This window comes from Acipenser ruthenus, chromosome 39 (assembly GCF_902713425.1).
Source record: "Acipenser ruthenus chromosome 39, fAciRut3.2 maternal haplotype, whole genome shotgun sequence".
Lineage (NCBI taxonomy): Eukaryota > Metazoa > Chordata > Actinopteri > Acipenseriformes > Acipenseridae > Acipenser > Acipenser ruthenus.
In genome coordinates, this window is record NC_081227.1 from 3898105 (window position 1) to 4140861 (window position 242757).

General features: G+C 41.8%; 7 protein-coding genes across 19 annotated transcripts; 3 read left to right on the forward strand and 4 right to left on the reverse strand.

Moving 5' to 3' along the window:
- Positions 1–15035: 15035 nt before the first annotated feature.
- Positions 15036–112263, forward strand: LOC117397441 (roundabout homolog 3-like). 6 transcript variants are annotated; one of them, XM_059009449.1, is made up of 29 exons: positions 15036–15574; positions 73437–73763; positions 87458–87615; positions 87814–87934; positions 88318–88456; positions 88971–89098; positions 89637–89648; positions 93180–93304; positions 94254–94425; positions 96522–96727; positions 99518–99599; positions 100503–100671; positions 102294–102460; positions 102749–102870; positions 103129–103345; positions 103444–103568; positions 103776–103947; positions 104283–104477; positions 104800–104823; positions 104997–105039; positions 105141–105283; positions 105663–105938; positions 106268–106421; positions 107894–108118; positions 108436–108620; positions 108771–108884; positions 109158–109337; positions 109698–109852; positions 111815–112263. In XM_059009449.1, the coding sequence occupies exons 1-29, from the start codon at positions 15415–15417 to the stop codon at positions 111824–111826; spliced, it is 4308 nt and encodes a 1435-aa protein (XP_058865432.1). In that variant the 5' UTR covers positions 15036–15414; the 3' UTR covers positions 111827–112263. The 6 variants fall into 6 exon arrangements, with proteins under 6 accessions (XP_058865432.1, XP_058865433.1, XP_058865431.1 ...); XM_059009446.1 differs by lacking the exon at positions 15036–15574 and adding an exon at positions 60023–60702; XM_059009450.1 differs by lacking the exon at positions 89637–89648.
- Positions 112264–116827: 4564 nt separating this feature from the next.
- Positions 116828–138512, reverse strand: LOC131707298 (roundabout homolog 1-like). 3 transcript variants are annotated; one of them, XM_059009682.1, is made up of 19 exons: positions 138127–138512; positions 129368–129691; positions 128129–128286; positions 127785–127905; positions 127529–127667; positions 127298–127425; positions 127033–127148; positions 126690–126909; positions 126316–126437; positions 125701–125872; positions 125298–125495; positions 124698–124740; positions 123795–123910; positions 123035–123346; positions 122747–122854; positions 122186–122330; positions 121721–121954; positions 121018–121382; positions 116828–117722 (listed from the first exon to the last, which is right to left on the reverse strand). In XM_059009682.1, exons 1-19 carry the CDS (start codon positions 138317–138319, stop codon positions 117475–117477), a joined length of 3462 nt encoding a protein of 1153 aa, XP_058865665.1. In that variant the 5' UTR covers positions 138320–138512; the 3' UTR covers positions 116828–117474. The 3 variants fall into 3 exon arrangements, with proteins under 3 accessions (XP_058865665.1, XP_058865664.1, XP_058865666.1); XM_059009681.1 differs by having other exon boundaries at positions 121018–121385; XM_059009683.1 differs by lacking the exon at positions 138127–138512 and adding an exon at positions 132812–133236 and having other exon boundaries at positions 121018–121385.
- A 6427-nt stretch (positions 138513–144939) lies between these two features.
- On the reverse strand, positions 144940–148501 carry LOC117397262 (transmembrane protein 218-like). 2 transcript variants are annotated; one of them, XM_034913011.2, is made up of 4 exons: positions 148025–148474; positions 147422–147548; positions 146849–146951; positions 144941–145532 (listed from the first exon to the last, which is right to left on the reverse strand). In XM_034913011.2, the coding sequence occupies exons 2-4, from the start codon at positions 147529–147531 to the stop codon at positions 145398–145400; spliced, it is 348 nt and encodes a 115-aa protein (XP_034768902.2). In that variant the 5' UTR covers positions 147532–147548; positions 148025–148474; the 3' UTR covers positions 144941–145397. The 2 variants fall into 2 exon arrangements, with proteins under 2 accessions (XP_058865829.1, XP_034768902.2); XM_059009846.1 differs by lacking the exon at positions 147422–147548 and having other exon boundaries at positions 144940–145532; positions 148025–148501.
- Positions 148502–148615: 114 nt separating this feature from the next.
- Positions 148616–204943, forward strand: LOC117397482 (homeobox protein PKNOX2-like). 3 transcript variants are annotated; one of them, XM_059009842.1, is made up of 13 exons: positions 148616–148718; positions 167262–167375; positions 182332–182413; positions 186031–186139; positions 189094–189230; positions 194388–194559; positions 196709–196894; positions 198768–198906; positions 199165–199262; positions 200656–200775; positions 201789–201865; positions 202266–202444; positions 203386–204943. In XM_059009842.1, exons 4-13 carry the CDS (start codon positions 186053–186055, stop codon positions 203646–203648), a joined length of 1458 nt encoding a protein of 485 aa, XP_058865825.1. In that variant the 5' UTR covers positions 148616–148718; positions 167262–167375; positions 182332–182413; positions 186031–186052; the 3' UTR covers positions 203649–204943. The 3 variants fall into 3 exon arrangements, with proteins under 3 accessions (XP_058865825.1, XP_058865826.1, XP_034769164.2); XM_059009843.1 differs by having other exon boundaries at positions 167262–167361; XM_034913273.2 differs by lacking the exons at positions 148616–148718; positions 167262–167375; positions 182332–182413; positions 186031–186139; positions 189094–189230 and adding an exon at positions 190192–190528.
- Positions 204944–207480: 2537 nt separating this feature from the next.
- On the forward strand, positions 207481–213448 carry LOC117397333 (pannexin-3-like). Its single transcript, XM_034912664.2, has 6 exons — positions 207481–207603; positions 208304–208487; positions 209935–210077; positions 210568–210782; positions 210968–211701; positions 212131–213448. The coding sequence occupies exons 2-6, from the start codon at positions 208304–208306 to the stop codon at positions 212190–212192; spliced, it is 1338 nt and encodes a 445-aa protein (XP_034768555.1). The 5' UTR covers positions 207481–207603; the 3' UTR covers positions 212193–213448.
- A 131-nt stretch (positions 213449–213579) lies between these two features.
- LOC117397478 (zinc finger protein 70-like) lies at positions 213580–216731 on the reverse strand. 3 transcript variants are annotated; one of them, XM_034912703.2, is made up of 3 exons: positions 216567–216731; positions 215239–215684; positions 213580–214651 (listed from the first exon to the last, which is right to left on the reverse strand). In XM_034912703.2, exons 2-3 carry the CDS (start codon positions 215633–215635, stop codon positions 214230–214232), a joined length of 819 nt encoding a protein of 272 aa, XP_034768594.2. In that variant the 5' UTR covers positions 215636–215684; positions 216567–216731; the 3' UTR covers positions 213580–214229. The 3 variants fall into 3 exon arrangements, with proteins under 3 accessions (XP_034768594.2, XP_058865827.1, XP_058865828.1); XM_059009844.1 differs by having other exon boundaries at positions 216563–216729; XM_059009845.1 differs by lacking the exon at positions 216567–216731 and adding an exon at positions 216226–216354.
- A 983-nt stretch (positions 216732–217714) lies between these two features.
- LOC117966648 (sacsin-like) lies at positions 217715–241487 on the reverse strand. Its single transcript, XM_059009667.1, has 8 exons — positions 241417–241487; positions 239129–239244; positions 232912–232999; positions 232463–232574; positions 232060–232206; positions 230080–231520; positions 229800–229888; positions 217715–229635 (listed from the first exon to the last, which is right to left on the reverse strand). The coding sequence occupies exons 2-8, from the start codon at positions 239155–239157 to the stop codon at positions 218735–218737; spliced, it is 12807 nt and encodes a 4268-aa protein (XP_058865650.1). The 5' UTR covers positions 239158–239244; positions 241417–241487; the 3' UTR covers positions 217715–218734.
- Positions 241488–242757: the final 1270 nt, after the last annotated feature.

Genomic DNA, 242757 nt, shown 5'->3' on the forward strand with positions numbered 1-242757 from the left:
AAGAAAGTCATTTACATGAAGTACGCTTGCAAAGCAATCGATTATTTTGACAGGAATCCTTTCAAACAGCAATGGATTTTTTTGTTCTTTTTTCGAAATGCTTAAATAATCTAGAAACCACTTTGTAATGAGTGCAATATTACATATTAATGAATGCACCTTCCGAGATGAATTGAAATACAATCATTCATATCATTTGAAATTGATATCCCCCTGCATTCAGTAACTATAACTCAGTCTTACCAGTACAGTCCAGTCTTTGTCACTGGACAATGCTCGGATGAAGTGTGGACACAGATCAAAGGCTGAACAGTGATAACAAATAGGATATCCATGAACAAAACACATCCATGCACAACCTAAAAAAGAGCTTACAACAAAATGACCCGAACTCTGCTGTACTACAATTAAATAAAATGAAATATATTATGGTTGTAGCATGTTTTCAGAGCAGTACTTTACTATGCTCTGAGCATCCTACCACGCTTTCAATGTAATTTACTAGCATTACTACTTTATTACTCTTTATAAACATGTATTTAAATGTGTAACATTTAGAAACACATGAAAACACATGCAAAAAATGCATATTAACATTAGAATTGGATTGCACATTGTAATTATTAAATATATATATATATATCTATATCTACGGTATATGGAGGGAGATATTGCTATACACTGTATATACAGCACAACACTGAACATACAGTCTGCAGAGACAGACAATAAGGATGGCTCTTTAAGTGAGCAAAAGAGGGAGACAATTAATGAACAATCCATAATGGTCAGTGCTTTGATGCATGGTCTCACTTAAGAAATTCAGTACCTCCGATTGATACTGTCTGTAAAACTGCATGAGTGATGAACTGGCCTCTGCTTCATTGTCTGGATTGCTGGGGTGCCCATTATAAATCCCCGAGCTGGCGGGCCTTTAGCCCGGGTGACCCAGATGTGGGGCAGCTGGACTCTTGGCCTCTACTCCACCGCAGGTCCCTGACCCTGATGGAGCTAAGTGTTCAATATCTCATTACCACCCTGCACCTGCACTGGACTCCACTCCATTGCCCTGGATTGCAATGCAGTAATGCAGGCAGCAATCAGACTGTGGTGAGATAGGGCATTTATGAGGAGTAAACAGTTAATTGCTTGTATATGCAAGAACAACAGCAGTTTAACAGAAAAAGTGTTAACTTGAGGCCAATAGTGTAAGAGGCAGGAATTACAGGGTTCAAAATGCTATTGAAACATAATGTATGTCTATGTCACTTTTTTAAATTGCTGTTAACTTGTGTTACAGAAGACCCCTTTGGAATAAAGTGTATGTCTAGTTGCAATGTCCAACCATTATGTTAGATTGTACATTCAAATATACTTCCCTGTAATTCCAGGACCACAAACTGCACTGTAGTCATTTTTTCAGTGATATTATGTAGCTACATTAACATATTTTCAAATATATTTGATTCTAATTAACTTGTAATTGAGTTATGTTATTCTCTTTGAGCCTGGAAGATTTATTTAAGACACACAGTATATGCTTGTGTATAATGGACTTGTCATCTAGCCTCGACCCATTTTGACCCATTCATTTATTTATTCCAATGGTATTAACCCTCATTCACGTCATCTCCCCCTTCCTGGTTGTGTCCAAAATCTAATTTACTACCCATTTGTTGGCATCGATAGTCCAGGAGAAGTCAAACCATTTTAAAAGGTATTGCGGTGCTACCAAATAGAAGAGTGAGGGTTCAGGGTTAATCAGCCCTGGCACCAGAGAGGGTTCCCAGAATTGTGGATGTGTTTCAATGTTGGAGGTTGCTGTTGCTCGATGTTTTATTTGAATTTGAAATCTCTCGTTGTCTGATTCGCCATACCCTCAGGGTTGTGTAAGCTTTATGTTGAGAATTCGTGGGTGAAAGGTCATGGCCAAATGTCAGTCCTTGTTGTCCAAGCAGATGGTCGGCCAATTCTTTAGGTAAAGAGCGATGCCATCAAAAATATCAAATCAAAACTGCCGTTTGCATCAACTTTTTACCTTAGTTTTGTTCCAGTCCTCCTGTAGTAATGCTGCACGTGATGAACCTCACTGCTTTCTAGTTTTCTGTAGTAGAGCACTCAAGTGCTTTCTAAAAGCCATTCTCAGTAAGGCCAAGTTAAAATGAACCAATGATCATTGTGTTGTTTTGCATGGATGCTTGTATAGATCATCTTGGTAACGCAACCTGGATTAAGATCAGAATATAATAAATAAGTCCATTATTTATTTTGTGTGAATCTATTTATAAAAAAACAAAATTGAACGGAAGAAAACAAAACAAAACTTTTCTGCGTAGATTTTCCTTTGTCGTTGAAATGGATTATCGTGAAAGTCTCTTCAGTCTACTTTTCTTAAAAGTTTAAAAGTGATCAAAGTTTATAACAGCAGTTTTAAGTTCCATGAACTTTAAGATGCTCCACGTTTGCTTTGTTGATTGCATGTATTTATATTTAGGTATTCATTCAATCTGAACGTGTGCTATTGCAGGTTTACCCTTAATTAAGAGACACACAAACGCACTGACCACTGCTCTGCGCAATACTGCCTGGGCATTCGACCGGCCAGAGAAAAAAACATCAGAATGTCTCTGTTTTCTGCGGCCAGGTCATGACCCCTCAGGCCACTGGACACACTGGGACCCTCAGGGATGAGTGGAGGGGGTGAGTTGAGGGGGGGTGTCAGCTGCAGAGAGAGTAGCGTGCGCCGAGGAAGCATCCCCACTGTGACTCTAATTAAAAGAAACTGGGAACAGAGGGGATAGCTTTACATGCTGCGGGGCTCAAAGCTACCCAGCCTTTGATTAATGATGCGCAGTAATACCCTAGAATGCAGACACACGTGCGCTCCGAGTGTGTGTGCGTGTGTCAATACACGTGGGGAGCTGTGTGGCAAGCCTCTCTCCATCCAGCCCTCTCAGGAGCATGGGCATCAGTGCAAACCCCTGGGATGGATGAGGGGACCAGCTGGACTACTAGTCAAAGAGAGAGAAAACTATACAGAGCAAGTTTCTCTCTATGGGTACACACTGAAATGTGCTCAAATAAAGCTGATCTATAACTTTAAAAACTCTGTAGCACTAATAGAATAAGATAAACGCTTGTCAGTGTCACTAAACCACATTTTATAACTTAGGGCTAGATTCTCAAAGCTGTTTACTCCAAATTTTTCATTAGCGATTCTTTTTTTCTGAATGGAAAAAAAATCCCACCAATTAAACATCTAAAAGGAATAAGAAACAGCTTTATTCTTCATTCAAACCCCTGAATTATTTCTTGTTTCATAACTATGTTGGGTGCGTTTCTCCTTTCTGAAAAAATTGTGCTGATGACAAATCGGAGTAAATGCCGTGGTTATTCAAATAACGTTTAAATACCGATCACAATTTAATTTGACTTCAAAAGCACTTTTCTATACAGTTCTATATTTTCTATATGTTTCAGTGAAGTTTCTCGGTTTTTGCTGATTTTAAATAGTAGGTTTTTTTTAATATAATGGAATCCAATACTATTTAATTGTAATTTGGATGGATGTGAAGCCTTTGTTAGGTGTTGCTCAAGTTTGTTTCTACATATTCAAAGTTATGTAGCAATCACAGGGATTGGAAGCACTGGAGCTAGGCTGGAGAAGTGGTCAGAGTCCAGGGACTGAGATGCAGAAGATCCTGGATGTGATCCGTGAGCCTTGGACCCCCAATACCAAGGTCTCCACACTGGGATAAGAGGTTAGCAAGAAAGTCCTGATTATTCTGTGTCAGTTCCCAGGATTAGTGCCGCGTGTACTGCAGAGTGGCTGCACTGAGACATTAATGCAGAGACACCACTGAGGAGCACTCCAGAACCTTCTCCTCTACCTCTGAGCTGAGGGGGAGAGGAGAGGGGGAAAGGGGAAGCACAAGCTATTCTTTCTTTCTTTCTTTCTTTCTTTCTTTCTTTCCTACCTACCCTCTCTTTCACATTGCGTGCTGGATTGCTGCAGAGAAGCTCCCCATGTTCCAGCATATTACTGCTGGCATGTCCCTCATTTGCATGGGGCTGTCATTATCTACCCTTAAAGCATCTGCCCTCAATAGGAGTCTGGGTGTGCTGTCCCTGTGTTAGGGGAGCCCCCAGATGATACCAGGCAGGATCGTCCATCACCCTGACATGCCCAGAGCTCTGAGGTATGTCGGCCCTGAAGCCCATGCATATTCAAAGGGTCCCGAATACCCCTAAATCAGAATAAATGTGCCCCTTCTGGAAAAATGACTTTGCAATCCATTGCGCTTTGTGCTCTATATTAATATCTGTTAATAAAGAAAGTAAAGATGTCCTGTCATAATGTTTCCCTGAGGATTTAGGAACGAATGAAGGGTCTTTCCTATATAGAACAATGGGTTGCCAAAAAGTCTGGAGGGCACCCATATATGGAGACTGTCTCATCGCCCCTTTGTTCAGACTTTTCCTCTGTATCATGAATAGAGATCCTAACAAGGAATGGACCAACTTTGAAAGTGACAGTAGCAAATTATGAGCAATAAAACTATAATAATAATAATACTCATTCCGACTAGAAGCAGTAAATTTGTTAAGGATATCTGCATTCACAATTACGATTTGACAAGTAAAACTGTGTAATGCTAGTACACACAAGTGTATGCGCTATGTGTGTATAACATGTACCTCTTCAAACAGATCTCATAGCTGCTGCTTCCTAATGCCTTATTACTTCACTAACAGCGAGAACGGTTTTATACATATCATTTACATAGAAACAAGGCAAACCATTCTTGAAGTAACTTTGAAAGACTGTTTGGCGTGTATATACCATGGCACTCAACATAAAAAATAAAAAATAAATCAGATTCGACTTTAGCTACCTCCAGGAGTCACAGGAACGGCACAAGGGAACATAATTACCCAATGAAATGATCTTTATCCAAATTACATCGTCCTTCCTTATTCGATTCAAGTGTAACTGAGTTAGCATTCTCTTCAAAGTTGGGTCAGTCCTTTGGGGGGTCCCTAATTTTAGTAAGTGACTTCCGAGCAATTAAAAGCACATTCAGCTCTCCCCTTTGTACTGCAATCAGCCTGACAGGCTGAGGGGAATGGAGTTTTGTCTAGGAAGGGGGGCTGACAAGAGCACAGCCCCTGCTATTCTGATGACAGTGTTCTCATTGTTTAACACAGCCAGTCGTTGTCAAAGCATGTTAGCGCAAGTGTGACAACAATGTTCAGACTAGTGTCCCGCAATATTGAGACTAGAATTTTGAACGCGGCCAAACAATGCTCACGTCAGGTCCTGAGTTCATTCCGTCCAAGATTCTGTCATATTGTATTGATCTCATAGTTTCTATGGGCAATTTTTTAACAATTTTGAGGTAGACTGACTGTACATTGAAGCAGTCTTTAAAAACAGCAGTGGCAGTTTTCTTTAAGGCTCCCCACAAGAAGCACGTTGCATCACTGCTGACGTGGGCTGCAATGAAATATATTCATATTCCATGGACGTTTTTATATTTTTAACATTGATAGTAATCAAAGTCTTAAAAAATGTAATTGACCTCATGGTTTTTGAAAGATAACCCCTTGTAACTTACTGAAACAGAGCTGGCTTCACACTCATGGTAATGTTCGACAATACCGTAGGCGGACATGCTCTGCCGAGGCTAAACAGATTTCAACCATCATCTTTAATCTGCTTTCTTACCATGGCTGTCCATTGACATCCAGTGAAGATAACCAGATGTTTGTATGAAGTTTAAACGTTGTTACACCATAATTTTCATGATTAAACCATGAACTATGAACATGGTCAGTCCTGATTTAACCATTGTCAGACCACGCTTGGTCTTCTGTGGCATCACAGCTAAACCATGGTTATAGCACAGATTTTCCCCAACATGGTTTAACATCACATGGGTCTGAATTCTCAAAGCTATTTACTCCAAATCGACATTCGTTCTTAAGTTTGCTCTTATTTCTTTAACAATCATAATTGGATTTTTTTTTTTCCTTTCAGCCCTTAATGACGACTTTGTGTAAATAGCTTTGAGAATTTGTCTAGTGGTTGTACATGCAATAGGCAGTGTTGTGTGATGCACTGCTGTTAGGGATTCTGTCCCCGGTCGGTGAGATGAGATGAGGTTAGAAGCTCTAGAACCACAAATGCAGATGAGCCCGGCTCTTTTGCATTGTGGTTAAGACACTCGCTTTCCATGTGTGCGGTTGCCGGTTCGCGCCCAGCCTCCTCCCTGTTACCTTTGAGAAACAATCATGGTTTGCATAAGTGACACACTGTTGTGTTTTACTGAAAGGAATCTGTTTTTTTTGGTTTGTGTTCTCAGCTGCCCAGTCCTGCCTCCTTGCTCTGTAATTGGAACTCAAATCATTTCATTCTCAGCTTTCCAGAACACACTTTAACGAGTATTAAAACACTCAGATCTTTGAACTCAATTAAAAAAAAATAATGATCATTATCTGTATCATTTTCTAAAACGTACCGTAGGAAGGTGCACCAGTGCCGTGGCATAATGGTTGAAACGTGCCAGATGAAAAAGCAGAGTCAATGGCAGGTTATTGCATTAACTCATTAAAGAGCAGCGGGTGACAGGGTCAGGCTAGCCAGTCTATAATTTATTTAGCTAATAAAACGACTGCTTCCTTGTCTGCTAATTGTCACATACTGTATCTCTATCAGGCCGGAATGTGGATAGGGCTAATTTAAAGGGCTTTGTTAAGCTTGTCTGCCTGGTCTCCCCAAGGAACTGAGCTGTGAAATGGGCATTCCACATAGAAGATTCATAATGGGGAATGGGGCACTCCAAGCAGCACCTCGCATGGTGCCACCACATGCTTTGAGGGTCATGCCTACCCTGTCGATAACCAGGACTGGATCCATTTCAAAAATCACTTTCAAGTACAGCCTTCTTACACACCTTGTACATATTAGATTGTTTTGTTTTAAACCTACCGAGTTTTTCCACTGATACGTTTACAAATTTGCTTTAATGAAATTACACTTTGCAAACTTTAGAAGCTAGTTTTATGTGTTCTACTGAGATTTAAGACCAAGCTCCGATAATTGTTATCAGAACCCCACCCCCATGCTTTGAAAATGTTTTAACATAAACACTGATAAAGGCACTAGCCAAAACATATGTCTACTTGACTTGTCTAGTTTCTTAAAAGTTTTCATTTAGAAATGCTTAACATGGTAAAAGCATAGCAATGGGTAGCAAAGCATGGTAAAGACCAGGCAGATATGATGAAAGAGTGGGATATGGCAAAGCATCTTTAAATACAATGGCAAACCATTGTAAACTATGGTAAATGCATACTACAAAACAGGAATAGCATGACACCCTCAGCAGCCCATTAGAGACTCAAAGCAGATAAGACACTTTCTCAGTGCTCTCCATTGGAAGAGAAGAGATTTTGGAGGAGAGTGTTAGTTCTACTGGACTGGTCGTATTTCCAGCATAGGACTGTGGAGCCAGCTAAGTATTGGTTCTGTATTAGGTAGTGGTAGGATTACAGCAGCTGAATATATCAAGTTTAAAAAACCTCATGTTAATGACAGAATACATCAATTAATATATGTTGTGTCTGGTTTTTTTAAGGTACACGTTTTTCAGTTGTATTTGGTCGGAAATCCATTTATTGTGGTTTGCAAGGTATGGTTTGTAAGATCGTTCTGGAACCGTTTTGCTGGTATGGAATAAACATTGTGTGGAAGATATAGCCCACAAATAGCACATGGCTGCCCACATTGCTGTTTTGCCTTGTGCAGAAAAAAGTTTAGTTAAAGAATAAGTTATTCCATGATAATGCACCTCTTGAGTAACTAAGCCACACACATGGTACGTTTCTTAGATCTTTTTATGTTCAGATTAAGTGTGAAGAATCAGATGAATAAAATAACAAAAGTACAGCTATGCCAAGTAGAAAAGTGAGAGCTGGGGGCACTCTGAATATAACCTGCTTTATTGGGTCTCTTTGTGGTGCATGGAGAATGTGAAGTTTAGTCTTATCAATTTATCCAGCGGTGTACTTAACATTACGAGTGGGTCAGGCCAAACATTTAAGGCACACAATGCATTGTAGTTTTCAAAAGAACTTCCGTAATCTTACTAAATGCAGAACAACTCTACAAAGACGTCAAACTTGAATAGGTATTAATAAGTATTAGGCATCCAACTTGCCCTGCCATGCTTGACACAACGGTGGCTGTGCACAAAATACAAAGACCATGTTTTTGAAAAGCGTTAGAGCAATACATCACTGTTCTTTTAGTAGGCCTCTGTAATTCCTCTTAATTCAGCTCTCATCTTTTGAGGTCTGATTGCCTTGGACATAGCTAACCAAGCACGGCCGGCACCGTTTATTTGCAATGCAAAAGTAAAATAAATAAATTGTAGAGGGAAAAAAAAGGTCCAAGGTCTCTTTAGAAGCTTGATTGTACTAAGATAATTACCCCCCCCCCCCCTCCTTTGCCCCTCTGGCTTCAATAAGAAAATATAAAAGAATACAAATGGACAATTTCGGCTGCCCCAGCTGTGAATACCCAACCCATCACAAGGACAATAGCTGAAAACAGCCACAGTAATTCAGCGTGTGATCACAAACACGCCTCCTCTCTCTTGGTCTTTGTCTGCCCGACTGACACCGCTCTTCTTATTGCGTTTCCAGATGGGTTAATCCATAATGCAAAGGAGAAATCAGGGACCCCCCCCCCCACCCGTGCTAGCCCCCTCTCTCTTCTCCTATTAGACCTCCCTTTCGCCTAATTAAGCGCAGCTTTGCAGCCTCCCCACACGATGAGTTTCCGACCCCCGATAGGGCACCCACACCTGGGGACCCTACCTGTTATCCCCTTCCACTCATCAGACCCTCAGGATGGGGGCCCAGCTGCCTTCCCTGCATCTCTGCGGGAGAGTGGAAGGGGCTCACTGATGATGAACAGTGATCCATGGAGATGCAGGCTGATGTATGGTGATGTATGGGGTTTGGAAACAATGCTGTTTTGAGAGCTGCAATGGGCTGTTAATACACTCCCTGGCTGCCAGCCTTTGAGAAACACATGAGGCTCCTGGCTCTGTGGTGTGCTGTGCAGTACTGGCTTTAGACACAGTAACTCCTCCCAGGGACTAAGAAAAATGCTGTTTCTTCTTCTTCTTCTTCTTCTTCTTCTTCTTCTTCTTCTTCTTCTTCTTCTTCTTCTTCTATCTTGATATGTGTAAATGTTAGCTAAAATCAACCTTAATGGACTTTGTAAAGGGTACATATTGAGGGAGAGTTGGGGGCTCTGTTACAGGTATAGAAGGGCATGGATTAGGAAAAAGTTGGGGAATCTGTTCTGCTACAGAGGATACACATTATGAGAGAGCTGGGAGGGGGTCGTTACAGTGGGATAGACATGAATTGCAGACTTTTTTTTAAATTAAGGGTGGTGGGTGACCATGCATATATAAACAGGTATTTTGCATTTCTGCAAATTAGCCTTTGTCTATCTAAAAAAACAATAATAATTCAAAAAATCCATAAAAATGCAAATGTCCGAAGGGTGTAGATGACTAGGTCTGTTTTCTGAGTTAATATCCATCGGATGGCAGCTAATTGTCCCTGTGTTGTGCGATTAGAGTGAGTTTGCCTTGGGTTTAGGGAGACAGGCAGACTGGCTGGAGTGGGAGTTTGTTTAAGCCCTTATTCCATCCCCCAGCTCTGTCCCCTGAGTCCGAGGCGAGCGGATAATCTCTGAGTGAACTCTGGAGCTCCGAGCCTGTCTAAACAAGGACCACGCTTCCCTTTACTAACCCCACACTTTAACAGACTAATAGGAACACGCTCCACACTGACCCCAGGGCTGTACAGTACAGCACCAGACAGTAGAGAGAAGGAACCGAGCTGTACAATGGGGAATTGCATGGGAGACGTACAGCTATACATCGCCCTATAGAATTAACTCATTTTACTTCATAAAATCGAATGAAACCTGATGAATAATGTTACGTTAACATTCTGAATTACATACCATGTTGTAGTTTTCCATATACTTAACAAAAAACTAACACATAAAAAAAATGATATTTCAAAACCTGACATGAAATATTGTACTACAATTATGTGCTAGACTTTCGCAATATCATTTTGTAGTTTCTTTGATTACATGATGTTACATAAAGGATATAAATTATGTTAATATATTTATTTTTAAATGATGGGTCAATCTTAAAATTCTAGGCGATGCAAAGCTTTTGGCCATCGCTCTAGACAGGGTAAAAAAGCAGACAGAAACGCAGATTTTAAAGCAGTGCTAACCATATAATGATTTTATGATCCATTTCCTTACCTACAACTTATTCATTTTAAGATATTTTGGTTCTTTATGTGTTTTTCAAGCATAACACTACAGATAAAAAAATAAATAAACAAACTGTTTCTTCCTGGTTTATAATCACGTCCTGTTTGGTAAGTCACATGACTTAATTGCAGCCTGTCCATTGGATAGAAAGTGAGTTACATCACAGGAACGGATTGTCTTTGAAATATAACCATGTTCCAAATTGAACCAAACCTGGGAAAAGGAAAGCAGTGATAGCAAATAATAAGAAGATGGATTTTAACCCTTGGTTAGCATGCCTTTAAATATATAGATATTCACAGTGTACTGCACACATCCCAGATAGTGGTTGATGCAATGTTATTCACATGAAACTTCACTAAAAGAAATCTTATGAACTCCTATAACTTGTCAAACTTAGTAACGCAACGTGTGTTCCCTTATGAGATGATCTTCAATGACACTACAATGACAAGGCAGTGGTTCAGCTATCTGTACCAAAGGGCAGCACGATGACAGCTACAACAATGGAAGGGTAGCAAGACATGAAATCACAACGGTGTCAACCGTGAGCCAAATCACCCTGGTCCCATGGCAGTGCAATATCAGTACCAGTGTGCTGGTGTCAAGTCGCAGTGCTGCATTGCCATTGCTGATAAGACTGGATATTATACACAAAGCTGTCCCTGTAGCGTTTCTCAAACTTTCCTGTGTGGCTGAGTGGTATGAGTTCTTTACAGCACTGAGCCCTGGCTCTCGAGGGGACAGACTCCAGCCTCATGCTCTGGGGCTCTCCTGGAGTTCATCTCCCGGCTGAGGCAGGAGAGAGAGAGAGAGAGTATGCCAATTATACCAGCCAGCATATGGGGTCTGTACCTCACCTAAAGACTAATGACAGGACGCCAAATGCTTACAAACTAAAGGTCAGCTGGCTTGGGGAAGGCAGGCTGTTCCTGCGGAGAGTTGGTGCCACCTCACCTTACGTGGCTGCCAAAAGATCCCAATTACTGTGCACTCCCCTGGTGGCAGAGTGTTCCAGCTGTGGGGCTCCACTGCATGCAGAGTTTCTGTGGGATGGCCCTGCTGCCACCTGCACCTGTCCCAGCTGGAGAGCCGAGGGAACAAGCGACTAACTCTGCTCCAGGTTTTACCAGGGATCTTTCTTCTGGGGGTAGCTGTCTCCTCTCTCCAGATGGAGAGGTATGGGACTGAGCTGCCAGCTGTGCCCATCTCTTTTCAAAGGGAGAGCTCTTACTTGAGTGACACTCTAATCCAGCAGGGGAACAGCAACACTGCTCCAAGTTTCTTTAGGTCTTATTACTGGCCCAACTTAAATGGTCTGCAACCTGCGTGGAACGCTAGTCTCGCTCCACGAAAGGTGGACGACTCCACCTTGTGTAGAGGTGTTATCTCTCGAATGAGCTGTGTTGTCAACATCAGCTTATGGCAAACATAATCACACAATTTCATACTCATATACATACAGTGGATTTTTGTACAGTGATCTTTTACTGAATTGTGTAAGGAAGGAAAACATTTTTTTGAAACCACTAGCCAGGCATGAAATCGGTGGGGGACCATGCATATTTAAATAGTATGCATGGAATTCTCTCTTTTTTTTAATTGACTGGGGTTGATGGCATATGTTTGATTTGTGGCAAGCGATGCCAACACAAACCATACGTCTCCCAGCTGGATTATTCTCAGCTAGCCCAGTGTATAGCATGCATACTTTGAATGTTTTCCTCTGCCTAAGATTCTGTCAATAGAATGCTACTGTGTGTGTTTCTCCTAATTGAGTCAAGCTAATTGCTCAGTAGCGGGGAGCCCAGGGAGGGTGTTGTGCAGCCACTGGTAATGAGAGTTTGATCGAGGCGATGTGGCTTCACACCAGCATGGAGGATGACAGTAGTTTTTTAACTGTGGTTTCTATCGATCTCTATGTGTGTATGCTTGGGAAGGTTTTGTAAAGAAGCATCCTCACACTCAACAGAATATTTCTCAAATTGAAAGACAAGGGGTCAGAGCCCTTCATCCCCAATACCTCTACTGCACAGGCTGAGGCAACAGCGATGCCAGTCTGACAGACTGCAGGTCAGCCCAGACAAATCCAATACTGTGCAGATCTGCTGAGGTACAGCAAGCAAGAAACAACAGCAGGTTTAAAACAACATCATCCTAAATGCGCTTTCCAGACACTGTTCTTTTTAAACTTAGAATTTGTAATTAGTGAAGGAGATCATGATGAAGATGCGTGTGTGTGTAGGATTGTAATTTAGAGAGCCGGTGGTAAAGATGTCTGGCTATATGTTTGTATGATAATCACGCTGGCCTGTCTTGTGGTGGTTTATAGCTAAGCTTTTTATTAGATTCTCTTTTTATGACACAGATATAATTAGCCATTAAAACATAATACAAACATCCATAAAATATTTCTGTGAATTTAGTACCTATGGATTACATATGGATTACATATGGATTACATATGGATTACCTATGGAACACTGGAGACCGAAGCTCTAGCTGTCTGTCTGTCTGTCTGAATGTTGCTCGAATCCACCCATTCTGATGACATTGTGCCAGACAATTCTACAATTTTACCAGAACAGAAATAGACTTTCTCTCTTTTTCCGAAATCCTATTTCAATATCACTCAATCTGTGATCAAGTGAGAAGAATGCCCTACAAATGCCTGCTAACCACACTAAAGAGTTACCAGGCTGTGCCCATACGTTTTTCATTAGGGTTTGCCTAAAGCTCTGTTTATAAGGCACATCGGTCATTCATCATCTTCAGATGTGTGTTTTTATGAGCTTGAAAGCAGATTTACGACCGTAGCTCTCTCATGAATGCAACTGCTCCGCAAATGAAGGCAAGCACAAAAACTTCCCAGAAAGTGTGCAAAATCAGGTCGTCACGGCAACTTTCCGAAGGGAAGCGTTTTCATTAGAGACGGTCGGGCATTGTCAAAAAAAGCATGTTAATCATACGTATGACAGCGAGGACTGCTGGAGCTCATTTTGGGGGCCAGGGGTGGGGGTACTGATGCGCTTAGCAGCAACATGTTGGAATGCATAATCAGGAAACTTATAGTGCAGTACTAAAAAATGTCTAGGTACTGCTGAAACCCCCTAGAAAATAACCTAGGTGTGTAATCATTGTTTCTTCCCCCTGTAGTGGACTGTACTGGTCATGTGGGAAAACTAGAAGAAGAATATTATATAATAGCTTGTGCATTTCAGCAGAGCCCCAGATTCAGTTGCAGAAATCTAAGAATTAAGTTTAGTTACTTATCCCCCAAAGACAAAAGCTTGCATTCATTTTTTATAGTCATGCAAACCTTAAAAAGTTACATATTAAGCTGAATGGAAATGAGCCTGTGGGTGTCTGCTAAAGTCGTCAATGCATTTGATGACACAGTTCCTTGCTGGACAGAATGGACCGGAGTTTCCACTTGACCTTTTGAAGTTTTAAGGGATATGAAAATGCAACTTTGTGTCAAAAGAAAAATGTGAAGGGGGCTCCCGAGTAGTGCATCCGGTAAAGGCGCTCCCCGTGGAGAGCAGGATGAGCCCTATAGACCTGGACGTCGGCGGTACCAGTCCAGGCTATTCCACTGTCGACTGTCCTCGACTCACCGCGCACCAGCGACCCCTGTAGTCTGGCCGGGTGCCTGCGGGCCTGCCTGTAGGCTGTCCAGAGTTGCGTTGTCCTCCGACGCTGTAGCTCTGAGGTGGCTTCATGCTGAGTCTGCAGTATGAAAAGAAGTGGTCGGCTGACGGCACACGCTTCGGAGGACAGCGTGTGCTCGTCATCGCAAAAATAATTGGCTATTCAAAATTGGGAGACAGTGACAAAAAAAAAAAACAACTGGCAACATTTTAAAAAATATATATATTAAAAGAAGAAAGGAAAAATGTGATATGGTTGTGATTACAGAAATCACGATTATACCTTAGTCATACCTTACCATTACAGCACAGTGGGAAGTAGGGCCAACAGGAGTTATGGCACTTTTTTAACTCTCATGCTATCAAGCCATGTGTTGTCAAATATCCAAGTGTGTGTCTGTGTTCTTGGATACAGAGTATGTATCAGTGAATAAAACAAAAACCGCAACACTCTGAGAATGAAAGCAAAGGTAATGTCAAGATGAATTCAATATGAAATATGACAGCTCGTATCTAATTCAATTCACTCACACTTATAATAAAGCGCTATCAGAAAAAGAAAACACACAAACGCGAGGGAATGTGCTGGAGACTCAGAGCTTGGGAAGATGGGCAGACTGAAAAAGAAAGGTGCTGACTAGCTAATAAAAAAAGGGTATGTGTGGGTTTGTATCTTTGTTTATATTTGTGTGTGTCTCTGTGTGTGTGAATGAGAAACTGAGAGAGAGACAGAGGGAGAGTGACAGTATATTCTCTTTCTCAGTCATCCCTCCAGGGAAGATTATTAATCCAATAATTAAACATTTATTGCCAGCAGCACCTGCTCTCTCTCCCGTCTGAGACCCCCCGGGACCCCATCACACGCTTCCAGGAAGCAGTACGGCAGGGAGGAGGGAGAGAGAGAGAGAGAGAGAGAGAGAGAGAGAGAGAGAGAGGGGGGTGGAGGGAGGGGAGGGAAAAAAAGAGCAGCATCCTTTCAGAAGGGTCATCAGATAGCTGGATTCTTCCACACCGGCGAGCTGTTTCGCACAGGCGGTGTGTGAAGTTATGTGAGCTCCAACAATAGAATTTAGAATTGAGAACATTGAAGAATAGAAGAACAGAAGATTAGAAGACTAGAATCCCCCCTGGTGAGCCTGTCCAAGGAACTTCCAGTCTGAAAGAAACTTTCACATTCCACACTTTGGGACTGCGTTATTTATTTCTTTTCATCTATTTAAAATCAGTGGAATCCCATCAAACCCAGTTCAGTTTGATTTTGTTTGTGCGCTTGTTTGAGCTGGACAGAAGGAACCTCTTTGAAGGTACAGGTATCATTATTAGCGAGGCTCCCACTTGTTTCAGAACTGGAAAAATAGACTTGGGGTCCCTTGCTTAGGCAAGATGTTGCGGTATCTGCTAAAAACTCTTCTTCAGATGAATCTCTTTGCAGATTCTGTAGGCGACCCTTCCAACAACACTCAGCTGCTTTTCAACCTGACCTCCGGGCTGCCTTCGTTCAACAGCACCTTCCTCGATTTTGGAAACTTCAGCAGTATCAATGGTAAGCACTGTTTGTGGTGTTGTAATAGCATGTCTCCCTTTGCATGCAGAATGGAGAGAGAGAGAGAGTCTAATTCTACCTCCTTATTTCTTTATAATATAGAATCTGATCATTACAAATGTACTCAGCTACATAAATGTCTTTTCTTTTAAGTTTGAAAAGAAAAACATGTAAAGGTTATTGAAAATTGAGCCAGAAAAATGAATAAACAAAAGGAGACAACCTGCCTATATATATAAAGAACGAATTAAGAAACAAAACAACTCGTTTTCTATCATTGATATGCACTCTTTATAATTCCAGCAACATTACTTTCTAATACTGGCATTACATATTGTATTCACCAAGCTTTCATTCTAAAAGTACCTGCATCATGAAAACTATTGCTTTGTAATAATATTAAATATGTGGCAGGTGGTGTACTCTTAAGAAAGCAGGAATGGATTCCTAAAATGCAATAGATTTGACAAACATTAGCATTAGTCCCTGCTGGGTTTGCTCACCCCTGAGATGGAGAGATGGTAGGTATGTCACAATTCTGATGGTCTGTGCTTTCATGCCAGTGATAGTTTCGGCAATCCATGTCGCTAACACACTGTATTTACTTGTTATACTGTAATATATTTCATGACTCTTTTCTCCTCAGTGGTGTAGTTTCGGACCACTTACAAATCTGTTTTCGGAGGTTTTTATTCCGATTTCTCCCTGGGTCCCAAGGATCCTATTGAGGAGAATGCCATTGCTGTACTTATAACAGCACTCATCTGTCAGCCCCTTTGTTATAAACCTGTAGAATTACTGCAAGCATACAGTAGCTGTAAATGTCAATGCTGATTTTATGTTGATCGTGCAGCCATCACTGCAAAGTATAATTTTATTGCACTCTGTGATGTTGTGTGTGGGTACATAATGATGTGCTTAACAGCGCCAGGTGGAGAATTGATCATTAGTCTCTTTGGAGCTTTGCTAGAGTGGTGGGGGAGAAAGATGTGGGTTTCATCGTCACAAATGCTTCTCTATAAACAAATAAACATGTTTTGAGACATTATACTAGAACGTGTGCAATAAATCTTTTTTGATATGTCAAAGAAACAAAAGTAAATGTATATTTTATATTGTATTGCACTGATTATAACAATATAATATTTATAAGTCTGTACTTATACAATGGAATACAAATGCAATAAAGCACAATATTCATGTACTGCTATATGTATGTGTCTGTGTATATGTGGCAGTCTGGGCAGTGACTTTTTCATAAGCTCGGTAACTTGTGTATTTTATTCATGAACGTGCCTAAAGTCATTTAAATAGGATTTCAATTAAGCTGACTTAGATGTGAGTGATTTTGTTGTGTTCTCAAGGATGCAAACGTGAGCGAATTAAAGGCTGTCTAAAAAAAGGAAATCCATGTTGCCATCCTTTTAAATTGAATAATGAAACCCTCTGTGCAGCATTAACAGGCTCTGAGATAATTGGAATGACTCAGGTTCACCTTGATGGGGTTTTAATGATTTTGCACCACATTACTCAAAACAGGGTGTTTTTTTTTCAGCCCTTCCAGTCATTTTCCTATTGTCTTGTTGCGGAATCCAAACCGGTATCGTACTCCAAAAAGCAATTCATAAGTAGAGTATCTTCTCTTATTTTCTTAACATGCCAGTGCAAAAGAAATGTAGCATACAGTGCTCCAAAGAAATCCAATAATGGCTCTACAACAGCAAAGGGTTGTAGCAGACAAATAGTATGGCATGCTTTTCCCATGGGCATGCTATGCGTTTACTAAACTTTACCATGTTTTTACTACACTTCTCCGGGACTGCCCATGCTTGCCTTTGTGTAGCTGTTTTTCCACTATATTAACAGCACCATGCTGCCCTTGACCATGATACGCTGCAGTAAACTTTGATAAGATCTTCCTAACCCTATCAAGTGAGTGGCTCTCGCAGCTGCATAAGAGTGAGTTGGGAGCTGTTTTGTTTAAGGCTTTTTCTGCACTTTTACTGGGGAGCTGATCGGCAGGTTGTTAGGAGCCGTCGCTGTACAGCATGTATGGTGGAGTGAAGGAGAAAGTCGGGCAGGGGCTTTTTTCAAAGGGGAGAAAAGAAAGTGAGGGGAGGTTAATTTACTTTGGAAATGCTTTACCGGGAGCTGCTTAGCATGGGGGTAAGCGGTTATTGATAGCGCGGACTTTGAGGCCAGTCTGTAGCTCTTGAAAGTAAATTCAGTAACAGGTGGCACTGGCTTTGAGCTGGTTAGAGGGGGAGTCGTGTGATTTTTCAGATGGTAATGCTGGTTTAAAATGTTTGTGGTAGTACTAAAAAAAAGTTAGTTATTTGCCAGAAAATAACAACGATATCGGTTGAAACAAGTGTCTGTTTTAGACCATTTTTTTCAGTAGTCCTCTCCAGTGTTTAAAGTATGGATGGTCCGTGACTTGGAAATGCTGGTTTTAGAAAAAATAAGCATCTTCATAGTCTTCTTCTTGCACTGTGAAATTGGACTTTGAATAAAAAATCCATATTGGAGTTTCTTCTTCTTGAGAAGTCGTGTGTCTCTTTGCATTGTTTCCAATCCCAAGTCAATTCCTGCTTAATGGCCATGCATATTATTCTGAAATCTGTTTCTTCTGAATTGAGGCTGTCGATACTCCGATGCTCCATATGCCAGGGCAGAGAAAGCAAGCAAGCCTCAGAGTCTGTGCAAGTATTCAGGCAATACAGAGATTAAACACGTGTGCAGAACTGACAAAAGCGTTGTAGCATTGAAACATTACTATATGTTTGTTAGCCATGATAAGCTCTCAAATGGAGTCATGTTACTATATAACTATAATCTTCTTCGATTAGATGTGTTATTACAATTGTTTTGTGTGTGTGTGCGTGTGCGTGTGTGCGTGTGCGTGTGTGTGCATGTGTGCGTGCGTGTGTGTGTGTGCGTGTGTGTGTAAGAGTACAAGTGTACAAACATTTACGTTACATGGTAACAGCCGATTTTCTTATACATTTCACTGCAAGCTTGACCAGCTCTACACAAGCTCAAGGTCCTGATTCAGAGATACTTCAGACATCGTCACTGCGGACAGTAATACTGGAATGTGGCTGGCATGGAGACTAGAGCACAACTCCAGTACCTCCTAATAAATCAGTTCAATGGACCCAAAGGCGAGTGCTGCAGTAGTTCATCTTCTGAATTGAAAACAGAGAATTAGCCTCTGCCCTGTTCTTTGAGGGACCTCCAGTTGTTTCTTTGTGCTGATGAGGACTTTTTTTTTTTTTCTTTCTCAACGTTTGGCCCGCTAGTCAAACTTGAGATTGGAAACTCAATCATCAAAGGTAAAGGATGGGTGGCCAGCCAAGCGTTTTTCTTCCTGTCTTTCTTTTATCAGTCGTAGTCCCCTTGGAACTAATGAAGGGGGGAAAAAAATCAATAATACTCAATAAGAAATCCAAGAAGCATAGTGAGTTTATACAAGGTGTTTATAGGCTCTGTGTTATTTGAAAATGATCAAATCTTTCTTTTTTCTCACTCGTTCACTTTCTTTCATTCTTTCTTTCTTTCTTTCTTTCTTTCTTTCTTTCTTTCTTTCTTTCTTATTTCCTTCCTTGCTAGCTCACTCTGTCCTTCTCCCCCCCTTCCCTTCATACGCACATTAACAGATAAACAGAACTGACTTCATTATTTTATTCAGCAGGTTATCGCCAAGTGCCTGAGCTCTTTCTCAATCAGAGTATAGCGATCTGAGCTGTAAAAGTTTGAGGACGTCACTCTGGGGAGTATTGCTTGAATTCCCTTACCCAGGAGGTGCAGTAGTAGGGTGTAGAATCCTCTGCATTAATAAAGCACTCCATTGTGAGTGTTCATTATCAGAGACTTTCATCAGCTGTCCGCCAGGAATCTGGGGCTCTGAAGATTCTGAAGATACTCTTCTTTTAATCCTGGCACTGCTGGGGACTAATCCCTTGTTCTCTAATTGGCAGTGTTGTTGTCAGGGGCAATGCGTCCATTGTATAGCACACGTGCTCAAGTCTTAATCCCCCAGTGCTAATGTCGCTATTTGTCTCATTATTGGAGTCAAGTGGGTTCACAGTATTGTTTTGTTTGTTTATTAAGCTTTTGTCATTCAGCCTTTCTCCTGACAGGAGGATATTTTTAGTACTATTCCCTGAATTGGGAATAAATATTCTGCGATCTTTCTTTGCCAATAATTTTGCATGTATTTTCACCTTATCGAGCACTGAAACTCTTCTTTCTCAGTGCTTTCTCAACACTTTTGTTTGCACACTACAAACCTAACCCTCGTCTCCCCAGCACTGGTGCTCTCTGCCCCTCAATGTAATAATAAGCTCTGCAGCCTTTTGCTTTTAAAAGGCCACAGTCTGCTACCCCATCATTAAAAGTGACCTTTTGAGTGTTCTGTTGCCAGCTCTTTCGATTCCTGAGACTTTGTTCCCCATTATAAAGGGAATCATTGATTAATAACAGGAGGGCTGTTGTGCCAAGAGAATGGGTTTCATGCTCGGTGGTTCAGTTAGTTTCCTTTACCTTCTGGTGAAGTTTATGTCTCTTCCTGGGTATTATTTCTGGACAGGACGACCAAGCAGAAAAAAACCTATTTAGAGATTCTCTATCCAACAACTGCAATTTATTTGCAGAAGCAAGATGCATGGAGCGTTAAACTCTCATTTGAAACAGAATAATTTGCTACAGAAAAATGTTTGTCCCTGGCTGGCAAACTCATAAGCCCTGCCTTGGGACTAGCATGTTGTCAGATGACACTGTAAAAGTGAATTGCCACGCATACCACCTTGCAATGGTATTCAAGGAAAGTTCTTAGAATTGATTTATTCCGGATTTGCATACATTCTGTAAATGATATACATTTCTGCAGGGCCTGAAGAATATTATAAATCTCCTGGAATGCCTAAGACAATCAGGTTCAGAATAAAACCAGTCTTAATCCTATATTAGACGTCCGTTGAGCTCACAGTGCGTTAGGTAATACTGCCACACACAAATAGATAAGCCACCATTCATTTCCACTCATTACCCACAGAACTTACCGCATTTTCCCTTTTCAGTATGAGAAGCACTCGCTCAGATCATTTTAATAAGCTATACAGTGATTTGTGGTTATATCACACTCTGCAGATTGGGCTGGGTTTTGCATCGAGACTTGAATAGGTGTCCATCGTGCACTGATACATTCCTGCAATTTGCATTCCAAGCAATGTAATCAGGGATATTGTTACATTCCCCTTGTTCCGTGAAATGTGGAGCTGATGAGCTAACCCGATGTTGTAATATCAATTTCTTTTGTGACACGGACACAGGGTGATACAGGCAATACCGATTGGAACAGGAAGCTATATTTACAGAAGATGGAGCGCCTAGAAGGAGAGTTTATTGCACTGAGGAGAGAGAGAGAGACTGCAACATTTCAGTTTGAAAACTTTCCCATTTGTTAAAATCTCCCGCATAAATGTGCACCTTGCGGTATTTTGGCTTTTCAATTGAAACCACACTTTGTAAGATTTTGTATTTATCTTTCAACCATTTTTTCAATGCGGCGACCATATAGCAACAATTCATTAGCGTTACTCAGTGGACTGATGTTTCTAATGTAATATGCTGACAAGTGTTCTATAAACATTATAACGCCACTAACTCAAATCGAATGATGTTTTTAAATGTATATTGCATTCATATACCTGTTTTAATCAACACTGTGTCATCATGACCAGGCACTTAATCCAGGGTGTGAGCGTTCTTTATTAGGTGCATCGTTTACAGCTTTGACCTGCAAAATCCTCTAAAAGTTAATTACGCATGTCACAGCCCGCAGCTCTTCAGCTCTGTGATCAGTGCAGATCAGATGGCTGGCGTTTCATCAGCTGAGCTGCTAAAATGAATGCGCTCAGGCTTCTCCTTATTAAATGTTAATAACTAGTTTACTAACATGTCAACACATGCTTTTTTATTACTGGTTAGCGTTTAGTTAATAGGTAGAGTTTATTACTTCCAGGTAAAGTGTGGAGAGCATGTCACTGAAATGCTTTTCAATCAGTTAAAAAGCATTACTTCCAATAGTTTATAAATAGCTTTCTGTATATTAACTAACAGTTTAGAAAAAATAGCAGTGTTTGTGAATATTAGTAAGCTAACCAATAAAACCATATCAGTAGCTAAAAAGGAAACAGCACTATAATAAAGCCTGCCTAGTTACTTAACCTCAGAAAACCCTGTGGAACCAAAAAAGAAATGTCTTCTGTAATCGTGGCCTGCATAACGACTGACAGCAAGACCAAGCCCACATCACTGCCAGACCAGAAATCTATGCATATCACGAGCTTGGTTGTACTTTTTTCAAAGACATTTTAGATCACATATACTTCTAAAACAAGCAGTGAAGTGTAGCCGCTCTCTAGTGATTCCAGATTCCCTTTAGTCACTGCGTGGATAATTGTACCATGTTAAGATTCTTATCTATGTATCTATCTAACTTCTTGATCTCCATAAAGTTCACACAAACTGTTTTAAAATTTCTTAAAAATGTCATTTAATAATCACGACCGGAGGTGATATCATTAACTTGGCTGTTACTGGGGTTTTTTTTCTGTTTAATATTAACTATGATTTTCCACGGCACAGCTTGCAGCATGGGGGCAAATCTGAAACAAGCTTATTGACAGCGAAGAGGAGTGATTAACCATTTTGACAACAGCGGGGTTAGAAAAATGACTGCTGACCCTTGGCCAATGCGCTCTTCATCTCTTAGGAAAGGGGTTCATTTGTTTTGCTTTCGCTGACACAAGTCAATGGGCGCCCGGCTTGTGCTGCAGGTTAATGGAGAGCCTCAGTGTTTTTTAAATGAGTGAAGCTTTTGTTCACGGCATCTGCTTCCTGCATTGTCATTTAAATCAGACTCCCACATCACTGTCCCGCACAGGGGCTGCAATTAGCCCCCGAGTTAACCCCCGGATGATCCAACTTAGCCAGCCCCAAGGCAATGCCTAATTTTTTAATTTCTGATAATTGAAGTAATAACAGTGACACCGATGTGACAGCTCTGTGCTCATCCTTACACTTGCATATTCATGTGCACAGGTATACATGCTCTACCCACTTAGTGCATCAGCAGCAGATTTTAATTTGCATGTATTCCAGAGTTGTTTTTTTCTCTCTCCCCTCACACTTTCCTGCTTCTTATACACTGGATTATTAAAAACAAACATATCCCGTGCAACTACAGGCACACAATAAAACAACACAGGTCTGTTCATTTTGCATTGTTTAGATAGTGTGGATGGGAGATGGGAAACCATCTGGGTAGCAGTGGTGCTTATCATTTTAAGCATGACAGAAAGATTATTACCACTGAATATTATGATTATCGATAATCATTTTTCAATACAATACAGTATCAATGATAACCCTACACTGTTAGTTGATTGATTGCAGTCAGATCTCTGATTCTGTTAATAATATGTTTGATTAAATATAGGACACAGAACTATATTTTCTTAGCAACTCAGCTGACTGAAACTTGGTAATATATCTAATATATCAACGCCATATAAAGTCTTGAATCTAATATCCTGCATCCAAAATGCATCATCCAAACAGTGGTACTTTAAACAGGGGACCAGATCCCCACATTATCAGAACGCATTGGTCCCGATTCTTAAAGCTTTTTATCCCCAAATCGTCATTTGCAGACTTTTTTTTAGAAAGGAAAAAAACACATCAAATAAAGTTCTCGAACTTGAGTGAAAAACTCCAGCATGCTGACTCTGTGCTTGCTTCTCATTGTGTTTCAATTGTAATTTGTGCCCCCCCCTCATTTAGAAATAAAACATGACCATTTGGAGTAAACGGATTTGAGAGTCTAGCCCAGTGTTTTGGTGATATATTAATTTACAGTAGCGTCATTCGTTGATCCTCGGGAGTGTGTTGTTTAAAAGGACCCCCGGCAGTGAAAGCGTTAATCAGAAACAGAAAGCCTGGCCGGTGTGAACGTGATGAATCACTTTCGCCCTCCCTGTAATCAGAGCCTGCAGAGAGGCACAACACAGCCAATCAATACGCATTTCACAGTTAAACACTAATTAAGTCATTACAGCAGAGTCCTGTCAGTCTGTGTGGGCGAATTCTCCAGGGGGCCTCTGGTGCAGGAATATTCACAGCACGAGCCATGACAGGGCACTGAAATCAGGCAGCCCGAAGCTTGCTAATGATCATAACACTGTAATCCCAGTAATAATAATAATAATAATAATAATAATAATAATAATAATAATAATAATAATAATAATAATAATAATAATAATAATAATAGGAAACACAAGCTTTTTTGCAGATTTTCCCCATGGTTATACTACGCATTTACCATACTTTAGCCTGGTTTGCCATGTTTATTAATATGCTTTACCATACCTCTCTGTGCTTTACAATACTTCCCTATGCTTTACCATGTTTTCACTATGCTTTATTACACTTTGCTATGCTTTTACTATGGGAAACTTATATAAGGATGAAATGGGGTTGCAGTGGGGTTGTAGGGATCATGACGGACACTGTGGCAAAAATGACATCGCCTTTAGGTGTTACATCACCTGTGATTCTTGACCATAAATTGTGCAGTTCCTAAAGAATGTCAAGAACATAAATCTTCCAAAATAGAACGTTTATATACAATAGAACCCTGTGCCGCATTCCTTCTTTAATCTCTGTGTTTGTACGCATACGCTGTACCTAGCTGACCTATGGATTATGAAAAGGAAGGCATGGACCTACTGAGGTCCCTGCAGTAAAGAAAAGGGAAGGCTAAATTAATTCGTATGGGGCACACGGGGGGGGGGGGGGGGGCTGGGGGTGAAATAAAAAAAAAACGAGAACAATTCCGTCAGTCTTTTTTCGAAATTGAATTTAGTTGAATTTATATTTGCGATCTAAAGCTGCCAATTTGGGCTGATTGTGCTGCCTGTGTGGCAGGAAGGCTAGCGGACCCATGAGTGCTCCCCGCACCTCTCCCCTCTGATAGAAATTTAATACGTGTATTAGGATTGGCAGCTACACCCTCCGCTCCCAGCACTATTAACATAAAGCTATTTATTAGGCTGATTTCCAAGGCGTAGAGGAGCTGCTCCAGTTGCCATGACGCCCAGGGAGGAAGAGGTGATGGGCAACCAAACGTGAGCCAGAATTTCCAGTATCCATTTAGAAAAACATCCTTTCTTTCTTTCTGTCTTTCTTTTGATAGATAGATAGATAGATAGATAGATAGATAGATAGATAGATAGATAGATAGTATGCCAGTACTACCATATATAGCCCAATCTATACAGAATTTGTGCTGTGCATTTTCTTTATATTAGTTACAAATATAGCTTCACAGGAATCGCTCAGGTTCCACGTCAAAGATTTTCAGAGAGTTTGGCATGACAGAAATCTTGAGAGTCTTTCTATTGTAGTAAAGAATAGCACCAAGGTGGCAGCATTATATGCCACCATAGACTGTGGTCAGGTCTCAGGAGCTGGTCAGTGATTGGACGGAAGCCCTCCTCCAGGGGCTGCAGTGTGTGAGGCAGCACTGATGGCTCCCAGTAGAGGGCGCTGTCCTCTCTGGCCCAGCAGGGCACACTGTAATCTTAGGTTCAGCCATAAGGTCGCTGCTGCTGCTGTGTGAAAGCAGAATCCAGTCTCCAGTGATGCCAATCACAGCAGCAAAATTAGAAAAAAGAAAAACAGTGAGTGAGTGTGACTGCTGGAGAGCTGCACTGCACTGGAGTGGCTTAGTTGTTCCAGCTGTGCCCGAGTCCCAGCCCAATCATCCCTCCTCTCCACATGGGGCTACAGCTCCTCTTAATTACTGCGCTAATCTCTGGCTCCACGGCCTGCCTCTCAGTGGCAGGGCCTGCAATGGAGAGAGGCGACTCGATGGCTCTTCAGTGGGGGGGTTAGGTCTTGGCGCTTGCTGGCATTGCCCTGCGGACCACTGACACAGCTTCCTGTCTCACACGGGCCGCAGAGCTTAGTACCTGGCAGCAGACCAAGTGAGGGAGACGACTCAGCTTGATTAATGGACACATCGCTCTGCTCCATTGCTAAGGGTGCTTGACAGGCAGGCAGGCAGGGAGGCGTGTGAGTGCTTGATTGTGTGTTATCAGAGAGGGCTGTTTGTTTCTCTCCTTGCTGTCTCTTTGTGGCTCTCTCTCTGTATTTCTCTCTTGCTCAATATCACGTTCTCCTCGTAGACCCGAGACGTTTCCATTATCCCTCTCGCACACACTCTCGGTCCCAGACCTAAAAGACAATTAAGACTTTAGGTTGAGGGTGAGGAAAACGCAAGTGCCAGCTTCCTTTGGTTGCTGCATTTAGAAACAAAAATATGGCAAGAAAGTGTGACATGAAGTTTACTGATCAGCCACTAGGTGGTGGTGCTGAGCATATTAGCTTTAAATGCTCCTCAATTCCTACTTTGAACCACTAGAGGGGGCCTTGCGTGCAGGGGCAACTGCATTAATGTATAACCACTCAGTGTAAAGGATTTCATATGGGGGAACAGTAGATGTGTTTCTGTTCCACACTATCATTGCAAACCAGCTGGCTTTTCCAACACTGACACAATCAAGTAAGTATCCAAGATACTGTTTGTTCAACAGGAGAAGGGTTAAAAAGTTTTAATGGTAAACTAATATATACAAATTCTAGATGGCAAAGTGTTCTGTTAAACGTTTAGCTCACCATCATTCGCATTATCTTGATTCTTTGCGAATCTGTAATTCAGCACTGGATTTCAAAATGTTAAATACATATAAAAGTACATTATGAAGATGAGCAGAAACACTAAATACTAATCAATATACATGTAAGAAAAGGAGATTAGAGTGGTGAGGAAGAGCGAAACAGGGAGTCATGACTGGCTCTACAGAAACAAGGTAAAGGGAAAGGAGATGATTGCTATATAGTCCAGAAGCACTATATAGCAATCTGCAGTGGATGCAGAGCATATATTTTATTTGCATAAGATCCCCAAGCCACTGAACATGTCATTCTGAGACAGCCTGCTTCCAAACACACTGAACCAGGCAACACCTAGAAACAACCACAAAGACCTGGGCAGTCTAGTGTGGACGGAGGCGCCAAAGATCCCATTCCTTCTAAACCCTTCTCTGTATAGTAAAGCTTCAATACCCCTACCAGTCTATCAGCCGCTGTGCGTGTTTACAAAACAATTTATTACCAGCATTAGGTTCCAATTAAGTTGGATTTAGGAATCTCCCCTAGAACACATACTGGTCCGTATAGAATTGGCGGTTATTCTCGCATTAGCCTTTCCTCCCTCATAACCCCGGCTTGTGCTGCGACGTGTCTTATTCCCTCCTGACTCTTCATTTGTATACATCTCATAACTTATTTATGACAATCGATAGTCCCTGACCTTTACTGAAACACCTCAGCGAGTCAGTCTCTTGTGTTTGCCCTGCAGGATGGAACAAAACCATGCTTTAGCCTGGGAGACCAGCCCTCTCACTTCTCACCCCCTGTTCACAACGTCTCACCTCCCTTATCCTGCAACAGGGGCCACCTAGTCAGTTTACTTTGTTCGTTTGTCCACTGTTTTGCTTTTTTTGTGTGAACGTGTTGACGGTTCAGTTTGTTTACATGATCATTTTTTCTCTGCAATGACACACGTGCGCCACCCCACCTTTATCGCCTGCCTGCCCGTATGGCGCTCTGAGCCAAGGCGTTATTTCATTATTTTGAAGATGCCTAACAAGAAGCTCAGGTCCAATGGTGCTGAACTAATTGTGTGTAGTTTTCTTTAAGCACTGCTGTGCACCAAACTCATTTCACTTCAGATGCATTAACCCACACTGCCAGCCTGCCACCTTTTCAAAGCAAATCTAATAAAACTCAGAGATGAACATACCACTTTGTGACGCACCATGACAATCTAATTTGATATCTAAGTGAGACTGAGACATATATTTTTTTTCATTCGTAAACTGATAAATGAACGTGGTCACAGCTCAAATTACAGATGACCTTCCCCTCCCTGAGTCAAGCAATTGCAGCGAATTCAGCCCCGCGGGAATTCAAAAAGTGAGCGACAGGATTCGTCAAGAATATGCAGAGTACCTAAAACAATCTTCCAAAGGTAAAGTGTTTTTCTCTCGTAATATGAATGGGTTAGGGTTAGGCAGATAACAATTAGAATCATGATCATCTTGGGAATGTTAACCCTTCTGTCTGACGATTGAAGCCTGCAGTGTAAGTACCTCATAAGTCCTACTTTGCAACTGAAGTTTCTGTAGCGCAGTGATTGGATGGACTTCGTTTGATGCTTGGCCACCTGAAACCTCAATTCAGTGCTTACCATTTCCTCCATGTAAGTGACGTCAACAGGACTTACACTGATGGCTTCAGTCTCTGTGTCATCAATTAAATACAACCAGAGATGTGCATGAAAATCTAATGTTGTAGCTAAAATCAAGTTGCCTTTAAGTTGTCATTGATTTTGTTTATCTTTGATTCTGATGGAATAGTCACATAGCTTACAGTGACACCTGGTGGCTGTGTGTTTTACTAATATTTTATGGAGCAGTATTGTAAATACAGTAGTATCCCATAATACCCTAAGAGCCAGCAGCCCAATCAACATATATCTAAAAGGAGTGTTGCCTCACTTACTGAAGCCCTACCAACATGATCCAGCCTCTTCACAATAACAAACACTCCAGTTCTCTTCCCTTAAAGAAAATACAATCTGTTCGCTGTCAGATCATTTTTCACTTGTATACACTAGTCTTAGCATAAATCCTATGGTGTGAGTCGCTTACTGGGGGAACTGTAGTAAATATCCCTGTAATTTGTGCATGTTTTCCTTATCTAATCGAGTTAGAAAATGTGAATTGTACATATAAATTGCAAGCAAAAAATATCCTTCTTTAAGATAGTGATCATTCTGCTCAGTATTATGCAGGTAGGGGTTAATTAGAAGATTAACCTCAGTGCTAGGGATCGTGTGGGTTTAGATTGCATTATATTTGCTCAGCTGTATGTTCAGTACTGTATTAATCTCATCTAATTGTTAGTACACCATTAGAACTGAAGGGGCACATTGATTACACCCAGACAGCCACAGGCATGCCATCCTGTACCGTGCTGCCTTTCTCTGGCATTGATTTAATCTTAACCCTGCCTCTTCTTCATGTACCGGGACCCTCCACGCATTGACATATCTGGATTCATGCATATTGCGTTTGAGGTTCTCTCAGTTTTTACGTGATTAAATCAGATGTAGACTTCATTGCTTGGTAAGAAATGCACTTATTTAAAAAAGGACTATAGCAGCTATAGCAAAAAACCAAAAAGATATTTCTGTACTTACATTCAAAGTGCATGCATTGATCTTTATACAGCATTCTGCATTTCAGCTTATTATTATTATTATTATTATTATTATTATTATTATTATTATTATTATTATTATTATTATTAGTAGTAGTAGTAGTAGTAGTAGTATTACTATTCAGATTTAGATAATATTGAAATGCTAACCTTTGTCTTCTCAATTTTCATGCTGTTACGTTTTGAAATGGTTAATAGCTACTGTGTTTTTTTTTAAAGGACAAAAGCAGTGCTAGACCTTTAGGAGTTTCATGAATTTCATGAGGGCTGCTTGAACAATGAAGTATCACTAAGGAATTGTAACTGCAGACATGCAGGCACACTTTCAGACGGATAGATAGCACAGCTTTTCTTCTCTTTTCTTTTGAACAGCGCAGTATCAGACAGGTCCCTGTGTTGGGAAATGGCTTGGTGGAAGTAACCTTTCTGTTTAGCGATCTCTAAGGGTTCGTTAGAATCCCGGACAATTAGCAGGGCAGGAAACACATTTATCGTGCCAATTAGGGTCGTGCACAGGAAGGTAGGAGAGGGGAGCGTGGCTCCCTCGCCCCGCCATGCCGCCCAGCTCCTGTGCTTTGCATTTGAAAGCCAGGCAGCGCCGGCCCAGTGCTTGAAAGGAAATGTCAGGGTCAAAGGTTGTATCTGATGGCTGCTCATCAAAGGGCCGGATAGCTGGCTGACATTTGAGAAACAGAGCTTCCAGGATTGGTCGGCTCATCAAGGTGGGATTAACCTCTTCCTACCCAGTGCTGTTACTAACGGCAACCTGTTGTCTACTCTGTTTACGTGTTTGTAGTGGTTAGTGCTGAGAGATTGACTCAGTGACTGAGTGACTGGGAGGCAGTGTGCTCTAGTGGTTAAGGCTGTTGGACTGGGAGACAGTGTGCTCTAGTGGTTAGAGCTGAGAGACTGGGAGGCAGTGTGCTCTAGTGGTTAGAGCTGAGAGACTGGGAGGCAGTGTGCTCTAGTGGTTAGAGCTGAAGGACTGGGAGGCAGTGTGGTCTAGTGGTTAGAGCTGAGGGACAGGGAGGCAGTGTGCTCTAGAGGTTAGAGCGGAGGGACTGGGAGGCAGTGTGCTCTAGTGGTTAGAGCTGAGGGACTGGGAGGCAGTGTGCTCTTGTGGTTAGAGCTGAGGGACTGGTGAATGGTTAAAGTTGAAGGCTGTTTGTCACCTAAGTAGCATATTCAATCTGGTGCTGAAACTACACTACAGAAACAGTAGTAGTAAAATGGTATCAGGGTTCCCTCTAGTGGTAAGCATGAGTAATTGCCCCATGTTTTGAATGGCGGGTATAGTGTTCAGTTGTTCAGATTGGTTGCTTCCCAGAATTATGAGGCTTCCAGGGTGATGTAAGGATACGCGCAAAGTGATTTGCGGGTGCAAAACCCCCATAATGCTGAGCGTGTTTAGCAGCCGTAAAGTCTGATTTTACCGGTCGCTAAAAATGCGGCGTATGTAAAGAATTGTGTTCACCTGGCGTTCTGCACCCGCTATAAAATTTGCACTTTGGAATCATTAATCAATTAAAATTATATTGAAATGCATTCAAATGAAGAAAAGATCATGGAATTGGGTGGGATCTGGATACTAAGCGGGTGCAAACATTATAATGTGATGTACGGATTTTGCCTTGCACTTAGGCAACTGCTGACCCTCCAAAAACTTTACTCCTCTTCTTACAAGGAGCAAACCAGTGTAGAAGCGAGTAACTAAGAGCTGTATAAAAGCACACACCTGCAGAGACCTGTCATTGGCTTGAGGATGGCTGTTGTGTTACACTTCCTGATGTGGCGACACTTGGCTGTTGTTGAGGAGAGGCAGGAAGACGTTCAGAGGGCCACTTTGTTTGGGATGCCGGAGGATGCGGTGTGTCAATGTATTCTCCACTTAGAGGAACAGCTGCCTGCCAAATACATTTTGTATCTTACTGTACAGCTCTGCAATATGCAGTTATTTCACCAGAGGGCGCTGTTCAGTCAGCATTGCTCTTCAGTGATTTTTTAAATTATTATTCTAGAGGTTGAAAGCTACAAAGTCAGTGCTGAATATATTCTTATTCTACAGTATCTGCAATGCAGCTGCTTGTAATTTTATGAAAAGGACACGTAACGATGCTGTAATCTACGGTGGTTTATTGGGGACATGATTATATATATATATATATATATATATATATATATATATATATATATATATATATATATATATATATATATATATATATATATATATATAATGTGTGTGTTATCCTGAGATAATGCGGACCAACCGAGTGACCCGTATTTCTCGGTCAGACCCGCAAGACAGTTGCAAATTATATCATTTTAAATTAATTTAGGTCAGATTAACAATTGTCCAAAATGTTCTTGAGGAAGGGGGAGCAGTTCGTTTGTATGGGTGTTTTTGCATTGTGATGTGTTCCTATCTAATGAATGACGATTGGAAAGTGGAGGTCCTTTAAAAATACACCAGGTGGCGCTCTGAGCTCATTTGTCTTAAATAAACACGCAGTGCAAAACGGGCCCACACGAGAGCGCCCTCTCACAACATTGTGATTGTCGATAAGGGTGACCTGTTTCTTCCATGTATTAATTGTGTTCTGTAAACATTACGTAACAAAGAGTATCCGTATTCAGGATTAGGAATGAAAGAGACATTTCCTGCTTCTGTTTTATGCTCTCATTCACCTGTTATTACTTACTACACCAATTCAATATGGGACTATATGCGCACAGAAAGCCATGGACACCAGTTATATCTATAGCAAATGAATCACAATTATCCAATATTAATTGTTTTCTTACTTAAATTCAGTCCGATGTATTCTATGGCTGGCCATATTAATCCACAAACAAAAAGAGAATTGCATTGTTATAATTAAACTGCCAAAATGACCAGTGATATCATTTGTCTCTCCGATACTGCTACCATTGCAGCTTCTCTTGTGCACCTTGCTACTGAACTACTGCAGTGACCATTGTAGTGACCACAATGCAGTGCTCTTTGAGCTCCTCCGAGATTGGAGTCCTGCCGGCTCTCACCGTACACTGAAGCGCTGTCTGACAGAAGTACAGTTCACTGCACTTCCCTTTCCATTCGGAGCTTCGGGGGATGGCAACAGGACCTGCCTCCTCCTGTGAAGTTTCATGATTGAATCATTACCCAGGCCGGAGCTGTGAACACTCACGAGTGTAAGATTGAATATGAATCACTGTGACCCTGCTGGAGATTTTTCCACATGGCATGTCAGGTGCGGGGGGACGCTGAGCACTGTTGTCTTGTTGTTTGTTGCGTTGGCCCAGGTTGCCCTCCAGGCAGCCTGTAACGGTTCTCTTCGCACCCCAGCGTGCGATGCTGACTTGATACCGTCAGTAGCAGGGCTAGAGGTCAGGGGGTTGCTACCACGCAGCTACACTGACAAATTGCTCAGCAGCTTCCATGTCCTGTCTGAGTCTGTGTGTGCGTCTGGGGAGGGGCAGGGAGGGCGGCTGTTTTTAAATGCTCCTGGATTGAAATAAAGCAGCCCCTGCCCTTCTGCGACCTTCTGTCAAGGGGTCCGTTTACACCCCAGATCTGTGACAGCAGAACAAACACAAGCTGTCTCTGTTTTGTTGGGGGGGGGGGGGGGGGGGGCTGGCCATATGGGAGGAGGCTACTTAGCATTGGGAAGGCTGCAGTGTGGATGCCCATCGAGACAGATACTCTGATATACTAGAAAACTGTCTGAATCAGATACCATATTTCAAATGTGCAATGAGAACCTGACAGATCAGGAGAAGAGCGACGCTTGTCCACTTTAAAATCATGCAGCTCTGCTCTGTTTGCAAGCAGCCTAATGCGACATGGTACATTACTCCGAAAAAATGTATTGGTACTGAGTTAAAACCATCCACAGCGGGCATTCCTGCTAGATAACTGACCTTTTCGCTAAGAGCCCCCAGGTTAAAACATGATGCAGCGGATACAGTATTAGTGTCACGTTGCTTTCCACTGTACCCAGTTCATGACCGACAGCATGAGAATTTAGATGTGGTTTCTGTTTGTGCACTGCAAAACAAAGTTTTTTTTTTTTTTTTAAAAAAGATTGTTGTAATGAGGGCAACAAAACTGATCTGCTAATAGTCCCCGAGGAATGGAATGGAACACTCCAGCCAAGACATAATAACAGGAAAAATTCTAGAAACAGGAAGAGACTCTGATGCCCAGTAAGCCAGCCCTGTTCTGCTTGTTCTGTTTCCTTATCTCCCTTCGCTGCTTTCTTCCCATAGCCTTCTGTTTCCTCTCGCTTCAGAAAAGAAATCTCTCTTTCTGTCTTGTACCCCTTTTCACCCTTTCAGCTGTCGTTCCTGGTACAGACTGCACTGGCAGGGATTTGTTTGTTATTGTGCTCACAGCATAGCGATGTTTCGATGTTACAATGTTATAAGACAAGATTTTGCCCAAGGTCCTTTAATTGTGGCTTGGGGTGGTTTTGTTCTTCGTGGCAGAACTTGAAAAGGTGTTTGTCATCCTTTATATTATCTTGGTGCATTGCAAACCATTGTAATTGAATACTGTACCTGTGAAATCTGAAATAAATTTTAAAAAGTTCAATATAATGCAGACCATAAATACACAATGAAATCTAGTTTTTTAAAAGATAAAAAGACAACTATACACTGACTGCACATTTTTTACATTGAAGCAAAGCGTTTTCTTGACACTATAAGTAACCCTTAAGTACACCTTTGTAAAATTGTTTTGCAAAATTATTATTATTATTATTATTATTATTATTATTATTATTATTATTATTATTATTATTATAGATATTTGCTGGTGTGAATTCTGATCATGTTGTTGATATTAGTTTAAAAGTAAGTAATGTTAATAATATTACATTATTCTAGTTCTGCTATATATATATATTTTTTAGAATCTTTTCTATATCACCACCAAGATGAATTTTTGGATTGTTTTAATTAGACTAGCAAATTTTGACAAGGTAGCAAACTTTGATACTATACGCATCATATTTTGCTACTGGTACCAAATTTTGATGGAGTAGCCAAAGCTGATGTTGCACCGTTACCAATGGTTTATATATGGGCGTACTTTGTTTTCGTTTAGATCTGCACCATCTACAATAGCGTGCAATGTCTCCTCAGTGAAATATTCAGCAGACGGTTTTCTCTTTAGATCTACAGCAGACAAACCTTTCCCCAAATGTGCCGTTTGTAAAGCAAGTGATGCGTGAGAGCTGGCGTGTCCTATAGTGCTCCACTGCCCTGGAATCAGGCGTCCCTGCGTCTGAGAGAGAAGTTCTGGACAGTTCTTGCAGAGCTGGCGTTTCCTGTAGTGCTCCACTGCCCTGGAATCAGGCATCGCTGCGTCTGAGAGAGAAATTCTGGATAGTTCTTGGAGAGCTGGTGTTTCCTATAGTGCTCCACTGCCCTAGAATCAGGTGTCCCTGTGTCTGAGAGAGAAGTTCTGCACAGTTCTTTTCCCGTTTACCTTAGTCAGGGTGTCTGAAAAACGTGAAAAACCTCCTTTTTAAAATCGCAGCTATTCAATCACACCTTTCACCTGAATAACTCGATATATAAACAGACTCAGAGTGGTACAACATGAGTGCTGCTGCTGGGAAGTGCATACCCATCCCTGACAATGTGTGACAGTCAGAGGAGTGGCACTCCAGGCTGTCTGGCACAGGCAGTGAGGGAGAGATCTGCAGACACTGGGTCCTTGTGAGCAGACGGCAGATGTTTCAAAGGTTCAAGCGGTGGATCAAAGCTGTTCGAATGAAAGGAGACACACAGCTGTTGGGAGCAGGGGACCCCAGCCTGCTGAGAATCCTAGAGAAAGAGAGAGACAACTAGAAACTCTGTGTCTTTAAAAAAAAGAAAGAAAGAAACGAGCATACTGGAGGATTTATAATAACTTCAGATCAATGGGGATCAAAGGAGCCAGTGACTGCATGCACAGCAAAGGCACAGGTAAAGAAAATAGATATTTCAGAGAACATTCTCGCAAGTAGTCTTCACAACACTCCCTGCCCTGTAAAATGCACACAGTCCCTTTGTATGTCTGTATATTTACACTCTACAGCACATGAAAAAAACAAGATTGAGTCTAATTAAACAATATCTCTATGGCCATCGACCAGACAATCGGACCGCTGGGTCTATATTGATCTTAATAGCGGAGGAGCTAAATGCTACAGCTGTTTCAGATCATTTAAATGGTGCTCTTTGTGTCCCAAGGTCATGAAGGGCAAAATCTCAACCAGTGCATGATCTCTGTAATGTTTTGCCGTTGGTATTTACAGTACATCTGTTGATGTTCAGATCAACTGACCAGAAAAACAAAACTTGGATTATGAGTGAGTCATAAAATCGGATAACAATAATGTGTCCGGTTTTATTGTTTAAGCATATTTTTATTTCTGATTCTCATTTCAACACCGTTATCAGCATGTAAATATACAGCATTCGTATGGCAATTATATGAAGTCAATCAATGCTCTGACCTGTATCCCAGGGAACTTGAAATGAGATGGAATATCTCAATGTGGCTTTCCTGGTAAAGGCACTACGGTCTGGTAAGCAATGCCCTTCTCCGTGCAACGAAGAGCCAGGGGCGGGCGTTACCAGACGTTGGTGCCCACCCAGCCTGGTCTTCGTTAGCTAGTTATGCCTGAGTATAAAAAGCTGCTAGGGGTCTTTCAATCAAGGACGCTCCTGCGGAAAATCCTGCCTCTGTTAATAGAAGAAGGTTGATTGAAACCCTGTGATGCAATCCCACACCTGTGCCTGAAACAGGTGTCCTGATATCGAAGGGGTTCATTTTCTAAGTAGTTTAGCTCTATTTAGAGATTCCATTCATTCCTCTGATAGTCAAAATGTGCCCTGATCACAATGTAGAGTTGATAAAGGCCATGAAAAAAATTTCACCTGAAACTGCAATTCAATTCCTTAAAATGAGACCTGCTTGAATTATTTATCTGTTTTCCATGACCCTGTTTTTCATTTCTTACATTATCACTTCATGCTTGTTGTCCAGCCTTGCTCCTCCACCTGGGTCAATGGAGATGACCTTCAGGTGATCTAGCTTAGGGTTATGTCTTGGATAAAGGGTAAAAACAACATTCTCTAGCCTTCTATAGCCTAAAAGAAAATAAATGTTATACATGCAAGCCCAGGGTTGACGCTTTGTGCAGTTTGAGAACAGAAACTCAAGGGTAATGTGCTGACGAGTTGTGCAGATTTCAGTACAGCAGGATGCTTATGCGGACAGTTGAAGTTTTGGGTCATGAAGTTCCTTCAAGGTTCATTGTCAGCACCTGCAGACCAGGCCTCAGAGGCCTCTACGGAGCCTGGGCGTGGATTTGAGAAACCGCAGTTCACAATGGGGAGGAACTGGGTCAAGGCAGGAAGCGACAGCAGGCTTTATAATTATCCACTAGACAATACAAATAGAAGGGCTGTTTAGCCGAGACCTAGAATTCCTTATAAGGGGGAAAGCTGTACCCCAGGAAGAGGGTTCAGGAAGTCGATGTGATAAACGATCTTCCTGTTTCTGTTTCACCATCGCTCTCTGTGACTCACAACCAGGTTGATTGCAACCAACTGCCTTCAGTTTTGATTCAATGTTATTTCCCCTTCTTAATATAAACAAGAGAACCTAAGACTGGGATCTCAGTGCTAGCAGATTCAATATAGCTCAATACTAATTGATACTGTGAGTTGAGTCAATATTGAGCTAGCAAAAGGAGAACAAAGCTATTGGCACACAAATTCAATACAGTACTGGCATAGGAAACTCAGTACTGGGGAGAGATGGCAAATACAGTATAAACAACTCCCTACTGAGGTTCTGAGAGGCAGAATAATGTGGGGAATTCAGTATTGGGTATCCTCGAGCTAAAAAATCCAATACCAAGAGTTCAGTCAAGGGATCATATACCTGGCAAAGTCAATAATGAAAGCCTATGTCTATATATGGTGTATAAGACTCAGTTAATTCACACCTGTGAAGTCAGTGCTAGGAAATTCTTCAGTAATGTCTTTGAGGAAGGTATCAGATCCAGACATTGGAGAATAGCCCCAAGGAAAGAGGTCTGAACAATAATCTCACATGTGCTTTCTTCTCTTGTGTTTAGCTTAAGAGCCACCTGTTAACATTAATAATAGCAGAATATAATCTTCACATAAAGACACAGTGGTTACTTGTAATATCCATGATGGACACATTTAATATCCTCCTGTTTTTTACAACGGAGAGAAATGGTGGTTACACGTTAAAATAAAATCCTGTTTGAGGTGAATTCGTTTTGACAGAGGGTTTATTATGAATATTATGCAAGGTGATACAATCCAGGGGCTTGTGAGTGCTCTGAAGCTTCTCATTCTTTTTAAAATTTGAAATGACGTTTTTGTCTTTCACTAAGGACGTTTTGGAGGTAATAACTTTATGCTCCGTTCTGACACATAAAGGTCCACCCCTGCCTAATTCTGGCAATCCTACTGGGAGCCTAAAGTAACTCTCCTGGAATATTGCCTGTTCAGCCAGATAGGTGTTAGCGATGAAGTGGTGGGCAGGGTATTACACTTTCACTGGTACCCGGAAAGTCACCCAGCCGTGACTTCGAACAATCAATCCTAACAGCTTCAATAAGGCAAAGAGAAAATAAGCTTAGGAATCGCGCATAACATTGCATTAGCTTTTAAAAAGGACCACGTTTAGGAAAGTGAAACTGCGTTGTATTTGTATTATGGGTTAAACAGCAGACTAACAAAATCAAAGATATGTCATTGTTTTAAGTTTATTAGATTTTAATAACATGAATCTTTGGAGAAAAGATTAGAGGTCGCTGGAACCGTGGAAGGAACACATAATGATGGGACTCAGAGCAGACTCACATTCCAATCGCTGTGTCTCTTATCAGTTACAAACATTCAGGCAAGGGGCAGGTTGAAAGCAGTGCTCCTGATTTCTATGAAGTTTTATACCCAGGAATTTGAGAAACTCACGGTGAACAATAAAGGTAGGGTTTGCTAAATGAATGTATTAGATTTTCGTCCTTCAGGTTGTGGAGATAATTTGAGATTCAAATTAGAACACTACAATGGACAGAAAATACAAAATGGTGCCTTTGGTTTGAGTAGCTCAGTTGTTAGAGGAAGTGCTGGGCTGCAGTGTGGAAGGTAGTGGATTTCATTAATGCCCTGTACCCATACTAAGTATTTATAGTGTGTCACTGTGGTTAACCTTGTTTTTTTACATTACTTTACCACACTTGTCTGTGGTTTACCATGATTGTCTGTTCTTTAACATGCACGTACTATGTTTTTCCTACTATGCTTTTACCATAAACGTTTTTTTTTTATCATATATATCTTTGAACCTTTTAATACATGTTCTGTTCTCTAAATACTCCCTGCTTTATTGCACAGTGAAGAAATTATACTGCAAGTCTCCTTTGCGGGTGAAAAGATAATTGATTATTCAGGATCCAATAATGGATTTCCGAAGCCCAACTCACAGCTCTTAATTTTCAGGCAATTTCAAAGAAGTGTCCCTGCTTTCATCCTCCTTTACTAAATCAATCATCTCCCAGCCCCCAGCCCTTTCCACTTTCTTTTTAAAAAATGAACAAATTACACCTGAGCTCTTTGACAAGTTCCCTCTAGATCGAACTATAAGGGATTCTGCACTAGCGAACCTTGTCCACAAAATTTCAGAGCACTTCAGTTCTCCAAGGCAACAAGTTCTTTGGGGCTTTTGACCGGAGAGCTGAAAATGTGAGTCTTACAAATGAACAAGATAGTGCTTATTAGGCGCGGTGCTCGAGAACTGAGATCGTTTTAGTTACATAGCTAGAGAGCTTTTCATTTTCCCTAGCATGGAGCCTTGCAATCAATCACATTGTAATCATTTCTACAACACTTGTGTGTAGCATCGTGACACATGATGACTACATTACAAAGAAGGGCAAAAAAAAACAATAAGCAAATATGAAGGCGTAGGATCTTTAGAGTGATTCAGTGCTGGAAAGAGGATGTCCTGTAGACTTGAGCACACACTGCTGCTGGATGTGTGTGACATCATCTGTTGCTTATCTCCAAGATGCCCTGTATTGAATTGTCTGGATCTATGCTAGAAATCTAGAATTGCTCCACGTTAAGGTGTCTGCTGGACTGTAATCTTAATAAACGAGACCTTCAGGCTGAGTGACTGTGCTTTACAAAGCAACGGCTGACAGAAGGGTTAAGGTCTCCTCTACCTGAATCTCCTGGAAGAATGCATTCCCATTCCTCTGAGCTGACAGCTAATCACTTGACTGCAAATGAAGATGTCTCCTTGTCTCCTGCACGACATCATTAAATTATCTTTAACCAAAGTGGAGCACGGAAGGAAGGTGTGCCACCCCTGGACGCAAAGAAGTGTTATTGAAATCAGTTAAGAGGTCTGTGTTGATTTAGTCCTCGACTCGGCTGTTTGTTTTTTTTTTATTTAAAGGTTGCCCACCAAAGCTCAGCTCTAAATATTCAAAACCCTCTAAGCTCAGTTTCACAAACGTTGTTTTGTTTGTTATACTTAAAACAATGTACAGAAAAAAGGCTTTATAAGGTAACAACCTTCATTTTCCCCCAAAACCATACGTTGCCCAATACCTGTAAGCATGGTTTTAGGCCTCAGTTCAAAGCTAGGGCTTTCGGAACTAAAGAGAAGCTGTGGGCTTAGTAGAACTCAGAGGTACTGTGTTGTTGAAGAAAGAAAGAGACCTGTAAATTGCTGTGTTTAAAAATAGATGCGTGCACTAGCTGAGGGAAGGGTCCATTAAACTTCAAAAAGCCGAAATTGGCACCAAATTGGCCTTGTTTGTTCAGAGGTGTTGTTTGAGATGAGCCTTTGATGCGAAATGAAGTGCTGTTTTGAACCCTCAGGATTGGGTTAATAACACTTTCAAGGACAATTTTCACCCCCTCACTCCCATGTTTTATTAAAATAAATATCAAACTGCAGTTGGTTTATCTAAATATAAACTCAGTAGATTTGATTGAAGTTCTTTTCACTGAAAATCCACTCTATTCTCTCCAACCAAAACATTTTTGAGCAGGTCTCCAAGGTAACAAGCCTTTTTTTTGTCTTTTGCCTGGAGAGTTAACTACTGGAGTATAATCACAAATAGGATAGTGCTATTAAGGTGCGGTGCTGGAGATCTGTTAGTGATAATTATATCTGTATAATGTGTTTCACTCAATCACGTTGCAATCATTTTTACAATCGTTGTGGTACAGCATCCCTTGTCAGCTGTTCTGGTACATGACTACATTACAGATCAGGATAAATAACCCAACATTGAGCCAGGGGGAGAGGGACTGTGTGATTGGGATGACCATTATATATATTCAGACCGTTAGCCCTCATTTAGCTGTAGAAGGCTGACAGACGTTTGTAGTCCTCTTTCTGTTTGCTTTATTTATTCATCATTCAATAAAGATGTGGAGACTTCTGATCAACCCCAGGCAATGACTCTATTCCTGTTTCCTTTAAAGAAAACAAGAAAAAAGAAGTCCTCTTTGGATAAAATATTAATTCCCCGTTGTAACAGCGACCTTTCAAGGTCACTCAGAATCATTTTTATCGTGGGAAATGAACAGACAGCAATAACATTTTATCTGAATCCAACAAAATTCAATTTCCACAGCGGTGGCATATTTCTAGAAGAGCCTCGGTTCTCTCGTCAGGGAAAAAAAATAAAATTCTAGGACTAATTTGAAACGTCTGGAACCCGATTCTTATTTATTTAGTGCGTGGCCCTGTCAAAACATTGATGTTTCCTTTCAATATTTGAGTGTGTTTCTCTCAGCGTAAGCGCAGGGCAGGCACAATCAATACGGCTGATTAATTTTGCATGAAGACTCAATGAGTTGAGCCACTGGGGCTTCTGTGTTGACAAGGCACATGTTAAGAGGGCACACCCATTTGCACCACTGAACCCAATATATTCCGTTTCATATTTCCAAGGCAGGCAAAGGACATTAGTCAGGCTGTACAGCTATGCCCAAAGGCTTTACATCACTTAAAATCTTTAAAAAAAACCATAATTTAGATATTTTAATTAACGTCATGTAATCAAAGAAACTACAAAATGATATCGCAAAAGTCTACCGGAAGCATGTGTTTCATGTTCAATTTTGAAATGTCACAATTTCCAATTTTTGTCAGTATATGGAAAACTACAAAGCGGTGTGTAATTCAATATGTTAACGTAACATTATTCAGCAGGTTTCATTTGACTTGATGAAGCACAATTTATTAATTCTATAGGGCGATGCGGACCCTTTGGCCATAGCTGTAGGTGGGCTTGCTCCGTGTTTGTTTCAATAGGAACCTGTTTGAACACTGAAGGCTCACCCATTTGACTGTGGTCTAGAATCTAGAATTAAGGTTGTTCCAAGGCAAGGTGTTCAGTTTTGACCCCTCATTAAGTTAAATTCCTACTCTCTTGCAATTGTCTGGCATGATATTGAACCTGAAGCTGCCATACCGTATTGTTTGATTGCTAGAGGGATAGGTGACTATTTCCCCGTGATCATCACTGCCTCTCGTTCCTCCAGGGAGGCTGGGCGTGGTACTGTGCAGTGATGTCTGTTCTTCAGAATGACCAGCAGTCCACACCAACCGAGTGCCTATAATGAGCCCTGTCTGCTGTTCCCATGTGACAGGAACTCACTTGCAATAGGGAGCTGCAGCAGTTGCATATTACAGTTTTATTTTATTTTTGCATTCGTTTCCCATGCTTGTACGATGCATTTTCTGCGCTTTGCCATGCTTTCACAGAGATGTTTACTGCACTTTGCATTGCTGTTACCCTGGTACTCTATAGTACCTGTTAATGTTAACAATGCCTGTTTAAACAGGATAAGAAACAGCTTCAGAATTACTATGGCCCTTCAGACAAGGTAAAACAAATTGCATACATACATACATACATACATGCATGCATGCATGCATACATACATACATACATTTATACAAACACTCACATTTCTGAATATTGTGGATGTCCTTGATTTCCCAGTGGAGTCGATGACCTCAGATTCGGTAAACGACAAACACAATCACAGAGCCGGAGATCTGGGAGCTGTAACCACATGACAGGGGCTGTCATAAAGACATCCGCAGGAATTAGCAGATTGAGTGACCTACAGGATGACTGTGTCCCTGCAGCCTGGGTGGCTCAGGGGCTGAGGTTAACACTGAGACACAGCCATAGGAGTAAGTGCTGCAATGTATCGTCTATATATATATATATATACCCAAAGTGTAAACTGCACAAAATATTACACTCCCCTTAATTTGTATACGTTATTTTAAATAAAAAATCAATGACAGCAATTTATGATTATTCAAAAAGGCAAAAAAAATTATAAAAAAATGTTTACAGTAGGATATACATTGTAAAATGAACAGTGAGACAGTAAACACATTTCACACAAAATCTCCTTTTTTGTTCTAGCGGTTGTTCATTTCACAATGTGGGAAACAGTCCTTAATGTACCAGGTACATCTAGTTTCAAGAAGACGGCAATCTGTGCTCCGCACTTGAGGGTACAGTTGATTCAGTGCTGTGTGTGTTAATGAGAAGAGAATTTATTGTAACCCATCAAATTGGACAAATAGGTGTTGCTGTCTTCAGGGAGGTAGAAGTGACAGCCAGTTTATGTTATTTATTATTTACATTTTAACCAGGATGCTTCTCACTCAGGACAACAATGTGACACTTTCAGATAGGACCCCGGTTCAGTGAGGTTCAGTTTATTATTTAAAATACAACCGCCTGTCAAGTCTCGAGACGTACATTTTAAAAATGAGTCTGTCGTTTTCACGTTTGATTGAGACAGTGTGATTAATCTCGCCAGCATAACCAAGGTATGGTAAAGCCGTAGACAATGTTAGGATTTATTATAATCTGTAAGCAAGGCAGAAGAATGAGTTCCACAATGCCTCAAGAGTTGCTTAGTTAGACATTATCTTACTGCAGCAAACAGTACAGTGTCCTGAGCTGAAACCAAGGGCCCATAAAGGAAGACAAAGTCAATTATCTTGCAAGTCAAGCCCGCTGCAGAGAGGAGTGATTCTGTTTGTTTATCTTAGATAATTCCAGTAATGGGTAAGGCAATAGGAGTGCAGAAGACACTTGCACATGTTTAACATTCCTCTATTATTAACAACAGGCAATCAACTTAACCTTAATACAGGCAGAGATGATCTCCCGCTTCAGTAGTCAATCCCTATTAAGGCGCGCTCTCAGTTTAGATTTCTATCGGCCAATTCCAACACAATTGTTACAGTCATCAATACTTCAAAAGAGAAATCAAAATACAATCATTTTTATTATTTAGTGGTGTCTAATACATCACACTATTATGTGTTTTTTAAACATTTTTTATGTGAGGTCAAATTAGACTTCTTGAAACAAAAACATGTCAGCTCAGAGGGTGTCTGCTGTTGGATAGGACCTGACAGGCTAAGATCTGTGGGGTTTGCAAATATATGGCATGTAAATTATAAGTTAGATATAAATAAAAAACATATTAGAATTTTGAATAGCACACAGTGCCACCAGGTGGACAATTGTAATGCAATGTAAAGTTATTACGGTCAACTTGGACCAAGTTGTGCATTAGTTCTGGTTTATGATTGGTTGGGCAAATAAAAACGATATCTTCGTTCTCCCTAATTTTGACAACAAGGAATACATTTAAGTCTCCAGCTGCATAGCAGTCTGAGCCACCCCGGGTGTTCCTCTGAGCCTTGATTGTAGGAGACTGGTGCATGAGATACGTAACATGCCTAATAAGGCTCAGGTGTGTCTCATGAGTGCATTGTGGACTGTTTAATCGCTGCACTGACTGTTTTTATCGCTGTGTCTTGGGAATTGACTTATTTTGATGATGGCGGGCAAATTTGTTGTAAGATTCTATTCTGGATATAGGTCAGTACGTGGTGTCTTGCTTTTTCATGCTATTGACATCGCTCATGTGTTATCTGCATGGTGTTAAAATAACCTGCCTCATCAGTACTGTAAATCTATCGAGATGCTAAGCTTTATTAATAGCCCTCCCCCTCCTCACACACGCTCTCTCACTCCCTCCCTCCCTTACCCCCAATTAGGAAGCTCTTCACTCCCTGATCAATGTCCATTCTTACAGGGCTATCTCCCAGGTTCCCACCCCCAGGAGAGCTTGGCATCGGGTCTCGTCTTACACAGTCTAGAGCAAAGACAAGATTTGAAAAAGGGGTTCCTTCGCTTTTTAAATATCAGAAGAGAACACTACAACTCATACAGACCCCTGAAAAATAAAAGCTGTTGTAATATTTGAAAAAAAGCCTCCTTAGTTGTATCAACGTGAATGAAGGTACTGCTGAGAATAAGGATTTCTTTTTGGACCCGTTTCTGAATATTGATTCACTGGTGAACAGGGGATTAAACTGCAATTTCAGTTCTTATACTTGCAAATGCACAGCTCCCTTATGTTCCTCATTTAACAGTGGTAAAAACAGCGTCTTTCCTGTGAAGTCAAAACAAAAGATTACAAGAAAGCTAATCACATGGAGCGGTATTAATAAAATAAAAGGTTGTACAAGCAGATTCCTTTTAAACCTATAAAACAGCTGTTGGTCTGTGATTGCAGTAGGAGTAAGCATGTTCTTGCAATGTTCCATTGATGTTGCTTAATGGCGGTTGATTCTTTGAAACTGTCCCAGTTTTTGACTTCACACCATCAGCATATTTGCACCTATCTTTCAAATGCCACTGTGGCTTTTGGAAAGAGAAATCTGTGGTGGTGATTATTTTCTAGTTTTGAAAAGGTTTAGGTGTTGGCAGAGCTTTAAAGCTGCCTCAAGCCCACACTTGACTAAATAAACACAGCAGAGTGAGCCAGAGTGAGACCATCCCCCTCCAATTTTGTTAATTAGAATTTTGAAAACGTACCACGATTCAAACTGGAAGGGGGGTGGGGGGCTCTGCTCAACCCCAGAGACTTTGAATCACAGAATTCATCACAGAATTCTGAGCCCCCAATAGAGACTCCACAACATGTTATTTCAAACTTGTTTATGTTCGGCATTAAACTGCTTACATTACATCTCTCCACCCATCTATCTATCTATCTATCTATCTATCTATCTATCTATCTATCTATCTATCTATCTATCTATCTATCTATTAATCTACTGTATCTATCTAACAAATGTACATTAAATATGTCATATCCTCTTTAGCCTCTGTATAAGTTCCAAAGGAAGTTATTTTATACATGTATATATATATATATGTACGTATGTATGTATATATGTATGTATGGTTTTGGATCCATTCCACTGGAATTCCCATGAAAAAATAGGGTGACTGGAATATGTATCAATAATCTAAAAGTTGTATAATATCTTGATACTGTGAAGTGTGTTTGTATTTTGTATGTTAGTGTGGTTTTGTGGTAGGAGTCATACTGTATTTGAAAGGTTTTTGAGAACACCCAGCAATTCTGCTATAAATAGACTGCAACACAACTCTCTACGAGGAAATGAAAAACTCTTGAGAACAGCATTCAGCCCTCCAGTCAATCGAAACCTTTGGTAAGGTTGGTAACATAACAGAGTCACCACATGTGTGAAGGCATCTGTTATCTACATTAAATAGCGTATTCTGAGTGATGATCGTGATCTGTACGTACATCCACCCAGATATGAAAGCAATCAAAAGGCAGCATCTGATTAAAAACCACGCACATGAAGGACAAGATGAATTTGCTTAAGTATCGACTCCTAATAGCACGCCTGCCTTTTAAGATTTGGACCTCTCTGAGCCTCCTGACTCCGATCCCCCTGGTCTGATTGCAACATCAGTTGAGCTCTTCTTGTGATGCTCCCAGCAGTCATCTTCAAAGGCACTCTTCTTGAATTTGTAAAGCTAACTCTGCCTTGAGACGGATTCCATGTGCAATAGGTTCATCCACATGGTTCAGATCTGTGAAACTGGTAAGGGGTTGTATATGTCACTCAGTGTCTCCATAATCCTCGGGACGGGATGCATGGTATATATTTAGAGTGACTGTAAAACAGTTTCACGACACGGCAGTGAAACCTGGCAGGTGGGTCAACCAGACTTAAAGAGGCATTCCATTCTAAGAGGGAATGAACGTGGTGGTTCTGGAATCTTGGCATCCAGGTTCTGGTTCCTGAGCTCTCCAGATTCTGTTTCTCTGATGTCATTGTTTTCTTTGTGTCTGGCAGTCATGTGCCTGTGCCGTATCCAAATGTTACAGTAGTTTTAGCTGCAGGTACCCAAGATTTACTCAACCATTGAAAAATTCACACGCCTACGAATACCTGCAGCTGATAAGTGACACTGAAGCACTGTTACAGCTCAGAGAGCATCAAAACCAATTAATGCAAATTCCAATGAATGCTAATGCATTATCTAACAGTCATGTGGTGGTCCAGTTCAATTCATGGATTTGTGGCCATTTTTTGAAATCGATCCCCAGCATCAGAAAAGTCATTATAAAATAACAACAACAGAGGTGTTATTCAGATGTTACTCATCTACAATCCTATACACTTCTGTATAAATTCATATGAATCTGAGGCCATTGTATTAAAGCTTTAGCTAAATATGATATCCACGCGGGATCATTTTACAGGAAACACCTAGAGCTTGTGTTTGCAACACGGCAGTCCTACTGGGGGAACATCTTTCTTAAATTAATGTCTATTTTAAACTGCATAGTATAACCATGGGAAAAGAATGGTTTAGTGTGCAACAGCACCATGGTAAACTTTTATAAGGGGTATGAGTTAATGCACATATAAAAGCATGAGACCTATAAAATGGAAAAACCACAAAAAAAACCAAAAACAGTGTATTATGCAACACACAGCCCAGGATCCCGCAGGATACACATCCGTCACTAGTTTATATTGAAGTAATGTCAGAAGAGGAAGCCAGATGTATTAGTTCACTGCAGCAGCTCCGCAGGTAGCAAGGATGACACGGCCTCATCCAGAATTATTAAAGTTGTCATCCTGGATTGTGGATTTTTTTCTTTTCTCGTCTCGTTAATGAGGGTGCTGCCCACGCACTCTCCCCAGTGCATTAATGAGAGTGCATGTCAATATGTGTGCGTGGGGGGGGGGGGGGGGGGGGGAGTGTGTGTGGGTAGGGGGGGGAGGAGTGTGTGTGGGTGGGGGGGGAGTGTGTGTTTGTGGAGGGGAGTGTGTGTGTGTGTGGGGGGGGACAAGTGTGTGTATGTGTGTGTGCAGTGGGGGGGGGGAGTGTCTGGCGTTTGTAATATTTTCTTCTGATGTCAATGGTATTTGAGTCATGCCTTGCCCTACCTGTGGGACCGCACGGTCTCCTCGCTCGTTATAAATCTGCCCCAGGGGCAGGGGGTTATTGTGTGCAGAATTAACAAGGAGATTGTAATTGGGTCTGATGCAGCTAGAGGTTGAGGGGGGAGAAGGTTTAAATCAAAGAGTGAGCGCTTTATTGAAGGAGGGCTACGAAAGGTTTCAAATGCAATTTGCTTCATGTACCTCGCGTTGGCATTAGCAGCTCTATCAACTGGCTCCTTTTTCTTTTGCTTGTGTTTTTTTTATACATTCATTTGGGATGTATGGTAATGGTACAGTTGTTTCAATTACAATGCTGAAGATCAATACAACAAATGGGACTGATATCTGATCACGTGCTGTGTGGTAGGTCACATGACCAGACTGTGGCTATATCATTTAGTGAAACGGAGCCTGATGGTTTTGGATGCTTTTTTTTCTATTTTTTCCATTGCTTTATATGGGGAAAAAATGAGCTCCTCATATCCTCATATGAGCTATAATGCATTTGCGTCTTCCATATTTCCCCATGTAAAGACTAGAAGATTTTTGTATCTGCCCCCATATGAGCTTGTCATAAAAGATTTAAGTACCGGTAAAGTAAAATAAATTGGATGAGTTGAAGAGGAAGTCGGTGACACCTTGAGATTTTCAAAATATTGTCCTGTTGCTGCTATTGGCCACAGCTTGCACAGACTGCATTCAAACAAACATCTTTTGATGTTCCAGATGAATGCAAGGGAAGCACAGTATGCAAATGAATGCAGCTTGAATAAATGTTTAGTAAATGCATGTTAATTTATAGCTCAGCTGTCCAATCTAAAAGAGCCATGGAGATTACCAGGGAGGAGGTACATGTATCACTAACTAAAACAAGGAAATAATTTTTGTTTACTAAAACGCTGACTGCATTGCTTCTACAGCCTTAAATGGAACAGTAAGCTCTATTCTGGAACTCAATACCATGTGTTATAGCATAACAACTTGTATTTCAATTCTAGTAATCAAGCTTGGGTTACTGAAAATTTAATTAAAAAAAAAAAAACTTTTATTGAGAAACAGACAGTTCTGACAAAATAATCCTTTTTCGATTCTCAAATGAGTAAGACTGCAGGCATTTTGGTGCATGATTGCACATTCTATAATAACTGTACCCCTCAACCTAATCCTGTCCAAAGCTTTCCCTCACTCGTATGCTTTGTCCTGAATTCTAAACCCAATGCTGCCCTTATCCACACACTTCTGCGTTCTCACCCGAAATAGGGGTCTGATAGGTCAGAAACCCGATCCCTCACTATCACCAACCCAGACTCCAGCCTGACCTTCACCCTTTTCCTGGCAACCCACAATTGGATGGGAAAAGCCCCTCAAAGCCCAATCAGGCACATGGGGTTTAAGGAGGTAACTCATTGCAGAAGCAGGTCCAGCTGTACAAGCACGCAGAGGCACGGCTTTCAGTTCTTAGCCCGCCTCTTAGATGTTTTACCAGACACATAGCACCTGCGGGCTGATGACTTATGTGTTATTTCTCAAGGGGAATTGAAAGCCAAAAAGGTTTTTGCTGAACAATGCCACCTATCTCGCTTGTAGCTTGGCACTGAACTATAAAAATGCATAACGGCAATTTCTTGCTCTGTGAGGCTCTTGACATGAAAATCATAAACTTCATTGTTCACAATAAAATGTTTGACGATGGTCACACAGCCAACATCAATGAGTTCTTACAGCATGTAACAGATATATCTAAACTGCAGTAAATCGAAGTGCTGCTCTTCTGCACACCTTTATCCACTATATATATATATATATACACAATTTCAATATATATAGGGGTGATATAATGGGATCAATAACTCGCCCAGGCTGGAAAAAAAAAACGCCACCTGGGTTAATATTGAGTTCTAAGGTCAATAGTATTCATACAATCCTTTGATTAGATTGTTAGCATTGAGCTCTATATCTGCTGAGCTGATAATACAAATCTTCCAAGAGCTGGATTTAAATCCATAATGCATGACAAGGGTGTCAAGGAAAAACAAATAATTTAATATATTTTACTATGCAGCGAAGGTCATGTATATATATATATATATATATATATATATATATATATATATATATATATATATATATATATTCCTTTGTCTAATATATCTGTCTACCTGTGTAATAGTTCATTAAAGCCATACTTTATTATACTGGAAACCAGTGCAGTGATACCATGTGTACAGGTGTAACGTGATGGTTTATTTTAGGTTTAGTCGGACGAGCAGCTGTGTAACATTGTAAAGTATTTGCAGTTTAGACCTGCAGGCAAGTCATGATACTTGCTTGCTGTTTATTAGATTTTAAAAGATGTGTCTCAGTAATTAAAAAATAAAAAATTCTTACTGTATGAACTAACGTATTTAATATTTAATTCAGTTGAAGTTAACATACCGCACATGCTACAAAGGGTCAATATATAGTGATTAGTTCTTATGAATTTAACATGAGTTCAATAGGTAGTCATATGCTTGGTAATGTAATTAGACTTCAATTGCTGACTCGTACTTTAAAGCTTTATATAGAAGAATTTGTGAAGAGGTTGGAAGCACAAGAACATGCCATTGTCTTAATCTCTGGGTTTTTTTATGTGCAAACATCAGGCTGTGTGCTACATACAGCACAATAATTTATTTGAAATTAGGAGCAGAATTTTTCTAGTTCGATTGAAGCTGTCACTGAAAAACTTGAAGTGCAGCTGTTATTGATTTGCGGATTATTTTAATAAGCTGTACTGGTTTTTATAATATAATTGTGCCTGTGTGTTTGAATCAACATACAAATCTGTATGCTCTTTGTCCCCCTAGGGTTTGACTTTATTGTGCTTCTCTCCTCGATAACAATTTTAATAAACAGAATAAAAATGAATAAAGCAGACCTGGGTGCTCGCTCACTCTCTCTCTCTCTCTCTCTCTCTCTCTCTCTCTCTCTCTCTCTCTCTCTCTCTCTCTCTCTCTCTCTCCCCTACCCTGTCTCGCTCCCCTTGTAACGGGGTGCTGTTTGTGTGTGTCGTTGACAGTGATGACAGCAAGGCAGCTGTGACCCCAGACTGTGGGAAGGCTGCCGAGCTGTGATTGGGGGACACAAGGTCATGACCTCTGCACAGACAGCTGAACATCCCAAACATTCACTTGGGGCTTTGTGGCGCTCCGCTCGTACACAGCCCAGCTCATCACAGTTAATGTATCCTCGGAATGCTTGGAAGATGTTTATGCTTTTCTTACGGCCGAACCAAATTTGCGGGGGGAAAACAAACACGCACATAATCCCGGATCCTAAAACAGCAGTGTCGTGTTTGTTTAAAATTTTCCATGATTTTTTTTGTTGCTTAACACTAAACCCAGCTGGCATTGTAATGAAGTAAAGAAAACCCTCCATATGTCATGCACTTTGCCAAACAGATTGAGAACTGTTTAGCAAAAGGGCAGGTGCACCCAATGTCCTAACGAATCACAGAGAAATCTATAATGGGAAAATGTAGATATCAACTATGCATGATATCCATCTTATAACTCACATCAGTATAAATATTCAATTTTGACAGGTCTATGATTCAGTTCTCCTCAGATCTTAAAAGCTGGTCCAAGCTGGGTCTGGTCATTATTGGAATAGGAGACCTCCAAGGAACACCAGCTGTGTTTTAGGATGTAGATCTGGCACACAGCAGGGGGCATCCCTCCCCTTTGGGAATGAAGAACTGCGAGCCCCGTGTTGATGATTCTTTTATTATTACTATCATGCCTGGACTGCTGAAGGCAAACACCACAGCCGGTACACAAGTGCTTTGTGTTTGTCTTCAGTTGTACAGCCTGCGACCTCCTTCATTATACAGCCAAGCATGGGATGGGAGCCAAGCCAGTCATATAAAGAGGGCTACAACACCACGGTTAAGAAAACCCATTAAACGACAAAAAAAAACAACATTGCACTTTAGCAATTTTTTCTGCACCGTAAACAAGAAGGAGGATATCAGGTCAAACATGAAGCACGTTTTCTCTGCTTTTCAATTGTCTATGAGGTAGGATAGGAGCGAGGGAGATTGCAAGCATTTCTCTAAAATTTGCTTGGCTTGGTGCATTAGAGGTGCACTAGGGTGGGGATGCTAATAGCATTGGTTTATATTGCAGCACCGATTGTGTTACTATAGCTACAGGGCTATTGTTGTTAAAGTTGCCTCTGTTGAACGGCTGGAAATTGCTGGTTATCTTTGAACCAGGTACCAGAAGGGAAGCCAGGCTGTGTTCAAGGCAAGGGCATTTTCAATACCTTTCCACAGGCCCAAGGTCTTTATGTTTTTCATTTCAAAGACCTGATTATGATCGGAATCCTTTAAGTCTGATCCCCTGTTGCTGTTACCACGATGCAGTAAGTGTTGTAAAGACTCCACAAGGGCAGTGTTGCTTCCACGCTGGCATTCCTCCGGAGCCTCTCGGAAGGACTATCAAAATGGACCATATTCGACGATGTCAAAATGCCAACGGGAAATTAATACTCAGAGTAGGTTTTTACAAGTTTAAAACCGCTCTGATCTTTGAGTGTTTGCCTCTTTGATGCAGGTTTGCCCACGATGTTCTCATCTATAGCATTCCCACGTAAAAAAAAATAAAAGCCTTGGTTTTACTGAGTTTTTTTGTCTTATAAAAAAACCTGGCTCTTCACACTGTGGGGGTTCCCAGTCCTGCCCCTGCCCAGCTGGGCTTGTATCTCTCACTGGTGCGCTATTCATCTCAAGATTGTGTTGGGCCAACAATATATAAAGGAGGTTGAGCGTTTTAGTCGGGAGACTGGCCACACTCCATCCCCCATCCCCACCAGGGCCCTGTAAATCAAGAGAAACCTGAGCCAGGCAAAGAGTAACTTGAGGGGAGATTAAAGGGAGAACAGGACCCTGGGCTCCCACTGATGTCATGATTAGAAAGACAGGGATGTTCTTCCGAGTGTGGGAAACAAAGACAAGAAGGGAAAAGGCGAGAGAGGGGGAGTCGGGGAGAGAAAGAGAAAGAGAGAGAGAGACACACCGGAGATAGAAAGTGGATAGGTGAGAGAGGGAGAGGAAATGGGGCGAATTAATGAATTAATGAATATTCTCTATTTGAGTTCCAGTTCCAAGCTTCGACCAGAGAGACAGGAACATGTGGTATAATGTGGATGACAAAGGAAGGAAAGGAAGACAACTATAGGGACGAGGAAGACAGGAAAGAAAGAAAGAAAGAAAGATAGAAAGAACAGATGGGGTGTCGAAGAAAAACAGTCCAGGGAAATAGATTGTAGTGTTTAACATAAACACTGGGTCGATGTGATGTGATGTGAAACTGGAAAGGAAGTCATGAATCTTTGAGAAGGCCTTCCTGAACCTAATCTTACATTTTTTTTTTTATGCTCAACGGTAATATAAATTAGACAGAATCACAGCAGAAGTCAGTGAGCAGCTTTAAAAAAACTGAAAACATTGACAATTATCTACTTGCGCAGACCTATTCACAAAGCTGTAATGTTCCAAAGACTGTTTTAATGAAAATTGAAAATTGGTGTCCATGTTGCCCAAGAAGCTGGCAGCAGTTTCATTAATAAAAAACAGCATTGTATTTATCAAAACAGAAAGACTTTGTGAAGTCTTTCACATTTTAGACATACTGTACGAAAATAAACTTAATAAATGAAATGCTGGGCATAGAATTTTCTTTTAGTATTTCTTCATTTAGCATGATAGTTATGGATAAAATGTCCACAGGCTTTCAAAAGTGAAGAGCAAGCAACACAAACAATGCTGAGCACTGAGGGGAGACTCAAAGAGAGGCGAGACAGGAGAGAAGAGGTTTTGTGAGCCTAGAGGAAGGAGAGACGAGAGAGAAGAGAAAAGGTTTTGTGAGCCTAGAGGAAGGGGAGAGAAGAAGGCGAGGGGAGAGGGGAGAGGGGAGAGGAGAAGTTTTGTGAGCCTAGAGGAAGGGGAGAGAAGAAGGCGAGGGGAGAGGGGAGAGGAGAGGTTTTGTGAGCCTAGAGGAAGGGGAGAGATGAAGGAGAGGGGAGAGAAGTTTTGTTAGCCTGGAGGACGGAGTGGAGATGAGAGAGGAGAGGAGAGGTTTTGTGAGCCTTTTGCTTTCTAACACCGTCTTGCACACACTGCAGAGAAGTTGTGGACTTTATAAATCCCTCACCTGGGACTCTTTTGCAGTTTGCAGATGTTAAAGCCTGGTACATGTTTATTTATAAAGCCACTTCAGGTTCTGCTTCCACTTATCTGCAGTGTTTTCTTAATCCACCATCTCGGGTGGATTTTCTTCAGGTCTGCTCTGCCCTGTGTGTGAAACGGGCAGTGTGTTTACCTTGGGCCAGTTCAGAAACTGCTAAACAAAAGCTGGAATATTTCTGCACCCCCTCCTCTAAGCCCCTGATTCTTTTGCCTGTCAGCAACTGTAATCTTTTATACCCCCTCACACCCCCCAAGGCAATTTCAGTAGGCCTTTTTAGAAAAAGGTTTTCTATTGTTCCAAACATTGTGCTGTGTTAACTTATGTTGAAGCAAGAGTATCGCTTTCAGAAGAAGTGATACCTCAAACAGTGGAGGTACTTCTAGGCCTTCGATGCCATGGTACTGTAACTACACTCACTTATTTCTATTTAAATCTAGGAATGTGCTTGTGATGTCATTTACTACATAGTTAATGATGTAACGATCTACTATTCCTTTCTATTTAAACCTTCAGGCATCACGGTATTGAAACTAATTATCTAATTAGTTTCCTTTGTTCTTCTATATTGAACATATCTAATTGTATTTATTCTGAAACTACACATCGCAGGTCAATTATGCTATGTTCATTTTTTGTAAAGTTTTGAACTATATATATATATATATATATATATATATATATATATAGGTGATTAAAAAGTTTGCCACATCAATGATAACATTTTAAAACGTTTAACAAAACAAAGATCTACATGAAGTCCAATCAATCGGACACCAAATATTTATTCATAATGTGTTCCATTTTACTTTGTCATTTTTGCAATACACATATTTTGCGAGAAGCATTCAATATAAGCCAAAAAATTATATTAATTTGTTTCCCAAGTTATTGTATTCTAAATGCTTAAGTAAAGCAATAATAAAAAGCAACATGAATGAGTTGCAGTTAAAGGTTAAAATCACTTTTGTTTTTAATGTTTTAAAGATAACTGTTTTCAGCTTTCTGTGTGCCTCGTGCCTCGCCTCTGATTTCTAGATTGATGGAAGTCTTTGAGACTCACATCATCATCGGCTGAGCTGCATTCCTCCTTCCAGAATCCAGGGGTCTGTATTAATGATCTAAACAACGGGGGATCGTGATAGCGCCCTCCTGATCACTTGCAGGCCTCTCTGTTAAGTAATGTTAATAAGTGGGTAATAAATCACGCCCTGGGGGAAAACACCAGAAGGATTACTGTAGAGTTGGAGTCTTTAGATCCCCCATTGATAAGAAGTGCTGCTCTTCCCTCAAACGTATTTCTCCTTCATACAGGTAGAGGGCACTGTTCCATACACAATACTGCAATTCCTGTCCTGCAGCATTTCAGATTCAACCTCTTTCTCCTGAGCAATGTGTGCTCCATACTTTCTAAAAGTAAAAGCAATTGGTCAATGCAGTATTCTGTTATAGGACAAAATGGACATATAGTGGAGGTGCCCTTCATCATTTGCTCATTTTCGAGATGTGCAATATTGTGTTCGTGGGCCTGGCCTGGGCTCAAAGTATTTTGTCATACGTGTTCTAGTTAAATAAATATGATATATTTCTATGCTTGGTTGATGTCTGTGTGCAAAATGAAGGGTGCTTTGGAATCCCGTTGAGTTCTGAGGGGAGAGGAAGAAACTAAGATACTTCGTGGTTCACAGCCCGCGGCCACTGACCAATTAACTATCTCCTGCAAAAAAAAAGAAACTGAAATAAACTGAGCGAGAAACAGGAAATTGGGCAGCCCTGAGCGAGGCTGCCTGTTCCACCCCAGGGAAGACGAGTCGCAGTGAATCTCACTGAGGGGCCGATCAATGAGCGGATAGATTGCAGTTTTCAAGCAGCACCTTCTAAATCAATTCATCTATAATGAAATCTATGCGCCCTCTTAAAGGGACAGGCCCTTGAAGATAATCAGCACAGCCAGCTTGCTGAGCAGAGCTGGGGCAAGGGGTTCACGGAGGGCATTGCTGGAATAATGAAATCTCTGAGAGATAACTAAGAAGCACGGGCACTGACTCTCATACCGTACTGACTGATGATATTATATTGTAATCTATTATACCGTACTGTATTGATTCAAAGTACACTATATTACTACTGTAACCAAGAGCTATCAGGACTTTGGTGTTGAAATACCCATACCTATGAAACATAACAGAATAACATAGGAACAAAAAGGAAACTATGTTTAACTGGACTACACTCTGCTCCAGTATTCTTGTGCATATTAAAAATCACTTACACAGCATGTCTTTGTACTGTGACTACAGCCCTGCTGTAACCTATTACATCTCATCTTGAGTATTGCAGTTCCTTGTTTGCTGGTATGCTGTACCTGTCACTAAACTTGAAAGACTTCAGCTTGTCCAGAACGCAGCTGCCACACTCTCACACTCGTCTTTCACAACACATTGCTCCAGTGTTCAGGTCCTTACATTGGTTACCAGTGAGTCACTGGATTTATTTTAAAGTTGCCATAATAACTTATAAGGTCCTTTGTGGATTAGGGCCATCCTATCTCCAAGAACTAGTAACTTCATATATTCACATTCTTCCTTTGAGATCAGAACATGCAGAACTCTTAGCTGTTCCAAAAAATCGCCTTAAATCAATGGGGGCTTTTTGCTGTTGTGCTCCTTGTTTGTGGAACTCTATTTCTGGTTGACATTAGGCAAGTTGAAACTTTGGATTCTTTTAAGTCTAAATTGAAAACATGCATTTCGAATGTGCTTTTGTTTAACTGGTTGTCGCTGGAGTGTGTTGTACACATGAGCTCTCTTGTTTTGTTTTTAATTTTGTACAGCGCTCTGGGGTGTCATGGTGTGAAGGGAGCTATAAAGCAGCTCATTTGTATTGTATTGCATTGTATTATGAAGGGACCATCTCAGTTATTGGAGATTTTTTTTCTCCAGTCCTAGTGCTGGAATGGGTGAGTGAAACGAACATCAATAATCAGACGATCCTTTTCGACTGTTCTTCAATAATGGTTCATTTATTTTTGCATGTTTTTTCACTGTGATTATTACAGGTTCATTAAGTTTTATATTGCCCTTTCTTTAGTACTTTTTTTTTTAGATTAAATACTGCAAACTGTTTCATCCTTCTGTCTGGTTGGCTCAGGTTGCCTCTCCTATCAATTATTCTTCACTTCAATCATTCATTCAAGGGTGAAGGTCCTCTCCTGAGGCCCTATCTCCTAATGGAGCATTTGTGAAATGCGGCAGTGTGGCTCTGGGGGTGCAGTATTCTATTACAGCACAGATCTACAACTGTTTTGGAAGGTTGCAGTAGAAAGCCATTGCTCTGTGGTATTTTTTTTTTATTAAACCCTAGAAATAAATTAAATAAAAAAGGAATGTTGATGGTTTAGAGTTTAAACGTTTTAAGTAAAAAAATTGCACCTGCAATATGCAAGGCTACTTTATTATTCGTACTGTGGGATATATACAGCAGTGTGCACATTTTAATAGAACACCTCAAGAATTGTCACTTACATCCTTTATATGCCCACCTGCATGGAAACCCCTGGGTGTGAGAATTTCAATTTCCGGTCAGTAATCAATGATATAGAAATAATCATGTGTGAAAATGTTAGACCAAGCTGTGCTTTAATTAGGCTTCTTAAACAACTTCTAAAAAGTCTCATGTATTTTGCCATTTGTGGCTATGTGTTCTTTTTCTCTTGCTATTTTACATGAATTGCACGTGTTGTCTACTAAAGTCATCAATTAAATCAGACAATCACCGATTTGCCTATTTGGACAATTTTCCAAGATTTTCAGTTACAGTGGTTTGATTTCATATGCACAACAACGGAAGCAATGGGGCGTTTTAATAAATGTGCACACTGCTGTGCAATGAAAGGTACACATCAAGGTTGCACACATGCAACATGTAGTATCCTTGTAGTATATCAAAGAATATTAACAGTAAAAGGGATTTTATTTTCTGATACAAATGCCCTTAATACGTTAAATTTTCAACAGTTCAACACATTTCATCCCGAAATGTAAATAATAATGAAATGCTACGGGGTTTAACATCCCTAATGAAAAGGTTTGGTGATGAAGCTTCTATCAGCTACAGCAGCTAAGTGGTTCCTTGTGTGTATTTTTGAGAGTATATCTTGCCGGATGAGGCTTCACAATAAGTGATGAATGGGTCCTGTGGTTGGACATGTGCAGGTAATTACATTCGAATTTTTGACATTTATTAGAAAACATTACTGTCTTCCCCAGAGATATTCACGGGTCACACTTCAACAGGCCTTAACCTGTTCATGATAAATTAGGGTTCGAATTTAATGAGTAAGTTTGGAATGAGTCATGAATGGGTGCTTACTTCATAGGAGTTTGAATTTAATATTAAAGTGAAGTTTAGTTCAAACTTGCCTGTATTTGAATGACCAGCATTTATTACTGACATGCTTTGTTTTGTGAGAGACTTTTTGTTGTTAATGAACTTTTATCAACTAGATTATTTACACGTTAACAAAAGCAGGTTATTTATTTTTTATCATGATTAGTTGATATATAGTAAACGATTTATAAACTAATTTAAAAATAAGTATAATAACCTGATCCAATTAAAAAAAAAAAGTATTTTAAATGAAGCCTCGTTTTAATCATTGACTCAGAGTTGATCTGGTGTTGGCTGTACATTATTTAGATGACCTTTGTCATTAGTTTATAAATAGGGTTACTATATATAAAAACTAACCATTGGCAAAATAAATAACATCATGTGTTAATATGTCTGCAAGCCAGTTGATAACTAAAAGAAGAGAACCTTAAAAATAAAGTCTGACACTTGTTTTTGTCTAATTTGTGTTCTGGGAGTTGTGAATATTTATTTCTGTGGTGAGAACATCACTTGGGAGTTGAGATTCTGGTTGTTTTTTTGAAACCATGGTCAGTTATCAGGGCTATAATCAGTTTGAAATAAGACTCCCGCTGCACAGCGGTTTGATCCATTCATTGGTTTTCCTATGAGTTTAGTCAGACACACCTGAGCTCGTTACCTCTACACTGTGGCTGATCAAGCTTGTAGTAAAACGTGGAATGGGTGAAACCGCTGTGCAATAGGAGTCTCATTTCCATCCCTGCAGAAATCTACATATTGACTGCAATACAGTCTAGCAGTGGAACTGTATCCCTTATTTCCATTTCATAGTGAAATCTATAACAGACGGTGGGGTTTCAGCTAATCTTGTGCTCTCTTTCAGTGGTTTAATAATACAGTCAAACACATTTAAGTTGTTATAGACAGGCAACCTTCATATACAGGTGTTTTAATATGGGAAAAGCTAGGATTTAATTAGAGTGGTCATTATCGACAGGTAGTTCTTCTGTACAAGGTTCAATCTATTCTATTCTGTTTTATTCTATTCTGTCATATTCTCTGTATTCAAGTGCACGTCTGACAATTGCCTATACTGTAAAGTAGATTCTCAATGAAACCCATTACTCTAGCACATTTCTTCATTGATTGTGACTATAATATTAGGATGTCATCCATTCAGTAGCTGTCATTATTCCATTCAAATCCTAATGATATGATGGGACTCTCTGCTGCACCATGATCATATCAGATCATCCCCTGCTTTATACAAAAACACTTTTATTTAGCCTTGAATCCCATCAAATGATATCACATCATCCAGCAATACACTGACCTGCAATACACTGGTGGTTTGAAGTGTGACAGTGATGTAACACATTGTTCAGATCAGCTCACCCTTACCGTATCGTTGAATCTTTTTTTTTATGTGTGTATTCATATATGATGTATAGACCCCTTTAATGTATGTGACACACCTCGTTTTGAAGGGTGGCTTGTTTCTATTACAGTCATAATAACATGTCTATAACTGCTGATTTTCCTTTGCACCTAGGCATCCCACTGAAGACAATGACAGAACCAGTTTCAGTGTTTGCAACGTTTTTCATGTTATAACCATTTGTAGGATTTGGGATGGGATTCCAAGCCACATTAAAGAAATGCTAAAAACAATTTTAAAATGGCTACATTAAATAAATCACGCACATGCTTCACGGTGCATAAAAGGAAATATTATCTTAACTGTGTTTTAAATGCAGCATTCCATTAGCAATTGTTGCATTTTTTTGTAGATGAGGAAAACGATATTGCGCTACTGTCTCTTTAAGAAAAAGGCTTTTTTTAAAAAAGAGAATAGAAAAGAATAGGGGGTGGGTTTAGCAATGACAACGCTCTTGAGAGTGTGGAATGGGAGCGAGTTGTAATCTAGTTATGCTCATTCAAATCAGGGGCAAGGCAAGGGGGAGAGAGAGGAGGGAGTGTGTGTGTGTGTGTGTGAGAGAGAGAGAGAGAGAGAGAGAGAGAGAGAGAGAGAGAGAGAGAGAGAGAGAGAGAGAGAGAAGGGTTGTAGTGCTGGAAATCATCAGAGAATTAAACACTCTCACTAACACACACACACACACACACACACTCACACTCACCACAGACGCGACTTTTTCTCGGAGATGTAACCACGACTTGTGACATTGCAGTATTTCAAAGCTGCACTCACTCCACATTCATTCAGCAAAAAAAGAAAGAAAACTGCAACTGAATTCGATGATTGTATTTCCAGTTGAGGGGACCAGAACAAACGGAAAGCAGTAATTCACAAGGATGTCTAGGATTGTTGCTGAGGTGTTATTGTCGCCAATGTGATGCTTCGGTTGGCGCTGTGGTTGAAATCGACTCGCACGGGAGCGGAGTTTACAAAGTTATTTTGTGGTGTTCCAACCTCTTAGTTCCCCAACCCTGTATTTCGACTTAACGATCGGGTTGATGTGATTACTATTTTTTTTAACTACCCTGTTTAAGTTTGGATTATTTATTTATGTATTTTGCATCTGCTGGATATCCAAAAAGGCACTGGATTTTTTTTTTTATAAGGGGGCACCCACAGATTTTTTTTCCAACAATTGACAGTTTATTTTTTCAAACACTGCACACAAATAAAGGCAAGATGGTCTTTCAGCACACTCGGGTTGCTCTGCCGTTTGCTGTTGCGTTCATCTGCTCGGCTCTAGGTAAGAACATTTAATTTAATAACAGCAATGCGTCGGACTAAATTCTGATGCGTGGCTTTGCTACAATTTGTGAAAATTCCTTTTTGTAGGTGTTTCTTTAAAGTTACTGTTTACGATCGCACTGGAAAACAAAAGTATGTTTGTAGGAATGGAATTTAAAAGGAGGGACACACAATAATAATAATAATAATAATAATAATAATAATAATAATAATAATAATAATAATAATAATACAAACTTCAATTCTCATAGATTGGATAGGCTTTGGGTTTGAAGTGTTACTTGTCACTCTTGTTAAAATACCCGACAGTTTACTGTTTTGCCCATGCTTTGAAAAATGTAAATCCTGCGGGTTCCACAGTCTCTTCTAAACTGCTCAATTAGGCTTTGAATTAAGGGCGGAGGTTGGGTTTATTATTGTTATTATTTTCCTTTTTCCCCCCTTTTTTTCCTTTTAAAAGAGTCACCAATCATAAACGCCGAACTTTTAACAACACGTCAAAGAGAATTGACGCTTTAAAATGGACCTTTTCCCCCGGACAACTTCAAAGGGGGGTACAGTTTGGTTCAGATTACCATCTGTAAACTTTTTTTTTTTTTTTTACAACGGCGATTGTTACATCAATTCCCTTGGCCAGTCAATGCTGCAGAACAGTTACCAGACGAGAACTGACCACTAGCTCACATTACTCGTGAGCGTTGCAGATTAAGTCAAGATAAGGCATTATAATACCTTGAATGTTTGGTGGTAACAGAGCCATACTAATATAATGCCACATCCTTACCTAAGTGTTCAGCCGCAGACCGTTTCCTAATACAAAGCCTGACTGTAATTATATATCAGATTCAATGAACAGTACAAGAAATTAGAGTTTCAGTTTGTTCATTCTGACAGGCAGGATTCTATTAATAAAGCACGCAGACCTGTCTGGAAATGTGTGGTTTTGTATGTATTATTTATTAGTCGCAAGAAAAATGTAATTTGTCATACACAGCAAGCGTAATGCGGGACGTGTCTATTGGGTTTGTTAAACCTTGACAAGAAAACGCTGCTCGGATCTCATTAAAACATTATTATTATTATTATTATTATTTTTGTAAGGTACCGTAATACATAGTTTCCCCATTAATCACCAGGTCGTTCTTTTCAGCGAGTTGCCGATGCAGTCACGTTTCTAATGTATTTCAGTCATGTAAGCCATATTTTAGTTTTATAACAATGTTTTAGACTATATTGTCGTCAGAATATTACAGCACTTGCCATTTCAAGTTTAGGGGGAAAACATTTATAGAATACACCAACATTTTATAAAAACAAAACAAAAAAAAAATGGACAAACTCCCAAAGCGCAACAATATGGTTGATCATAAGACTCTATGCAATTAGTCCAGACTACATGTTTCTTTATGTCATTTTCATCCCAGCTCGGTTGTGGCAGATATTTTCAATACAATAACCCACTGTAATGTGGCATGCTGTACTATAATTACCGTTGGTTCCCCAATGGTCAAAAATAGGCGCAATATGGCCTGTCACAGTACCGTCAGCAGAAAGAAAAGCTGTGGTATAGCCTACAGTTATAAAAACAATACAAAGTTACTGTATTTGGAAAGTGAATGCTTTGTCATCATGCCACGCATCACTATATACGTTTAGTTTGTTGCATTACAAATACAGCGCAGAATAGCCTACTCTTTATATGCGACGTTTACCACAAATTAGATCCCAGACGCCTGATACATAACTCAAAGAAACGCACGCAAATACTTGCATCTTTGTTGTTTTAACTGTTACAAAGGAGAACCGTGACTTCAGTCACAGAAATCTGATGTAAACCGCGAAAAAATAAAGAAATAAATGTTTAGAATAATATTCAGAACATAACTTGCTTTTAATATCGCCCGAGCGCTGTCCTCCGCAACCTTGGTCGCCGGTGCCAGGGGACGGAATTCTCTTTAGAGATGGGTGGTATTTTCAGGGTCATAGGGGGTTCACAGTTCAAACGTTTTGGGGAAACCTTTAATAGTTAGCCTGGATGGCAATAAGTTTAAAAGACAGCGGGAGGGACGGAATGCGGTCGTCCTGGGAAAGATGACTTTTTTAATGGGTTATGGGGTTTTGGAACAGCGGGTACAACGTGGGTTATTCCGCAGGGTGAACTACTACAGTTTAAGATCTTGAACTATGAAAGAAATGCAGCCAGCAGGACGCCCATGTGAAAACTAAACCCAGGAAGAACTGCAGTGAAAGTGTAACACAGAGACTGGTACCAGAGTGTATTTAAAAAGGACTGGTGTCTGTACTAATATAGCTGCAGTTTAACTATGCAGGGTGCATTGCAGACAACGGTACAGTATTGTACAGTTAAACTGCAGTTATGGTGATTCTAATTACTTAGTGCTACGCTTTTGCAGTTGAAAACGTGATATCCTTCTTTTTAATAGGATATACAGATCATCATTAATCCTCCCTTCTTTTTAATTAAATAGCAGTGGTTAATATTGAAAGGGTAGCTTGGAAAGTCACATTGCAATTTACAGTTATCTTTTATAACCCTTTTTGAACTTGATAGACTCCACAGGGTTAATGTAAAGTCGTAAAAACGTGTATTGGACTAACAGTAAAAATGTGTTTACATAAGCACTGGTGAGTACACAGGTCCCCTTGTCAGGTGTGAAAATGTAATAGGAAAGAGATAAACTGTACCCAGTCCCCAGGGTTACTCTTGCAGTGTCCTGCTGATATTTGTAGTGGCTTGCTTTCTTTCTATTACTGGTTCACACCTGATAAAGAAGCCGTGTGTAATTCTGGGTGCTTGTGTAGATGGGTTTTTATTTGAGTGCTTGCTACCCAGAGTGAAAAAGTGAATTGATAGAGTGTGTCAAAGGGAGTACAGTTTCCGGTGCTGCATTTAAACTGCAGTAAAAGAAAAACAGAGTGTTTATACCATGGACAAGCTGCAGTCTATCTACACTGCTTTGCTGTCAAGCTGATGTCAACAGTGCTGAAGCAGCACCAATTACTGTTTTAAAAGCTTTTCTTTACTCCAACACTTCATTTGCACCGTGCTTTTGAAAGCAGAAAAACACTGTTATTGGTGCAAAATTAGTAAGAAAAAAACTGAAGGACACTAAAAAGCCCTTCAATTAAATTTCTGAGCTCTGCATTAAAAAGCTGTATCATTTTAATAGATGTTTTTGCAATCTGGTGCAAATTATACCATTTGCCAATCAGTCCGTAAATGTGTACTCAGTGCTTATTAAAATTAAGTGGCTTCCCCTGTTCTCAATCCCCTCTATGTATGTTAACATTGCACTTCACTGCACAGCTATTTACTGTTCTTAAGTGTAACAGTATAGACATGCACTATTTCTATAAACATTATTTCTGTTCACCTATCTATAGTTGATGTCTTACAATTTACAAAGCAACTAGAGAGACTTTGTTCTCACAAATGGTGCTGACACACATACATGCCCTGTAACTTCAAGACATACCCAGATATGTATTTGGAGTTATACTTGCAACAGTAATAGACGTCTCCTTCCTGTCTAAAGGGTACCACTTTATTTGTATTTATTGATTTATTTTATATATATATATATATATATATATATATATATATATATATATATATATATATATATATATATATATATATAATTTAGTAGCAATAGCTCCCAAGGATCCTGTTTTTTAATTCAGGCCACATATGTCCAAGTGGTGCTTCCATGCTCCAGAGGTCTGTAATTACAGTTTTTGGGCATGTCATTATCCCAGTACTACCATCTTTAAAACATCACAGACATGTATCAAAGGACACGGTGCTTCCTGTAAACAACTGGACACTTAAGACACAGTCAAGAAAAAATAAGCAGACAAAAAGAAATTCCTGCTGAAAGGGGCTGCTTCTCCACCACCAATTTTTCTCACTGCAACATCAATAGAAGGGGTGGGGGGTATGTTTTTGAAAAGGTAAAATTATACTCTTTCATGTTATAAGATAATAATAACACTACTACTACTACTACTACTAATACTACTACTACTACTACTACTACTACTACTACTACTACTACTAATAATAATAATAACAAACAACGTAAAACAGATTCAGCTGAATTCCTGGTATGTTTCTCTCCAGGTTTGTAAGTTGTGTTCCTTGTGTAGTGAGGTTGGGGTACTCTGTCTGATTAAACTGTACATGCAGTTTGATTTATTTATGATTTCGGTGTCCCCTTTGCCTTTTGAGGGTCGTTTTTGTTTTCAGAACTCTGCCAGAAGTAAGTCAAATAAAACAAAAATGTTGCTAACCTCTGCTTGGGGCAGCCTTATAAGAATAGGCTTTAGAAGAATTATGGAAACATCTGGGTAACATTGACAAAAGTTTGCATGCTATGGCTTAAAAAAAAAAGCTTTATGTTTAAAAGTAATATTTCTTTAAATTATTTTGCTCAGATCTAAAGTCTGCTTTTTCTATTCAGACTAGTTGAATTCCCATTTGTCAAACAAAACACAAACAAACAAAGAGAAGAACAACAGTGGTCAACAGAGCCTCCTGCTTAACCCTTTCACCTCCAGAGGTTTGACAGAGCTGTATCTCCAGAACCAACCAACAACACCACAAAGTCAACAATCTGCCAGGTTTCCTGCGTTTCGGACCAGCTTGTGAACAGATTAATGATAGTCTGCATTAGTTCCAGTGGCTTTTAAAAGGGGCCAGTGCACATTATCAGAAACCTATGTTATCGGAAAGAGAGGCTTGTATGAGGGCAAAGGGTTATACAGGAAGCTTAGGACTGAAAGGGTAAGGTAGGGATAGGACTGAGTCTGTTTTAAGCGACCTGCTTTATTGCGTGACTCATGGTAAAAGCCAGCTGATCTCTGTCTGCACTGGCGACCTGCGCTGTGTAGAATTGGGCACCTTGTCAGTGTGCTGGGAGGAGACAGTCTGTCTCTGAAGGCTGTGTTATATCCTAGGAAAGGCGCGCTGCATGTCACTCTGCAGATCTGCTGGACAGAGTGATCATTTTCTCCATTCTTGCGTGAGATCAGTGGCTGTGATGCGTGAAGCATGTTGGGGTGAAACAGCAGGAAAGCATGGCAGGGGGCATTTCATACAGTACAGTGAGTGTATTAAGAAATAGGCTTTGACTTTAGAAGTGGGTCAGGTAATATTTCTTTACATGTAAGACTTTTACTTTTTTCGAAGACTTCCATGTGTTTTTTAAATGTGTTTTAAATGTTATTAATACAATACAACACAAATGTATTTTTATATAGCTCCCGTCACGCCATGGCATCCCAGAGCGCTGTACAAAGTTAAAAACAAAACACGAGAGCTCATGTGTACAACACACTACAGCGACAACCAGTTATTAAAAGCATGTTCAAAAAGCATGCTTTCAATTTAGACTTAAAATAATCCAATGTTTCAACCTGCCTGATGTCAACCGGAGTTCCACAAACGAAGAGCAAAAAGCTCCGGCTCCAGCTGATTGAAGACGATTTTAAGAACGAGTTCTGCATTTTCTGATCTCAAAGAACGAATAGGAATATACAGAGTAAGTAGTTCTTGGAGACAGGATGGCCCTAATCCATGAAGGGCCGTTAAGTGTGAGCAGTTTGATTTTGTCACAATAGTGTGTGGGTTTATGTGTAAGGTTTCATTTGTGTGTCTGTGTGTATCTGTTCATAGACACGTGTGTGTGACTGATCTGTGTGTGTGTGTGCATATTTGTTTATTCAGCCTGTTATACATCGCCTGAGCCTGTATGTGAGTATTCCTGTCTTTAACTCCTGTGCATGGAGAGCAGTAAAGATATAAATAGGGGCATCTTTGATATGGAGGGACAGATGAGGGTGAGGAGTTGAACTTCCAAGTGTCTCACAGCCCTGGCCTGCCACACATTCAAGCATTGCTAACAGATTGTGCTGTAGAGCAAGGAAGGAATACAGCACAGCAACTCCACTCCGAGCTCTCAGAAGTGAGCAGCCCTGGCAGGCCTGATAGATTTGTGCACAGCAGAGCACGGCAGAGGAATGGACAGTCGGCCCCTGGACACTGTGCAGACAGGCAGGCAGGCAGGCGGAGGTGTTGGGTCAGCTGCCCGAGGCCAGGCGTTAGGAGTAAACATTGCTGAACTCTCAAGGCGTTCCTTGGTGTTTGGACTGTAGGGAGATCTCAAACATGGGCCACAATGACTTGTGTGTCATTTCCATTAAAGCCAGCGGTGTCGATTGACTGCAATCCCTTTTTATTGCCCGTCTTCATTAGTGCAGACGCTTCTCTTCCTTTCCTTCATTCTGTCTGTCCCTCTCATGTCTGGATTTAAATCCCTTTTATCACGTGCAAACCTAATTTTGCTTTGGTTTGTGCGAGTCCATGCAATGAAACTTCCCACCCGGTCATTGCTCTGATGCCAGCTTTTAATTAAAGTGGTGCTTGGAAATTATTGATCCAAATGATTCAAATGGAATTAGGAAGGAAGACTTAAGCTATGGTCGTGCTTAGTTTATTCTGTGTTTTCTATTTAAACACTGTAATGGAATAGCCTCGTTAGATTCCTTTACAGAAAGTGCTCTGGAGCTTTATAGGGCCCAGCAATAAAACCTCAGCAATCCACTGTTATCAGGACAGATAAGAATGCTGATCTGAGAATTCCCAGGTGTTTTCAAGCCAATTTGCAGAAGAATTAGCAATGCGATTTCAAGTAGCCTCTCACTGAGAAATCTGGACACTACTTAAAAGCTGTGGTTGTTAATTATACAACAAATTGACTACAAAACACTGAGATAAGACAATCTCTGTTAATAACGGGGTGCGTGATAACGTCGATCTCTCAATCACATGTTTATATTTGTCGAAAGGAGATAGTTACTGCATTGGAATGTTTGCAAACGGGGCGTTTTAATTGGCTGTAGAGCTGAAGTGTTTATAATCAAGAAGACAGTCACTGGAAGGTTCTATAAGCCCGCCCGAAGGCGCAGATAACCCCTGGCACGCGGGTGTCATTGCTGTTATACTTTATTTTTTAAACAGTCTGCTACGATAAGCAATGGAATCTGTTTCTTGTTGCTTGGTCTCTGTTCTTGTCTTCAGGCTTACATGGAAGTCATTTGAAAAAACGATTTTAGTCATTTCCTTACAAAATCCTCCTCAGATAAGGAAATTGAAGGGGAACATCCTGTGCCATAAGCGATTTCCTGCGGACTTTGGCACAGGCGAGCGGTACAAACAGCTACTATTCATCCTTCTTCTCTGAAGACAAGAATACACACACACACAAACATGCACCCTTTAAGGGATATGGAACAAGTCTGAGATCACAGTAAACTCCCGTATACATCTGCATGCATGCTGCCAGTTTTACAGTACAGCAGGCAACTCTAAAGACAGATTATGTATGTAAATATAAAAGTATGCCAGCCTCCTGGCCACCCGTTTACTGTATGCAACTGCACACATTCCTGCTTCCTCACAGACAGGATGTGGGAATCTCAGAGCGCTCCGCTGCGGTTAATTCGGAGGAATGCACTGACTGGAAGGTATTCCAGAGTTTCCCCGGCTGGAATAGAATGGGATCAGGATGCTGCAAATCCCAGCTGTGTCTTGTCTCAGCCCCTGCAACCGAACCCCCTCTTCCCAGCGCTTTTGTGTTAGTACTGAGTGGAGGCATTCTATTGCAGCTTGCAAGACCGGAACTTGTCAGTGTCTTAGTAGATGACTGCTTGCAGCTGGGAGAACACAGCACATTGGTACGGATTTACTTTGATACACTTGCTGTAGTAGCTGTTACCTTTATAAGTGTTTATGATGGACAAGAGCAAAAGCTTCCCCTTGCAGTAAAACAGGATTGCCTCTGAGGCCCTTACCTTGAAACCAGCGGGGGATGTGCTTGGATGACACAATGAGCTTGCTGGGGGGGGGGGGGGGGGGGCTTGTATGAATACAATCCAATTTCAATGAAGAACCTCAAAAAGGCGCTGTACAAAGGCTGTGCAAAAACAAATGACCACACGTGGGGGCCTGATAATACATTGTTGCCTGACCCTGAAAACCCTGACGAGAACACCAGGAGCAAGCCCAGATAAAAAAAAAAGCTAAGAATGAAAGCTGGGTGTTCAGCCATGCTGGTTACTGCCCCCCTCCTGAGCTGATAGAGTGAGGGGGAGCCCTGTGTTTGCTGGCAGCAGGGTATGAAGTCTTGTGTCGCCAGTGTCCGGCTGAGAGGGACTTTGACCACGTCTCTCTGTTTGACTTGTTTGCTTGTTTGTTTTTGCAAGTCCTGTAAATAGAATACTGAGGCCGGCGAGACAGCGTTGGTATATAACATTTCGTTGCACGTAAAGGGCACATGTGTTTCTGACCCGTGGTGAAGTTCCTCTCCTAGTTCTAGGTAATAGAATACGATTCCATTTTGACCCTTGTGAATTTTTTTTCCGACACTGCACTGACATTTCTTAGAAAGTGCTTGATGTACATTTCTTTCCTACTTTCCGTCAATCCTTTGACATTTCTCGGAACCCGAGTGAGTCGTAGAACTGGAATACTGATTGGTTCTTTAAACTCAAAGATATGGACAGGGGTTGAGCTCGGGAGAACCGTTTTTACTGGTAGAGAGACATACAGTGTAGGATAACTGCTTTTGATTTTCTCTCAGTTCAGTTCAGTTCATTTCAATGTGCTGCTGCTGTATTGACATGACCTGTCACGTAATTCAATTGAGGTGGAAGTTCATTGAATTGGGACAAAATAAATACAGGGGAGCAGCTAGACTAAGGTCAATAGACACATTTCAAATAGGGATGATAAAATCAACAATACAATACCTGCATGTTGTTTTGCATTCAGCGTAAAACAAAAGGATACAATACTATACAGTATGACGGAAGGCCATCTTTGTTGGGGTATCATCAGTGCATGCAGTTTGAAAGCTGAAGACCATGGCAACCACAATTTCTCAAGAACTTATAATTGAGTTGCATGGTATGGTGCATCTGTTCCATGCAGGTACAATAATATGCTTTCTTATAATACTTCCCTGCAAATCACATCCACTGTTAATTCTAAGACCATTCATTATTCTTCTTAGGTAAAGTTTAAAAGACCCCCAGCAAAGAAACTCTTACTCTAAAACTGTGCCAAATAATTTCCTTTTTATATGAGACCAACCCCCTTTTCCACCCCACTACAAGAGAAAGGTAATTATAAAGGCCACAGCTTTATGGCCTGCTCTTGTTATTCTTGTTATTCTTATGCAAGCAGTCCTTTGTTGTCACAGTTTCTTGGAAGGAGGGGGTTGGTTGGATGGACCCCCCCCCCTCTCTCCTTCTACACTGCCCATTCCCCTAACAGAAGAAAAGGGCCACATTAGCAAATCAATTCCCAGGCTTCATCTAAAGAAAGGAGGAGGCAGGCCGTAAAACAACTAACAGGGGGTGTATGGGGGCTTATTTATAAGAAAAAGAATTGCAGATGAGGTTGAAAAGGGGTTTTTCCTCCATCCCCTTTTCTTTTTATCATTCTCTCTTTTCCCCTCCCCTTACTCCTCTCCCTCTCTCTCAAATGGATGAAATATCTATAGCAACTGAGGGACTGCTATTAGAATTTGGGAAGGGCCTTATGGAGCGAATGCACCACAGACAAATTGGGATTGTTACTCTGGGAGAATGCAGTGATTAGGAATTGGAGGCGCTTGGTTGCTTGGTTGGTTTGTTAGTTGGTATTTTAAGGAAAGGGGGTCAGGGTGGGGGAGCTGGGCAGATTGATTTATTTTTGAATGGCTTTCGTTTCAAATTGAAGGCTTTTATTTCAAGGTTTCAGGGGCCAGACATAAGGAGTTCAAACGGAATTGCGAGTTTGGGATATTTTTTTTACAGCATGCGTTTTTAGAAAGTAACCTTATACTATGTTAAAATGATCTCTGTGACTGCACTTGAGTGTTTCAGGTTTAAAAGTACATATTTTAATACCAGTTTTTTGTTTACCAATCAAATGAACAAAAGCGACGGCACAGCTGTGGTTAAAGCGGGAGAGGGTTAGGGAGCCTAGTAGAAGAGGACGTTTTACAATAAGGGAAATGAAGATTCAGTAACCTGCTCTTTCGAAGCAAGCACTAGGTTGACGGCCATTTCGGGTGAGAATCCTCTTGGAACTTTGCAACGCAGTGCAAAGAGAACAAAAGCCGGTCCCAAGAAGCAGTTTAGTACTGCTGTGTAAAAGTAGGACCTTTAGGTTGTCATTAACTAGAGACTGTGGAAGACGTGCCTTGTTTATTCATTCAAAGTTGGGGAGTTGACCCCCCCCCCCTTTAATCCTTCCTTAACAAATTAGCAATGATTAATCTGACCCCTGACCTCTCTGGAGGGGACTCCGGACGTGTCGCCGTGGAGATGGTGAGGAATGGAACCCCAAGCCTCCCGACCAAGGAGGGAGCGGAGCCTGCAGGATAGTACAGGATAATAAATGAGTGAAAAGAGACAGCGTAATAATGGGCGACACACACTGTGATGTATTCTAATGGAGAGACAGACTGGCACGTAGACAGGTGTACGGGCTGTGTGGCCACTGAGATCTGAGATTTTCCGCTGTTGTGTGTTGTATTGTAAAACCTTAAAACTATATTGCAGTTCCAGATTCAAGCCATTGCTAGTTGAAAAAAAAGAGAGAGAGAGATAGAGGTGAGTAGATGGATAAATATACAGATAGATGGAAGAGTAGGTAGATGGATGCCTAAGTGGATGGATGGTTAGGTAAATAGATATTTAGGAAGATGGATATCTGGGTAGAGATACATGGATGGATGAACAGAAAGATAGATTGAAAGACAAAATTGATAAAAAGTTGATTGATAGATCCTGTAGGTAGATAGTCAGATGCATCCACAGAGACAGCTCCCTCAAAGTGCATATATAGATAGATAGAGTGAAGGTCCTGTGGTTTTAATGGTATGAACATCACCTCCCACCCCCTATCCCTCTGCACTGCAGCGATTGCTGGACGTCACGACTCTGCTGTCTCCAGACGGTATAAATAGAAAATATGTTTATGATTCAGAAAAAACATTAAAAACAAATGCACTTAATATGAAAAGCCAGCTTTGGCAGCAGGCAGGCGGCCTCCGGGGCACTGTGCTGAGAGTGTCACGGAGCAGAAACTGGCAGCCGATTCGATCCGCTGCTCTCTCGCTGGTTTGCTTTTTCGATACAGCAAGGTCACCTCTCTGCTATCCAGCAAATACAGTATCTGAAAACGTGCATTCAGCACTTTCTCCTGAATTGGCCTTTCCACAAACACCTGTTTAGTTGATTAAAACAGGGCTCTTTCTATACCAAGGATTCAAGCCACTAACCCAGCAAAAGAGTCTCTTTAGTGTATTTCTGTCTGTACTAATATGTAAGTAGCATCCTATTTTATTGATATAAATTTGTCAGTATTTTGATCCGCTGTCTAATGTCATTCGAACAGAACCCCACACTCTAATTAAAGAAGTTACTACAGACCAAAGGCCCAAGCAGAAATTGTCCAGATTACTGTTTTGTCGACAGAATTGAGTATTATAGAACTGTGTGTTATATCTGTACTTGGTAATGACAACAGGGCCCTTTCCAGATAACTTAAAACGTTCAGAAGAAAGAAGATAAAATCTCTTTAAAGGGGTCTTTCAATAAATTGTGGCATTTGGTTAAAAGAAGACCAGTTGAGATTTAAACAATGTGGAATTTAAAATACATACAGCCTGCAGCTACCCCCCGTTCTCCAGGATCAGTTTTCATCACGGCTGCAGCAGACAGTGCAGACTCTCGTCCTGCCAATCCCCGACCACAAGCCCAGTTATACAACCCAGACGAAGCAGGGGCAGGCAAGGGAAGGCAGTGCTGAGCTGTGTTGATCAGTTTAACCCGGTTCCAAAAGTGCCAGGAGTCTGCTTTAAAAACCTCTTTGCAACATTTCCACTCGAGTCGCCAATCCTTGCCTGTAATATTTATAAAGCTGCTCTCAACTCCTCGCCGCGCTGGGTCTCTGAACCTACCCCCTGCTAACTGAAGTCTGTTCTACTTTCTATAAATGTCTCATAAAAAGCTATTAGCTAAACACTGCTGAGATTAACCCTTTGCATCCAAGCAGGCAGGGAAAGAGCAGCCAGAGGAGACTTATTTTCATATATATCTTCCACAATTGTATTGTACTTATGCTTAAGATGTTACCTTTAAACCCATATTCTCTCTCTCTCTCTCTCTCTCTCTCTCTCTATATATATATATATATATATATATATATATATATGTAAACTACAGCTGTCGCCAGAAGTTCTGCATCACCCTATAGAATTAACAAATTTTGCTTCATATAGTCGAATGAAATCTGCTGAATAATGTTACAATAACATATTGAATTACATACCACTTTGTAGTCTTCCATATATTTAATGAAAAACTGACAAAAATTGAAACAATTGGATATTTCGAAATACTGTACTACTATTATAGCTTCCGGTAGACTTTTGCAATATCATTTTGTAGTTTCTTTGATTACATGATGTTGAATAAAAGATCTAAATTACGTTCATGTAGTTTTTTTTTTCTCAATCCTAAAATTCAAAACTCAATATAGGAGCAACATAACAAAATCACTTTAAAAAACAAAAAAACATTAAAATGCAATTTCATTGGGTGTTTAATTTGCCTATAACATTCTCATCTGACTCCCGGTCTCTGCCTTCCCCGCAGGTTCCCGTCCCCGGCAGGATGACTTCGCCCCGCGGATCGCGGAGCACCCCTCAGACCTGATAGTGTCAAAGGGGGAGCCGGCCACGCTGAACTGCAAGGCGGAGGGCAGGCCGCTGCCCATGGTGGAGTGGTACAAGGACGGGGAGCGCGTGGAGACGGACCGGGACGACCCACGCTCGCACCGCATGCTGCTGCCCAGCGGCTCGCTCTTCTTCCTGCGCATTGTCCACGGCCGTCGCAGCAAACCCGACGAGGGCGTCTACGTCTGCGTGGCTCGCAACTACCTGGGGGAGGCCGTCAGTCGCAACGCCTCTCTGGAAGTAGCCAGTACGTGCTTTTTGAGAATTCATTTGGGGTTTTAGAAATGCGTCGCCCATGAAGAGTGAGGTTAATAGCCCTGGTTGTGTTGCACACTACTAGTCTGCATAGTAAAAGATTAAGAGAAGTCTCTGGGTCTGTGCAATTAACTGAGCACGTGTGTAGCAATATTTATTTGTATTCAGTCAACCAGTTAGATTCACTTAACAGCCCACTGGCCGATGTGTAATTGAATCAGAATCAATATTAAATGGACTTGCAATTTCCAGCAGCATTCCTCTCCAGCTACAAAAGTTAATTGAATGAGAACCTTTATCTTTTCCCTAAAAAAAAAAAAAAAAAAAAGATTAGAAACGTAATTGTTATGTTGCTCTGCATCCTTATAGCAAACTGTTTGCCGTGCTTACAAGCAGAACAGACCAAATTAAAAACTGGCGCACAATTGGCTCTGTTATGCTTTGGCCAGGCTGTGGAGCTTGAATCACTCCTTAAAGGTTGTGGTAGCCATTGGGGAAGACGTTCCTCAAGCATGGCTATTCACTGGAGGATTATAGTGACCGTTCCTCTCTAGCCTTCAGCTGTAGGGTTAAGAGCTGAAGCCCATCGGGGCGTTCTTCAGAGACAAAAGCTTCATCTTGTGGTCTATCTGATGCAAGCTCGTAGTACTCCCAATGAAGTCCCTTTCACAGCAGTCTCCTCCATCCTCTCTGTCAGTGACTGATGCCCTGGCTGGCTGGCGTCCATGGCTGGGGTAGGCAGAGATATGAGGGTAACCTCGCCTCCCTCTTATCAGCTCCAGTAACCTTCAGGATGCTTTGACACCGAGGGCACCCCATTGTCTGTGCTAATGGCTTTATTGAGACAGGGAGCATTGTGCAAACACAGGATAAAGAATCCACCTTATCTGAAGCAGATAAAGTCACCTATAGATGGGAGCAGCCTTGGATGAGTTGGGGGTTGGGAGGCTACTAGTAGGTGGTGGGAGGCATGCAGTAAGCTATAATTTGCAGTGAAACATTCTGCAGTGTAGGGGTTGTTTCATTGTCTAGGAACATGTTACGTGCAACGTGCAAAACCAAGGTGCATTGTCACCCCTGAGAAAAAAAAAACGTTCTCATATTACTTACCCTAATGGGTTTCCCTTTGAATGTGATGGAATGTTTTTTTTTTCCCTCGCACCTGGCGGCTGTATATTGATATAATTCCCTGTTTCGCTGGGACAGTTTGGGACAGGTCAGGCTTTTGAACCCGCACCCCAATGCATTCTGGTAAGTATAGTCCTGTCCCAACCTGTTCCAGTGAACATGAGGTCATATGGTAACCCTAGCTTCAAGGGAAAAGTTAAATAAAATGGTCTATGCTAGTGTGGAGATCCCTGTGGATATGCCAGTGTTGAGAGGTGTTTTGCTATTACATGCCATTGGTACGTTCTGTTAGTGTTAGCTCAGCTTTATTAAGGGTTAACAGGTGCACTTGGGGTCAGGTAAACACTGCTTCAGCAAGAGGTAAACACTGGGATATCTCTATTGATTGTAGCCAAAGGCACCTTATAGTAGGGGAATGACCTTATATTAGGGGAATGCTGGTAATGGGTATGTTACAGAGAGTCAGTGAAGCGCAGTTGAGTGTTAAACTAAACAAAAGGTCACACGAAGGTGACACAGATAGACACCAGACTGCACTGCTTACCTCCCTCCCTGCCCCAGAGCTCAGATAACTAGGCCACACTTCTTTTCATACCAGCCCCCCAGCTCTAATCACTGGACCACACTGCTTACCTCCCACTCCCTCATCTCTCAACCAAGAGACCACTCTGCTTCCTTCCAGGTCCATATTCTTTCAACATTAGGTCACAATTCATCCTAGTCCTTTTTACTACATTATTTAAGACTTTCTTGTGGTCGGGCAATGTTTGTCTGGATTTCATATTTGTCTGACTTATTCCCCCCCCCCCCTTGAAAAAAACACACAAGCCCTGCTGATGCGGCTCCTGCTATAGACTTTGAGAAGGAAACTTCCTCCCCAGCTGTCGTTTTCTGATCCTAATTTATCCATCCATACCGGGAGGGCTACAGTGCCTATTGTTCTGATTTTGTCACGCTTTGTATTCTACACTTCCTTACAAGGGGGGCTATATTATGGTGTTGGATTGGCCTGAGAGACACACTTCTAGGCCTGAACAGCATTGCATCACTTCCTGCACTGGGGACAACCCGGATCGTCACTATATATCATCTTTCATCAATGACACTGTTTAAGGAGAAGCAGGACCATTGGTCATCCCCCCAGCACAGCGTACATCATAAGGGTTTAGGAATAATTTGGTCAATCTACCAAGACCCCAGTATGTGTTTGAGTTTAGGGATAACTATGACCATCTGCCAGAACTAAAGGTTGCATTTAAGCTCAAAGCACATCTGCCAAAAGGCCCTGTCTTCATGCTGTGGCAGGTCAAATGAAGATTTTCAGTGTATACCCATCTTGGTCTGTTAATATTCTGCCTCTTGGAAATGCAGGTTAGTTTACTAAGCCTGTCTGCATTCCCTGGCGGTACAGAGGAAAGTATCTCATTTGTTAAGAGTTTGCCCTTCGCCATATGAAATAACAGGCACAGTATTTATGCCATGCCTCGCATATTTTCTGTACGAGACAGACATGGCTGAAAAATGTGATGGATTTCAAACAGGGGGCGCCGGGGGAAACTCAAGTCAGCCTGACCCCCCGAGCGGAGGTCATTTGGAGGTCAGCTCTCTGCCAGGGAAACAGGTGAGGCAGGGCTGGCAGCTGTCTCCCCGAATGTTGGAAATGAACAGGTGAAAGGAAGATCTGACGTTGTCCTCCCCTGATGTGTGTTGCAGGAGGCCGAGCCAGCTTTCTCATCACCGCCTCCGAATCCCACTCGCTGTGCTGAGAAACAGCTGAACGAACCCCCCTCACACTCCCCCTCCCCACCAACAAAACAGAATGTGTGTAAGCCTACGGATTAGATGGGGGGTATGGTAGATTAGGTAGCACAAAGTCTTTCAATAAAATAGCAAAGCTGCAATTTAATGCTGGTTTATTTTCTGCAACAGAGGGTCTGCTAGATAGGCGTAGGATATGTATCATCCCAAAAGTGGCAAGGAGAGTTAGGAGGGATGTGTGGCCTTTTATTAGAGAGACGATTTAAAGCTTGTCTGTGGTTTTTGAGGTTGCCTGAATAGTAGCACTAAAAAAAATGATGTATAGACGAAAAATATACATTTGTACTAGCGTTTTATATATTTTAATGTTGTCTGCATTGCTTCTTAGTATATATTTAGAGCTAATATATATCTTAAGATTCTGTTTTTAAAAAAAGAAGAACTATTCTGTCTATTTTTTTCCATTATAATCCTGTGAGTGCTGCATGACACACATCTAGGTTACTTACCAGTAGCTGATTATTTTAAGATTTTAAAGTGTTTGCAATATGAGTTGTGTAATGTACATAAGTACCTTTTTTCCTATTCCCCCAGCAAAAGGGTGCACTTCAATAGTCAAAATATTTAGCATGTATTTACAAAACAGTGCAGCACCAATTATAATTTGCAATGGTTTTGTCTAGCTTAACAATATTCCTGTCCCCTATAACCCTGTAATCTTCTCAACCCAGAGATATACAATGGACAGTAACATTGCAGAGGATTCGGATTAAGGATTAATGCACATGTTTGCAATCTCCACTGTAGCCAAGCTACACTAATTAGATTAGTCCACTACTACTCCTGGCCAATTTGCTTGGCAATAGAAGATGATGATGAAGAAGAAGAATACAGGCTTGCTGCTCAGCCCTTCTGTCTAGTCCCATCGTGGCTGGCCCTCAAGGCTAAGACTGTCTCTGTGGCTTGACCTGGCAGTAACTAATGAATTAATTAGACCTGGCTTGAAACTAATGAGATGGTGGCCAGCATTGATCCCAGTGGAGGGAAGAAGTGGGGTTTGGTTGTGTGGGGGGCAGGAAGGCAGGGGGAGGGGGCTGACTTTGTTGACAACAGGTGGTGGAAGGAAGAGCTTTAAGGCAGCCCCTGGGTTAATGGCCTGTGCATCTGTGTGGCTTTTGTGTGGCTAAAATTACAGAAGAACTGACACTGCACTCGGAACACAACAGCTCTCTGGTCTGACGGTTCTGAGTAATCACATTATATTGGAGCTATTGATCTGTGCTAGTTAGACTGACAGAGTGACATTTAATAACCTTTATCTATCTATCTATCTATCTATCTATCTATCTATCTATCTATCTATCTATCTACCAAGCACGTATATGTTGTTTGCAGTAGAATGCAGCAAGAAAAATGATACATTATTGATATGTAAAAAACTTGTTCCAATAATTGGATGAACCCAAACCGTTTTCCCTAAAATTGTTGCAGAGAATATGGATGGCACCATGATCAGGGAATATCAAAATTATATAACCAGTATAACCATTTCTGCTGCCCATGGTCAGTTTGTCAGATCTCCTGTGTGTGGGTGTTTGGATCAGCCTTGCCTTTGTCCTCTTTGGGATGGACTGGAAGACGTTAGTAGAACGTAGCAGGATTTGGAAGGATTTCTGCCCCTGTGATGGTTTGTTTTGGCAGCACACAGCTATAGTTGAGCCAAGCTCTGGCTGCCAGCAGCTCCCGTTCAGGTGCGGTCTGTCCTGGTTAATAGATCTGGAATGTGCAGTGCTGAAAAGCAGGAATATGTTGCAGGATTGCTCTGTGTTTCCGGGGGTGATTGATTCCCGGCGTCACGTGGCCTGCAGGCCTGGCAAACAGGCGGGAAGGAGGGGCGTGGGGATGTGATCCATGCCAGCCTGGCACACATGTGCATTGACAGGCCTTCTGGGGCTGGGCATCGCGCCAGTCTTCCACGCATACCAGAGTGTGTGCTGCTGGGATCTGCCAGGCCATTGATGCGGGTCTGCTTCAGATCTAGCGTACTGTAACATGTATCCTGTGCACTGCCCTATCTTTTTAATGTGTTTCCTCTATAACTGCATCTATCCATTCTAAACATGTTCTGCTATCCTTTCCTGCATCCCCATACTAAGGCTGTCTGCTCTAATGCTGTTTCTAATACAGTATAAGGCTACATTGCACTTAATCTAATGAAGTCCTGAATATATTTATAACCCTTCCATCCACTCCTCAACTCTAATTTGAAGGATCTGTGCTCTGATGCTCAGATACATGGCTGCTATGCCTTTTACCTATCACCAGTATCTTTTGATTATTCCTGGTTATGGTTCTGTAATAGAGACTGCCAAAACACCCCATTTATTTTCAGTCCTTCAGACATTAGACTGAGTGGGTACTTCTTATTTGCCGTAAAACCAGATTAACATTCAAGTGGTGCAGCCAGAATTTCTAGGAGTACTGCAGTGAGCACTGAATTATATCCTCCAATCCATAGCACTAAAAGCCTACTTGAACCAGAGGGCATTGTTTTTCTTTTAGCTTAAGGGCTTTCAAGCTGGGTCTGAAGGTGCACCCTCCAATTGTTAACTGATCGAGGAAGGTGTGATTAATCTGCAGAGATAAAGGGCTGATTTATGGTGTTTGTCTTTGACTTGGAGAATTGGAACCACCCAAATGCTGATCTGTTCCGTTGGGATGGTAATGGATTCGGGCTGATAATGCACATTTGAGTGACGTAAAATACGAAGAAGGTAGGCTTTTGAGGATTCACTGCAGTAACGTCTAAGCAGTTTCCTCTATGATTGAGTAGAACATGGCAAAGGGAAGACATTAGCTTTGAAATTGCAGGCGCTCTGCTAAATGTCAAGACCATTCGCATTTGCATTCAGATTTGTTTTCTTCCATCAAAAATATTCCAGTGCTAAACATAGGTGACCCCCCCAGCTCACAAAGTATGTTTACTTGCACTGATAGCAATATAAAGATAATAAGAAAAATAGCAGATAAACATGCTGCAATTGTACCGCTAAATTAACTTTTAAATACCTTTCATTTCAACATTCAAATGGCTTTTAGTCAAAATGTTTTTGATTGGTTTCTTTTAAAAGACCACACTGTGCCTGTCAATGAGCAGGTATACGTATCCCTCCCACCCCTCCACCCCCCTCCTAAAAGCAATATATGCAGACTATTACTAGATTCAAGTAATCCTCCTTTTACACAGACAATTGGTCCATTAGCTCTTAAAGTACTCGGCCACACGCACAGGATTAGACAGCCTCAGTAATGGGTTTATTGCTGCTACGCTCTGAATACATAACAACAATAGCAAGGGCTGAAGGCCTCCCAAAGCCTGGCCATGAATATTGCAGGTTTTCTTGTGTTGCATTGATTTGTTTTGCTGGAACGTCTGTCCCATTGAGGTGCGTGAAGGTCTACAGTTTTGGCGGGTACGGGGGTCACCAAAATGGAAACAATTCATCCACCCCCCGCAAATCCTGATATCTCTTTAATTTAGTTTTTGTTTTTTCACTTTATTTTTCTGTGCTAGACTAAATAGTGTCTCGGCTAAGGCACATATTTTGACCATTTCTTTTTTTTGTGTTGTTCGGTTAGCTATCGTGTTTTGACTAGGCAGTAACGTTGCTGGCTTCAGTGGCGTAAGAGGTCATAATATTTTGAAAACTTGATTATCCAGTTTTCCAGACTTCAAAACAAGCTTTTGTTTAGGGTAACCTGATTGATTCGACCTAATCACACATTTCCCCTAATAATAATTGCTGCAGTCAGTGAAAGTTAGAGAGACGGATACACAAGACTCTTGCTTCAGTGCAATGTTGTATTTTTAGAAACGCTTTGGGTGGAACTAAAAGCTCTTAAACCAGCCTTTCTGATTTGTTTTTTCCCAAGATCATCTAGCTTTTATGATTAGGATTAGAATCAGGGTTGGGTTCACTGATCTTTTTATACAGTTCAGGTCACCGATCTCCATAGTCCGGACTGGACCTATTGTCGAGAGCAGCTCTTCCTATGGACAACAAACATTGTTAGCTAGATATATTCAGCAAAGAGAAGACATAACCAAGTTTTGTTTGATAATGTGACAATTGCTTCTGAACATCAGTCACTTTAACTATAACTCCAAGCAAACACTTGTTAACTGGTGAACAGCAGGAGTGTAGAACTGGATCACAGATTGTTTTTTTCTGTTTAAATGGTTTATAGCATTAAATGCAAATTTCACTGACTTCTTGAAACAGTCTCCAGTGTGGCCAATTACAAAAAATAAGGCTCTGCCCAGCTTTACCATGTGCTAGCTTTTGGCAGATACACAACAGAACTATGTGGATAGTAATTCTGAGCATCTCCAGCGTAGTCTACAAACTGCTTGAAGGAGCTGGTTGATACCCATCTCCGTCCTGGTTGCTAGACCAACCCATCATGGCTAACAGCATGCCCTGGCATACTCCTTGCGGGAGGAAATTAATTATTTACGCAGGTGGGGCGCTGGTTGCTGGGAAGGTGGAGAGATTAACCTCACACACAGGGACGCACCTTCTGTGGACGTCTTAATGAGGACGTCTGGATGATTATTTTTGATAGATGCACTGCATAGATTTGCAGTCAGGATAAATAGGCACAGACTGAAATTGCCACAAAGGCTGTCTCTTCTTCTTCCAAATTATAAACCACCCTTTAACGCTTCCAACGCAGCTGCTAGGTTGCTGGGTTTGGTCCCACTTGGAAAGACCGAAGCTGGATTTTATACAGGGTGGTTGCCAGTGTTTGGTTTAAGCTCCAGAGCTCCAGGGCTAGGAGATATGGTGCTCGGTTTTAAGCAGGGTTAGGATTTGGTTAGCCACAGGCTGGGTTTTGAAAATGGGGGTGATTCAAGAGTTCAAGCAAGCCCCCTAGGCTCGGCGATCCAAGGCTAGTTGTTGAAAAGCTCAGTCCTACATCAGCGCAGAATAACAAGCTCTAGCTAGCTTGCTGCACATGCGGCTCAGCGACGCAAAGTGAGGCGTAATTTATAGGCTTCAATTTGCAAGCCTGCCATGTCGGGGTGTTTTGAACTGTAAGGGATGGCCGTGTTGGGGTTTTATGGGCAGTTTAAAGCATAGCAGAGTGGTGAGGTAACTTATCAAATGGCTCTTCGACAGCTTGTCTCCCGAGTCATGCAGGACTCCTGTTTCTCCTTTTCGGGAACAGCTGGAAACTTGGGAACAAGAGTTTGAAGTTGAATTTTTTTCTCCTCTGCCTGACAAGTGTAGCATTGTCAAGTGTATGAGGACCTGAGGTCGAAGCTTCAGGTGCTAGGCTTTGAAGAGGCCAGCTCTGAAGGCAATTCACTCCAGCTTTGGGTTACCTTGCCGGCAGCGGTGCAGAGCAGTGGAAGGTTTGGTCTAGACTGAAGACACACAATGAATGTTTGTTTTAGCTTTTTTTTCAACAGCTGCTTTTGTGTGCATGTTGTTATGTATAAATCAAGGCCGTCTCGGTAGGCAAGCAAACAATGTTAACAATTTCACACACTCACTCACATGTGTACACTACACAGATACATCTGTACCACAATCCCACAGTGCACATGCACACAGGATTAAAAATAGTTACCATTGTGGTCACAGTCAAAAATTACAAAAGCATTTTATAAATAAAAAAATGTACAAAAATGATTTGTGTGCAAGTACCTTGACATACAGACACTAACCTAGATACCGTATCCAATCAAGACACTTCTGGACTGAACGTGCCAGGCATACATTTATAAAAGAAAAATCACAGCAAAGATGTGTACACACAGACACGCAGCATGCGCGCGTGCGCATACACACACATACACACACAAACACACACACACACACAGATAAACACATCCATCCAGTTTGGGGACCCGCTGCTTATTTCCCACTGAAACCCCTGAGGCAATCCTTGGCCAGCCTGCACAGGCGAGCCCCCTGCTTCCTGCAGCAGCACAGGCCTCATTATTCAACCAGCCCTTTCTTTGATCCAGTTTTCAGCGGGGGGGGGGGGGGGGTGTTAGAAAACAATGCAGGGGAGTTCAGAAAGGGACAGATGTCCAGGGAACACGTGTCTCATAGCGCCCCGTCTTCCCAAACCTGAGGGGGGTTCCAACTCAGGAGGCACAGTCCTGTGTGACAGCTGTGCTCAGTAATACAAGGACAGCTCTAAACAGGACCAGGTTGGGTTTATATAAAGGCGAAACTAGAGAATACCAGCCCCAGGTAATTTCAACCTGAACAAACTGCTTTCTCCCCCTACGTAACACCTGTGTAATATTTTTATACGTTGTCAAAAATCATAGGGTACACATGTAGCCGTAATAAGGGGAACTGTACTGTTACGATACACAATGGCTCATAATGAGATCCTGTAAGCTGAGGCCTTTGTTACCCACGATGGTACTGTTTGAACAAGAACAAACCCTGTTATAAAAAATAATAATGCTTGAGTTCCAATGCGGGGTGAGGAGGGAATATGCAAGGCAAAAATATACACAATAAGGCACTTTCTTGGTCTTGGTAGACTTATGGTCGGATGAGGATCATTTGCTTGTGGAAAGCTGACAAATGCGTGATCATAGTGTCCCAAATTGAATCCCTGCTCCTGCTGATACTGAGTCACAGTATCCCTTCATTTGTATTCTGAAACGGTACACTGGGTAGCTTGAATACAGATTCCACTAATGTAAACAGGAGTATTCAAAGCAAGGTGTCCAGAATAATAGCACTCCTAATAAGGCTGTTCTCCTATATGTTATTGTAAGTAATTGCTCAGAATCCTAATGGAATAGTCGTGTATGCAAACACTGCCTCTGCCAGTCTCAGAGTGTAAGACCTTTGCTCAGAACTGCGTCTGTAGCATATGTTTACTTTATGTTAAACACTGAGTATTGGCACAGTGCTGTGAATTTAAAAAAAAAGACCATTCCAGCCTGAAATGGGTTGATTAATTCATTAAAAGCAGTTGCAATTTGGATCATTTTAGAAGTAACACTTTTATGAAACGCACAGGCTGGAAGAAATATATTGACAAATGTTTAGCGTCTTTATTATTTTTATCTGGTGGCTTCTTTCTCTATTTTTGTATACATGACAATGTGGAGAGTGGTGTGTCAAAGTGTAGCCCAGGTCCCTTTGACGTTACTATCAATGGTATTGTGTTGCCCTGCTGGAATGTCGCAGATTGGCCGAGGCATGGGGAGGGTGATCTGGGTTAGTTAATCCTGTGAAAGTGGAATGTGCCCGTTTGGCCCTCCGGGGAGAGAGGGAGTGATCCATCTGCTCTACTGATACCCCCATGACATTACAGGTTATTGATTATTGATTGGGCTGGGAGGAGACTATCCACTCCCCACTGCTTTGTCCTGGATGTCTGTCTGTGTGCCAGCCTGTCCGTACACCTGGAGATCTTACAATTGAGATGGATATAAGAAGATGGATGTGTGACTTGAATGAAGGATAGAATTGCAGCGTCTCAGAACGGTTGCATATGAAAATGACCAGTCATAGAGACAGATGTAGTACAGAGAGGTATTGAGTCGGACACAAGCCGATGTTAATTCAGTTGTTTCTTTTTGGCCTACAGTTGCTAGATGGGAGTAAAACTAAACAGCTATTGTAGTCTGTTTAATTGAATTCTGAAGCAAGTTCAGATTTTTAATAGACAAAAAAATATAATTATTAAACAGGCATTGCTTATTGCATCTGAGGTGTACTTCCTGTATAATGCAATATTTTTTCTCCAGATATTTATATATGTCGTGACATACAGTCTGTATAAACAGGTGTCAATAGATGCAAATAGATGTCAATAGATGCAAATAGATGCACAGGTCAGGCGTGGTAACAGATGAACAGATATACTAGATAGATACTTCAGATGGATGGAGAATGAACTCGGAAGAGACAGCTAGATAGATGTTTTAGCTGATTGTGTACTCTGTAAAAGACCTACTAAAATATTAACGTGGTATTAGATGAGAAATGGATTTATTTATTTTTTTTAGCCAAGGGATTCGTTAGCGAGAGCCCACCGTAGCTCCAGTGTGGTGGGAGGACTGCCTTAATTGAAGTGGATTGGTGGCCTGTCGGGGATTACACAGGCTTTTTTGTAGTCAGCACAAGGGGTCCCCGGGGACAACAGCTCAGGGTCAGAGGGCATCAATCGCCCCAAGGTTTTGTGGGTAATTGCCAGGGCCTAATCAACCTCCCTTTGCCTAATACATTTTCAGTTTCAGGGGTGGTTAGAGGGTTGGGGTTTTTGGACCCAGCACATGGACCTTGTATTGACAATGACAGGTGAACAGAGGTTTTCTGTACCTATAAAGGCACTTCATTCTTTATTATTTTTGCCAACAGCGGCAGTTTCTTTGGGTAGTGTGGCTTAGAGGTTAGGGCTGAAGGACTGGGGGTGGCAGTGTATCCTAATGGTTTGAGCCTGGTTGACTAGAAGAAAATAATCCTCTAATGAGGATAAAGAGCTGTAAAGTCTTTTGAATAAGAATCTAAATTAATGTGGGCCTAATAGAGGCAAATTGACATTAAAAACTTAAGTAAAGGAAATTCTTTCCAGTATTGATTTTGGGTATTGTAAATAAACTGTGCGTAATAAATTAGAAAGTAAATTACTTTGAATTAGGGGCATTACAATTACTGAGGAGGAGTCTAAATTATATGTAATTGAATTCCCAAGGCCTGGCCTGTTTCATAAAATCAGCAAAAAGAAAGAAATAATGAAACAAGTGTTTTTCTTACTTCAGCCTTTTGCAAAATAGACATGATTTTAGACATGATCGATTCAAACCATCCAAAGATAAAAGCAGGAGGCTGAAATCCTAAGGTACACCCCCTCTCCCCAACCTCATTTGGGACCCTCACCAAAATAGCATCCCGTTGACAAGCAACCATTAAAAATGAAACTGATTTTCCTGATCCACATGCGTGATTAAAGGGTCGCTTTGTCGCTTGGCTTTCCCTTCATTAGAGGACAGGGCCACATTAATCAGTCTGGGCGGTCCCTTCGTGCTGCCGTGACATTGTGGTGACATTAGCTCTGTAATTTACTCTAATGAACCAACCCCCCTGTCTGTCTTTCACTGCTGTACAGTGGACTGTCATTGATTTCTGCTTTCCACAGCGTTCTACTCACACCTCTTGCTCAGCGGAGAACCCCCTTATACCAATAAAGACTCTACCTGCAGCCAAGCTGGGATTGCGGGGGGCCACAGGGTAATGCCCTTAGACAATTACCATCCAGAACCAACCTCTTCATACGTATACTTTGTATACGAAAACACTTCTTGGAAAATTGTCTGTTTTTCATTACACACATATTTAATATTTGATTATTCGGAACCAATTTATTTGGCTTGAGATTGTTAGCTCATAATGTTTGCAGGGCCTGAGACACTTTTTATTAGCATAAGCTGAATCTTAATATTAAGTATTTATCACAGTCATATCAGTAATTTACAGCATTTTAAAGTTTGTATGGCCAAGAACCTTTCTTTGGTTATTTTTTTGCTTGAAGCCTCTATAATATTCATATTAAAGTAAAAAATTGACAGAAATGGGGAAACAGCGATAACAGAGCCGAACACTTTAAAAGATAGAGAGGAATACAGATTAAGGTAATAGAAATTCAGCTACTGCAGATCTGATAAATCTCCAAATAAAAATGGAATTTAGATGGAGTACGGTCGATAGAATCAGCCCTGAAGAAATGTGGTGAGTGAAATGTGACGCGGAGAGAGAGCGAGAGAGGGCAAGCGTCAGACAGGTCTGAGTTTTCTGTGTGCGTGTTAGAAAGAAGGGGTTGGTTTGGTTGTCAATTATTCATCAGGTTCGTGTCGGACTGGAAGGTGTTAATTATTTATGGGTCCTGATGGTTAAAAACAACAGACAGGCAACAAAACATGGGAAAGGGAGCTAACTGAGACCAGAAGGAGGGCGGAGGTCTTCAAAGCAACCTCTCACTGACTCTCGCTCCGAAATCGGTGGGAGAACATGTTCCTTCAATTCCATCTGGGAGCTCTGAACATTGCAAATGAACCAAGTCCAATTCTGCACAGTGCTAGTTCTGTCTTCCACCTCAAAAGCCAAATCAAAGGGGTTTCAATGGGGCTTCCTCTACTTGGAGTGTCTACTCTCCAGGGGCAGAGCAACTTGGTTTGACCTGACCTGGGGCGTATTGTGCTGGAGGTGATCTTAGCTCCAGCAGGAGAGCTATGGGAATAGCCCTGCTCCTGAGTTTCTGCAGGGCTTCTGCTAAAGAATTCCTTGTTGTCTCAAGCCGGCAAACAGCCGATTGCTTCAATCACTGGCTATAGAACAAAGTGATGCAGCCTCGCTCCATTCTCTAGCCCAGGTTATTTCGATCCCTGTTATTCCAGGTGGACTTGGGGAGGAGAAATCTGTAAGCTGAAGAAACAAAGTAACTGCCTGGAGGAAAATTTGAAAACTAATGAAAACTCTTTCCAAGACACACAACACAGTTGCTACACACACACACAGTGCATTACACAAGTTTTATACGGTTAGTACTTTAGGAACCCGATCACAGGCTTATTGGTTCGATATAGCAATTGAGGATATGGTTGAAGCACAGACCTGGACTGGAAGAGACAAGGTTGTCTATCCAATACCCAAATCAACACAGCAAAAGGGAGGTTGTTGTTCTGAATATAGTGCTAGCAGTACAGAAGGTGGAGTAATTGGTCTCATCTCTATCCCCTCTTGCCCTCTGTCTCTCCAGTCCTCCGGGATGATTTCCGACAGGCCCCCAGTGATGTCGTGGTCGCAGCGGGAGAGCCAGCGGTCATGGAGTGCCTTCCTCCAAGGGGCCACCCAGAGCCAACCATCTCCTGGAAGAAAAACAACATCAAAGTCACTGACAAGGAGGAGCGAATCACGGTGAGCCAGGGCCTGGGCTGGGGTGGTGGTTTCAGAACATTAATAAAATACCCTCATCTCAGCTTTGATAGATACCCATTTAAAACTCTCTATATGCCCTCTTTCTCCAGAGAAATATTTGGTCACTGTGGTCACTCTAAAAATTGTAAACAATGTAAAAAGCAGTGCTGATTCCTCTGTGTCTCGTGTGGTTTTCAGATCCGCGGTGGGAAGCTGATGATCTCAAACACGCGGAAGAGCGACGCTGGGATGTACGTGTGCGTGGGCACTAACATGGTGGGGGAGAGAGACAGCGACCCCGCAGAGCTGGTAGTGTTTGGTGGGTATCGGACAGCTTTTAACTGCTTCATCAATGCAAAGCACAGGCCTGCTCCAAGGGTATCTGAATTTGAATTATTTTGCTGGATAAAAAAATCCAAATAACATATTTCCGAAAACCCTGAACTGCACAGAGAAAAAAATCTTGTACGTACGAGATAATCCCCTACATTTTTTTCCCCACCAGGCTTCCGTACATATCAAACACATAGCAGAACATTGTGTTATTTAGCAACAACAAAAGTACTGTCTGCAGCAGATATTACCCCTAATCAATTGACAACACTTAATTATTACTACATACTGTAGCGCCTGTTTCTGGAAATGTTTCCTTTTTTATTGACATTAACCCTTTTGCTTCCTGTTCTCTTGCGCCCCCTGCAGAGCGGCCAGTGTTTGTGCGGCGCCCGGTGAACCAGGTGGTCTTGTCGGACGAGACGGTGGACTTCGTGTGCGAGGTTCAGGGGGACCCCACACCCACGGCACGCTGGCGTAAGGAGGAGGGGGAGCTGCCCAGGGGGAGGTGAGACACACAACAAAGGAGGAGGAGAGGGCTGACTTCTTAACGGAGGCTGCCAGCACTGCTTAGTGGAAATTTACTGTGTGCATCCTGTGTTGTGAACTTCACCAGTCGGTTTGCAATGCAGTAGGAATGCCCTTGTGGAGGACACTGCTTGCCTTCCCCACTGCGGTCTGGTTTGTATCCAGACAAGAGACTGAAGCAGCCTCATCCCAGCACTTACCATGGGGGAATATTACAACTGTAAAACAAGTAGCACAGCATTTCACAGCTGCTTTATGTACAGCCACATGCTTCTGCTGAAACCTGGGGTGTACTTCGTGAAGCGGTATACACTGATGCATAATCTCACAGCACGTCGTCATCGTAGAACTGGAAGTGGCTTTCTTTAGGATGTTCAGGATTGCATAATGCTCAAGAGGTTTCCATTCAAAATGATTGATCTGGGTTTAATTTAAGCAAAGTAGCACAGCGGTTCTAGCACTTTTCTTACCCTTGCTTTTGTCGCACTTTTAAGGTTTGAAATTCGGAGCGACAACAGATTGCAGATAACCCAAGTGCATGCGGAGGATGAGGGCACATACACCTGCCTGGCAGAGAACAGCGTGGGCAAAGCAGAGGTGTCGGGCACCCTACAAGTACATGGTAAGACACCGGCATAGTGCCCGGACTACTTAGGGCAGGAGTGCACAAGTCCCATCCTTGAAGGCCTTCAGGTTTCAAAGGTGTAATTAAATAATTAAGTGATTAAGACCTGTCAGGAGGTTAAATTGGTTTGATTAAGTAATTTTGGGTTTAGGTGGAACAAAGAGAACAGCAGGAGGGCTCAAGAGCCCAAGGGCCTGGAATTGTACTCTCCTGATTTAGGGAATAAGGCCATTCCAAATGGTACATTTGTTACAGTGATAAATCATTGCCTTGGGCTTGCCAGCAGTCTGATATTTACGATTTATCCGCTGTAACAAACGTTACAAATTCATTGTTTTATATTAGTTAATTGAATGTTAATTGAATGTTTCATTTTCTTTATTTTACTTGTTAATATTCCAAACATCTGTTTCATTTGCCATAGTCCACGTTGGCACATCAGCACAACCTCAAACATTTTTTTTAAACGCTTTGCTCTTCAAATCAAACCCATCTCACGTTTTTTTTTTTTCTCTTCATTTTCTCTCCATTCCAGTCGGCCCGTTCCGTAAGTAGCCATTTCATCTCATCGGTGTACTGGTGCATGCTGGGGATACGGTGGAATATTTATAAGGTCAAGCCGTTGTGGTCACTAACGGGAGGGAGGTCATATTTATTGCACAGCAACAAATATTTCCCCTGAGTGCAAGAAATCCATAGATTAAAAAGAATTTGCTGCTTATTCCCAAACCACAGTCACAACCAGAGGTATCCCTACAGAAGCTTATAACAGAGCTAGCTTCTCTGTCCCATAGCCCTCCTGGAGACAGGGGCCGCAGCAGTATAATCCTTATTGAAACTCTACATTCAGACTAGCCCCAGAAGTCATTGATCCTGCCCCATTAGCAACCACAACAGACCGGCCTTATATCCGTGCATGTCAGAATGTATTCTTTATGTTGAAAGATTAAGGTTTGCATTAATAAAATATTAGCATGTTGGGATGTTCCTTGCAAACCGCTCTGTAATCATTTAGTAGTGCTCTTTCAGGCTTTATGAATTTCGTTTTGCAAGTTCATAGTGGGGAGACTATCTAAAGACTATCTGAAGTCTCAAAACCCAAAGACGATGTTGCCTCTTTACAGAATTCAGGTCAGTGTTTAGTGGGGATCTCTCATTTACATTTAAAGGGTTATTGAGGACCCATATAAAGAGCAAGGAGCGTGAAAATAATACATGTGTTTTTACTTCAAGCGGACAGGTAATCAATGCAAAGCAACAGTGGGTTTTATGTAGGACACCAGGAGTCTAAAGTGCCCAGATAAATTAAGAGCTGAATTCCTCTAAAGCTTTTAAATAAGGCCCCGTGTCTTTTAAAAAGGGTGATATCAGAGGCCTCCTAATGTGTTTTCCTCACATTTTTGTGTAACTGGGGTTTTGGTTTATTTATTTCCCTCAATCTTACATCGTTTAAATTGATTTGAAGCTGCCTTGTCAGCTGATGGGCTCTATATTTAGATTCTGTTGGAAGACTAGCGTCTAATTGAGACAGTGATTTGGCCTGGTTCAGGGAGAGTTGCGGAGGATTGGTTTTCCTTTAAAGCTGTGGGAAACAAACATACAGCACATAATGAATAGCTGCACTGGACTGAAATAAAGTGCAGTGGATTGGTACAGATAGCAGTGAAGCTGATCTGTTACTGTTGTGTACAGTATCTGCTTATTTATTTCACACATTTTTTTTTTACTGGTAATGTAATTGAATAAAACAAACACCACACCTTAACTATGTTTTTACCATGTGTACCCTGATTCTATAGTGCTTTACGATGCTTCTCAGAATCGGTAATATTTGTGGGGGACCTAGACTATTATATTTGTCTCTTAGAGCTGCCAGCTATGAGGAATTTAGGGCAGTAAGACTTGGACGTATATGAGAACAACTCCAGAATATGGCTAGATCCTTTAACCTGTGGGCAAAGTATGTGGTCGTCATGCCCAGGGGCAGAATGTGCACATCTGTTACACTGTATGATCTCCACTATCCCAGCATGCATCATTACAAATCCTCTGCCTAGCAACCGCAGCAAAGTTCTGTGATCAAGCAGATTCGGATTTAATCGCTGTTTTTTTTTTTTCTGGTAAGTGGGGTCATTGGCACAGTGAATTCAATTTCAGGATTATCCATCACATTTTGTATAAAGTGTTTTCTACCACCCCTCTCTTTGAGGAAGATTATTATAAGTACCTTATACAACTGAGAAAAACAGTAGTCCCGGACTAGTGTATGAAGTCTGTTTCCCTTGTCCTTCAAGCACACATTGTACATGCAGTTCAATATCCATTTCTGTAGCGTCCATTGTGTTTATAGTGAATCTCCCCACATAGGATTGAATTGAAACACATGATCGCTGTCCACTATTGCATGTTAAAACACAGATAAATAGAAATTCTTTGACAAGCGATTCAACGAAATGTCTTTTTTTATTATTATTTTCTACGTACCCCTCTTGTTGTATAATCAGTCCGGTATTGCATGGGATGTGCGGAGAATGCGAAATAATCTATTACCCCATTGCCCGGGGTCAGTGACAGGCAGATTGGAGAGGGGGATTAGTGTGGTTTTATGAGCCTGGCTGGAGAGGTCACCAAGTAGAGAGGTCACTTTATGGAGAGCAGAGATCCTACAGCGCTGACCCCAAGGTGAGGGCGAGATTGACCTCTGGCCATCGCTTCTGCAGTGGCTCACTTCTATATGAGATGTGTAATATGTGTAATCACTCACAGGTGTGCTTCGAAACCTGCCAGCCAAGCAGTAGGGCTGTGTTAATAACAAGAGACCCTCTGGAAGTAATGCAGCACTGAGAGTGATGGTTTTGATATTCTGTTCATAAAGTCTAGACAATCCCCCTTTTTAAATCTGTATTTCAAAGATTCAATTTTAAGAGACCAACATCAGCAGGGTTTAGAGGGATCGATAGCTGTGGTCTGTGCTGTTCAATAATGTGCTATAACTGTAGTCTATATATATTGAAGAATGCACACAATACATAGCAATGCATTGAACGAATAAATAAATGCATGAGTTTTTTCGGCTTACTAAAGCTCCATTTGCTAATTATGGTATATTAAATATGTACTTAGCTGGATATCATCCTCTAGGGCAGAAACAGAAACGCTGTAGATTATACAGTTGATTGTCTTCTTAGTATTTTCATTTTCATGTGGGTGTGTGCGTGCGTGACCTGTGTGTCTTTCGATGTGTTCTTAATTATGAGTGAAAGGGAGAGGAGGAGCAGGTACAGGGGCAGAGGAGGCGAGTTTGCAGTTAGAGGTGAAAGGTGATAGAATTATGCATTCAGATCGCCATGAAATAGACAATTGCTCACAAGCTGATCAATAGCAATCAGGTGGCTCGGGAGACGGGTGAGGGGGCAGCAACTCAGGCATGGATAGCAACCATCTCCCCTTCTCTCATACACCCTCACCACCACCACGGGGTGCAGCCTGTCTGGGTGGGTATCTGGAAGTACTCTACATGGCAGATCTTTGCGTTCTGTCTTGTAATGATGCCTCTGGGAGGCAGGGGGGGAGATAAGGCCTGAAGATTAACATCTGCAAACCCACACCATTGATCATCTTCTTGAAAAGGGCAGGGTGCAGTGCTGGAGTGCAGCGCCTTCGCTAACGAGGGCTACTTCAAAATCCCACCGCTTCTCTCTGTTCTGATCTGATAAACTAGGGGGTATACGCTCACAGCAGCCCCCAGGCTTCTGACAGCACCACACGGAATTGCCCGGATACCCAGGATAGATGTGTTTTTTTTCTTTAACAAGGGAATGACAAGAGACTCCTTAAAGAACCTACAAGCAAGATTTTGAATCATTTTTACTACAAAGAATTGCTATTTGCACAGTTATTTTCCCATAGAAATTTTAATTCTAAAATACATTAACTGTCTGCTCTGTTATTTTTTGAGTTAGGTCACTTTTCCTTTCTGATTTAGAGTAAAAGGTTTTGAGAATGCTTTGGGCCTCAGTTACTAGCCTGCTCCCTGTACTGGTCTAGCCGTGACTAACAGGGTCCCCTTCTCTCACAGTCCCTCCCCAGATTGTGATTCGCCCGCGGGACCAAATCGTGGCTCAAGGGCGGACCGTCACATTCCTCTGCGGCACCAAGGGAAACCCCCCTCCCGCTGTGTTCTGGCAAAAAGAGGGGAGCCAGGTAAGGGTTAGGGGTTGTATATTGCCATCCCCAGCTATAGTGTCCTTTGGGTCATGATTAAAAAGGAGTTTGGAGTGACTGGATGTTAGAGTCAGGCATGGGGAGTGGATACCAGTTGTATATTATCAACAGCAGTAGACTGAGAGAGAGAGGCTGGAGTGTTATAGAGTATGTTTCTCATGTACAAAAGGCTGGCAGCCTGCTATATATAGTCTCTGACTGACTAAGAAAGAGAGTATTCAGTTATAAAAGCCGACAGTAATGGACAAGTAGAATTCTGCCCAGAGGCGACTCAAAGCCTTGAATGATGGAATTATGGACATTCTAGGTGGATTCTTAAAGCTGGGGCTTGGAATGCTGGATGAATTCCAGCCGCCTTCTTCTTTTCTTTTCTTTACCATAACCTTCTCACCTCGTTTTTTATTTTTAGGATAAGGCTCTAACCTCTGACTTTTGATCGGCAGTGACTCGATTCAAGGCTGCTGCTGACCATCCCCACCACCCCCATACCTTATCCACACTCATCAGATCTGACAAGACAGTGTGTGTCAATGTATCCAAACACATTGTTCTGATAGCCAGTCAAAGATGCCATGTCAGTCCTTAGTCCTTGTAAATCCTTTAAGAGCAACCGCAGTGATTCATCTCGACCCTCTCATACTGATAGCAATCACACCATCAGTATTATATTTGAATTCTAGTAGTGGGGTCCTGGCATCTGGTGGCGAGACTGAGACCCGGGGAGGTTATGTGAGTTTGCCCCCCCCTCTACACACACACCTTGAGCCATTTAACCCCGGCCCTCCAGCCAGAAAGACAGTCTTCATCTCCTGGCTCCTAATCCATCCTTGTACAGGCAGACAGACAGACAGTCTCCAGTGCTGTCAGGGATGTGTCTCGTTTGCTCCTAGCTCACAGTGTTTTTTTTTTTTTTTTCCTGCGTGCTCAGATCCTGTGGTTCCCCAGCCAGCCCCCGGAGCAGTCAGGCCGCTTCTCTGTGTCTCTGAGCGGAGAGCTGACCATCACTGGAGTCCAGGCTGCTGACTCGGGCTACTACATGTGCCAGGCCATCAGCGTGGCGGGCAGCATCCTGACCAAGGCCCTCCTGGAGGTGGAGAACAGTGAGTGACGGGTGGCGAGGGGAGAGAAACGGGGGCGGTTTAGATCTTTTTTTTGTTCCTGTGCCTTCTCTTTTTAACCCAATTAAAAAATCAAGCTGAGTAAAACATTTTTTATGCAAGACTATTTGTTATTATCTTGCGTAGAAAGCTGGTTAAAATAGCTGGGGAAAAAAGAAAAAGTTATATTTTTTTGATGGGTTTTCAATCCAGTTACAAGGAGGTTGTGGGAGGGGGGTTAAACAGTAAACTAACCCCAAAGCTCCTTTCCCTACGGACTGCTGTGTAAAAGCACATTAGCGTGTTATATATAGGCTTAGCCCTGCAGTGTGAAGGACATCTCGGCCTGAGGGACAAACCTCGCAACTCGTTTTTATAAATTGCTTGTTGGACGTGCCCTGTTTTCAATGAGGAATGGGCAGCCGCTGCCCCAGTGCAGTCAGGACTCATTACGCCTTGATTTCCAGCCACTTCGACCCTGTCAATGCACTCACAGGCAATACCACCCCCACTGCCTCTCACACATCTACTGCGAGTGCCATACAAATTGACACATGCATGACCGTTAATCCGATTCTTTCACAATCACTGTACATTATTAGAAATAGAAGCTGTGCTTTAGATACCTTCCCACACAGAACCTGACTGACTCTGCCTGTCTGATTGGAATGAACACGAGTCAAAAATGTAGCTGTTTCTCTGGAAAACAGCAAACAGCTACCGTATCTGCTCTTAAGGAAGTTATACTGTAAGTCTGACGTGTACATGATTTCGTAGGACAGTTTACTGTATAGTAACATTAGCAATTAGTGGTATTTGTAACAGTTTAATATTATCAATATGCCACTTTAGATTAGCAATATACTACCCCTATAAAACAAAGGGGCAACATGTTTGTTTCACTAGTTGTGTAACAATATACTGAAACATCGGTACCATTTGCACCATTAATTCTTCTAAGGAACCATTCCAAATAATTCAAAATTACTTACAATGTGAAACCAGCTCCTACGTCAATATGAACATACAACAAGGATGTGCGCAAATATCCGATGCCTTCGCTTAATACAGGGCTACACAAATGGTTAACCCAGTAACCTCTTCATGGGTTTATAAAGACTCTTTTTAAATCAAGTACTGCTGCACGAATGCATCACTGTCTTCTGAAACGCAGACACAGTATTATATTATGGAGACACAGACCATTTGTAAAACCTCAGTATAAGTGAACAGGCCATTTAAAATGAATAGCTCATTCAGGCAGCGGCCCTTAAAAAAACACAGGAGTGAGTTGCAGGTCTAATTAGTGCCTCACTTGTTAAGACCATCTGAGGCACTAATGCATCTTAGAGTAATAAATTAATACCTCTCTTTAATTGGCTTTTTACTTACGGCTAATCGCATGCTGGTATTTCCATAACTGCTCGGCCCCAGCAGAGAGCCATGTGTCTGTCTGAGGCTCTCGGAGATCGATTTAAGACAAGCGGGCAGCCAGAGGAGCTGAAATGGGATTAGGCCGTTTGCTGAGACATGCGTTAATTTAAAGAGACGGATACTTTAACCTGAGTCCCCTTGGAGAGTGTTGAATAAGGAAAGAAATGAAAAAAAGCATTGTCAATCTTGAAAAAAAAAGCTATTAAAAACCACCCGGTTGGATATCTCAGCCATGACTAGTGCCGGTTTTAAGATGGTCAGAGAGAGCAGCCCTTTCTGATCATCTAACACTGACAAAAAAACAATGAACTACAGTCAAACCTTCAATAACGACCACTCTGGGGACTGTTTGAAAGTGGTATTTAGAGACAAGTAGACAGTCAATTTAACACAGGGAATATATCACATCAGCATCTGGTTCTACTCTGTACTCTCTCTATAGATAGATATGGAGTAGATCTGTATAATGATGTGATGCAGCTATCTGGAATTTCTTCATGGTTTGTATGTGATTGAAATCATGTTAGGATGAGCTACACTGTTTAGTAATTCTTATTCATATAGGGTGCTGTGTAAGATACAATAGGTTATGCTCCACTCACGTCATCGTTGCATCATTTTCTGTACCCTGTCAGCTGAATCGCATCCCTTTCTCCTGCTTTCAGCCCCATCAGACCGCATCCCCCCAATCATTCGCCAGGGACCAGCCAATCAGACGCTTGCTCTGGGCACCAGGGCACAGCTGCAGTGTCATGTGATGGGCAACCCCCTGCCCAGCATCCAATGGGAGAAGGACGGGCAGAGGATTCTGGGAAACGACGAGCGCATCCGCCTGATGGAGGACGGAACCCTGCAGATCACAAACCTACAGGTACCTGAAAGATAACAGATAAACCAAAATAAATAAATAAATAAATACATAACTAAAGCACCACCAATAGGAAATCGTATGTTAGTTAAATTACAGACAGGTTTGTTTTTTTTCCCATGTCAGTGTCTATTCAGTATATTGAAAACCCTATTTGTTTATTCCTCTATGTTTGTATAAAAAGTCTTCCTAGCTGGCTGTTGGTCCAACCTAACAAAACCCTCCCCCAGGACCATTAACCCGCTTGCAGTGTGTATGTGTGTGTGTGGGGGGGGGGGGGGGCTTGGTTGGCGGCGGCTGACAGCTCTTTTGGGCATTACACCGCTGTAAAAGTCTGCAGCTCTAGAAAGTGATGCTATTAGGCTCTGTGGGACACCGAAGATGCATTAGCTTTGCTCCACCATGGGGAGAATGTGACAAGGAAAAGACAGGAAACAAGAGAGGGAATCAAAATCTTCCAACCCCGGCTGACTCCCCCCACATCAATTTTTAATGAGCTGTTTAGCGCTGGCCATGAATAATGTACCAGTGCCCGCTGCTTTACCCCGCACACACGTGTGCTACACCCTCTCTGTGTGGGCAACCCCCCAACTAGCATCTCCCATTTAGCGTTTGCCGTTAACGGGAGACGGGATTGGCTGAAGCAGTGCTTGAGAGTCTTTCCAATGAGGTCAGTTCTATTCCTGGGAAAGGAGGGAAAGAACCGTGGCAAACGCAACGTTCGACCAACCTAACGTCACATGTTATCTTGGAATTGAGTCAACTGGTGTAATTAAGATTTCACCATATCCGTGAAGTGGAACATAAGACTGGCTGGCACACCCATGCTAAACAGGCTTGACCAACTGGCTGCCGGCCAGCTTCACAGATTCCATTTGTAGGAAAGCTTGTGGGGGGGGCAGCCCAGCCCACATTAATGGGTTAAACTATTGCTATTGATTTCCAGAACCACATGCAGACAGACGAGGATCCCCCAGACAGTGTTTGAACCTGTGCAGTTCCTGGCCCTGTGAGGAGTGAATATGCTGTTTACTCAGTCAGCTGCCAGCTTCATTAGATCTCTTTCTCTGACAGTCCTAGCCTCTTCCACTGTTTTAAGCAATTTCAATCCTTGTTTTTGCACAGAGCCACGCAATAAAATTTTAATCAACCCTTCCCTCTCTCTCTCTCTCTCTCTCTCTCTTACTGTGCATTTCAGATTTGTTTCCTTCGTGCAACACTTGTGAATGCTAATCTATGTGCATTCGAATCCCAAGCCAGCGATGACCACAGCAATATGCTAATGTCATTATTTCTACATCCAAGGTCAATACTCACAACTCGCTGACAGTACTGTCAATCTTTCCTAACGTGGACCTTATGCACAGATTGCATTCACATGTCTGTCTGTTTGTCCGTCCATCTGTCAAACCCTACATGGTGCACATGATAACTGCCTTGTATTTTCACCAATCTGCTCCAGACTCAAAGGGTCTAAACTTTCCGTCGACCTTTCAGATTGCATTTGGGTATAACCCAATATTACACACATTTTGCAAATATTTCCAGTACGCAATTATGGGGACCCTCCACTTGTGTGTGCGTGGGTTCTCTTGTGGAGTAAGAGAATGCCAGCTGATACAAAACTAATATGGGTCCTAAGAAGACATGGGGAAACATTCTGTAAAGGCAAAAGCAATCACGCAAAAAGGCAGGAAATGAGGCATCCAATAAAATAGTGATGCTAATGAGCACTTTTATTTAACAACAATAAAACAAATTATTTTTAACAAATAATAACAAGTTTCAGTGGTTGGCTGCTTTTTGGCAGAGGCCCACTCCCTAAGCCCCAGCCTCTACAAGACTTTTATACACATCTGCCTTATTTAAACTAAATTGAATAATTGATTGATTGGACCACCAATTAACTCCCACAGTTTTCTCCATTCCATCCACATTCTCACATGGAAATTAAGTATTTCAATCAAGGCTCAAACTTATCCCTTTGCTGGGTCCAGTTAACACACACACACATTTAACTGAAACACTACTGAACATTTATACCAGACATTGAGATAATACTGTTACTGAGGGGTTTTCAGCCCGTCACTGAAATGCTCATCAGCATGTTCTATTTTCATTGCTTTCTATATAAAATCCTTTGAAGAGAAGACTCCCATTCCAGAACAGCTGGGTGATAACCAGGAATTATTATAAAGTTTTGTCCCTCTTTGGAATGAATGATTCTTTTGTGAAATATAGATGAAAATGAGAAATGTGTATGAATAGACTGACTGTACTTCTTTCTGACTGGACAGTACTGTTTGATACGGTCTGGCATCTTAGCAGATTTGATTGTGTTTTTATCTTAATACTGTACTGTGTGGGAGGGAGACCCCCATTTCAAATCCTTTTTTTTATTCTCCTCATTAATACTTTGGAATAAATCTTCACATTTATTATGTAATAGGAATATGAAATCATGGCGTGTTTCGCCTGTGCTTCTCTTTGTTAGGTTAGCGATTCTGGAATGTTTCGCCTGTGCTTCTCTTTGTTAGGTTAGCGATTCTGGAATGTTTCGCCTGTGCTTCTCTTTGTTAGGTTAGCGATTCTGGAATGTTTCGCCTGTGCTTCTCTTTGTTAGGTTAGCGATTCTGGAATGTTTACCTGTGCTTCTCTTTGTTAGGTTAGCGATTCTGGAATGTTTCGCCTGTGCTTCTCTTTGTTAGGTTAGCGATTCTGGAATGTTTCGCCTGTGCTTCTCTTTGTTAGGTTAGCGATTCTGGAATGTTTACCTGTGCTTCTCTTTCTTAGGTTAGCGATTCCGGAATGTTTACCTGCATGGCGTTGAGCTCCAGTGGGGAGACCAGCTGGAGTGGGATCCTCACAGTGCAAGGTAAGCACAGGGGATCCGGAGGATCCAGAGAGGATCCATTGACACTGTAGCAACTCTGAAGCCGTTACAGTAACTGTATATAACATAACACAATCATAATATAAAAATTAAACATCGGGGTGTATTTATTGCACATCATAACGACACTTTGTTTTCTTTCTATTGTCATCAAAACATGTTAAATGTAGCTGGATTAGAACACTAGATCAGCTATTACCATTTAAACATGTAATGTAGACATAATCAGAATTACAGGTATTAAACAAATAAACCATAATATTGTTTATTTTTGAATGGCGCTAACACAATCTAATCAGTTACTTTGCTGTTAACTTGCTGAGCACTCTGATACAGTTTTTTCCAAAAAAGAAAAAAAGTGAAATCAATAGCAAAACCGGGACGATTTAACACTGTTTCTGTTTCTGGAAATTAAGGCTGAAAATTGAGATGGCCTCAGTTTTCCTGGGATGTCTGGTAACCCTAGGCGCTGCCCCACATTAATGGGTTAAACTATCACTATTGATTTCCAGAACCACATGCAGACAGACGAGGATCCCCTAGACAGTGTTTGAGTCTGTGGAGTTTCGCTGATGTTGCAGATGGAAAATAAATGATTTTCTTGATCTTTTACGGGAACAATCGGGGTAGCATTGGGGAATCAGAAATGTTTCAAGTTAAAAGCATCAAGAGCTAGTGTTTCAAAATGGGCAAAATACAGACTTACCCTGTACCCAGCGCTAACATAACAGTTTATTTGGATGTTCATTTTACAGGTTGGTATTAAAAAGCAAGGTTTTTACCACCTTCCCCGGGGAATGGTGTATATACAAAATAAACACAAAATCTAGATAATATCCTGTTGTGAAAATTTTAATTTTTTTAACCTTCTGTTTTTCTTTGTAGAAAGCGGAACCCCATGGGTACCCCAGCCCTCACAACCAAATCTGCTCCCTGGCCCTCCTCAGAAGCCAGTGGTTATGGACGTGACGCGGAACAGCGTGACTCTGACGTGGCAGCCCACCAACCACCAGGGGGGCGCCCTGGTTACCTCTTACATCATCGAGGCGTTTAGGTAAGCCCCATCTGCAAAAAAAAAAAAAAAAGCTCTCCAACCCTATTTCTAAAACCATGTTATTATCAGAACAGTTTTTCAACCCCCAGCCCTTTCTGATTTTGTCCTTTTTGAAAACTCATCTGCTCCCCCTGCATTAGTCCTGTGCGCGCCTCTGCTGCATTGTCGCCTGTTAATGCAGACAGTGTAAAATCCAGCGTGCTGCTCAATGAGCTCAGCTGACGCCCGGTCCCTCAGTGGCTGCAGGCAGCCTCCATACAGACGCTTATTCTTTATTAAGTGAGTGTCGGATTCAAGAGCTAGGAGCCAGACACGACAGACAAGAGCTAACACCCATGTTGTCTTGAAGTCCCTGACCTTTCCACACTCAGAGATACATAAAGCAACTTAATATGAGTAAATCCATCCAATTCAAGCAGACAACCGTTTTGTCTTCATTGCCTTGAATATAGTTAAAATGGAAGGCTGTAGTTAATGCGTAAGCCATATGTTAGCATTAAAGTACTGTATTTATTGGAGCTTCAAGGTAATGTTGCATTTACTCACCCAAAATACATTTATGCTCATAGTGTTTAAATTGGAGAGTAAATTAGTCAATGATCCAAAACCTTGTCTGTGCACGACTGAGTGTTGAAAGTTTCCAGTTGGAAGTGATGATCGTTGCAGGATGGTGTACTCTCAGAACCCTCTCACTCCCCTCTTGCAGTAAGAGGTTTTGGGCAGAGGGTCAGCTGTATTAATCCTCTTGCTCTCAGAGGGACTGGCTGGCTGTGTTGCACCAGACTTCATCTCATTCCGATCGCCCTCTGGGCAACAGTTAGCACAGTGCTGCGTCCCTGAAATTGATTCTTTATGTATAGCCGCAGCCTTTATATGATTTTTACAATAACATTTCCTTGCCTGGAGTGCTGGGGGCTCGGGGGGGGGGGGGGGTATTATTTAGGGGGTCATAGCTGTCCGTGACACCTTGTTATGGAAATTGGCAGATTTATTGCGTCTCGGTCACAGCTGGGGGAGGTTGTTGCGGTTTTTTTTTTTTTTTTTCTGTTTCCGCAGAGTTGATTGAGAAAGTGACCTTGGATTTATAGCCTGGGTTCAGGTCGGCACTGGAAATATTTAATGTACCAGCAGATTTATCTGCTGTAGTCTAATTGCACAGGCCAGCAATAAAGTTGCTTAGCGGCTTTGTGTTGTGGAAAAGCTGTTCCTCCATCGCACTGCACTGAAGCCTAGCAAGGGAGAGGTAGTGCTCTGAGACTTCCGTCCTGAGACAGATATAGCAGGAGCTTTATATCAATGTTTTGTTTCAATTCATTTAACATGTGTTTACTGGACTAAATTGATTTTAAGTAATCCCAGCAAAATGCCTTTCTCCCATAGATGCGGCACCACAGTCACTCTATAGCAACCCTGTATTTGAAGACATTCAGGGATCATTCCACTGCCACTGATAGAACTCATTTTATAGGGGTGTCCACCTGCCGCTCTTTACCACGTAATTAGCATTTTAGAATCTTTGTATTCTTCCGGGGCAGTGGAATGTAGATTTTACACTGATGTGGAACATCTCAGCCAGTAATCTCAGTATTTTGTTTAATATATGTGCTTGCTTTTCGAAATAGCCAATCGGCAGGTAGCACCTGGCAGACGGTGGCGGACTTCGTCAAGCTGGAGAAGCACACGGTCACTGGCCTGTCCCCCGACACCGTCTACCTGTTCATCGTCCGAGCGGTCAGCAGTTACGGTCTGAGTGACCCCAGCCCCATCTCCGAGCCCGTCCGCACACAAGGTACTTATTTGGTTAAAAGTCACATTTTTTATGCCCAATGTGAGATATTTCTAACAACGAACACTACAGAGCTTGGCTGTGTCGACAACTTTCTTCTCTGAAAATTGCAAAAGCAGAGATGCAGATAACTTCTTGGTGTGGTCAGCCAGTCACATGCAATCTTTCAGACACAAGTAATCATTTTGAGCGCTGGCTTTTTCCCCCAAGTAGCCGCCACACAAAGTTAAGTCCAATTAGCCAGGTGGAATCGAGGCATTTTGGATGATGACTGTTCCCTCTTTCCCTCAGACGTGAGCCCGACAGGGCAGGGGGTGGATCATCGGCAGGTGCAGAGAGAGCTGGGGGAGGTGGTGGTGCAGCTGCAAGAGCCAGTCGTGCTCACAGCCTCCACCGTACAGCTCACCTGGACTGTGAGTATCCGCGTGTGCGAGTCCGTGTGCACGCGCGTTATTGCTGTTGCTCTGTGTCTCTGTGTTTGTTGTGCGCGTGTTTGCGTTACTGTGAGAACGAGGACCAGGAAAACCTGATTAAAACAAATCTGTAAAGAATCTTTGTTTGTTGTAGTACAGCTCTTTGAAGATATATGTGCATTAAAAGAGCAATAGAAATTGCATTGCATTGAGCACTGCTGCTGCAGGCCTCCTTGCTGACTCTGCTGCGTCTCTCAGGTGGACCGGCAGTCTCAGTACATCCAGGGCTACCGGCTGCTGTACCGGCCCAGGGGCAGTGCCTGGCTGCTGCAGGATGTGAAGGCTGCCCCGGAGCGCAGCAGCGTGCTCACCGACCTGAGGAAGGGCACGGAGTACGAGGTGAAGATCCGGCCCTATTTCAATGAGTTCCAGGGCATGGACAGCGACGTGCTGCTTGTCCGCACACCTGAGGAAGGTGAGCGGGACTTTTCCAGTTTGCTTTAGTAACGGTCCTCTTGAATTTTAAGGCTGAGGTCTTCATTTCTTTGCGTTTTTTTTTTTTTTCTCGGTTAGCTCCCAGTGCCCCGCCACAAGCTGTTACAGTGGTAACTGTAAAGCTGAGTAACAACACCAGCATTAGCGTGTCCTGGGAGCCACCCCCTGTGGAGTCACAGAATGGAATCATCCAGGAGTACAAGGTAGGCAGGATCAGTCTAACACAGGAAATGTCGGGGGGAGCGGGTGAGCAATGGTGTCGAAAAGGTACAATCCATCAGCAGCCATCCTGTGACCATCAGAAGGAAACAAATGCCATCTAGCTACAGATGGAAGTCTTGCCTGTTGCAGCAGTGTAGCAGGAGCTGATTGGGTGTTAATGTCCCTGCTGGTGTTCCTTTGTGTTTCAGATCTGGTGTCTGGGGAATGACTCGCGGTTCCACATCAACAAGACCGTGGACGGCACTGTGCACTCCAGCGTGGTGAGGGGGCTGGTGCCGGGGGTCCTGTACCAGGTTGAGGTGGCAGCGGCCACGAGCGGAGGAGTGGGAGCCAGGAGCCAGCCAATGGCCATCCTCATCAGTGAGTGCCACACTCTTCTGGCTTTAGATTTACAACAGGAGTGTCCAATCACGGTCCTGGAGGGCCATGCCGCTCCAGGGTTAACAGGTACCATGAGATAATGAACTATTTCAGGGTCTGGATGGAGGTTCAGTTAAACAATTTAGGGTTGGAACAAACCAGGAGTCCAACTTTGATTTAGAAAGAGATTCTAGCCCAGCAGTGTAAAGAGATCTGGGTGCACATTTGGTGCTAAGCATAACAGTATCTTGTTGATCTTGTTCAGTAGCTGAAGCACTGTCTACAGACCCCGTGGAGCCACTCACTCTCCTCTCTGTGTTCATGGTTTTTATCAGAGACCCCCTCCAATCAGCCCTCTGTCCCGGTGGAGCCGGGTGGGAACGTGAGCCTGGCGGAGCAGATTACAGATGTGGTGAAGCAGCCAGCCTTCATCGCGGGCATCGGGGGCGCCTGCTGGGTCATCCTCATGGGCTTCAGCGTCTGGATCTACTGCCGGCGCAAGAAGAGGAAGGAGCTCAGCCACTATACCGGTAGGTCCCTTCAGACGTCTCCACTGAGACTGGAGAAACCCATATTCACCAGAAGCACTTACAATAACAAAAGCAAATGCTAGGTCCTCCAATATGTTATCTGTCGCAGAAAAGCTAGATGTCTTTGATGATAACTTCACAGGTTTCACAGCATCTGTCTGCTCTACTCTTTGCATTTCATTTAGAGGTTTAGCAGTCACGCTCGTAAAGGAATTGTGTATCTTTCTTGATTAGACAGCAAGTTTCACAGCTATATTAACTGTCAATGTGCATGCTCTCCAAAAGAGCCTTTGCTAACAGTTTGCATGTTCTTGCTCTGCAGCTTCCTTTGCTTACACCCCTGCAGGTAAGGACGCATTAGATTTATCTCACATTTATACATGCTGTGCTTTATACAGCTTAATTCAACAGTTTACAAATATAACTGAACATGTTATAAATAAAAAAGTGACTATGTTTTTGCATAGATATTGCATATGTATATCAATATTTATGTATTTTATTTTATTTCTACCACAGTTGGATTTCAACATGGAGAAGGATCTGGTCTCATTAACGGAAGGTAAGCTGTAAATATGCTTTAAAACCCGTCAGCATGCGATTGCCAGGTATAAATCTGAGAAAGAGAACAAAGAAGTAACTGCTTCCATTGCCCCTCCACAGACCCGGCATGCTTGGCACCAACATGGGCAACTATCCTTGGCTGGCAGATTCATGGCCCACAACGAACCTCATGCACAGCGGGAAGGAGGCTTCTGTCAACTGCTGCACCACCAAGCACGACTCTGCAGAGAGATATTATAACGGTAATCCAGACAGACTCCCTGCTGTAGAAATCCCTCTCACACTGCACTGCCCAGAGCTTTTCAATGGGACTAGCAGTGGGGCAGTGGTACCACAAGGACAGCTGCAATGATATGAGGCACAGGGAGAACAGTATCACAGCGACACTTCGCCTGAATGAGATATATATTTTTTTAGATAAGAGAAGAATTAGGATACATATTTTGGTGCAGCTGAAAATGTATATAAGATACAGTAGCTTTCTTTAGAATAAATGGGAACGTTAAATATGGTAAAGTTAAGTAAAACAACTAAAAGAGGAGATTATTTTTGCCAGGCATATCTGAATTTTGCTCACGTCTCTAGTAACAGGACTGACCCCCAGACTCTATCTCTTTTCAGACGCTGGGATATCTGATTACATCACCCAGACGGAGAAGTTCGGCTCTGGGTCTAATGAAGGACCTATCTACAGCACCATCGACCCGACCAGCGATGACCTGCGCACGTTCAACACGCCCTACTCCCAGCACACCACCCCCTACGCCAGCACCCCCGTCATGCCCTTCGGCGGACAGGGTCCCTTCACCCCTGACCAGGAGGGGGGGCTCTGGATTGTCCAGCCTGGCCCCTCGGGGGCGCAGTACGCACAGCCGGACCGAACCCGAACTGAGAACGGTACGCAATGCAGACTGATAAAGCCTGTCTTTAACGCTCCCATATACAGACCCCAAGGCTGTGGATAGCACTGCTTCATAAATTAATAACTACTTTATTACAGCATCCTATCACAAGACCTCATTCTGTAGCAATTGTTTTAGTTTCCAGTACTACAAAACCTACACCATTTTACCACCGTTTAAAGTTTTGAATAATTGGAAGTTATGTGAATGTGGCGTCATGCTGTTTTATTTTTTAAATTCTTGGTGTTAGTGTTACAACAGAATGGATATTGAACTCCTCTGTTTGTCTACATGTTAAACACGCGCGTGTCTCTGTGTTGGTAGCGGTGAAGCTGGGGAAGCAGAAGTCGATGGGGAAGCCTGTGAAGACGCCCTCCCTGAACTGGGCCGAGGCCCTGCCCCCCCCGCCCGCCACTGGAGAGCTCGACCCCTTCTCTGAGGAGGAGGAGGAAGAGGAGGGGGAGGATGAAGAGATGTGGTAAGGGTCTGACACTCAGGACTCACACTGGGGTATTGCACCCTGCTAAATGTACAGTATGTAGTTCACATATACAGCCAGACGTTACAGAAGATCTCGACTTAACCAATTATGTTTTTCTATGTCGTCAATGAACCACCACCATTATCTTCTATTATCTGTACCTTAAAGGTGGTTTTTAGCCACAATACCAGCTATATTGCTGCACGGTCCCATCATTTAACTCCTGGAATTTCATTTAGGTGCTAAGGGGTTACATTAGGTTTCTTTATATGCCCTATTAATACATGTAGCTTTCATTTTTCCCCATTCAGCAGCAAGTTAACACTCAGATTGACACTAATTAATAGCATTACACACGCAGCTGGCAAGGTTTCAGAGGACCTGAGGCTGGTGCGCAAGCAAAGAAGGTTATCAGGTTATACACTGAACCGCCCAGAAACGCCCCAGGCAAGAGCTGACACTAGAATTAGACATATTAATTGAGGCTTTTAAGATTTTTTGACAGTTGGATTGTATTGTTTAGACGTCAGCGGGGAGTTAGGAGAGTCTGACAAATCTACTTATTTGCTCACCTTCATAACGGCATTTACCGACATCTAGTGTAGAGCATCACTGAACACAACACAAGAGTGCATCCAGCCAATGGTCAATATAACATCTCTTAAAGTCCATGTTTAGCAATAAGGACTAACATTACACCACTTAGCATGCTGGCAACCAAAAAACAAAAAGGCACATTTTTAGCCTACTAAAACTGCACTGTAGCTACTTAATAATTCACTCCTCAATAATGAAGCTTCCCAAAAATGACAAAACTAAACCTGGTGCCCGTTAAGCTTAGGCTAACAATCTGATCAGTTAGTAAGAGAAGTTGACAGTACCTGCGTGCTGCCTTCCTTCCCAGGATGAGAATGTGATGTCTCTTTTTACACTGAGAGCCAGCATGGTAGGAATAGACTATCGACAATGGAAATCAATACAGCAGCTCCTCAAATCCATCCCTTCGTATCCTGTCGACCTTTGTGGGTTAAAAGGAGCTGACTCCATTAAAATCATTCGGTATCTAGGTCAAACAGTTTTTTATTTATTTATTTATTTATTTATTTTTTGTTCATACCTGTTTACAGCTATCAACAAGTTAAAATTTATTTTTTAAATATCTGTATCTATCTATGTATTTATCTATCTAGACAGACAGACAGACAGACAGACAGACAGACAGACAGACAGACAGGCAGACATGCAGATAGACAGACAGACAGACAGACATGCAGATAGATAGATAGATAGATGGATGACTGAATGTTTCATCCATAATTACAATGTAGAAATACTAAAAGAAACGTAATAAATTCAATGACAAACAATGCCTTCTAGTAGAAACGTTTGTCATTGAATTTATTTCCTTTTAGCATTTCAGAGCTTTGAAGGTTTGTATCTGGATGCTGATAGTTCTGTCCCCCCCCCAGCTCGGAAGGAGATGACTGGTCCCCCCCGCTGCCCGAGCGCACCTACCTGATGGAGAACGACTCGGAGGACGTGCCGCCCCCCCCGCCCCGCGGCGAGGCCTCCTCTCCCGCCGCCTCGTACGGAGAGCAGTCCACAGCCACACTGACCCCCTCCCCGAGAGAGGAGAGCCGGCCCTCGGAGGACATCCCCCGCCTGCACCACTTCGACATGCCACAGCTGCCACGGTGCGTGGGCGTCCACACCAGCCACGGAGAGCACTACTGAACAAAATACATCACTGACCGAAATCCTAGCTTCTCTGCTTTTAAAATATATCTTACTAGTAAATATATATATATATATATATATATATATATATATATATATATATATATATATATATATATATACCCCCAAAGAGGGTTAAATAGATTTGGTAATGCAGTTGAATACAGATTTAATAAGACTGTTTAAATGTATAAGTGTGGAATAAGTATACTTCATTAAAATTCAACAGAAAATCACGCCTCGGTGCTAATTTCAATTTGTTCTTTGTTTGTAGGAGGCTGCCATGCGGGCCTGTCCCAGTTCCTCGAGCCCCCAGCCCGCCCCTCACCCAGTCCAACCCCAACCTTGCAGCGCTGGAGGCCAGCCCTGACGCCAGCCCGGCGCACAGACCTGGGCATCGGCGGGAGCCCAGCCAGGGGGCAGCACACAGCGCAGACAACCTCAGCTCAGCCGGACCAGGTCAGGGCAACGGGGCTTTTACCACACCCTTTGCTTTACCTTTTATTCTAATAACTACGCCTTTTCTGTGCCCTGCTGATACTAGACGCCTCCTGCTTCATTAATAATATGTGATGATTGCGTGTTGATCGAGCGTGTCTTTCTTTTCAGGCCGGGCGCACAACACATCGAGCGACAGTTGCCACACTCCTCCGGGGCAGAAATCTCGAGCCAAGAAGAAGTCCTCAAAGACCAGCCAGTACCGGAGAGACATGAACCAAGGAGGTGAGTCACAAAGTTACAGAGTAACGGGTGAAGGCCAGAGCCGGTCTTTATCCACCTTACCTTGGGACTCAGTATTAATTAGGGTCCTGGTTTTGTTAGCCTTAAACAATTGAGATGCCATTATTTTTGTTATTTAGGTGCTTTTAAGAAGGAAGCGACACAGTAATTCAAATGTAATCCTCGTACTGTTTGTAGGCACAGAGGGGTTCCCCTCACCCGTGTGATTTGCTGTCCTGTTTGTAAATGTTGAAGTGTTTCCTCTGCTCTGTGCAGCCCTGCCCCCGCCCCCCGAGCCTCCCCCAGGTGATGAGCTCCCCCAGCCCCTGCCTGTCCCCGGCCTGGACTGCAGCCGGACCTCGCTGGAGAGAGACGGCAGCGCACCCTCCTCCATGGAGCGGAGACCTGAGCACCTGAACCACCACAGGAAGGCTTCAGCATCGCGGCACAGAGACGGTAAAAGCAGACAGACTTTCAGTCTGAGGGATTGCTTTGCAAAGCCTGGAAACTACTAATGCAATCATAAACCATTTGAAGGGAATATACTTCGACAATGGAACCGAATTAAATAAAAGAGTCTTTACTTAAAATAAATTATAGCGTATAGCAAATGATAAAACTCTTAATTTAGGGGTGGTCCGCTTGTCCAAGCCAAAGAAATCCCAAACAGCTGGCCTTGTTTTTTTAAGTATTTGGGGATTTATCTGAGTAGACAAAACCCCAATAAGTAAACATCTTGTTATTTTTTCCCATCCCTTACTGTTGCCGCCTCCTGTGGTCTATGCGTTTTCTTAACTACTGTTTTTCTGCCTACAGAAAACGACATCATCCCTTACAGCAAACCCAACTTCCTGTCCAGGGGTCAGATGTCCAGCAATTGTTCCACAACAGGAAGTTCTTCTTCTAGAGGGTCAACAGGGTCACGGGGTCAAGGGGCAGGGAGGAGCCGAACAGTCGCAGAGCGGAACGAGGTGAGACACGGTCGCTTTGACATCAGTGTCCGTGTGTGAGTGTGCGACAGAGCTTCTGTACAGGAGGCAGCGTGAGTATCTACCAGGGCTTACTCTGCAGTGTGTCCCTCAGAGATGTGTGAGATGGAGGGGAAGAGAACATCTCTTATTACTGCACGTCAATCTAGCAAACCTCAGTCCCATCAGCTGGAGGATTAAAAGCTCAGTTTCAGGTTATTAGAAGACAGGCTGAGGCAATGGAGACGTCGCCTCCACCCTAAAGAGATCCCATCTTGGCTGTGAGGCTTTGTTACCTGTCTCCTGTGCTGTTACTGAGCACCATATTCCTACCCTCATAATCCCTAAATCCCACCAAGCCTTTATTCTCCATTCTTATGTCAGTGTATTGTTTGAAGAAATGTACGCTATACCTTTTGGGCGGCGCAGAAAAGAAAAGGCTTTTAAACCTCGACAATGTTAAAAATGTTCCAAATTATTGCCTTATTCTTTTTCTTTGTTCTGTTTTTAGAAAGCTCCCATTACTGCACACCAGATCTGAACTTTTGAACCAAGAGATTGCACTAACTGTGGATCTTAGTGCAAGAGAAATTCACTCTTCTGCTGTATAATTAGAATGTGAAGACTATAGTAAATTACAGAGCTAGATGTTCAATCATGAGAAATTCATAATGAACGCATGGGAAAATAAACAACTAAATGCAAGTGACCGACCGCATACTTATTGTCTCTCTTTCCCCATCCCAATCAGACAAAGCCCTCTGGGGTCAGATGCACAGGCTCAATGGGGTTTTACTCTGTGTCATTATCCTCAAGTATCACTAAAAGGCTTATCCACGGGTTCACTGTTCCCCTGAAACCTGAAGTATACTTCAAAGGTAACTGTACCTGCCTCTCTGTGCTTCACCACAAGCCAGACCGGAGCTGTGCTCACGTGAAGGCTGACGTCAAGAACACTTTAACAGGGATCGGATATCTGGACGCTCACCCCCGTCCCAAATCAAAGGTCACGCAGGCCCCCGTCGCTGCTGTGATGTGCCTTGCCTCTCGAGTTTCCACAGGGAGCATAAAAGCCAGCGCACACACAAAAGGTTCCACCAGGGACCCCGTTTCAGGTTACGATCTTCCTGTCACGGCGGTTGACTTTATCTGTTCCACTTGGGCAGAGCTGATCAATAGGCCCTTGATGAAGGGGATTCCTTTTGTTCAGTCTTGGTTTGTTTTGCACCAACCCCACCAACCACCTCCTTAACATGTAATCCCAAAAGGATTAACAAAGCAATTTAACTCTCATGCCTTGTGGTCAGTGAAGGACACAGTGACGGTATCTCTCCTCTTTCTGGACAGTCAAGACACTAAACTTGCAGTACTGGCTCGGTCTCCAAAGTTGGCCTTCCCTGGCTTTAAACTCTTATCTGCTCTTTATTCCTGTCCAGAGAGATGCAGTCTCTTACAGTCATTCATACAGCCAGAGGGATTCATTCTGTAGTTTGATTCCCTCAGCTCTCAGATGCTGAATTCAGACAGACAGCCTCCTCACCTTTAACCACGTCTCCTGTCCAGGTCATGTTTTGCCTGAGGATCAATGGCACTGCCAATCTTGCACCTTTCACAAGCGCTACATTCATCCTAGAGCTGTTCCGACCTCTCACCTCTTGGGGGCACCTGAAAGAGAACTTTAAAGGAAAACTGTTAGATCCAACTTTATCACAAAAGCTTTGGAATAAGATCTGAGTGGATGATATTTGCCTTGAGGTGAAGCTGGGGGTCCAAGATTCTCCAGTAATGACATCAATCCCTTCAAAGCACAGTTTGCCGTACAGTCCCAAAGCTTAAAGCCAGTCTACCCCAAAAATAAGTCCAAGCTGTTTTAGTAGCTTCATCTGCATGATAAATGACTACTGACTTAAAGTGCATAACTTGGGAGCGAAGATATTGATTAAAAATACTTTTTTCTCTTTTCAGGAAATGAGATAAACTGAAGTGGAGGAACACAAAAAAAAAGAAATAAAAAATAAGCAGTTTATATATCTCAACAATCCGGAGATGGCTCGTAGATTTTTTGGAATATTCCCGTCCTTCCTCCACAGAAAACAAAAAAAAGAAGAAAAGAAGAAAACTGTACAGGATTATTATCTGCCTTGTTTAAAAAAAAAAAAAGTTCTGGACTTTCAATTATTTTTTTTTTATTTATGATACATTGCGTGCATCTGATTCCTCACATCCACATGTATATATATCAGTCTTTTTGTAAGGTTTCTATGTGGTTTTCGTGTGCAAAGAGACAAAGAAAGAATATATTGTATTTATAAGAAAGAGAAAACTTCAAGGCTTGTCTGATATTATAAAGTTCATGTTTGAATGTGCCAATTTTTCGTAGAAAGTATGCATTAAAACGAAAACAAAAAACTGCACTTTGTCGTAACGAACAACGCAAAACGATATTAAAAGCACAAACTGTGTTAACCACCCAATCAGATTCCACATACTGAAAGGGAAAAGCCAATCAAAACTCTCGGAATTCTGCAGCAGCTGTGTCTATCCGTCTGTCTGTTAATCAGAATCCAATCAGAACAGCTAAAAGAGGTTGAAGACATTGACCATGACTTTTAGTTGAAACTGTTGGCATTGCATTTACTACATTTCTTTTAGTATTTCTAAGTCTAAAAGGGGGCGGGGGGACTGCTGGGGTCCTGAAGTGAATTGTCCAATCAGGACGAAGAGGTGTCACAGAGCAGCTGCAGAGCACAGACGTGTAAAAACACCAAAATGATCTGTACTGTCGACTAACTTTTTGGTAGTCGTATTGTTTTGTAAAAATAAAATAAAATTTTAAAAAATACATTTGTTAAGCTATATAAAACTGTATTTTATTGCAGCGGCATACTGTGTTTGGAAACCAGAACCCGTGTCAATTTGTGGTTGCCGTTGTAGGAAGCAGTGTGGGTAGGACATTTGCATTTAACCAGTGGTGTAAAAGTAACAGCCACATTCCTCCCTGTTTGAATCAGTGATTGGGTTGGGTTTGTAAAGATCTCTGATGTGCTGTGTGGATGGAATGTCCTGTATAAATACTGTATCCGCTCCATACAGTTCCATACAAGAGCTATAGGACCTGGGACCACAATATCACTTAATCGTTAATCCAACATGAAACAAAGTCATGAAGACAAGAGTCTACATGATTTCTGTGTCTACCCAACGACACTCAATCACTCAATCACGTCGGCTGGGTCTGCACAGATGGCAAAGGCAAACTTCAGAGCAGCGTGTTAGAAGAATGAAAACAAAGCAGGAATAATTAAGAAAAAGGTTCACCATGCAAACTGAACCAGACAACAGGGCTTGAAGGAGGACAGGAGACACACAGGGAGGTAATTACCCAAGCTATCTTTATCTTTACACCTCCTCCACAACACCTGAAGTAAAGTCCCTTCCTGGACACAGATTTCAGCTTCAAAGCAGGTATGCACTACCTTGAAGATGGAAACAATTACTTTTAATTGAGGGCTTAACACAGTGGCTGCTAATAGCGAGCGGGCTTGAGCAGGCACCACAGCCCTGTAATGCTGAACAATGGAAGCGTGGCTCAACTCGGCTCATAGTTATTCTTCCCATACCAAAGATACTTAACTCGCGTGTGAGACTACAGTGGGATTTAGCTAGCAAAATCTTTTATTTGATCAAACAAGCTTAAATAAAAAGGAATTTGTATTTGAACCTGCAAAATTGTTGCTTTTCAGGATTAGGCTCCCAGTGAAGATGACTCGTGTAAGACTGTTGTTGCTCTTTTTTTCAATGCTCATGTTTAGATGGCTTTGAAAAAGGGATTATATTGTACCCCAAAGAGATCGACTGCAGTTCCACATGAGAGATATACATGAGGATACATATAAATACCAAAGTCTGCAGAGTAATGTATTTGAGCTATTGAATTAACCTAGATGCGATAAAAGCCAAACAAGTACTGTATTGGTACAATCCACGCAGTCAAGACTTGTCAAATATTGTTTTGAGGTTTAAGAATGTAAAAATAAAATGGAATTAAAAAGACACAACACCCACAGTGATTGCTATCCAATCCTGCTACCTGACCTCACTTTTCCAATCACAGCTTCCAGAAAGCTTATCCATCGCTCAGTAAGGGTTGTCAATTATTCACCCAAAACCATCCAAGAAAGTGAGCAGGGGAAGCTGCAGTGAGCGCTGTGGGGCCCGTGAGTCACTGAATTGCTGTCAACACTGAAACGAATTCTCAATTACACCCATGTTCCTGTGTGTACTTCAGTGCTGCTGCGGACAGGAGTCTGGTGAAGGTAAGGGCTTGGCAGGGCGTTTCCATTGCATTCGCTAGGCAAATGCGATTGACTCAGGGCAGGGTTGAGTAAGTAAGCCCAGTTAAATGGTACCCCAAAGGTCCGAGCCTTGTTCCCTTTCCAGACTTCAGAAGTCTCTGAAATGCTGCTTTCCCTCTATCGGTCCCTGGGCATCCTGGGAGCTCTGACCCACACAGGCGCTTATTGCTGTTCTGCACCGCAGTGGGAACTCAGCCCTGAGACCCAGCCCCTGTGACTGTGTGAGAGAGTGAGTGTGGTGGCTTCTGCAGGAAAGGGTTAGGGTTAGGGTTAGGGTTAGGGTTAGGGTTAGGGTTAGGAATAGTGACTCACGGCAGCTAACCTTTTGTCTTTGCTTTCAGCTCAAAAGCAACACAGAGAGAGCGCCGAAAGTTCCTGTTACACGCCTGACAAAACTATTGCAAAAATGTATAGTAGTGTTTTTTTTTTGTTTGTTTGCTTTTTTAATACCAGTAAGGTATTCATACAAGACAGCACACAAAGAAAAGATCAATCCATTCTCCGCTCTTAGACACCACAGTTAATCCTCCCATTCTCAACTCAAGCATTAGAACACTTCCTCCTCAGCTCGAAACGTTTTCATTCTCGGCTCTGTTATCTCTACCCTTCCATACTCAGCTCTCAGCACAAGAACTTGTGTGACCTCGCCCCAGGACTCAGGAGAGGGCGGTGGGGTGAGAGAGAGTCTTGCACAGCCCCCTACAGGCAGGGAAGAATGTGTGTTCCCTCCTTCTCCTACCCGCGAGACACCCCACCCTCAATAAATCACCAGCCAATTCATTTCCGCAGTGACAGCCTGTGAAGCCCCATTAAACTACAGATAGACATATCAATCTGAAAAGGGGCTTTTGGGAGCTGCTGTTAATGGGGTGGGGAATTAATTAACCCTAAAAGAGATAGCACTGACCAGTCTGGCTATGAGATAGAAGAACAAATCAGCAAGGTGCAGCTTATGGGTTCATTTTTTTGTCTGTGTTCTCCCGCTCTATTTAAACAGTAAGATATGCAATAAGCTTAAGCAGCTAGGGGGGATATGAGAAGCTAAGCACAAGAGCTATTGCAATCCGGTTCATAATGCTAGATCGGTTGAGTATCTTGTTGGAAGAAGTCACTGTATTGAAAACTATGGGGCAAAATAATTAAATAATAGAAACTCACTAGGCAATGTCTGCAATGCAGTGCATATGGCTGGAGCTGAGTCACTCTGATACAGCAGTCCATATGGCTGGAGCTGAGTCACTCTGATACAGCAGTCCATATGGCTGGAGCTGAGTCACTCTGATACAGCAGTCCATATGGCTGGAGCTGAGTCACTCTGATACAGCAGTCCATATGGCTGGAGCTGAGTCACTCTGATACAGCAGTCCACATGGCTGGTGCTGGGTGGATGGTTGGATGTCGATAAGCACGCTCCACAGCTGGTAGAGGTCGATGGATCCAGGCTTTGGGTTTGAGTTCGGTCTACACTGTTGAAAAGGAAATGGCTGGACGCATAGCAAGGAGGTTCTGGGAAATGTAGTCTCAACCAGAAAATCAGGGCAGGGGGGAGCATTTAGGGCTTGTTTTGGTTTAACTCAAAAACTTACGACTGACTATTCTCAAGCCACCTTTGCAAAAGAATCTTTACCGCATGGGCATGCACTTGTCAATGCTGTCTCCAGTGCCTTGTGATTGCAGTATATCCGTATGCAGCTGCCAAGTTCCTTTAACTGTTCTGAGCTTCTTGTGAGTTTAACATGGTTTGGGAGTATGGATCTCTGTCAGCCACCTAGTGTGTTTACTGTTTAAAATCCCTCTGGAAATAACAAAGTGGGGGGAGAAAGCAGAATTCGTTTGATCCTGTCTGGTTGAAGCAGGTCAGTGGATTAAGAACACACTATAAAAAGCATGTTTTTTTTTAATACGCATTTTACAGAGGAAACGAAGAGTCTGGGACATGGCGTGAGGATGTGCCAGGGAGGGGAGTAACAGTTCCCTTTAGGGAGAGTGAGAGAGGGGGATTCAAGGAAAACAGGGAGACGCGGTTGTGTGACGTACTGTGTATTCATCTCCACTCAGGATTATTAATGTAATGAGTTTGGTCTGTCTAAGCCAGGATGGAATCAGCTCCCCAGGGCAAAGTCCCTCATGAGGCTGTGGTTGCCCCTCGTGCTACAGGGTTGATGGGATTAGAAGTTGATGATATGATGTTTTTTTTTCTGCCCTTTGCACCCTCTGTATTACATAAATTAAAATGAAAGAGCTTCCCTGAACCCTTCAGAAGGAGATTGGAGGGAGTCTGATGGAATTATTTTTGTCGCACTGAAGACTAAACTCCTTTATTGAGAATACATGAGAACATAAATTCCTACATATATTTCTACACTGCCTCAGACTGGGACCTGGGAGTCCCGTGAGGTTCCATTGTCAGCTATGTTAACATACAGTGCTACAGCGGACTGAAAGGGTTCAAGCTTAGCAGTGTTCATTGTCCCACTAAATACAACAAAGTTATAAATAAAGTAACAGTAAAACCGAGCTATTTCCAATCGGTGCAACGGACTGCACTACAGTAAACACACCGCCATTGGTTCCAGTTTGCATCAATTGTCAGTTAACATCATACAGGACGCAGACCAGCCAGTGAAATCTAAAGATATCTTTTATTTACATCAATAAGGCCACAAGAGAAAGGGTTAGTCGATTCACAGCTGAATGCAGAATATCAATTTAGTACAAACCTTAAAAAAAAAACTAAACACAATGTATGTACAAAAATAATTATAATATCACTATAGCTGTAAAGCATTTAGCCAATCCATCTTAAAAAAAATCCAGTTTTAAAACCCAGATTAGTCATTATCTAGTGACGTAGTAACACTCCTTGTTCAATAAAACCAGTTTTACAAATTCAAAACATATTTTACTACTACACTAGCAGCCTCTCTTTATGTAAACATATTTCCTGAAGACAGACTATGCCAGGTATTACACTTTTTTTCAAAATATATATTTTTTCATCATATTTTTCCTATTACATTTTGTTTTGCTCCTGGGGTAAAAACAAAACAACAACAAAAAAAACCCCTATATTAAAACAATAGTTTCAGCATCTTCTTCCTAACAAAAAAAAATAACAAATCTAACAAAAAACACATTCCTTAGACAGCAAACGAACGAGATGGCTCAGAGAGGCTGACAGAATCGGACAGGAAACTGTTCAATCGTTTTCTCGATGGGGAGTGTGTTGCTGGCTGGGCGGTATGAGGTATCTGTAATGAAGTGTAATCTTCAGTGTTGATGAGAGGCAGGTGTGGTGGGAGGGTCCAGAGAGCATCTGTTATCCAGCTCCCTCTCATCCTGCTTTCCCTCCCCTTGTGGCTCCGTGGCTCCTGCCCTCCGAGACAGGGAATATCGCGCCTCCATCTCCTCCACCCAAGCTGTGTTCCAGTCCCACACCGGGAGCGACTCCAGCCCCCCAAGAAAAGGCTCCCGCGCTGGGTAGAGACCACTCAGAGGGGAGGCTGGGGGTGAGAAGTCTGGAAGGGACAAGGGCAGAAAAGGAAATACAGTTGTTTAAATTCATATCCCCTTCAGTCACTGCATGCATAAATGTTTCCAATCTTGGGGACTGAAGTTAGAACCACTTCCCTAGAGATTCCCCAGCATTAAAATGCAGCTGCTGCTGCTAAAGAGATGTTATCTACACAGCAGTCACCTTTTCTGCACCTCTGTCTTTTACCCTAGAGTGCCTACAGTAAGGTCCAGTGCATATGAAAAACGCATTCAGGCAAGAAATACTGATTGTGCTGACTCGCAGTTTATCTGCTGAGGACCCCCTGCCCCCCACCCCCCTTCCCCACCTCCCCTCCCCCTGCCTGAATGAATGAAGATGCAGCAGGAGATAGCGTCTGACCCCAATCAGATTGCACATCCACTGCAGGTCACAATCACAGACCACACAAGCACTTAATGCACACCACAAACTGGAAAGCAGATTGTCGCTTCGAGCTGCAGCATGACAGTGTGTGTGTGTGTGTGTGTGTGTGCGGGTTAGACAGCACTGCATCCTTGTGTCGTGCTTTTCCAACACATCCCTTGGCAATTCATTGTATTAGAAGGTAAGCAAACCGCTCAGTGATCTGAAGCAAGTTTTAGCAAAACTGCAATTCAATAAACATTCCATTCAATGCCATAAGCAAGAGATATCAGGAATGGAAATAAGACTCCTATTGCACAGCAATTTGTCCCATTCCAGTTTTTACTACAAGCTTGATCCGCCACAGTGTAGAGGTAACAAGCTCAGGTGCCTTATTAAACTCAGTAAAACCAGGAATGGATCAAACTGCTATGCAATGGGTGTTTTATTTTCATCCCTGAATATGGGGATAGCTTGAGGCTTCATACAAGAAAGCGAGCTGATGATGGGTCGACATTAACTTAGCTGGAAGCGAGTAGTTAAAGTGTAGTTTTCCTTATGAACAGACAGATGGTGCGTCTCACAAATCTGAGAATCTCTGTTTTCACGTGGGACCCTCCTGCTGCGAGGATCAAAGGTTTAGCTCAGAAAAGTTGAAAAGTTCAGTTTCTGGGTTATTAAACTCAACACTTGATGAAATCATGGAAGGGCTAACTTGGAAACTGAACTATGAATGGAAGGATTATCTTTGGGATGTTTTAAATCCCCCTTTTACCAATTGTTTGGATTTCTGTAGCTTGTTTAGCTCGAGTTGCTTTTATAGTGCCTGTCATCGCTTGCCCTGCTTGCTGTTTTAGTCTTTATCTTCGCTTCCGCATGTCTGGTCACATACGAATAAGGCTGACATTCTTTTTCGAATTGTTTCCTCCATTTGACTAGACGCCTTTATTATGTAGGAGGAAAACTGGTGAACAAGATAACTATCTTGAATCTTCTGCAATGAAGACCTTTCAGATTGCATTTGGGTCTCATCCGATAACTTGGTGATTTTATACAGATTTTACAAATATTTAAACTCAAAAAAGACGCAAAGGGTACACTGGAGACCTTATGTTTAGATCTAATGCGCAACACATTATGGGTGGAGCCTCTTGAATTCCCCACCTTTATCTGAATTATTCATGACCTGTTCTGTACAGCCAATCACAGCAGGGCAGAATGTCGGGCACGGTGATACACACTGTCTAAGAGAGATATCACTGTTTTAAGGTCAGTGACAGAAATCTTCCCCAAGCCCGACTCTAGTACATACATAGGGATTTGGCTGTTAATGCCTGCATGGACTGCCCTATATTAAATTGTACCAAATGGGATGTTAAAACTGGAATGAAACTGGATTATTAATGTGGCTGAAGCCAGAACACAGCTGGGGGAACAGAACAGCTCTGTGGGGACTAGAACCAAAAAATAAATAAAATAAATCAAAAATAAAAAGGATAAATCGGATCCTTGGAGAGGCGAGAGCGGAGAGTGGGACTGGATTGCTGCCTGATATCAGAGACAGTATCGGAGTTCTGTGAACACCCTCCAATATATACATCAAGCAATAAAGAAAACGAGCTTGCATCCTGGGACAAGTTTTACAACCACAAATTGTTGCTCGGCCCTTTTTTGTTTCGATTTGCTGAGCTGGAGGAATGGACCCCTCTCTTGATGATGGGGATGAACCCACACACTATTTTCTCAGACTGCTGGCGGTCCTGCGAGTGTTTTCGATTAGGGTGTGTGCTGGGATATGGAAGGCATACTCTTACTGGGATATGGAAGGCATACTCTTACTGGGATATGGAAGGCATACTCTTACTGGGATATGGAAGGCATACTCTTACTGGGATATGGAAGGCATACTCTTACTGGGATATGGAAGGCATACTCTTACTGGGATATGGAAGGCATACTCTTACTGGGATATGGAAGGCATACTCTTACTGGGATATGGAAGGCATACTCTTACTGGGATATGGAAGGCATACTCTTACTGGGATATGGAAGGCATACTCTTACTGGGATATGGAAGGCATACTCTTACTGGGATATGGAAGGCATACTCTTACTGGGATATGGAAGGCATACTCTTACTGGGATATGGAAGGCATACTCTTACTGGGATATGGAAGGCATACTCTTACTGGGATATGGAAGGCATACTCTTACTGGGATATGGAAGGCATACTCTTAGGCTGTGCATGAATAAAACAAGCAGCTTCATCTGCCTTTCAATGCACGAACCAAGGCAGCAGAACAGTCATTATATACAATTACTCAGAAATGTAACTGCGTTCACAGTCTACACAAACACAGTCAATTCAAAAGAATAGTAAAAACAAAGCAAAGTCTGAGAATGAAGTAAGAAGTGCTGTCGTTCTTCATCGTATTGAATCACAGGCACATGTACCGATCAAGAGCTCCACCTAGTGGCACTGACTGGAACTGCTATCCAATATGAGGATGTCTGTTTGGCTATTTCTGTATTGCCTTTTTTCTCTTTTATTGCCTTTTTTCATTGCCTGAGGGGATGTATAACCTTCAAATAGGGAATTAACCATATCGTGTTGTTAATCAGATAACATCACAGTTTCATCTGTACCTCTATTTGCCACAACATCTAGTAAACCGTGCCAAGAATCAGGGATAAACACCAGCCCATTTGTTCTGAAATCACACATTGTTTTGAGGGTGAAGGACTGCATTAATGTTAAACTCCAGGTGCTTCTTGTTTATTATTGAGGTGCTGCAATTGAAACTGAGTTTTGTTTCACCCATTCTTCCGTTATGTTCTTGTGTTTTCTTTCGTTTCTCCAGTATATCTTCACACAAAGATATTGCAGCTCTTCCTACATGCATTCCCCTCCTACCTGAGAAGGCTCCTCCCCCCAGTGTTTCCGCGGCGACGGCGAGCACTCTGGCGAAGTTGGCGTCGTTCATGAAGGATCCGTCGGAGGAGCTGATCAGGCTGGCGCGGGCGCTGGGGGCGTTCCCCTCCGAGATGGAGCCCCAGCCGTTCCACAGAGAGCCCTCCCATTCGCTGCAGCAGGACGAGGGGGTGGGGCAGCGACGGGGGGTGCCCCCACGTGGGCGGAGCTGCTGTGACCCCGGCACGTCCAGGTCGTCAGCAAGGTCTTCCGCGTCCAGGTCAGAGGGCATCGGCCCGCAGATGTATCCAAAAGTGGGGGTCGGGGAGAATGGGTGTGGCAGAGAGGGAGGACTGTCCGACAGAACACTGCTGAGAAACACCAGGGAGAGAGGGAGCGAAGGAGAGAGGGAGAGAGGGAGGTCACAATCAGATACAACCATGGGCCAATCATTCTCCTTATAGACAGCATTAAAGAATCGAGAACCAAAGTGAATACTATTAAACCAAATAGTTTTCCCCTTTAAGAGTTATAATACTACGTAGCTCCTAAATACGGGTAGGTACTGTGTGGACTACATCAAAATACCACTGAACAGAATAAGAAAAGACAATTAATGAAGTCATGATAGTTTTCTGTTGCGCATCCTTAGTACAGTTCCAGAGTGCAGTATGAGTCAGCGTGGGTTCATGGGGAGAGCTCCTACCTGCAGTCCTCAGCTTCATGCCTCAGCTCCAGATACTGCTCCACCTCTTGAGCAGTCAGGGGGCCGTCGTTCTGCTCATCGAGGGAGAGGGAGAAGGACGCAGTGGAGAACCGGCTGTAAGACAGGGTGAGGTAAGAGGGGTCATCCCTGGCAGGGATCTCCTGGGGTCCTGGACCAGCTCCCCCCAACAGCACAGAGCCTCCTTCCACAGTCAGCTTAGTGGACCTGCTGGAGCTGTGGGGAGAGCAAACAGCTGGGGGTTAGATTAGATTCCCCACAACCACACTGCCTTCCAGTTTCTCAGCTCTAATGATAAGGACACACTGCCTCCCAATTCCTCAGCTCTAACCACTAGACCACACTGCCTCCCAGCCCCTCATCTTTAACTACAAGGAAACAGTCCCAGTCCCTGAGTTCCAGCACCCTGCCCGGGTTCCTATACGAGAGAGAGAGAGCTTCACTCACTCCTCCTCGGAGCTCAGGCTCTGGGTGTCGTCCTCGAGCTCAGGGAAAGGGGGCGGGGCCGGCGGCACATCAATCATCCGCAGAGAAGCAGAGTAGTGCAGGATCTTGGGTGAGCCGGCTGACTTCGAACCCACAGGAAAACCACCTAACATGAATAAAAAAATAAAAAAATAAAAATGTACAACCTTGTAAAAACATATCGCTTTTTACTACATATTAAACAATTGAACTGAATTGCTGTTGTAATGTAAATCATTTTATTCAGCGAAACAAGAAGCTTCATTTTTAAATTGTGCATGTATTAAAACAAAAAGTACTTTACCACCACCTTGTGGCTACAATGTCTAATTACAGCGACTGTGCATCCTTCCATCCCATTAATTTGTTTGGTATGAGGCTGGGTATATAATTCTGGACAACTGTATCGGCAAAGCATAGTAAATGCACACTGAAACTTATAAAAGTGTGTCTGTATTTACATGTGGTCTTTCAATCCATGTGGTTTGTTAAACACGGGGTGATGCATATAGTATAGACAGGTGGCTCATCAGAAGACCTTACCTTTAGCGATGTGGCACACCCTGGCAACGTTGGCTCTGGGGGCACTCTTCAGCAGCTCAGAACATTGCCACGTTGGCACCAAGGGAGCGCTGTTCACAGCATGCAGCTCTGGGGACCCAGAAACAAAACACAGTGAGTCTCTTGCACTGGCATAAACAGTTGCTGATAAAGACTGACACAAAAACTCTGTGTTCTCTTAATATTAAATGAGGTTCAGTTTGAGAGCCAGTGTGTTGCAGGTCAAGACAAGTCGAAATACAAAAGTGGGCAGACCATAATTCTCCTCACCTCTTTTGTAGTTTTTCTCCCATGATTCCTTGAGCACGCCCATGTTGGGCTGGGCAGGCAGTGCCTGTTTCCACGGTAACCTCTGCCGCTCCGCGTCGGTGCTGCTTTTAAAGACAGGCTGAGAGAACCGGGCAGCATCGGGAGTCTTGGCACCGGGATGCGGGACCTTCGGGCTGCGGCTCGGGCTGCTAAAGGTCCTCAGTCCCACCCCTGAGAGATCCACGTAAAAGGTACCGTAGAGACCGCAGTTATCAGGCACAATGGGGACGGCTGTGTCTGGAGGACAGGGGTCCTTCTCGTTCTTCGGCAAAGCTGCAGGCAGGAGCAAAGCAAAGACGGGTTACCAGACAATAAAATTACAGTCATCACAAGGGCAAAATACGATCTCAAGCCTCTTCATTTATTTAATTTGCAGGTGCTTGACAACAAGAGGAATAGCAGAATAGCTCTTGTGACATTAAAGTCATAATATTTTGGTGCTTGATTAATACTAACGGGTGTGCAGAACATCTTTAATCTTGGTTAACTGGGCATCCTGTGCGTTATTCAATATCCCTTTTAAACAAAGCGCTCTTACATATTGTTGGTACTGGTTGTCACTGCATGCAAAGTAAAAATGGCACTTAAAGAACTAATCAATATCAAGGTTTTACATGATGTATTACATATGTTTTTGTGCAGAAGTTTAAATCAGTAGTTCTCTTTGGTTAGGCTGTGCTAAGCTAGATCACTAGATCACCAGATCACTCGATCCACTCACTGGTCTTCCTGAAGCCAGGGTTCTCCTTGCTCTGGGCCCACAGTCCGGGATAGCGCTCGCTGCAGGGGGCTGACTTCCAGGCGCTGGAGCTCCAAGGGGAGTCAGGAGCTGCCATCCTGCACAGGAGAGGAGCGTGTTACACACCCTGCAAACACTGCCTCACAGCTTCACTGAGAGCGCTACACTCACCGTGCAAACACTCTGCCTCACAGCTTCACTGAGAGCGCTACACTCATCCTGCAAACACTCTGCCTCACAGCTTCATTGAGAGCGCTACACTCACCCTGCAAACACTCTGCCTCACAGCTTCACTGAGAGCGCTACACTCACCCTGCAAACACTCTGCCTCACAGCTTCACTGAGAGCGCTACACTCACCCTGCAAACACTCTGCCTCACAGCTTCATTGAGAGCGCTACACTCACCCTGCAAACACTCTGACTCACACCTTCACTGAGAGCGCTACACTCACCGTGCAAACACTCTGCCTCACAGCTTCACTGAGAGCGCTACACTCACCGTGCAAACACTCTGCCTCACAGCTTCATTGAGAGCGCTACACTCACCCTGCAAACACTCTGACTCACACCTTCACTGAGAGCGCTACACTCACCGTGCAAACACTCTGCCTCACAGCTTCACTGAGAGCGCTACACTCACCCTGCAAACACTCTGCCTCACAGCTTCACTGAGAGCGCTACACTCACCCTGCAAACACTCTGCCTCACAGCTTCATTGAGAGCGCTACTCACCCTGCAAACACTCTGCCTCACAGCTTCATTGAGAGCGTTACACTTACCCTGCAAACACTCTCTATGAATTCTGTGAAATACTCCAACACCACCCCATCCCACCCCAGTGTACCCCCAAAAGACTGTGTTTGGGCTGTATGCCCCTCCATTACCTGTGTTTGATAATGAGGTCTTCACTTGCCATTCTGTACAAGCCTGGGGACAGAGAAGCAGGATTAAGAAAGAAAGCCGCTGCATGTTATGTGTTTGCATGTCATACTGTGCATACTGTACAGTGGACTGAGAGCTTAAACGCTTCCCTTGTTTTTCTCAAATCATCAAAAAACATGGGAGGGGAAATCCTCTTGTCCTGGATTGGTTGTGTTAAATATGATAATTTAGCAGACTGGCTTGTCACCTAATGAACTAGATCTTAATTAATTCATTCGCATGTACACATACCAGGGATCACCCATTAGGTCAGCTTCAATTTACCATTCATTCATTTTGTAGGAAAGGTTTCAGAGACAGTCAATTCTAAGTCTGGTTTATTGGAGCAAACAGCGATTACAGATAAGTAAGAAACAATCTAAGATTCTCTCTCAGATATCTGTGAGTGAGATGACTAAGGACAGCACCCCAACAGGCTACTTGCAAATTTTGCTCAATGCTTTCAAAACAAGCCTCTATTTATATTGACATCACGGTTGCCAGGGTAACATCCTTGCTCCACACAAAATGGACAGAGCCTGGTCGTTAAGAACATTGCTTACTTGCTGAGGTGTGGTGGGCGTGTTTGACCCGGGCTTGCCGGCCGTGTCGTCGGTACAGACACACCGCCGAGACCATGAGAGCCAGCCACAAGAGGGCGCCAGCGCTGCCGATAAACACAGGGCCCCGCAGAACCCTCAGAACCTGATCCAGGGGGCCCGCGTCGAGGGGTGGGGGGGCAGCAGCCTCCATGGAGGGCTCTGGAGAGGGGACAGGACAGAGTCACTGAAACACACTGCAGAGTGCAAGCTCATATCTGATATTAATATTTGGACACACACACACAAAGACATTAGCTATAACTTGGTCAAGTAGAAAAATGCTTTCATCAAGAACACATTAGCCGGCAGGCTGGTCCGTTTGTCATGATTTCTCAAACAATGTAATTAACTAGCGGACACTGACCCATGAAGAGGAGGTGGGGCTCGCTCAGCTGCCCCACTCCAGCTCCGTTGACGGCTGCCACACTGATCCAGTACTGTGTGTCAGGGTCCAGTGCTGTGATCTCCAGGCTGTGAGTCCCGCTGTCCACTGTCCAGTTAGAGGACAGCTGGCCCCCCGAACGCACACACCACACCTGAAACACATTGCAGCATAGCCATCCCTTCACTTTCAAATCCCTGACACAATGACAGCATTGCAGGGAAGACAAATCCTATTGCATTGCAGTTTCACACATTCCAGGTTTTACTATGAGCTTGATTAGAAACTGTGTATAGGTAACAAGCGGAGGTGCGTCTTATTAAACTCATAGTAAAACCAGTAATGGATCAAACTGCTTTGCAATGGGAGTCTTATTGCCATCCCCGCATTACACCACATGGAGCCACTGAATCAGATTGTCCCAATTCTGTCCACTGCTGTCAGTGTAAATGTTATTGGTGTATTACTGACATTATTGGAGGTTTTTTTTCCTTCCTGTATGTATCTACGTTATTCTGGTGGAACAAATAAAAAGGGTTTTATTATAAAACCAATTTTAAAATATTTTCATCAACTACCTCTAGGGGTCGCTGTTACCTGGTAACTCCGAATGATTCCATTGTGCGCCTCATGAGGGGGAGGTTCCCAGCTCACCAGGACTGTACCATTATTCTCTGCGGACATCGTCACTTCCACACCCAGTGGCGGAGCGCTGGGGACTGACAAATTACAAAAACATGTCATTATTTACATTTGTTTTACAGGTGTTTGGTTCAATTCAGAGTTCTTATAAAATTTGAAAAACCATTCAGCGCTTTTAATTTATTAATTTTTTAAGATTCTGAGCCCACAGGAGCACAAAGGCAAATGCAGAACTCACAGTGTGAGAGGGATTCTCCCCACACTCCCTGCACTCCACTCAGCAGATCTTTTTAAATCTCCCTGGCTGGGTACTGACCCCGGTTACTCACCTTGCTCTGGGATGCGCAGGTGTTTGGTGTTGCTCTCCCGCCCGTAAAGACCTCCCACGAACGGGCGCACCTTGAACTCGTACTTGTACCCCCTCTTCAGCGGGCCAATCACAGCGCTGCGCTGCACAGGAAACTTCCTCTCTGTCCAATCAGAGCTAGCGGGCATGAGGGAGCGGCACAGCACCTCAAAGCCAGACAGGTGGTGGGGCTCTGACTGCACCTGCGGGGGAGAGAAAACTGCTTAGAAGCTTCAGGACAACACGAGAGAGCTGATTGGTTATACAGATCAGTGACACTAAAGGGGTGGAGAGAAAACTACAGATAGACAGACAGAATGGCTTACTTTCCACAGTATGTGGGCTGCGTTGGATAGGAGAGGATGCACAGTGACGTTCTCCAGGTGGATGCGCAGCATGGACAGCTCTTTGTGCAGGTCCCTCTGCCCTGTATCCAAGGCCTCTGAAAGAGACAAAGCCCCAGTCACAAAAAAAGGCAGAGGCACCTACTGGAGCTTGGACTTCACGGCTACGAAAGCCAATGGGACTCAACATGACTTAAGAAGGGGGCGAGAGCGTATTACTGTGCATCTGGCACTGCAGGCCTCTTACCCTGAACAGCGAGGGAGGCACTCACAGAGGTGGAGCCCACTTGATTGGTAGCTGTACAGGTGTAGCGCCCAGAGTCCGGGGCTGTGATGTAGTGTATCCGCAGGGTCTGATCTGGATTCACTTCGTACCTGCACAGGAAACAACCGATTCATACAAAACAGAGGTGACAAAATGCTTAATACCATAGCTCAGGATTAAGAGTACTGGGTTTGTCTCTCAGGTTTCTCTTACCTCCCAGAGGGTAGCTGTCCCTGCTCCTTGCTCCAGCGCACAGCAGGCATGGGGTCCCCTTTTGCCTCACACCTAAACTGCACCGAGCCGCCAACCTTCACCGTGGCATCACTTGGCTTCCGGGCAAACACTGGTTTCTCTGCGATGGACAGTAGAGAAAAAATATATATAAGAGCATCAACAACAAAACATTCCCTTTGTTGTACTCTAAGCCCCCTAGTAATAATAATGTTGAAATGCTTCCTGCTCAGCTTACCCAGCACAGACAGACGGCCCGCCCTGCTCTCTCTCTCTCCTACTATATTCCACGCCAAGCAGACATAGACTCCAGAGTCATTCTTCTGGGCGTTCGCAATAACGAGCCTCCCGTTCAGGATCTGAAATAAAGACCAAATCCATCAGATACTTCTTGGTTGGGTATTCGAATCTTTACAGCAGTCAAAAGGCACTGATAGGTTTTGACTTTGTTGTCTCCGGGGACATTACATGCAGCAAAAAAAAAAAGAACAGATGAATCATTGCAAACAGGAATAGGAGCCTCTGGTGCCACTGATAATAAAGAACCGAGCTGCGGTCCCCTGCCGTGCCCCTTCCACTCACATTGTAGCGCTCCTGGGTTCTGTTGATGAGCGCCCCGTCTTTCTTCCAGGTGATGTTGGGCTCGGGGTGCCCTTTGGGCGGGGTGCAGTTCATGACGGCAGGCTCCCCCACAGCCACCTCCACATCGCTGGGCTGAGCACGGAACTCCTCCCTCAGAGCTGCAAGGCAAACATCGCAGTCAGGGGATGCTGGAGTCAGAGGGAAACGCTTAAAAATAAAACCTGTGAACAACCTTGATAACCTAGGATAGATGTTTGAGGAATTGTAGTCCAATGGTTTTCATTCTGTTTGCAATAGTGCCAAAGTTTCCCCCTCCTGTTACAAAAGCTACCAAGAAAAGCACAGTTATTTAAACTGGCAAACTGAATTGGTTCTAGTTATTCTTGTAAAAATATCACATCTTGTTCATCTGGTCTGCCCAGTCCTATCTGTTTTGAGTCATTTTTTTCCAACCGCGATGTTTGTGAGAGAGAGTTCCACCACAGGGCAAGATTAGTCCGTGGACCATTTACTACCCCCCCACCCCAAAAAACAACACCACTTCTAATGCAGTCCAATTCTCTGAAACAACAGTTAAATAAATTAGCCCTTATTAAAACTAATTAAGGCAATGAGCTCTGGAATTCATCATGCAGTGGACACAGGAGGGGAACTGGTTTCTTTTCTAAACGGTTTGTGATCACAGATGGTAATTACTGTGTGTTTGCTCTGTGCAGGATCACAAACATGTGCATCCAGAGGGTGTGGCTCCTCGCACAGCATAGCTTCTGACTCCTTTAGACTGGTTTGCTGGGTCAGTGCTTCTTTGTCTCTGATATAAGCCAGCTATCTTCTTTTAATGCAGCCACTGACATGTATCTGAAATGCACGTCATCCATGTTTACAAAGGATCTCCGCTCTAAGACTGTCTGCAATTTAAAGGAGAGCAACCCGCGGTTTGAAAATCCATTTTCTTACCTCCAATTAGCACAATGAATTTCAGCACTTTTAAATCACCCTTCTATTGAAAATATTATGGTTCTTTCACTTGTATTTTATAACTGCTGCAGATGCTGCTGCTACCTGGTACCTAATCACTTCTGTGCCGCAGCTCAAACAAACATATCCTGAATTAACTTTCTCAGCACAATAAAAGAGGAAGCACTTACAATGCTAACAAAGCCAACAAGGGTTTTAAAGCATGTTTAGGCTCAGATCAAGGCTGCAGTAGCCGGTGCTAGCTCTGCTCTCCCCTGTTACCTGCGATGTAGAGTGTGGCGTTGCTGGTGGCTTTGCCCAGGCTGTTGCGGGCGATGCAGGTGTAGACGCCCTCGTCGGAATGGCCCCGTCTCCCAGGTACCACGCGCAGGAAGAAGAGGTTGCCATCGGGAAGCACGATTGCCGATGACTGGCCCCCAGGCCTGTTCGTCTCCAGCGGTGCCCCGTTGCGATGCCACTCTATAACCGGGGGCGGGTTCCCCTCTGCACGGCAGGACAGCGAGGCTGGGCTGTCAGCCTTCACCACGAGATCAGAGGGGTGGTGCACAATGCGAGGGGGAGACTCATCCAAACGCAGCCAGGAGCCTGGGGCAGGGAGGGGGACAGGCTTAGGAGAGACACCTGGAGCACAAGTACTAAGCTTTTGCACCACTGTAAAAGGGGCACTGTTATTATTATTATTATTATTATTATTATTATTATTATTATTATTATTATAGGAAACAAACTGGTAATATTGCAAACAATACATACAGAAATTGTTACATGATTTATGCTTGTTTTTTTGCAGCTTTCTGTTTTATTACAACAGCGTAATCTTGAAATTTCTGATATTATTGCTGAGATGTCTCAAACCTATATGCAACTGCGGTCTTATTTTAAATGCTTGACCAGTCTGCGTTTGAATTGAGAAGTACACATGCAGTTTCCTCTCTCCTGTGCTGTGGACTGTTGTGATAGAAATATATTTCACTCTGCAGGAAATCCTTTTATAACTCCCGTGAGGGTTTAGCTCTCTTGAATTATTGGGTTATTGAGCCACCCTTCAACAGTGTAAAGTCCTGTCCCTCAAGGACCACCAGAGGTCCCTACAGCAGCTCCTGTTTTTATTAGATTTCAAAAATAAATAAATAAACAGATTAATCACTCAACCCCCTGCTAGTGTGCCTGAGAACCCGCTGACCCTGCCTTCCCTCTCCCCCAACAATAACAGGATGGTTTCAACCAAGATAGAAAACAGGAGGAAGAATAAACGGAAAGACAAACAGACAACAGGGACAGCAGGACATCCTTGGAAAATAAGATCCTGAATCTCATTTTCAGCAGTGGGGCAGCAGTGTGGAGTAGTGGTTAGGGCTCTGGACTCTGGCTTGGGCTCTGGACTCTTGACTAGACGGTTGTGGGTTCAATCCCCAGTAGGGGACACTGCTGTTGTACCCTTGAGCAAGGTACTTTACCTAGATTACTCCAGTAAAAACCCAACTGTATAAATGGGGAATTGTATGTAAAAATAATGTGATATCTGTATAATGTGAAATAATGTGATATCTTCTAACAATTGTAAGTCGCCCTGGATAAGGGCGTCTGCTAAGAAATAAATGATGACAATAATAATAATAATCTCAATGGATCTGCTCCTCTCCTGATCATTGCATAGTTCAAGTTTATGTCTAGCTTGTTTGAGCACAGGGAGGCTGTTAAGCACGTATGACTCTAAACGCATCCTTGAGCCAAGAAGAAAAGTGTCTGCGGTCTGAATGAAAGATATTGGATCGCTTTCACTACACACAATGTTAATCAAATGAAATGAAGGGCAACTGATGTTTTTAAAAGCTGCCAGATACACCCTTAAATAAGCTACAGCTGAACATTCTCAAAGTAACTCACAATAATATGTATTCTCCTATCTTAAGCAGTTCCACATATGTCCTATTCATCAGACTCAACTCGGATTCTATTGTTTTGGCTACGTGCATTAGTGGAAGGGGGGAGGTTGTACTTCCTGAGCATACCGGGTATGGAGCCAGAACAAGCTCTTTCCTACTGAACAAAGGCTGCTTTCCACAAACACAATCACAAACCAACAGGAAATCCGTCACCTGCGCTGTAGGCGGCGGGAGCGACCCTGCTATTACTGGAACCGGGACAATGTTCTTATTGTCTGCCCTGTCAAAACATGTCCATCACACGTGTGACCAGAAACAATGACCCAGGCACTGATGTGATGTGGTCATCGTGGAACGCAGTTCATCAAGGGGTTCTGGCGCCCACGTTTTCTCAAAGTGGAAGAAGAAGAAAAGTAACCGACGAACTGAAAACTCACTCATTTAATCACTGAATTAATTATTTATTAATTATTAATTACTTATGTGAAATCTGCATTGCTGCCACTGAGCACTCGAGCTTGAACTGTGTTATATTAGCTGGCTCTCAGTTCATCAGATGAGTTAAATTCCCAATCACGACTTTATATATGAAAGGAAATGTATCAGAGTCTTCATGTGGCTCTCAGCTCCCTTAAGAGCTGTATTGCTGGCTCTCAGATTGCTAACCATGAGTTCTTTGCACTGGATTGCACTGGTTGACTCTGTCAGTCTATGCTTGCATTAAATGTCCTGGCTTAGACATGTACAGTGTGGTTATCAGCAGGCTACAGAATTCTCTATGCCCAATATTGAGTCATTTATACGGAAATTGCAGGCTATTCTTCATGATAGCTGTTAATCTCACATTCCCATATGATCTGACAAGGCTGACTTCCCCTGAACACTAAATTACCCTCAACCTTTGGGAATTTGGAGAATGATTCCTGTTTACCCTCAAATAAGCTAAAGTACAACACGCTCCTGCAACATGTCACTTTTTATTGTTGAACAAGGACAGGATATGAATCACTTACACATGTTTTTGAGATATATGCACCAACATTGTTTTCCAACATTTAAACAAGTAAATTAATTGAATTGTGATAGCCAGTACCTATTCCATTGTGGGACAGTATGAACATTATTAAATGTAGTACAGTATCAGATAGTATCACTATCAGCAAACATGAAAATACCAGATTGAATATTAATAATTAATAAATGTATCAGTTAAATAAACTAATAAATTAACTTTTTTTCAGAGTTAGAGACAAAAACACTGCTGTTAGTAGTACAACAATAGAGCTGAAGGAAAATGAATATTTATAATGTATAGACCTTAAAATTCGTTGTATTATTAACGTTTTTTGTGTTGCTAGCTATTGGCTGCATCAAGATCAGAACAAATCTGATTGAAAAAAAACTTGAAACTTTCTTAAAAGATTTTCACACACAACATCACAAAGTTGACCCATATGGTCCACTGCATTACTTCGAACATCAACCGCCGCTGAAACAATGCTCGGTCTATCCCAGAACAGATTGGATGTAATAAACGGGTTAAATTATAAAATTGTATCGCAATCTGCAACATTTACAGTGATATAGATCATCAAAGGGATCTACAGTAAAAACTAAATCTTCCAGTTAAGTTCGCATTACAACACAGTAAAACTAACTTTGCCATAAAGCAAACCCAGAATCTAAAAAGCGTTTAGAGAATAACGTGTTATATATAGCACCAGAATTAAAAATACAACATTTTTAAAAAATAATAATAGTAAAAAAAAATTTAATTAAATATTTTTTATCAAATCAGTAGGTTAACTACTTTCCTTACCTTCAGGAGTCAGAAGAATGTGCCACAGCATGCAGAACCGCAGTACCCAAAACCCAAGCATTCTGTATACTTCAGATCACAGTAAATCAAAGGTGTTTATTAACTTAATGATACTTCTGTCAATGTGCGTCTATCTGCTATCATTCTCCGCTTTCCGTATCAACCCAGGCAACATTCCATTGCTGCTGGAATCAACGCAGTGGACGCGAGGCAGCAGGTCGATGCGAGAGGAAACTACACCTCATTATAACTGCCATCCACTATTCCTTTGGTTTGTGTGAAAGTTGGTTCTGTTTTTTTTTTTAATATATAATTATTGTGCGGCGTTTTTTTCCCCCTTTTTCTTCTAAAGTTTATCTTATATGTCCCCTCCCATTTCAGCCCCTCCCCGAAAGATTTAGCGTTTTCTTTCTGTAATATATTGAGCGCTGTGTCCTGACACTTGAGGAGGCAGAATACGTGACGGGCCCCCCTTCTCCTTGCCTCTCCCCCGTGAAGTTAGAAACGCGGCTATGTTTTTTTTTTTTTTTTTTTTTAACTCTTTAATGCCCCATCATTCACACAGTCTGGAATTCGCCAAACAAGCTAAATTACTCCTTGTCCTGTCCCATTCAGAACATCCGGTTACAGACACAAAGTATTCTTTACTAAGCTTTTGACCCGGTACGATTGTTTTTTCATAAATAAATAAATAATCTCAAGAAATTAGCCTCTGCGCTGTATTGCAACATTGATAAAGTGCTAAAAAATAAAGTTTGGCATTGTAACATTGGTGCTAAAAACTGGACACAAACTGCAGTACCCTTACATACAAATGTAACCATTTCTTTTGCGTTCATTGTAACTGTTTTATGTACTGTAAATGTGTTTACTGGTTGCGTGCGATCCCTTTAATTCTTCAAATGAATACATAGTCGAGCTAAAAGCATCACCCTCTACCCCAAGGCCACACGGTGGGTTAGTTGCTGAGCTGACTTGTCGTTCATTTGCCCATTTTAAAAACTTTTTTTCCCTTCACATTTTGACCCCGTGCCCTTCATCTAGTTCTGAGACAGAAGGACTATACTTCCACATACCCAATGGCTACTGCAGTCCGACTGAGTGGCTTCTATTCATATATAATGAATGGCTTAAATAATGAATTATTATTTCATTAATGAATCATTAAAAACACAAAAAATGTAATTTTTGAAGTCGCTAGGGAACGTTACATCAAGAGGCAGCTCATTCATAAGTTTGAGCACTACATCGTCAATTCAACTAATTCTGGCAGACAAACGTTTTTGATTCAAATCAGGCAGCGCAGTATTTGTAAATTCCAGTGTAAAAACTTAAATATGAGGATGCCATTTCCCCCCATCTAAAACAATGGACAGTTTTCAATGAGAAATGTGAATTACTCTAAGTGTCCCAAACTATTTTATTTGTCAGCTGTTTCCAATATTTCATGCGTGAAAGGGTTAATCAATGATGCAGTTTACATTTATGTTTTTGGTGTGTGGCTGCATAGAAAAATCCATAAAGAACAAGACAGTCATGGAAAAGGTTGGGATCCACTGCAGTAGGAAGCATGGGCAAGCAGTTTGTACACAACACAGACCACCTGTTACCTTACCCCTCATTCAAAATGACATGACAACTGAGGATCACTGATGGACTTTTTTATTCTAAAAGTAACTGCTTTTCAATGGCTTAAGAACAACTGATCAGGATTGTTACGATTTAGTTTTCCGTATTGATTTATTTATTGATTTATTTCCAAAATACCAGAGAGCAAGCAAACTGCATTTTTGACATTTTGGTTCTTATTGCAGAAGTAGTTCTTAGCCAGCCCCCATCCCCCCCGTCCGGTTCTAATCTGGACAAAAGGTGGCCTTGCTTGTCCGAATGTAACAGATACAGTACACAGTGCAAGGCAATTTGCATAGACAGAAAGAGATCAGAGGAACAGAGAAATGAGTGGACGCTGGGGGGTGCATCCTAATTATCCCGCCGCCTGTGCAAACACAGTTGGCTGAGAGAAAAAAAGCCCAAATTCCAGTAGTTCATTTTGTTTAAATGGACACAGAAATAAAGTGTTGTTTAGTGAACTGTCCATTGTGCCCCTCAGAAAGAGCCAGCCCCTATGACAGATGTTAATACTGATCCAACAACTCGGAGAGAGCACTTCTACACTGCCAGCTTCCACCGGCCAACAAAGGCAAGTCAGAGGCGTTGAAGGAAGATCCCCCCCCCGACTTGGAGACACTGCAGAGGAAAAAGAGGGGGTCATTTCAATTTAAAATCAGGCCTGTGGGAAGGGGGCTGACCCGTTCATTTGAGGACAGTGAGAGAAAGAGTTTGAAAGCGTGCATGTGTTAGGGTGCCATGAGAGAAAATGTGTGTAGAAATTCATTTGGTTCAAATGATTCTGCAGCTAAAGTGGCACTGTAAAGTAATAATACAGCTCCTGATTAAGGTGTTATTGGTTACCTATGTAGCTGCCCGTTAGCAATTTTTTTATTATAAATAAAATACAATGGTTAATAGAAATGTACTTTGACTTTTATGTCAGTTATGATGCCATCAGTGCACCTATCTGTTCCATTGAGAGATCAGGGCTTTTATTTAATTCACTCCCATTTTAAAAAGGAACAAAATGTATTCTTCCCAATTCCCAAGAAACCAAACAATGTGAGGATATTGAGGGGGTTTGCCAAAACAGAAGGGAATCTGTGGCACCTTAATGTAAAGAATAAGATGAAGGCACAAGTCCTACTGTTATCCGGATAGGGTCTTCTGGGCTCAGGATCAGGGTTAGGGGTTAAGGTCCTATTTAAGGGTTTAGGGTTGGGGGCTTAGGCCAGGGTTTAACAAGGCAACAATTGGTTAGTTCTTTATTTTCATCAAACAAACCTCCAACAGTCAAATAAAACATATCTGATGAATCTCCTTCAATGGCACTATACGTTAAATGCAAACAAACCCCTCACATTGTTCTGCATTTCATTTAGGCACCATCTTCAAATAGAAAAAGCACACAACTACTTTCCCTAGTGCTTAAATAAATGCAGACAACACCAAAAAAAAAACGTTTCCATTAAAAAAAAATAATCCATAACTATAAAACACTCAAAAGTACTATATTTTTAAATACTAAAAGAAACTAAATACATTTAATGACAAATCTTTTGACTAAAAGTTGTCTTTCTGAACATTTAAAAACATACCATCACTTATACATTATTACAGCCTAACAGTAACTGTTCTATCTTCACGGCCTTGTTTTGCTGCGCACATACAAGCTGTGGTCACTTGGGTTGGAAATACTCAGTTCTTGGTGGGACTCTCCTTGTGTACTGATTTGCTCAATACAGCTTCCTCACTACATGCATACGTGGGTTGCGTTCAGTTGGGTACTGCCTGACACCTTCTGGGTGTCACAATCCTATTGATATTACTATATTGGTTAAGTCTTTTCCGAGCGCAGGTAGACCGATCATTAGCCGTCAGGGATATAAACGGACTCATTGCTTAGACAGTCATGAGGCACATTGCATGCTCGCTGTCTAACAATGAGCGTTGGGTTATGGCACAATGAAGTGTGCTTTTAACACGCTTTCATCTTGTGCCATGCTTTCCACCATACTTTCCAGCCCACCGTATGACAGCAAAGCATTTTCTTTTTAAACCAGAAAGGTTAGCATTGAGAACTCTACCAAAAGTTATGAAAAACAACCAATTTCTCCAAATTAATCCCTCATATAAGAAATGTAATAATAAAGTACGGTACATGATACATTATGTTAATGTTGCTAAATGTATCACGCTCTCTGAATAAGCGAACTCTACAGATTACTATTGAAGATAAAAATTACTGTAAAACATGTACGTATTGTATTTATATGTCCAACCATGAGTGCTGTTTAATACTACTACAGTAGAAGGAGTTTGGTGCTATAATGAGTAAGTATTCAACTCAGCACCCATAAGGAAACATGGCAGAGTCCTAAGATGCTTCCACCAGTTCGGTACTCTACAGTGGTTCCCAACCCTGGTCCTGGGGACCCACTGTGTCTGCTGGTTTTCATACCAGCTGAGCTCCTTAATAGACCCTTAATAGAACTGATAATTTGCTGTTAAACAGTTGCTGATTTCCAGTTAGCTATAACATTTTATAAACAGATGATCTGTTCAATTCAGGGTCTGGTTAAGTAACAGTTGGATTGAAAACCAGCAGACACAGGGGGTCCCCAGGACCAGGGTTGAAAACCACTGCTCGAAGTGGCAGTCTAAAAGTTAATTCCAGGGGTTGTTTAAATTTCAGAGTAACTAGATTTCAAGTCAGTTAGGTTTCCTTGTCTCAATTTCAGGCACCTGTTTAAACAGTCTCAGCAAACTGTTTTAAACACACAATGATCCAGCAGCACGCTCTCTGCTAGCTTCCTAGTCAAGAAAATAAATAAAATCCAGTGAATCCTCAGTGCAAGTAAAACCAATGTTACCTGTATGACATTTCAATTGTACACCGCAGTTCAGCCAAATAATCTATAGCACTGTGCATGGGCTGTATTTTCAATGAACTCCTATTTTTTAAAGAGTTAAAACACCTGTTCATTTTACATAACTAGACACAATTAAGTTATATTGCAGCTACACTTTTTTTCTCCTTTCAAAAAAATAGGGGTTAATTAAAGAATGGAGAAAATGCTTTGGAAATATGGACATATGCATTTGAAAAACTCTTGTTCTGTTTGTACCCTTAAAATAATTGTATTCCTCTCAGAAAATCTGCCTTTGCTTCAAAATAGGGCCCTAAGCGTCATACTGTTCACCAGTCTTGTCACCTGCGGACGGTAGACAAGGCGTCTGTGGTTAATGCTGGAGCACCCATGGATGAACTAGAAATAACATAGTTTAATGCTCTCCCTCAAGTTCTACTAAATGTCTCCGAAGTCCAGCATTACCAGCCTTCTTCAGTTAGGTAAGCACTAACAGGTCTCTCGTTTCTTCAGCCGTTATCAGAGGATATACAAACCATCAGTTTTAAATAATGTAGTCTGTCCTCTCTGTGAACATGCTTGCTAAGATATCTAAAATAAATGTTAAAAGTCATTTCAGGCAATAAAAGAGGTATTTAATTCTACTAGATCCACTGCTCTTGTCCGAGTACCCTGCCAACTTCTTATTGTAACAAACCCTCATTCCTGGCGACTTTTTATCAAACTTTATGACCAAGGGTCATCAGACTGATGCGAACACACTGCAATTTTATTTTAATATTTGAAATGTCTTGCAATTCTTCTTTTGGTCCTCATGCCAGGAATGGTACTCACCCTTCTTCCCGTGGGCCCGGTGCCTCAGGTGGGGGAAACGGGGTGGGCGCTGCCCAGTGTGTTCCCTACCCGGGCCCCTGGAGTCCCTGGACGGTGCCAGTTCTGGCGAGCAGGTGCACTGACAGTGACACTGTCTGGATCCATCTGCCCAGGTGCAAAACCACAAAGCGAAAAGAAGCAACACCCTATGCATCGTTAGCTGTCTCTCTGGTTCACTGTAAGATATAGGGGCTCAACAGAATTCCATGCACTCTCATCGTCCCAGTCTTTGAATCTTAAGAACCAGCACTGAGCCCATCCACTCTGTCTCTGACAGCCTCCGTCCCTGCCTGTGCTAAATTATTTGGAGATTGTTATAAAGCATGTTTTTTTTTATTCTTCGTCTGCTTTTGTATTCTACCTCCCTCTCTCACTCTCTGCCTCGCTCCCTCTCTCCCTCCCTCCCTCCCTCCCTCTCTCTTTTTTCTTTTCGAAGTTCGGAAACAATGATTGAAAAACAAGTTTCAGACACCATGCTGTGAGCGGAGCTCAGTGAAGGAGACCAAGGGTCCTGTCTTCTCCAACAACATCTGTGTCATTCATTCTGCATGGGGGGAAAGAAAATAAGATTGTCGCCAGGAATGCATATCGTCATTGTTTTCGCTTCAGATCTTTCATTAATTATTTGTTTAATTCATTAATTTTTTTTATTTGGTTGCTGGCACAAAGCCATTATAGTTTATGTTGCTTGAGCTACAAAAACTGTGAATAAAATAAAAAAAAGTATTTTATAAATCAATTTTTACAATTTATCAAGGCCTGTGTCTCCACTAGAAACAGGGGAGTGTGAGTGAAGGCCTACACCCCCCCCCCCACCACCCCCCTCCCCGCTCCCCCTTTCCTCAGCTAAAGACGGGTTCCCTCACAAAAGGACATCAGGGCTTTAGAAAAGGCATGTTTTCAAACAAAATTGACCGTCCCTGATAGATTTAACTGCTTGTCGGCCATGGTCTTTGTCGGTGGGCCTCCGGCTTTTGAGAAAATGAAAAACAATAAAAAAAAAGGAAATAAAAGGAAGAAAGAAAGAGACGTGAAACGGGATTGAAAGAAACAAAAATGAGACTGAAACATTTTCATTTGTCAGAGTGGAGACAGTACATTTTAAACGGTGACAATTACAATTATTAGAGCCCTGCATTTCAATTATTTGATGTCAAAACCGCAGTTCCACTCAACAGGAAAAAAAAAAAAAATCTACAAAGTGCTCTTTTTCCTTTTCCTCCCGCTGTTAATACCAAACTGTTCCTTTCGTCTTCCCGGGGCGCCTCTCAAACTCATCACCAGGAACGCAATTAGCCCAGAGAAATTTGTAACCACTTGCCTGCACAGTGTGGGACTCATCCATCATCTTGCCTTCTTCATAAAACCAGAGAAAACAAAAACTTGTACTTTCTGTCTCAATGTTTTAAGTCTTGTGCCCCTCACTTAGTAAAACAGTGATTAACAGAGCTGCATGCTGAGTTTTTACAAGCATGTCCTGGCACTCATTTCATCCCTAACACAAGACCTATAGTATGGGAAGCAAATGGCTAACTAGGTGCACCCATCTCCTCTTCCTCCAGTGGGAGAGCTACGGGACTAAATACCTAACAAGGCTTTTATTTTCATGTAATTTCTATATTGCTTAAAGAGCCCATCTCCTTCTCAAGAGAAGAGCAATGGAGAATTGTGGGTAACCCTATTCTGGGTTTATTCTAGTAGGGTGTTCACTTCCTCTTCACGAATGAAGCAAGACACACAATGGCTGACTGGGGTTGCCAGTCTCCTCTCTTCAGAAGGAGAGCTTTAGTACAGGAGCAATGGGATTGATCTGCTCAATCAGTTTAGAGTTATGGTGAAGCTTTTTGAGCTGGCTCAAGGAAGGTAGAAAGGAAGACCTGCACTCCACCATTAGAGATCAGTAGACTCTAGTCCTTCCTCAGCACTCAGAGCAGCTGTCCATAAAGTAGACAGCAATGTCTTGGTCCAGCTCAGTACCCCACTATTGGATACATTATTCAAAGCACTCTGACATGTCTAACCGGCCCGACCCCTTACCCTTCACCCCCTACTAACAGAACACAAATCCCTTCCCAATTGGTGTGGTCTGGCCCTTTGTGCGTGGCTGTGTACCACCTGCGTGGACGGGGAAAGGTTTTGGACAGATATCCCCTTCGCTCTGCGGGGCTCCAGTGGGTTAGCAGAGAGCCACGCTTCACTCCCAAAGGGGGAAGCAGGTCCGAGCAGTCAGGGGCTATTGGGGGACAGCCTGACCTCTAAATTGGGCCTTAATCTTCCCCATGGGGGGACAGGCTTTCCCCTAATCCCCTCCTGGGAGGAGGGTAGAGGCCTACGAGCTGCCTGGCTGGGATTTGTTCTTGGGTGACTGAGGTGCTGACAGACCCCTCCGGCCTGACACAAAGGGGGTAATGGAGCGGGACAAGGCTGCAGTGAGAAAATCTACACTTCTCTCCTCCAAATAGAGGAGCCATCGCCCTGGCAACCCCTACAGGCCTGACGAACACTACAGCTTTCACACTGATAATAGCGCACAGCAGTAAATAGCAGAGAGGGAGATTTTTATACACTAGGCAGTTGGTATGCTGATTCCCAAAAGCGGGGTTGAGCATTAGGGAAAGGAAAGATGCAGTGTTTCTACAGGACAGAAACACCCCCAGGCTTGTTTTACTAAAGAAGCTATGATACCGGGGTGTGAAATTGGACAATTATACAGCTACAGGATCATGGTTATATTCCTGTATCTCAATTTGGTGTGTGGGAACTTTAATTAAATCACTTTGTGATCGAGACCATCATTTCACCCTCTCCAATTTTTAACCCAGACTTCTCGAGATAAAAGGGTAGCACTTTAATAAACCCACTGAGGTCACTTTTAGGAAATCAGTGAATGCATGTCAAAGTCTTGTTTTAAAAAGAAAATGTATCAGTTTGTGGTTCATTCCTGTTGAGTTTGAAATCTTCCTGTAGCACTGGGCTCTGATGAACCCCCAAACACTCTCTTTTCTAATGGCCAGTGTTTTGACAAATGTATGAGCTGCATCCTCTTTTTTCACGTTCAGTATGAATACAGAAAGATAAAAGGAATGCTGTATGCAATGCTATTTGGCCATGTCAACAAGGCCTACCTGAAGCTTTACAATGGGGCTCCATTCCTTGAGGGGATGTCCGGTCCATTAACATACTAAAGGGGGCAGGAAAGAGGAGTGGGGTTCAGGAGAGGCAAGGATAGGGCTGTAGTCTGGGGGGTGGGGAAGTTGTTCCGTAAAGAAAAACAAGTGGCCATAGAGACAGGGGCGGAGGGCTTGGATTCTGCTTGAGTAGCTGTCAATGGTGGCTCTGGTTGTTTAAGGAGTTGGTGGTGTGGTGGTAGGGGGGGCAAGGGTGTTGAACAGAAAGCCCCCCCTCCTTCCCTCTCATATACCCGTACACCACTCTCCATCACTCCTTCTCTTTGTACACCCAGCTGGCGGCCCCACAAAAGGGGTCCCGGTTGGGATTACCAATGAGCGCCCCATCTCCAGAGGCGCTTTGTTCCACCGATTTTCCCACTCCCCGGAGAGAGAGAGGGGGGAGAGATTGAGAAAAAAGAAAGAGAGAGAGCTGAATCGAGAGAAACCAGCATTCCCAGGGACGAAAAAGAGCAGCTTCTGCCAAAAATTTTACGTAATTTCCTTGGTTGGTTGGATTTATGGATCCTGGAATTCCAAGAGGTTCAGGAGTTGTACTGTTTTTCTTTCATCACCAATATCTTAATCTGAGTATCTTGAAAATCACAAAGAAAAAGAGGCTGAAGATATGAATGACCTTACAGTATATACCTGGTCAACCTAGTACCTGTCACTCCCTGAACTCTAACCAGCTCAAACCACTAAGCCACACAGCCTCCAAGTCCTTGAGCTTGAATACTAGAACACACAGTCTCAAGTTCCTCATCTCAAAACACTAGGCTCCAGTACCTGGGCTCTAACCACTCAGTTCTAGGTACTGCTGCTCAAACCTTTCAGCCATATTACTGTACCGCCAAACCATCCAGTTTAATCAATAGTTATACTGCCTCTTAGTCCATTTAGCACTAACCATTAGCCACAATGTTCCCCATTCTCTGCCTTTCACCATTAAGTTTGAGCTGGCTGATGTTAAATTGCTTCAAGAAAATACCTCCCAAACCCCCCAAAAGAATAATCTGAAGTGGATCGCGATGCAGAAAGGTCTCTGTGCAGAGATGTGGGCTGGAACTAATAGGATTGGATTTGATTCATTAGTTCCTTTTATCCAGCCTGGTTGGAATTTCACCCCACGTCCCGCCAGCCTTCCCCAAATTCATGAGGGGTTGTGGGGTGGGGGTGTAGAGGAGAGGGGTGGTGGGTGCAGCGAGCTCATGTAGCTCATGGTGCTGTAGCTTGGGGTTCAGCACTGATCGGCGATTCTGTCTTCATTTCACCCCCTTCCCCCACTGCTTTATGGTGCCACCTGCTGGGGGTGTCTAGCTGGAGCACTTGCAATCCACCCTCTGCATGTCTTCAGTTAAGAAGCCTTCACTTACTGAATCACGTCTTACTCGTAACAGTTCTAATCTTGTCACAGTCAGCTACAATTCTGCTTTGTTGCTTCATATCAGCAAGGCTATGCTGAACCGTCCTACCCAACCATGCAGTGGCATGAACGGAAATAGTGAACAGCAGAGATTTACAAAACTTTTGCACATTACATTTTCAAACTTTTAAAAGTTGTATTGCAACACAAATGAAAGGGGCACAAAAGGTGGTTTAAACATCAGGAAACTAAGCTCTTCCTTTTTAGAAAAAAAATGTGCATGTAAATAAAAGCTTTTTAGATGTGATTGTATGCAACTTGTGAGTTAGCTTAGACGCAATGGCACTTACGATGTGTTACAGATATTCTGAATCTATCTTCCATCACCCTTGTATAGTGCGTGGGAGTGTTGTGCTGTTGGAGGCACTGTTTCAGAGGTGAAAAAACTGCCTGCTTTGTAAAAATTTACATTTCAATAGAAACAAGTAGATGCAATAAAACTGGTTTAAATCTTATCACTCTGACAGAACAAAGCAAGACTCCCTGTTTATCTATAGTGAAGTGACTATTCAATGTCTTCATAAACAACTTTTTATCACTTTGTCACACTTACACCAGTAAATTACTTGCTGAGAACACTGCTGTTTACACTAGCTTCAAGTGCTCACATTTTAAATCCTATTATTCAGAGATCCTTTGGTTTCAAATGGAGAGTAAACAATATTAAGTGGAGAAGATACAACAGTACTACAGTATATATCACTGCATCCAATAAATAAGGAGCAGCAACAAAATTTTGTATATAGTAATATGTAATATTAATGCTATCATTGCAATCAAGTCATTTTAAAAATGAAAAACAAAACTGGTTACTTAAGTCTTCAGAATACACCAGATGACAAAAGTGTGTATTGTTATTTTCTTTATACTAAATTGGAATAAATATTGGTTTACCTGTCACACACTGATGTACTGTATTTATGTACAGTATGCTATGCAGAATACAGCATATGTTTTGTCCAGATGTCTCCCAGCACCACAACATGGGACAATATGTTAACTGTGACTGCTGTGGGCCCCAGTCTGGGAGCAGGGGTGTAGGGATGGGGAGGACACAGATATTAAAGAATTAGACTGTGATCTTCTAAGAATCCCCCCCTCCCTTTTTCACAATAGTTAGTCTGTTTCGTGGGAAGGAATTCAATTTTGATGGCCATTCCTCCTCCTCTTGCATATTAATGGGTTCTTCGAAGGGGACATTGCTCAGAACTTAGGGGCTGTGTTTTTATACAGGGGTGTCGCAATCTATAGACACTCAAGCTTGAGAATTAGACAAAGATGTTCAAAGCATACTGACTAGCCAAACAAACGTGTTTGCAGACCAGTTGAGTGCTCCAATTGGCTAATTAACTAAAGAATATCCCTGCACATAATCCTACCCCTAATTTTACTATCCTGTGATGCTTTTCTAACAGAGAGCCAGACCACAGTGATATCTGTAGCTATTAAGCATTGCACTACGCTGCTGTTCCGTAATTAATACTTTATGTAACCGGGAGAATAATCAAGTCATTCTTCTTCAAATATTGATGGCAAAATGGTAATGAGTCCACTTGGCTCAAAAGAGCAAAAGACATGTTCTACCTTCAACAAAGTAATATAATTAACTCTCCCAGGCACTGAAGTACACTTATATACTTTTATATTTTAAGTCGTTTAGGATAAAAGCGTCTGCTAAATAATTAAATTATAATAAAATACAGTTTAAACTATGCTGGTGATTAAAATCCTAATAAACATATACTGCTGTGTGCAAGATGTATAATTCAGTAGTGTACAATTCATTTATACAGCAAAGGGACTGCAATGGAAGCACAACAAAGCTACAGATTCTCAAATATTGTACTTTTAAAATGTACTACAGTATATTTCAGAAAAGCACAAAGAGGGAGTAGCAGGCATCACAGCACAGCAAGACTGGACAATGTGTCCAGAATCTAGTGCTGGAGTTCCTGTTGCAACCTTTACTGTGACATGACTGTGTCAGTGAGGGGAACACGTTATTCTAACATGGGACTACTGCCTTCTAGTGGCCATCAAGATCAAGCAACACAAGCAGGTCTGTCAGCCCCAACGGCAAATACAGTTTCCTCTGTAGGTCAAAAAGAATAAGGAAAAAAAAGGGTAAATATACAGTTTATATATATATATATATATATATATATATATATATATATATATATATATATATATATATATATATATATAAACCCACCATGTATAAAATACAAAATAATCAAATAAAATATGTTTAAAAACATTACATTAAAACATGTATTAACTGTAAGCACAAAAGTAGTAAAATAGTCCTGGAACAACAAAACTCCCCTCCATTGTTGGTCTGTGGGTATTAAGTGCTCCTCAATATCATTTTATCATTTTTTAACTTTTAAACAGTAAAATGATCACACAGAAATAAACACATAAGAGAAGTAGGCATATGAAAAAATCTACAGAGGATACACAGTTTCTGGTGACTGTGTTACTTGGAGTACCCAATGCTAAGGGGAGCAGAGAAAGGGAGACTGCTGAATGGTCAATTCTCAGCAAATGACTTTACACATGGGCCAGTCTGTACCTTACAGACAGAGCTAACTGCTGCTGTCTGTATGAGCTTGTGCCTTTCCCTGGCTGTGCCCCTAGCGTGCCCGCAGTGGTTTGGCATAGACTGGCTCCAGCATGTGGAAAGGCAGCACCAGGAACAGACTGGCAAGGAAAATCACACCCAGGATTGACACCAGGAAATAACGTCCGATAAAGAAGGTATCCACAATCTGTAAAGGAAAACAAATGAAAAGAATGATTCTATTATCGATAACCAGATTCATATTCCTTTCTCTAACATACAAACTATAAATTACAATTGTTTTTCATGTGTTCATTTTTAAAAATAGCAGTGTGTGTAGTTACTAGGTTTCACCACCAGATGTCCACAAGCTTTTAGAAACCCTGTCTTTGTGTCTGTCCCTGGCATTAGAGTTATGGGAAGGATGAATCCACCCTGATCCACATATCAAACTGGGTACTACTACTAAGCAGTGCTGGTCCCCCCTGCATGCTGAGTCGTAACCTATGATGATCTATAAAAACATTATTGAAGCCAAGGAGAAAATATCAGATTTGTGGGACTAAAATGATAGCTGAACAACAAAGAGCATATTGATAAAAGGAGACCCCCTTTTTAAATGGTTAATTATTTGTTTTGCTTCCCTGAGCTACAGAGGAATTTGCAGATGACAAACCCTTTACCTGACACTGTTGAAGAATGTCAAGAATACTACAAGGACAAAGAAGCTTGTATGGAAGACATGTTCATTGCCACCTGATGCAGTAACCAAAGCATCCTGTGGAGGGCAGTATCCAGCTACCACCACAGAAGTCAAATAGGCTTGCAAGTGATACAATCGTTTCTAAAACCAAGCAAGTGGCAGCTAAACGTGGACAGTTGTTGTTTTTCTGTGTTGCCGGTTACAGAAAGGAGCCGGGGGATGGGGAGAGAATACTAAACTGCAGATTGCCTCCCAAAGGATCTGCTCTAAGTCTTGTGCAAGGAGAGTCTAAAACCTACCGCAGATGCAAGAGAATCTCTAGTGGATGCGATGTTCTCTCGTTTAACACATCTCACTTTTTAATTAGCCAATTAGCCGGTCAGCGAGGCTCAGAGCCAGGGCCATGTAATATTAATGTGGTACGGAGCACCCTGCCGTGGGCCCCTGTCTGGGACCTGTCTAATTAGCACTCTGATACTTTGCCTGTGTTAAACAGGGAGAGGTTAGCTGCTGTTTATACACAGACTGCCTGTCTTGATTTTTATGCCACATTTCTTAAATTATTTTTCAGTGAGGATATTCGTGTTTAATCCCCCCCCCCCCCCCCAGGGTCTTATCAATGTTTTTTTTTTTTTTTTTCATAATATCAGCTCAATAGTTTACCAGCAAGAACTACTGTATACAATTTATTTGGAATTTGGTATAATGTTATGACAAATAATCTGCACCTGAGCCATCCTCCAGCACAGTGTATGTGGGTGTTATACAGTATGTTTTAAAAGCTGTATTTTTAAAAAGGTACAGTACCAGCGAGTACTTACCACCACTTGTGTGACTGTAGACGGTGTCTCAGAGGCCCGTGGGAAGAAGATGAGGACCAGAGTGATGATGAGAGCAATGAGAAACACTGGGATCACAGCAAACCTGACAGAGAACAGCCAACAACAAAACAAGCTGTAAACTAAACAGGGCAGCTCCTGAAAATCACACAGGGGAGTTTTGCAAAACTCATCCTGCTAATGTGTACAACAGCAGGAGCAGGCATTCTTATAAAATAATATATCTTATTTAGTTAAACATCTGATAATATACTTGTGCCATAGGCTAATCGAGAGAGAGAGAGAGAGAGAGAGAGAGAGAGAGAGAGAGAGAGAGAGAGAGAGAGAGAGAGAGAGAGAGAGAGAGAGAGAGAGAGAGAGAGAGAGAGAGAGAGAGAGAGAGAGAGAGAGAGAGAGAGAGAGAGAGAGAGACGTTCATGCCCATTTCGACCCTCAAAGTTTGGTTTCACTACAATTTCATTCAATCCTGAGCATGTCGGAGTATTGTTTCCATTCGTCATGTGTATGCATTCTACCCACACTGAAAGTAAACTGAAATCTGGATGCAACACTTACTTGGCCGGTCCAGAAGCCCTGGAGAGCAGCAAGCAAAGAACCAGCGCCACGCTCCAAATGAGTGCAATGAGAAACACGCCGATCCCCACTCCCAGAACAGTGCCTGCCATTCTGCACAGCCCTGATCCTGCAAGCACCACAGCAAATAACAACGGCACGGTATCGAGCTGACAACTGATTCAAAACGCAAGCAAGAACAACAGCGACTTATAAAACAGGGAGAATGCGTCGAGCAATCCCGGGCACTGTGCTACAAACTGTGTTTACCACGTTGCTGAAAAATACCGCCTGTCGAACGTTACCTTAAAAAACGAATTGCGGCTTACATATTTAATAATAGTATGAACTGAAAAAAATATATATTCAGTACACTACAGTACTTATAAGTAAAAACGTCGATACGTAATGCATTTGATCGCATTATATTGTATTATATTTGATTTCGTATGTGCTTGTGAATGTCTTTTTTTTCTGTTACCGGTATTTAGAAAAAGAAAAAAAAAACTTTTAAATGCCATTGTGTACTGTGTTTTGCATATTTATACAGTTTTCAAAAGTATCTAAAAACGGTAACTTTAAGTGTATGTTTATGTATCTCTGTACCTGTTCCTGCCGTTGCACTGACGCTTCCTGCTGCTGCCCTGGTAACCGGTGCCACCCCACAACATCAGCTCTTGCTAAAGGCTCATGGGTAAGAGAAAACACCCAATCGTACGCATTGTTACTGCTTAGCAAAGGAGCCTGGGATGAGCTCCTCAAACCCGCTTCCCTTCCACACTGCAGCCCAGCACTCTAACCACTGAGCTACTGAACTTCATTCCTTTCCACACGAGATTATTAAAGATTCGCATTAGTATTATGATGATAATTAAGTATTTTTAAAAATCTGTTTTAGTAATTGCCTATGCAGAACATTTTCAAGACTTTTCTCTAATTTTAAAACTGAGCGGCCAGTTGCATACAACACTTTAAGTTAGATTTCCTCTTTAGTTCCTTGAGTTGACGGGTGTGTGGCACAAAGCAGGGTAAACACACCCTTAAGTGTGCCAGCCCCAGGTATTGCACACAAGAAACTGTTTGTGAAAACGCAATGTCCATCACTTGCAGATCTCAATTCGGGCCGCCAGGGGGCTTGCATGCTCTCCATTTGCAAAGAATGCTTGTGTGGAGCACGTGACAGGGCGAGTGTACAAAGAGGGGGGGGGAGGAGCCAGGGATGGCTGACGTCACAGGCAGTGCTAGGAAGTATAGGCTGTGTTGTCAGCCCAGTGTCAGTCTGATGAAGATTGGCATTCAGGTAAGCTGTCATTCATTTTCAATGTCAGTGCACGGACTAGACTAACACCGCGGCGTCTGTGTTTTTTTTTTTTTCCTTCCTCTGCTCTCATTACAAAAGGCAGGACATTATTCATACAGACAGGGCTAGGGAAGAGAGGGCGGGAGAGAGAGGTAGAGTGAAGAGAGGGAGTGAGAGAGCATGTAAGAGAGACAGAGAGAGAGGGAGGGATGAAGAGAAAGAGAGATCGAGGAGAGATGTTTGTTTGTTTGTTTGTTTACACTGGCCGAACAAAAATGCAATCGGATCTGCACTTGAAAACATTCGATGGATTATTAGGAATTGTAATAATTGTTATTAGTTATGTACTGTTTGTGGTTACTGGTATTGACTGAATTCCCAGAACATTCCCTTACATAGTTTTTTGCTCCTCGTTTCTTCGGAAAGCGAGTGTTTTCGGTCGACATCAGCATGGTTTTCTTGTTTTTAAACGATGCAGATGCGTTAACTTGCGGAACAGTATTATTTTTTTTAGCGTGGGACGCCAGGCGTTTGTGTTTGTGTGTGTCTGCGTAATATTTGCATGGTACCGCTATTATTGTTTTTACATATAGTTTTTGTAATCACAGTAGGGTATGTAATGCATATTTGGGTTTGATTTTCAAATACTTATTTTTTTCGTTTTATTTAGAAATGTTTTGGTATTTAACTTAATGTGTTTTTTTTTTGTACAATTAAGAAATAATATGTTTTATTCTACCACATTATCAACGGTGTGCTGCTATAGTTTATTTCTCTTTTTGTTTTGTATTTGTTTAAAAATTTTGTAAGAGTTTTTTTATTCTTTATTGTATAGAGTTCGATGTTGTTTCTAGTGAATGTGTTTTTTAAATTACATTTATTTTATTCCAGTAGCATTGATCTCACTTCTTATATAAAGCCGTTTTGTATTTCATTAAAAATTGATCGTTGCAAATGTTGCTTTTGTAACTTTTTACTACGGGTTTCCATTTATTTATTTGTATATATATTTTTTTGTATAGTATTTGATCATTTGTGATCACCTGTTTTATTGTTAAGGGTCATTAATGTGACATTTAGAAAAGAGAATTGCATGTTTCTATTTAGCATTATTGGGAATATAAATCGATGTTATCATAGCAAAACATTCCGATAAGGATAGTGGTTTAGTATAATATGATAAGTATGAATGTTTTAGTAAACTTTACAAAGTATTGCAGAAATACTATATATAAAATAGTTTGGAAACTATAGGAGTAGAAAGGGGTGTGGTCCGGCACACCTGATCGCTATTTAAATGTTATTTCAATTTAAACGTGACACTGTGTCAAAAGCAATTCCCGTTTTGTATTGCTGTGTGGGCAAGTCACAATGGTTTAAGCCCCGAGTTAGGGGTTTTTATATAACAAAGCTGCTTAGTTCCGTTGCACCGAACTGAAAGTTTAACTTTGTTTAAAATAAACACGTTTTGAACTATTTCCTCCGTGGCTGCTATCTAGTTTAAACTTTGTAAAGTACAGGTTTGGTCACAGATGTGTGTGTGAAATATAATCATCCTCACGGAGTCATACGAAATAAAAACTGTATTTGCAGCCGGCTTGCTTAACAGGCTTTGCTGTTAACAGGCTATGCTGGAGTTTGTTTGACTTTGCTGAACTATTGTGCACTTTCTGTTTCTTGTCGACTGCTAGAATGCACTTTTCTTCTTATTTTTTTGAATACTGTAAAATCACGAAGTTGTGTATAATTGAAATATCATTTAAAGCCTTCCCCTGATCTGTAGCCATAGCTTATTGTCTGTCTTGAACATTTATAGGACTTTTTATTTCATATAACTGGGAAGGACACGCCGGCAACACTTTCAATTTAGGGTTAGGCTACTACTCCTAACCCATAGCCTATTGCACCTAATACAATAGCCTTTGCGCTAGAGAAGACCAGCATATTGCATTACTGTATAGGAACCATGAACTTTGACAAGATATTTCAATACAACGTTAAACCACCAATAAAACCTAGTCATTATTATTACTGTCAGTGATAGAAATTGCTGAATAGAGTTTATTTTTATAGGATGTATATATCGCTAAACCTGAGCGTAATTTCAAATGATCTGCAATCTCATAATCAAATAAATAGTGAAATGTGTCCTCATTATTAAATGCTTGTGAGGAGGCTGAATTCACCACACATCAGCATCGTCAGTGTTTTGAAATATGGTACTGAACCCAAAAGCAAATGTAGTCCCCGTCCCTCTTAGTGCTGTGGAACTCTGTGTAACACGCAGCGTTTCAGAAACAGTTTCTAATGAGGTGTTATTTCTGAATGAGTGTGTACCTGGCTTCACCTGTAGATGCATTATAAGTTAAAGAAAGCCAAGAACAAAACAGTTACATTGCAAAAAACAAAGCACAGTAAAACAGTTTGTGTAAATGAATGCCTAGGCTGAATCCAACCCCTGAGTTAGCTTCGTGAATAGGGCCCATGGTTTTCTTTCATAAAATAATGTTGCACTACAGCAAAAAAAAGGTTAGACTGGACCTGTGCTTCAAATCTATTTGTGCTGTACACTAGATGTATACAAATCCTATTGGGATATGGTATATTTAATGCACCGTACAGCAGATCCCTTTGACAGTGTACAGTCCCAGTATGGGAGGATGCACAGTAAATTGAATCATGTTGCAGTGCAGACAGTCTATGTGTCTCAGTCCTTGCTGTTGCTGCTCCTGAGTGAGTCACTGTTTATTTGTCATGGCTGCTTTATATCCTGTGGGATCCTGCTCTGCTGTCTGCAACACAGACAGAGCTGCTGTTTGCCAGCCTTCATTCTCCACCATGCTTGCCTGCTTTCTGTTTGTATTTGGGTGTGCCAGGGTTAGATCTCTGTTCTGTCAGGCAAAGACAAGGATGGATGGGCAGAGAACACAACAACCATGTTTGCAGTATTCCAATCCATCAGTCTGTCTGTCTGTCCGCCTGTCTATCTATAGAACTATCCATCTGTCCAACTTATTTCGTTCTTTTGTTCATTTTGTCTCTGTCTTCCTATCTGTCTATCTATAGAACTATCCAACTTTTCTCTGTCTGTCCAACTGTTTTTGATCAGTCTGTTTGTCAGGGGCATTTTAAGTCTGGGGTTGTGGGATCCAAAAATGGGATGGAAAAATGTGCCCCCCAATATTATTCATAATCCCAGTCCAACCTGAAATATGAATGCTAAATTAGCTGTACAAATTTAATGAGAAAAAAATTCTGATTCATTTACTGAGACCATTGCTAGATGTCACTGTGTATTTGATCAGTTTGGTGTTTTCTCACAGGGAACAATTGGTACTTCTCTTAAAGCTACAGTGCTTTTTTTTCTTCTAAACGGTAGAATCATTTCCCCCTTTACTTTGTTTAAGATCCTGTGCCTCAGTTTCATTCTTCAATTTGAAACATGCAGATCTCTCAAGGCAACACAGTGGAAGTTTCTGTTACTTCCTGGTCTCTAATCACTTCAGGTGTTCAAAGTCACAGCATCAGATCATGTGACCTACAGCAACGGTACCAGGATGTAACAGTTTATTTATAGTGCTGTAAATATAGTTGCATATCCTGAATTAGCATAAACAAAGTCAGTTAAGAAACCAAATATTGGAAGCACAATAAAGTAATAATAAAGATAATAATGTATTTTAAAACACTGGTTTCGCTGGATGTTTCATTTTCCCTGTTGGTTATATTGCTGCATTTGGCTCCACACTTGGCCATTGTACCGACAGCGGCTTGCAGGGTGACACTGCTCTGAAGTGTTGAGGTCTCAGATCCTGTGAATACTGTGTTTATGAGCAACAAAAAGTAATGTGGATTAAAAAGGAATACAATATTTCTGGTTAAAACAAAACCATTGCAATCCTCTTCTGCAGATTTGCCATCGTCATGTTGATTAGGTTAGGTCAATCATGGTTTAAAAAAAAAAAAAGCACAAAAATACAGACTCTGAAGCGGCCTGCTGCAAATCTCTTTTTTTTCCCCCGTAGAGGATTGTTTTATCATATTTTTAATGCATGGTTTTGTGCCGCAGATAAGGGATAATGCAGATTTAAATGCTCTTGCTGCTGGGAGCCTAATTGATGATTTGTATCGTGGGACAAGGTAGCCCCCAGGCCAAAACAGCAAATACGAAATAGTGAGACATCATTTACATATTCCAGTTGACTTCATTTGTCTGTTTTTGTTATTTTGATGCAGTCATGTGATTCATACATCTAATTAGACAGGGAGTCATTTTCAGCTTCCTTGAAACCGAAAGAGGCAGAAACACTATTATTATTATTTATTTCTTAGCAGACGCCCTTATCCAGGGCGACTTACAATTGTTACAAGATATCACATTATACATTATACAGATATCACATTATTTTTACATACAATTACCCATTTATACAGTTGGGTTTTTACTGGAGCAATCTAGGTAAAGTACCTTGCTCAAGGGTACAACAGCAGTGTCCCCCACTGGGGATTGAACCCACAACCCTCCGGTCAAGAGTCCAGAGCCCTAACCACTACTCCACACTGCTGCCCTATATAGGTTTGCGCAGAGAACTTGTGCACAATCTGTACAGCTATTTTATGTACTTATGCAATGTTTTTTTTTTTTTTTTTTTTTTTAGCATAGTGCACAGTGCCACCTGCATGGTCAGATTATGTAACTGCAGCAAAGATATTCAATGTGTTTGTGCCCTTGTGTAAAAAAGACTAACATTATGGTCTTGGCTTCATATTTTACAAACGAATCCTGAAACTAAAGCATTCTCAAAAACATTAAAGCGTTAATTTGTCGAAGGTTAGATTATGGTTGGGGTCCATATCTGCAATAAAACAATAACTTAATTTTTTTTTTTTTTAAACTGTTTGAGAAATGTTTGAAAAAATTCAGTCCACTGTACTGTGTTAAGTGCAAAGTCAGATAATTTGCAGCACAAAATAACTACGCCCTCACAATGCGTGACTCAAAACCTGACTAGGTTTGGTCAGCTGTCCTAAGCAGAAAATAAATAAACCAGGGCGAGTTTGGCTTCATACAAGGAGCCTTATATATATATATATATATATATATATATATATATATATGAATATGTATATTAAATCAACAAAAACAAAAAAAAAAAAACAGGTGGACTCCCTCACTCGCTAACAGTTAGTGGTGGATAGAGATTTCTGATTACCTCCTCTGTGAAACAAGACCCCTATAGAACACACTCTGGTACTTGAAGAGGGTTTACCAGCACAGCCCCACCCCGCACACACACATACCATACTGGTACATTGGAGCAGGTCCAGGTTAAACATCATTGCACTGGGGTGGGCTGCTGATAGGATATCATTAACAGCTTGCTGCACGAAGCTAATGGATACTTGCAGCAAACTGGTATATATGTTTCCTCTGCGTGCATTTCAAACAGGCTTGAGAGTTCAGCCTGACAGCTGACTGTCTGATCTCGCAGGCCACAGATCTGTACCGCAGTGTTCAAACCTGACGGGCCGATATTGTCCGTGTCTGCTAAGCCTGGTTGATTCCGATTGCTCTCTAAGGGCTGGCTGCTTCAGACTCCTGAAGGACTGGCTTGGTGTGAAAAGCACTCGCGGGAAGCATTGCTCTGCCTATTCAGCAGCTCTGTCGTGGAACAACCTTCATCTTGACTTCAGGAACTCGGAAAGAGTGAATGAACGACTGGAGTTCTGATTGTTCAGCGATTGCGTTTGCCATGCTTTCCGATATAACTCTGACACCGTAGACTTGCATGTTATAGATCAAGTTCATTTGCATTTTATATAATAAACACACACACACACCACACAGAACACCTCGGGTCAATTGCAGCGTACCAAGTTTAGTCCACTTGATGGGTCTAACTAGTGGATTAAGCAGGTTTAGTCACTTGACTGGACTAAAGTTAGTATACCTTCTAATCCCTATTGCAGCGTGCCAGAAGTTAATCCTCACAGGTAGATCATCTGCTAAATGAGATGAAACAAGATCCTGATTGCAGCAGCGTACCAAGTCAGATCTGTGATGATCCTGTTCAAGTGGATTAACTTAGTACCGTGAAGGAGACTTGGTACGCTTGCTTGTCCTAAGCATTTACTGCTTAATTTTTTTAATTTATTTTTGCAGACAGAGCTGCATAAATAAATGGCAAGCTTGAAAACTTTACTCTACATTTATGTCCGTCATGTTCGAGCAGTCCGACCTCTGAGAACAAAGTCTTGCACAATATATGTAGGCCCTACATTTTAAATAGACTTTTTAATCATGTATCTCTGATACCGTTTTCAGTTTAACGCAATGCAATTTCGGGTAATATGCTTTTAACTATAAACAACTAATGGTCTGTTATCATGCAATTAAACTTTTCTGTTCCTATGCTGCGGTGTCAGCAGCTGAAATGCAAGTACAGTCAGATCTGCCAGTTTGAAATGTGCACGAAAAAGATATGACATTTATTTTTACCTAAATATGTTTAATGTAATAAAAAGGCATCTTTCTTTTTGTACAGGTATGCATTTATATATTTATCTGATGCTGAATTCCACATGTCTGATGAATAAAGAAGAGTTTATAATCCTATCATTTTCGGATTGAGATATGAACATAATTTTCAATATTTTATCATGTAGTCAAATAAACTACAATTTGATATCGCAGAAGGCTACTGGAAGCCTGTAACAGTACAGTGTTTCATGTTAGGTTTCGAAATGGCACATTTTTCAATTTGTCAGTTTTTTGTTAAGTATATGGAAAACTACAAAGCGGTATGTAATTTAATATATTAGCGTAAGGTTATTCAGCAGGTTTCACTTTATGAAGCACAATGTGTTCGTTCTACAGGGTGATGCAAAGCTTTTGGTCCTGGCTGTATGTTAGTCCCCATTATCTGTCTAACTTGTTCCGATCAGTTAAACCAATTACCAGGATCATGTTTGTTACGCTGCAATCAGGATTGAGTTAGTGCAGATTTGCAGGATTTTCTAGTCCACCTGATGTGACTGAATCACTGGTACACTGCAATTGACCCCTCAAAATTTGTCATTTATATTATTTATTTTTATTTTTATTTATTTATTTCTTAGCAGGCGCCCTTATCCAGGGCGACTTACAATTGTTACAAGATATCACATTATTTTTACATACAATTACCCATTTATACAGTTGGGTTTTTACTGGAGCAATCTAGGTAAAGTACCTTGCTCAAGGGTACAGCAGCAGTGTCCTCCACTGGGGATTGAACACACGACCCTCCGGTCAAGAGTCCAGAGCCCTAACCACTACTCCACACTGCTGCCCTACCTGCATGAAAACCTCTGGGAGTGAGAATTTCAATTTTCAGTAATCAGTGATATAGAAACGATAGGCAATCGTGTGAAAATGTTCGAACACTTTGTGAAAATGTTAGACCACTTTGTGCTTCAATTAGACATCTTAAACAACTTCTAAAAGTCTCATGCATTTTACCATTTGTGGCTATGTTCCTTTTCTCTTACTATTTTAAATTAATTGCACGTGTTGTCTATTAAAGTCATCAATTAAATCAGACAATCACTAATTTGTCTATTTTGACGATTTTCAGTTACAGCGGTTTGATTTCATGTGCACAACGAATCAAAACAACAGAAGCCGTAGGGTGTTCTAATAGATGTGCACACTACTGTGAAAATAAAATAACTTAATTGAATTTTTCATCATGTACCAGAATATTTTACACAATGAGTATTCTAGTGTTTTTATTGCTGGTATATTCTGTAATGATAATTATAGTAAATAGCATATATATTTATATGTAGTGTAGTTAAAAGTATAGAATAAAACATGCAAATTACTGTAATTAAGTTACTGTACCTATTAACTATAGCACGATTTAGGGAACTTATCATTGAGGGGGTCCAGAATGGAGAAAATCGAATTATCTAATTGAATTATAGTTTATAAGCAGGCATCACAATCCTTATTGTCTCAAAAAATTCCAAAAAATAATAAGAAACAACTAAAGGCTTTTTTTTTTTTTTTTTCAAGCTCCTAAATTAAATGAAGATGTTTGTTTCTGGTCTGGTGCGTTTTTTTCCTTTCCAGGCAGCTATTACTTGAAGGGCTCAGTTTTACAGTATTGAGTGTTTTTACTAAGTTTTGTCTGCGTTGCATGATGAAAAATGAGCCTTTTCTCATCGGACCATTCTTGCGTAAAGATATGATATATTTTCAAATTCAAAAAAATAATTAGGTGTAGGAATGGAGGGTGAAGGATGTGGAGCGGTTTGGAGCTGTGCTGACACGTGGACAGGGTTTCGATTCATTCTGGCAGGACTGCTGCTTTGGTGTTTGTCTTTGGATACGGAATGCTCCCAATCTCAAATTGAGGGGAGAGGAGAGGAGAGGAGGAGGAGGGGAGAGGGGGAGAGGGGGAGAGGGTCCCAGCCCAGAGCATTCCTTTCCAGGCTGGAAACACCGTATTGGGTGGGGTATCGATATCATAAACCAAAAATTAAACAGTGGAAGGACTAAAGTTAAGAACTATAGGAGCTCACACAATATCCCTGCTGAAAATAATACTGTTATTATCTTAGAATGTGTGATATCAATGTACCAGTTTTTCATAATTTTTCTCGGCGTTCTCATGTCAGCTGGTTGTTGAATTTGCTGTCTGTTATTTGCGAGGACCTTGGGCAAGAGGAAGAAAGTTCAAACACAGCATCGTTTTAAAACATTGAGAAGGGTTTGGAAACTTGACAGGGTCCTGACAGCACGGTTTCCATAAGATTAAATGAAAAAGTGCACAGTGGTTTGTAGGTTTAGATTTGCCTTGAAGTCCATATGCACTAATACAGTTCAAACAAAATTATAATAAAGTTGATCTTTCCCGTATAAGGTTTTACGATGAGAAAAAGAGCAGAGCAGTAGGCAAACAGTTTGACTTTCTTTGGGTTTGGGTTTGAAATTCATCAAAGATTAGGCTGCAGGGCACTTCTCGGCCAGGGACCAGCATAGGAAACCTACACCAAAAATTCCACTAATTCCTTGCATATTTCTGATCTCTGTGTGAACTGTGCAGGGAGAGCTGAATGAAAACTCCTGCATCCTTTCCAATACAGAGTACCCCATAACTTAGAATTGCACATGTGCATTCACATTCAACTGTGTGTATATAGTTTGAGAAAAAGGAAAACTGCTGTGTACCAAAAATGGTCAATAAGAAAAAAGAAAAAAAAAGAAAAAATGATATTTCAGGTACTTTAAAAAGGTAGAATAATTGATTACAAATCAATTATTAGGACGTTTCCGACTACAAGTCCTTCATCGTCTGAATTACAAAAAAACAGTGCTTTAAGAAGTTGATAAAAAACAAACAAGTAGTCTTTTAAAGAAAATTCCAGAATGATGATGATGATGATGATGATGATGATGATGATGATGACGACCTCAGAATAGAATGTTCATTCCAAATGGCTCCAAAGTGCCTAGTTTGAAAACATATATATGGGACTTAGACACAGTAATGTCCCTCATATTTACAAATAACTCTTGGACCATGTTCTTAAACTTGGAGGCATGTTCATATTTATTTAAGTGCCTTGCTTTGTTCAGTGAAGGTCAGATGCACAGTAGAAATGCAGTGGTACACTACATATAGTCTGTGCAATACTGGGTTGACTGGTCATCTAATACAGGATGTCCTCTTAATCAAGACCTGGAAAACTAAAGCAGAGAAACACAGAAATGACACGCTACCACTCAAGTGGAGCCCTCCCGCGTGTCCTCCAGCACACTCGCGTTGAGCCTAGTTCACTAGTGTAATGCATTAAAAAGATCTTTCTGGCTTCATTTCCTGCCGTTTTGTGTATAGTTCATCAGTAGCTAACTGTTTCTTGTGTGGCACAATCTATCCCTTTTGGTGTGTTACTGTGTAAAATTTTATGTAATGCATTTAAGTTGGTTAGTTGTTAAAACAAACAAACAAAAAAAAAGACATTGCCATTATTGCTAGCAGTTCCAATCTCAGCTAGGAGTGTGGCACTCCATCATTCAGCCAATCAAAGTAGTAGGCAGGAGAGTGGTAGCCAATCGAAACAGCATAAAGCAGCATCAGTCACATCAGCCCAACCAATAGCCAATCATACCTGGTAAGTGCTATTCATAAAAGGATTGTAACCTGAAAATTGAAAAGGTACCTCATTCTGAACTCTTAACAAAAAGAAAAATATCATTCAAGTACTGGAAAGGTTAACAGAGAGAGGAGACATTATGGCATTGCTACAGGTACGCCTAAACGTGATTCCTGCTGCACAGAGCATCGGCAAGGCTCCTGGTCTGGACTTGATAGACTACATGTTAGAGGCTAGGTGTGTAGCTATGTGGAGTACAGCTGATACCATAATCTGAAACTAATGCACTGTACATGATTGGTATGTCAAAGTAAAATCTACTATGGTGCTATTTCAATGAAGTGCCACTGCACTGCAATTGGAAAGCACTTGGTAATGGGGCAACTGCTGTAGTACTTGAAATTGCCAGAGTAGCTCTTACGAGGAGACTGACTGATATCTTGAAACAGTTGAAGGGAAGCGCACTGTCTCAGCCAGTCCAACGACATGCTGGCTGTCTGTACAAACCGTATGTTTTACGGGGGCCTGTGATCTCCGCTCTGTAGGGTAAACCGCTTGTCGGCTCTGATTTGGGCTGTGGTAATTCTTCTGGTCTCCACAGCTTGGCGTGGTTGCTTTTCATTGACGACTGGAGCTACAAAGTCTTTCTTGCCTTATTTGTGAACAAATTTCTAGGGCTAAACCGGACAGCTTTTTAAAAGTATACGGAACTGTCCTGTGAGAATTGAATTTTAAAGTAAAGAAAAAGACTTTACCTTTCAGTGATGATTTCCCAGTAAAGCCTTACAAAACAGAACGTTTGTTTGTTTTGTTTTTGGCCTGCTAAGATAAATGAACCTGCAGCTAGAGTTCTCTGCGTCTGACCTTCAGTTCTGTCTGTAACGGGCAGTGCTGTGTTATACACTGCTGTTACAGATCCTGTCCTGTCCCCTGTCAGTGAGCTGAGATGAGATCAAATGCAGACGAGCCCGGCTGTTTTGCACTGTGGTTAAAATGCTTGCTTGTGGTACGCAGGGTTGCCGGTTTGTTCGCATTTCAAAATAAATGATTTTCTGGTACAGTGGAAGTTCATGTTGGCATCGTTGGAAACTCCTGCACATTAAGTTCAAGAGGTACTTTCTGGTCCTTCTACTGAAAAGGAAAACCTTTACGTCAAGCAATCCATTACTACTGTGCACAGAGAGACAATGCAGTTTGCATCAGTGTAGCCATCACTGCCATTTTGTCTCTTAAGCTTTCCATGTCAGTTTAATTAGCAGAGAGAACGAGACTAATTGCGAAACAGAATAAATTACAAAACAACCCACCCCCCACCAGCTCCCCTAATACCACCAGTCATTAGGAAAACAGAGCTCTCAGAAGACCACTGAAACTGAACCCTCAAACCCACCCACCTATCTACCCACGAGTGATTATTCCACAGGGAGTGCAGAACGAGACCGCAGTGTTCTCTTTCCCCAGCTCTAAGCAACAAACATCCCGCAATCAGGGGGCCCTTTTTGTAGCAGTAGCTTTTAATTCATGGCATCATTAGCATGAGTTGTAGGGTGCTGAGACGAGCGAGGAAAGGGAGGGAGGCAGGGAGGCACAGGAATACACAGAGAGATAATAGGTAATTATCCCAGATTGTTTGTAATTGTTGCCTCACGGCTATGTCTGATCTGCATTCGGGATGGGGAGAGGAGACTGAAACACAACCCCTGCCGTTATTATTACAATCTGAAGATATATACGGCTACATTTCTTATTTTGATTGTCCTTGCTGAAGGTTTAGCAGTGTGTTCAGAACAGCAGAATGGTAACAGACTCTTTGTTGCAGTACTGATAGTAGGAACTAGTAAACCATCGCAATTCCATGGCACTGTATTAGTATCAGGCAGTTCGCTACTGTATCAGGACCACGGTCTGTGCCGTATTTGTTCCAGTTTTACCTTGTTGCCCTTGCTGGCTGGTAATGGTCCTGATTGGGATTATTCAGAGTAATGGTATATTATAATGGTATCCAAATGGCTGTGTGGTCCAGAGGTTAAAGAAAAGGGCTTGTAACCTGGAGGTCCCTGGTTCAAATCCCACCTCAGCCACTGACTCATTGTGTGACCCTGAGCAAGTCACTTAACCTCCTTGTGCTCCGTCTTTCGGGTGAAACGTAATTGTAAGTGACTCTGCAGCTGATGCATAGTTCACACACCCGAGTCTCTGTAGGTCGCCTTGGATAAAGGCGTCTGCGAAATAAACAAATAATAATAATAATAATATATGCTAGAAGCCTGTACATGGCAAGAATATAACTATACGCACTGCTGCTCCTCCTTAGGTCACTGTACTGTCGTGGCAGAAGATGCTTGTGTGTAGAATCATTGTTCTTTAGAGACACTGTCAGCTGGGCTCAGGTTGCGTTGGATCGGTTGCAGCCAGACCGCGGGGTCTTGCACACTGACAGCACACATCAGAGCTCTCAGCCAGCAAAATCACTGGAGACAGCGCAGACCCTGTCTGCAGGCTGCACAGGATCCACAGCTTTCAACATCTACAGCTCAAACTAGAGGATGGACGCTTTAGCAGCATTCACATTCAAGTGTGCAAAACGGAGCAAGCCGTAAATGTGGTTTATGGTGAGAGGCAGAGCTGAGGGACTAGGAGGTAGAGTGTCCAAGTGCTTAGATCTGAGGGACTGGGAGGCAGTGCGGCCTAGAGGTTAGAACCAGTGGACCGGGATGCAGTTGACAAGAGTCATTTGGGGTCACATTTGACCTTGTTTTTCCCTTCGTGTCAGATACCACAGAACACTGGTTTTAACAACCTGTGAGACAATAGCTTGCTGTTTCAGCTACCGATGCCTTTACCACGCAGCTTTGGAACAAGGGTGTTGACAGTTCTTTGCTGAAACTGAAATGTAAACAGCTGTTCTTTAAGAGGTCTGAGTCAGGGGGTTTGTTATATTGTCTCTGCAGCAGTATTTAGAAAGGCGCCGGCTCCAGGGTTTATACTGTAGCCTGTCCGAAGTGGTTAAGAATGTTACCCTCCTACCTTGTACAGTAAATGCCAGTGCTCCTGGATCCAGAGGCTCTTAGCTTCTAGTGATAATGACCGTGAAAAGTGACCTGTAAATGGAACGGAGTGCTGCTTGCTCGCTCGCACCTGCCATGTGATTTTTATTTTGGAGCTGGGCTGTTTAACAATCTGGCTCGTGTCTCTGGCTGTGTACGGGAGCCCTGCTGTGAAGGTATTTATAAACTGTTCCAGACATTTAATACTGCCGAACCTCAGATCAACACTCCCCTCTCGGCTTCCACGCTCCCTTAAAGATGCCATGTCCCTGCACAGTGACTAGGGGCGCGGTTAACCCCTTCCTCTACACTCGGTGTCCACTGGACAGGGAGGGATAAAGGGGCACACTTTGACGTTACAGCCAGGTCTGTTTCTCAGCTTAGCCTGAAAACTTTTTATTCCTCCAATGTAAAAGTAAATCATGTGCTAAATATGTTAACAGAACTATTGCTACTTTGAAATGTCACACATTTTTGCTCTGGAATAAAAACTTTCACTCTGTGAATCAACTGACAATTCGATAATTTGTTTGTAGTATTTTTGGCTCGGTTCCTGTTTTTTAAAAGCTTCTTTCTTTCAGATATGTGTAGAAAATACAGATTAGTGGCCCTATTTTGAAGCAAATTGAAAGGAGAATGTTTGGAAAAGAATAACACAAAAAATCACTGATCACAGCGTTTTAAGATGTTTGCCTTTTTAAATGGGAATTTTATAGCATGTATGGGGGCCTTACATTTTTTTTCTTTTTTTTAAATTTAGTCGTCGCCAATGGATTTTTTACCCCATTTTTTCCCAATTTGGAATCACCAGTTCTCAGTCCAACGCATCAACCCCCCGCGCTGACTTAGCGAAACCGCGGCAGACACACGCGTCCTCCGAAACGTGCCCTGCCTAGCCATCTTTTTTCACACTGCAGGTCCACAGCGAAGCCATCAGACCTGTATTGCCGGAGGACAACACAGATCTGAATGGCTCCACAGCAGGCCTGCAGGCGCCCTGCCGGTCACAGGAGTCGCTGGTGCGCAGTGAACCGAGTATTACCCTGCCGATCTGAGCCCTCCCCACCCTGGCGGTGCTTGGCCAATTGTGCACCGCCCGCTGGGAACTCTCGGTCACGGTCGGCAAATGACATAGCCTGGATTTGAACCTGCGATCTCCAGGCTGAAGGGCGCATCCTGCACTCCACGCAGAGAGCCTTTACTGGATGTGCCACTCAGGAGCCCCGGGGGCCTTCCATTTTAAGTTTGATACAGTATAGCCTACGTGAAGAAAATATCATAATGGTCCTGTAGTATTCATAAAACTAGGCAATTCTGGAAGAGAATTTCATAGCAGTGTAATATCATAAAATACTCATTTTCATCAGCGCTGTGGATTTTATGCTAAAGAGTATCACAAAGGCTTGTGACCCCCCCCCCCCATGTTTCATTGCTCGACTCCCAGGACAGGAAGCTCCCAGAGTTTGTCCTGTCTGTGTAAAGAGAGGGAGGTGAGGGGGGGGGGTCCTTGCTGTGAAGGGCTGGCAGCTCTCCAAACAGCACAGCTGTAAGTGAAACAGCATACAAGCCTGGGCCGCGCCAGCCAAGAGATTAGGGGAATGGCGGAGTGTTTCACACAGGCTATAAATACAGGCATACCGTGGAGAAAGATCACTAGAGTGAGGAAAATACAGAATTAAATGGTACAGAGTGAGGGATATTGGCGATTATAGTAGGAGGCTGTCTTGCTGTGACCTAGTGGTTTGAGCTGAGGGACTGGGAGGTAGTGTGGCCTAGTGGTTAGAGCTGGGGGACTGGGAGGCAGTGTGACCTAGTGGTTAGAGTTGAGGGACTGGGTGACAGGGTGGTCTAGTAGTTAGAGCTGAAAGGGAGGCAGTGTAGTCTAGTGGTTCGAGCTGTGTGACTGGGAGGAAGTGTGCCAGCCAATATTAAAGTTTCACCAAGTATACGGTATGCTAATTACTTTAGTATACTGTACATATTAAGAGTATTATATTAGTCTTCTAGTACACTTACACATATAAGATTTTACATGAAAAATGTATTCTGGGTGTATCAGAAATAAACGATTTCAGGTGAAAAGGGGTTAACTGGTGATAATCGACTTTCAATCAACGTCTTTTCTTTTTTGTAACCACTTTAAGCTGCAGCTGCTTTAGCTTTTCTTATGAATACGTTTGTGTATCAAGGGGTTCAGCAAGGGCGGAATGTTTTCAATAATAAATCTAGTAATAGGGACAGTGGCGTGCTGACTGGCTGTGCGGGATCACATGGGCAGGCTGGCAGCTGGCTGGTTCGGAGGCTGACACAGCTGTTTCTGTCAGCTGTTCACTCATTTACTGCAGAATATCAAACCCCTACGACGCTGGACTGGGGGTTCTGTTACTCCTGCCGGAATCAACTGCATTGTCTACGGAATCCTTCCTAATGCTCCTGAATTCCAGTCATCCCGACATGGAGCTCTTGTGCCGGATCGGTAGGCAGCACGCCAATGTTGGCCCATGTTTTGAAGTCTTTGGCTATGCATGTGCTCCAGGTCAAAGTGTGGATTGGAGTGCCCTCTTCTAGCTGATTTTTTTTAAGTTAAAATTTCCGATCATCTCTCAAGTAATGGTGGTTTGTGAAGGCAGGAGCCTGATCCTGCAGAAAATTCACTTTAAAAGCTGTAATCTTGGCTGTTTTTCAGAAGTGCAAGCTATCAAGTTGCCACATCCGCCATTTTGAAGAATTCAGCCTCAAACTAGAGTCATGTCCTGGCAACAAGCCCCCACACCCCACACCCCCCACACCCCAGACACCCCAGACACCCCCACCCCCCAGACACTTGGATTCGCTTAGACTGGGGAGATTCCTGGATTAGAAGAGCAAAACTATGTTAATGGCTACTGTGAAAAAAATATTAAATCCCACATCCCTACAGAATGACTTCAAGGACCGTATTTTAATTTCCTAAGAGGGATGAAGCATTTTTTTTGTCATAATGTCATTAAACTAACAAAACGATAATTTAACTGATTCCACATACCTGCAACCAAGTTATATCACAGCAGTCATCTAATATATTGAAGTTTACTTTCAGAAATGGTTGCAAACTTTACACTTGCTTACACACACACGTGCATGCGTGTGTGTTCTGTGTATGATTGTGTGCACCTCAGTTTATGTGGGCTGTGCATTCATGTTTAACAATCTCCATGCAATGCATAGGAAACACTTTATCACAATTCATAATTGTGGCGACCCATGCCCCTCAATGCAAGGTCTGCAGTGAAGATAGCCATACACGGCTGTGTGTGTGTGCGTGTGTGTGTGTTTGAGTATGGAGAGAACAGTTTACCTCCAATAGGGAATGAATTACACTCCATGTGAGCCAAAACAGTGTGACACTTAAGCCGGCCCCTGCTTTATGGAAATGAAATTATATCGTAATGTCACTTTATTAGAACAGAAAGGCTATGAATAAAAATTAGCCTTTTGTTGTCACAGCAACATGAAGCCTGAAACCTCTCAGTGTGTGTTTTTATTGCTGAAACTGGACGGGGGGGGGGGGGGGGCTGCAGCAGGGGATTGTGGGAACTGTTATTTCACAAGCTTCACTCGCGTCAGCGGTACAGGAACTGCGTGTTGATTGGTCCTCAGAGGGATATTTGTTTTTTTCTATGCGTGGAGTATTTTTAGCACTAACATTGTCTTCAATTGATTTTCGTCCACCTCAGAAATCCTTGTCAGTGCCTCAGATCTCTGTTATCCAGATGTTAGATTAAACTAATTGCATCTTTCTCTAAATGAACTTCCCCCTAAAATTACTGGAGTACGTTTTCTTTACAGTTTATTTTCTCTGAATAGTGGCTTGGTGTATCGGACAGAAATTGTTTCAAAAGAGGTCATAGTTGAAGCTTGTATTGTTTTTAAACTGGGGATGTGTAAGCAAGTAATGCAAACATTGTGTTTTCTATAAACCTCATCATTTTGTAGCATGGATCGATATAGCTCTTGAGTACGATTCCATACATAGCTTTAGTATTATAGAGGTCTGTTTAGGGGAACGCACAGAGCCTAAGCGCAGGCAGCAAATCAAATTACATGTACAAAACGCTCTACTGTTATTTAAGAGCCTGCAGATTCAATACAGTCCAGTATGTGAACTCAGAACCGTGGATGATCTATGACCAAGCAAGTCAAATACACCATAGAGAACTCGGTACTGGGGATCTGAAAGCCAGCAAACGCAATACAGCAGGGTTTACTCTGGGGATTTGTGAGCATTCAAATCCTACGCAGTATAGAGGAGCTGGAGATCTGAAGTCAAGTCAGTGGAGTATAGGGAATTCTATACAGTGCTTGAGATCTGAGAGCCAGCAAATTCAATACAGACAGATAACATTACTGGCCATCGTAGAGCAAGCAACTTCAATCTGGAGTTGTGAGTGCTGGGGTCTGGGAAGCGGGCAGGCTCTCAGGCTGCGCGGTGCAGTGTGGTGGGTTGGTGCTGCAGGAATGCTAATGCTTCCTCTGCGGTTTGTTAGGAACACAGTGATTAGCCCTCCTGTCCCCCGGGGGGAGCCGCTCTGATTTATCCTACTATAATTTACTTTGACGTCAACAGGAAGAGCAGGCCTCTGGGGGAGCTGCTGGTGAAGGTTGCTGCCGGCACTGAGCTCGGGGCAGCTGGGAGGATTATTAGAGGGCTGAAGTGTTTTCTGTCAATCTCACTAGCCCCAACGCCCCCTCGATCTGTGTTCTGTTAGAGACTGGCACCACAGTGACCCCTGCTGACGAAGGTGTGTTCTGTAGTCCGTCCCTCCCCCCCCCCCCCCCCCCCAGTTTCCATACTAGTTGTAATGTGTTACGGGCTGTAGGAGGCACGATACTCTGCAGAAAGATACTCCGCTCCGAGTATGAGGCTGCCTGTGTTGTTGCGCTCTCTTCAATGGAAGAGGCTGAGTGATAACCCTGTTCTAAGTGTCCAGTGGGTTTACAGAGGAACCATGTGAGTGGTGAAATGATAACTCTTGCTCTTACCAGTCTCATTTTCTCTACAGCAATAGGATTGTAGGTCTAGCTCTGCTCTGTTTGTTTCTTTAAGACTTCTTTGTGCAGTAAGGTTATTAGTAAACAGCATGGGGTCACTATACACCGTGAAGGGGGGATGGATAAATGATCCCTTGCCAATACTGCCACCCCCCCCTCCCTCCTCTCACACACACGCTGGGGCGCCACTGATCCCAACCCAGCGCAGCTCTCCAATGCATGGACACAAGATACCAGAGTATTGGAAGAGGAAGTGTGCCCAGGTTGTTTCTATTCAAACCTGTGTTCGACAGTATTCAGTATCTCCTTTATTTTTTCACAGGTGCTGCTTTTGAACAAGAAAAACAAAGACGTGCAATTGGTCAAAAGAGACCACTTCAAGAAGCTTGGATACGGAAAACTCAGTTGAGGAACGCCTGACCGTAAGTGATACAGAGTACGTTGATTTTTTTTTTTTTTGCCTAACTCTACACAACTTTGAGGTGTCTTTTGAAAGTAATACATTTTTAGTTTTACAAATGATAAAAATCTTTGTAAAATGAATTTGTTGCTAGTAGCGCAAGCCAGTGGCAGTGGTCTGTATTGATAAATACACTGGAAGCTTAGCGTACTATTTTAAAGGTCGTGCTGCTGGAGTAGTATTAAAAGGTTAGCGCAGTGGTATCAAAAAACAGGATGAGAAGTACATTATCTAATTGGGAGAGGGGCATGGGGAGAGGAGCAGTTTCTGATTGGGTCTGGGGCAGGGGAGAGGGAGTGTGATTGGGAGAGGGGCAGGGGAGAGGAGCAGTTTCTGATTGGGTCTGGGGCAGGGGAGAGGGAGTGTGATTGGGAAAGGGGCAGGGGAGAGGAGCAGTTTCTGATTGGGTCTGGGGCAGGGGAGAGGGGCAGGGGAGAGGAGCAGTTTCTGATTGGGTCTGGGGCAGGGGAGAGGGGAGAGGAGCAGTTTCTGATTGGGTCTGGAGCAGGGGAGAGGGAGATTGGGAGAGGAGCAGTTTCTGATTGGGTCTGGGGCAGGGGAGAGGGAGTGTGATTGAGAGAGGGGCAGGGGAGAGGAGCAGTTTCTGATTGGGTCTGGGGCAGGGGAGAGGGACAGTATGATTTGGGAGAGGAGCAGGGGAGATGGACAATGTGATTGGGATAGAGTCGGGGGGAGAGGGACAGTTTCTGATTGGGATGGGGCAGACTGAGTGCGGGTGAGAGGTTCGGTCGCTGATTGAGTGATAAAGCGGCTGGGTATTGAGCACAGTTTTCCTTTCAGCAGTGCTGAAGTGGCTGTCTCAATATATTCTCTGCTATAATCGTTCCCACCTACTGTCTCCCCCAGAGCCCCGTGGAGTATTGTTTTTCAGATAATTTCGTTTGCCCTAACGAGATTTTACTAATTAAATCTCCTCTCGGCTGGAGGCTCTCTCTCCTGTTGAGCAGAGTGATTGTTTGTGGATCTTTTTAAGACAAATAAACATTTTTATTCCGAAACCTCTGGGAGATTGAACGAAGAGGGGTCTGGCTCAATGCTGTCCGCTCCACTGGAATAAATCTACGATCCGGCCCTCGACCCTCAGTCTTTATAAATGTAACCCACGGTATATCTGCACTATAATTTAGCAGTTCTCTAATTCTATAATTTTGCCTTTCCCTATTTTATATTATGCATTTATCATAGTTTACCATGGTTTGCCATACTATTTGTATGCGCCATACCTCACTTTCACTATGCTTTATTGCAGTTTGCCATGTTTTTACTATGCTAAACTTTTACAAGGGTTAATTCTGTCTGATACAGCCACAGTATATATTTCAAAATGAATAATTTTCTAAATCCAAACCTGCCTCAATTGGCGACCTAATCTAATCACCTGAACTGACCAAACCATGCCCCTTTTATTGTCCATGTTTGAAGCATTGCACTACAGTAAGAATCAAGCTTGGACGCTGATGTACTGTATGTGAGAGTCATTGCTAGAGCAGTGGAAAGCAGGGCGGAGTGTTCACATTGTGTGACATCAATGCTCTGTCGCCTGCACTTGGTGTTGAAAGCAGAACTGACCCTTGCTATTGTAAGCCGTCTCAGAGGGACTTGCAGGCTATTGTGGGAGCTGACCGCTGGCCTCCCTTCCTAGGAGCCAAACCTCTCGTGCCGTGCTCACAGAGGAAGTGCTTGGCGTATCTCTACCCAGCAGCCCCCAGCAGCAGCCACTCTCTCCTTACACTCTTTTTCATCCCCGCCATCCTGTTGAATTCTGGGGGGCTGCCCAGTGTTCTCCGAGGTGCCCCACCCCCACCCTGCCGCCAGCCCCGCGCTATCAGGTTTCTGCCACCTGTTGTGTGGCTTAGGGCAGCGTGGAGGGAGACGGGCGGGGGTGGTGACTGGCACTGTCCCAATAGTGCATCCATACACTGACTTGCAAACTCGCTACTTTTCTTAGTGGGTTTGGCCTCGCAGTAGGGTAACACCATACACAGTATCTCTGGTTTTCCTTGATTTTGTATATTAAAACACTTTTTTTACAGTAATATTGGGCACACTTCCAGAGCGTGGTGTTAACTGGTAGTGGTGCTATTTTCAGAGGCGTAACCATTTCAGGATTTCAGTATATACAGTATCAATAAACTGTGCTATGGGCTGGGCAGCAAGCTTTCAAAAGCTGACTGGTTCCATAGTTTTTTATTTCCCCGGATCTTTTTGTGTATTTTGTCGACGTTTTCATGGTTAGGCATTTCTCTAGCTCCCTCTTTCTTTCCTTCACCGAGCACAATTCTAATTATGTTGATTTTATTCCACACCCCCACCACCCAATGGAAGCTTATTAGTTTTAATATTTTTTATTTTTTCCCATTTCCTGGAGCCCCTGCCGGCGTATCCAATTACTCCTCGCTGTTCGGCTGTAATTGCCTCCCTGTTAATGGCTGCCAGACAATCGTGCTAAATGAGGTGAGGCCGAGAGGCTGGGAGACTGACTTCATTAAGAACTAATGGGATTTTATTGGGGGGACCGAGTATCCAGCTCATCACAAAGAGAGAGGGACCGGGAGGAGGAGCAATGAGGGAATATGGGTGCGATGGCTCTTTGCCTTTTAAGAGCGTCGATACACCATTTGAACACCGGGTGGCACTGTTTAATTTGCTGAAACCATATAATCATACACAGCCCAATGTCTGTTCTACTGTACAGGTACAGTATGTATGGTCATCTATAATTATAGCTAATTCTGATGGAATAGGTTTGGATAGAACAAAGATAATTTATGTGATCAGTATTTCTTACCTTGGTTATCAGCCCTGTCATAGACATGTTTAAACTATTTATTACACTGTACATTCTAAACGTTCCAGTTTGGTGGATGAACGTTCCAAGGTTTCTAATCTGATATAGCGAAATAATGTTCTCAGTGGGATCCAAGCTATTGGCAAAGCCTGCTTGTCCTTTTAGAATTGGTCTGAAAATTGACCCTTTTGAGAATTGTAATTGCCGTGTATAGCAGTTCATACTATTTAGTTCTCCAGCACTAGCTATGAAGATTTGCACTGAACATGCTGGAGAAATAAAAAAAAAAAAAGCAGACCCCTTCAATTATTTGTGAAACCACTTCTGTTGTTATACCAAATCTCTGACCAGTAGCATGTGTTGGGTAGTTAACAAACCACACTCCTTGCTAACATTGAGGGAATCCACAGTGGTTCTTTGGACAAACCACAATGAAACTGTAGGGTTTAAACACGAGTGAAAGAGTTGAGAATATTGTACCTTGCAGAGGAATTGAATTTGGGGAATTCGTATGTGGTTTGTTGTAACTCTTAGCTGCCTCTTCCTTCCTTCATTAAAGGAAATTAAAACTGTGTTTGATGTTAGCAACATCTCTTTCTCTGTCTCTCTCCCCCTCTCAGGGTAAACCGCCCATTAGTGCAGGGATCGTTACTGATAACTGTTTTATTAAAATGAGAGCCTGGTGTCCCGTGGCTGCAGCTTCACGCTGTGTCCCTGACGCTCTTCACAAACTTACACCCCTAGGGGGAAGGGGGGGCACGTAATTGGGCCCACATCCGATTGGAAGATTAGACTAGTCTTCTCGGCAAAATAATATCATTTACATTTTATATTCATAAGACCCAGGATGATTAGAATGTATATATATATATATTTTGGGTAATCTGTGTGTAGGAGATCATGGTTGGAAGATAATTGAAGTCACTTGAATAATCTTTCCAGCTTTAAGCTTGAATCACTTTCCCCGCTGGTAACTTTTCTCTCTCTCTCTCTCTCTCTCTCTCTCTCTCTCTCTCCTTTCCGCCACATCTCACTCTCTCTATCTCTCACTTATGTTTAGATTAGTGGTGTTGCTCTGAAGTAAAGCAGAGATAACACAAACAGACCCAATATGAGCTTTCCGTGGCACCCCACAAGCATGCCTCCAGGCTGCCTCAAAGGGACCTCCCTCAAAGGGGACAAGGCAGCCATTCAGTCTTAGTACCCTACCATGCTGTATGGTTGTTTTGTGATGTGATGAATAAACAGAGACCTTTGTCCAGGGGTAAAAAGTGTATTAACCTGCTGCTCCATCCAATTTTTCTCCTCTCCTGATTCAGCATCTGTTTCTCCCACTCTCCTAACAGCTTTTCTCTCAATTCAGATCAACTGTGCTTCATTAGCGTGACCCCAATTCAATCATGTGCAGTGTAAGGTTATTAGTACACCTATATGAAAAATGATAGTGTCCAGTGCAGGCATTGTAAAATGAACTTCTAGAAATGGAACGCCAGAATAAAAGAGGTTTCTTCTTGCAATGGGAAAGCTCTCTGATCGGAATAGCAGATGCAGGATGTTAGGCACAGTTTGTCTGCTCAAGTTTTGGACATGGTGGCCCAATGCCACTAGTTTTGCTTTAACCTCTGGCTGCCAATATGTGTTCTTGCTCAATACCAGCATGTTGTTTCTTACAGTTTTATTTAATGGTCGTTTGAAGTAAATTCTGATATTTCACACTACAAGCACGATTTTTCACTTTACAAATTTTGAAATGTGAAAGAATTTTCAGACAGTTGTTATAGAAATTAAACTTCCTTAGTAGTGTAAAAATGAACTCATCATTTCATTAAAAAAAAAAAAAATGGTGAAATCAAAAGTTTATTTTACTACAGTAAAACCAAGAAGATATTCTATTATTCTTGTAGTACTTCTTGTCCTGTTTGTGTTTTTGAAGTGAGGTTAGGTTCTGTAGCAGCACTGGAGGCCCAAAATGAGGCCTGGTCCCGGAGTAACAGCTGCATTGCAGCTGCCGGTGGCTCCTGCTGGGGGAGAGCGGCAAAACCCTCCGGGGTCAGAGCTATGGTATGTCGGTTTCCATGGCAACTGGCTGAGGGCCTGAGCTTCTAGAACAATCCCGCTACTCAGCCCAGGAATCCCCGTGCTTAGCTCAGCACAGGGGAATGCGGTACTCGCCAAGCGGGAGGAGAGAGACAGACAGAAAGATTGAGAGAGAGAGAGGAGTTGATTGTGAGAGGCTGACTTGGGCCTAACAAAACAGTGGTTGTCATGTTAACACCCCCCCAAAAAAATGGAGGCCTCTTGAGTCTCCAGAGGTCAGGATTGGCAAGCAATATTTTAAGGAGTAAAATTGATTCAATGGTCACAGTTGTGGTCTATTGTGTGTGTGTGTGTGTGTGTATATATATAACAAAAAGTTTATATCGAGATCACTATGCAAATGTGGTCAGACTGAAAAATCCCCTTTTTCAGTGATACATCTCACCAGTTAATTAATCTGAGCTGGGAATGTCTGGCCATCCACAGGACAAATAACTCCATCAAAACCAGACTGAAAACAGACTTTTCCTGCAGTTTAAAAAAACATACTGGAATTCAAGCATGTGACCATTTGAGCCTGGCATTGTCTTGGCATTGTAGAGCGAGAAAAAGTGTACCCTATTCACAAAACTTTAGGACTGTTTGAATTGAATCGAGTTTATTCAGAGCATCGTTTTTAATCTTTTTTTTTTTTTTAGTATTGTCCATGCCTTTTAATAAAGACTTTGAGAAGAAAGAAAGAAACTGCTTGCAGGTATTTTTTTCTGATGAAGAGAAACAGAACAGGGGGGCTGCAGCGCTGTTTCCATGGAAACAGGCTTCCTGTAGAAAGGTCACTCAGACAGAGATTCAGGAAGGCACAAGAGGATTATTAGGGATTTGGCAGGAAGCAAAATCATTTTTATTCTCTTTTTTTTTATTTATGATGGCGGGGGCTAGTAACGATGAAAACGTTTGAATACAGAAATGGTGTCACTCTAAACGGCGAGAGGGTTTTTCTTGTTCGCCGTTGGAAGTCGAATTGAAAGGAGTGCAAGTTGCCCTGAACGGCTGCGTTCGCCTTTGTGCTCGTTGCTGATACACACTTGTCAGCCCCCTCAATTGCTGGCATTTCCGCTTTCCTCTCTTTCTCTAAAGTCACTTTAATTAAGTCAGGCGCGCCGGCCTGGCTGACAGAGATAATTAGAGTGGGTTTTAGACAGCACGCTCCTTAAATGTCGCTATATATATATATATATATATATATATATATATATATATATATATATATATATATTTTTTTTTTATACAAATCCGCAAATAAAGATTACGGATTATCCTTCAGTCTTGCTGTAACCTCCAGCCCCCTGTGAGAACGCAAGTAAAATCTGAGAAATCTCAAAAACACCAGGTTCTGATGTATTTGGAGAGCAATTAAAGTGAAAAACGCCTGACTGAATTGTGCTGTTCATGCAAATTGTCTTCTGCATCTAGAGTTATACAACAATAGAGAGGGGTAAGATAGCTGGGGTAGAACAAGAGTTGCGAAAGAGAAATAAAGCAGGTGCTGTGAACTAGGGGTGAGCCGAAACTCGTATTTTCAGGGTAATTACCTTTAAGACATCCTGAAGTTGTTAGGTATTCATTAAATCCAAAAAGAAAAAGTGTTAATTACTCAACACGATACCATGCACTCCCTCTGTTTCCCTTGTTTACACAATTATTGACTATCAAGAACAATCTCACAGTGTTATTTAATATAGAACCTGTTGTGATCAAACTAAAACACTTTTGTTTTTATAAGCGGGCTATTTGTTTTACCTTTCGTGCTTTTTAATATGTTCACTTTCCTTAGAAATCTCTGCAGTGCACTGTGGGGTTGTAGTCCTGGGCAATATGTTATCTGTGATTAAACTCGCCAAAGAACTACCTATCCCAGTGTCCACAGCGGTAGCTCGAGTTTACATGAATCAGTTGCATTTGCTGCTTTTGCAACATAGGAGGCTGTGTGGTCCAGTGGTTAAAGAAAAGGGCTTGTAACCAGGAGGTCCCTGGTTCAAATCCCACCTCAGCCACTGACTCATTGTGTGACCCTGAGCAAGTCACTTAACCTCCTTGTGCTCCGTCTTTCAGGTGAGATGTAATTGTAAGTGACTCTGCAGCTGATGCATAGTTCACACACCCTAGTCTCTGTAAGTCATCTTGGATAAAGGCGTCTGCTAAATAAACAAATTATAAATTATAATTATGTTTCACTCAGTTGTAAAGGTGAAGGAAGGACAGCTAATAAAGATAATTATTCAGAAAATATGAACATCAGCATGACCCTACCATGAGCATTCCGTTCCATTCCTTTCCGGTTCCCTGCACATAATGACCTCTAGAGCAGTTCGCTTTCAGCTCTCCAGTCTATGGTCCATTTTCATCTCTACAGCATGACAAGGGTTAGCAGAGCATTTTTTTATTTTTAAAATAAATCAGGGTAAGTAAAAGCTGAAGTTAGCCAATGGAGGATGATATAATTAGTTAAATACCAGCAGCGCTTCCCCCATCACTCATACACAGGCCTCCTATTGCAGGAACTTTGAGGAAATTCCAGTCTGTGTTAAATTGGGATTTATAAACTGTAAGAGTCTAAGAATCTTTGAGACATTATGAAAGAATTCCAGAGTCTAAATTAACCCCAGCGTGTTTTAAAATGAATATACCTTGTAACTCTTAAAAGATCGCGGCATATCCTTACATGTGATTAAACTTTAATCGCTTGCCTGGGGGGGGGGGGGGACATGGAATAACCCTTCTTCAAAATGCTCATGCTGATTTCACCTTCCGAGAGTAAAAAAAAATATATACATTTTTAACACACAGCTCCTGCTTACTGGCAGAACAGATTGTTGAGAGAGATGCAGCAATGGTGTATTGCTTCTAAAAGAACAGATTTACCCAGAAATATTACCGTTAAGGACTGTTATTCATGAAGGCAGACTGGAGGATGTCTCTCATTCGCTTTCCATCCTCTGTCTCGCTGTGCCTCTTCGGTGGAGGGTCCAAGCTGGGATAGTTAATAACTCAATAACCTGATTTGAGCCCAGGACACGGATCAAGCAGATGGCATCTCAGCGGTTTAAGTGTTAAAGTCTTTCGAAATTTGGCCAAGATTCAGGCAAAGTGATATGATAAATAAGAAACGCGTCGTACAATTCCCAGTGTCTAATTCCAAACAGCCCTGTGTGTTGGCTCTGATGTTTAATAGAACAGAGTGAGTTTTTTTTTTTGTATGTTTACTCATTATTCATAAAAATCAAATCCACTGACTATTCGCCTTCTTGCTCTTGCATAGAATCGCTTTGTATGTCATTAGCTGTTTCAGCCATCAAGTTCTGGTGATTGTTTTAACCCATAACCTGCCCCCCCCCTGCAATACCCTGCCTCAGTGGATGTGGTATTTCTCACTGATGTATTTCTTTCATTCACTGTTGGAGGACAGGTTAATGCTTACACTCTGATGTTCTAGCTGTCCTTAGAGAGAAGGCATATTTTAGAGGAGGGGTGCATTAAACAAAGGCCGTGATGACAAACAGAACATTATGTGCAAAGGGAATTGTACAAAAAGGAGAATACAGCAGTTCCGATAACTATTTCAATCTATACTATTTTGCTCTTTTAAAACGCATTCGAATGATCTACGTTTTCACACAACATTCAAATGACTTGTTTTCTGAATCTATGTGGAAAGAGATACCCAACCATTTCCCGTGCCTGATGAATAATTAGCCTGGTAAGCAGAGACCAGAGACCGTGGAATTCATTTAATAAAGTAAAACCAATTCTCCAACAACGGTTTACGCTTCAAATAGTTTAAATGTACAACTGAAACGTTTGACTACTTGATTTAGTTCCTCAAAGGTCTGTGTTCAGATGAGTTGTTTTTCTTGTCCTTAGTGGATTTTCATTAGGTGACTCAGTACTGTGATTGCCAAAGAGCAGACCTCCCCCTCATACACATGCATTTTTCTGTTTGCCTTGTATATGAAGAATGGCTTGCCAAGTGTGAGTAAGCCTGTCTGGAACAGAGGGAAACAGTACATGATTAGAAAACTGGGGGATACAATGCTCTGTCTATCTGTCTAATGGTGCTGGGCAGGATGCAGTGTCGCTGGGAAAGGTGCGAGGGGCTTCTAGAAGTTTACCATAGTTAAAGCAAAGCTACTGTAAGTAATAAAGCAAAGGGAAAGCATGGCAAAGCATAGCATTGTGGAGTATATGGAAAACTACAAAGCGGTATGCAATTCAATGTGTTAACATTATTCAGCTGGTTTCATTTGACTGTGAAGCAAGATGAGTTAATTCTATAGGGTGATGGAAAACGTTTGGCCATAGCTGTACAGTGTACCATGGTAAGCTCCGGTAAACACATAGAATAACCACAGGCAAAGTATGGGAAGACTGCACAGTTACTGCAGATTTACTCGTAGAAGGGCGGGAGTCTGTTTTATCAGTCTTGCAGTTTTGGACTGTCCTATCATGCTGCTGGTATTGCATAGTCTGAGTTGCTGTTCTTCTGATGAGGTGTTTAACTGAGGTCTTGGGTACTTTATGACTGCTATGATTATGAAATCTGGGCTCTGTTCTGTAAAAGAAAAATATGTATTCTTTTAAAAAAGCATCAGTGAAAAATAGGTATAAAAAATTGAATAACATTTACTTAGTTTCTGTATACAGACTGCATTTTATATACAAGGTGCACTGTAAACCTTCCATAAGTAGTCCATAGGATTCTAGATTGTGTTTTTCCTTGGGTAATACGCAAGGGGTGCATGTTATACAAGAGTGTATATAGAGAACATTACGGTATATTCTTAAATGCGAACATAAATATAATTTAAACATAAAAGACTTATATCTGTTAGCCTACAGTTTTTATTCCCTGGGTGGTGTTAAAATAATGTTTTTCTGCTGAACTAAAGTGAAAGAGAAATGAGTTTCGTGGAAGATCGGTGCAAGTGTGTGTGTGTGTGTTAAGTGTGTCGGGGGGGGGGGGGGGGCTCAGCCAGACAGCTCCCCTATCAATCACTGCTGCTCTGTGTGCTGTTGAAAAGCGCTCCAGCCGCCCACCCATCCAGCCTGCTGCTCGGGGGAGATCCGATATCTCCACAGTCTAATGCAGTCCAGATGCAGGGCTGCTCCGCACTCACAGGCACTCGGAGATCAGGGTACCAAAGCAGGCTAGCCAGGACCCACAGCCCCACCTTACACACACGAGAAGGGAGAAGTGTACATGGAGGACACACCATAAACGTGCTAGAGTACTGCAGTTACTCCACAAGTGAGGGGAACCTGGGAACTCTGAAACAAAATTTTCTTTCTGGGAAGGCAGCTTCCTGTGCAGTCCTGTGCACAGTTCATTATTGGGTTATGTAGCGCCCCCTGCTGTGAAAAGCAAGGTGTGCCGAGTTCAGATTGGAGCACCTGTGGGAACTATAATGTACAAAAATATATTCAAACATAACCCTGTAACCGGGGGTTGATGCGCTGATATTGCATGAGAACAATTCAAACGTGTGAAGTAAGAATTGAACAGCTTAGTGGTTAGTCGTGGGTTTGAGTAGCCTGACTGTAATGTGGAAGATAACGGGTTTGACTAGGTCAGTTGTTATAGAGTGCTGGGCTGCAGTGTGGAAGGCAGCGGGTTTGAGTAGCTCAGTGGTTAGAATGCTGAGCTGCAGTGTGGAAGGCAGCAGGTTTGAGTTGCTCAGTGGTTAGAAAGCTGAGCTGCAGTGTGGAAGGCAGCGGGTTTGAGTTGCTCAGTGGTTAGAATGCTGGGCTGCAGTGTGGAAGGCAGCGGGTTTGAGTTGCTCAGTGGTTAGAATGCTGATCTGCAGTGTGGAAGGCAGCGGGTTTGAGTAGCTCAGTGGTTAGAATGCTGGGCTGCAGTGTGGAAGGCAGCGGGTTTGAGTAGCTCAGTGGTTAGAATGCTGGACTGCAGTGTGGAAGGCAGCGGGTTTGAGTAGCTCAGTGGTTAGAGAAAGCATTGTTCTGCAGAGTGGAAGGTAATGTGTTTGAATTGTATTAGACTGTGGGCTGCGAGAGAGGTTATCTCTGTCCTGCCTCTCTCTCTCTCTCTCTCTCTCTCTCTCTCTGTTTCCGTCTCTTGCACTCATTCCCTGTGGCATTTCAGAGGAAATTTAATATTGGATTGTTTGGTGTTTCCAAGGATTTCATTCAACTCGAGTCTCGCTTTAACACAAAGGCAAACATCAGCTGCTGGAGCCAGGAACAGCAAACACTACAGCAAACTCATTATTTTCCTTTTCATTTCGGGGGTCTTGGCGCTTCTAATTTAGTTTTTTTGTTTTTTGTTTTATTGTTCCTGCCTTTTTCGTGTTGTAACCAGCTTTCTGGCTCCCACCATCTCTCCCTGCGTCCCTCCCTCCCTCCCTCCCTCCTCCTCTATTCATTGCCATAGAAATCTCGGTGCTGTACACAATAATAGCAGTGTAATTATGTGTTTGTTGAGAGGAATCATGGGGGGGTTGTAAGAGAGATATCATGATTAAAAAGCCAGTCGGGAATGTGTGTGCGCTCTGCGAGGCTCGGGGAAGTGTCTTCTGAACGAGAGATATCTCTTTATTTGTATAATCGTCTATGTGTTTGTTTGTTGTTATTTTAAATAAGTAATACCAATGGAAAGTCACCTTTCCCCTTTACAAGGTGTCACAGGGACCTCACCCTTATAAAAGTTTGCCACAGTATTTTTGCATGCTTTTTTTTGTTTTACCAGTATTATTTATTTCTTAGCAGACGCCCTTATTCAGGGCAACTTACAATTATTACAAAAATGTCATAGTACAAAATATCACAGTACAGAGTATCACATTGCAGAATATCACATTGCAAATTATCACATTACAGACCTGCTTTTACTGTGCAGTTACCATAGTTTACCCTGGTTTGCCACGTTTATTTATATGCTTTATCATACCTCTCCTGTTCTTTTTAGAATACTTACCTATGCTTTACTGTGCTTTCACTATGCTGTATTACACTTCACTTTGATTTTACTGTCGTAAACTTTTATAAGTGAAACACAAGGTACCAAAAGAAAGGATGAACAAACAGGTTTCAATTCCTATAAATAAGAGTTCATGCTGTAGATGTGAATACATGTGGAATTTGTCATAAATGTATGCACAGTAGTGACAGGTTAGAGATGTGTTTGTATTGATTGCAATCTGTCGTGTGCTAAAATGCTCTAACCCTTGTGATTTTGATGCATACGTTTCATCACAAATCAGTAATAACCCTTCAAGTCTAAAATACACAGGCAGCTGTACTGCAAATGTTTTCCATACAAATTGAATTATGGTATTGAAGTTTGGTTTGTACAGCTGGTATCAGCATGCATTTCGTTATGACAGCATAGAAGTATAAATCACTTTGGACTTGTCTCATGTACTTCATTAGAGTTCTGTTAGTTGAGTCCCTATTTCACTACATTTTAAGCATCGCCACTAGCGGGAAAATAATACCAGTATACACATATGCAAACGCTTTTGTTCCAGTACATATACATATACATATACATATACATACAAATGTAGCCCAGGTTATTTAAGGACAAACCAGGAACGATAAAACAGTAGAATATAATCCAGATAAAATAGGTATAGAATTGGGCCTGCTAAAATAAACGAATAAACCCATACACAGACATTTCTCATTTTTTGTCTTATTAAAGAGAATTTGCAGCCTGAATTTCTGAGAATTCCTGCAGCAGGAAATTGCATCTATAGGAGCTGATTTATAAAGGGCACATAAATCCTGTTGAACCGGGGCTGTGGGGATGTGAATTTCTATTTGAGTTGTTTACAGCTTGTCTCATTAATTACTGGCAGTCCTTGTGTAAAGCCTGGCGTACTGTATATTAGTGTTTTTACACAACAGTAGGGAATTGGGACAAACGACTGTACAGAGCAGCAGTGTGGAGTAGTGGTTAGGGCTCTGGACTCTTGACTGGAGGGTCATGGGTTCAATCCCACGTGGGGGACACTGCTGCTGTACCCTTGAGCAAGGTACTTTACCTAGATTGCTCCAGTAAAAACCCAACTGTATACATGGGTAATTGTATGTATAAATAATGTGTAAAATTGTACAAAATGTAATTGTATGTAAAAATGTGATATCTTGTAAGAATTGTAAGTCGTCCTGGATAAGGGTGTCTGCTAAGAAATAAATAATAATAATAATAACTACACAGTAATCCTGGCTGTCCTGAACGCTAACCACTAAATCACAAGGCTTTCAAGTTAGCTGAGCTCTAACCACAAGACTACACTGCCTCCCAGTCCCTCAGGTCTAACCACTAGACCACACTGCCTCCCAGTCTCTCAGCTCTAACCACAAGACTACACTGTCTCCCAGTCTCTCAGCTCTAACCACAAGACTACACTGTCTCCCAGTCTCTCAGCTCTAACCACAAGACTACACTGTCTCCCAGTCTCTCAGCTCTAACCACAAGACTACACTGTCTCCCAGTCTCTCAGCTCTAACCACAAGACTACACTGTCTCCCAGTCTCTCAGCTCTAACCACAAGACTACACTGCCTCCCAGTCTCTCATATCTAAGCACTGCCCCCCCCCCCCCCGTCATTAGAAATCTGCTGACAATCAGCTAGCACATTTGTCTCTGAATTGCTAATTCCTCTTCTCATTAACCCCCTGCTGAGATCCTCAAATATTCACTTTGCTGTTTGCTAAGATGAACCAAAACAGCATCTCTGCATTCAATATGCTTAACATTCATCACCCTGCCTAGTGCCTGCCGGGCACAGCACAGCAGCGCCCTCTCTGGTGACCCAGGGCCTGGCATTGCCACCTCTCCCAAAACTGTTCTCTGTCAGCTAATAGGTGGGGGGATAGGGAGGTAGGAGGGGAGGGTCTCCACCTTCAATTGCACTTTCTGATTTCCACAACCACCGATATCCTCATAGTCACAGCAGTGCTTTACATCTGCTGGTATGCAGGACCACAGCACCCACTACTGGCTGAAATTTGCTGTGGCACTCTGTGGACCCTGTTCTCAAAGCTTCTAATCACTGCTGCCGCAGTAAGTTATCTGTCTTGTAATTGCGGCTGCGGCAGGCATTAATGCTGCAAGCTTTCTGTATGTTGTAAACTCCTGCCTTAACATTCAGAAGTTCTGTGCCAATATGCAGCACAGATACAGGCTTCACGGGGAATTTCTCACACTTGAGATTACGTTTTCGAGATGTAGCTCGCAAATATAAAGAACAACGTACCGTACATTTTACCTGAGAATGCTGGTCCCATCAAGCTGCTTTATAATTGTGTAACTTAAAAATACATAGCCACTCAAATTAATTAATTAAAATTCACTGGAATATAACTAGATAACATGAATCGATTTGCGTTCGTTCATGTCAACTTGTTTCCAGATTGGACTCTCTATTATTTTCACTTTTTATTAACCAAGAGTGGTAGTGTCTGAAGAAACTGCAAACTGAGTAGCAGTCGAATGACGAGAGCGCTGGGAGAGAGCAAGGTGCACAGCGTTGGAGACGAGAGGTTGAGGACCTGTGGCTGAGGCTCTGGCTCAGGTTAATGAGGAGCTAGGGGAGATGGGTCCCGATTCTAGCGGCAACGAGCTCCCCGCGCCTCCAGCAAGCGACCACTCGACCAAGGGGAGCCTTGCTGAGGAGCTGCCTCTCCTGTTCCCACTGGACCCTTTTTTGTAATGATATACTTTGTTTGCTCGGGACATGTTTGCTCCAGTCTTTTAATTAACTCCTGAATTAATTTTACAAAACTGGAACCAAGGAACGGAGTTCTACATGACAGGCTGTCTTAATTAAAGAGTGGAGGAAATGGCCCTTAGTCTTTCCGATTTTAACGAGCAACAGAGACTGAATCCTATTGTCTATCAGCCTGTCTGTTCCCAGGACAGTTTTAATAAAGTACAGGGCTGTATTTAGTGATTGTAAAGCTAATAGACTAACAGTATTGGCGACAAACCATCTGTCTGAACACAGGTAAAGGAAGTATGCTGTGCTGTACTGATGTTCCTCTCTGTGTTTCTCCTTTCTCTAGCGAGAGACCCTTGGTTCCTGTTTCACAGGTGTGGGAGACACTGTGCAGCCCAGAGTCAGTGGAACTGCAGCCCCAATACACAGTAAGATCAAATGAAATATACAACATTTTGCTGGGTTTAATGTGCATGTTCTAACCAAATAATTAGACTACACCTTACCATGCTTTTACCCAGGCTTTGCATGGTCAGTGCCTACCTATGATGTAAGGTCATATTTCCAAAGTGTTTCCTCCAGTTAAAAAAAGCCGAAAACGCCAAGTACAAAACTAGAACCAAACAAGCAAGTCATAAAATTCAAGGTCCCTGAAACACTTTCTCAGGTTGTTCTGTTGCTCGGTTTTGAATGTGAAACTGTCTTGCATTATTAAGATCTGCCACGGTTTCCATCGATAACTCACAAGGTCCATTCCAGTCTGGCCCTCGACTTCCAATCTGGGTTTATGTTCCATTGGCAGGTTTAATGAACCCAGTTGGAATAAAGACCCAGGCTGGAGTGGAACTGTCTGCTCTATATATTGCAGGTGTGTCACTTTTTTATTTATTTATTTATTTATTTATTTTTTTATACCTGTACGCTTATAACAAATCAAAGGAGAGAAAAAGCGAACAGCAGGCAGAGAGTCTCGGATCTATCAAAGTGACTGTATAAATCTTCCTTAGTTATCAGCGGAGGCTGGTCTAACAAGCAAGGTCAGAGGTCCCGTCAGCACTTATTGATGGCAAGTTTAGCCAATGGGGTTGTGGGGGGCTAGCAGGGCTGTATCCCTTGAGGGGAAAGGGATCGATTCAAACCCTAATTACAGAGCACAAAGTACGGATACCATTGGCACAGTGTTCTGTGCTCCAGCGAAATGAAAATAGCACATTTTCAAATCTACACAAATGCCTGGGTATTGAATTGTTCTGGTGCCGGATTACATTGATCTGACTTCCTGGAAGGGGCTGTGCAGCTACAGCTTCTCATCACTGGCATGTGTAGAAGGAAGAAGCACTTCAGCTGACAGAGAACATAATATTCACCCACCAGGCAGCGTTAAGGAAAAATCCCCATACAGTAAAGCTTTTAACCATCATTTTCTAATTATTATTTGATAGATGTGCCAAACTATTGTAACCACTGTAGTCGAATCAAGATTATATATATTATGTTTCAACTCACAATTGCATTAAAACTGGTCTTTGTGTTCTGTCAGCTGAACATTTTCTTTATTTTCACTCTCGTTAAGACTATACACAACACTATAAACCACAGTACAGTAACGAGACATTCTAACACCCCATGTTTTAAGTTCTCCTCACCACTTATGCACAGTGTAGTATTTCTCCTGGGAGAGACTTTAGAAGCCTCGTAAAAAAAAAAAAAAATGCAATAATTGGCAGCAATTTATTTTTAGCTCCGTTAATTTAATATGTAATTTTGCCTTGAATTAGCTAGTAGTAACCTGTTAATTCGATTCAGAGATGCTAATATTTAGTTTGATTATGTGGAAGACTTTGGGAAAGGCTTCTTGTAGAACGTTTGACAAGAAATTGTACTTGTTTCATTTTAATATTTCTAGATATTTTTATAGTTAGCTGGGAATTGAAGAAGATAGATATAAACACACAGCGCAAGACAGGTAGATTAGATTAATAGATGAATCATAAATTTATGTATATACATTACACTTAATAAAAGTATATTTATATATATGTGTGTGTGTTTTTTATATATATATATATATATATATATATATATATACATATATATATATATATATAATATATATGTGTGTGTGTGTGTGTGTGTGTGTGTGTGTGTGTGTGTGTGTATATATATATAATATATATATATATATATATATATATATATATATATATATATATATATAAAATATATAAAAACCCTAATGTTTTCAGAGGAGATTGAAGACTTGCAAAAAACAATGTCAAAACTTCAAGGCATGAAAAGCCTGGGTGCTGTGGGAGTGAGAGTAGAATGTTTCTAAACACTTCTTTAATGGCTGTCTGACAGCTGTAGACAGCTGTCCTGCTGGGGGAGGTGAGGGGTCAGTGGGATTAGGGTTGGGTTGCCTGAGGGAAGGTAAAACTGTCCCGGGAGAGGCGTGATATTAGGAAAGGTTTATATTAAGCCCACTGGACTTCCAAAGAGACCCTGTCCCCAAGTGAAGTCAAACATTTTAGTTTATAAGTGGGTCTTCAACCAAAACAAATGCAAGTAAAAACAAGTAGTTTATTATGAATTTCAAAGCATTAACATTGTTGTTCTGTTTTGATAACTTTATTTGCTTGTTTTGTTTTGCAGCATTTGTTTCGCCACTTATTTATTATATATAAAAGTGTGTTTCCTCGTTTAAAAAATCTACTGCGGTATATACCACTGTCAAAGCTTAGTGCTACAAAACCAGATAAAGCACAAGAGAGCAGGATAAAGCATAGAATTATGGTACACAACTATAGTGAACCATGGCCAAATGATGCTTAAATCCCTGTGCAGATTTACTATGGTCAATATTTTTAAGAGTTACCAGAATAAGCTGTAAAGATGCCCCATCACTTACAGAAGTGTTCATAAAATACCATTGAAATACCATTATACTACCCTGAAGAATCCTATCAGAACCATTAGCGGACCACAATGTAACCAACACCGACCCCCTCACCCAACATTTTAAAAACAAAATGAAATGAGATGCAAAGAAGGGGGGTGGATTAAAGGAAACGAGAATGCAGCCAGTTGCATTGCCTGAGAGCGGGCTCCTGAGACTTCCTGCAGCCAGACTCCCAGGAGAAGGGAGGGGAGACAGCGGCCCCCCGCTCCAGGAATGTCTCACCTGATCTCCCCAGAGGGAGAGATGCCGCAGGGTGAATTAATTCCGCGATGGATTTAACTGGAGCACATCCCACCGGGAGTGCCCTCCGCCCCGCCGAATGTCAATTAGCTGAATGACAACAACTTTAATGAGCTCTTGATTTTAAAGCCTTGTGTTCTAATCTCACAACCACTCTCAGACACACCAAGCAGCCTACCTCTTAGCAAAGGAGACTGGCTTAATCTAGAGGCTTTGTATCTAGATATCTAGTCTGGCTACCTACCGTCTGTATGTTTATCCTTTTAACAAACAAAGGGGTTGATTTTTTTGGGAGAAGGCACCAGGGAATCCAAATGGATTGTACCAACCACTTACTTTTAGGGGTGATCTCAGGATAGCCATGGATATGTGGGTGATGTAATCCAGGCTGATTCTCCAGTTCCTTAAAAAAAAAATCCAGCTGTTGCCTATCCCTGTATAGGTTGATCAAATCAGTCAACTAATGTATCTGAATTTATATTTGATTCCTTTTATAGCGACAGTGTAAGAGCACTTATTGATCCCTGGAGTTATTGATCATTGCACTGCCATTGCACTTACAGCACATCGTCACTGTTGATAAATTCTTTGATTCTAGCGAGATACCGGAGCAGTATATATGACCGTATATGGAGATTGATGGAATAGTGCTATTGTTTAAAAAAAAAAAAAAAAAAAAAAAAATGCAATGTTTCTGTTTAAGTGAAAGGTGTACTTCAGATTTACCACACATCCTGTGCTTTCACTACAGTTCAACCAGGATGTCTAAAAGGCTTTAAACATCCCTTTTATTAAACACTGTGGCACTGTTCAGTCAACCCGTCACCACTCCTCTGCTTTCCGCAGGCTCTAGATGTGAAGCTATCCCATGATGCAACATGTGTCCCCAGCACCAGCACTGACAATGATGGCCACACAGAGCGTCCCTCCCCCATCGTACCAGGAGAGCCAACAGGTGAGAGCGCCACCTTCAGACCTGGGGGTTGAAAGTGCTGCTGTGAGCTTCAACGCAATACATGTGTGGGTTAAGCTATTGGTAGAACCGTGGATGTTTTGAACAAGTAAGATAAACACTGATAATGAATTGCAGTACCGTGTTACCATAGAAGTGCCAGTGTGCTACCGTACCAGGGTCACTGTACAACGTCTGTTCCAAATCCGTTGTTACCATTGCTGGTAACACAGTGGTCTGCTAATGGTTCTTCACAATAGCACACTGGTCCAATAATGGTCTCCCAATGCATAGACACTGACTTTGTTGGTCACCTCTGCAGGTAAAGGAGCACACACATCATTAAATCAGAAGACCATAGTGAGGTTTAGACATTTTTGCAGATAAAGCAGGTGTAAAAGAAAATGGAAACGCGGCGTAATGTAGCATAGCCTGTCTGGAAGGGGTTCATGCATTATGATGCCGTATTCGAGCGCAGCGTTTTCGATGAGCAGGGCTTGCAGGCAGAACTCCTTTCCCAGCGTGTGAACGAAAGGGGGCTGGGGGCTGCCACAACGCGGACAGCTAGCACACGGAGAACCGTCTCCCTCCGCTAAAGAGATTAGTGCTGGGGGAGGAGTAAAGTCCCAGTCTGCGGGACTACAAAGGAATGCAGATGAGAGGTAGTTAAGTGTGAAGAACCTAATTTAGTTCCCATTTAGAGATGGGATTAAGACTTGAAATGCTCTCCAAGGGCAGGGGGGGGGGGGGGGGGTCTAGTTTCCTCAAGCTTGTCACGGCAGAGGCAGAAACCATCCCTGAATGAGAATGAGGAGGACGGGCGCCTCTATACCAGCTCCTTAGTTTTAACCACTGGACCACACTGCCCCCCAGATCCTTAGCTCTAACTGCTAAGCCACACTGCCTCCCAGTTCCTTCGCTCTAACTACGCCACACTACTCCCCGTCCTTCAGCTCTAACTACTTGGCCATACTGACTCCCAGTAGGACCTTGCTCTGCTTCTGCGTCAGTGGTTTCTCCCTGCGTGGATTATGCAGTGTAGCGGCTGCTGAGGCTCCCTGGACCTGAGATGTACTGCATGTCAGAGCAGTGAGCCCAGGGCCTGTGGGGAATGCCTTCCTTCTGAAGCATCCTTCATCTGTCAGGGGTCATTCATGCGGCTTACGCAGAACTGAATTGACTATTTATACTTCAAAAAATAGGTACTGTCAGATTATGAAGTACTCTAGGTCCAGCTCAAGGGATACATTTGTCCAATTTAATAATGAAGGATAGGCTTGGTTGGAACAAGGACTTGAAGAGACAGTCTTGCCTACCTCCGGAGACATACAGAATAATGTCACACAAATCCACCTGTCAGAAAAGGAATAATCTTTTTAAGAAGACCACCTTTTGACTCTTTTTTTTTTTCTGTAAATGGGTTCATGCCTTGACGAGAATGGACTCGAATCACACTGGTTCTTGTTGCCATGAGTGTTTTTTTTTTTTACAAGAGATATGCAAAACAATATGATCATTGTGGCTGAAAGATATTCCCCTTTTTAAGGTGTTAATATTTCACATCAATGCTTCAATGAGGGTCCCATTAAGTTCTGACCAGGGATGAATATGTAAATAAATTCTTCCTGTTATTGCAATACTTCGTGTGTTGACCGTGTATGATTTTGACAGTATTTGCCTCTCCTGTTACAATAGAAATGACTTCAGGTTTACAGGAGCTTAATTAGACACATCTGAGCCTAATTTGAGGCCAGAGGTTCAGGTGTACCTAATTAAGCACGCACAGTAGTCACCCACAGATCAGCGCTGTCTGAATCTTCTATGCATCTGCTGTTTCAGGTTTAAGATAAAATAACAAGGGCTGCCATTTGTAACTATTTGAATTCAGTGCCCTCATTAGCAAGGAACGGTCTTGTTAATGTAAAAAAAAAAAAAAAAAATGAAGCACTGTATATTTCTAATGATCACACCTGAAAACGAGTGTGTTCCTAATTGAGGTAGACTTATCCGAAAGAGTTGCAGAAAGACGGGTGACTCATCCAGTCAACCTGAAAATTGAAATGGATGGCTCAATTATCACTGTAAATGAAATAAATCTCTTTCTAATTAGACTGTGATCAATCTTATTCAAACCTGAACCTGCAACTTTTAAATACAAGGCTACAGTACATGAACTTACTTTACCGGGCTGAGGACCCAGATTGAGTTAGTTAATTAAATAATTAAGACATGACATTAACACATTGATTAAGAAATTAATTAATAGCACACGCCTCCTAATAATTACGCTGCTAACTTAAAAAAAAGTTGCTAATGAATTCCAATACAAAATAATTGTCAATCACTTGACGGTCATGTATTATACAGTATAGGTTGTGTGAATGGAGTATATCTAATACTTCTGTGTAAAAGTAACTTGTGATAAAGAGCTTAATCTTTAATAATACCTCGGGGACCATAGCCAGGCAGGGGATGGCATCTTTCCAGGCAGTGCCACCTGACCTCAGAAACCACGAGCGATTCCAGGTGGAAGGCAGAGGGGGCGCTGTGGGGTCAAGCCTAATGGAATGGAAGTGATAAGGTGTTGGTATCCTTGATTAGGCCTTAATGCTAGTCTAGCTGACTGTACAGTCTTCTCTTCGCTGTAAATACTGATGCTTGATCACAGCTCCTCTCTGTAGGATCCAAGATCAAACTTTGGCAATGCTGTGGCTTTAACAATAACATTTCTTGAGGTTGGAATGTCCTGCATTATATTTAGACGGCAAACGCAAAGCAAAGGGCTTATAGTCACCCATCACTCTGCATTAATGTTTTAGAAGTCTGAGCCACTCTCACAGCAAGTATACAAGCTAATGGACCTGGAAGCTTCACGACGCAGAAAGCAGGGCGGGCTCTTGTACTCCCTGCACAGGAGTGAGACACTTCAAGCACGTCTTTTATTTCATCTCTTCCAGATGACAGGCACCACTCAGCAGACCTCCAAGTCCCAGCCGGTCCATATCCCAGCATCCTCGGCAGCAGGGACGACCCCCGTCAGTGTGACCCTTGACCCCCAGGCACAGCTGGAGTCGGACAAGCGTGCGGTGTACAGGTGGGGAGAAAACCAAGGGCTTTCATTCCGGTTAAATTGATGTAGTTCAGTTATTCTGTCTGACTAATGTATCCACTCTGCTTTTCTGTTCAATACCCTGGATGCTTAACATGCCACGGCCCAAACTAATCTGGTTATAAGACACCATCGCCAGAATGGGTTCAGTTTAGACAATTACAGTTTCAGTGCTTGACTCTGGACCCTGACTTATCTGTGCAATGCTCGCTCCATCGGCTGCTCTGTGTCCTGCTTGCTTCCCTGGCTGTTCTGTACAAGACACGCTCCCCTCTGGCAGTTCTGTGCTCGACCTGTGTCCCCTGGGTTCTGGCTCATCTCCTGAGGGGAGCATTGTGAAGGCTTTGCAAAGCCTGGGGCAGAATTTCTAAGCTCCTCTGAGAGATGTACCTCACTTTGATGTGAGCAGCCAGCCTGAAGGCTGCCGCGGGTGGTGAGAAACACAGCCTTGATAACGCTCCCCCCTCCCCTCCCTTCCCTCTCTCTTTTCCATCTCTGCCCTTCCTTACACAGAAAGAAGGAATGGATTCAATGTTCTTGTGCTTTTATCATTGAGAAGTATTTGGCTTCAGTGAGCAGCGAGTGAATGACCGCGCTGGAGACTGGAGTCCTGTCTCTGCCAAGACTGAGCTGCAGACACAGTGTTGTTATTGCGCAGTCACCCTGTATAACATTTAGACATTGGTTATTTTCAACTGTAATATTTTACATATAAGTTGAGAGAAAATGGTGCTGGTCCTTTTTTTTTATTGGACTGTCAGAAACCGTTTAGCGCTAATCATTTTTCAGTACGATAAATAATCAAGACTAAACAAATTCCAGATAATATCACAATCATTTATTATTATTATTATTATTATTATTATTATTTATTTATTATTATTATTATTATTATTTATTTCTTAGCATTTCTTATTTATTTAATTACCGTTTCATCCTACTCAATGGTGTACTGTACTGCCCTGTCGATAGACTGATGTACGGTTTCTTGGTGGGTCACAAACTTAAGATTTAGTCACAACTTCCTAGCGTTCTTTCAACACTAATATCAGACACCACAGGAGGATTTCTGATTTGACTGTGTGTGTGAGTGTGTGTGTGTGTGCGTGTATGTACGCGCGCAATAGATCACAGGGGTAGCTGTAATGCACCATAAAGTCTGTTTACATTAACCGCTGTGAAGTCATTTTAATAATTTGTTCAAAAACACCCTGGCTATCCGAGAGCCATTTTCACACAGGGCTGAGAATGATGCCTCCGAATCAGAAGAGAACATCATTTGCGTAAGTTAAAAGTAGAAAGTACAATAAACAAATATGATGGCTCTTGTGATTAATTAACCTTGAAGAGAATGAAAAATGAGACTGGTGTCTCCATTCCGACCAGACAGGAGAGCAGAATGCATGCAGTATGCGAAGTCAGTTCACAACCAGAACTTCATATCACCCACCACTGAACAACACTGAGAGGTTGAGTAGATGCATGTTTCAACATGTCTAGACACCGAGAAATAACTATTTCTGAAGTGCTTGTTTACTTTTTCTCTGTTTTTATGGTTTTTATTAATATAAAAAATTCATCAATATTCCAGTACATCTCATCCTGTGCACGGCTATTCCGAATGTTATAAAACATTGTTAAATAAGATTATGTAAAGTAGTAGATCCTGACTACAATGTCAGTTTGTTGTGATTTATAAGTATTTTTATATACATTGCGTGTATGTGTGTGTGTATAATAAAAAGCCTATTAAATGAATATAAAAATACTTATAATTCACAACAAACTAACATTGTAGTCAGGATCTACTATTTTAAACCCCATTGATTAAAAACATATACCTGGTTTAGAATGCCAGCCGTTAATGAAGAGATCTATTAGGTTAATAACTGTGCATTTAATCATTTGAAAAATTCCATTTGGAGAGTAGGAATCATGGGGGCAAATCAGGCAACGGAAGTGTGTCAGTAATACTATTGCCTGTGCAGTTCCCCTCTGTGTATTGGGCTCCAACAGGCTGAGTTTAGCAGCCTGGGGCAGTGATGCACTGTGTGTTACATGCAGCCCGGGGCAGTGATGCACTGTGTGTTACATGCAGCCCGGGGCAGTGATGCACTGTGTGTTACGTGCAGCCCGGGGCAGTGATGCACTGTGTGTTACGTGCAGCCCGGGGCAGTGATGCACTGTGTGTTACATGCAGCCCGGGGCAGTGATGCACTGTGTGTTACATGCAGCCCGGGGCAGTGATGCACTGTGTGTTACATGCTGTCTGGTGGATGCACTGTGTGTTACATGCTATCCGGTGGATGCACTGTGTGTTACATGCAGCCCGGGGCAGTGATGCACTGTGTGTTAAATGCAGCCCGGGGCAGTGATGCACTGTGTGTTACTTTCAGCCCGGGGCAGTGATGCACTGTGTGTTACATGCAGCCCAGGGGCTTGTTCTACCTCTGCAGTGTGCTCAGGGTGGGCTGCAGATATTTAGCCTAGAGGGAAACATGTCAGAAATGCCACAGTGGGGATTTTATTGAACTTTGTGTTAAGAAAGAGAACAAGGCAATGCTATGTACAGGAGGGTAGCAGAGACTTGCAGAACAGGGCGGTCTTTGAAAAACAAAAGGAAGGGAAGGTTTTCTCTATGAGGCCCCTGTTTTGAAACCGTGATTTATAAAAAAAAAAAAGAAACAAATCTGGAAGATGTGAAATATTTCCCCCGATTTTGATAGCTGAAAAAAAGTCGATTTTATTTAACCCTTATTGTGGCTGAGGGTACAACTCCAACCGTAGTTTTAATTGCATTTTAAAAGTAAAACGACCAAATTTAGGTTATAAAAGGCAGCAAACGACTCCTACTGTACATGTTTATCTAGGATAAGATCATCCATTTCCCCCCACCCTCTGCCTCCTTCTCTCCTGCAAATCCTTTTGTTTTTTATTGCCGTCTCTAACTGCCCCCCTGTCAGCTCTAACCAGCAAGCTGTTTTATTTCTCCGCAGTGCAGATGCACTCGCCACTCTGCAGGATCTCTAGTAAGCATCACAGACTGATCTACGCTGGGATTCAGCCCAGAAAACCCCGACATCATTTGTATTGTATCTAAATGAGCACTGAAAACACCATACTCAAAAAGCAAGTATTTGTGCTTATAAGTGTGCCAAGTTTAGGGTTTCCTTCTTCAGGAAGCACACTTAAGTGAGCTCCTCAGTACTAATATGAAGCTCTGTACAGCAGTACTTTTTCAGCTCTCAAGTGAATATATAAATAGCGGCTTTACATTTTCAATGGTTTGGTCAACATGTTTTCAAAGGTTAACAGATTAGTTTCGCCCTCATCCCTCATGTGTCCTCTCTTATCTGGAAATTTGCATGGATTTAAAGTGAGGGGAGAGAGAGCGAGAGATTAAGCAAGCAGTTCTGAACTCCCTCCCCCCCTGGCAATATTGCTTGCATTATTAGTTCCCGGTAATTTAGTATCCTCCCCCCGAACCGTACCCGTCATCCATGACTCCTAATTGATGAAAGGGATGTGAAAATGGCACAAGGCATCTGTTAAGACACAGAGGGGGAGAAAGAGAGGAGAGAGTAAAGAGATGGAGTGGTTGAAGGATACAGGCAAACGATTTACTGAAGTGAATCTAAAAAAGTTATTAAACATTATTAACCCTTATTAACCTTGACATTATAACTGAATTTTTTTTACCAGTTGTTTTTAATACTTCTGCTAAGGCGGCAGATAGCTGAAATGTTTAGTCTGCATTCACAAAGGAAATGTTTATAATAATAATTCAAAAATCCCTTTTGTTCTTAAGCGTCAAATTGCATGATTTGGAAGTACCAGTAAACCGGGTGTTTGAGCGTATGCCTTTCTCAGGTTGTGATTGCTTGCTGTTATGGATAGGTAATAAATACACACAGTTTGGTTAAGGATGGTCTGTCTGCTGGGGTAAAGCTGCACAATTTTAGAGCAAACTTAACCATGGTGAACTTGTCTAAGGGATTAACTGTTCTCCAGCTTTCGGTTGTAAGAGAGAAAGACAGGGGGGGCGAGAGAGTGAGACAGCGAGGGCTCGTATGTCCTAATCTCCGAGCTGGCGGAGAGGAATTTGGCTTTCTCAGCCCCAGGATAGCCCCTGTGGGATTGCGGATAGCTGCGGAGCCTGGCTGATTGCTATTCCACTCACAGACACTAAAGAGAGCTGCATTAAATTGGGATCAGGTAGATTAGAGTCTAATATACCCGCCTATTAAAGGCTGCAAATGAGAGCGATGGGTTACCAGCACTTTGAGTGTGTGTGTGTGTGTGGAGAGGAGCACACAGCTTTAAAAATGAGATCCGGAGTTGCACAATAAGAGTTTTTTTAGTTTTTTGCAGATTTTAACCCTCTTCTTCTTTTTTGTTTTTTTGATTGGGTGGCAATGACTTTGAACACCAACCTCACAGCTTCATGAATTGTATAGAATCCCTTTATGGAGCGGCTAAGGGGGAGTTTATAGTTTACAGCTACTTTGATTAGGTACCCCTGTATAAAAGTGTAGTGCGCTAAACCATGGCAATAGCATGGTGAAGTTAGTAAAACACATTAAAGGCACAGTGAAGGCATGTTAATACACAGTATATGATGAAATGCATGATGAGCTGCTTGCAAATATACACTACTGTGGTGAGATATGTCTGTATTATCTAACTGCAAAGGAAAATCTATTCCGTACAGTATTTTTAACATTGGTTTTACATGTTTCCCTTAACATTCTGCTTTTTTAGGAATTTGTATGGAAATGGCACTTACAATACTCCGTCGTTTTTCATAACGATTCAATAATTCATAAACCTGGTTAATTCATGGGTAAACCATTTTGGCAATAAATTGTACATGTACTGTATTTTACTGTACAAGTGCTCTTTGCTAATTCAGTATTTCACTGTTTTGTTTGTATAAGACGGATAGGGAATTATCAAGGTATAAGAGTTGCGCATTTGTTTTTATTTTTTTTTCCAGCTGACATGGTCTCAATGTATTTTGTTTCTTTTAGTATTTTTATATTAAGCCCTGTTGAGTGGTTTGCAGTTATTGGTGCAAGGTGGCCGTGGAGCTCACCGCAGCCTCTCCAGTGACCTGCCCGTGTCTCTCTCTATCTCTCTCAGGCACCCCCTGTTCCCACTGCTGGCTCTGCTCTTTGAGAAGTGTGAGCAAGCCACGCAGGGCTCCGAGTGCATCACCTCGGCCAGCTTCGACGTGGACATTGAGAACTTCGTCCACCAGCAGGAGCAAGAACACAAGCCCTTCTTCAGTGAGGACCCCGAACTGGACAATCTGGTCAGTAAAGAGATGCTCACTGTGCTGGGTTTAAATCACGGCTATTCCACTCCAGGTTTCACGGGTAAAATGAGATCATGAATGACTTCAGGGTCTGGATGGAGGTTTAATTGTTTCAGTGAAACAATTTAGAACAGGGTTGGAACAAAGACCAGGAATGGAAGAGCCAACTTTGGCTGCACCTGATTTTTAAGTTATTTCCAAATATATCCTTGCGTTTTAATTTTAAATCTCTTCACAAGTTCTACAAATTTGGTGCGCCCACTTGACAGCAATCAATAAATTGTAGCGTTTTGGATGTCCGCACTCATGAACAAGATGAGATTATGCCTCTTATTTTGTATTCTTTATTCATTGATTATGGATAAAATGGCCCTCAAAAAGATGGTGTGCTCTAAATGACACCGTGCTGTTGTCCTATGCCTCCACTAGCTCGTCCTCACAGCGCCCTCTACCGGGGGGGACGGGGGATGGACACCCTTCATGTGTCTCCCCTCCGGACTTGAAAGTTCGAAGCTGCATTACTGAGCTGAGTTGATGAGAAGCTGCTTGATTGATCCCAGGCTGCACTAATCCAAGCTAATATCATCAGCGGCGCACTCTGGCATAAAGGGGACTGAAAGGCCAGAGGTATTAGTCGTCATTAAGGAGCGCTCTGTCTCTCTCTCCTTTTTCTCCCTCGCTCTCCTCTCCCTCCGCTTGCCTGCTTGGCAGTCGGCTGTAATTAGAAATGAGGGAGGGGAAAAAAATAAATAAAAAAGGTCGGTGCTCGTCATTATGGGCTCGCTCGGCCGGCGAGTGGCGCGCAGTCAATTAATTCTGCATCTGTGTGTTTTATGAGGCAGTGGCCGCGAGCGGGCCTTGTGCGTCGTAACTCTTCAGTGGGACAGTTATACTGCACACCCTGCCGCCAAGAGAGCTGGCATAGGGCCCTGAGTAAATGAGCTGAGCTAATTGGCAGATTTATCCCATCCTTGGTGCAGAAGTTCAGTTCCGCCCATTCCACTGCCCTTGAGTGCTGACTTTCGGAGAGAGAGGTCGACGAGCAAGCTGGCTTAAAACATTAGCATTTCCGTTCTGAATGCCTGGGCTCAAATCCCACTCAAGCCCCAAGTCAACTGATTTTGCTGGACTAACCATGCTAAAATAACTGAATCTCTTCGTTTTGATATGAAAAAAACGAGTTAGGGAGGGCTGAATGGCAGTGGTGTACTGTTGACAGCCAAATCATCTAGCAAGTTAAGAACAGAAGATAGATGGCACCTCTTTCATCCAGAGAGGTTACACTAGGGTCCATAAAGAAACAGGGTCAACATTATTATTATTATTATTATTATTATTATTATTATTATTAATAATAATAATAATAATAATAATAATAATAATAATAATAATAATAATAATAATAATAATAATAATAATAAACAAATATTATTATTATTATTAGCAGATGCCCTTATCCAGGGCAACCTTACAGTTGTCACAAAATATCACAATACAAAGTATCACATTCCACAATGTCACGTTCCAAAATATCACAGGTAAGAGCAGTTATAAAGTACATTAAAATCAGTAGAAATTAAAATCAAATACAAATATGAGCAAACTAAAGAATACAGTAAGTAATTACATTTAAGAGCGAATTTGACTAAGCGTAGTAAACTTATAGTAAAAAATATTTGCTTCTAAGGGTAAATTCCATTAAGAGCACGTAGCAAGTACGATAAATGGATAAGAATGATTTCAAATAAGAGCAATTACAAAAAACCTGAATGCAGATGCCTTTTAAGAGTAAAGCCAAGCAGAGAAAACTGTTATAATTAAGAGCAGTAGCAGAATACGGCAAAATATGGGGCAGTTCTGTGCAAGTACAAGATCCATTTCATGCCGAGTTAGCAGAGGATCCAGCCTTCAGACCCCAGCAGAGGTGAGGTGATCATTGTGTCAGACGAGGTGCATGAACGCATCCTTTCAGTAAAGATTCAGGCATTCATGCTGTGACAAGTGAGACCAGATCAGATTCCGCAGGGAGCCTGGTTGTTCATATCCCTGGAAACTCCAATGATACATCTCCTACAAGGGGAGCTCTGAAAGCCAGGACAGTGTAGTGCGAGTTCCTAACCCTGCATATGGATTTCCCTCTCGCTAGATGGTGAAGGCGATCCAGGTGCTGCGTATCCACCTGCTGGAGCTGGAGAAGGTGAACGAGCTCTGCAAGGACTTCTGTAACCGCTACATCACCTGCCTCAAGACCAAGATGCACAGCGACAACCTGCTGAGGAGCGACCTGTCAGGACCCTACTCCCCGACGCACACCACCCTCAGCCTGCAGCAGGTCAGGCATTCACACCCTTCACTGCTCATTAGTAAGGCTGTATTTATTTCACCGGTATCACAGATTTCCATTCCATTTACCCATTGCCGTGAAATATGTAGTTTATGTGAAACAAATGTGTGACAACGCAATTTATTTTTTCTGCTTTATTACATATTCTGTTTGATCGGGAAATATCTTGAAATACCTACTTTTAGGCCGTGAAATGCCGTTAAATAAACCACAAAGGGAAGGTATCGATCTGGTAGGATTGTGCAATCTGAAAGGCTTCAATCCGTGCACAAGCTGATTAGTCAGCAAGATGGGTATAACCTTCAACCTCCACACTCTTCTGCTCAAATCTGCATGAGCTGCCTGGGCATTCTGGGAGCTGGAGTCTTTTTCCCCTGTATATATCTATAGGAGTCTATGGAAGTTTTTTCACTATAGGACTACACTCTTTGGTTGAGATAACTAGAAAAGCAGTTGGGCATCAACTGCATCACTTTTTTGTGATTTTGTGGGGTTGGGGGATGTAACTCTTTGGTCTCCCTCTGTGTTCAGACTCAGAAAAAGGGCACGTAGAATTGCCAGACAGGCAAGCCTCTTTATAGTTTATTAGGTTTTTTTTTTTCTCTTGCTGTGCGTTTCCATGGCTACCAGGCACGTCCAAGGCGATTAGTGAGAAAAGGAGGGAGAAAGAGGGGGAGAGGAATGGTGGAGGCAATCAGAGAGAGGAATAACTGAGAGGAAACGATCAGTGGAAAGATAAGACAGGTAGATACGATCTGATAGATAGAAAGATAGATAGATAGATTCAAGGAGGAGGGGGAGGGGGAGGGAGAGAGCGAGAGAGGGAGAAAAGGAAAAAGAGTCTCGATTCCCCGACAAATTGAGATGCACATTTTATTTTTAATCCGTAATTTTCCAGAAAATAACGAGGAGGAAGTTAATGAGATGGAAATCCTGCCTGCTGCCTGTCTGCCTAGCGCAAGGGTTTTTTTTTTTTTCATCTTTCTGTAAGGCTGAGATAATTAGAATGCATAGCGACAATGAGGAGCGGGCTGATTTGAGGCGTGGAGGTCGAGTACAATTAAAAAAATAAAATAAAAAAAAATTAAAACATTTTAAAAATAACTTGCCAGGGTGTTTTTCTTTTTCGTTATTTATTTTCCCTTTCAGCTGGCCTGCTTCATCTTCAACCTTCTTCTATATATATATATATATATATATATATATAATATAGGTTGTTCTGGTAAAACACATTGCACTCAAGGTCGTCTGGTTTACAGTTGCCTTGCTCACCTCACTGTCTTTTAATTGTTAGTATCCGGAGATCATATAGTAACACTACTGGTTTGCAATAAAACATCCCTGGAGTGCATGCAAACTCCATCAGCAGGACGACTGATTGCTCTCCCGTCCTCAGTGTTGCCCTGCCCTCCTTTTTCATTGTAAAAGCACTATTACATTCCCTCCTGGATTTTTCCAGCTCTCCTCGTGTTGATTTAAGATCCATTAAAGTCACACAGTGGAGCTCCCTTGACTAATGTTAAGGCTGACAAAGGTGTTGATTGCTAGGCACGAGGTCTGTATCTGTAAGAGAGCCAAAAGGTCCCTGCCTCTGTGTATCTGTGGCCAGGCGATTAAGAGCTTTACTGGAAGCTGAAGTATATCCATTCACAAGATCCTCGGTCTCTCTTATGCTTCCTGCTATACAGCAATATAGTTTGAAACGGTGCACCTGTCCTTCACTAAAGGGTGTTCAGATAAGTGATTTGAACATTATATATGTGGTTGAAGACGATTTCAGTATTCCTTGCGTTTATCCTGGACTGTACCTTGGCTGTGACGCTCTCTGTCTGTCTGTCTGTCTGTTCGTCCGTCTGTCCAGGACATGCACCAGAGCTCGACCCCCTCCATGACGACCATCTCCAGTGCGCTGAATCCCTCGGGAATCATTGTACCGGCGAGCGCGCTGCAGCAGGGCAGTGTCGCCATGACGACCATCAACTCCTCACAGGTGGTGTCAGGTATGGGAGCCAGGGCTCCAGACAGCAGTCTGTGATAACCATTCAGCACCTATTGATCCAGTGTACACAAAAAGCGCAGCTTTTCCTTCTTACTCTTGTGTGTACAGAGCAATCACTGCAGTTACTGCCTCTAAATTGGAAATCACATTCAAGGCAAACGTTGCGTGTTCTTTCTGAGTTGTCAGCAGAGCTGTAAACCTTTGCTTTACCTAATAATGTCCCAGCTCAGCTCCTCATATGCATTGCTTCCGTTTCCAGGTGGGACCCTGTACCAGCCGGTTACTATGGTGACGTCACAGGGGCAGGTTTTGACCCAAGCCATCCCCCAGGGAACCATCCAGATCCAAAACGCACAGGTGAGCGCTGAGCGGCAAACTGCGGCATCCCTTTCTATTCCATATACTGTAAACTTTCACAAGGGTGGTTATACCAAACTCCGTAGTCTTCAATGCTTGCAGTTTGAAGGCTGGAGGAAGGAGAGTGTGACCCCCCTTGGTTAGGACAGATGCAATCGCTAAGAGACGAGTATTCGCACAAAGGTATTTTTTACAGGGATTCTCAATCGGCAAATAATATGCTTTTTGTCCGTTTTTTGACTATAGATTAAAACATGCTAGCCGTCCTTTTATCCTATGCCGGAAATACAATTTGTACATTTTAGCTAGAGAGCCGCTTGGTTGTGAGAGCTCTAGTTTTGTATTTACAAAAGCGGTGAGGGGACACGTATGTTACTAACATTTCAGTCAGTATTGAGAGAGACAGAGACACAGAGAGAGACAGACACACAGTCAGAGATACAGAGACAGAGAGAGACAGAGACACAGAGAGAGAGAGAGAGAGAGAGAGAGAGAGAGAGACACAGAGACAGAGATACAGAGACAGAGACAGAGAGAGTGTTCTAGCTCTATTAAGCTGTCGATATGGTTCTCGGGTAATCTTGTGTTTGACAGACAGCAGTCGGCTCTGTGAATAGCCCAGAACCGATCAAGGCTGCGGAATACAAGCGGGCTGGGAATAGAGGTGTGCCTGCAGCAATGTCCCTGACAAGCACCGGCAATGATACCCCGGCGCGACTCTGCCAATTAATTCAGCCTGCTTCCTGGAACTCGCGCTCCAAGAGTGTGCTGGGAGGGAGTAGGAGGGGGGCTCATTTGCACGTGACGCACGGCTGCCATGGTGACGAGGCCTGTTTTTTTTTTTGTATTATTTAATAAGCAGCGGGGAGCATTTTTAAAGATGTGTGGCTGGTGTCTGAATTGATTTTAAATATATATTTTTTTTTAAATATTCATTAGTTACAAGAGAGGAATCGAAGACATGCTGGAATGTGCCTGTTTTTACTTCAAAGGAACTTTTTGAATGTTTTGAAACAGCAAAGTTGCCTCAAACGAGGTCTCCTGGAACCAGGTTTCAAGCCACCGTTCCTGAAAAAGTGGCTTTATGTTCCCTCAGCTTTACACTACAAATCTGTTTTTGCAATGAACAGTTCCTGCGCTTGTGTTTTTTATTTGTTGGAAGTGTGCTGTAGTTATAACTGTCAAGCTTTGTGACCCTTTCCATGAACATTACAAACTTGGGAGTCAAAATGGGGGTTTGAGTTCCTTCAGTGGAGTGTGCTGGCATGGCTCAAGGTTTTAATCCCTTAGCGTTGCACACTCGGATCACCTTGTCATGTAGGCCTCTATAAGAGAAGGTAGACAGGTGTGGGCTCTCCTGTATTGTAAACCCACTCCCTTCCTCTCTCCACAGCTGAACCTGGATCTGTCTTCTCTTCTGGACAGTGAGGATAAGAAGTCAAAGAACAAGAGAGGAGTCCTCCCCAAACAAGCCACCAACATCATGCGATCATGGCTCTTCCAGCACCTCATGGTGAGGGGTGGGGCTACTGTGTGGGAGGGCCTGTGGGTGGGGTTATGTTGACTAGGGGTGTGGTCAGTATCCCCAGTAGATATTTTGATGTGGTTTATTATTTATGATTGCAGATTTCATTAATGAATAACTGTTGTAACCCACACTTTTTTGGAATAGTCAGAAATATAGGAAAAATATTGTGTAAAAAAATTATGAATAAGAAAACATGAGTCAATGATTGGCACAAACCAGGTTGCTCCCTGTGGCAGTACTTTTAGTTTAAGTAATGAAAACAAAGTGAACAGTCAATAGAATCTGTTCCTTTCTTGCTGTCGGCCTAGCAGTACACTGAAGGCTAAGGAATGTAGTGCAGCTGTTAGCAGTCACAAAGGAGACCTATTTTGGTATTACATTCTGCAAAACTGTGCAATGCACTTTTAAAATACCTTGGGTCCCTATTAAAAAAGATGTATGCAGTTTGGAGTCTGAAGAGGACTTGTGTGTGTGTTGAGGGGGGTGCAGGATAGCTAACTACAGCGACCTTAATGAGCAACACTGGGATCCTTAAAGAGAAACAGCAGCCTCTAGTTAGTGGCTGTCTTTTCCCCATGTACTTCATTCTCATCTCCTAAAGAATATTATGAGTGATACATATTCAGTTTGTACAGAAGGCAGCTAAATAACAGGGGAAATTATTACAGAATTATGGCAGACACTGCATTAGTGAGCCTAGCATAACGGTGGAGTTACCAGCCTTGTGTCTGATTTTTAAATTTGAAAACGGAGCTTACAGTAAGCGTTTTGGATGAATATTTTATTTTAGGGACAGTGTTTGAACAGAATAAAAGCAGCCTGTCTGAGATGAGTTTCTGTACCCCAGTAATATAAGGCTGGCTTCATCCTCACCCTCACTCTGAGCCTCTTGGCTATCACTGTCTCCGATGTGATCTAAGTGAGGCAGCCTTTTCTTATCTTCAAGGGGTCTGAGGGGAAACGGCTCCTGTATTCTCGACTGTTTTGTCCCTCTGCAGCACCCGTACCCCACGGAGGATGAGAAGAGACAAATCGCAGGGCAGACCAACCTAACTTTGCTGCAGGTCAACAACTGGTGAGTGCTGGGGCTGGGATAGAGCTGGATGGTTAGGAGTAATAAGGCGTGTAAGTAAGACCTCTTGGGTGTAAGTGAATCAGTTGAGTGCACAGATGTGGTATCTGCAGTTACTGGGCTCCCCCTGCTGGTAAAGCAAGGTTCTTACACATTTTTCCAGTTTTACAGATTCCTGCATTAGAGGTGTCGCTGTATCCACTAAACATATTGCGTCTGTTATTTTTTTCTTTTTAAAGTGACACTGAAAACTGAAATTGCTCAATGGAAGTCTTAAATAACACTCTGGGATCTCAGAGCAGACACAATCGCTCTCTATTCTGATGGTGTAGGGTGCAGGCTGATTCTATTGATGGAGTGCACCTGCTCTAGCGCCCCCCCACCCTGTGTCCTCTCCCCGCAGGTTCATCAATGCGAGGCGGCGGATCCTGCAGCCCATGCTGGACGCCAGTAACCCTGACCCCGCCCCCAAGGCCAAGAAGATGAAGTCACAGCACCGGCCCACCCAGCGATTCTGGCCGGACTCCATAGTGGCAGGGGTCCTCCAGCCACAAGGGGCGCACTCCGGCAACAACGCCGATGGTAAGCACTCCGCTGTCCTGCTAACAGCCTTGGCTCTCTTTAGCTGCGTCTCCCCTGCTCCGAATCCCACTGTGGACGCTTTGAGCGTGCTGTTCCAGTTCATAGCATGAATGGTTAGTGTTCTCAGTGCAGCCTGACTGAGCGCACAGCACTGGAGACAGCAAGAGACGTTCTGCACTATTTGAATGCTTTCTGCTGATGGGTTCACTCCAAATCACGGTAACGTGGATCAAATAAAGGCGAAAATGTCAGGTTGCTGGTCTCACATATTATTGTCCTAACTTCCTTTGTTTATTCCTTAAGAAATATGTAAATTACATGCCCCCCCCCCCCCCTGCAAGATTTCCCAGATCACACCGAGAGAGGCTAGTGAATGCTCAGAAGTGTAACCTTTAATCAAGAACAGAAAAGTTAATAAAAGGCAACTTATGTTTACATGTACTGCACAGTTTAAGCCACAAAAAATGCAGCGGCACCACTAACGACTGGGTACAAGTGTCTTTTAAACATTTTTATATTTAGCTTAGAGTGTACTTTATAGTTTCACAGTACAGTTTGTGGTTGTACTGTGATTCCCTAGCTGTGGTCTATCCTGGCAGGGCTATAAGATGGTACAATCAACCCCTTAGCAAACTGTACCAGTACTTGCATAGTGTGCAGTGTCATACTTTAGTAGTAGTCTTAGGAAAACTAAAACAAGAGGGTGGCATGCACAGATGTTTAGAATACGATACGGTATCTCCATAATGTAAGCAGGTAGTATTCAGAGTAACAGCATTCTGAATACATATATCCTGGGATATTCAGCTACTGTTCTGAATAATAAAGGATCCATACTGACTGTGCATTACAGAACACTGCCCGTTACCACTTGCTGCTACAACTGTTTAAAACACTGTCTCTTCCCCTTGTTCTAACCCCTCTCTCTGTGTCGCTCTCAGGTTCTTTGTTGATGGACAATCTGCAGCCCCTGTCCTCGGATTCAGCCACCCTTGCTATGCAGCAGGCCATGCTGGGAGGGGGTGGGGAGGATTCGCTCGACGGCACAGAGGATGAGGAGGAAGAGGAAGATGAGGAGGAAGAGGAAGAGGAGATGGAAGAGGAGGAGGAGGAGGAAGATGAGGAGGACGAGGAGGGAGGGCAGCGGCTGCACACCACTGACGTGGGAGAGCTGGGCTTGGAGCACAGCGACTCCCTGGAGTGAAAGAGGAGAGAGAGACAGGAGCCAGGGGTCAAGGCTGGGGTCACGCCACCACACTACAACCCTGCTGCAAAACAATCTTATCTGGATGGATTAAAAAAAAAAAATCTGGTTTTAAATGAGAGGAATTACAAAAATAAACATGTAATAAAAATCTTAAAAAGGCGACCCTATGTCTTGGGTTTGGAAGAGATTTTTCTTTAAATAAAAGCAATCAACAAACATGATTTCAGACAGGACATTTCAGCTGAAGTAAAGAACTAGTGCGGTCTGTTTATTATTAAATAGTGTTATTTTTTAAGACAAATTGATTGGTCTAAACAGTGATGGATCGTAATAGCGCCACTGTTTAAATATTAAACCAGGACCAGTCGTTTTACTTACTGTTACTAACTATTGCAGACAAAAAGACACTTCAGACACTCGCGCACTGTTGGAGATCTCAAAGTCCATTCCTTTTAATGATTTAAACCATGGCAGTATTTAAATTAAATTGAAAATACTGTATATACAGTACAAGACTTGCAGTCTAGACTTGTTCGTTTTCACACACTACCTTTTATATGGGCTATAGGTGTATTCATCTGAAATTGGTCTGTATTTTGATCTCCTGCCTTTTAATATGAATCCAATTCTAGTTTATAAATAAATACAGAAAAGGAAAGAACAATTGTGTGCTGCTGGGAGCACAATTACATTGTTTTGTAGTGAATGCAGAACACCAACCTGCCTGAACCCTGAGCTTTTGGCACCTACGCTTTCTTCGATTTCATGACAACGGAAAAGGACCTGAACGATGATTGAAAAACATTTTATTCCACGCCAAAATCATCCTACAAATCAATGTAGGGTGATTTTGCTGGGAAGTTTTTTTTTTTTTTTTGTGCTGGATAATAATAAAGATGTGAAAACAAACATTGATGTAACGGATGGAACTTGAAGCCGGAGGGAGAGGATGGGAATGTCAGAGACAATGTAAATGTTCTCCCTTTCTACTAGAACGATCTACAAACTGTGAAGGAGTTTTCTGCCTTTCTTTGCTAAACGGACAAAAGCATCTGTTTCCGATGTGCTTATCGCTTTTCTTTTTTTTTTTTTTTTAAAGACCTGCCAGCTATATTCTCCGTTCTTGAATGTTCATTGTGAAGTCTGCCTCCCATTACTGTTTCATTTCTCTCTGCACTTGCTCTTTTAATTCTTTTTTTTCGTACACATTGTTGACATAATCTGTTGTGTTTTAATAGAATGCATTTTAATTATTAAAAAAAGAAAGATGAACCTATTGGTTTAAAACCAGATTTATTGGAAGTCTAAGATTATCTTGCATTGAACTACTCTTTGAAAAGCGCAATCGGAAAGACTGTGGTTGTGTGGTTTCAGCTGAGGGACTGCTGTGATTGGATCCATTTTCTCAGATTTTGGAATCTTTTGAAACTCCTCAGCTTATCGTTTTTAAAGCCCTTAAGTGGGCCAGAGATAAAATCAGTGTTGTCTCAAGTTTGGGAGAGGGGGTGGTATAAACATTGATCACTGGTATCACAGCAGTCGCACGCTCGTCACTCCCCTGGGTTGATTCCTACACGTCACGTGACACACACACAGGTCTTTTCCTCTGATGGGAACTGGACCATTTTTAAGCCAGTACCGGGTGATCTAGTTTGTCTGTGGGGTTGGTCCTGCTGCTTCTCTCGATGGCCTTCACAGGAGAAATCTCCAGTGCTGAATACGCTGTGGAGGAGCGGGTAACACAGCCAGTCGCGTGCCAGGAGTTTGCCTTGGACTGGCGTGCAGTGCATGCTGGGTACATCTCATCACTGTGTTTTCATCTGCTCTTGCTCTTTGACAACATGCTTAACTCCACACCGTTCTTACATGTACAGTTTAGGATTCTGTTCCAGCCAGCTTCCTCAAAAAACTAAAACATGATTCAGATGTAACTTCTATACTACAATATTTTCTATTACATTAACATTCTTTGAAGTCATTTTTATTTATATATATATATATATATATATATATATATATATATATATATATATATATATATATACATATATATATATATATATATACAAGTTTTTGCTCGAGCTAACTTTTGGTTAATACAAAAGAATAAAGGAAAATAAATTGACTCAATACCATGATACCTGAAGGTTTGAATAGAAAGGAATGGTAGATTGTTACATCATTAACTGTGTGTGTAAATGACATCAGAAACACATTAATATATTTAAATACAAATAAGTGAATGTAGTAGTTAAGATGGCATCAAAACCCTAGAAGTACCTCAAACACACATGCTATGCTGGCTGTTTAAACCGGTGTAAACCTTTACAAAAATGTATATATATATATTAGATAGATCGATAGATAGTTTGATTACTGTAACACAGAGCAGGTTAATATAGAGTTAAAGACACAGTTATATTTAGAACCACCTGGAGTTCATTAAAATAGACTCCTGCATAAAAAAGGCTGCTACTGTATGTGCTTTTCAATCAAGGGCAGTCCTGCAGGATATCCTGTCTCTGGTTCTATTAATGTCCTGGTTGCAACAGGAACAGGAACCTCTACAGACTTCATGGACTTTGGGAAGCACAGCTTAACTCAAAGCATGACCACACCTAGTTAAGAGCTATCCATCGAGTCCCATGGACACCCCTGTTTTGCATTTGATCTCCATGAGCACAACATAATGACTTTAAACACCACATCACAAGAAACTGAGCCATTTACTATTGAGTTGCCTAGATAAGTTCAGCATCTACACTTTTTTTAAGCTGGACTAAAAGATGTATTTATTGAGATGTCTTTTTATTAGGGGTGTGCTGATACTTGTACTCACAGAATTGCCTTCAAGAAGTATATACTGGCGGATATGAAATATATCCATTCATTAATGTGTTGATTTCAAAACAAGAAAAACTGCCATTCCGTCACCATGACAATTGAATACCAGCCAATGGCAATCAACTTCCGCTCTGAGCGTTTTAAAAGATGATTGGAAGCAAATTTTTCTCTCATCCGGGGAGCTGACATTTTTACTGCCCTGCCGAGGATGTAAACAGTCTTGTTTATAAATCAACACTTTAATGAATGGATTTATTTAACACCTACTGACAAATACGTCTCAAAGGCAATCCCGAGTGCCAGCACGAGTATCAGCACACTTTGTATCCTTTCTGGTCCTCTAGCTCTTTATGATTAAAGCCTTGGGATGGTGACACAAACTCATACTGTACAGCGGAGTCCAATGTTTGAACCGTCTCCTTATAGTACAACCCAGCAAAGAAAATCTATTCCTCTCTGAGTAAGAGAGTCCCGACTCTCTTTAAATATACTAAGGAATGTACTTTCTGCACAGGGGTTATATAGCTGTAAGACAAAAAAGGAATTCAAACCAAGAAACCAGTGCGTGTCAGGCTGGCTGGGTGCTCAACCCTGGATGGGTGGAGATGCTGAAACCACCAGTAAAGTGGATCTCAAACCAACACACACACACACACACACACACACACACACACACACACACACTCACAAACACACAGTACGGTCACCCAGCTGTAATTGTCAGAGCAAATCTCTGCTCCGGCTTTCCCCACGGTTTGAGCCACTGCTTATAAATAGGAGCCTGGATTACAGGCCACGGTAAAGCCACGAGTGCCACCCCCCTCTCTTTTGAAGTTGGTGGGCACTGCTGCAGAGAGGAGCATTGCTGTGGTCCTTCGGTTACCAGCAGCATCCCCAGGTTTCCTGGTCAGCTAGCTGTCTATTTCAGCTCCTGACAGAGAGGGACCCCTCTCTAATTATCCACAGGCCCGGCCCAACACAGCCTGTCATTTGGGCAGGGCTGCCCCATTCTACATAAGACCCTTGCCAGAACTATTTCAGTTACTCTTCTTCACAGCTGGATTGGGATTCTACTGCTGCTGCTGCTGCTTTGGACAAGGACAACGAGGTATGCCCGTCTCCTGCGTCTCCATCTCCCTCTGTCTTTCTAACTTGGACGCTTTCTTTACATGTCTTTATGTGAGCCGGTTTCCCTTGCAGGAATGGAGTATCCCAAGCTCATCCATTCTCATTTTTTTATATATATATTTTTTTGTAATAGATAAAAAAATAAAAAAAATAAAAAGATTGGACTAACGCATATTAAGTTTAAATATTTTTTAGCAGCTCTGGGGAAAAAATATATGTATATTGTATTGATTATATTGAGATTTGTGCACACATTTCTTTTTTTAAAGTGCTTAAAGAACAATGAATGTACCTAATCATTTTTCTTTTGTATTTTTACATTTGTATAATTCTTTCTCCAGGGATATATTACCTGTATTATCTGTCTTTCTCTACTTATAGATACAGATACACACACAGTATGAGTCACAAAGGGTGCATCCCCTGCATGTATATAGTCATGTTGTAGGGCTGTGTGATTGTGTTTGACTTTCAGTTCTGTTGAATTTGAAATACAAATTCATCCATGACCTGTATTTTATTCCACACTGAAACCATTCAATTAGTTAAGGAGGCATTTCAGAACATAGTTCTGAAAGAGTTAAACACTCTGAATAAGAAACCCCTTCGTCTACGACTAATCATAAATCATTTTGACGTTGTCTGCATGCTTGTTTGTTTTTTATCCACTCTCTGTCTAGATGTCGCTCGCTCACTCTGCGGCGCAGTACATGCTGTCGGACTCTCTGATCCCGGAGGGGAGCGGGGACTCACGGCTCAAGGCACTGGCTCTGGAACTGCCCCTTGATCGGATCATCAAGTTCGTGTCTGTGGGGCTGCCCCTGCTGCTTGTGTCCATGGCCTTTGCAAGAGAAATCTCCTTCGGTGAGTGTGCCGGTAACACAGCCATTCATGGGGCAAATGTGTGTGCACTGCAGAGCCTGGTTCTAGCCGGCTATGGTAGGAGGTTAGAAGATCATTATAACTGCGGCTAATCAAGGGTGGACCTGACATCCGCCCGTCACCACAGTCTAATTGCATAAACGTGTCTGTTTCATCTCTGTCCTGTGGCGTGGCTGGTGATCAACTGAGATTGATCAAAGGCATATAATAATAGAAAGGCTATTGGTTAATAAACAGGACAATCTGCCACGTTACTGTCAGTGGCACTCCAGTACAAATAAGCACCAGGGAATTGCCTGCTGTCTGGCCAGAGATTACTAGTTTCCTGCCGCTTCCAAACTACCCTGTTTCCAAATTCGATACTGTACCAGTCTATAGGTTAGGATTTTCCAGCATTAGGCTGGTATTTTAATAAGCATAACTTATCACATAGAATACTCAATCACAAGACACTAAAGCGTTTTAAAAGAAACTTATTTACACAACCAAGTGTACCAGTATTGGACAAATTTAAGTATTCCAGTAGTCTTTAATTTCATTGTTACTGTGCAGACAATAAATTTACAGGACGTGGACTAAAATAACGAACTGTTTATAGCCCCAAAGGACTGGATTGGCAGGGCGTTAGGTCTTGTGAGAAAAGTACAAAATAAAACTGGCTGAAGAAGAGAAAAGTATAAAGTAGGTTTGGCTACAAGTTTGGAACACAGACAGAGCTTTTTCATAACAGCTGGCTGGGGATTTCAGACACACGCACGTTTCAATTTCCTGTCAATTATGGTTTGAGTAAAATTATTTGGAAGAAAAGCCTGCTTTTAAGTATACATGATGTCTATGTATAGTACATTTCTAAACACAGCACTCTCCAGCATCATGTTAGGACATTGCTGGAGTTCAGGCTCCAAGGAGTGAAAGAACCTCCCTAAGTAAGCTAGCAGTATTTAAAAAAGGATGTAACTGATGTTTATTTGGGTTGAGAAGTTGGATCAGCCAGTGAGTGTTAATTCAGATTTCCCTTTCCTTTAGGAGAATTGTTGATAGATAAAAATCTTACTATAGGTATACGCTCCAATAAACAATGATTTTAGCTACAATAGCTACTATGTGTATAGATACAATGATTAAGAAGTTACCTGGCTAGGCTTTTTAACTAAAGGGAGTGTTTATTTAAACACTTTGTATTTAATCACATCCTGATGTAACTATCACTATTTAATCATATCCTGATGTAACTATCACTATTACCTGCTGTATTATTGAATTGTGGTTTGTCAAACTTGTACTTTACTTGTTTTATTGTATTTCTTGCTCTTATTGTATTACTTGTATTGTAACGCTTGAAATGTTTTTGCTTACGATTGTAAGTCGCCCTGGATAAGGGCGTCTGCTAAGAAATAAATAATAATAATAATAATATGTGTCTGTCCAGGTCCTCAGATCACCTGTTTCCCCCCACACAACTTCACGTCAAAGCAGGCAGGCTATGTGGATACCTACTGCTGGGACTCCCTGATACACCATGAGTTTGACAGTGACGGCAACTTCGAGGAGCAATCGCTGTGGGTGCACAAGGTACGGGACATCAGCCCTGCTTGAGTTGTTAAGTTAAAGTGAATCAGTAAGAAGCAGCTTAATGCAGGTTCTGTATGAGAAATGGATTTCTTAAAATAACATGCCAGATCATTTCCATAACCTACATTTCCATTTGCCTATAACCGGTCCCTTCCAGATCTAAAGCTGGAAGTGCATACTTGCAATGAAAAGCATTTTGAATTGTCATATAAACAGCTACAGCAGTTAAACAAATATCAGTTTGACCAACACACATCATCCCGCCAGTGATGAAACACCTAGGCCCTATTACTATTACCTCCCTATTATTTAATGTTATCTAGACGTTACGATATTCCCTATTGTTAAAGCCATTGATGCTGTGCCTCTCCCCTCTCATTCAGCCTCTCGCTCACTTGCTAACTCTTCACTCTCTTAGATGTTCCCAATATTCCCTGCTGGTAATGGTGATGGCATGCCTCTCCTTCCCTCTGATCTACCCTCTCTCTAGATGTTCCCCTACTCCCTGCTGGTGATGGCAGTGATGATGTACATGCCCGCTCTGCTCTGGCGATTGCTGGTAATGCCATGTCTGGGGGCTGACCTGCTCTTCATCATCGACGAGCTCGATAAATCCTACAACCGCTCGGTGCGCCTGGCACAGTCCATCCTAGAGCTGCAGCAGAACAGTCCTGACCCTGCCAGCTTCGCAGCTGAGCTGGAGAGGTAGGGCTGAGCTCTGTCAGCTGGGGTGAGGGGAGGAGGGAGGGAGAAGGGAGGGGGACCCAGGCAAGGGCCTCTTGTGCAAAACATTCCATGCAGAAATGCTGTTAGAAACAAAGGTAATTTGATGCAGAAGTGATTTTCCTATCTGCCTATTGCTAATCAGCTTTTTTCTTTCCCTCATGCAGGGCGAAGCGAGAGCGCTACTTTGAGTTCCCTTTGCTGGAGCGCTACCTGCAGGCCAAAAAGCACTCCTATTTCCTGGTGTGCATGCTGTTCCTGCGCAGCTTCCTGCTGCTGCTCTTCATCTCCGCTGCCTGCCTCTACCTCGTCTATTTCCACCTGTCTGCCTTCCTGCAGGACGAGTTCAGCTGCTTCGTCAAGACCGGCCTCCTGCGAGACGAGCCCTGGGTTCCTGAGCTGATCCAGTGCAAGCTCACCGGGCTGCTGGTCTTCCAGATCGTCAGTGTGGCCAATGGGGCCGTCTACCTGCTCCTCGGTCCCTTGATCTTCTTGGGTCTGCTTCGCCTCTTCTGCTGGGATCGCCGCTTCCTGTCTGTCTACGAGGTGCTTCCTGCCCTGGGCCTGGGGCCGAACCTGGGCTGCCCTCTCAATGACCTCAACGTTATACTGCTCTTCCTTAGCGCTAACGTCTCCCAGCTGCGTTCCTACAGCCGGCTCCGTGCCGTGTGCACCCTGAGGGGCCCGCGGGGCCAACTCCGAAAGACGGTTATCAGGAGCGGGAGCAAAGGAGAGGAGGAGGAGAATGAGGAGATGGAGGAGCTAGAGGAGAGAGAGGAGGAGGCGAGAGAGGCGCTGAAGGAAGGAGAACACACCCTGGTGGATATGATGGGCGTGCTGGCTGGGATGGAAGGGAACGGGAAGACTCTGAAGAAGCAGGAACCCCCACCAGAGAACCTGGGTACTAGTCTATGTATACTTCTTTATGTAATAAAACGCTTCATCTTGGTAGCTATTTTGGTTATTATTATTTGGGATGTGCAGAAAATTATCAAAAAGGAAAATTCTTTCTTTAATCCCTTTCTTTAACCGTAGGAATTTTTTTTGTATGCAGTATGCAGATTCCAATATTGCACATGTGTTCCTTTAAGATCACTGTAAGTGGTGTCTTTAATCTTTAAAAAGCTTGGTGTATTTTGTTGCAATGTATATCTATATATATATATATATATATATATATTGCTTGACCTGTATAACACATATATGTAATTGTGTCAAGACTCGGAATGGTTTAGGGATTCATTTCATTGCAGAAATCCTAAAGGAGGTACTGTAAAGTCAAATCCACATGGTCTACACACCCCTAACACCCCTCTCTGTCTTTCCACAGAGTTCTCTAATCAGCATGGGTGCCCTGAGTTGAAGGAGATGCCGTCATGTAGTTATGCCTAAAGAGCTTTCAGCACTGGGACTGAGCCAGCAGGGTTGTGATGTAAGGAGCTCAGGGAATAGGGGTGGAGCTGGAGGGAGCCAATTGGGCAGGGGCTGCAAAAGAAAGTCTCCAGTACCATGTTTCCACTGTTCAGGTGGACGGTACCATATTCTTCCATTGATATAAAGGCATATTATATTAGCAACTCATTTTAAATTATTCTCATACAATTGGGAAATTCCAAAAGCTAACGTTGTAGGGGGTGTGCAGAAAATTAAGATTTGACTTTCCCTTAAAAATAATCATTCATCTTGAAATTAAAGTATGTAATACTTAAGGTGGGGGTTCAAAACTAGGTTGCATTGCATATCTGTGTCTGCTTAGCATGCAAAATATAATTTAGTAATGTTTAAATCAACACAAAGAATGTATTTCGCTTTCAAAACACAGACCATGCATTTGACTGGTATGTGGCAGTCCAGGTGCATCAGGATATGAGGAAGCATGGTACATTGGACAGAGAACTGAGAGATCAGGGGTGGGGGGGTTAGATCATTGAGAAAGGGGTGGGAAGAGATTCAGGAATTGTTCTATGTTGGGGTGGGTCTTTTTGTAATGCTTTCCATTACTGGTGCTAATTGGATAAGAGATTGCAGAACCACAAATTCAAAACACAACTCATGCAATATTTATTGTTTTTGGCTAATATTAAGAAGGAACAAACAAAGGTTGAATTAGCTTATTTGAGTAATTTTTTAAAATATCCTCCTCGGTCCTCCTTTTGTTCAGCATACCAAACATTTCTCATTTGAAATTGCCCACGCTGCTGTCAGACTGAGCCCTCGGTACGGACGTCCAGACTACTGAACGTTCAAGATTTCGGGGTCCCAAATATTGCCCTCATATTTGATGTATTTGTGGTCTCATGTAAAGTAAATAACCTGGTCTCAGGACCGTGGAGGATATGTCCTTGTTTATTTTAGTAATCTTGACAAACATTACATGCAGTGTCGCACAAGAGAACTAGCATACTGAAAAAGAGATTTCCTGTGTTGTTCTACAACATGTTATTGATGTTGCTCTGTATTCAACTGTGCATTCCCTGTATATAACATATGTACATAAGTATGCTGCATGAGAAACATATGGGCTGCTTTTTTACACGTTATATTGCTGTGACAGCTTGAGCTGTACATGTCTGCTTGATTATTGCGTGGCTGAATGCATGTGTAAAATAAAATGAACCTACACTTCAATAAATCTTTTTATATTCTGACATCAAGGGATTTATTTATTTAATTAATTTATCAAGGGAATCAAATGTGGCTGGCTATAAAGTAGAGAAAAATTATAAATATGCTTTAAAAGGAAAGTAAATACACCAGAAAATGAACAGACAGGTAAATGTAGACTCCACTGGACTTTATTAAAATAGCTAGAAACAATGGTTTGTCTGCTGCCTTTACACAATGAACACATTCGGCATTGAACACTGAGTGTAAACCAAAAGCCTCTAAACTTAACACACAAATCAATTCCATTTTCAGCCAAGCATGACCTTTAGTATCAACTAACCAGACACAAGGTCAGAAAACGTAAATCGTCCTGCTATTAATACTACATTCTCCAATACTTAAAAGTACAAAAACATACAGATACTAATCTGTGATACCACATCAGCACCCACGCCATGAATCTTAATATGAATATTATTAACTCATCTACAAAAGCAGGCGATAGTCTTGAAGTCTTGTCTCAACATCATCTACTGTACTTTGTGGTAGGTAAAGTTCTTTTCATTTCACTGATCAGGGATACTTCCTATGTGAATACACTGGCGTTTGTAAGCCTGAGCTTCCCCCGTTTACTGAGAGCTGCGATACCTTTTCAACCAATTGAAACTGTCCCTGTATTCAGCTCAGTGACAGTCGGTCTCCCTGCTCTGAGAACGTTCCGGTGCACTTTTAAAGATTCCAGACAGCTGAATTCTGTCCTGCATGCAGTGCAGTGATGAGGTTTGTGGGCATGCCGGTGCTGCTGAACATTATTTGATTCATTCAAACTCTCCACTCAGTACACTGATGCCTGCCCCCCTTGTTTAATTTTGCTGGTGTTTTTTTAAGACTTCCTTTCTCCAGGCTTTTCCCACACGCAGCGCAGTCATGCATGCCCTCGACTTTGTGAACCAGCTGGTGCAGCCTGAGGGTGTCCGAGTGACCGAAACTCTTCCCACACTCTCGGCAGGTATGGGACAGCCGAGCGCTCCTCAAGTTCCGAATCTTCGCCCCCTCCGAGGGTAAAGTCAGTTCTTGCGATGCTAGTGAAGGCTGTCTTGTGTTTTCTGACCGTGCTCCCAACAGTATGTCTGCATATTTTGAGCGACCTCTCTTTTTCACCCCCTTCTGACTGCACTGCTTCCCAGTAACCGGCCTTTTGCACTGGAAACATGGAAATAAGTCATAATCCTGGTCTGCAATCACTGCAACAACCCAAGGGAGAAATACAAAGAGGGTTAGGTAGGAACTCACTTCTATTTTCTTACAAAAGGTCCCAATGACTCACATATTGATTTACTTCATCCCTCAATATTCACACACCAGAGAGAGATGCTATGGAACTGCATTAGAAGCACCATGCTTACATGCATTCCTTGATCATTCGGAATATCAGTGTTGCAAATAATACATCTGGGATATTCCTTGCTCATGCAACACCCTCTAATGAACAGTGTTTGCACATCGTTGAGCGTGATGTACTTTACGATCACAAGCCCAAGGCTGGTCCTCTAAACACCTCTATTTTTCACCTCTATTGCACTTGCGTGTGTGTGCATGCTTTAGTCAAAGCGGGCAAAGCAAAGCCATTCCAGCTCTTACTGTGAGCTTAACAGATCTTACCACATATAAAATCAGACAGAAATAAAACATGTTTTGGTGGTGAGTAATGTAATCCTGCACCCAGTGCTGGTTCCAGCATTCCTCGTAGATATATTATAAAAATGAGGTTGGTGCGGAAACCCAGGACTGGGTGCAGATCGGAGTCTCTCAGACCCTGGGTTATACTTACACGCTGCTATGGCAGCAGTGGAAGACACAGGTCTGTCCAAGTCTTCTGTTAAACGTCTTATTCGGACAGGACCAGTCTCCATCTGAGGGTTGTGCATGAGGAACGACACGGTGCCCTCGTCTTCGCCATCTGTGTACATGTCGTCCGAGTCCTCCTCTTTACAGAGATCAGACCCCCGATGAGGAATCTCCTCGATGAGCTGGACAGAGCCCAGTTCAGTGACATCCTCTGCAAAGCTGGCAGAGTCATGTTCAATGGGTTCGCGTTTCAGTCCAGGGGGGTGGGACCCTGGCTCAGGGGGGGCCTCTTTAACCTGAAGGGACAGCCGCTCTGTAGAAACCGGACTATCAAAGCATTCCTGGTCTATTACCTCCTCTTTGATGTGAACAGGCTCCATCTTTGAACCTTGCTTTGCATCAGCAAGGAACGTTTTCTTTCTTCAGTAACTGCATAGAGGAAAAAAAATAAGAATTGGTACTATAATTCCAAGATTGTATTCCTTAGATTTTTTATTTTATTTTTTAATGTATTTTAAATAAAATAAATGTTTTATAACCATAACTAATGGATTTCAAACTGAAGACTCAAAAGTTGTTATCATTAATTCTAGACCGTTTCCAAAGTTTACTGGCTGGCAATGTTAATTGGTACAAAACATAATTCTAAAAACAGTATGAAATCAACAATAAAAACGTTCAGGGACTCATCTCGAGTTTCCAGGACAGCTTTTTCACACACACACACTACAGTACATCCTGACGTCTCGATAAACAAGTCACGGGTACTTCATCTCCCCTTCAGAATTATAAGAAAGTTTTGTTCGTTTGCGTTTTGCTACATTAGTACTGCTTGCAACTGCTGGGGACACACGATGCTGACCGCTTAGTAAAAACACTTCCGACTGACAACTGCTTCGCCATATTGTCAGACACTGGCCTGGCGTCAGAAACGTCTAACAGTAAAATTTAGTAGAATTTAATAGTTTACCACGAATATGCAAGTCTGCGTTCCTTTCCCATTCTGAGCGTCCTTTTTGTTTTTGTTTTCCAGTCTAATTTTTCGTTTCGTTTAAGCACATTCGTCATTTTAAAAGCTGGTACCCAGCAACGCATACGATACGGCTTCCAGATTGCACGTACTAGTGTATACTGTGATTTTGCAAGCGATAAAAAGCATACTATGTGCAATCGCTAAAGTCTTCCCCCGTTTTCAAGTAACCTATCTTTCTTCTAATTTTACATAACAGCACGCAGCGGGATTATCTGTGCATTTAATGATTTTGTTTATTTAATTGCATCTTCTGTATTGTACAATGTATACTTACCCACCTGCGACGCACAGCCTGTGTCTCGGTTACATATGCAAAAAGTCACTAAAATAACGCGGAGATAACACGCTCAACAGACAAACACACCATCGCAGGAGACGCTTAACCTCGGCTCAGTCTCGCCTGTGTGGGTGTGACTGTGTTTGCCGTAGTGTTCTAAGTCCCGCCCTCCTAAGCGAGTAATTGGGCAACCATCCAGTCTGTCGCATTAACTCTTCATAATTAGCCAATAACTGGCGACGTTTTTTGAACGACCGTAAGTCACACAACTAACAACGTGGTTAAGCTATGTATTAGCCTGTTACAGGGTACCCAGCATGTATATACATAAGGGATCAGTTTACAGCTAAATGCTTAATTGATGACAAACTGTTTTTTAATTGACCTATTTTTTTTCTATGACAAGTTTAACAAACTTCTGAACCAGGGCCCCCATTTGAAAACCAGCAAACCACCACATCTGACCAGCATACACCAGTTGACAGTCCCGTTTCCATCAGGGCACAGCACCAGAGCCAAATGGTTTTGGGGCAGTTGTGTGAGATTAATGGTTAGACATACTGTAGTCATGCTTGCTTCTGGTTAGTGGTGTCTGTGATGCTTCTTACACTACATTCCTCTCTTAGACAGCATCTCTGTCTGCAACTCATTCATTGTATATACATTACAGTTATGTATTATAGTTTTGGATGTTGTTTTTTTTCTTCTAGTTTTTAATAATACAGCTTTCGTGTATTTATTTTGTATTATTTCTATACAGTTTGTGTGTTACTGTTAAAATTCAGACTTTGGGTTCATTCTAAGATTACCCAGCAAATTCCATGTGCTAATGATACTGTTAACTTGCCCAGCATATTTTACCTTTGGTGCAGTAAGTTCTCCCCGCTGCAGACAGTGAGTTTGTGTGTAAGTCTTCACTGCGAAGTGGTCGTGTTTAGACTGACTTCTTTATAGAAATGCCAGCTTTGCTCAGGCTTGCTCGTCAGTGCTGGAGATATAAACATTCCACACAGAGTGGACACAGTAATCCATAAAGATCAGCAATGCATGCTGTACAATAGGATCATAAAGCAGGAATGCAATTCATATTGTGCAAATTAATAACGCATTTCCTTAGGATAACCACTAATTTGCATGCTTCAGATGCACCATTTGAAGTACTGTGAAACTCCAAGAACAAAGATAAACCTGTTGGAGGTAGATTTATTCACCAAACTTTGTATAATTTCACATATTAGGAGCTCCTAGGAAGAAAAAAAAAGCACACAATACTGATCTATATGCAGTTCTAAAGTTTATTGTATTACAGTATAATATGTTTCAGGAATACAAAACAAAATAAGCAATATTAATTTGGCGTATTTCAAAAGGATACAGTATCATTGTCAAAGCAAATAAAAAAAATAAAAAATTTCCCCAATAATTATCAAGACATTTGCTAAGATTTTACTCGAAGAAAAAGACACAACTGTAACATTACACAACGAACTAGAAACAACTAAGGTGTATATAGGAGCTCTTTGCTCAAGTCTATTACAAAAAAATAACAATCTATACCCCATTTCTTCTTAAATCCAGTTTACCTGATGATGAGACCTTTTGGGTCTTCTAAAAGCTATCAGCTTCAACATTGTTTCTCCTCTTTCATCTCAGGACCACTGTGACTAACATCATATTATTTCCTTAAGAACAACAATGCAATACGAGAAGAAGTTTTACTAAGGAATACAAAAAAATTGCAGTAAAAAAAAAAAAAATAAAGCTGTAAAAAAATATAAGCATTAATTTGAGATAAGTGGTTAAACAAATACTACTACTACTACTACTACTACTACGACTACTACTACTACTAATAATAATAATAAATGAATTGGCCTCCAAGTTTACACTGCAGGACAAAAATGTGTTAATTAGTCTTTACACTGCTGTCGTTATGTATTCAATATGGGCCAAAACAATAGCAGCAAAGTTGTCAGCAGATGGATGAAATTAGTCTTTGCACTTTGTGTTCAAGTCAAAAAGTAATTTAGAATTGGTAGATTAAAATAGAATTATCAAGGAGTACATAGCTGAAGTCAAGGGCACTGTATATTATTCAAGAGTAAAAAGTAATAGTTGCTTGTAAGTTTCAGCCTCGATTCTATTTAAGTTATTGATGCATATCATGAATTACGAGATATAGTCCCGTATTTTGGCCAGAAGTGATTTTCCCAGCTCCAGCACTTCCTGTTCCTTATCTGAAGGGAACTGTCCGTTGGGAATGTTGGGAGCAGCGTGACAGTTTGGGTATTGTGTCTTCTTGTTGTCAACTCCGTGTTGCTTTAGTTTGAACACAATATCTATTAGTTCAGTGAGGCTGCCATGAAATGCAGAGACTGTTCTTGCCAGTCCTACAATATTCTGATCCTTGGTGTACCTTCCTTCTTTTCTGTATTGGGCTGCAATGAGAGCTTTTTCCACGGCTTGGTGTACTTTAAAGAAGACCCATTCTGTTGTTGACTGTCCTACATCAATGAAAGCAGCAGAAAGGTCACATTCCGCCTGCTTAAACCATCTCTTCGCTTCTTCAGGGTTTGGCTGGTATCTGTGGTGAAAACTGAAGAAGTCGTAGTCCCAGGAGGAATATCTGTGTTTAAAATCTGACCTCCCTCGTTTGTGATTCCAAGCATGCCTACTCCAGGTTCTGAAAATATTTTCAGACGTTTGACTTTTGCCTTGCTTAGCTGACACTCGTCTTCCCTCTTTCAGCTGCTCAATATACTTGCAGACTTCAGTAGCGAGTTCAGAATTATCCAGATTCTTGTCAGGATGCCATTTCAAGTAAAGCCGTCGGATTGCTTTGTCTCGCTCTTCTTTTGGAAGTTTTGAGATTTTTTCAAAGTACTCGTCAATTTCCTTTTTAATTTCATCGAATGACTTTGAAAACTTCCCAGCTGGGATTTCATTCGGTTCCTCTCCAGGTGCCACAGGGACAAGATCTCTGCAGTTGTTGTTGACCCCCCTGGCCCTCTTAAACTGATAAATGTCAGTTTTAGTGACTTCCACAATGTTTTCACTACCTATCTGGATTCGGTACATCAGCACCTCACCATCTGCTCTCTTCTGCGTGCCCAGGCACTCTACTACAATTGCATAAAGGTAAACTTCCTCTGGCAAAGAAGAAGGTTCTAAGTAGCCAACAAATTCACCCTTTTCAAAATTGTTGAGAAAATCCATTTCAAGAAGGTCCAAAAAGTCAATCGGAATGACTTCTCCAGGATCTGGTAACTTAAAAGAGCTGTACCCTTTGCAATTAAAAGAGTGGATTTCACGCTCCTTTAATACATTGTAAATATCTTCTGGGTCATCACAGCACAGCATTTCGACGAGTATAAGAATTGATGTTTCATTCAATATGTTTTTAAGCAAGACATTGATCTCTTTGGCAAGACACAATGGTATTTTCACCATCTTCCTTCCTTGCAAACCATCCTGGTGCTCTACAAAAAAATCACAGTGGCCGTCTTGGTGTTTCCGGAGGTAGACTTGTTTTTGCACATTGGTATTCTTCAAATGTTCAGAGTTGTAAACCAGAACAGTTTCAAGCTTCTCACAGCAGGTGATACTAATTTTAGAAAATATCTCTTTAAGCTCAGAAACAGATACTGTCTCTGTCAACTGCTCTTTGTACTGCTCTTTCAAGAGACAGATCACACCTTCCCCAAAACTCGGAGACACTAAGAGATTCAGTAGCTGACGCTGGAAATCACAGCTCTCCCCAAGCTGACAAAGTTTCAGATTTGATTCTTCTAGGTCTTCCTTGGTTGTCTGTGAAAGCATCTTAGGTTGTATTTCTTCTGGCAGTAATTTGAACATTTCCTGTATCTTGTAAATATTCCAATCTAGGTAGCACTCTTTCAGGTTAACCATAAATTTGAACTTTTCCTCCAAGGACTGCAGGTCAGTTTCTGGACCTGTGGTAACACGGTCATTGTAGTACAGGCTACTTGACTCGTATAGCTTGCCATCAGTAGCAGGCAAGTAAAGTGGTTTCAATGATTGCAAGTCTTGATTATCAGAATCTTTTTTCAAAGTTTCGAAAAAATGCTGAACAGCCCTTTTTGCAGTCTGTATCTGGTTTGGCTGGAAACAGTTCATGCCCTTAGTATCCTGATAGAGCGCTCTCAGGACTGTGCAGTAATGGTCTGTTGTTGCCTGCTCAGAGACACCAATCCTTTGGAAGAGATCTCTGTAAGGAGCCAGTTTGCATGGAACTTGATATAGGAATGGTCGAAATTCCAAGTCATGTTTTAATGACACTATCACCTGGTTTGACTTCACCAAACTTTTGTCGTCTTCTACAAGAATAAATGGGATGTCTGATAGAGACTTGGAGTCATAGGATGTATTTTTTTGTAGAAAGTCGTATGCCGTTTCAAGAACCTTACTTCTAGTTTCTAGAAGTTGTTCAGTTTTGCAGTCGACTTTGGAAACATTTCTAAGATTCTGAAGAACTAAGTCATGCGGGGGTAGATACAAGGCTCCGGACTTTTTTAGTATTATAGTTGTTTTTGAAAAAGGCAGTATTGGCATAGAGGTCCAAATAAGTTCATCGTCATTTTCTCTTTGTTTCACCATTGATCCTTTCAAAGCAATAAACAGTTTTCCCCCAACATATGGAGGATGCAAGTCATATAATTTGCTACACACTTCATAGGGGTAGATGAATTTAATGTGGGACAGTTTTTCAAGGAAATCTGCATTAAGTTCCTCTTCATTAATCTTAAAGAGAGCACTAAGTAAAGCATCTGTTTTCGGCTTCAGGATTTCCATAGGAGCCCCCTTTGCAGCATCTTGAGCAACTAAAGATGCAAAGTAAAGGAGGTCATCCTGCGATGGGGTCATCTTCATCCCAAGGTCTGTCAGCAGCTTTCTCAACATGTATCCAAACTGTACATTTTTGAAGAAGGACTGAGGAATAAATGTCTCCTTTAAATCCATTGCTTTGAAAAGTTTATTCTCTTTATCATAGAAAAAAGAAGCTTCTCGTAGGTTACCATGCATGTCTTGGATAAACTTCACTGGTCTGAGATCTGAGAGGATCTGGTTTTTAGATTTCTCGTAATCTAACGGATAATCACACATTATTTTCAACAGCAGGTTTATTGCTTGAAGCATTTGCGACTCTGACAGTTGCTGAAGTCTACAGAGAATTACAGAGGTGAAAAACTCCAAGTCATTTATTACTCTGATATCCAGTTCTTCTGCCAGTTCATTATTTAAATGAGTATCCTTGAGAAATGCAACAGTCCTATCCACGTGGTGCAATTCTGAGAAGGTCACATCATATTTTGACTTCAAAATGTAGACACATTTAAACCTGTTAATACTTTGTCGACACCCTTGTGTCATTTCAAAGAGAGGTAAGGATCTGAAATTGTTCTTGTATGATTGTTTGTCCTTGTTCTTGTATGATTGCTTGTCCTTGCACTTCTGCAGTCCTTCAAAAAGGAAATGTAGCATTCTATCGTACTCCATCGGATTGGATAATTCACTCCATTGTAGTTCTTTCATACGAGTCAGCTGTTCAAGAACTATGGAATGTTCTCCTGTTTGTAATAAATGAGGTATGATTATATGAAGTCTAATATCCCATGGCAAAAGGCAACTGTCAAGTTGTGAAAAGCCAATTTTTGACAGAAGTTTGCCAATGCTGCCCGGTTGTGCTTCACCAACCACATTTTGCAAACAATTAAGAGACGCCAGGATTTTTTGATTAGGTTGTCTTGCATTTAAAACAGGTAAAATTCCAAGATCTCCAAAATGATTTCGTAGTTCATTGAAGGCCTTTGCCTTTTCATCCTGTTTTGTATAATCAGTGACGATAGACATGCGACTTAAATATTCCCACAGTTTTTTCATCCACTTTTCATTTTCCTTTTGTAAAACTGGCCATGAGCAGCAGTCATTATCAGTGACTTCCTGGGCCAGTTTTCCTCTGATAAACTGCGCAGACTCAGCGACTGTGAAAGCTTTCAGGAAGCCAATCTCTTTCAGTGTAGCTTCAGTGTTATAATGACCTTTTGCAAACAGATGCTTTAAATCTGGGAACAAATCATGAAATTGGGAAGTATATTTTGGTGCTCCCAACTGAAACCTCCTTACAATGTTGTCTTGAGTTAATAAAAGAGGCAGACCCTCCAGACAGTTTCTGTTTTTTTTACTGACGCCCTTGAGACAATATTCTAAAAGAATGTTTAATTGTCTTTCCTCTTTCATTGGAGACTTATTAACAGGTACAGAAAGGCTACTTTCTTTGTTCAGCAAAGGATGGGCCATCAGAAACTTCCTAAGAGATTCTGGATTCAGGGAAGTAGCATTTGTTTCTGCTTTTTTAAATCCTTCAAATATTCTTTTCAATTTTTCAAAGGGGAGAACCAATTTCATATCCATGTTTTGTAAAGTCATAACTTGTTCCTCCGTGCATATTTCAGTCATGAAGTGCGGTTCTTCATTACAGTTTTCCTTTCCAACATTAGACCAGGAAACAGTCAGAATCTTATTTGTAAAGGTGCTTATTTTAACTTCTTCTGACCTGAATAAAGGAATAACCTTCTGTTTCCTAGCATGGATAGACCTGTAGACCTGGTAAGCTGTTTCTTGCCACTGCGGGTGTATGATTTCAAACATGCAAGGAAAGATTCTTAAAAATTGCTCAAGGTGATTCTCACAAGATGTTTTGTTCTGGAATCTCAAAGTCTTGCCCCTGTCCTGAAACAAATGCCCAATTATGTATGAAAGGAGATCACCATATAACGGAGCAATTACGTGGATCTTTAAGTTTTCATTCCACTCAGTCTTCACACTCGACCCATCTTGTTTCCAGAGGTCCCTCCTGGCAAAATCAACGGCAAAGTTCCCATTGACATGAACAGGGAGTCCGGTCTCAACTGGTAGGGGAAGGGAGCAGAAGGCTCTGCCTGTGACATAGGAATTCAGACATGCTGCGATAGCTCCATGGGGCAATAGCATTCGATCCAGTTTAAGGTCCTGCATAGAAGCACGAATCTTCTCCTCCTGTATGCCCACTTGTTTTGCCAGTATCCATTGTGTTGGACGTTTGTCTTTGCAGTGAATTTCAATGTTATACACAGTCTGGTAGGGCTCTATATCTGCCAGTTCAGTTTTAAGATCTGCAATCTTTTGCACTTTTTCTTGGAAGTCTTTTCTCTTTTTCATACTTTCTTTAGACATTTTCATTTCCACAGTCAAAAGTGGCTCCAGTTTGTTGGTTTCCCTTCCAAGTTTCTGGAAGGTTATTTTCTGTATGTTGTTTAAAAACAGTATGAGACTGTCTGAGTCTTCCCTCAGCACATCAACCAAACTGTTGATATCTTCATCGTTTACAACCTGTGCATTTGCTATTTTTGAATTTGCAGCCATTTCAGGTGTTCTAAGAGGAATTCGAAACAATGTGCCCTTGTCAAGGTCATACAATGTGGGCAGGTAGGTATCATAAACATCTGAAAACGTTCTTTTGAACTCACTGTTAATGGCTATTTCACCACCAGGGTCTCTATTTGTAGCAGTCTGCAGGTAGGCAACATTGGGGTCAAACACACATAGGCGACTGTTCCCAGAAACAAAAGAAGGGCAATCAGTTAGGTGATAGACAGAGTTAAATCCCAGCCCGTACTTCCCAGTTTTCTCTGGATTGTTTCCTTTTCCTCCCTCTCCCAGTTGCTGAATTCCTTCAAAGTCTGCTTCTGTAAATCTTTTGTTGTTGTAGACGCACAGTGCAGGCCCTTGCAATGGAATCCATTTCTCTCCAAAGGTTTTTGTAGTGGGGTGGTGTCTTTGGTCCCATATGAAATGTATTTCGGTTGCCTTGGCATCATCAGCATTCTGTATTAGCTCCTTCAGTATATCTTTCTTGGATGGGTATGCCTTGATAATGTTCGACAGCCGCGCTGTAAGCTCTTCATGGGCCCCGAATGGTTTCATCCAGCGTGACAACGGATCCACTGTCATATCAGCCAGGGCTTTGTGTTTTGTGGTATGTACTTTTAGGCGGAGAGCAACTTCACGGGATATGCTTTTGTGGCAGAGAGCTTTATTCTCATTAAGCTCCAGCCAGGGTGTGTCATTGTAGTGCAGCTTGCTGACTGGTCGAAGCACACACTTGTCGTCTGGAAGCAAAATTTTCTGGACGTCATAGGAATCGATATCCTCTTCAGGGAGCTCACCAAAGCCTGTTGTAATCACTCTCAGACTGAGCTTAAGGTCTGATTTATTAAGGCGTTTTCCTTTGTAAGTGTCTGATATCTGCTGAAGCAAGGAGGAGTAATCTGAGAAGGAGAAATGCTTTTTAATGCCAACACACTTCCAGAGGTCATCAAATCTTGTGTATTCTTCTGGCAGTTTGTAAAGATAAGGGGCAGCATCAAATGACACTTGGTGGGCAACTTTATCAAAGGGCACAAACTTTCCTTCAACCAAGATAAAATTAAACTCCAGTTTCCTAGCAAGGATATTCCTAGAGGAATGTGTCTCCTTAAGATGCTTGTTTAGATAGGAGTAACATTTTTCAGCAATTTGCTTCACTTCAGTTGGCTGTATCTTGTGGCAACATTTCAAAGCTTTTTTTAGCTGCAACAGCACAGTATCCAGGGATGGGTCTTTGTCCAAGCCCAAGATAGATTTGACTTCTGAAGAGATTTTAAAGTCTGTCCCTAACTCATTTTTGGCCAAAATTGGTTGAATCATATTGACAAGCCACTTGTGTTTGTGGCTGTATAGGTCCTTTGGTTTTACAAGACAGATATTTTCCAACGCAATGTTCGAGGGAGAGATGGGGGTGTGAGCAGGAAGAAAAACAATATCCTGAATCTCTTCTTGGACTGTATTGTTCACCTTTACATTGCTCAGCAATGCCAAAATGTTCTGGACTCTATTGTATGCTTTTGCCTTATTTTGTTGCCACAAATGTTCCACTGTTTGTGCTCTCTCTATGAGTTGGGAAATAGAGGCCTCATCTTTGATCATCCCAAGAGTTTCTAGTCTTGTCAGTCTCTCAGGATGAAGAAAATCTCCTTCTGTTCCTGTAGGGATCCTACCTTCTTCTTTGTCATACAGGGGGGCAACCTTTCCTTTTGGGTGAATGAGATTATGAATACATTGCAGCCCCCCTCTCTTGCTAGATGGAATGCAGGGCTGGGTTTTTAACAGTTCATCAATGCTTGGGTTTCTCAGGTCAATTGCATGGAGAATGAATGCATTCCTTGTGCAAGCATCCATGGATTGCAAGTTGTCAAAGACTATTTCGCTGTAGAATTTAATCCAGTCGTAAGTGTATTTGTCAATGATGTCCCCGTGTCCATTAACTGTAAAACCTTTTCTCACCCAATCTGGCAAATTCACAGCCTGGAGTGGTCGGTTGAGCCGGTCAGCAAATTCTTTACTGGCTGCTTTCCCTATTTTCTCACTGTTGATGATTTCATAGTCCAGAAATCGTGCATGGTCAATGTCACACCAGTCATTTCCATTACCCAGGATATTTAAAGGGTGGCCTTGAAATCCCTTTGCCACGGCTTCATAAAATGCCTTTGCAGTTGCAGCAAATGGCTTTAAAACCTTTTCCATGTTGGGCCAGAATGTGTAATAGTTGTAGCCTTCAATCTTGCTTTCTTGACACATCTTTTGTAATTGCAGGAGCGTTGTTACATATGCCACATTGACTGCGTCTTGTAGTAACGCTTCATTCCAATCTCCCTTTAAGCCAGTGGTCCAAATATTCTTTCTGTTGGAAGTGACTGAGAAGGACCCATTAATGTGAACTGGGAGCCCAGAATGGATAGAAAGTGGAAGGAAACAAAAGACCTGGCCAGCAGCAGCTTCAGTATCAGGTCGCCATTTCCCTGGTGCTTCTTTGCTCTTGATTAGAGGAACAGCAACACTTCCGAGCGGAAGGGCCAAAAGTCTTTTATCGCAGACCATTTGCAGGGCTTTCCCTACACCAAAGCAGGAATGAACTAGCCAGTATTGCAACATCTGTGGAGCTTCTGGGACTTCGGATGTGATCTCCATAACACCAAAAGTATTAATGTCAATAATTCCTCTGCATTTTCCGTTAAACCTTTCCAGTTTACTAACAGAATTCTGCTGTAGGTGCCTGAAGGGGATGTGGTCTGCCACATTATATTTGCAGATGTCTTTTCTTGTCAGTGTCAGGACTGTGGTGGCACTGCTTTGGTCCTCTGCGCTTGCTGTTTGGGACAGTACTTCCAAACTGACCTTTTCAACTCTCCTTAAAAAAAGCAGCATGTTTTGAGAGGTTTCTTTAAAGGTATCTGTTAGTGACTGGATCCTACTCTCATCATAGCACTTGGTGCTTATCTCAGACTTTTCAACTTCAGCAATTGTCCTGAAGGGGAGTTTTATCAGGGTTCCTTTGTAATCAAATTGGTCTGCTTTTATGTTGCATCCAAATATGTTATGGTATGGTTTAAACTGGCCTGGAAATCTCTTGAGAACACGGTCACTTCTGGAGAGGTCCAGTTTGATTCCAGGGTTAGATTTGCTTTTAATGTGTTTCTGGAGATGTGTGACATTTGGGTCAAATATTAGCAGAGTTTTGCCACTTAAGATTGATGGTATGTCTGTTATGTGATACACTGCATTAAATCCCAATCCGAAATTCCCTATCTTTTCAACTTGATGTTCCTTTGAGGCTGACCCTATTTTAGTTATGTTTTTGAAATCATCTTCAGTGAAAACCTCATTGTTGTGGGACCAGAGTGCTGGACCATGGCATGAGGCCATACCCGGGTCAATGAGACTCTCTGGGGAGTCCTTGTTTTGCCTCATATCCACCAAGAAGCAGCAAACCGTCGCCTTAGCATCCTCCGCATTCTGGATTAGCTCTTTGAAAAGGTCGCTTTCCTCATCGTATTCTTTGAGAATGTTTTTTATTCTTAAAGTTACGGCTTCACTTTGCCCACACTGTTCAATAAATTCTGGCTTGAGTATCCTGGTGCTGAGATTGTGAACATGCAAGTACTCCGCTGTGGCCTGGAGTATTTCCTTATGGACAACATGGAACTCCTCTTCATCTTGCTGGAGGTCGTCCAATGCTTCTGGTGAAATATCACGATACAGGACTTTAGACAAGGGCTGCAAACAGAAATCCCCTTCCATTCCTTTCTTGTGTACTGGAACCGGAAGGTCATTTTCACAGTCTAGACTTTCCAGATCTTGATTTGTCTTCCGCATCCACTCAAGAACAGAAATGGCCAACTGCAGTTCCTCTGGCCTTGCACTGGCTGTACGGGAATCAATGTTCTTCTGCAGGTCATACAGCAGGTTAACCACTTCGGCAGGGCTCAGTGAGGGCTTGACGCCACACTTCTTCAGCAAATCACTGTACTTTGATAACTCTGGTGGGACCTTCTTCATGCAGTGGCTCAGATCTAATTCTTTTGGGTAAGCCAGAATAATGTCTTTCGGCTGTGAAAACCCATCTCCGTTCCAAATTGGAAGGTCAGTTAGACTTGTAAACTTATCAAGGTTCTTCTGAATGTGACTGTAGATAGAGTTAACGTTTGTCAGGATTGAAAATTTTTCTTCCTCTTTATAATTCTCAGACAGTACTTTGAGATTTTCAATTACTTTCGCTGGTGGAGGAGGAACAGTCAATCCTAGAGCTTGACATGCCTTTCTGTTAAATTGTGTAGTAAGAGGGATCACTAAGCCGACTAAACTCCCCAAACTTGAGTCCTTTATGTCTTTAGGTTTGTACCAATTAGAACTTTGCTTTTCTGTTGGTTTTGCAGTTTGCACCCATGCTAGTGAGCAAAGAGTTTCCAGCTGTTTTGAGGAAAACTTGGAGAGAACGTCTGTATCATTACAAACAGCTACTAACACATCTGACTTTTTGCGAGCTTGGTCATTTATTTCTCGATCCACTTCTCGTGCAGCTATTAGGAATTCATCGGCGTTAATGTCTCCAAGTGAAGATCGTAAACCCAGGCGACGCAAGGTCTTCAGAACTCCCTTTTCAATAAAATCTTTAGATGGGAAGAAGTCATGGCTGAACAGGTCTTTGAATGTTTTCACCTCTGGGTCAAACAGGGCTGAGGGCTGCACTCCGGTCCCTCTCAAATTCAGGAATTTCAGTGTTTCACATTTCTTACGAATTAGATCCTGCTGGTTAAAAAGCATGTCACTATTTCTCAAAATCCACAGCATATTTGTGTCCTTTTGGTGAGACTCCCTGTAGAGGCCATTTTCAACCCCTGTTACAATTTGCAGAGCGACATCTGCAGCACTCAAAAGGCTGCCCTTTAGTTGTAAGAGAAGTTTTCTGTCACATTCACCTGTGCACTTCAAGACTGTCTTAGGTAGGACTACGTCACCTGGAACACAAGGCAATGTATCACAATTAATTGCTGCATGGTTTGTGGCAGCTATGAGACCCTGATTGGGAGATGCGAGAGACAGCATTTGGTGAAAGATGGGTAGTTCAGAAATTAGACTTTTCTCAGCTTGTACAAAGCTGTTAGCTTCAGATATAAAGTTCCTGATCTGGTTTCTTTCCTCCACAGACATAGCGGATAGTTTACTTTTAACGGCATCGACACCGAGGTTTGAAAGCAGGGTTAAGAAGTTGCTTACAGATGGAAGGAATATGTAATCTTTTAACTTTGGATGGTCTAGAAACTCATCACTCTGCTTGATCACTGTGCCTCCAAGCTTTCCGATTAGGGCAACCATTTCATCTCGCAAACGACAGCCATTAAGTTCTTGAAAAATCAATGTTGTGTTCTTTATGAGACGTGCCAGTACAACTGTCCCTTTTGCCTCAGCCTGGCGTCTGAGTGGTATAACTGGCAGTCCTTCAAAGGGACGAAGGTCAGTAGGACAGTGTTTTTTCAGGAAATGCCAGAGCTGAGGGAGCCATTTGTCTGATCTGTCCAAGTGGTTTCTCGCATCCCAGGTGACATGGTCCGAGCCACGAGCCCAGTTAAATGGGAAAGCATCCTTTATGTTTTCAGTGACTAGCTTCACATTCAGACACTGAAGATTGAAGTTATCTGAAAGAAAAAAAAGGCTGTTGAGTACAATTACTTGTCGCACATGTAAACATTCCCAGTGATTTGAGTTTTAGAATTTATGTAAGCTCTTATGTCTATTTTACTCACTTGCAGAGTGTTTCCGTTAATTTTGAAATATTAGAGGACAGTAAAAAGGTTCTTACTCTTTGAAGCCAATCTCCGTAATGAGCCAAGAACAGTAGGCTTCAGATCTTCAGAAATGAACCTTTTTGCCAGTCCCGGTAGCAGTGTCCTGTATAGATAATAGTAACCTAGTATTAAAAGGATACTTTAAAACATCTACATTTTCTGACTTTGTCAAAAATGCTTCAAAAGAAAGAAAGAAAGAAAGAAAGAAAGAAATACACCCAATAATGTTACTGAATCTGAAACAAACTGCTCGGACTGCTGGAAATAGCTTTATATGTATAGCACTCTGCTTACCGTGGGAAGTCTTCACTGTCAATGAAAACCTTTTCACCATCGTTGGAGGCTTGAAAAGTGGTGAAGGACCCATCGCTCAAAGGCAGCAACGGAACCCCTTTCAGTCCCTGGGAATCTTCACATCTGAGAATGAACTCAAGCAGCAGCATCTTTTCATCGCGAGTTATAGAATTCAAGTTACAGGTTTTTAGAATTCTGTTTATAAATTCTGGGGTTGCCATGGTTATGCAGTATTCTTTAACAGACTGAACTGTGCGGTACACATGGCTAGGAACTTTGACCAACAGCTTCCGCTGGGATAAGAGAAAGCTCTCCACAGCAGTCATGATGTCCAGATCTTCGCTGCGTTCTTGAAAGACAGCTTCTTTTGGATATATCCAATTTGTGGAACTGTGAGCTGAACAGAGAACCCTGTATTTTCCTAAGCTCGTGGCCACCATGTTTGCCATTGTCGCCCAACGTTCCTTGTGGGCTATGCTGTCCAGGTCAGGCCAGAGGTTATAGGTCATTGATGGGTTCATTAATGGGTCTCCAGTCAGGGTCAAGGCAATGGCATCCAGAATGATGTGACAGTATGCTGGTGGGAGGAGTTTTTCAACCAGGAGTTCGTTCCATTGAGCAGCCTCATCGTGTTTCTGGTCCTCCTCCACCCATTTGATGTATCGACGGTTGTCTGTGAGCCCAAAACATGCATTCACATGGACGGGCAAGCCTGTGGTGTTGCTGTCGTTGTCAGGCAGTGGTAGAAAACAGCTCAGACGGCCTTTAAATTCTCCATCATGGTCCTCGTCCAAAGGGAAGGCGAGCCCAATACAGGGTCGATAGTTCAGCTTTTCAGCAAGCTTGTGTAATTCACCATACACGCTGCCAGTTGCTGTGAAGGTAGAAACCAGCCACTTACAGCTCTTCTGCTCAGCAGGACTCTCACTTGTTATAACTTTAAAAACAGAGCAGGCATCTGCACCCGAGAGCAGTTCTAGTCTCTCCTGATCTGTGCCTCCAGGTGTCACTTCTTCCTGCGAGGCTGTTATGGTAAGAATGTTCTTAACTGTGCCATCTCGGTCAATATGCTTCAGTGAGATGGAGGCTACGTTTTTTAAGAAGAGGAGGCTCATGTCTGCATCAGCCCTGAAGGAATCAAAGAGATCGAAGACTCGACTTTGGTCGTACAAGTTGTCCGATATCTGCGAAAGCTCTTCCCGCAGTGGAAATCGAAACAGGGTCCCCTGGAAGTTTTGTTCTCGAAGCACGTCATCCCAGGATGTCTGGCTGCCAATTGCCCTCAGGATTTGTTTCAGTGGCTCAAACTGGTTTGGATGCTTCTGTAGATCTTCTTGGTCGTCTTCATGCTCCAAGGACCACAAGTAGCCACCATCATCAAAATATTTCTCCTGGGGGTCCATGAAGCCCACATTTTTACCACTGAAGATGCATGGCAGATCTTAAAGAAAAAAAAGGGAAAGATAGTAGAAGACCTATTGTGATAAAATCATGATGGCTTCCTTTTTCTCTTTTACACTTCTGCATGTTTGCGAAAACAGAAAGCTGGCATTCAGCTGAAAGCCAACCGAGGATTGCTTCATCAAAATGCATTCTGTTTTACTTGGAGCAACTTCTTATTTTAAAAAACCCAGCAAATACCACCACTATAATAAAACATTTTCTAAACAATGATCTTTATACAATTGCATCTGTCTCGCAGTATTGTTTGAAACACATTAAACATTATACATTTCATAACCACTTAACATTGTAAATACCCTTATAAATGTTTATGAAAGTAACAGCATAGCAAAGTGTGATAAAGCATAGTGAAAGCATAGGTAAGCAATGGAAAGTCCAGAGTGGTATGGTAAACAATATTAAAAAACCTGGCAAACAGCATAACCATGGGAAAACTGCAAGAATACCCATGGTAAACTTTTAGAAGGGTAAAATAGTAATATTAATTCCATTATTAAGTTCAGCCACTGTTCTTACCAGTTATATGGTAAATAGAGTTGAATCCAATGCCAAACCGGCCGATTCTGTTTGGATCCTTGCTTTTGACACTCCTTCCTGTAGCCTGGATCCCCTTCCAGTCTTCCTCGGTGAACACAGAGTTGTTGTATGCCAGCAAGGCAGGTCCTATGGAAAACAGCATGTTAAAAAAGCACTTTCAATTTGCTTGATTTTAATATTACAGCGAGCATGCAGGAGGATGAAGAAATTCCAGGATCGTATGCCACAACACTGCTGGAAAGTTCTCATAAGTATTGTGAAATCAGTTGCCTTATTGATCAGTCTCTTAATATGATGAAGTTTAAAAAGTACTCATGCCAGGCAGAATGATCTTGTGGTACTCAATTTCTGCACCACCTTTACTGGAGACTAATCATTTTACCTTGAAACTTGTGGAGGTCCTCTTCCCAAAGGTTTTCAGTCCCATAATTCCTTTCATCATACAGAAAAACAACCTCTGTTGCTTTTGCATCATCGGCATTCTGAATCAGTTCCTGTCAATGGAAAAACAATGTCATGATAAACTCATGCAGTGAACCGGATGCTGTGCCGCAAGCTTGGGCCCTGGGCGCCTCTGTATCAGATCAGTTTGAGAAGGCTTGGCATTATTTAAGTTTCTTTTTTTTTTTACTTCGTAGTTAAGTCTTTGCAATGCTAAAACGTTATGTGCTTATTTAGAGTTTCTTTGCTTAGACAATACTAACCAGGACAGTCAGTATACATCAGAATGTAATATAAAGAGTGTGTGTGTAGATATGGTTTAAACGCTGACACTGCATCACTTTTAAATGTTCATAAAAATGCTCCAAAATGCACATCCCTAATCCTTACCTTTAGAATCTGTCCGCCGTCTGGGTATCGGCGCAGAATATCTTTCAGGTAGTCAAGGAAAGGGGGAGCTGTGGCCCTAAACCTTCTCCTTAACAAAAGAAAGAGAAGCAAAAGCATTCTTACTCTTCAAGTAAGACAAAAAAGCAAGGCTAACCAATATATTACTTACCCATGATAAAAAACAAAGCTGTACACCGACTACAGTATATATATTATAAGGTTATAGGATTGAGAACATCTGATATCTACTGCAGTATATATTATAGGGTTATAGGATTGAGAACATCTGATACCTACTGCAGTATATATTATAGGGTTATAGGATTGAGAACATCTGATACCTACTGCAGTATATATTATAGGGTTATAGGATTACAAACATCTGATATCTACTGCAGTATATATTATAGGGTTATAGGATTGAGAACATCTGATACCTACTGCAGTATATATTATAGGGTTATAGGATTGAGAACATCTGATACATACTGCAGTATATATTATAGGGTTATAGGATTGAGAACATCTGATACCTACTGCAGTATATATTATAGGGTTATAGGATTGAGAACATCTGATACCTACTGCAGTATATATTATAGGGTTATAGGATTACAAACATCTGATATCTACTGCAGTATATATTATAGGGTTATAGGATTGAGAACATCTGATACATACTGCAGTATATATTATAGGGTTATAGGATTACAAACATCTGATATCTACTGCAGTATATATTATAGGGTTATAGGATTGAGAACATCTGATATCTACTGCAGTATATATTATAGGGTTATAGGATTACAAACATCTGATATCTACTGCAGTATATATTATAGGGTTATAGGATTGAGAACATCTGATACCTACTGCAGTATATATTATAGGGTTATAGGATTACAAACATCTGATATCTACTGCAGTATATATTATAGGGTTATAGGATTGAGAACATCTGATATCTACTGCAGTATATATTATAGGGTTATAGGATTGAGAACATCTGATACATACTGCAGTATATATTATAGGGTTATAGGATTGAGAACATCTGATACCTACTGCAGTATATATTATAGGGTTATAGGATTACAAACATCTGATATCTACTGCAGTATATATTATAGGGTTATAGGATTGAGAACATCTGATATCTACTGCAGTATATATTATAGGGTTATAGGATTGAGAACATCTGATATCTACTGCAGTATATATTATAGGGTTATAGGATTGAGAACATCAGATACCTACTGCAGTATATATTATAGGGTTATAGGATTGAGAACATCTGATATCTACTGCAGTATATATTATAGGGTTATAGGATTACAAACATCTGATATCTACTGCAGTATATATTATAGGGTTATAGGATTGAGAACATCTGATACCTACTGCAGTATATATTATAGGGTTATAGGATTACAAACATCTGATATCTACTGCAGTATATATTATAGGGTTATAGGATTGAGAACATCTGATACCTACTGCAGTATATATTATAGGGTTATAGGACTGAGAACATCTGATATCTACTGCAGTATATATTATAGGGTTATAGGATTGAGAACATCTGATATCTACTGCAGTATATATTATAGGGTTATAGGATTACAAACATCTGATATCTACTGCAGTATATATTATAGGGTTATAGGATTGAGAACATCTGATATCTACTGCAGTATATATTATAGGGTTATAGGATTACAAACATCTGATATCTACTGCAGTATATATTATAGGGTTATAGGATTACAAACATCTGATATCTACTGCAGTATATATTATAGGGTTATAGGATTACAAACATCTGATACCTACTGCAGTATATATTATAGGGTTATAGGATTACAAACATCTGATATCTACTGCAGTATATATTATAGGGTTATAGGACTGAGAACATCTGATACCTACTGCAGTATATATTATAGGGTTATAGGATTGAGAACATCTGATATCTACTGCAGTATATATTATAGGGTTATAGGATTACAAACATCTGATATCTACTGCAGTATATATTATAGGGTTATAGGATTGAGAACATCTGATATCTACTGCAGTATATATTATAGGGTTATAGGATTGAGAACATCTGATATCTACTGCAGTATATATTATAGGGTTATAGGACTGAGAACATCTGATATCTACTGCAGTATATATTATAGGGTTATAGGATTGAGAACATCTGATACCTACTGCAGTATATATTATAGGGTTATAGGATTGAGAACATCTGATATCTACTGCAGTATATATTATAGGGTTATAGGATTGAGAACATCTGATACCTACTGCAGTATATATTATAGGGTTATAGGATTACAAACATCTGATATCTACTGCAGTATATATTATAGGGTTATAGGATTGAGAACATCTGATATCTACTGCAGTATATATTATAGGGTTATAGGATTGAGAACATCTGATACATACTGCAGTATATATTATAGGGTTATAGGATTGAGAACATCTGATACCTACTGCAGTATATATTATAGGGTTATAGGATTGAGAACATCTGATATCTACTGCAGTATATATTATAGGGTTATAGGATTGAGAACATCAGATACCTACTGCAGTATATATTATAGGGTTATAGGATTGAGAACATCTGATATCTACTGCAGTATATATTATAGGGTTATAGGATTACAAACATCTGATATCTACTGCAGTATATATTATAGGGTTATAGGATTGAGAACATCTGATACCTACTGCAGTATATATTATAGGGTTATAGGATTACAAACATCTGATATCTACTGCAGTATATATTATAGGGTTATAGGATTGAGAACATCTGATACCTACTGCAGTATATATTATAGGGTTATAGGACTGAGAACATCTGATATCTACTGCAGTATATATTATAGGGTTATAGGATTGAGAACATCTGATATCTACTGCAGTATATATTATAGGGTTATAGGATTACAAACATCTGATATCTACTGCAGTATATATTATAGGGTTATAGGATTGAGAACATCTGATATCTACTGCAGTATATATTATAGGGTTATAGGATTACAAACATCTGATATCTACTGCAGTATATATTATAGGGTTATAGGATTACAAACATCTGATATCTACTGCAGTATATATTATAGGGTTATAGGATTACAAACATCTGATACCTACTGCAGTATATATTATAGGGTTATAGGATTACAAACATCTGATATCTACTGCAGTATATATTATAGGGTTATAGGACTGAGAACATCTGATACCTACTGCAGTATATATTATAGGGTTATAGGACTGCAAACATCTGATATCTACTGCAGTATATATTATAGGGTTATAGGATTGAGAACATCTGATATCTACTGCAGTATATATTATAGGGTTATAGGATTACAAACATCTGATATCTACTGCAGTATATATTATAGGGTTATAGGATTGAGAACATCTGATACCTACTGCAGTATATATTATAGGGTTATAGGATTACAAACATCTGATATCTACTGCAGTATATATTATAGGGTTATAGGATTGAGAACATCTGATACCTACTGCAGTATATATTATAGGGTTATAGGATTGCAAACATCTGATATCTACTGCAGTATATATTATAGGGTTATAGGATTACAAACATCTGATATCTACTGCAGTATATATTATAGGGTTATAGGATTGAGAACATCCGATATCTACTGCAGTATATATTATAGGGTTATAGGATTGAGAACATCTGATACCTACTGCAGTATATATTATAGGGTTATAGGACTGCAAACATCTGATATCTACTGCAGTATATATTATAGGGTTATAGGATTACAAACATCTGATATCTACTGCAGTATATATTATAGGGTTATAGGATTACAAACATCTGATACCTACTGCAGTATATATTATAGGGTTATAGGATTACAAACATCTGATATCTACTGCAGTATATATTATAGGGTTATAGGACTGCAAACATCTGATACCTACTGCAGTATATATTATAGGGTTATAGGACTGCAAACATCTGATATCTACTGCAGTATATATTATAGGGTTATAGGATTGAGAACATCTGATACCTACTGCAGTATATATTATAGGGTTATAGGATTGAGAACATCTGATACATACTGCAGTATATATTATAGGGTTATAGGATTACAAACATCTGATATCTACTGCAGTATATATTATAGGGTTATAGGATTGAGAACATCTGATATCTACTGCAGTATATATTATAGGGTTATAGGATTACAAACATCTGATACTTACTGCAGTATATATTATAGGGTTATAGGATTGAGAACATCTGATATCTACTGCAGTATATATTATAGGGTTATAGGATTGAGAACATCTGATATCTACTGCAGTATATATTATAGGGTTATAGGATTGAGAACATCTGATACATACTGCAGTATATATTATAGGGTTATAGGATTGAGAACATCTGATATCTACTGCAGTATATATTATAGGGTTATAGGATTACAAACATCTGATATCTACTGCAGTATATATTATAGGGTTATAGGATTGAGAACATCTGATACCTACTGCAGTATATATTATAGGGTTATAGGATTACAAACATCTGATATCTACTGCAGTATATATTATAGGGTTATAGGATTGAGAACATCTGATATCTACTGCAGTATATATTATAGGGTTATAGGATTACAAACATCTGATATCTACTGCAGTATATATTATAGGGTTATAGGATTGAGAACATCTGATATCTACTGCAGTATATATTATAGGGTTATAGGATTGAGAACATCTGATATCTACTGCAGTATATATTATAGGGTTATAGGATTGAGAACATCTGATATCTACTGCAGTATATATTATAGGGTTATAGGATTGAGAACATCTGATATCTACTGCAGTATATATTATAGGGTTATAGGATTGAGAACATCTGATATCTACTGCAGTATATATTATAGGGTTATAGGATTGAGAACATCTGATATCTACTGCAGTATATATTATAGGGTTATAGGATTGAGAACATCTGATATCTACTGCAGTATATATTATAGGGTTATAGGATTGAGAACATCTGATATCTACTGCAGTATATATTATAGGGTTATAGGATTGAGAACATCTGATATCTACTGCAGTATATATTATAGGGTTATAGGATTACAAACATCTGATACTTACTGCAGTATATATTATAGGGTTATAGGATTGAGAACATCTGATATCTACTGCAGTATATATTATAGGGTTATAGGATTGAGAACATCTGATATCTACTGCAGTATATATTATAGGGTTATAGGATTGCAAACATCTGATATCTACTGCAGTATATATTATAGGGTTATAGGACTGAGAACATCTGATACCTACTGCAGTATATATTATAGGGTTATAGGATTACAAACATCTGATATCTACTGCAGTATATATTATAGGGTTATAGGATTACAAACATCTGATATCTACTGCAGTATATATTATAGGGTTATAGGATTGAGAACATCTGATATCTACTGCAGTATATATTATAGGGTTATAGGATTGAGAACATCTGATATCTACTGCAGTATATATTATAGGGTTATAGGATTGAGAACATCTGATATCTACTGCAGTATATATTATAGGGTTATAGGATTGAGAACATCTGATATCTACTGCAGTATATATTATAGGGTTATAGGATTGAGAACATCTGATATCTACTGCAGTATATATTATAGGGTTATAGGATTGAGAACATCTGATATCTACTGCAGTATATATTATAGGGTTATAGGATTGAGAACATCTGATATCTACTGCAGTATACATTATAGGGTTATAGGATTGAAAACGAAGGATTGTGTTTTTGTACCATTTTGCTGCTGTCTTTCTTAGCTAGGTCGCACTTGTTAAAGAGATTTTAAAACCTGGAGTGGAATGGCTCTCCAGGACTGTGATTGGACACCTCTGGTTTAAACGATACGAGTGTCAATATAGCCCACACACAGACGTTCACCGTCCTAGAACTATTATATACTGCTCTTTAACACTACTTTACACCGTCCACATTTTCTTAATATTGAATTTGTACCTATTTAATATCCTATTGTATAATTTGTCATCCACTGTTGTATCTGCGAAGATGATTATTGACCATGATTACTAAGTTTTCCAGGAAATCAAAAGAAAACCACATTGCAGGGTAATGGAAACTTACCGTTTGTGGCTTTTTCTTTCTCGATTCATCTCTTCATTCGCATGCCAGAGAAGACTTGACAATCAATTTGGTAGTACCGCCTTGCACCAGCAAAGGGCATTCATTGTCTTCTGGAACTGGTTGACAGAATGGAGAGGAAAAAAAAAAAAAACGACAGACATGCAGTTCAGTTTTTAAAATTGTTATAGTTAGATTGGTTTTGTGTAGTTTGGTTCACATAATAATGCAGCTGGTGTCTAACCATTAGAACCTACTACATATATACTAGGTGTGTCATTTCAGAAACTAGCCAGCAGTATTTACTAAACCAGAAGTTTTTAAACTTTTTTTAAAACTGTACACCTTCTGTCTGGAGGTTTCAGCTCAAGAACCCCTTTACAATGTCTCTACTGAATGGTACACTGCAGCTGCAATACAAGGCAGAATAGTCCCTGTTTATTTAATATATAATTTACTGAACAGCTTGGAGTCACAATACAGTATCTGGGAATCTCTTCTGAAACACACACGCATTTAATGTCTATTCAGCACAGTTATTATAAGTAATCCAAGATAGTCTGCACTGTAACTGTTTGGCAGCTTAGTTATGTGTGCCATTTAAAACGATGCACTTTCTGTAGACTCTTTCGTGCTGTCTGCCTTTGTTTTTCTATTGCAAGGGAGAAATGCATGCATTTTTGACAAGAGAAAGGATGCACATGATAATCTGGATGTGCTCTATCAAAACACCGAAAACCATTCAACCAGCTGCTATTGCTGTTACTAAAACGCTGCCACGGCTTAGTAATATCAGAGTGGAAACCCGCTCGATTGAAATCACGCATGCGTACAGGTGCATGACCATTTTGAAACTAGTCAGACTGTGCGCAGTGGTTTAGAGATAATATATAATGCCATTAAAGCAATTCAAGATCACAATGAATTTGGATTATGACCCTTAGAAGTACCCCCAGGGGTACATGCACCTCCGGTGGATAACCCCTGTTCTAAACCAAACCTAACCAGGTTTACAGTACACTAGTTGCTGATGCTTCTACACCAGACAATGGTTCTTTGCCATCTTCCCTTATAAAAACTCTCCAGTTACACCAGATAGAAAACAGTTGTTTACTCTTTAAACTAGTTAAAACTATTATTCTCAATACTCAAAGCAGCGTTTTAAAACAAATATGTCCTACACTTTATAATTTGCCCACACAGTATTTTAAAAGCCATCTTCCCTTTAAAATAGCATTTGGGTTGTCACACTACATTTTCTGGCATTTTTTTTCTTCTTTGTACTGCCATCTACAGTTTGGAGGACTAATTGCAGTCAAACATGCTATTTTTTCCTTGAATACCACCCTACTTCAGTCTACTAGTACTGTTGTACATCGTTCAAGAGTGGTATGCGATGCAATACAGGTACAGCCTATGTGCGTCTTAATTGTATAACAACGTAAATTCGGTATGTTTGAAAATATTCATGGTAATTCTACTAGAGACACAAAAAAAAAAACGACAGGGGAGTGACGCAATATAACAACTGGTCTGCAGAGACGCCAAGTTGAGACGTTCGATATGAATGAAATAAATCTCACATAATACTGTACACTTTACAGTTTAAAAATAAACACATCGTGTGCAAATTTATTAGAACACCACATTGTTTCTGTCTAATTTAATTGATGACTTCAACAGACCACACCTGCAATTCATTTAAAAATAGTAAGAGAGAAGGAACACAGTCACATATGGAGACTTTTTAAAAGTTATTTAAGATGCACAAAGTGGTCCAACAGTGTATATTTGTTTCTATATCACCGATTACTACTGATTGAAAATTGAAATTCTCCCACCCAGCGGTTTTCATGCAGAAAGTCTAATACATTTGCACACGACTGCATATACAGTACGCAAAACAACGCCATAGATCTTAAATTATATGAATACATTAATAAACAGAAAGGGCACCTGACCGCCTTAAACAACATGTAAATATATACACCTGGTAGAAATGAAACTATTCTTAAACTCTGCCGTTTCTATATAGAATACTTTTATATGTCAGGTGGATGCTTTATTAATTAATTCATCATCATCATCATCATCATCATCATAATAATAATAATAATAATAATAATAATAATAATAATAATACCCTATTAACGTGTATTGCGTTATTTCTCATTACAATTGATACATTCTGCTTATAGCGAAAGAACGTTTAAGTTTGAAGTATAAAAAACTTCGAGACTTATGATAAGTCTTAATATATGGGATTTACCAAAAACAGAGTACGCACTTACCTTGAGTGCTGAGGATGAAGAACAAAATCTAAACGTATAAAAGCTTGGGATTTATCTAGCTATTCCGCAAAGCACTCCACCTCACTGATCTGTGATTTGTCGGCTCTACTCCCACGTCATACCAGGGAAATCCCCTGCTCTTCAGTTTCGTTTTCTTGAGCTGTTTGGAACCTGTTTTTTTTTGGTGGGGCGCGCAAGTGAGATTCCGCAATATTTAAAGATGATTAAAATTTAATCCATGAAATATTGAAAATTGCTGAAAAAAAGTATTTTTGGACATATTAGTCTGCAAGTATTTCCTTTTTCTGTCCTACCCTTTTTACACTGAAAAAAATTATATATATATGATTTGGCAATGCCTCTAATGTTGTCATGTCAATAAAGCACCTTTGAATTTGAATTTGAATTGAGAGAGAGAGCTAGATAGATAGATGGATAGATAAACAGTATCTGGGTAATTATAATCACAGCCACTTAAAATGATTGTACACCATACAAGAAAAAGTAAGTGGACAATGGATTAAAATAGGGGAAAGTACATTTGAAGCTAATTACTGTTTAATAAGTGGGTCAATAAATCACCCTGGGTGAAACCTCCAGCTGGATTAATATAGAGATGGCAGTATTTAGATCCGCCACTGTATAGATCACTAAAATAGCCCCCTATGCCAGCTAAACCCAAAATAGTGCTCATAGTCCCCCCTGCAGCATTCAAAATGTCTCTCTCTCTCTCTCTCTCTCTCTCTCTCTCTCTCTCTCTCTCTCTCTCTCTCTCTCTCTCTCTCTCTCTCTCTCTCTATAATTGATGTTAAAAGTTATGTTTACTGAGGGAGGACAGCAGACTGGTCATTTGAACCCATAGTCCATAGTCCCCTCTCTTAACTTTATGCCTTTGGAAGCTCAGATGAACCCTTTGAAAACGAGTATGCAGTGGTGGTTGTTTCCTCCTCAGTGTGGCAGGAAGCATGACCGTGCAATAACACTGCCTCGAGTACCAGAATAAATCAAACCTAGAGAAAAAGAAACTTAAGAGCACGGTTTCAATAAGTGAAACTTAAAGGGAAAAATATAAAGAAGTGAAACTTAATTATTTCTTAGCAGACACCCTTATCCAGGATGACTTACAATTGTTACAAGATATCACATTATTTTTACATACAATTACCCATTTATACAGTTGGGTTTTTACTGGAACAATCTAGGTAAAGTACCTTGCTTAAGGGTACAGTAGCAGTGTCCCCCATCTGGGATTGAACCCATGACCCTCTGGTCGAAAGTCCAGAGCCCTAACCACTACTCCACCCTGCTGACTAGGAATTTGACATTTAAAGTCAAATTGCT

What these genes read in the sequence shown, in the direction of transcription:
- LOC117966648 (XM_059009667.1), bottom strand. Translation starts at nt 239,157, where the DNA reads ATGAATCGAGAAAGAAAAAGCCACAAACG. An exon ending in GAAAGAAAAAGCCACAAACG is followed by an intron (nt 233,000 to 239,128) that starts GTAAGTTTCCAT and finishes TCTTTTGTTAAG; the next exon opens with GAGAAGGTTTAGGGCCACAG. An exon ending in GACAGTGAAGACTTCCCACG is followed by an intron (nt 229,889 to 230,079) that starts GTAAGCAGAGTG and finishes TTATCTATACAG; the next exon opens with GACACTGCTACCGGGACTGG.
- LOC131707298 (XM_059009681.1), bottom strand. Translation starts at nt 138,319, where the DNA reads ATGCATAGGGTGTTGCTTCTTTTCGCTTTGTGGTTTTGCACCTGGGCA. An exon ending in CAGCCCACATACTGTGGAAA is followed by an intron (nt 126,910 to 127,032) that starts GTAAGCCATTCT and finishes TCTCCCCCGCAG; the next exon opens with GTGCAGTCAGAGCCCCACCA. An exon ending in GGAGAAAAACTACAAAAGAG is followed by an intron (nt 122,855 to 123,034) that starts GTGAGGAGAATT and finishes CTGGGTCCCCAG; the next exon opens with AGCTGCATGCTGTGAACAGC.
- LOC117397482 (XM_059009842.1), top strand. Translation starts at nt 186,053, where the DNA reads ATGATGCAACATGTGTCCCCAGCACCAGCACTGACAATGATGGCCACA. An exon ending in CTCCTCACAGGTGGTGTCAG is followed by an intron (nt 198,907 to 199,164) that starts GTATGGGAGCCA and finishes TTCCGTTTCCAG; the next exon opens with GTGGGACCCTGTACCAGCCG. An exon ending in TTGCTGCAGGTCAACAACTG is followed by an intron (nt 201,866 to 202,265) that starts GTGAGTGCTGGG and finishes CTCTCCCCGCAG; the next exon opens with GTTCATCAATGCGAGGCGGC.
- LOC117397262 (XM_034913011.2), bottom strand. Translation starts at nt 147,531, where the DNA reads ATGGCAGGCACTGTTCTGGGAGTGGGGATCGGCGTGTTTCTCATTGCA. An exon ending in AGGGCTTCTGGACCGGCCAA is followed by an intron (nt 146,952 to 147,421) that starts GTAAGTGTTGCA and finishes GTTCTCTGTCAG; the next exon opens with GTTTGCTGTGATCCCAGTGT. An exon ending in CTACAGTCACACAAGTGGTG is followed by an intron (nt 145,533 to 146,848) that starts GTAAGTACTCGC and finishes TTTCCTTTACAG; the next exon opens with ATTGTGGATACCTTCTTTAT.
- LOC117397441 (XM_059009446.1), top strand. Translation starts at nt 60,510, where the DNA reads ATGTATTTTGCATCTGCTGGATATCCAAAAAGGCACTGGATTTTTTTT. An exon ending in TGGGATCCTCACAGTGCAAG is followed by an intron (nt 99,600 to 100,502) that starts GTAAGCACAGGG and finishes TTTTCTTTGTAG; the next exon opens with AAAGCGGAACCCCATGGGTA. An exon ending in AGCATCGCGGCACAGAGACG is followed by an intron (nt 109,338 to 109,697) that starts GTAAAAGCAGAC and finishes TTCTGCCTACAG; the next exon opens with AAAACGACATCATCCCTTAC.
- LOC117397333 (XM_034912664.2), top strand. Translation starts at nt 208,304, where the DNA reads ATGTCGCTCGCTCACTCTGCGGCGCAGTACATGCTGTCGGACTCTCTG. An exon ending in TTCGCAGCTGAGCTGGAGAG is followed by an intron (nt 210,783 to 210,967) that starts GTAGGGCTGAGC and finishes TCCCTCATGCAG; the next exon opens with GGCGAAGCGAGAGCGCTACT. An exon ending in ACCCCCACCAGAGAACCTGG is followed by an intron (nt 211,702 to 212,130) that starts GTACTAGTCTAT and finishes GTCTTTCCACAG; the next exon opens with AGTTCTCTAATCAGCATGGG.
- LOC117397478 (XM_034912703.2), bottom strand. Translation starts at nt 215,635, where the DNA reads ATGGAGCCTGTTCACATCAAAGAGGAGGTAATAGACCAGGAATGCTTT. An exon ending in CACTGCTGCCATAGCAGCGT is followed by an intron (nt 214,652 to 215,238) that starts GTAAGTATAACC and finishes GGGTTGTTGCAG; the next exon opens with TGATTGCAGACCAGGATTAT.